This window comes from Dendrobates tinctorius, unplaced genomic scaffold, assembly GCF_039654945.1.
Source record: "Dendrobates tinctorius isolate UK_male_01 unplaced genomic scaffold, ASM3965494v1 ptg000064l, whole genome shotgun sequence".
NCBI classification, from domain to species: Eukaryota; Metazoa; Chordata; class Amphibia; order Anura; family Dendrobatidae; genus Dendrobates; species Dendrobates tinctorius.
This window is the reverse complement of record NW_027361732.1, coordinates 56,525,821-56,814,178: the sequence shown is the minus strand read 5'-3', so window position 1 is coordinate 56,814,178 and position 288,358 is coordinate 56,525,821.

The following is a 288,358-nucleotide window of genomic DNA, read 5'->3' as shown; positions in this document are numbered from 1 at the left end:
AATAATAATAATAATAATCTTTATTTATATAGCGCCAACATATTCCGCAGCGCTTTACAGTTGAACAGTTTCAAAAACAACAGTCATAAGTAATAACGTTAACAATACAATAATTAACGCGAAATAAGACGACCCTGCTCGTGGGAGCTTACAATCTACAATGAGGTGGGGGTGATGCAAAGCACAGGTTTGTATTTACAATGATGTATTTACAATGATGGTCCAGCCATCTTTAGGGGGTGGGGGATAGATGGAGATAGTGAATGGGCTACACACACACAAGCATAAAATGACTTTGATTACTGAATGTGATAGGCCGCTCTGAACAAATGCATTTTGAGCGAGCGCCTAAAACTATGCAAATTGTGGATGGTCCTAATATCTTGGGGTAGAGCATTCCAGAGGATTGGCGCAGCACGGGAGAAGTCTTGGAGTCGGGAGTGGGAGGTACGGATAAGGGCAGAGGTTAGTCGAAAGTCATTTGTAAAGCGTAGTGGTCGGTTAGGCCGATAGACAGAAATGAGGGAGGAGATGTAAGGGGGTGCCGCACTGTGGATAGCTTTGTGGGGAGAACAAGTACTTTGAATTTTATCCTGTAATGAATGGGCAGCCAGTGTAACGACTGGCGAAGAGTGGACGCGTCTGAGAAACGATTAGCCAGATGGACAACCCTGGCTGCTGCATTAAGGATGGACTGGAGAGGGGAGAGTCGAGTGAGGGGGAGGCCAATTAATAGAGCATTACAGTAGTCTAGGCGGGAGTGGATCAGGGCAACAGTGAGGGTTTTTGTTGTTTCCATGGTGAGAAAAGGGCGGATTCTAGAGATGTTCTTTAGGTGTAAGCGGCACAAGCGGGCAAGAGATTGTATATGGGAGGTGAAGGAGAGATCGAAGTCAAGCATAACGCCCAGACAGCGCGCCTACTGTCGGGGTGTTATTATGGTGCCACCCACGGAGAGGGAAATGTCAGATTTAGGGAGATTATTAGATGGCGGGAGCAGAAGAAGTTCAGTTTTGGAGAGGTTGAGTTTCAGATAGAGAGCAGACATGATGTTGGAGACTGCAGACAGACAGTCAGTGGCGTTCTGTAGTACAGCGGGGGTAAGGTCAGGGGATGATGTGTATAGTTGTGTGTCATCAGCATAAAGATGGTACTGAAAGCCAAATCTGCTGATGGTCTGTCCAATTGGGGCTGTGTAGAGAGTGGAGAAGGGGGTCAAGGACTGAGCCCTGAGGTACTCCGACAGTGAGAGGAAGAGGAGATGAAGTGGAGCCAGAGAACAGAACACTGAAGGAGCATTCAGAAAGATAGGAAGAGAACCAGGAGAGAGCAGTGTCCTTAATGCCTAGTGACTGGAGCCTAGAGAGTAGGAGAGGGTGGTCAACAGTGTCGAAAGCTGCAGAAAGTGGTCACCGTTAAGCTTTGCTGTCAGAAGGTCATTGGTCACTTTGATGAGTGCAGTTTCTGTCGAATGTAGGGGGCGGAAACCGGACTGTGAAGGGTCTAGGAGGGAGTGAGTGGAGAGGTAACGGGTAAGGCGGGAGTATATCAGGCGCTCCAAGAGTTTAGAGATGAAGGGGAGATTGGAGACTGGTCTGTAGTTGTTTGTGCAGGATGGGTCGAGAGCGGGTTTCTTTAGTAATGGAGTAACAATGGTGTGTTTGAAGGAGATGGGGAAAATGCCGGAGGAGACGGAGAGATTAAAGATTGTAGTTAGGTCAGTTGTGACGACTGGAGAGAGAGACTGGAGGAGATGTGAGGGAATGGGGTCGGTTGTGCATGTAGTCGGACGAGAAGAGGAGAGGAGCCTGGATACTTCTTCTTCTGTGATGGGATCGAATGTGGAGAGTGAGCCAGGGGAAATGCAGGGAGGGATGGGAGTCACTGAACTTGGTGATTGGATAAAACTAAAAAGGAAAGAGCGCAATAGGGTCTTATCTGGGTGGAAGATAGAACAAATTCAAATGGAATCTACTCACCTTTCCCAGAACAAATAAAAGCATGTAAATCAATGTCAGCCTGCTGCACGCCCGAGGTTCACAACCGTGACCGCCAATATAGTTCCTTTTGGATAAATATTTAGGCTTACTGTGCGCTGCTGAGATCAAGATAAAGTCACCACATGAGAATCTTTTTAACTCTTTATTCCCAACGTGTTTCAAAGTGAAAAGCCACTTCTTCTTCAGGGGATGACATATAGTGGATAGATACAGCCTTCTCTGGTTAAATACATTCATTATTTGAATTTAGGTGCCAAAAACCACATGGGATGAGAGGACAGATGTCAGAGTTCAGGGGTTAATGGAGCGTAAAAACAGTTTATAAATGTTCTTTTTATTTAACAGTAAAATTTCTTAATTTCTCTTTACAGATAATGTGTCAAAAATAAAAGAGAAAGAAAAAAGCTACATACTGAAAAAAAGGTTAATATGGGAGATGGATCGAACTCATTGAAAAAATATATATATGTCTCGTAGTCCAGAGCCTAAGCCACTCGAACAGAGCGGATTTCGTTCAAAAAAGTAAAACGGGGAAGAGTATTAAAATATGTTTAAAGATGTGATTAAAATTTCTTTTATTAAAATTGTGAACGTGTTAAAATATGTCTGAAAATTGAAAAAAAAATGTGTATAATAAAATTGCGTTGGATTGATAATTGTTTGAAAAGGATTTTTTTCTATATGTACTTAGGGATATAATTCTGATGGGGGATGTCAAAATGATTGATTAGTACATGGTTAAAGAAGCGGACCTACAAACAGGCGTCCAGACATACCCTACGGAAGCAAGTTCTCATCCAAAGGGAAAACACACCTAAAACAATAAAAAATTCTTAAAAAGAGAAAAGGAAAATATTAAAATCTAATCAATAAATTAGTGAGAGCGCTCCAATAGAAAAAAAGACAAATGCACTCCAAATGTACTCCAGGAAATTGTTAAAAGACAAAATTATTTTAAAAAAGGAAAATTAAAGTAAGACTTCTGTGATTTCGTTTAGACCATTAGGCTTCAGCGTATTTAGTCTATAAATCCAAAAAATCTCCTTACGGTTTAATTGTCCCATTCTGTCAGGGTGATCACTGGGTATGTGTTCGATAGGGCTAATTTTTAACCCATTATAGTTTTTCCCATGTTTCAGAGCAAAATGCCTGGATAAACCGTGTTGCATAAAACCTATTTTAATGTTATGTCTATGGGAATTAACCCTTCGATGTAAGGGCTGAGTTGTTCTTCCCACGAACATTAGCAAAAAACAAACTTAACTTGAGAAGACTGGAAGTCCAGGACCTGAAAAGCAGACTGAATCACCAGCACCAGGATAGGGCGACGGCTGTCTTATATCCAGCCTGATACTGCAGAGATCCAATCGTTATCTTCCTCATCAGGTGGCAGATCACTACCACTTAAACCAACCGCACTACCTCCTGTCACCACCAGAGGGAGAACGGAAGGGGAACTCTCAACTGGTGGAGCAGAAAATGAGTTCATGACACAGAGTAAAGCTAAGTGGTGTTCCCCTGTTTGTGTTTTTCCTTCGTGTGTGTTAGTACAGTGGTGGGGCCAGTGCCTGCGCCACCCAGCTCCCTAGCAAGGGATAGGTGTAGGGTGTGCTAGGGCGACAGGTATCCTGAGCAGCAGCCAGCGCGGAACCGGCATAGGGAACGTTAGGAGCGTTAGGGACACTGACTCAGGGGACTGCAGGAGGTCTCCACGTCCCCTTTCCCTATCGCAGGGCCCACCGTTGTAACGGTTTTCCCTCCCCTTTGTCTTGTTACCAGTTACCAGCCTGCGGGCCATGTCACACTGGACTGTATCACGTGCCGCGTCTTGTTCTTTACAGTTACCGGCCTGCGGGTCGCGTCACACAGGACGGGTCCATGTGACATAAGCACGGTGTTAGGCGTTGGGTTCCTGTCTCTGCACAATAGAAATCCTGAGCCTCACCTTCTGAGGTCTCCCAATCACTCCCGACCACAGAGGAGGCTGCTCAGCAAAGATGTCGATACCGGCATCTTACCCAAGCTAGTGCTGTTGGTCTGGTTGCTGCTGCCATCCCAGGGTCAGCTATAACAACCTGCACTAGCCAGCAGCGAGCAGCTCGAGGGACTAAGTCCTTCTTTCGGGCTAATGAGCATGCCCGTGGGTCGTCCTCTCATTGCTGGTCAGGGGTCACATGCTCAGGTCCTATTACTTCCTCGATTGGTACATGTGGAAAGTTCTGGAAGGACGCTGCTATAAAAAGTTTGCATGGCTGCTCGGCCATACGCTAGTATAGACTTTTCTTGCTATTTGTGTATGTGATGATGGATGCTTGAAACTGGTGATTGACTCATTTAGACTCCCTCCCTTGGTTTTGCATGAGATAGGGTTAGCAGAGTTAGAGTCAACGCCTAGTAGTGGCATTCCCTAGCGCCACAGTACACCCAGTTCTTTACACATGTTAGCACCAAAGTGTGCCATCCAGCACAAGGCACTACTGTACCACATATACTGAAAACCACAGAAAGAGGAAAAAAATCTTCCAATATTTGAGAAAAAAACAGAAACAGGCAGAGATGCTTACCTGTCTATACACCAGGCCTCAATACAACTGCACTAACAGGTTGCAGTGGATCCAAGTAAAATGGCAACTGCACAGGTGCAATAATACCTTATAAAACAGCCAGCCTTCAATCATGGATTGGCCGTGTGGCACACCAGTGCAAAAAAAAATAATCCGTATGTGGCAGTGTTCACACAGGGAATGCAAAGCTTCTGGTTCACAGCCTCTTAGTAACACCATATAGGGGGACTGCCCAGTGCTAACTTTAATGCATCCCATGTGAACAGAGGCCACAGTTTACAGAACCATTTGTGTTATGATTGAGTCACCGTAGGAGGCAAAAAACAGAAATGCTAGCTAAGTCCTGAAAACCAGAGAAGTTGGCAACTATCAGATTGCAGACCCCTGAACCTATCAACACAACTGGCAGTAGCCGTGGGGGGTTCCTACGATGACCTAGACCCCTCGATCACAGCCGGAGAGAAACATAGGCCTAAAGAAGGAAAGGGGAAATCTAACTGCCCCAGAGCAGACCCCAAAGCAATAGGCAGCCCCCCACATATAATGACGGTGAAGCAAGATGAAAACACTTACACAGACAGAAAGACAGGCTGAGCAAAGACGGGGACCAAAAACTACCTAGATAGGAACGGATAGGAAGGCTGCTGTCTGCAATCTGCCAAAACCCTATCAGAGACAAAAGCCAACAAGCTGATATAAAAAGGCCCTGAAGCAACTAAGCTTCAAAAACTAAATCAGCACTCAGGTACTTTCAGGAGACAGAGCTCAAGGAACACTGCACACTCCAGCAGGGAGTGGCAGAATCCAAAAGGCAAGAAAAACAAAAACAAATCTTAGATGCAAAAAGGCAAAACAGAAAACTTAGCTTTAGGAGAGCAGGAATCAGACTGGTGTCCAAGAGTCCACAGAGAAATCACCCGCAGGGCAGAAAGGGCGTAGGCTGCCTTAAATCCAGTCAGTGACTCCACTCAGCCAATCGTCTTCATTAGTCCCTGGTGCCTGATAATCAGGCTCACTACCTTCCTTCTCTAGAATAGGGAGTAAACCAGGCCTCAGTGATGGAGGGGAAAATGAACTCACAACACATTTGGGCCCAACTGCACTCTGAAAAAATATAAAGTGCACAAAAACATATCAATATATGTAAGGTATTGGTTGATATTCTGGCCAAAATACGTAAGTTGGCAAACCGCGTCAAGGTACAGCATATACTGCAGCATCCGTCAGAGCGGCGCCGTGCACTGATAGTGCGCTTTCCAGTCCTACGCTTATGCTGGCTAGTGGCGTTCGCCAGTGCTGCGCTGCATGCACTTTTAGCGGTTTATCTTTAGTTACATTATCCTGGCATCGCAGTTGCAGTGCCGAACGCTAGTGGGTCTAGAGGAACTCTAACCCTGTGTCCTTGGGGCAGAGTCCTGTGACCGTACACTAGCGCTCACCTTGCCGAGCTCTGTGAGCGTTAACAGGCTCTGGCGTTTATGTTCTGTGGTTCTGTGCAGTAACAGAATCCGCCTCTGTACACAGCAGGTGACACTAACCCGCCTGTGTTCAGTTATTATATTGCCATACAGTGTCCGCCATTACCGAGCAGCAGGTAACATCTCTGCACGGTGGACCCCGGGCTGCAAACGCACCCTGATACCACCTATTATTACTTGGTGCGTTCTGCTAGCCCTAACACAAGGTGCCCACACGCATAAAACATATATATATATATAAACTATATTTTTTTAGAATAAAAACAATATGATTGATTAATCAATATAAATTAATTGAAAAAAGCATATATATATATATATAGATATACGGATAATGAAAAGAGGGGACCACACAAGGATGCCTGTATATGTAGGGAATAAAATGACATAAAACAATAGAAAAGCATCACTTAATCACTTATATAAAATATAATAAATATATATCAATATAGTCTCACATACAGTTGTGGCCAAAAGTATTGACACCCCTCCAATTCTGTCAGATAATACTCAGTTTCTTCCTGAAAATGATTGCAAACACAAATTCTTTGGTATTATTATCTTCATTTAATTTGTCTTAAATGAAAAAACACAAAAAAATTGTCCTAAAGCCAAATTTGATATAATTCCACATCAAACATAAAAAAGAGGGTGGACAAAAGTATTGGCACTGTTCGAAAAATCATGTGATGCTTCTCTAATTTGTGTAATTTACAGCACCTGTAACTTACTTGTGGCACCTAACAGGTGTTGGCAATAACTAAATCACACTTGCAGCCAGCTGACATGGATTAAAGTTGACTCAACCTCTGTCCTGTGTCCTTGTGTGTACCACATTGAGCATGGAGAAAAGAAAGAAGACCAAAGAACTGTCTGAGGACTTGAGAAACCAAATTGTGAGGAAGCATGAGCAATCTCAAGGCTACAAGTCCATCTCCAAAGACCAGAATGTTCCTGTGTCTACCGTGCGCAGTGTCATCAAGAAGTTTAAAGCCCATGGCACTGTGGTTAACCTCCCTAGATGTGGACGGAAAAGAAAAATTGACAAGAGATTTCAACGCAAGATTGTGCGGATGTTGGATAAAGAACCTCGACTAACATCCAAACAAGTTCAAGCTGCCCTGCAGTCCGAGGGTACAACAGTGTCAACCCGTACTATCCGTCGGTGTCTGAATGAAAAGGGACTGTATGGTAGGAGACCCAGGGAAGACCCCACTTCTTACCCCGAGACATAAAAAAGCCAGGCTGGAGTTTGCCAAAACTTACCTGAAAAAGTCTAAAACATTTTGGAAGAATGTTCTCTGGTCAGATGAGACAAAAGAAGAGCTTTTTGGGCAAAGGCATCAACATAGAGTTTACAGGAGAAAAAAAGAGGCATTCAAAGAAAAGAACACAGTTCCTACAGTCAAACATGGCGGAGGTTCCCTGATGTTTTGGGCTTGCTTTGCTGCCTCTGGCACTGGACTGCTTGACCGTGTGCATGGCATAATGAAGTCTGAAGACTACCAACAAATTTTGCAGCATAATGTAGGGCCCAGTGTGAGAAAGCTGGGTCTCCCTCAGAGGTCATGGGTCTTCCAGCAGGACAATGACCCAAAACACACTTCAAAAAGCACTAGAAAATGGTTTGAGAGAAAGCACTGGAGACTTCTAAGGTGGCCAGCAATGAGTCTAGACCTGAATCCCATAGAACACCTGTGGAGAGATCTAAAAATGGCAGTTTTGAGAAGGCACCCTTCAAATATCAGGGACCTGGAGCAGTTTGCCAAAGAAGAATGGTCTAAAATTCCAGCAGAGTATTGTAAGAAACTCATTGATGGTTACCGGAAGCGGTTGGTCGCAGTTATTTTGGCTAAAGGTTGTGCAACCAAGTATTAGGCTGAGGGTGCCAATACTTTTGTCTGGCCCATTTTTGGAGTTTTGTGTGAAATGATCAATGTTTTGCTTTTTACTTCATTCTCTTTTGTGTTTTTTAATTTAAGACAAATTAAATGAAGATAATAATACCAAAGAATTTGTGTTTGCAATCATTTTCAGGAAGAAACTGAGTATTATCTGACAGAATTGCAGGGGTGTCAATACTTTTGGCCACAACTGTAAATACATAATACAAAGTAACACCAAGATTGGTGATCCAAAAAATTGAAAAACCACAATAGTAAAAAAGTATATAAGTAACCCAATAAAAGCTAATCAAATATAATGACACAAATGTCACTCACCACATGTGCCAAAAATTGACGCAAAAAGTAACGAAATTAAATAAAGAAAATTACTCAAAAAGGAAAAGTATTAAAAACTTATTAAAACAATTATATTAATCATGTATAAATAAAAAAACTAACACTGTAATGGAACCTAAAGTAATCAAAGGCAGAGCATTCAATATATATGCAATACACAAAGGGTTACCTCATTGGTGATATAATGGTGGTCCCCAAGGAGAGGTACGGAACACACCCCGAAGCGCGTTTCGGAAGATCCTTTGTCAACCCTCAGGCCATCGACTTGCATCGATACAGAGGTCTTTGTCCATACCAGATAACAGATTGATGTGCTGACATGGTGGATTTCCACTTTGCACATGTTTCAGTGACTGTGGCGACAGCGACGAGCCCTGACACAGTATGTCAAGTCATATAAACTAGGCCAAAGCAGTATGGATGTGGTGCATATCACGTTTACAGAGTTGGCAGAGATTGAGGACCTCTGTACACTTCTGCACAGTTTTGAAATGTCTGGTAAGATGATTGGCACTGGCGATCAGCATCATCAGCATCACTAAGTTAGTTATCTTCATGCTGGAGCAGAGTTTGAATAGCCTGAAGGAGGATATGGTGGTCCCTGAGGAAGGGGAGAAAGCAGAAGAAGATGCTGAAGGGATAACATTGTCTCAAAGTTCTAGACTGTCATCACACAGGCGGGTGCCAAGGAAGGGTGGCTTACTGCGATTGAGGGGGGCTGGTGATACCAGGAAAACTGTTAGGGAAGGTGCAAGTGGGTCGCCCTCCCAGGGCTGTGGGGTACTCGGTACCGGGCCAGTGTCAGGGGAATGTGTCACAGCAGCGGTGACCCGGTCCATGGCCCTGGGCGCCCAAGTAATGAAGAATGTATTTAATGAAATGGAATAGTTTGTGACGCCACCTGTGGTCCTCGGCAAGGGAGGTGTTAAGCCGACGCTGCATGCAGATCCGCTAGGACTGATGGTAGGGTGCAGCAAGGGTGTAAAAGCTCCCCACAGGTGAAGCTATAGTCCCAGGGCAGTGTAGATGTGGTTGGCATGGTGATGTAGCAGTGCCATAAGGATAGGAAGCAGACAAGACACAGCGGGTTGCAATTTCTGTACCTTTACTTGATAACTGCAGTCCAGGGTCCTGATTACAGATGGTAATGGAGCAGGCTAGCCTGGAAGCAACTCAGGGATTCTCTCTCAGCAGACGGGCTGTGCAGTCTCCTTCCTAGCGCTTGTTGGAATGAAGCACTCCAGTACTAAGTTACTCTGAAGTTCCTCCTGTCAGATGTTCCTAATGTGGCGCCCCTGAGGCTTCAATCACCACAGAGGTACTGCAACTTCTCCTAAGGTGAAGGGCCCCACCATCCAGGTAACGTGGGAACTCCTGACCACACTCCACACCTGCATTCCACACACAGGATAGTTCAGTGGGACCACCTAACAGCTTCAGGCTGGGGGTTAGCAGAGCACCCCTCGTGGAACCCTGCTTCGTAACACGAGATGTGCTGGAGGCGGGTGGAGTGAGATGATATAAAAGAGTGGGAAGAGTGAGAGTTAGGGGTTTTGGTTAGTTGGAGAGAGAAGAGAGAAGATGGGTGTCTGAAGGATGTGCTGCAGCAGGTCCCAGTGATCTGGGTTGCTGGCACGAGAAATACCAGAGAAAGAGACTGATAAGATTGATAACCTAACCTTCCATAAGAGAGATAGAACAGATCGGAACAAAGGAGAATAGAAGGACGATGGGAAGCTGGTTGAAGAAAGATAGAGAACCCTTCCAGTCAAGAGCGCAAAGGCCGGGGCCTGGTCCCGAGGTTGATTGGATCTTTATGTCCGGCAACAGACACCGGAGGAGTAGTGAGCCGCTAACGCCTTGCTCCCATCATAGACTTGGGACACAACAGTAACTGAATAGAGAGCCGGGACGCAGTGAGGTGTCCCCGAAGCAGGCTACAGCTGTCTGTTATACAAGTAAAGACTAGGAACACCTAGAGAGAGGCATTCCAGGGTAACTAAGTATTGGATTGCTTCGTACCTAAAGGCGCATTGGAGGAGTCATTCAGTGAAGGTACATATTGGCGGAGTGTGGAAGGAAGAATCCTATCTGGCTTGGAGGTTGGCTGGAGCCCCGACTTGGAGAACACAGTACGGAGGCAGGCGTGTGTGTGAACTGCAAACAGTAAGTAAAGCCTTGGAACCGCACACCCTGGTGTCCTCCAGTTATTCCAGCACCGCTACACCTGGGTATCAACATCTATACCATCCTGCGCCTTGCCTCATCCATTGCACCTACACTGCCCTGGGACTACAGCTCCACCTGTGGGGAGCTACACCATCTTTGCTGCACCACACCATCAGTCCCAGCGGATCTGCATGCAACGTTGGCTCAGCATCTTACTTGCCAAACACCACGGGTGGCGTCATGAACTATCCAAATAAATTATTACACCATTAACATCACCGCCATTGATATTGGGCGCCCAGGGCTACGGACCGGGTCACTGCTGCTGTGACACATTCCCACCTTGACACCGGCCCTGTCCCGAGTACCCCGCTGCCCTGGGTGTGAGAGGGTGACCCACTAACAACTCTACTCGTATGGCAGACAGCTGTAGCCTCTCTCGGGGACTCCCTTCTCTGGAGTCCTGGCTCTCTATTCCGTTGCTGTTGTACCCCGAGTCTTGGATGGGAGTAATGCATTTACAGCCAACTACTCCACTGGTGTCTGCTACAGAACCATAATTGTCCATACAACCTCGGGGACCGGGCCCCGGCCTTGCGCTGAGAACCTATAGGCAGGGTTCCTCTTCCAACCCACAACTTCTCTCTGTTCTCCTACTCCTTCATTCCGCACTGTTCTTTCTCTCTCTTATGGAAGCTTAGGTTGCAGTTCTACGTCTTTCTCCTTCTGTTCCTTTCCCGTTCCAGCAGACTCAGATCACTGAGGCAGCTGCAGCACTCCTCCGAGGACCCGTCCTCAGACTCTCCTGACTGACTGTCCTTTTCCTGCCTGACCTCCCGTCAGACTGACCTCCAGCCTCTACTCCTCAGACTGATCTGTAATTCTAAACCTTCCCAACCTTTTATATGGATCTCCACTCCACCCACCTCCCAGCACATCTCGTGTTACGAAGCAAGGACCCACGAAAGGTGCTCTGCTACTCTCTAAGCATGGAGCCGCAATGTAGTCCTGCTGAACTATCCTATGTGTGGGGTGCAGGTGTTGGAGTGTGGCAAGGAGTTCCCAACTTACCTAAGTGGTGGGGCACTACACCTTAGGAGAAGGTGCAGTACCTCTTTTGGCGACTGAGCCTCAGGGGCGCCACACAAGAGCAAAGAATCAAATTGAGGAGGAAGAGGTGATGGGTGAGCAACTGTCAGGAGATGAAAAGGATAATCATCCCCTCTCTGTTGTTCGTGGTTGGGATGGGAGACAAGCATCAGTGTTACCCAGCCACCAACACAACATGAAAAAAGGAAATCCCGGCACTCACATGTGTTGATTTAATTTGCTTTATTCCACATCCCAGCAAAACATTTTGACTCATCCAGAGCCTTTGACAATTGACAAAGGCTCTGGATGAGCTGAAACGTTTTGCTGTGATGTGGAATAAAGCAAATTAAATCAACACAGTGCTGGGACTTCCTTTTTTCTAGGATGAATCATTCCTTCCACGTTCACCACGATAACGGCTGGAGTGCCGACTATTTTTCATTATCACATACCAACACAACATGGGCTTGGACCTCATGGAAGAGCCCAAAATATAAGTGCCTTCTTGCTGCACTATCTGCTACAAAATCCCCATATATTTAAGATTCGAAATAGTGCTGACTACTTGGTTGCCACTCTGTTATATCCACGTTATAAGAAACATTTTGCCAGATGCTTCTCACAATGGAAAGGGACCCACAAATGCTGGAGTATCGAAACACGATTTTACACAACCTTAAGAGAAGCTTTCCCCAAGTCAGGAGTGACACAGTGTGCATTGCAGCTCCAGAATTCCAACCTCCAGAAAGTAAATTTATCAACACCAAAACATTAGCGGCAGCATCAGCATTAGTATAAGTGGCTGAAGCAATTTCTGTGAGTCCTACGACATATTTTTAAATCCAGCTCATCATCCAGCACAAGTCTGACAAGTGGTGAACGACTGGAGGGGATGGTACACGAGTATCTAGAACTCAATATCAATACCATCAGGGAACCCTTTCACAATTTGGTCTTCAAAAATGGTTAAGTGGCCTGATCTTGCCTCTCAAGCCTTGGAGTTTTTATCATGCCAGCAGCCAGCTTTCTCTCAGAACATTTCTTCAGCACTGCTTGTGGTGTCGTGACAGATATGCACATCTATCTGTCTCCTGAAAGTGTAGACCACCTAACTTTCATCAAGATGAACAATTCATGGATCTCCAAGGCTCTTGTGCCCCAATCGCAGTCTGTACCAACTAGGCGATGTTGTAGGTTTTAGTGTGCTGCATTGATCTTGCGAAAGTCTGTGATATGTTTAGTGTGGCTTCTGTGCCTGATGTTGCTGCTGCTGCATATGTTAACAATAGTTTGTGGAAATGTGAACAGTCCTTGCTGGGTCTCCATCTTCTGGATTGGCTGTAGTGGAAGAGATGTTGCTCAATTTTATACTATTTATACTCTGGTGAAATAGATACCACTTTGGTGCTGTAAGGCCCTAACTTTTTAAATTTGAAAACTCCTGTTTTGGTCTACATCTCCTGGGTTCCCTCTAGTGGAAGAGATGTAGCTTCTTAATATACTATTTCTACTCTGGTAAAATTGATGAAACTTTTGGTGTCTACCACTAATTTTTGGAAATGTGAACACTTCTGGTTGGGTCTCAATCTGCTGAGTTGGCTGTAGTGTAAGAGTCGTCTATACTATATTTACTTTTGTGAAATTGATGCCACTTTGGTGGTGTCAGGCCCTAACTTTTTAAAATTTGAAGACTCCTGATTGTGTCACCATCTGCTAGGTTGGCTGTAGTGGAAGAAATGTTGCTTCCCTTTATACTATTTCTACTCTGGTGAAATTGATGCCACATTGTTGGTGCCTACCACTAATTTTTGGAAATGCGAACACTCCTGGTTGGGCCTCCATCTGCTGGGTTGGCTGGAATGGAAAAGCTGTCGGTCCCTATTATACTATTTCTACTCTGATGAAATTGATGTCACTTTGTTGGTGTCTGCCATTAATTTTTGGAAATGTGTAGACTCCTGGCTGTGTCTCCTTCATGTGTGTTGCCTGTAGCAGTAGGCCTCCAAGACCGTCAAGGCTCCACTTCCTTTGAGTCAACTAACCATGTTACTATCCTTTCTTTTTACTGACAATAGTAGTCTGCAAAACTGATATTTGTGCCACCTGAGTGTGGCTGAGCATAAAAGCAGGTTGAGCTGTGGCATGTGGTATTTTGGCTTCCAGCACAGCAGGCCCATCTCATGTTAATTTGAATCTCAATTCAAAGCTGCAAATGCTGGCCAAGAACCTGATACCTCATGCACGGCTGATTGCTGCCTTGCCATTCTAAATGTTCTACCCTGGCTGAATTTATGCCACTTTCCTGGTGTCTGCCCCTAATTTGATCTGTTTTGGCAGCTTTGGGGAACAATTGAAGATGTTGTGTATGCATTTGTTTTTGCCTCCCATCGACTCCAATGGCGATTGGCTATGTTCTATGAATATTTGATGAAGAAATTGTGAAATATTGCAAAATTGGTGATCAGAATTAGAACCAAACATTGAAATATTCACTCATCTGTACCCACTTACCCTCGTGTTTCCACAACTGTCAATGCACTGTGTTATTAAATGGGTTCTTGGTTCCTATCGGGTTACCATCGATTTTTTGGTGAGTTCACTTTGACATCAAGGCTGTAGTCATGACTCAGCTGTCTGGTGACCCAGGACTCTGTCATTTACACTAGGGGAGGCCTTAGCTCACCATATTCTCCCGGATACTTCTGAAGGTGAAGATGCTAGTGCCTCCACCCTTGCCTTATCTCCTGAATCAGCCCTTCATTTGTTCTCTTCCCCCACCCAGGCAAGAGGGGCACTGTTATGCACTGCAACACATCAACCAGACAAAAAAGGCTACACAAACAAGGTATAACTGAAAATAGCAGGCACCAGGAAGTGGAGGACAGGGGAAAACTAAAGTAGGAAGAGGGAAGGGAAATATTACACTTGCAAACCATGCAACAGTCAAAGATAACTCCTCCAATCTCCTCATATAAACACCTCTCCTCCAAGCCATGCAGCAAAAGCTAGCTCTGACACGGGTTTCAATCAGGACCCAGATTAGAAAGGACAGGAGTGGCTAACCAAGCATTGCTGAGTGCTCAGACTCGCAGAACTCCCAAAATGAATGAATAACCCCTGTTCTGCCAAATAAATTAACACCATTTAAAAAGAAAGTGAAGTTCTTCTTTTCAGCTCAGGAGTAGGAACAATCAGACAGCTGTGTTTGTATAAAAGAGCTTAAATGTGGTTTGATACAGAGAACGTAAACAAATATCACATGGAGTGTTTCACATCACCTGTGATGTTTCATCAAAACCCTGAGGAAGTGTCATGAAGATTAAACAACCATAGGCCATGTGCTGTTCATTTGTATTCTCTGCTTTATCGATATGCTGCGAATAAATGAAGATTTATGGTTCTTTAATTTTTGAGTGCTTCTTTTTACATCTTCTTAGGAAATTAAGAATTTCTAAAGGTTTATTCAGATGTCTATGCAAATCGGTCCAAGATTTGACAACAATGAACAGACTGGCTGCAGCTCTCCTGACCTGAAAAGGACAGCCTCATAGAAAAACATGAAGCTGTCTTGCTGGGAAGTGGAGACCCGCAGTCAGTCTATGCAGTAGTGGTCCGATCTTGGAGTGATGTGCAGGAACATCTGAATGAGCCATAAGACTGTTCTGTTATTGCTGAGCCGCACAGAAAATACTGTAATTAGTTGATCATTTGGATTTACAGTATACTCTGGTTGCAAGATTAAGCTAGTGAATGATTAGTGATGACATATTTCACTTTTTGGATTTGTAAGGTAGCGCTCACTGAGTGCATTGGGGGACACTCTCTTAGCTGCAATATTGATGCACACAGGAACACTTTCCACTTAAACAGTTGTAAGGTAGAGCTTCTTATTCAGGTTGGGGACACTCGCATGGCTGCAGATAAATCAGGTCTGGCACAGGCTTTTCAACATAAACACAGTCCATACGGTTTATTAGGCAGTATAAGCCATAGCAGCATGAGGAAAACAAGAGTCTTTACAGCAGACAACAAGGAATCTTCACAGGGGATGGACTAATAAGAATGAAGAAAAAGAATGAACATAGTAAATTATAGGAAATCATAACAGTTCCCATATAAACAGGTGTATTTTACATTCCCTGAGCTTTATAGGTGGAGAATAAACATGAAATACGTGTAGATAATAGGGGAATGAACACATATCTCATATAAACAGGTGTATATTTTATTCCCTGAGCTTTATAGGTGGGGAAAGAACATGAAATACATGTAGATAATAGGGGAATGAACACATATCCCATATAAACAGGTGTATATTATATTCCCTGAGCTTTATAGTTGGGGAAAGAACATGAAATACATGTAGATAATAGGGGAATGAACACATATCCCATATAAACAGGTGTACATTACATTCCCTGAGACTTATAGGTGGGGAATGAACAGGGCCGGACTGGGACTAAAATTCAGCCCTGGCATTTGAAGTTACACAGGCCCACTAGTCACATGGTGACTATATAATATGTTTGTACACTTGTAGGTTACAAGAAGTGAGAGGAGATTAACACGACTATATAACATGTAGTCAGAGCTGCGCCCAGTATTTCAGCTCAGTCCTATTTATTGCTTTTAGGTACAGTACTCCTCCCAAAGCTCTGTCCCCTTTTGTACGCATGGTGACAGAATTCCTGGCAGAACTGCTATCCATTGGGCAACCAGACCCCCTGGTCATAGCTGCCCCTATCATACCTCCCAACTTTTGAGGAAGGGTAAGAGGGACAAAGACTGCGCACAGCGCGCCGCTGCTAATTTTAGGCCACGCCCGGGTCACACCCATTCCACAACTAGTCACACCCATGTCCATGCCTAATTGCACCCATTTAGCACTGCAGATCACACTGACTTGTACTGAGGGCACAGTGGCTGGCATTATGGGCACACTGACTGGCACTAAGGAAGAGAGAAAACGGAGAGAGAGAGAGAGAGAGAGAAAAAAGAAAAAAGAGAAAGAAAGAAAGAGGGGAAAGAAAGAAAAGAGAGAGACAGAGAAAGAACAGAGAGAGAAAGAAAAAGGGGAAAGAAAGAAAGAACAGAGAGAGACAGAGAAAGAATAGAGAGAGAAAGAAGTAAAGAAAGAACAGAGAGAGAGGAAAGAAAAAGAAAGAAAGAGGGGAAAGAAAGAACAGAGAGAGAGAAAGAAAATGAGGGAAAGACAGAACAGAGAATGAGAAAGAAAGAACAGAGAAAGAAAAAGAGAGAAAGAAATAAAGAAAGATTCTATAAAGATACTATAGCAGCCCGGCTCCCATTGTAGTGCCCACCTGAGCCTCCCGATGCAGTACATATCATGATCCGCTCACATGGCCGACATCCCCGATTCCAAGGCGATCCTGCTGTCTGCGCTGTCAGAGGACACGGTGATGGATCTGAAGCATTCCTGGTTCTGTTACAATCTCCTCAAGAAATTATCTCATTTCCGGTCAGCTTCAAGCACATCACTTCAGGTGGAACGTCATGTGTGTGTTTTAAAATGCTCCTCGGGGCTCCACCGTGTACTCCTGTGTCCGTGGGAAAAGCACACTTTGTATGCTTTGTACACACTTGGCTCCGCTCCGTACATCCCGTACACATATGGCTCCATGCCGCACACACACGGCTCCGCTCCGTATACCCCATACACACGCGGCTCCGCTCTGTACACCAAGTACACACACGGCTCCGCTCCGTATACCCCATACACACGCGGCTCCGCTCCGTACACCGAGTACACACGCGGCTCCGCTCCGTACACCTCGTACACACGGCTCCGCTTCGTACACCTCGTACACGCGGCTCCATTCCATACACCTCATACACACACGGCTCCTCTCCTTACACCTTGTACACACGCGGCTCTGCTCTGTACACCTCGTACACACACGGCTCCGCTCCGTACACCTTGTACACACACGGCTCCGCTCCGTACACCTCGTACACACACAGCTCCGCTCCGTACACCTCGTACACACACGGCTCCGCTCCGTACACCTCGCACACACGACTCTGCTCCGTACACCTCGTACACACACGGCTCCGCTCCGTACACCTCGTACACACATGGCTCTGCTCCGTACACCTCGTACACACGCTGCTCCGCTCCGTACACCTCGTACACATGCGGCTCCGCTCCGTACACCTCGTACACACGCGGCTCCACTCCGTACACCTCATACACACACGGCTCCGCTCAGTACACCCCATACACATACAGCTCTGCTACATCTACCCTGTAAACCCCTCCTGACCCCACACATACTTATCTCATCCAGCACCATGACAACAGCCAACAGCACCGCAGACACAAAGAGGCAAGGCTGAGCGCACAGGACCTGTGATGAGGTCACAGGAGGGGCGGAGTCAGGGGTCACAAGATCAGGGGTCTGGACAAAGGCTCCAGATCATGTAACCCCTGACTCCTCCCCTCCTGTGACCTCATCACAGGTCCTGCGAACAGAGAAGGCAAGCGACACTGTGAGTGGCTGCGGGGGGGTGTCTCATGCTACGGCGAGGATGGGGTGCGTGGTAGCTTATCTCCCTGCAGTGCGGGAGGAACTTGGAAACTATCACCGCCGTGCCGCAAAGGGCCGGCGGCAGGAGCAACAGTGGCCGCAGCAGCTGGCAAGCGGCCAGATTATCGGGCGCTGCCACCCGCGGCCCACATGACAGCGGCCCAGCGGGAAAATGCCCAGTTGGTTATATTGCCAATCCGGGCCTGGGAATGAACATGAAATACATGTAGATAATAGGAGAATGAACACAAATCCCATATAAACAGGTCTATATTATATTCCCTGTGCTTTATAGGTGGGGAATGAACATGAAATACGTGTAGATAATAGGGGAATGAACACATATCCCATATAAACAGCTGTAAATTATATTCCCTGAGCTTTATAGGTGGGGTATGAAGATGAAATACATGTAGATTGCTTGTTCATTCCCCACCTATAAAGCTCAGGGAATATAATATACAGCTCTATATATTGGATATGTGTTGATTCCCCTATTATCCACACATTTCATGTTCATTCCCCACCTATAAAGCTCAGGGAATATAATATACACCTGTTTATATGGGATGTGTTCAATCCCCTATTATCCACACATATTTCGTCTTCATTCCTCACCTATAAAGCTCATTGAATATAATATACAGCTGTTTATATTGGATATGTGTTCATTTCTCTAATATCTACATGTATTTCATCTTCATTCCTCACCTATAAAGCTCAGGCAATATAATATACAGCTGTATATATTGGATATGTGTTCATTCTCCTATTATCTATATATATTTCATGTTCATTCCCCACCTATAAAGCTCAGGGAATATAATATAGACCTGTTTATATGGGATATGTGTTCATTCCCCTATTTTCTACACGTATTTCATCTTCATTCCCCACCTGTCAAGCTCAGGGAATATAATATACAGCTGTGTGTATTGGATATGTGTTCATTCCCCTGTTATCTACACATATTTCATGTTCATTCCCCACCTACAAAGCAGAAGAAATTTTAATATACACCTGTTTACTGTATATGGGTTTTGTGTTCATTTCTCCGTTATCTACATATATTTTATGTTTATTCCCCCTTTTAAAGCTCAGGGAATATAGTATACCCCTGTTTGTATGGGATATGTGTTCATTTCTCTATTATCTACACGTATTTTGTGTTCATTCCTCACCTATAAAGCACAGGGAATATAATGTACACCTGTTTATGTGGGTTATGTGTTCATTCCTCCATTATCTACATATATTTCATGTTAATGCCCCATCTACAAAGCTCAGGGAATATAATATACTGCTGTATATATTGGATATGTGTTCATTTCTCTATTATCTACATATATTTCATGTTCAATCCCCACCTATCAAGCTTAGAATCCTACTAGCACATGGCCAGCGCACGGTCTGCGCACCCTATGCTAAAGATAGGGTGCGCAGATCGCATGCAGCCGTGTGTGATAGTAGCCAGCGATGACCAGATGGGGCGGGGCTTAGCGGAGCGGAGCACTGCATAGAACATAAGCTAGTGTGAAACTAGCCTTATCTGCTTCATATGCTAGACGTTCATTTCCTCTCCTGGGAACTGTCAGACACATGCAGTCATTATACACTGCCTTCACACGTGCACTTCAGGAAGCGTGCCGAGGCCTTCCATACGGACCAACCAGATCCAGGCATTTCCTCATGTGACCTACCCTGGCCACCTTATATAGTCCGTAGCCACGCCCACCGGATCACATGGCTATGACCTCATTACAGGTCCTACAACCATTCACACACATATACTTTACTATGGCGTTCTAGTCACACGCCCCTAGGTGGTTTTGTAGGTGATTGATCCCACCCGTCTCACCAATCACCTGAAGGCTTCTCCCTAACACATTGGAATGAAACATCAGCACATAATCAAGCCTTCATCCCAAGGCCACCCACCTTGGGATACATAACGGTCATTTAGGACCCTGCTCCTGTTACCACTGTGGTCATGGCTATCCGTCCGTCCTGGGACACCCACACAGCGCTCCCTAGCGAACACAGTGGTCACTACACCACACAGTCCATGCGGTTTATTATGCCGTCATAAACCACACCATAAGCCCTGTTACACTTCACAGGTTTACACATAGTCCATCACATTTCTTAGTACACAGCTTTAACACGCTGGCACTACACATGCTGGACCTCTTTGTCCAGTTACCATGGGCGACTGCACACCGAACAGTTCATTAATGTCCATGGAACACAACAGGCACCAACAGTCATATCCCCATCTCTGGGGTTACCTCGCAGGAACTCCTGCTCCAGATGCCGATTCTTTGGTAGTCCTCTCTCTCAGGGAAGCTGCCTAACTGGGCTCACCATCCTGGATTATGCTTTGCTCACCAGGCCACCTGACAGTCCAGATCCACAGACGGATGGTAGCTCCCCCAATGCAGTGCCGTCAATGGCTCTGCAAACACACATGGCCTGTCTATGTGCTATTCAGGACATCAGTCCCCACTTTGGAACCGTCCAGTATACAGGCCTCACCGGGTGCTATTCAGGGATCTAACCCTACTTCCAGGGTCTCCCAACACACCGGCCACCAGATCCAGGGCCTCAGCGGGTGCTATTCAGGATGTCTGTCCCCTCCTGAGACCGTGCAACACTCACGCCTCACCAGGTCCAAGGTCGCGGCATGTGCTCCAGGGATCCGATGCTTTACCCTACACTGACTCTCCAGAACATTGCACCCTGATCCACTCAGGTACACACTCTCTCCCCATGTGAACAGACCTCAGGCACATTATATGGTACACAACCACACCCACATGTGAGGTATGGATCACTTGGTCATGACCTCACTACAGGTCCTATTCCACACACATACAGGATTAACATTGGGCGTTCAGACCCATGCCCCTGGGTGGGTTTGTAGGTGACTGGTCCCACCCATCTCACCAAGTCACCTGGAAGCTTCCCTTGTACAGAGTAACAAACCCTCAGCAGTACATCTGCTGATCAATACATGTTTCAGCTTCCATCACAAGGCACCCACCCTTTTGATACATATTGGCCATTTACAATCCTGCCGTTCACCATTTCCCCATCACAATAAAGGAAATGCCTGCATGCATGTCCTGAGAAGCCCATACAGCGACCCCTAGCTGTCACAGGGGTCACTGCATCACATACCCCACCTCTGCTCAAACTTGTAGGGTTGATCACTTGTCACAAACCAGGGGGCCTCGAGACCGGGCACCCATGTCACCTTGCCCTACCAGTTGAGAGGGCCCTCTTAGTTGTCTTTGAGCATCAGCTCCCGAGACATAGTCCAACACTGTCACTGTATCCCTCTCTGAGACCAAAAGATTATCGGATTTTATCCTTTCACGTTTCAGAGTCCATCTGTTTGGCCTCCCCCGCCCCCAGCGGTCCTTATGTCAGCCTTGAGCTTTGGCTTTTAAGTCACAGTCGAACTGTGTTACCCGACCCTTGTTAGTCTCCACATTTCTGCCATACACCCCGTCACCCAACCTTTCTCTCCATGGCTGGCTCTCCCGGTTGGTATGGTCAGAAGTTCCATGTCCAGTCGAGCTAACTGCCTGGTCTTAGTCTGACCGTTTGTCGCTCCGTCCACTACCGAGTCTCCTGCCTATGCTACCAAGCCCTGAGTTAACAGAGGAGTCACCACCTCTAACCCTCTTTGCTTCAGACCGCGTACTGCCAGTTTCCAGAGAAGCCCCTCGTTTCTCCATCTCTTTGGCTGGAAGTGGTCGCCCTCTTATTTCCAACACCCGTAGCTGTACTTTAATTTGCATTTTTTCCTGGTTCAGCTGCTCTTCCTCTCGTAGGTACGTCACTCGATATTTCAGGAGCATTTGGATGTTCCTAAGGCTTTCCACAGAGCCAACAACAATGACTGGAACCATGTCATCTTCAACAGCTACTTGGATTTCACCAGCAGGTGGGATCCTCACTCTCTTCACACCGGATCTATTTACCATCTCCTGCATCACCTTTCCAAGTTTTCCAATGACTTTCCCCACCAGATTTCTGGGTACCAGAATTATGTCTTCCACAAAGCCCAGCCGACTTTGAGCTTCCCTCGCAAGCTCCAGATGTTGAGCAGCTTTCTTATTATGCAACACTAGCATCTGATTCGTGCGGAGACATTGTAGGTGCATCTCCTTCAGGACAGCCACCCTCTTCTGTGTCTTCCCTATCTGCCATTATCACCAACTAGTTAGTCTCCGAGGCCCAGTTCACACTATAGGCTTTTATTGCCTTTTTAAAGGCCACATGCGCACCCCCACTGGCACGCTTCTCACATGTCTTCGGGTACCTCCATCACGCACTTGAAGAGCGAAGCCTCACCCTTCCCTCAAGACATCTGCCACGACCGGGTGACTGTCTTGTTCAGCTCTTGGCTCACAATCTTCCTGAGATTTACACTCTTCAGGACCCTTTTCCAAGATGGGCATTGGCAGTTCTGCCTTGCTATCAGTTGGGCACAGCCGCTGTAAGTTTTTGACCACCACCTTCACCTCTTGCAGAAGACCTCTCACTGCTTCTCTGAGCACTTCCATATCTTCCCTTAGGGTCTTATTCCCACCTGGACATGTTGTCAGGTGACCTCTGAGCTCCAAGACTTCTTTCTCCAGCTCATCCACTCTGTGCTCGGCCGTTTGTCTCAGAGCCTTGACTGCCGAGAGCTCAGACTCTAGGTGGCGCAGCCGCTCCAACTGCGTGGAGTTGGCGACTTCCATACTCGCCACCTTTAAACACTCCTTCACCAGCTGTTGACAGATCTCTTCGCGCTCTCGCTCCGAGTTTCATATGTGCGCTTCTACCTGTTGAAAACTGTCAACTCGCTCTTTCCACATGCACATTTCCTTGGTCAGTTTGTCAACTTGACCCTCCAGCTGTCGGGTGATAGCGGTCAAATTGGAGAGCTTCTCCTCCTGCAGAACGTTGTCCTCTGCCCTAGTGGTGGCTAATGACAATAACATGTCAGTCACCCCGGTGCCTGTGTCACACCCCACAGTATGGTAAACGCTCATGTTGCTCTCTGTTCGGGTGTCAGCTCCACTCTTTTTAATTACCACACCACTATCAGTCACCCTGTGGTACATGTCAGGTGACATCATGTTCACAAGTTGGGCCGACGGACCCTTCTCTCTGGTCATACTTTCGGGCATGGCTGCTACCGTCATGTCACTAAGTTGGGCCCGTCCACCATTTCCTTTGGTCATGCCTAACTTAGGACTGTCAACTTTAGAGGGCGCACTTTCCACACCATTACCTCCCACACACATTATTTCTACAGACACTTTTCCTTTTGTCCACCAGTCCCACAGGGCTTCTAAGTCCCGCCCTATTACCATAGTACACCGTAAGTCCAGGACTATCATCACTTCATGGTGTGTGGAACCCTCAGTCATGTCAATGTAGATGTATGTTGTCAAAGGTTCTTTATCGTCCCCACCAAAGCCATTCACTCTCATCCCTGTCCCAGGAGACACAGAATGTCCTGGAGGGGTCCTCAGCTCAGACACCCGACTCTGCAGGTCTAACAATCCCATAACCCATTCTCCATACAGCCAGAAGGGGCTCTGTAGTGTCAGTTCACTGACCGAGCTATCCACAGTATAGCAGGGGCCTGAATAGCAGAAACTTCGCTGCTCCCAGCTACAGTCCAATGGCGCATTCGCCGCCACCTCTTTTTTTTGCCAACGCCAAAATTTGGGTTACCGCCTCCTTTTGGGATTCTACCCCCTTTTCGGCAATCATCCCAGTATGGGTTACCACTAGAGTTGAGCGAAACAGGTCGGTCAAATTCATAAGTCGCCAACTTTCGCTGAAGTCGGGTTTCATAAAACAAAACCCAACCATAGCGTGAGGTCGGCCACGAGGTCGGCGACCAGAGCGCAAAAGTCACATTTCAAATGATGCTTCCAGCGCCCTTTTTCAGCCAATGATGGAGGACGCACACTGTGGGCAACGCGATCACATGGGCATCGGTCACCACCATCTTTGAGAAGGGCATGCAAGTGATTGGCTTGCTTTGTGTGGCGTCACAGGGGCTATAAAAGGGCATGGACGCCGACCACCATCTTACTTCTGCCAATATTAGCATTAGGGAGAGGTTGCAGCTGCTGATTCTGAATAAGGGAGAGCGTTAGGCAGGGAAGAAGAACAAAAAAACTGCTTCTGCTGTTAGCGATTTCCACTGTACAACACAACAGTTTGTGTGCAGTGACAGGGGAGGCTATATTTTTTGTGCATCAGCTCAGTTACCAAACGTTCATTTTTCCACACTTTTGTGTGCAGCAGTCCTGCTTATTAGGCTGCCTGCTGCCATACTTGGACAGAGAGCATCATTGTCAGCCTCCTAAAATCACTAGGGAGCTTCCAATTCTCCCCATTACTATATATACACACCTTGTACTTTGTCATACACCAGCCAGCTTCAGCCTGTTAAATTGAGATGTAATCTATAGCGGGCCTGAGATAACAGTTCTGCCTCCTAAAATCTCTAGGGAGCTTCCAATTCTCCCCAACACTATATACACACCTTGTACTTTGTCATACACCAGCCAATTTCAGCCTGTTAAATTGAGTTGTAATCTATAGTGGGCCTGAGATAATAGTTCAGCCTCCTAAAATCTCTAGGGAGATTCAAATTCTCCACAATACTATATACACCTTGTACCTTGTTTTACAGTACCATATAGCTGGTGGTATTTTGGGTACATTTTTCCAAAATTGAGGAAGTATGGAGGAAGAGGCCATGGAAGTGGGCGTGGGTTGCCAGCTGGTACTGATGGTGGTGGTGCATCTGCTGGTAGTGGCAAAATCACAATAGCACCTAAGGCAGGAGGTGTTGAGCCTGCTGCATCATCGTCTGGCTCCACAAGGCCTCGAAGGCTCCCTTTTCTGGGAGTAGCTAAACCGCTTTTAAAGCCGGAGCTTCAAGAACAAGTTTTGGCTTACAATGCTGACTCAGCCTCCAGCTCTATCGCCTCCTCTTCTGAAGTTTTAAAAAATAAAAGCACTGAGTCATCATTGGAGGCTCATGTTCATGAACCACACCTTGTGTCCTTCACCCCAACCAAAATTGAAGGATGCGGCAGGACACACTACAGATTACTCCATGGAGCTGTTTTCACATACCATGCCTGGGTTATCAAGTCAAATCGTGAATTACCCAGGCAAAGATGAATCTGACATGGAGTGTACTGATGCACAGCCACTGATAGATGATTCTGCTGGTACATTCACTTAGAGCACTACATTGTCCTCGCAGTGTACTGAGCCAGAATCTGACCCAGATGAAACTCAGGTGCCCCTTCCCACATACTATACCACCATACACGGTGACACAGAGGAAGGTGCACATGACATTGAAGAGGAGGTGATGGATGACCCAGTTGCTGACCCAGATTGGCATCCATTGGGGGTAGAGGGAGCCGATGCCACTAGCTCAGAAGAGGAGGAGGAGCATCTGCAGCGGGCATTGACATCGCAACAGCTGTTATCTGGCAGGCCCGGAGCAGTCCAAAAATGGGTTACAAAAACCAAAAGAGTTGCAGGACAGCTTGGCCAGATGGTAAAAATAGCACAGCGTCCAAGGCCTCGAAATGTCTTCCATAGTAGGAAGAGTGCAGTGTGGCACTTTTTTGAACAAAATCCTAATGATCAGGCAAAGGTTATCTGTAAGAAGTGCGCAAAGACCTTTAGTCGAGGGAAAAATCTGAGAAATTTGAATACCAGTTGCATGCTAAGACATTTAACCACCATGCATTTGCAAGTGTGGGCGGACTACCAAAATTCATGTACCACATGTGCTACTGCTCCCAAAGAAGGTAGTCAGCAATGCTACATTGTTTCCCCCACTGTAAGTCCACCGGTTAACACACCACCAGCAGCAAATGTTGAGTTGTCGTCGCAAGGGCAAATCAGTCAGGGAATCACACTGTTATTGCAACAAAAGACTGAATCTAGGCCATCAGAAAGAACACCAACTCCATCACCATCATCAACCCTCTTTCATTCCGCCATGTCCACCGCTAGTTCCACCATATGCAGCTCTCAAGTCCAGCTCACCCTACCAGAGACTATGAGTAGGACAAGAAAGTACTCATCCTCTCATCCACGTACACTGGATTTGAATGCCCACATTGCCAAAATAATCTCGTTAGAGATGATACCCTATCTGTTGGTTGAAAGCGCAGCTTTCCGTGAACTCATGTCCTACGCAGTACCACGCTATGACCTACCCAGTCGCCACTTCTTTTCTCGCAAAGCCATCCCAGCCCTCCACCTTCATGTGAAAGGCCGCATTGTCCATGCACTCAAGCAATCAGTGAGTGGAAAGGTGCACCTCACAACTGATGCATGGTCCAGTAGGCATGGCCAGGGCCGTTACGTGTCCATCACTGCGCACTGGGTTAATGTGGTGGATGCAGGGTCCACAGGGGACAGCTGTGATGGCACAGTGCTGCCTTTCCCATGGTATAGGAAACAGTTGGCTGTAGGCGTTCGACCCTCCTCCAGAAGCGAAAGCTCGTCCACAGAGCGCAGTTGCACGAGCACTGCATCCGCAGTTGACAGTGGTGCACACGATGTGTCCCACTGTCGATCAGCTAGTGGAAAGCGTCAGCAGGCTGTGTTGCAGATGATGTGTTTGGGCGACAGGCACACGGCGGAGGTACTGGTTGACTACTTTCAGCGACAAACTGAGTCATGGCTGGGCAGTCTACATCTTGAGGCAGGCAAGGTAGTTAGTGATAAAGGCCAGAATTTTGTGGCAGCCATAGCCCTTTCAAAACTCAGACACATACTTTGCTTGGCTCACACCTTGAACCTGGTGGTGCAGTGCTTCCTCACTAATTATCCGGAGTTAACAGGCCTGCTCCATAAGGTTTGAAGACTGTGCTCGCACATCTGCCGGTCGCCGGTACACTCCAGTCGTATGCAGAAGCTGCAGCGATTGCTCCACCATCCCAAGCACCGCCTAATTATCGACGTTGCAACAAGGTAGAACTCCACCCTGCACATGGTTGAGCGGCTGTGCGAACAGAGGCAGGCCGTAATGCATTTGTGGGAGGATACAAGGGCAGGCACTTTGAGGGCAGACATGGAGTTGACAAGTGTGCAGTGGTCGAAGCTGAAAGACCTCTGTAAAGTCCTTCAATGTTTTGAAGAATGCACACGGCTGGTAAGCGCAGACGATGCCATCATAAGCATGAGCATCCCACTTATGCGTCTGCTCATGCAAACTTTGACGCACATCAAGGAGCAGGCGTCTGCAGCTGAGGATGATGAGGAAGAGGAGGAGGGAAGCCTTGATGACAGTCAGCCATTGTCTGTTCAGGGAACTGTCGTGGACGAGGTGGAGGAGGAGGATGATGATGGGGATTATTTAGGGGAGGAGGATGCTTCTCGTGGGGCAAGAGAAAATGTTGGCGTGGCAAGGTCTGGTACTGGGTTTGTGCGTGACTGGAGGGATGTTGATTTGCCAGAAAGTGCTCCTCCACCCAGCACTCGCAGTGCATCATTGACACCTGGAACATTGGCCCACATGTCAGATTATGCCTTGCAGATCCTAAAAAGGGACCCCCGCATTGCCAAAATGACGAACGATGACTACTGGTTGGCCAGCATCCTGGATCCACGCTATAAAGGCAAATTACAAAACATCATGCCACAGGAGAACCTTGACCTAATATTGGCTAACAAACAAGCAACTCTGGTAAACCGGTTGGTTGAGGCATTCCCAGCACACAGCAGTGGTGATGGTTGTCACATGAGCCGAAGAGGCCGGGGGCAACTTGGAAGAGGTGTTGGTGGTGCACACATCAGAATTGGTGTTGGAGACAGGGGTTTCATGACCATGCTGTGGACTGATTTTTCAAGTCCCGCTCACACGACTGGTAATTCTGCGTCAATTGAAAGTGACAGGAGACAGCACTTGTCAAATATGGTTACAAACTACTTTTCCTCCCATATCGATGTTCTCCCTCACAGGTCATTCCCATTTGACTATTGGGCAGCTAAACTGGACACCTGGCCTGAATTGGCACAATATGCCTTACGGGAGCTCGCTTGCCCAGCTGCAAGTGTGCTATCGGAAAGAGTCTTCAGTGCTGCTGGATCAATCCTGACAGAAAAAAGGACCTGTCTGTCGACCCAAAATGTGGATGATCTAACCTTCATTAAAATGAACCATGCATGGGTTTCCAAGGATTTTGTCACACCTTACCCTGATGACACATAAGTTGACAGAAATATGGCTTTCTTTGGTCCGCCTCTTCCTGGGACTTGACCAATTTTGCATTTAGCAGCAGGTGAATGTCCCACATCAACATATGCCATTTTGTAAGCCTCCCTAACTGGGCTGCCTCCTCCCCCCATGGCCGGGGTCACCACCTAGCGCATGCAACCGTGCGAGTGCCGTTACCCTGGACAGGTGGGCGGGCCGACTCTTGGGTGCGGGCACTGGCACAGGGTCCCTCATAGTGCAATCCAGTGTCTCTGACGGTGGGGGTGCACACCCGCCATCAGACACACTGCCGTACTATGAGGGGCTTAGTGCCAGTACCGACTCCCATGAGTGGGCCCCCCTTGCTTGGGCAGGGCCCCAGCATTTGCAATGTTTACCTCTCCCTGCTCCTCCGCTGTGTAGTCTGGGCTGAAAAAAATCCTTCACTGGGACAGCCACTACAAATTTGGTGAACTGATAGAAGATGATGGTTAAGGCGTAGCTATGCCCTGTCCCGCTGGCCGGGATCTAGCTTCAGATGATCAATGGCTTCCATTTCTTATGGACGTCGACTCACAGTGAGATGCAGTGGTGGTTTCTCATCAGCTTTCACAGTTTTCCTACCCACAGACATGTGACATTCCAGCGTACATTTTTAAATGTGCCCTCTCATGCCAATCCAAATGAATCGCCTATGGCCTGTGGCTTCTATCTTTTGCACTCCAAAGTTACGTGACAGAGCTTGATAGGCAGTGAGCACCATGTTTATATCTCTCCCTGTGATCAAAATTATATGGATATGAGTAATGGCGATGGGATCAACGGTACTGCGATACAGCAACACTTTCTTCACAAAGAGAGGTTTTCGCTGTCTCCACACACTAATTGAGGGTCTGCATCGCCTCTGAGAATTGTGACAGAAGTTTATCCCGTGAATAGGAATTCCTAGATTTCTGCAATCACTAGAATTTATGTCTGTAATTGTATGCATCTCATTTCCTATTGCGGAGAGTCTGGACTGTCTTACTGAGACAGAAATATATATGAAGATTTAAAAATACCACCAAAAGTGTATACTGGTGTACGCTTCAAATTCATTTCCTTTTTTCTACTTTTTAGATTCTTGTCTAATCCATACTGAGAACATGGAGACTTTAAATATTTAAACTATTCTATATATACCTGCTATCCAGTGATACGGTGCCCTTTCTCACCTTTGTCCAATCAAGTCTAATCCATACAGGGCCTGAGACCGTCTGAGCCTGCCTCCTGATATATAGACCTACGTTTTTAATGTGTAAACTATGCTACATATATACGTGTTACCCAGTAAAACTGTACCCTTTATCAACTTTCTAGAATCTTTTCGAATCCATACTGGGCCTGAGAACGGCTGCCAAGCTGTTAAGCAAGCTACAGCAACTGTGGTTTGGACACGTAATTTTTTGCATTTTTTCAGGAATGCCGGTTAGGCCTAATTCAGGAATTGTGGTTGACCTGCACTTACTGGGAAATCATCGTTCGCGGGGAATAATTGGAATCATAGATTCCCATCACTAACGGTGTTCTGCTGGCTATCTACACCTGTAAGCGACAAAAGCTGGTCCTTTCAGTGAAGCGCGTATGCAGCCCCGGACATGTAATGCCATGATAGACCATGATAGTGCCAGAGCCTCGCATATCCCTCTAGTAAGCTTGATGTGTACCGCAGGGCATGCCGGATTCTCGTTCGTTAATGGAATAAAGCTGACAAATTGCTAGCACAACTACAAACGGACATACCACACCACACACACAATCGACAAAGCTTTCAATATGTGCATCTTTTCTTGAGTTGGCATGGTTGTGGTTTCCCGGGTGGAGTCCAATTAAGCTGCAGGCTCCACTCCTGGTGGTGCCCTTTTGGACATTCCTTTAAGGTTCAGATTTGCAATCATACTGCCCCCAGAAAGCAAACACTTTGCCTTCATGGACACTGCTTGGAGGTTCGTGGGATTAACGCCGCCCGATCGCCAGGTGGCATAATTTATTGGTGGGAAGTCCGACGGTATATGAACGTGTTCGATTTCAGAATTTTTTTTTTGGGTTGGTATTTTACATTTTTATTCTAGCCTTTCTTGACTTCATAAGGGAATGACAAGCCTATATCTGTGTCTCCTCCACCTCTTTTCTACAGTAAATGTAGTTGCCCTTTTCCATATGTAATTTTTGTCTTCTGAGCATTTTCTCTGCTTTGGGACACCTTTTAAGGTGTTTTGTAATTGTTTTCTATGTGTTTGTATGTGTTTGTTTGCCTGCCATTGTTTTCAATGGGGTTTGACGAACATTCGACGAACTTGCCTCCTGTGTGACGAACCAAATCACTAGCGTGGTGGCTTAACACTACTCCAGATATATAGACGTACATTATTAATGTTTAAACTATCCTATATATACCTGCTATCTGATGATACTGTACACTTTGTCTACTTTTTATATTCTTGTCTAATCCATACTGAGCCTGTGAGCGTCTCTGTGTGACTGATGGAATATATATGGAGATTGACAATTATCCTTTGACTGAATAGAGCTGTACATTTCTGATACAGTGCCATATATCTGATGTTATTTTGTGCAAAATTTTGAAGTTTGGTGGAAGAGGACATGGGCGCGGGGGGGCCAGCTGGTGATGATGGTGGTGGTGCATCTGCTGGTAGTGGAAAAAGCACAATAGCAGCTAAGGCAGGAGGTGTTGAGCCTGCATCATGGTCTGGCTTGAATGCCTGGAATGATACCTTTTCTGGGAGTAGGTTAACCGCTTTTAAAGGCGGAGCATGAGGATCTGGTTTTGGCTTACATTGCCAAAACAGACTCTATCAAATATGCCCGCCTCTTCTGAAGTTTCAAAAAATGCAAGCACTGAGCGGTCAAGTGCAGGCTCCTGGTCAGGATGAACCCCTTTCCTTGTGTCCTGCTCCCCCACCCAAACTGAATGAGGCAGCAGGCCACACTTCACATTAGTCCATGTAGCTCTTTCTATCATACCATTCCTTGGTTATAAAGTCAAATCGTGAATTCCCCAGTCCAAGATGAATCTGACATGGAGTGTGGGTGGCCAGCCAGGGCAGTGGGGTTAATCGGTATCGGGCCGGTGTCTCAGAGATGTGTCATGGTGGTGGTGATCCGTTCCGTGGCCCTGGGCGTCCATGCAAAGGGGTGAATTACGTTTATAGGTGAATGATACGTGACGCCACCTGTGGTTTCTGATTAGATTGACCAGCGCTGCAGTGTCGCTTCTGTGGGACAGATGTTGTGGTGCAGCTAAGATGTAGAAGACCTGCACAGGTAGGGCCGTAGTCGCAGGGCAGATGAAAGAGTTGGGAGATGGTGTGCAGTGCAGGATGTAGCTGAGCCATGCGCCAGGCGCAGGAGAAAGATGACAGACAGTCGTGCAGTTCCTTTACCTGTACTTGGTAGGTGCTGTCAGGACCCAGAGTACAGATGGAAAATGAGTTGGTCAGCCTGGAAGCCAATTTGGATTTCTCTATCTGCAGACAGGTAGTGTGGCCTCTGTTCTAGCGCTTATCTGAGGTACTTGCAGTGCTGAGTTCAATGAAGTTCCCCCTGTTGACTCTCTTTTGGAACTTTCTCGTATGGCTGGCAGCCATAGCCTTTTCCTTCTGGCTCACACACTTCGATGCTGGGGCCTCCGAGCCTCAGTTGGGTACAGAGCATTTACAGTTGCTACTTCCTCCGGATTCTGCTGCAGGAATGTCAGTGTCCCTACAAACTCGGAGACCGGAATCCGGACCATGCGCTCCAGCTAGGAGTGAGCCTTAACTCTGCTCATCGTCCAGCTCCCCTTCTCACATCCACACACTTCCCCTTCCCTCCACAGAATGGCCTAACTTACCTCCTCCCGACCACAGAGAGCAGCTCCTCAGCAGTCATGTTCAGAGGTCTCCCTGCTGGCGTGGAGTGGGAAATGTGTTGTGTGTTGGTTTAACTGCTAGAGAGATCCTTCGTTGCTCCCAAGCATGACATCACACTCCCTAGGAGGGAGGTAATGCCACTGTGGCGACCGTACTCCTGGGGACGCCACAAGTGCACTGATGCCCAGCCACTGCGAGATGATTCTGCTGGTACATTGACCCAGACCACTACATTCCCCTCACACTTTACACAGCCAGAATCTGACCCAGAGGAAACTCAGGTTCCCCTTCCTGCATACTATACCACCTTACACGGTGACAGAGGAAGGTGCAGATGAAAGTGCAGGTTCCTTGAGCAGGTGGGGGGGCATACTCATGGGCGATGGCACTGGCACTGGGCCCCTCATAGTACGCAAAAGTGTCTCTACCGGTGGGAGGCTGTCAGACTCACCACCACACACGTCGTACAATTAGAGGGGCCCTGTGCCAGTGCCATCGCCAACGACTGGGCCCCCCCTGCTTGCTCAGGATCACAGCACTTGCAAAGTTGAAATACTTACCTCTCCCTGCTCCACCGCCATGACGTCTTCCGCGTTTCCTGACAGTGATAGTCTGATCAGAAAGCGCAATGACATCACGTCTGTACGCCCTCTGCCTAAACAGCCAAGTGCAGTGAGATGGACGATGGGGACGACGAAGAGTCCAGACTAGTCCAGGGGTTCCATAGCGAGGAGACTTATTTAATTGTTTTCAATGTTGGGACAGCAATTTTTGGGGAGCGCTATACTCTGGAGAATGATATATGGGGCCCACCATACACTGGAGCATTCCAAAGGTGAACATCAGACACTGGAGCAGCATTTACAGGGCACATTATACACTGGAGCATTAGAAATGGGGCCCATTATGTATGGAGCATTATTTGGGCCCATAAAACAGTGGAGCTTCATCCATGGGGACCAACATATACTGTAGCATTATGTGGAGCTCATCATATACTGTTTCAAACATTATATGGGACCAATGATTCTGTATGGAGAAATATGTGGGCCTCATTACTCTGTATAGCGCACTATGCGGTGGCCATAATACTGTATGGAGTAATATACTGTCCATTTTTGGAGCTATTAAAAATGGATATCAGTCATGAGATGTAAAAAGTGAAGTATTTTTCATTGTACTATACTGCTATTTCTCTGCGGTATCGGAGCATCATGAGTTGTGGTATGTGTTAAAGGGGCGCTCTTTGGCCCAGGGCACATGAAAACCTGGAGCCAGCCCTACCCCCCCACAAATTTAGCCAAATAACCCCCATTTTTCAGTGCGTAACTAGTATTATGAAGTAAATTAAGGTTGAAAAGCTTAAGTAATAAGAATTGATGTTTTTTGACATTCAAAAGGGCACTGTAGGTGTGTTTCCTGTCCTCCACTCCCTGCCGACTTTGCTTCCACATTGACTTGCATTGGGTTTCGTGTTTCAGTCGGCCTCCGACTTTTCACGATAATCGGCCGATTTCGCTCGACCCGACTTTTGCGAAAGTCTGGTTTCATGAAACCCGACTCGACCAGAAAAAAGGCAAAGTCGCTCATCTCTATCCGTGAATTTCAGGAAATTTGGCTCAAAATCCATCCTCTGATTTTATCTCTAGTTAAGAGTAATGTGCAGGATTTGATATCTTTGATTGTGTTACACAGTCAATTAATTTTTTGTTTTTATGCATAAAATCATTTAATTTTATAATTTTGTTAAGATCATTCATATCATAATTCATTGTTACTTTACTGTTTAAACAGTTCCTTGATAAGGAGGACATGTTACAGAGTAAGATGTCACCAAAAATATTTTAGCATATGCAACATTTGTTGTAACAAATATTGCAGGCACAAGTATTTTTGTGTTATTATACTAATGATTTTGGTACATTGCTAGGCAGCTTTGCTTAAACTGCTGTATTAAGCATTAGCACAGAATGTCATCGTTTTCATGTTGCAGTTCAATGCCTTCATTACAAACAACAAAACATACATATTCTAAGCTTAGAATGAATAGACTCTTTCATTTACAGTCATAACAGGTTTGTTTTTTGACTTTCTTATTTGGATTCATCATTCTGAAACCAGAAATGTTCAACTCTGCCTGCATTGTCAAGAGTGTTCCTGATGGAAGAATTATTGCTGCACTACTTTGTCCTTCCTTTCTCCCTGATACAAATCAGTAAGATACACTATGAAAGAATATTTGTATTTACTGAAAATAAAAAAAATGGAGTCTGGGTATGATTTTTGCAATGTGAAGCTGAGGGCAAATCTTTGATAGTTTATTATTGCCATCTAGTGGTTTGTCATAGTCACTTTATACACATAACAGCTCAGTTTTACATTTCATGCACTTGTATTTTACACAACAACACAAACTGATGAAAAATACTTTGTTTCACAGAATGAAAAGATATTCAGAGCTGAAATGCATTGATACATGTAATAAGATGTAAATTTTAAAATTTTGCCTGTTGAAAACTAGTTGTCACCCATCTATAGAAAGATTGTTGTTTGGTGGGAATTTGACAGAGACCAGTACCAATTGGCAGAACAAGTAATTTTTATCGCTTTTAGAAAGAAATGACAGTGCACATGCTCATCCATTGTACCATTCATTCCTGATGGGGCTGCTGAGCGCTGCATTCAGCGTTTTTACAACAGTCCAATACTGAATAAATGAAGTGGCACTTTGGTGTACGACCTGATGCACTATTTTGCACTGGGGATGGAAATTCCATAAAGGGGAATAAAAATTCTCTGATTTGCCAATAATGGCCGCTCCAAGCGGTGGAATACTCACTAATCAGTAAGATATTACCTATCATTTGCTTAGGTGATAAATTGTTTTAGCAGTTTTAATCTGATAACCACTTTAAGGGAGTTTTAAATGAGTAGGAATTAAAGATTATAGAATCTATTTGATGAAATTGAACTTGAGTCGAATGTTATGGAATTTGCAGGTCCTGGCGTGGCGACCTTGACCAATTTATGATTTGCTTTGCGTGAATTGACAAAAAAATGCCAAAAGCCTTTTTACATATTGCAGAAGATTAGATTATATTCACAGAAGACTAACATAACCTCAGACCTAACCATGCAAGATTCATCATAATGCATTGCAGCTATCACATCTCAGTTAGCAGGTACTATCATGCGTAGCTTGTTTAAAAGCTCAGGCAAGAAAGCCCTAAAATATTTAACAGATAGCCCAAAGAGTAATGTGGTATATAACTGCAGCACTGAAGAAAATGAGAGTAGCTTTATAGGATCATAGGGTGGAGAGAGTTAGAAGAGGTGCCAGCAGCTGTGCCAGACTTTGTGATTAATAAATGATGGCGCAGCTGGCATCTGTCCTGCTGCATTGAATAGAATTATATAGCTTTCTCTTCATTCTTAGAGCATTAGAAAGCAAAATCAAAGCAGCATATTAGTTTTTACTGAAAAAAACTGAAATCAAAAACAGTGTGTGCTTTATTGTCCCAAGCCACTGTGCTGAGATTTTTGGGCAATCACTTGTCACTAGAGTTGAGCGATACCAGCCGATACTTGAAAATATCGGATCGGAATGGATCGGCCGATCTTAAAAAAAAGTATCGGTATCGCCGATTCCGATACCGGGAACCAATGCAAGTCAATGGGGCCAAAATATCGGAATTAAAAAAAAACCTTTCTTTCCTTGTAGGTTAATTCTACATGAAGAAAAACAACTAAGAATAATGTAGAATGTATTGTGGGAGGTGGAGGAGACATTAAAGCCATAGAGGTTTAGCCCAATCAAATGGAATAGCAGGAATTAAACTTTTTTTTTTAAAGATGTTAGGAGTTACAAAGATATTGACTATGTTAGCCTCATTTATATTTTGCCAGACATGTATGTCTTCTTCTTCTACTTCCTTTTTTTACATTCTTCTTCTTCTTCTTCTACTTCCTTTTTTTACATTCTTCTTCTTCTTCTTCTACTTCCTTTTTTTACATTCTTCTTCTTATTCCTTTTTTTACATTCTTCTTCTTCTTCTTCTACTTCCTTTTTTTACATTCTTCTTCTTCTTCTTCTTCTTCTTCTTCTTCTTCTTCTTCTTCTTCTTCCTTTTCTTACATTCTTCATATTCTTCTTATTCAACAATTATTATTCTACATATTCAGCTTCTTCATCTTCTTCCTATTCTTCTTCATCATATTCTTGTTTGTGTCAGGCATTCCTGTAGTTGTTATCTAGAAAAGTTAGAAGTTTACACCTTCCGTTCTGCCTGTCACAAAAGATTTACAACAGGATTTGTACGCGTTCAGTTTGGCCTGCAGAAGCAGGCCTTTTCCAGGGGCACCACGAGGAGGAACGGACTCACCCCCATACACTGCTTAGTCTTCTTCTGCTTATAAATAAGATAATATCATTTGCTCAGAGTATTAGTCTTATGCTTAATGTTCTTCTGCTTTGTTTTTTTTATGCTTCTTTGTCTTCTCTCTCTTGTTGTTCTGCATCTTGGTGGTTGTCTTCCTGTTCTTTGTCCTCTTGAACCAGCTGACGGTACTGGCACCCGGAGGGGCAGCAGAAGGAACAAGAGCCAATGGCACTACCGAGGACCAGCTGACGGTGCTGGAACCCGGTTACTAAGCAGGAGGTACCTGTGCTACAAAGCACTACCAAGGACCAGCAGACGTTGCCGGAACTCGGATACCGAGATGGAGGCACCTAGGCCAAACGCTCTGACGAGAACCAGCTGACGGTGCTGGAACCCGGAGGGGTAGCATAAGCTGCAAGAGCAAATGGAAATAGCGAGGACCAGCTGACAGTGCTGGCACCCGGAGGGGCAGCAGAAGGAATAAGAGCCAATGGCACAACCGAGGACCAGCTGACGGTGCTGGAACCCGGTTACTAAGCAGGAGGTACCTGTGCTACAAAGCACTACCAAGGACCAGCAGACGTTGCCGGAACTCGGATACCGAGATGGAGGCACCTAGGCCAAAGGCTCTGACGAGAACCAGCTGACGGTGCTGGAACCCGGAGGGGTAGCATAAGCTGCAAGAGCAAATGGAAATAGCGAGGACCAGCTGACAGTGCTGGCACCCGGAGGGGCAGCAGAAGGAATAAGAGCCAATGGCACAACCGAGGACCAGCTGACGGTGCTGGAACCCGGTTACTAAGCAGGAGGTACCTGTGCTACAAAGCACTACCAAGGACCAGCAGACGTTGCTGGAACTCGGATACCGAGATGGAGGCACCTAGGCCAAAGGCTCTGATGAGAACCAGCTGACGGTGCTGGAACCCGGAGGGGTATCAGAAGTTACCCCTGAAAAGCAAAGTTGGCATGCCGCAAGCTGGCCGCAGTTACCGAATCACACAGTCCTACAGGGGGTGCTTGTCCTACTGGCACTATGGAACAAACCTTTCTTACCAGAACCCGCAGTCCACATAGGAAGCACCTAAACTGCTGGCACCCTAGCCTCGGCTAACCCAACCGCAACACGACATGGCAACTTGGGGTGGCAAACTGACATTGACACTTCCCGGAAACAGCAGGCAGGGCTGGAACCAAGCTGGGCAGGAGGGAGTACCCGTGCCAAAGTCAGTTATGAGCAGCAACTGGCGATGTTGGAGCCCAGGACAAGCACTTAGCAGGCTGAGGCCTGATGTGCTGTCAATTGGGAGGCAGCAGGACAGATTGCCATCAAAACAGCAGGGGAACAGCTGACGTTACTGAACCCCACAAACACAGGAGCTAGTGTTTTACTCTGTGAAGACGGCACTTCCGAGCAACAACTGGCTGTGTTGAAGCCCAGGGACAAGCACGGAGCAGGCTTAGGCTGCATTGAAGAAATTTTAAGATCGGTTGTAGACTACTAATTTGAACCAAGCTCCACTTAGGCCTGTGGATTCACTGATTTTCGTATTTCCCCTGTCCTCCAACCCCGCCAGTTACAGCTCCGAAGTGGCGTCTGCACAATCCACACTTGTTCCTGTGTTACAGGTGTTCAGTCCGGTCAGTTAATCCCCTGATGTGTGTCCGGCAATGTCGCCTGCTCTGTCCACATTCCGATAATGGGAATGTGGACAGAGCAGGCGACATTGCCGGACACACATCAGGGGATTAACTGATCGGACTGAACACCTGTAACACAGGAACAAGTGTGGATTGTGCAGACGCCACTTCGGAGCTGTAACTGGCAGGGTTGGAGGACAGGGGAAATACGAGAGACAGTGGAGCCACAGGCCTAATTGGAGCACGGTTAAAAATCAGTAGTGGTACGACTGTGTAGGCAGCAGGAGACTTTGCCATCCACACAGCAGGGGATCAGCTGACATTACTGAACCCCACTGAGACACGGGAGCAAGTATCTCTTTCCGTGTGGACGGCACTTCCGAACTACAACTGGCTGTGTTGAAGCCCAGGAAATAGGAGGGTGTAGGCAGAGGCCTACTGTATTTTGAATGAGTTTACAGCAGGAGAGACTGCCATCCACAAAGCAGGGGATCAGCTGACGTTACTGAACCCCACTGAGACACGGGAGCAAGTATCTCTTTCCGTGTGGACGGCACTTCCGAACTACAACTGGCTGTGTTGAAGCCCAGGAAATAGGAGGGTGTAGGCAGAGGCCTACTGTATTTTGAATGAGTTTACAGCAGGAGAGACTGCCATCCACACAGCAGGGGATCAGCTGACGTTACTGAACCCCACTGAGACACGGGAGCAAGTATCTCTTTCCGTGTGGACGGCACTTCCGAACTACAACTGGCTGTGTTGAAGCCCAGGAAATAGGAGGGTGTAGGCAGAGGCCTACTGAATTTTGAATGAGGTGACAGCAGGAGAGACTGCCATCCACACAGCAGGGGATCAGCTGACGTTACTGAACCCCACTGAGACACGGGAGCAAGTGTCTCTTTCCGTGTGGACGGCACTTCCGAACTACAACTGGCTGTGTTGAAGCCCAGGAAATAGGAGGGTGTAGGCAGAGGCCTACTGTATTTTGAATGAGTTTACAGCAGGAGAGACTGCCATCCACACAGCAGGGGATCAGCTGACGTTACTGAACCCCACTGAGACACGGGAGCAAGTATCTCTTTCCGTGTGGACGGCACTTCCGAACTACAACTGGCTGTGTTGAAGCCCAGGAAATAGGAGGGTGTAGGCAGAGGCCTACTGAATTTTGAATGAGGTGACAGCAGGAGAGACTGCCATCCACACAGCAGGGGATCAGCTGACGTTACTGAACCCCACTGAGACACGGGAGCAAGTATCTCTTTCCGTGTGGACGGCACTTCCGAACTACAACTGGCTGTGTTGAAGCCCAGGAAATAGGAGGGTGTAGGCAGAGGCCTACTGTATTTTGAATGAGTTTACAGCAGGAGAGACTGCCATCCACACAGCAGGGGATCAGCTGACGTTACTGAACCCCACTGAGACACGGGAGCAAGTGTCTCTTTCCGTGTGGACGGCACTTCCGAACTACAACTGGCTGTGTTGAAGCCCAGGAAATAGGAGGGTGTAGGCAGAGGCCTACTGTATTTTGAATGAGTTTACAGCAGGAGAGACTGCCATCCACACAGCAGGGGATCAGCTGACGTTACTGAACCCCACTGAGACACGGGAGCAAGTATCTCTTTCCGTGTGGACGGCACTTCCGAACTACAACTGGCTGTGTTGAAGCCCAGGAAATAGGAGGGTGTAGGCAGAGGCCTACTGTATTTTGAATGAGTTTACAGCAGGAGAGACTGCCATCCACACAGCAGGGGATCAGCTGACGTTACTGAACCCCACTGAGACACGGGAGCAAGTGTCTCTTTCCGTGTGGACGGCACTTCCGAACTACAACTGGCTGTGTTGAAGCCCAGGAAATAGGAGGGTGTAGGCAGAGGCCTACTGTATTTTGAATGAGTTTACAGCAGGAGAGACTGCCATCCACACAGCAGGGGATCAGCTGACGTTACTGAACCCCACTGAGACACGGGAGCAAGTATCTCTTTCCGTGTGGACGGCACTTCCGAACTACAACTGGCTGTGTTGAAGCCCAGGAAATAGGAGGGTGTAGGCAGAGGCCTACTGAATTTTGAATGAGGTGACAGCAGGAGAGACTGCCATCCACACAGCAGGGGATCAGCTGACGTTACTGAACCCCACTGAGACACGGGAGCAAGTGTCTCTTTCCGTGTGGACGGCACTTCCGAACTACAACTGGCTGTGTTGAAGCCCAGGAAATAGGAGGGTGTAGGCAGAGGCCTACTGTATTTTGAATGAGTTTACAGCAGGAGAGACTGCCATCCACACAGCAGGGGATCAGCTGACGTTACTGAACCCCACTGAGACACGGGAGCAAGTATCTCTTTCCGTGTGGACGGCACTTCCGAACTACAACTGGCTGTGTTGAAGCCCAGGAAATAGGAGGGTGTAGGCAGAGGCCTACTGAATTTTGAATGAGGTGACAGCAGGAGAGACTGCCATCCACACAGCAGGGGATCAGCTGACGTTACTGAACCCCACTGAGACACGGGAGCAAGTATCTCTTTCCGTGTGGACGGCACTTCCGAACTACAACTGGCTGTGTTGAAGCCCAGGAAATAGGAGGGTGTAGGCAGAGGCCTACTGTATTTTGAATGAGTTTACAGCAGGAGAGACTGCCATCCACACAGCAGGGGATCAGCTGACGTTACTGAACCCCACTGAGACACGGGAGCAAGTGTCTCTTTCCGTGTGGACGGCACTTCCGAACTACAACTGGCTGTGTTGAAGCCCAGGAAATAGGAGGGTGTAGGCAGAGGCCTACTGTATTTTGAATGAGTTTACAGCAGGAGAGACTGCCATCCACACAGCAGGGGATCAGCTGACGTTACTGAACCCCACTGAGACACGGGAGCAAGTATCTCTTTCCGTGTGGACGGCACTTCCGAACTACAACTGGCTGTGTTGAAGCCCAGGAAATAGGAGGGTGTAGGCAGAGGCCTACTGAATTTTGAATGAGGTGACAGCAGGAGAGACTGCCATCCACACAGCAGGGGATCAGCTGACGTTACTGAACCCCACTGAGACACGGGAGCAAGTATCTCTTTCCGTGTGGACGGCACTTCCGAACTACAACTGGCTGTGTTGAAGCCCAGGAAATAGGAGGGTGTAGGCAGAGGCCTACTGAATTTTGAATGAGGTGACAGCAGGAGAGACTGCCATCCACACAGCAGGGGATCAGCTGACGTTACTGAACCCCACTGAGACACGGGAGCAAGTATCTCTTTCCGTGTGGACGGCACTTCCGAACTACAACTGGCTGTGTTGAAGCCCAGGAAATAGGAGGGTGTAGGCAGAGGCCTACTGTATTTTGAATGAGTTTACAGCAGGAGAGACTGCCATCCACACAGCAGGGGATCAGCTGACGTTACTGAACCCCACTGAGACACGGGAGCAAGTATCTCTTTCCGTGTGGACGGCACTTCCGAACTACAACTGGCTGTGTTGAAGCCCAGGAAATAGGAGGGTGTAGGCAGAGGCCTACTGTCTTTGTAATGCGGAGACAGCAGGAGAGACTGCCATCTCCACAGCAGGGGAACAGCTGGCAGTGCTGAACCCCACTAACACTTGAACGAATGTGTTTGGCTCTGTGGAGACGACACTTCTGAACACCAACTGACGCTGTTGGAGCCCAGGATTAGGCGAGGAGCAGGCTGGGGCCTACTGGATTTTGGCAGGTGAAGGCAGCAGGAGACTTGCCATCTCCACAGCAGGGGAACAGCTGGCAGTGCTGAACCCCACTAACACTTGAACGAATGTGTTTGGCTCTGTGGAGACGACACTTCTGAACACCAACTGACGCTGTTGGAGCCCAGGATTAGGCGAGGAGCAGGCTGGGGCCTACTGGATTTTGGCAGGTGAAGGCAGCAGGAGACTTGCCATCTCCACAGCAGGGGAACAGCTGGCAGTGCTGAACCCCACTAACACTTGAACGAATGTGTTTGGCTCTGTGGAGACGACACTTCTGAACACCAACTGACGCTGTTGGAGCCCAGGATTAGGCGAGGAGCAGGCTGGGGCCTACTGGATTTTGGCAGGTGAAGGCAGCAGGAGACTTGCCATCTCCACAGCAGGGGAACAGCTGGCAGTGCTGAACCCCACTAACACTTGAACGAATGTGTTTGGCTCTGTGGAGACGACACTTCTGAACACCAACTGACGCTGTTGGAGCCCAGGATTAGGCGAGGAGCAGGCTGGGGCCTACTGGATTTTGGCAGGTGAAGGCAGCAGGAGACTTGCCATCTCCACAGCAGGGGAACAGCTGGCAGTGCTGAACCCCACTAACACTTGAACGAATGTGTTTGGTTCTGTGGAGACGACACTTCTGAACACCAACTGACGCTGTTGGAGCCCAGGATTAGGCGAGGAGCAGGCTGGGGCCTACTGGATTTTGGCAGGTGAAGGCAGCAGGAGACTTGCCATCTCCACAGCAGGGGAACAGCTGGCAGTGCTGAACCCCACTAACACTTGAACGAATGTGTTTGGCTCTGTGGAGACGACACTTCTGAACACCAACTGACGCTGTTGGAGCCCAGGATTAGGCGAGGAGCAGGCTGGGGCCTACTGGATTTGGGCAGGTGAAGGCAGCAGGAGACTTGCCATCTCCACAGCAGGGGAACAGCTGGCAGTGCTGAACCCCACTAACACTTGAACGAATGTGTTTGGCTCTGTGGAGACGACACTTCTGAACACCAACTGACGCTGTTGGTGCCCAGGATTACGCATGCCGCATGCAGAGGCCAATGGGCAGCGGTTTTTATGGAGGTTGTGGACTACTACTGATTCTAACCATGCTCCACTTAGGCCTCTGGCTCCACTGTCTCTACTATTTACCCTGGCCTCCAACCCCGCCAGCTACATCTCTGAAGTGGCGTCAGCACAATCTACACTTGTTCCTGTGTTACTGGTGCTCAGTCCCATCAGTTGATCCCCTGATGTTTGTCCGGCAAGTTCGCCAGCTCTGTCCTCATTCCCACTACTGGTTATGGGAATGTGGACAGAGCAGGAGACCTTGCCGGACACACATCAGGGGATAAACTGATGGGACTGAGCCACAGGAACACAGGAACAAGTGTAGATTGTGCTGACGCCACTTCAGAGATGTAGATGGCGGGGTTGGAGGTCAGGGGAAATAGTAGAGACAGTGGAGCCAGAGACCTAAGTTGGGCACGGTTAAAAATCAGTAGTGGTTTGAATGTTGATGGAGCTGGTGACTCTGCCGTCCACACAGCAGGGGATCAGCTGGCATTACTGAACCCCAGTAACACAGGAGCTAGTGTGTTTCTCTGTGCAGACGACACATCTGAGCGACAACTGGCTGTGTTGAAGCACAGGGATTATAGTTCAGGTGGTAGAAAAATGAACACACCAGCAGACCTGGATACAGTTGCCAACCACTAATTTAGTCTGTAAGAGGAATGGCAAAGTCTTTGGAGATCCAGGCCTTGTTCATTTTCAGAAAAGTCAGCCGGTCAACATTATCGGAAGATAGTCGCGTGCGACGGTCTGTTAGTACACCACCTGCGGCACTAAAGACACGTTCCGATAATACACTGGCAGCAGGGCAAGCCAGCACCTCCAATGCATACTGGCTAAGCTCTGGCCATGTATCCAGCTTAGAGACCCAAAACTTGAAGGGGGAAGAGCCATCTGGGAGTACAGCGACAGGGCAAGACATGTAGTCTGACACCATCTGACGGAAGCGTTGCCTCCTGCTGACTCGAGGCGTCGCTGATGGTGTAGACAATTGTGGTGGACACACAAAACTTTGCCACATTTGGGCCATAGTGGTCTTGCCTTGTGCTGCGGCACTGCCTCTGCTCCCTCTTTGTGCAGAGTTTCCTCCACTGCCTCGACGCACAGAGCTGCTTTGTAAAGCACTTGCAACAATGCTGTCGGGTGGAATGGAAAACATTATGGACTGCACCAGTGACTCTTCGTACTCCCGCATTTTACGCTCCCGGTTCAACGTTGGTATGAGCCTTTGTACGCTGTCCCGGTAGCGAGGATCTAGGAGGGTGTACACCCAATAATCAGCCGAGACGAGAATGTGGGCGATGCGGCGGTCGTTTCTCAGGCACTGCAGCATGAAATCAACCATGTGCTGCAGACTCCCAACTGCCAAAGAACCGCTGTCCCCTGTTTGAGGCGTGACCTCGACCTGCTCTGCATCACCCCACCCTCGCTGTACATACTGAGTAGAGGTTTGTGTACCTCCCTCCTCTGGAGAGATGTCTTCCTCCTCCATCGACTCCTCCTCATCCTCCTCACAAAGTGTCCCCTGCCTAGGCCTTTGTGAGGAAACACGTAGCGCAGACTGTCCAGAAGCAGATGGCATTTGGGACTCCTCATCCTCCACCTCTTCTGAAACCTCATCCCTTAGTGCTTGCAGTGTTTGTTGAAGCAGGCAGATAAGGGGGACAGTCATGCTGACTAGTGCATCATCTGCACTCGCCATCCGCGTGGATTCATCGAAGGCACGCAAAACGAGGCAGATGTCCTTCATAGAGGCCCACTCAATGGTGCTGAAGTGTGAACGGCGCACAGTGCGACTTGTTTGCGCCTGATGCAGCTGGTACTCCATGACTGCTGCCTGCTGCTCACACAACCGCTCCAACATATGTAACGTTGAATTCCACCGGGTGGGTAGGTCACATATGATGCGATGTTCTGGAAGGCCAAATCGTCGCTGCAGAGCAGCGAGGCGCGATCTTGCCGTGCTGGAACGTCGCAAGTGAGCGCACTCTATGCGGACCTTGTGCAACAGTGCATCAAGATCCGGATAGTCCCTCAGAAAGCTCTGCACGACCAAGTTAAGAACATGTGCCAGACATGGGATGTGTGTGAGGTTGCCTAGGCCAAGAGCTGCCACCAGATTTCGGCCATTGTCACACACTACCAAGCCCGGCTGGAGATTCGCTGGCCCAAACCACACATCGCTCTCCAGCTTGATAGCATTCCAGAGCTCCTGCGCTGTGTGGCTTCGATTCCCCAAAGAAATTAATTTGAGTACAGCCTGTTGACGTTTGGCCACGGCTGTGCTCATATCGGTCGTAACAGGCTCCTGCTCTGCTGTTTCTGAGGAACTTGAGTAGGAGGAGGAGTCTATGTGTACAGACTGGAGTCCTGCAATCCGTGGCGTTGGAAGAACACGTACAGCGCCACTCTCCAGATCCGTACCCGGCTCCACAACATTGACCCAGTGGGCAGTGAGGGAAAGGTATCGTCCCTGTCCATGGTTACTGGTCCACGCATCGGTGGTCAGGTGGACCTTGCTACTAACGGCGTTTAGTAGCGCATGTTTTATTTTGCCCTCAACATGTTTCTGCAGGGCAGGGACGGCTCGCCTGCTGAAATAAAAGCGGCTGGGCACGTTGTATTGGGGGACTGCCAATGCCATTAAGTCCCGGAAGGTGTCAGTGTCCACCAGCCTGAATGACAGCATTTCAACTGCCAGAAGTTTGGCAATGCCAGCATTCAGAGACTGTGCTCGGGGATGGTTTGCCGAGTAAGGGCGCCTTTTATCCCATGCCTGTGCTACCGATGGCTGTGATGGATGGGAACGTGCTGTTATGGGTGGAATCTGACAGGGTCTCCGGACAACAGTGGCAGAGGTTCTTCCTTGGCGATCCTGTGAGGAAGCCGAACCAGCAGTGTGTGAGCTGGAGGAAGAGGGCCCAACACGAACTGAAGAGGTGGTAGGTGGTGCTGTACGTTGGCCTACGTCTTGAGGGTGTCTATGCAACTCCAACTCGTGCTTGGTGCGCACATGTTTCCACATATTTGTGGTATTGAGGTTGCTGACATTTCTCCCTCTTTTGACTCTCTGATGACACAGCTTGCATTTGACAAAGCAAATGTCATCTGCAACTGTGTCAAAAAAGGACCACGCACTGCAACTCTTGTGAGCGCCCGGTTTGCCTTTGGAAGGAGGAATGCTCCTAACGGGTGCCGAAGTGGAGGGTACAGGCAACCAAGTCTTCCCCCTCCCTCTGCCTCCTGTTTTGGCCGGTAGGGGAATCTCTTCCTCCGAGCTGCTCCCACCACCTTCCTGTTGCTCACGCCATGATGGGTCAAGGACCTCATCATCTTCCCTCCCCTCTTCAAACAGCTGCTTCTCCGGGGTTGTCTCGCCAGCACCGTACGCACCAGAAAGTGGCAACTGAGTCTCGTCATCATCTGATGCGTACTGAGGTGTGCTGACCATAGGCACTGGCCCACTCGCCTCTTCAGATTCAGAGGGACAAAGAAGTTGCGCATCACTGCATACTCCCTCTTCTTCACATTCAGGAATGCTGCTTGGCTGGCCCCCTCTTTCCAAGCCAACAGATTCCGAGAACAGAAGTAGAGATTGTGATGGCTCCTGTCCATGTCTCTCTGACTGCCTGGGCACTTTGGCAGGTGGTGAAGAGACAGATGGTTGCTCTTCGGTGCTCTGACCCTGAGAGGATGCGGAAGTAATTGAAGTCGATGCGTTAGCTGCCATCCATCCGACAACGGCTTCAATTTGTTCCTCCCGCAGCAGTGGGGTACGTTGAGGTCCTACAAAGCTGCGCATAAAGGACTGTTGCCTGCTAAAACTGGGGGATGCTGATCCACTGGTGCCCGCAGCAGGCCCAGAATCCCCACGTCCTCTACCTGTAGAATCCCCACGTCCTCTCCCTGCAGAATCCCCACGTCCTCTCCCTGCTGAAACTCCACGCCCACGCCCACGCCCCCGCGCCTTACTCCCTGCCTTCTTCATCTTGCAAGACTGCTTAAGATAGGCAAAAAAGGACAAAGGGGGGCCTTAGTGTGCTTATTCCTGAACAGCTGGTTACAGGTACAAGAAACACTAATTTTATGAAGTGTGTGTGTGTGGACTAGACTTTAATAGGAGCTGATGTGGCCTACACAAGTTCAAAATGTAGTGTTTGGTGAACTTTTTATGTGGTTTCTTTGTTTGAAACAAACTCAAAGTATGAGAACAAAGAATTGAAACTGATAGTATCACCAACTTTTTGGAGCTATTACAATGCAGGCAGGTAACCTACAATGCAAAAGATGAGGCTCCAAAAAAATTGGGTAATACTAATCTGGCTGCGCCGGCAGGGCACAAGCCAGAAAAAAAGGCTCCTCTATCTACTCCTATATAGTGTTTGCAACCAACCAATGTTGATGGATACGGATGGATGCACACTAATAGGAGAAGAAAAAATGAGCTGCACTCAGAGACAAATATGTGTGAGGCAGTGACGCACGTTGAGCGTCCTACAACCAGACGTAGCTGCAGGACACTCTACTCAGCGTGAGCTGCACTCACACACAGTCAGAGACCTCTCAGACAGCCGTCAACAGTGCAGCTAAGTGGGCACTGGCACTGACAGGCTGCAGAAAGGCTCCGCTGTGTACTCCTATATAGTGTTTGCAACCACCGTAGATGGAGACGGATGGATGCACACTAATAGAAGAAAAAATGAGCTGCACTCAAATAAAAATATGTGTGAGGCAGTGACGCACGCTGAGCGTCCTACAGCCAGACGTAGCTGCAGGACACACTACTCAGCATGAGCTGCACTCACACACAGTCAGAGACCTCTCAGACAGCCGTGAACAGTGCAGCAAAGTGGACACTAGCACTGAAAGGCTGCAGAAAGGCTCCGCTGTCTACTACTAGTGTTTGCAACCAACGTATATGGATACGGATGGAAGCACACTAGATTGAAATTATTTAAAAAATGCAGCTCAAAAAATAAAAGATGTATGAGGCAGCAGTGATCACACTGGGTGGCCTACAGCCTGACGTGGCTGCAGGACCCACTCCACAGCGTGAGCTGCACTCACACAGCCCTTGCAGACAGCTGTGAAAACAGCGCTGCTAGGGAAAAGCAAGCTACAGTGGTGGTTTATGTAGCCTGGATAAAGCACAATATTGTTTTTAGAATCGCTATTTCTAACTGTCCCTCACAGTCTTCTACAGCAGCCTGTCCCTAACTGAATTCACAGCAGAGTGACCAGAAATGGCGGCTGCGGTGGCTTTTATAGTGCATCATGACATCATTTCGGCAGCCAATCACAGCCATGCCAATAGTTAACATGCCTACATGCCTAACAGGATGTGCCCACACTTCGGAGGATTCCCATTGGCTTAATCAAAGCAAGCAGGCTCATAGCATGATGGGAACTTCCTATTCCGATTCCGATCCCGGAATCCGATATGAAAAAAGTATCGGAATTAAGTATCGGAATTCCGATACCGCTGATATCGGCCGATACCCGATACTTGCGGTATCGGAATGCTCAACACTACTTGTCACTGGTTTACTGAGACAGAGAGGAAACAGAAGACTGGAGCATCGGATTTTGCCTACTCCTGCACTAATTAGAAGCACTTCACCTTCATATTAAAAGGTGTAAGTTTCTTTTAGCAGTGTAGAGGTTAATCTGATCAGTTGAGAGCTCCTGGAAGCTTTCCTGCACTGTTAGCCACTGTTAGCCACTCCCGTCTCCTATATAAACTGGGTATTGGCTTCCACTCATTGTCAGAACAAGCTTGCTGCATGGCTGGAGGGTGTTAGTGGTTATTATTGGAGAAGGCATTTGGTGGATTTATCTGTTTCTGTTTTTTGAGTGTGTGATAATTCCCCTTCTTCTACTTTGGTTTAACACCATCTTCCACTCCCCAATGCATTCCTCTGTTGTATGTGTGAGTATATTTCAAAGTTTGGTATTTTTCATTACCCATGTTCATATTACCTTGTTATTCTATTTGGTGTATGAAAGTACCCTACTACTTCCCTCTTCCTTAGGTGTGGGAAAGGTACAGAGTAATGGTGGATTCAGGAGCTAAGGCAAGATACGTGGCTCTGACGTCTTCACCATCAGAAGTAATCTGGGGAACAGGGCTAGCTAGAGTGCCCCTAGCGTTAGGGATACGGAAGGAGTCCCTGCTCCCAGGACACCCGGCAACTATGTGACCTTGATAATGATGACCAAGAGAATAACTTTTTGGGAAAAGCCTCAATTGTTTAAAAAAAAATGATAATAACACAATTTTACAGAAAGAAAGGCTTCATATTTCTATTCATATTCACATTATCACTCAATATATCTCTCAAGCAGGCTGTTTCAAAAGAACGGTTAATAAGTACTGGCCTTTACTAAAACAGGATCTGATAGTGGGCAAACTCATTCCGAACAAACCCATATTCATATTTTGTAAAGCCCAAAATTTGGGTAATATGGTGGTTCTCACAATACAAAATCAAGAAAATCGTATCATATTAATAATAATCAACCAACTATTAAGAACTTTTTGCAATGCAAATTGGAAGGTTTTTTTAGGTGTGGTCATTGTTATGGGTGTAAAAACCCTAATGGTGGTCAAAAAGTTTTCAAAGAAATGTGAGATCTGACAAATCTACTAGTTTTAGAATTAAGGGGTTTATAACCTGTCACACAAATGGAGTTATCTATACTAACATTTGCCCTTGTGACAAATTGCATGTGGGTCAAACAAAATGATGTTTATCAGTTCGGATAAGAGAACACATTTACAATATTAATCCGGGCTTTAAAGGGCAATCCGTATCTTGTCACTTTTGTTTTAAACACAACCAATCTTCAGCAAATACTGTTTTTTGGGGACTAGAACAAATCCACAGGAATTGGAGAGGGGGGTAATTATATGATGTTAATGTCTAGGAGTGAATCCAAATGGATTTTTAATCCTAATATGCTAGTACCTCTTGGGATAAATTTTGATATAAAATTATTCGTCTTTCATTTAGTATTTAGTCTATATATATTTTAAAAAAGTGATGTTTTTTATTTGTGTATATATATACATAAAAAACAAAATTCTGTTGGTAAATCAACTTATATTAATTTAATTGACATTTTTACTTTTATGTTTATATTTTTTTCCATTTTTATTTATTTTTTCATTAATTATAAATATCATATTTTAGATTTTGAATAATACAAATGTCATTAAATTTGTTTGAAAGATTTTAAACTAATTTTGCACATTTTTGTACTAATGTAAAGGATGTTTTAAAGTTTTCAAATATTCAATAAGCCGTCCATCTACTAACCAAATTAAAAATCAGGGTATAAAGCGGTAAGAAAGTAAATCTTGCAATACCCTCTGACGAAGCAGTATCTTCGTAATGCGTAAGGGAAAGTACGACCCTTCAGGACTAAGCACACAAGCAACAAGTGACGTCACACGCTGACTGCTCCTACAAGTGGCACAAACCACATGAGGTGACTTGCTGCATTGAGGTGTGCTGCAACGAACTTTGAGATTTCTTTCTACCGACTCTTGAGAGTATCTTCCCTATCACAGTGAGATTCTGGATGTAAGGTATTTACAAGGACACCTATTTGGGTTCCAAGTTCAACACTGTGTAGCTACACCTGAGACTTTAATATTAGCAATCATTAACATAAAGTCACTAACACATGATTGTTACAGTCTTTGATGAATAAATTTGATACAAGATCATAGGCAACTTTACTGTGTTGTCCTTTGGCGAAGGCAACACATAGATCAATACTGTGACTATTGAATGTTGTCTGCCAGTTGTGGTTAATAGCCTTCAAGCATTGTCCTTGGCCAAAAGCTAAAATATATTGAACATTAAATGCTTTATGGCCAACTCCAGTAACAATCGATATCTATAATAATAAATGCCCTAACCAGCTTCCGGTTGTAACAACTTCCGTCCAGTTGTAACCGGTGACGTCACCACACACACGCACATGTTAACCCTCAACACACCACACCGCCTCAACACACACTCCTCTCACCTTTCACCTCCACTCATGTCCACTCACTCTTTCACTCCACATACGTTCCTTTCTCTCACTCCGTTTCTCATACTCACACCGTCATCATCGCTGCCCCGACATCTTCCTCCGCCGCCGCGATCCAGGATCCAGACGTTCTCCAGGCCGCCGACATGTTCTTGCGGGACGCCATCTTGGATTTCGTGAAATCCTGCGATATTCAAGAAGGCGTCGCCGCAACAAAATGTCGCTGGCGTGGACGACATCGGGATCCAAAAAGATGGCGTCGGCGAAATCTCGCGAGATTACGCCAACGCCATTTTGGATCCCGATGTCGCCCATGCCAGCGACATATTGTTGCGGCGACGCCATCTTGAATATCGCGGGACTTCACGAAATCCAAGATGGCGTCCCGCAAGAACATGTCGCTGGCGTGGGCGCCATCGGGATCCAAAATGGCGTCGGCGTAATCTCGCGAGATATCGCCGACGCCATCTTTTTGGATCCCGATGTCGTCCACGCCAGCGACATGTTGTTGCGGCGATGCCTTCTTGAATATCGCGGGATTTCACGAAATCCAAGATGGCGTCCCGCAAGAACATGTCGGCGGCCTGGAGAACGTCTGGATCCTGGGGGAGGAAGATGTCGGGGCAGCGACGATGACTGTGTGAGTATGAGAAACGGAGTGAGAGAAAGGAACGTATGTGGAGTGAAAGAGTGAGTGGACATGAGTGGAGGTGAAAGGTGAGAGGAGTGTGTGTTGAGGCAGTGTGGTGTGTTGAGGGTTAACATGGCAAGAGGTGTTAACGACGTCGGCGAATCGCCATCTTGCATTCGTGAAATTGCGTCATTTACCTCACGCCGACTTGCTGTGCGGACGCTTGGCATTGCCTGTACCACCATAACTACCGCTGCCTTGGTCCTATGCCTGTTTACTGCCGGTGTCTAATTACTGGACCAATTTGCCTCTACCGCCATAACTACTGCTGCATTGCTCCTCTGCCGGTGTCTAATTACAGGGCCAATTTGCCTATACTGCCATAACTACTGCTGCCTTTGTCCTCTGCCGGTGTCTAATTACAGGGCTAATTTGCCTCTACCGCCATAACTACTGCTGCCTTGCTCCTCTGCCGGTGTCTAATTACAGGGCCAATTTGCCTCTACCGCCATAACTACTGCTGCCTTGCTCCTCTGCCGGTGTCTAATTACAGGGCCAATTTGCCTATACCGCCATAACTACTGCTGCCTTGCTCCTCTGCCGGTGTCTAATTACAGGGCTAATTTGCCTCTACCGCCATAACTACTGCTGCCTTGCTCCTCTGCCGGTGTCTAATTACAGGGCCAATTTGCCTATACCGCCATAACTACTGCTGCCTTGCTCCTCTGCCGGTGTCTAATTACAGGGCCAATTTGCCTATACCGCCATAACTACTGCTGCCTTGCTCCTCTGCCGGTGTCTAATTACAGGGCTAATTTGCCTATACTGCCATAACTACTGCTGCCTTGCTCCTCTGCCGGTGTCTAATTACAGGGCTAATTTGCCTCTACCGCCATAACTACTGCATTGCTCCTCTGCCAGTGTCTAATTACAGGGCCAATTTGCCTATACCGCCATAACTACTGCTGCCTTGCTCCTCTGCCGGTGTCTAATTACAGGGCCAATTTGCCTATACCGCCATAACTACTGCTGCCTTGCTCCTCTGCCGGTGTCTAATTACAGGGCTAATTTGCCTCTACCTCCATAACTACTGCTGCCTTGCTCCTCTGCCGGTGTCTAATTACAGGGCTAATTTGCCTCTACCGCCATAACTACTGCATTGCTCCTCTGCCAGTGTCTAATTACAGGACCAATTTGCCTCTACCGCCATAACTACTGCTGCCTTGCTCCTCTGCCGGTGTCTAATTACAGGGCTAATTTGCCTCTACCGCCATAACTACTGCTGCCTTGCTCCTCTGCCGGTGTCTAATTACAGGGCTAATTTGCCTCTACCGCCATAACTACTGCTGCCTTGCTCCTCTGCCGGTGTCTAATTACAGGGCCTATTTGCCTATACCGCCATAACTACTGCTGCCTTGCTCCTCTGCCGGTGTCTAATTACAGGGCTAATTTGCCTCTACCGCCATAACTACTGCTGCCTTGCTCCTCTGCCGGTGTCTAATTACAGGGCCAATTTGCCTCTACCACCATAACTACTGCTGCCTTGCTCCTCTGCCGGTGTCTAATTACAGGGCTAATTTGCCTCTACCGCCATAACTACTGCTGCCTTTCTCCTCTGCCGGTGTCTAATTACAGGGCTAATTTGCCTCTACCGCCATAACTACTGCATTGCTCCTCTGCCGGTGTCTAATTACAGGGCCAATTTGCCTATACCGCCATAACTACTGCTGCCTTGCTCCTCTGCCGGTGTCTAATTACAGGGCTAATTTGCCTCTACCGCCATAACTACTGCTGCCTTGCTCCTCTGCCGGTGTCTAATTACAGGGCCAATTTGCCTCTACCGCCATAACTACTGCTGCCTTGCTCCTCTGCCGGTGTCTAATTACAGGGCTAATTTGCCTCTACCGCCATAACTACTGCTGCCTTGCTCCTCTGCCGGTGTCTAATTACAGGGCCAATTTGCCTATACCGCCATAACTACTGCTGCCTTGCTCCTCTGCCGGTGTCTAATTACAGGGCTAATTTGCCTCTACCGCCATAACTACTGCTGCCTTGCTCCTCTGCCGGTGTCTAATTACAGGGCCAATTTGCCTCTACCGCCATAACTACTGCTGCCTTGCTCCTCTGCCGGTGTCTAATTACAGGATCGATTTGCCTCTACCGCCATAACTACTGCTGCATTGCTCCTCTGCCGGTGTCTAATTTACAGGGCCAATTTGCCTCTACCGCCATAACTACTGCTGCCTTGCTCCTCTGCCGGTGTCTAATTACAGGATCAATTTGCCTCTACCGCCATAACTACTGCTGCCTTGCTCCTCTGCCGGTGTCTAATTACAGGATCAATTTGCCTCTACCGCCATAACTACTGCTGCCTTGCTCCTCTGCCGGTGTCTAATTACAGGGCCAATTTGCCTCTACCGCCATAACTACTGCTGCCTTGCTCCTCTGCCGGTGTCTAATTACAGGGCTAATTTGCCTCTACCGCCATAACTACTGCTGCCTTGCTCCTCTGCCGGTGTCTAATTACAGGGCCAATTTGCCTATACCGCCATAACTACTGCTGCCTTGCTCCTCTGCCGGTGTCTAATTACAGGGCCAATTTGCCTATACCGCCATAACTACTGCTGCCTTGCTCCTCTGCCGGTGTCTAATTACAGGGCTAATTTGCCTATACTGCCATAACTACTGCTGCCTTGCTCCTCTGCCGGTGTCTAATTACAGGGCTAATTTGCCTCTACCGCCATAACTACTGCATTGCTCCTCTGCCAGTGTCTAATTACAGGGCCAATTTGCCTCTACCGCCATAACTACTGCTGCCTTGCTCCTCTGCCGGTGTCTAATTACAGGGCCAATTTGCCTATACCGCCATAACTACTGCTGCCTTGCTCCTCTGCCGGTGTCTAATTACAGGGCTAATTTGCCTCTACCGCCATAACTACTGCTGCCTTGCTCCTCTGCCGGTGTCTAATTACAGGGCCAATTTGCCTATACCGCCATAACTACTGCTGCCTTGCTCCTCTGCCGGTGTCTAATTACAGGGCCAATTTGCCTATACCGCCATAACTACTGCTGCCTTGCTCCTCTGCCGGTGTCTAATTACAGGGCTAATTTGCCTATACTGCCATAACTACTGCTGCCTTGCTCCTCTGCCGGTGTCTAATTACAGGGTTAATTTGCCTCTACCGCCATAACTACTGCATTGCTCCTCTGCCAGTGTCTAATTACAGGGCCAATTTGCCTATACCGCCATAACTACTGCTGCCTTGCTCCTCTGCCGGTGTCTAATTACAGGGCCAATTTGCCTCTACCGCCATAACTACTGCTGCCTTGCTCCTCTGCCGGTGTCTAATTACAGGGCTAATTTGCCTCTACCTCCATAACTACTGCTGCCTTGCTCCTCTGCCGGTGTCTAATTACAGGGCTAATTTGCCTCTACCGCCATAACTACTGCATTGCTCCTCTGCCAGTGTCTAATTACAGGACCAATTTGCCTCTACCGCCATAACTACTGCTGCCTTGCTCCTCTGCCGGTGTCTAATTACAGGGCTAATTTGCCTCTACCGCCATAACTACTGCTGCCTTGCTCCTCTGCCGGTGTCTAATTACAGGGCTAATTTGCCTCTACCGCCATAACTACTGCTGCCTTGCTCCTCTGCCGGTGTCTAATTACAGGGCCTATTTGCCTATACCGCCATAACTACTGCTGCCTTGCTCCTCTGCCGGTGTCTAATTACAGGGCTAATTTGCCTCTACCGCCATAACTACTGCTGCCTTGCTCCTCTGCCGGTGTCTAATTACAGGGCCAATTTGCCTCTACCACCATAACTACTGCTGCCTTGCTCCTCTGCCGGTGTCTAATTACAGGGCTAATTTGCCTCTACCGCCATAACTACTGCTGCCTTTCTCCTCTGCCGGTGTCTAATTACAGGGCTAATTTGCCTCTACCGCCATAACTACTGCATTGCTCCTCTGCCGGTGTCTAATTACAGGGCCAATTTGCCTATACCGCCATAACTACTGCTGCCTTGCTCCTCTGCCGGTGTCTAATTACAGGGCTAATTTGCCTCTACCGCCATAACTACTGCTGCCTTGCTCCTCTGCCGGTGTCTAATTACAGGGCCAATTTGCCTCTACCGCCATAACTACTGCTGCCTTGCTCCTCTGCCGGTGTCTAATTACAGGGCTAATTTGCCTCTACCGCCATAACTACTGCTGCCTTGCTCCTCTGCCGGTGTCTAATTACAGGGCCAATTTGCCTCTACCGCCATAACTACTGCTGCCTTGCTCCTCTGCCGGTGTCTAATTACAGGGCTAATTTGCCTCTACCGCCATAACTACTGCTGCCTTGCTCCTCTGCCGGTGTCTAATTACAGGGCCAATTTGCCTCTACCGCCATAACTACTGCTGCCTTGCTCCTCTGCCGGTGTCTAATTACAGGATCGATTTGCCTCTACCGCCATAACTACTGCTGCATTGCTCCTCTGCCGGTGTCTAATTTACAGGGCCAATTTGCCTCTACCGCCATAACTACTGCTGCCTTGCTCCTCTGCCGGTGTCTAATTACAGGATCAATTTGCCTCTACCGCCATAACTACTGCTGCCTTGCTCCTCTGCCGGTGTCTAATTACAGGATCAATTTGCCTCTACCGCCATAACTACTGCTGCCTTGCTCCTCTGCCGGTGTCTAATTGCAGGGCCAATTTGCCTCTACCGCCATAACTACTGCTGCCTTGCTCCTCTGCCGGTGTCTAATTACAGGGCCAATTTGCCTCTACCGCCATAACTACTGCTGCCTTGCTCCTCTGCCGATGTCTAATTACAGGATCAATTTGCCTCTACCACCATAACTACTGCTGCATTGCTCCTCTGCTGGTGTCTAATTACAGGGCCAATTTGCCAATACCGCCATAACTACTGCTGCCTTGCTCCTCTGCCGGTGTCTAATTACAGGGCCAATTTGCCTCTACCGCCATAAGTACTGCTGCCTTGCTCCTCTGACTGTTCACTGCCTGTGTCTAATTACAGGGCCAATTTGCCTCTACCGCCATAACTACTGCTGCATTGCTCCTCTGCCGGTGTCTAATTACAGGGCCAATTTGCCTCTACCGCCATAACTACTGCTGCCTTGCTCCTCTGCCGGTGTCTAATTACAGGGCTAATTTGCCTCTACCGCCATAACTACTGCTGCCTTGCTCCTCTGCTGGTGTCTAATTACAGGGCCAATTTGCCAATACCGCCATAACTACTGCTGCCTTGCTCCTCTGCCGGTGTCTAATTACAGGGCCAATTTGCCTCTACCGCCATAAGTACTGCTGCCTTGCTCCTCTGACTGTTCACTGCCTGTGTCTAATTACAGGGCCAATTTGCCTCTACCGCCATAACTACTGCTGCATTGCTCCTCTGCCGGTGTCTAATTACAGGGCCAATTTGCCTCTACCGCCATAACTACTGCTGCCTTGCTCCTCTGCCGGTGTCTAATTACAGGGCCAATTTGCCTCTACCGCCATAACTACTGCTGCCTTGCTCCTCTGCCGGTGTCTAACTACAGGGCCAATTTGCCACTACCACTTCATAACTACTGCTGGGCAATTACAGGGTCAATTAGTATCTGTTTACTCTACAATACTCCAGGACGCCTTCTTCACTGCCAGATAACTGCCAAATAGACTCCTTTACCTGTGCCAACATGAGTCATAACAAAAAGTATGCCAATGCCAGTGAAAGGAAAGCAGCTTTAGCACTATGACAAAAACAACGCCGTGCTAATGAGACTCCTGAGGAAAAACACCATCGCCTTGAGAAGATTAAGGCTTATAAACGCCGTCGCCTCACACACGAATCCCCTAACTCTAAATCCATAAGATTGGCTGAAGAAGCCTCTGCACGCCGTCACCGCCGACAACAGACGGCCTCTTCCTCATCATTATTATTAGACTCACAACAGGATGCTTCCACATCAGCATGTGGAACAATTTACTGCTACACTTCATCCCATATGCCATTCACTGACATAACTAATCAGCAATCTGTTTCTGCCCTATCAATACCACCATTCAATACCGATGCACAGTATGCCAATGCCACTGAAAGGAAAGCAGCTTTAGCACTACGACAAAAACAGCGCCGTGCTAATGAGACTCCTGAGGAAAAACAGCATCGACTTGACAAGATTAAGGCTTATAAACGCCGTCGTCTCACACACGAATCCCCTAACTCTAAATCTATTACATTGGCTGAAGAAGCCTCTACACGCCATCACCGCCAACAACAGACGGCTACTTCCTCATCATTATTAGTAGACTCACAACAGGATGCTTCCACATCAGCATGTGGAACAAGTTACTACCACACTTCATCCTATATGCCATTCACTGACATAACTAATCAGCAATCTGTTTCTGCCCTATCAATACCACCATTAGTCAATACCAACGCACAGTTTCTTCACATACAAGCTGCAGTTAGCCCGCAGAAAGTGCAACCAAGACAAATATACGTTGGTCTCAAAACTAGGCGCACCCCATCGGTTGGACATGCACTTCTACTACAACCTCACATTTTCACTAATGATGAAAATAGTATTACCGAACACAGCTGTGGTGACATGACCCATGTATGTGAGCATTGCGAAGCTTTGCATTTTGTAGCAGAGATACCTTCTGATAACAACTTTACGCTCAGCTGTCAGAAGGGTAAAGTCCATGTACCCATACTACAATATCCTGATGTCTTTACACGTTTGCTGAAAGGGCAAAGTGAATTTAGCAAAAATTTCATGGATAATATTCGAAGTATTAACAGTTCCTTTGCTTTTCCTCCATGGGTGCAAATATTTCACCACCTCCTGGATATGGCCCATACTGTTTCCGCATACATGGCCAGATCTATCATAGAACTGGAACACTACATCCCTCAGATGACCAGCAACGCGCATTTGCCCAACTTTACATTCTCGATACCACTACCGCAAACGAACAACGCTTACGATGTAAAGAAAATCAAAAATGTACAAAACGGAACTGTCATGCCAAACATCACTATGGCTATTAAACAAGAGCGTACTCAAGACCCTCGACGCTACAATAATCCCACTGTCAGTGAAGTAGCAGTCGTGTTTCAAAATGACAATGGTGAGCCACTAATGTCCACTTGCAGGATTTCAGAATACTCAAGATGGCATGGCCGCAAGAACATGTCGCCGGCGTGGACAATGTCGGGATCCAGGATGGCGCCGGCGGAAGAAGATGTCGGGGATCGTGGAGCAGCGACGATGACGGTGTGAGTATGAGAGACGGAGTGAGAGAAAGGGTCGTATGTGGAGTGAAAGAGTGAATGGACGTGAGTGGAGATGGTGAAAGGTGAGAGGAGTGTGTGTTGAGGCGGTGTGGTGTGTTGAGGAGGTGTGTGTGTATTGAGGGTTAACATGGCAAGAGGTGTGTCACTATCCTCTCGATGCGATAGCATCGGGCCTTAATCTACTATAATAAATGCGCTAAGCAGCTTCCGGGTTGTAACAACTTCCTTCCAGTTGTAACTGGTGACGTCACAGCACACCTCTTGCCATGTTAACCCTAAACACACCACTCCTCAACACACACTCCTCTCACCTTTCACTATCTCCACTAATGTCCACTCGCAGGATTTCAGAATACTCAAGATGGCATGGCCGCAAGAACATGTCGCCGGCGTGGACAATGTCGGGATCCAGGATGGCGCCGGCGGAAGAAGATGTCGGGGATCATGGAGCAGCGACGATGACAGTGTGAGTATGAGAGACGGAGTGAGAGAAAGGGTCGTATGTGGAGTGAAAGAGTGAGTGGATGTGAGTGGAGATGGTGAAAGGTGAGAGGAGTGTGTGTTGAGGAGGTGTGTGTGTATTGAGGGTTAACATGGCAAGAGGTGTGTCACTATCCTCTCGATGCGATAGCATCGGGCCTTAATCTAGTGAGTAAATAACTAACTGGGCTTGCCAACTGCGGTATTCTTTCTATCAATTAAGGCTACTGGATACGAATCTTCATGTATCACTTATGTGGGTACTATGGAATCTGATTGCATGGGATAAAATGAGTCTGAGACCAAAGCTGAGACTATTAAGTGTATTTAGCAAAACAAGAAGTAGAACCTAAACTAACAGAGACGTCCCTGCAATTGCAACGAAGTGACAGCTCAAAACAGAAATGTTTAGCAAACTTAGTAGTGGGGCGTGACCTCCAATACAAACAAGTTCAAAAGTAATATGCAAACCAGAGTGCGACCCGCACTTACAGTCATATGTAAAAGTTTGGGCACCCCTATTAATGTTAACCTTTTTTCTTTATAGCAATTTTGGTTTTTGCAACAAGTATTTCAGTTTCATATATCTAATAACTGATGGACTCAGTTATATTTCTGGATTCAAATGAGGTTTATTGTACTAACAGAAAATGTGCAATCTGCATTTAAACAAAATTTGACCGGTGCAAAAGTATGGGCACCCTTATCATTTTCTTGATTTGAACACTCCTAACTACTTTTTACTGACTTCCTGAAGCACTAAATTGGTTTTGTAACCTCATTGAGCTTTGAACTTCATAGCCAGGTGTATCAAATCATGAGAAAAGGTATTTAAAGTGGCCACTTGCAAGTAGTTCTCCTATTTGATTCTCCTATGAAGAGTGGCATCATGGGCTCCTCAAAACAACTCTCAAATGATCTGAAAACAAAGATTATTCAACATAGCTTTTCAGGGGAAGGATACAAAAAGTTGTCTCAGAGATTTAACCAGTCAGTTTCCACTGTGAGGAACATAGTATGGAAATGGAAGAACACAGGTACAGTTCTTGTTAAGCCCAGAAGTGGCAGGCCAAGAAAAATATCAGAAAGGCAGAGAAGAAGAATGGTGAGAACAGTCAAGGACAATCCACAGACCACCTCCAAAGACCTGCAGCATCATCTTGCTGCAGATGGTGTCACTGTGCATCGGTCAACAATACAGCGCATGCATAACGCCTTTTTGTATGACCAAACAACTCAATCTTTGTTTCATCAGTTCACAGGACCTTCTTCCAAAATGTAACTGGCTTGTCCAAATGTGCTTTTGCATACCTCAGGCGACTCTGTTTGTGGCGTGCTTGCAGAAACGGCTTCTTTCGCATCACTCTCCCATACAGCTTCTCCTTGTGCAAAGTGCGCTGTATTGTTGACCGATGCACAGTGACACCATCTGCAGCAAGATGATGCTGCAGGTCTTTGGAGGTGGTCTGTGGATTGTCCTTGACTGTTCTCACTATTCTTTTTCTCTGCCTTTCTGATATTTTTCTTTGCCTGCCACTTCTGGGCTTAACAAAAACTGTACCTGTGTTCTTCCATTTCCTTACTATGTTCCTCACAGTGGAAACTGACTGGTTAAATCTCTGAGACAACTTTTTGCATCCTTCCCCTGAAAAGCTATGTTGAATAATCTTTGTTTTCAGATCATTTGAGAGTTGTTTTGAGGAGCCCATGATGCCACTCTTCATAGGAGAATCAAATAGGAGAACTACTTGCAAGTGGCCACTTTAAATACCTTTTCTCATGATTTGATACACCTGGCTATGAAGTTCAAAGCTCAATGAGGTTACAAAACCAATTTAGTGCTTCAGGAAGTCAGTAAAAAGTAGTTAGGAGTGTTCAAATCAAGAAAATGATAAGGGTGCCCATACTTTTGCACCGGTCAAATTTTGTTTAAATGCAGATTGCACATTTTCTGTTAGTACAATAAACCTCATTTGAATCCAGAAATATAACTGAGTCCATCAGTTATTAGATATATGAAACTGAAATACCTGTTGCAAAAACCAAAATTGTTATAAAGAAAAAAGGTTAACATTAATAGGGGTGCCCAAACTTTTACATATGACTGTATATGTGGAAGTCCAACAGTAGTATGCAAACAAGAGTGTGACCTGCACTTGTACATGGAAATCCAGCAGTAGTGTGCAAGCAAAAGTTCGAATGGCACTTATAAGTGGAAGTCCAGAACTATGCAGATAGAGAAGATAACACCTTTTATGGAAGTCCAAAAATACATAGGTATATCAGAACAGGGAGAAGGTCCTTAAATGTACCTTTTGGGCTGAGAAGTCCAACTCAAGTCCCACAAAGCAGTCTGCAACAGAACACAGTCTCAGAAGTAAGGACTGTAGGTAACCCCAGCCAGGATCTGGAAGAAGCTCAGAAGACTGAAGGCAATTGGGAGTGGTGAGGCAGAGCACCGAGTACGAGCAGCAGCAGGAACTCCAGAGGCAAGCCAGGAGTAAGCTCAGAAGCAAACAGCAACAAAATTCTCAGGCAAGGAGGATCTCCCGACCTGGACTTAAATAGCAGGACAGACAGGAAGTTCCAGGACAGGGCAAAGTACTAGACTTCATCTTGGACAAGGGCAAAATAGGCTCCATGGAACATCCAAGATCCTTACATTACTCCCACCTCAGAACGATCCAGGACCAGGTTTTCAAGGATATTTCTGATGAAGCAAGGCAATTTTGTGAGGAAGCACAGATATTCCTCACCGGCTCCCAAGAGTTCTCCTCAGACGAATATCCCTGCCACTTAATGAGGTACTGCAGCTGATTTCTGAGGATCCTGGAGTCCAAAATTTTCTCAACAACAAATTGTTCTTGCCTGTCGACCAGCACAGTCTGAGGATGAGGCGCAATACGACTAGGAAAAGTATTCGGAGACACAGGCTTTAATAAGGAGACATGGAACACAGGATGTACTTTCATGGTCCTTGGCAACTTCAGACGGCAGGCAACGGGGCTCATGATCCCAGAGATCATTAATGGACCGATGAATTTTTGTCCTAGCTTCTGTGACAGAACATTCAATTTTAAATTCTTTGTGGATAACCACACAGTCTCCTACCTTAAACATGGGTGCAGGTCTCCGGAACCTAACAGCAGATTTCTTGTATCTCTCCTGTGCAGTAGATAGAGTTTCCTTCAAAGTTTCCAGATTTCATCTCATCACTAACCTCTCGTCTACTGCAGGCACCAGAGCATCAATCTGGGAAAAATACTAGGATGATAAAGCAGGTTGGCAAAGAATGGTGTTACCTTAGTAGATGCATTCTGTGAGTTATTGTAGGAGACCTCTGCTAGAGGAAGCACCTCCAACCAGTCATCCTGTGAGTGGCTGATATAGTACCGAAGATACTGAGTCTGCTCCGTAAGCCCATTGGTCAGAGGATGATATACTGAAGACAGACAGACATTGACACCAAGTGCAGAACAAAATACTTTCAAGAATCTGGAGGTATTCTGCACTCCCTGATCAGAGATGATCTCATCTGGAATTCCATGCAGCTGGAACACATTCTGAATTACCAGATCTACCGTCTCCTTAGCAGGGGGAAGACCAGTACAAGGAATGAAGTAGGCAGCTTTAGTAAGGCAATCTACTATGACCAGAATAGAGTTCTTTCCCCCAGAGGTGGGCAATTCCACTATAAAGTCCATAGAAATAGACCCCCAAGTGCGAACAGAAACGGGCAGAGGTTGCATCAATCCAGTAGGTGATACACGATGAGTCTAAAAACATGCACATACCTCATAAGAGAGAATATAGCTCTTAGCATCCCACAGACAGGTAGGCCACCAAAAGAAACATGTCAGAAATTCCTTTGTCTTCTTGTGCTGCCCAGTGGCCAGCCAACTTGGAGTCATGGACAAACTTGAGGACCTGCAGCCTTACGACCTCCGGAACGTAAAAACGTCGATCTCGGACCCACATATCGTTCTTGAGAACCAAGTTCATGTCATCAGTCGGGTTAGCGAAAAATGGGTCTGCATCATAGGCCTCCTTAATAGTCTTCCATAAGTCTTTATCCTGGATGACTCTGACAAAGGTGACATTTGACAAACTGGTCTTGGATGGGGTCCCAGGTACGGAATCTGTGGCATGGATTCAGGACAAAGCATCTGCTTTCCCATTATGTGAACCTGGGCGGTACAAGATGACAAAATTAAATTTGTTCAAAAACAATCTCCAATAAGCCTGACGTGGAGAAAGACATCTAGCAGATCTAAGAAATTCCAGATTACGATGATCCATGAGCACAAAAACTTGTTGTGCTACCCCCTCAGATGGGGCCTCCATTCCTTAAATGCAGCGATAATGGCTAGAAGCTCTTTATCTCCCAAATCATAATTCCTCTCCGCAGCAGAAAGTTTATGAGAGAAAAAAATCACATGGATGTAACAGACCTTTCTCTCCTGTTCTTTGTGAGAGGATGGCCCCCAGAGCACAATCAGAAGCATCCATTTCCACGATGAAAGGATGTGCTGGATTAGGATGAATCAACAGAGGCAGAAGTAAAACAGGACTTAAGACAATCAAAAGCCTCTTGAGCCTGTGTAGACCACAGGAAAGTATTTTCCTTCTTGGTTAGTTGCATAATAGGTCGAACAATCTCAGAGAAATTACGAATCAACCGTCTATAAAAATTAACGAAGCCGATAAAATGTTGTACCTCTTTGACATTCTTTCCTGCGGGCCAATCAAGAATATCCTGGATCTTACTTGCCTCCTTGTTAAGCCCCCATGGTGAGATGACATAACCCAGAAATTGAATTTCTGTGAGAAGGAGCTCACATTTCTCAGGCTTGATGTAGAGATTATTCTCTTTCAGGCTTCTTAGAACACTCTTAACATGTTCTTGATGTTCCTGCAATGAATCAGAAAATATCAAAATATTGTCCAGATAGATTACAACAAAATGATCTAGCAGATCTCTAAAAATGTAATTAGCCAAGTGTTGAAAGGTTGCTGGAGCATTGCAGAGACCGAAAGGCAACACAAGGAATGCCCATAATGACATCTAAATGCCATCTTCCATTCATACCAAGAGCGGATCCGAACTAGGTTATAAGCTCCTCGAAGATCCAACTTGGAAAAGATCTTAACGTGTCGTATTCTTTCCAGCAGTTCAGGAAATAACAGCAAAGAATAATGGTTCCGAATGGTTACCTTGTTGAGCTCCCAATAGTCAATACAGGGTCTAAGAGTTCCATCCTTCTTTTTTACGAAAAAGATGGGTGCTCCTGCCAATGACGAGGAGGGGCGAATTAAACCCTTAGCCAGATTCTCATCAATGCATTCCTTTAAGGCCTGCAGCTCCAGAGCTGCTAGTTGGGTAGACATTCTTAAATGGAATAGCTGCCCCAGAAGCAGTTCAATAGGACAATCATAGGGTCTATGAGGAGGAAGCTGATTTGCCATTTTCTTATCACAGATATCAGAAAATTCATTATAAATTGATGGTAACATAGATACCTTAGTGGTACATTCTGTATCCTGAGATCTTGCATTACTTGTTTCTGGTGTAAATCTTCTTGTAAAAGTGATCTCCTTGGTACCCCAGTTGATTGGGTTCTGTGCCTGCAGCCAGGGAATTCCTAAAATTAAAAGTAAATGTGGCAAAGAAATTAACATGAAGGAAAGCACTTTCTGATGATTGGGTTCTATGCAAATCTCCAGATGTACTGTCTCCTGTTCCATTGGACCTGAAACTAGAGGGGAACCATCCACTGTTCCATGGTTACTGGGATGACTCTGTTGCATCTGTATGCCATGTTCCATGGCAAAGGTGAGGTCCATGAAGTTACACCCGCCCCAGAATCCACCATAGCTGCACAAGAGATCCATTGTCCGGACAACAAGATCATAATGGGAAGGGAGCAATGTGCATCTCTATCCTTCTGTATATTAGGAGAGGTAGTCATTGAAAGGGAATGAAAGACAGCATTGACAGACCCAGAGACAATAGATTCAGCATTCTGATCTTCATACTCCCCCACAGAGGCTAGTACCTTGTGCGGCCACTTAGGACAGTTAATAAGGAAATGATCAGACTGACCTCAGTAAAAACACAAGCTCTCACGAAAACGATTCTCCCTGCGCTCATTACTCTCACACTGCTGCAAAGCATCCACTTGCATGTGAACTGGTTCAACTTCCCAAGGGGATTTGCCTGTAGGTTCTTTAGGAGGAAAGGGTGAGTTAGTGACCCAATTAGAGGCTGCAAATATCTCCTGTCTACGTTCTGTAATATGTATGTCAATGCACACGCAATGCTGAATAAACGCCTCTAACTCTTGAGGAGCATATGCATAGGCTAACTCGTCATTAATTACGCTAGAAACTTCCCTCTTAAAAATGGGTAACTGAGCATAACAGTCCCAAAGCATATCCACCGCCAGACGTTTAAATTCAGTAGCATATTCAACAACAGAATGCTTACCCTGACGTAATGACAACAATGCAGTTTCAGCTATAGTACGACGATTAGGATCATCAAACATCATAGACATTGCAGCTAAAGAATCATTCGAGAGTCTCGAGTCTCAATTAGCAGATTTGCCTAAGCAAGTGCTCGTGAGTTAGATAACATGATTATACATAAAACTTTTGGATCGATCTGTATGAAAGTAGGCAGCACGCGCATCAAAATGCAAAATGCATTGATTAATAAACACAGGAAGAAAAAAATAACTCCAGCGAATTCTTCCTACTTGGCAATTAAAATCCATTTTATTAGTTATTCTTTAAAAAATATTTCATTTAGGAGAAATCCTTGTTATACACAGGGGGATCAGAAAAAAAGGGCATACTGCTGCTTTATGCATGCAGACAACGCGTTTTGACCTTCTTGGGTCTTCTTTCTGCTAAATGGAATATTTTTTAAAGATGAACTAATAAAATGGATATTAATTGCCAAGTAGGAAGAATCCGCTGGAAATAGAATCATAGAATCGTAGAGTTGAAAGGGACCTCCTGGGCCATCTGGTCCAACCCCCTGCTCAAAGCAGGATTCACTAAATCATCCCAGTCAGATGTCTGTCCAGCCTCTGTTTGAAGACTTCCATTGAAGGAGAACTCACCACATCTCGTGGCAGCCTGTTCCACTCATTGATCACTCTTACTGTCAAAAAGTTTTTTTTCTAATATCTAATCTGTGTCTCCTCCCATTCAGTTTCATCCCATTGCTTCTAGTCTTTCCTTGTGCAAATGAGAATAAAGATGATCCTTCTACAACGTGACAGCCCTTGAGATATTCGTAGACAGCTATTAAGTCTCCTCTCAGTCTTCTCTTTTGCAAACTAAACATTCCCAAATCCTGCAACCTTTCCTCATAAGACAGGGTTTGCAGATCGGTCACCATTCTGGTCGCTCTTTTCTGAACTTGCTCCATTTTGTTGATGTCTTTTTTAAAATGTGGTGCCCAAAACTGGGCACAATATTCCAGATGAGGTCTGACCAAAGAGGAGTAGAGGGAAATAATGACTTCACATGATCTAGACTGTATGCTTCTGTTAATACATCCTAGAATTGCACTTGCCTTTTTTGCTGCTGCATCACACTGACTCATATTCAGTCTGTCATCTATTAGTATACCGAAGTCTTTTTCACATGTGCTGTTGCTTAGCCCTATTCCTCCCATTCTGTATCTGCTTTTTTCATTTTTATTGCCCAGATGTAGTACTTTGCATTTTTCCCTGTTAAAAACCATTCTGTTAGTTGCTGCCTACTGCTCCAGTTTATTTATATATTTTTGAATCCTCTCTCTCTTCTCTAGTATTAGCTATCCCTCCTAGCTTTGTGTCATCAGCAAATTTAATCAGTTTACCCTCAATTCCTTCATCTAAATCGTTGATAAAGATGTTGAACAATACAGGGCCCAGGACAGAGCCCTGTGGTACCCCACTTGAGGCATTCTTCCAACTGGATGTGCAGCCATTTATGACCACTCTTTGGGTCCGATCACTAAGCCAGTTATGAATCCACCTAACAGTTGCCTTGTCCATGCCATACTTAGTCATTTTTTCAATAAAGATTGTATGAGATACTTTGACAAATGCTTTGCTGAAGTCAAGATATGCTATATCTACAGCATTTCCTTGACCCACTCAATCAGTGATTCCGTCATAGAAGGAAATTAAGTTAGTCTGACATGACTTATTAGTTACAAACCCATGCTGACTCTGTTTAATCACTTCATTCTTATCCAGGTACTGACATACATGTTTAATAATTTGTTCAAAGATCTTTCCTGGTATAGAAGTCAGACTCACCAGCCTATAGTTGCCTGGGTCCACCTTCTTCCCCTTTTTGAAGATAGGAACAACATTTGCTCTTCTCCAGTCTTCTGGGACTTCTCCTGTTCTCCAAAAATTTTCAAAGATTATGGAGGGGGTTCAAAAATTTATTCTGCTATCTCCTTCAGTACTCTAGGGTGTAATTCATCTGGACCTGGAGACTTGAATTCATTTAGGTTAGCTAAGTGTTTCCTCACTATCTTTCTGTTTATAGATATCCTGGATTCTTCTATTCCCTTTATAGGACAGTGAAAAACAGTTGATGTTACATTTCCTTTCTGAGAAAAAACAGATGCAAAATAGGAATTTAAAAGTTCGGCCTTCTCAACATCCTGTCTTACCATTTCATCATTTTCATCCTGTAAAAATCCTATAGCATCTTTGACTTTTCTTTTACTTTTGACATATCCCCAAAATCCTTTATTATTGCTTTTGACATCTCTTGCAAGCCTCAATTCATTGTCAGCTTTAGCTAATCTGATTTGTGCCCTGCAGGTTCTGCAGACAGCATTATATTCTTCTTTAGATATGCCTCCCTGTTTCCATTTTATAAACATTTTTTTCTTCCTTTTTAGCATGTGCTTAAGTTCTATGTTCATCCATCCTGGTTTCCTTAAATGCTTCCTATTCTTCCCTCTTTACGGAATTGTTAACAATTGTGCTTTGATAATTTCATTTTTCAAGATTTCCCATCCTTCCTGGACATTATTGTCCTTAAGGATATCCAGCCATTGGATCCCTCCAATTCTTTCTGAATCCCTTAAAATCTGCCGTTCTGAAATCTAACCTTGACGTCTGAGTCTTCACAGGTCTTCCTCCTCTAGTTATCCAAAATTCTAAAATAGCATGGTCGCTACTCCTAGGGTCCCAGCCACTTTTACCTCCTCAACCATTTCCTCCCTGTTTATAAGGATTAGATCCAAGGTAGCAGTTCCCCTTGTTTTCTCCCCTGCCTTTTGGAAGATAAAGTTGTCAGCAAGAAAGGATAAGAATTTCCTTGACCTGTTAGTTTTGCCTGAGAGATTTCTAACAAATGTCTGGATAGTTGAAATCTCCCATGACAACTGTCATATTTTTTTGGAGAACTTGGCCATTTGATGCATAAAGAGTTCATCCATATCTTCAGCTTGCACAGGCGGCCTGTAGTAAATGTCTACAATGGTGTCCTTTCCATTGTTCTGTCCTTGTATTCTTACCCAGTTTCCACAGAACTCCCAGTCTCTGAAGCTTCAATCTCTGTGCAGATATACGCGTTTCTAACATACAATGCGACACCTCCTCCTCGTTTATCAAGTCTGTTTCTTGCAAATAAGTTGTATCCTTCTAGTCTTGTATTCCAATCATGTGTATTGTCCCACCAAGTTTCTGTGATTCCAATGACATCATATTTCTTTTCCTGTGTTAGTAGTTCCAATTCTCCTTGTTTGTTGCCCATGCTTTGTGCATTAGTATAGAAACATTTTAGTTTGCGATTGGTTTCTCTTTCTCCAATATTTTTATTAATTAGATTCTTATGTCTTTGTTCTTCCTTTCCACTTCTAATAGCAGAGTTCTCAATAGCATTTGTCAGGTGTATGGCTTTTTCTGGTCTTTTGCTTCCCTTCCCATGTTGTTCTAGTTTAAAGCTCTCCTTACAAGTGTAGCAAGGCGACTTCCAAATACATGTTTTCCAGTCTTCGTAAGGTGCACCCCATCTCTAGCAAGTAGTCCATCGTATAGGTAATTCACTCCGTGAATCCAGAAATCCAAATCGCTGCTGATGGCACCATTGATGTAGCCAGTTGTTCACCTGCAGAATCTTATTCCACCTCCTTGTTCCATGGCCATCCACTGGGAGGATGGAAGAGAAGACCACCTGCGCTCCCAGTTCTTTCACTTTCTTGCCTAAGTCTTCAAAGTCTCTGCAGATGGTTTCCAGGTTGTTTCTTGCAGTGTCATTTGTCCCCACATGTAGTAGCAGGAATGGGTAGTCATCTGTAGGTCTGAAGAATCCTGATATCCTGTCAGACACATCTTTAATTTTTGCACCTGGAAGACAGCACATTTCTCTTGAAGTTTTATCCAGTCAGCAGATAGCGGCCTTTGTTCCTCTCAACAGGGAATCCCCCAGGACCACCACTCTCCGTTTCTTCACAAAATTTTTCTTTCTCCATCCAGGAGGACTCTGAAGGCGTACAAGGTTGCTGTTTGTTTGAAAAGTCTTATCCTGATGTATTTCTTCATCGTTTTCCTGCGTGAGAGCCTGGTACTGGTTCCTGAGAAGTATGGGTGCTGACTGCCTCCTGATCCTCCTGCTTCTCTGGGTCACATGTTTCCATTCCTCTGTTTCTTCAGGCGCACTTCGAATTTCTTCTCTTTCTGTAACATGAAGAGATAATTCTGCTCTGTCTAAAAACTCTTCACCTTCCTTAATGATCTTCAACGTAGCTAACCTCTCTTTGAGATTTTGCAACTTTTCCTCCAACAGGGACACAAGCTTGCATTTGTGGCATGTGAAGTTTTGCTTTTCCACTGGTAAGTTTGTGAACATGTAGCAAGTAATGCAGCTCACCAAATGGCTCCTGACCTCTTCCATATTGAGATTTCTTAAAAACGATGAAAGATGAGCCAAAATTCGGAGACTCTTCACTTATCCCAGAAGGCACTGGGAATATGCAAATGATCTCCTCAGGATTCTTCCCCTGAGGCTATTTTTCCTGTGGCTATTGCATCATGTTTCCTGTGGCTATTGCATCATGGATGTGCCTCTCCCATTTCAACTCCGTGTGGCTTCCTGGCAGTAAGTGGATCTTCTAAAAACAACAGACTGGGTGAGATGGCTATAACTTTTATTGGTTGGATTGATTAATAAACCCACAAAATTTGTAGCGGTATCCATTATGTCTAAACAACGGCAACTTGGGAGGGTTAGCTGGCAGTAGCTGCCCATACTGTTATTTCATTACCTAAGTCCTGAAGTGCCTGCTCGAAATGGGCCTCCCATTTAGAAACCTTGATTTGTAAAACCTCCACATCTCCTTGTAAAGAGTTAGTCATGGAAAAAAAACTGATTCAACCTCCTCAGCTGTCATTATCCCAGCAGATTCCTTAATGGCCGAGTATTCTGTAACACTTATGTGGGTACTTTGGAATTTGATTCCGTGAGATAAAACGAGTCTGAGACCAAAGCTGAGACAAATAGTAAAGCAAGAAGTAAAACCTAAACTAACAGACTTTCCTGCAATTGTAACGAAGTGAAAGCTCAAAATAGAAATGTCCAGCAAACTTAGTAGCGGGGCACGGCTGCTAATACAAACAAGTCCAGCAGTAATATGCAAACCAGAGTGTGACAAGCATTTATATGTGGAAGCTCTGCAGTACTATGCAAACAAGAGTGCGACCTGACCTTGTATGTGGAAGTCCAGTAGTAGTGTGCAAGCAAGAGTGCGACCTGCACTTATACATGGAAGACCAGAACTATGCAGATAGAGAAGATGACACCTTAAATGGAAGTCCAGAAATACATAAGTGGAGCAGGACAGGGAGACGGTCCTTAAATGTTTGTTTTGGGCTGAGAAGTCCAGCTCAAGTTTCACAAAGCAGCGTGCAACAGAACAGTCTCAGAAGTCTGGACAATAGGTAACCCCAGCCAGGATCCAGAAGAAGCTCAGAAGACTGAATGCAACTGGAAATGGTGAGGCAGAGCACCAAGTACGAGCAGCAGCAGGAACTCCAGAGGCAAGCCAGGAGGAAGCTCAGAAGCAAACAGCAACAAAATAATCCATCAAGGAGGATCTCCCAACCTGGACTTAAATAGCAGGACAAACAGGAAGTTCCAGGGCAGAGCAAAGTGCCAGACTCCATCTTGGACAAGGGCAAAACAGGCTCCATGGGACATCTGCGATCCTTACACTTCATTGTATGGTGTATGTTGCTTAACTATATGTACCCATTATTTTGATTATATACTTTTTTTACTGCAACTTGCGATGCATTATTAATATTTCAATTTGTCTAGTAGGCATTTTCACAATTGATGGGGATCAGTGTGGATGGTACAGTGGGGAAAAACAGTATTTAATCAGCCACCAATTTTGCAAGTTAACCATCTTAAAAAGATGAGAGGCCTGTAATTGACATCATAGGTAGATCACAACTATGAGTCAAAATGAGGAAACAAATCCAGAAAATCACGTTGTCTGATTTGGCAAGATTTCTTTTGCAAATTATGGTGGCAAATAAGTATTTGGTCATTAACAAAAGTTCATCTAAATATTGTGTCATATATCCTTTGTTGGCAATTACAGAGGTCAAATGTTTTCTGCAAGTCTTCACAAGGTTGGCACACACTGTTGATGGTATGTTGGCCCATTCCTCCATGCAGATCTCAACTAGAGCATTGATGTATTGGGCCTGTTGCTGGGCATCATGGACTTTCAAATCCCTCCAAATGTTTTCTATGGGGTGGAGATCTAGAGACTTGCTAGGCCTCTCCAGGGCCTTCATATGCTTCTTTCAAAGCCATTCCTTCATTGCTCTGGCAGTGTGCTTGGGATTATTATCATGCTGAATGACTCATCCATGTTTCATATTCAATGCTCTTTCTGATGGAAGGAGGTTTGCACTCAAAATTTTACGATACATGGCCCCATTCATTCTTTCATGATCAGTCGTCCTGGTCCCTTTTCAGAGAAACGGCCCCAAAGCATGATGTCGAAACGCCCATGATCCACAGTAGATATGGTGTTCTTTTGATGCAACTCAGCCTTCTGTCTCCTCCAAACACGATGAGTTTTGTTTCTACAAAACAGTTCGACTTTGGGTTCATCAGACCATATGACATTCTCCCAATATTTTTCTGAATAATCCAAATGGTCTCTAGTAGACTTCAGATGGGCCCGGACATGTGCTGGCTTAAGCAAGGAGACACATTGGCACTGCAGGATCCTAGTCCCTGGCGGCATAGTGTGTTATTGATGGTGGCATTTGTTACAGTGGTCCCAGCTCTATGCAGGTCATTCACTAGGTCCCCCGTATCGTTCTGGGATTTTTGCTCACCTTTCTTGTGATCATTTTGACCCCACGGGGTGAGATCTTGCATGGAGCCCCAGATCAAAGGAGATTACTAGTGGTATTGTATGTCTTACAGTTTCTTATTGCTTCCACTGTTGATTTCATCACATCAAACTGCTTGCCTATTGCAGATTTTATCTTCGCAGCTGTGTGCAGGGCTACAATTTTTTTGTCTGGTGTTCTTTGACTGCTCTTTGGTCTTCATCATAGTGGAGTTTAGAGTGTAACTGTTTGAGGTTGTAGACAGGTATTTTTTATACTGATAGCATATTCAAACAGGTGCCATTATTACTGGTAATGAGTAGAGATGAGCGACTTTGCCTTTTTTCGGGTCGAGTCGGGTTTCATGAAATCCGACTTTCTCAAAAGTCGGGTCGAACGAAATAGGCCGATTATCGTGAAAAGTCGAAGGCCGACTGAAACACCAAACCCAATGCAAGTCAATGGGGAAGAAAAGTCGGCAGTGAGTGGAGGACAGGAAACACACCTACAGTGCCCTTTTTAATGCCAAAAACATCAATTCTTATTACTTAAGCTTGTCAACCTTAATTTACTTTATAATAGTTAGGCATTGAAAACTGGGGGTTATTTGGCTAAAGTTGTGGGGGGGTAGGGCTGGCTCCAGATTTTCGTGGGCCCAGGGCCAAAGAGTGTCAATGGGCTCCTTTAACACATGCCACAATTAATGATTCTTTGATACGGCAGAGAAATAGCGGTATAGTACAATGAAAAATACTTCACTTCTTACATCTCATGACTGATATCCATCTTAAATTCTCCAATAGCTCCAGAAACGGACAGTATATTACTCCATACAGTATTATGGCCACTGCATAGTGCGCTATACAGAGTAATGAGGCCCATATATTTCTCCATACAGAATCATTGGTCCCATATAATGTTCCATACAGTATATGATGAGCTCCACATAATGCTACAGTATATGTTGGTCCCCATGGATGAAGCTCCACTGTCTTATGGGCCCAAATAATGCTCCATATATAATGGGACCCATTTCAAATGCTCCAGTGTATAATGGGCCCTGTAAATGCTGCTCCAGTGTCTGATGTCCACCTTTGGAATGCTCCAGTGTATGGTGGGCCTCATATATTCTCCAGAGTATAGTGCTTCCCTAAAGTAACTGCCCCAACATTGAAAACAATTAAATAAGTCTCCTCGCTAGGGAATCCTTGTACTAGTCTGGATTCCTCGTCGTCCCCATCTTCCATCTCACTGCACTTGGACTGTTTAGACAGAGGGCGTACAGACGTGATGTCATCGCGCTCTCTGACCAGAATGTCACTGTCAGGAAACGCGGAAGACGTCACAGCGGTGGAGCAGGGAGAGGTAAGTATATCAACTTTGCAAGTGCTGTGATCCTGAGCAAGCAGGGGGGGCCCACTCGCTGGCAACGGCACTGGCACAGGGCCCCTCATAGTACGCTGGTGTGTCTGATGGGGGTGTGCACCCACACCGTCGGAGACAGTTGATTCTACTATGAGGGACCTTGTTCCAGTGTCGTTACCAAACAGTGTGCCCACCCACCTGTCCAGGGCAACGGCACTCACACGGGTGCGTGCACCAGGTGGTGACCCCGGCACTGTGGGGAGAGGCAGCCCAGTTAGGGAGGTGGAAAAATTGGCATATGTTGATGTTGGACATTCAGCAGCTGCAAATGGAGTAATTGGAGAAGTCCGCGGAAGAGGAGGACAAAAGCAAGTTATTTTTCTGGCAACCTACGTGTTAGCAGGGGAGGGTGGGACAAAATCCTTTGAAACCCATGCGTAGTTCATTTTAATGAAGGTTAGATCATCAACATTTTGGGTCAACAGACAGGTCCTTTTTTCTGTCAGGATTAATCCAGCAGCACTGAAGACTCTTTCAGATAACATACTAGCAGCAGGGCAAGCGAGCTCCTGTAAGGCATATTGTGCCAATTCAGGCCTTGTGTCAAGTTTACTGGCCCAATAGTCAAAGAGGAATGACCGGTGAGGGAGAACATCGATATGGGAGGAGAAGTAGTTTGTTACCATAGTTGACAACTGCTGTCTACTGTCACTTTCGATTGATGCAGTATTACCAGTCGTGTGAGCGGTACTTGAAAAATCAGTCCCCAACATGGTTATGAAACCCCTGTGTCCAACAACACTTCGGCTGTGTGCACCACAAACACCTCTTTCATGTTGCCACCTACGGCTCGTTGGAAAAACCTCACCGCCGCTGTGTGCTGGGAATGCCTCAAACAAACGGTTTACCAGAGTTGCTTGTTTGTTAGCCAATATTAGCTCTAGGTTCTCCTGTGGCATGTTTTGGAATTTGCCTTTATAGCGTGGATCCAGGATGCTGGCCAACCAGTAGCCATCATCGTTCATCATTTTGGCAATGCGGGGGTCCCTTTTTAGCATCTGCAAGGCATAATCAGACATGTGGGCCAATGTTCCAGGTGTCAATGATGCACTGCGAGTGCTGGGTGGAGGAGCACTTTCTGGCAAATCAACATCCCTCCAGTCACGCACAAACCCTGTACCTGACCTTGCCATGCCAACATTTTTTCTTGCCCCCTGAGAAGCATTTGTCTTTCAGCTTCGACCACTGCACACCATACAACTCCATGTTTGCCTGCAAACTGCCTTCCCGTGTATCCTCCCACAAATGAATTACAGCCTGCCTCTGTTCGTACAGCCTCTGAACCATGTGCAGGGTGGAGTTCCACCTTGTTGCAACGTCGATAATTAGGCGGTGCTTGGGAAAGTGGAGCAATCGCTGCAGCTTCTGCATACGACTAGAGTGTATGGGCGACCGGCGGATGTGCGAGCACAGTCTTCGCACCTTATGGAGCAGGGGTGTTAACTCCGGATAATTATTGAGGAAGCACTGCACCACCAGGTTCGAGGTGTGAGCCAGGCAAGGTATGTGTCTGAGTTATGAAAGGGCTATGGCTACCACAAAATTCTGGCCGTTATCACTAACTACTTTGCCTGCCTCAAGATGTCGACTGCCCAGCCATGACTCAGTTTGTCACTGCAAGTAGTCAGCCAGTACCTCCACTGTGTGTCTGTTGTCTCCCAAACACATCATCTTCAACACAGCCTGCTGACGCTTACCACTAGCTGTTCGATAGTGGGACACCTCGTGTGCAACACTGGCAGCTGCGGATGGAGTGCTCGTGCGACTGTGCTCTGTGGACGAGCTTTCGCTTGAGGAGGAGGAGGGTCGAACGCCTACAGCCAACTGTTTCCTATACCATGGGCTAGGCAGCACTGTCCCACCGCCGCTGTCCCCTGTGGACCCTGCATCCACCACATTAACCCAGTGCGCAGTGATGGACACGTAACTGCCCTGGCCATGCCTACTGGACCATGCATCTGTTGTGAGGTGCACCTTTCCACTCACTGATTGCATGAGTGGATAGACAATGCGGTCTTTCACATGCACGTGGAGGGCTGGGATGGCTTTTCGCAAAAAGTGGCGACTGGGTAGGTCATAGTGTGGTACTGCGTAGGCCATGAGCTCGCGGAAAGCTTTGCTTTCAACCAACCGGTAGGGCATCATCTCTAACGAGATTAGATTGGTAATATGGGCGTTCAAAGGCAGTGTACGCGGATGAGAGGATGAGTACTTTCTTGTCCTACTCAGTCTCTGGTAGGGTGAGCTGGACTTGAGAGCTGCATATGGTGGAACTAGCAGTGGACATGGCGGACTGAAAGAGGGTTGGTGATGGTGATGGTGTTGGTGGTGTTGCTGATGGCCTAGATTCAGTCTTTTGTAGCAATAACATTGTGATTCCATGACTGCTTTGCCTTTGCGACGACACCTCGACATTTGCTGCTGGTGGTGTGCTAACCGGTGGGCTTACAGTGGGGGAAGCGATGTAGCATTGCTGACTACCTTCATTCGGAGCAGGTGCACATGTGTTATGTGAGGTTTGGTAGTCCATCCACGCTTGCAAGTGCATGGTGGTTAAATGTCTTAGCATGCAACTGGTATTCAAATTTCTCAGATTTTTCCCTTGGCTAAAGGTCTTTGTGCACTTCTTACAGATTACCTTTGCATGATCATTAGGATTTTGCTCAAAAAAGTGCCACACTGCAGTCTTCCTACTATGGAAGACATTTTGAGACCTTGCATGCTGTGCTAATTTGACTGGGTCATCCATCACCTCCTCTTCAATTTCATGTGCACCTTCCTCTGTGTCACCGTGTAAGGTGGTATATTATGCAGGAAGGGGCACCTGAGTTTCATCAGGGTCTGATTCTGCCTCAGTACACTGCGGGACAATGTAGTGCTCTGAGTGAATGTACCAGCAGAAAAATCTAGCAGTGGCTGTGCATCAGTGCACTCCATGTCAGATTCATCTTGGACTGGGGAATTCATGATTTGACTTGCTAACCCGGGCATGTTATGTGAAAAGAGCTCCATGGAGTAATCGGTAGTGTGGCCTGCCACATCCTTCACTTTTGGTAGGGGTGATGGACACAAGGAAAGGTGTTGTTCCTGACCAGGAGCCTCCAATGACGACTCAGTGCTTTTATTTTTTGAAACTTCAGAAGAGGAGGCGAGAGAGCTGGAGGCTGTGTCAGCAATGTAAGCCAAAACTTGTTCCTGAAGCTCCGGCTTTAAAAGTGGTTTACCTACTCCCTGAAAAGAGAGCCGTTGAGGCCTTGTGGAGCCAGACGATGACGCAGGCTCAACACATCCTGCCTTAGGTGCTATTGTGCTTTTGCCACTACCAACAGATGCTCCACCACCATCGGGACCAGCTGGCAACCCACGCCCACTTCCACCATACTTGCTCATTTTTGTGAAAATGTACCCAAAATACCACCAGCTATATGGTACTGTAAAACAAGGTAGAAGGTGTATCTACTATTGGTGAGAGTTTGAATCTCACTATAGATTTGAGGATGCAGAACTATTGTCTCAGGCCCAGTAGAGATTACACTTCAATGTAACAGACTGAAATTGGATGGTGTATGACAAGGTGGAGGGTGTCTATAGGATTGGTGAGAATTTGGATCTCACTATAGATTTGAGGATGCTGACAATGATGCTCTCAGTCCAAGTATGGATGCAGGCAGCCTAATAAGTAGGACTGCTGCACAGTGCACACACAAAAGGGTGGAAAAATGAACCCTTGGTAAGTGTGCAGAAAAGAGGAAGAAAAGTATTTTTGCTTTTAAAAAAGCAGTTTGCACAGCAGTGTGCAAACAGATATGCAGCTATCAGGGAGCCTTATAAGGCAGCCTAATAACCAACAGAGCTGATGCACAAAAATAGAGCCTCCCCTGTCACTGCACACAAAGTGTGTTGTAAGTGGAAATCGCTAACAGCAGAAGCAGTTTTTTTGTTCTTCTTCCCTGCCTAACGCTCTCCCTTATTCAGAATCAGCAGCTGCAACCTCTCCCTAATGCTAATATTGACAGAAGTAAGATGGCGGTCGGCGTGCACGCCCTTTTATAGCCCCTGTGACGCCACACAAAGCAAGCCAATCATTTGCATGCCCTTCTCAAAGATGGTGGAGACCGATGCCTATGTCATCGCGTTGCCCACAGTGTGCGTCCTCCATCATTGGCTGAAAAAGTTCGCTGGAAGCATCTTTTGAAACGCGACTTTGGCGCTCTGGTAACCGACCTCGTGGCCGACCTCACGCTATGGTCAGGTTTCATTTCATGAAACCCGACTTCAGCGAAAGTCGTCGACTTTTGAATATTACCGACCCGTTTCGCTCAACTCTAGTAATGAGTGGAGGACATAGGAGCCTCTTAAAGAAAAAGTTACAAGTCTGTGAGAGCCAGAAATTTTGCATGTTTTTTGGGGGCCAAATACTTATTTACCACCATAATTTGAAAAATAAATCTTGCCAAATCAGACAAGGTGATTTTATGGATTTGTTTTCTCATTTTGACTCTCATAGTTGTGGTCTATCTGTGCATGTCAATTTCAGGCATCTGTCATCTTTTTAAGTGGGAGAACTTGCACAATGGTGGCTGACTAAATACTTTTTCCCCACTGTATTTCAGAGCACCAATTACAGCACATGTTCGCACTGTGAAGCGCAGATACATTTTTTACATTATAATTTCAACTTTATAAGTAATACACCACCAGAGGTGTTTTTGTCTTGTTCAGTTTCATTGTATATACAGTTGTGGCCAAAAGTATTGACACCCCTGCAATTCTGTCAGATAATACTCAGTTTCTTCCTGAAAATGATTGCAAACACAAATTCTTTGGTATTATTATCTTCATTTAATTTGTCTTAAATGAAAAAACACAAAAAGAATTGTCCTAAAGCCAAATTGGATATAATTCCACACCAAACATAAAAAAGAGGGTGGACAAAAGTATTGGCACTGTTTGAAAAATCATGTGATGCTTCTCTAATTTGTGTAATTAACAGCACCTGTAACTTACCTGTGGCACCTAACAGGTGTTGGCAATAAATAAATCACACTTGCAGCCAGTTGACATGGATTAAAGTTGACTCAACCTCTGCCCTGTGTCCTTGTGTGTACCACATTGAGCATGGAGAAAAGAAAGAAGACCAAAGAACTGTCTGAGGACTTGAGAAACCAAATTGTGAGGAAGCATGAGCAATCTCGAGGCTACAAGTCCATCTCCAAAGACCTGAATGTTCCTGTGTCTACCGTGCGCAGTGTCATCAAGAAGTTTAAAGCCCATGGCACTGTGGCTAACTTCCCTAGATGTGGACAGAAAAGAAAAATTGACAAGAGATTTCAACGCAAGATTGTGCAGATGTTGGATAAAGAACCTCGACTAACATCCAAACAAGTTCAAGCTGCCCTGCAGTCCGAGGGTACAACAGTGTCAACCCGTACTATCTGTCGGCACCTGAATGAAAAGGGACTGTATGGTAGGAGACCCAGGAAGACCCCACTTCTTACCCCGAGACATAAAAAAGCCAGGCTGGAGTTTGCCAAAACTTAACTGAAAAAGCCTAAAATGCTTTGGAAGAATGTTCTCTGGTCAGATGAGACAAAATTAGAGCTTTTTGGGCAAAGGCATCAACATAGAGTTTACAGGAGAAAAAAGAGGCATTCAAAGAAAAGAACACGGTCCCTACAGTCAAACATGGCAGAGGTTCCCTGATGTTTTGGGGTTGCTTTGCTGCCTCTGGCACTGGACTGCTTGACCGTGTGCATGGCATTATGAAGTCAGAAGACTACCAACAAATTTTGCAGCATAATGTAGGGCCCAGTGTGAGAAAGCTTGGTCTCCCTCAGAGGTCATGGGTCTTCCAGCAGGACAATGACCCAAAACACACTTCAAAAAGCACTAGAAAATGGTTTGAGAGAAAGCACTGGAGACTTCTAAGGTGGCCAGCAATGAGTCCAGACCTGAATCCCATAGAACACCTGTGGAGAGATCTAAAAATGGCAGTTTTGAGAAGGCACCCTTCAAATATCAGGGACCTGGAGCAGTTTGCCAAAGAAGAATGGTCTAAAATTCCAGCAGAGCATTGTAAGAAACTCATTGATGGTTACCGGAAGCGGTTGGTCGCAGTTATTTTGGCTAAAGGTTGTGCAACCAAGTATTAGGCTAAGGGTGCCAATACTTTTGTCTGGCCCATTTTTGGAGTTTTGTGTGAAATGATCAATGTTTTGCTTTTTGCTTCATTCTCTTTTGTGTTTTTTCATTTAAGACAAATTAAATGAAGATAATAATACCAAAGAATTTGTGTTTGCAATCATTTTCAGGAAGAAACTGAGTGTTATCTGACAGAATTGCAGGGGTGTCAATACTTTTGGCCACAACTGTATCTGTGCATATGTATCCCTGGGCTTACATGTTCTATAAGCTTAAACATCGCGGGTAACAATATCCATTTTTGTCTACTCTCAGGGAGAAGTCCAGGCTGAAAGTCATAGTAAAAAGAATGATCACCTAGAAAGAGCTGCCAAAAGTTTTAGCAGTAGAACCCACCCATGAAATGCTCATTCTAAGTTTTCTATCTCAAAATGTTTTTTTCAGCAGCCATACTTGAATATTCAGAGGACCTTATTAGATATAATTTTCTTCTACAAGGTTATTTCACATTAAGAGTGTTACAGGCAAAATGTAAGATCCTTTATTTGCAATTCACATTGAGGGAATGCTGCCAAAACAAAAGCTAAAGTTCTATTTTTGTACTGAATTAGAATTATTGCTGACTGCTTAAATGAGCAAATGTAAAGTGGAATAATTAACAACTGAACCTTTGATCTAAACCTTTTTATTCCATCCTTTATCATTTCTGGGAAAATATAAAAATAAATGAACTGGTGACTGACTATTTCCAATCAAAGGAAATGGATGAGTTCTTTTTACAGTTATAAACATATAGCAAATTGATATATAAATAGACATTAATACACATAGCAGTTTTGCTCAGCAAATTCAATTGCATTGGAAAAGAAGCTAGAAGTAAGAGTTGTTGACTAACCTATGAACATGGGTTCAATCAAATTTGATGGGGAGCTAAACTTGAGTTGCATTTTAAGAATGTATGGAATTATTTTGGAGAATTGCTTCAGAACTACTCCTAACTCCCATCTTGCAAAATATGTATTCCTGGACAGTATGTAGCCAAATTAATTACCTGGCCATAGTCTTTATAATTTAATATATCTTCTATTCTCCCAATTTACAGAAAAGGAAATGGCTGTTGGCCCTTTCCGAAATTGACCACCTTACATGAAATTTGTATCCCTGGCCTTGTGAATGAAATAGAGCTGCACAACCCACCTTGTATCAGTTTGTAAGATGATTTACCGTTTTATTACAGGAATTGTATGTATAAGTTATCTGTATGATGCAAGTACGCAGTGTTAACTTGATTTTTAATTATTTTGGAGCAACTTATAAAGAAAAATCATGGATAGCTGAAATGTATACATACACTTTGTAATAAATTAGCATTCTAAGGGATATATACCTAGAACCCATAATTCTGAAAACATACACTTCATTGGGGACTAAAAAATGATTCCTAGTATAGCCATAATAATCTACAGGTGAGAACGAATATCAGTGTATACATATATATATATACATATGTATACGTATATATACTGCTCAAAAAAATAAAGGGAACACTAGGAACTCTTACTGAGCAGACACATGGATGTTAGTTACCTTCCTATCATGTCTACCTGTTTATTCCATTGGCACAACAGCAGGAGAAATTGAAATTGAATCACAATCAGTGTTGATTTCACTGAAGTGTGACTGACTTGGAGTTACATTATGTTGTTTAATTGTGCCTTTTATTTTTTGAGCAGTATATATGTATATATATATTACATAGTCTCCTTTATTATGTATATTGCTGTCCCTTATTATACAATGACCTTTCCTGTTATGTACAGTACTGTCCCTTAAATATTGGATTATATGGATCTGTTTTTTATTACATACCGTCCTGTCTTGTTAGCTGCATAATGCAATGATGGCTGATGAAGCATGGGAAAGCTTCTTTTCTAATGGAGGAGCTGATGGACTGGTCGTCTGGTCACCAGCTACTCCATCAGCAGTCATTTTATATGTAAAAAGAGAGGGAACTATGTAATAAAAGAGGGAACTGTGAATAACAAAATTAACAAGAATACACTATGTAAGAGACAGTACTGTACATAACAGCAGAGGAAGCTACATAATAAGGGATGGCACCATATATAATTAGAGAGGATGGTAACAAGGGATGATGTTATACATATTATAAGGAAACTATGTAACTAAGTATGGTGTTACACAGAATTAGTGAGTACACTATATACTAAGGGACTGTGTTATGCATAATAAGCGATAACAATGTCTTCCTCCACCTCCCCCTGTTCCTATGTCCATTAGAAGTCCCCCTTCCTCTCATCCCAATCCCCAACAACCCTCATTGTCCTCCTCCCCTGCATCCCATTATTGTCATCTCCCCAACCCATCATTGCCTTCTTCATCACCTCCATCATTACCTTCTCTACCACCACTATCATTGCTTTCTCCCCCACCACCCCATATCATTACCCTTTCCACCACCCTCATCATTGTCTTTTCCCCCACCATTCCCATCATTTTCCCATTTCATCACCTCCATCACTTCCTCCTCCCCACCACCTCATTATTGCCCTTTCCACCACCACCATCATTGTCCTTTCTACCACCACCATCATTGCATTCTCCCCCACCACCCATCATTGTTCTTTCCACCACCTCCTAGATTGCTTTTTTCCCAACCACCCCATCAATGCCCTTTCCACCACTTCTGTCATTGCTTTCTCCCCTACAACCCCATCATTGCCCTCTACATCACCCCATCATTGCCCTTTCCACCACCTCCATCACAGCCTTCTCCTCTACCACCCCATCATTGCCTCCATCCCCACTGCTCCCATCATTGTATTTTCCATTATCACCATCTTTTCCTTCTCCCTCATCTCCATCATTGCCATTGCCCATTCCACCACCTCCATTATTTACTCCTCCCCCACCATCCACATCATTTGCCTTTCCACCTCATCCATCATTTCCTCCTCCCCCACCATTGCCCTTTCCACCATCCCCATCATTGCCCTCTTCATCACCTCATCATTGCCTTCTCCCCATCAGCCCCAGAATTGCCCTCTCCTCCCCCTACACACAGACACACACACACAGCACCATTCACCTCTCTGCACATTCCCTTTCAGCACTATGCATGCAACACACACACAACACACGTACACACATACAGAGCACCTCCCACCTCTCTGTACGCTCTGCTGCAGCATCACCATTGCCTTCCTCTCTCTGGTACAGCCGGCCACTGAATGATGACATCATCCAGCGGTGCTGTCTGTGTGAGAAGAAACGTGGGCAGGAAGCAGGACAGATTGCTGCAGCTCCACTCACCTGCTATTTACTCTTGTAGGCAGCGGAGCTGGAGAGATCACTCCCTGCCCGCCGCACATGAGGGCAGTCTGGCCAGGGCCAGATTGCCCTCATTATTAGCCACCATGCAGGGGACCCCTCCATCTCCAGGCCCCGGTGGAGCCACACAGGCTGCACATGCAGTATATCTGCCTATGGCACTGCCCCTTTTTTCACCCCATTCAAAATAAAACAATAAAAAAACATATATTTGGGCGATTCTCAATATAGCATTACCAATCTATCAAAATAAAAAAAGAATTAACCCTATCTGTAAACGGTGTAACGAGAAAAAAATTCAAAATGCTAGAATTACGTTTTTTTGGTCTCCACTACATTGCAATAAAATGCAATAACGGCCAATCAAAAGATCATATCTACACCCAAATGGTATCATTTAAAGCATCAGCTCGGCATGCAAAAAATAAGCCCTCACCCAGCCCCAAATCACAAAAATTGGAGACGCAACACGTCTCAGAAAAAAGCGCCATTTTATTTTTACCAAAGTTTGGACTTTTTCCACCATTTAAATAAAAAGAACCTTGGCATGTTTAGTGTCTATGAACTCATAATGGCCTGGAGAATCCTAATGACAGGTCAGTTTTAGCATTTAGTGAACAGGGTAAAAATAAAAAAAACCACAACCTTGGAATTGCACTTTTTTTTTGCAATTTCACCGCACTTGGAATTTTTTTTCCCGTTTTCCAGTACATGATATGTTAAAACCAATGGTGTCATTCAAAATTAAAACTTGTCCTGCAAAAATCAAGCCCTCACATGGCTTTTTTGACAGAAAAATAAAGTTATGGTTCTGGTAAGAAGGGGAGCAAAAAGCGAAAACACAAAACCGAAAATACCTCAGGTCATGAAGGGGTTAATGAAAGATCAGCAACTATAAATAAAACCTGTGGACAAGTGGAGTTGAATTGCAATCATAGACTGATTGGCATATAAAAAGGAGATTATGCAACATCTTTTCTATACCACTATGTTTATGGAATTATCAAACAATCCACTATCTGACACTCAAAAAAAGATCAGTAAGATTATTTCTAAATATAGTAATTTACGTGTAATTTACGTGTAATTGATAGTCTGATTATTTGGAAAATTCGGAATCAATTTTCCCCATCATTCATATTTTGCTTAACGTGCACAGAACGTTGGTTGACCACCCTGTGCATCCCATAGTGGGGTCCACAAATTCCGTTCTTTCGCCATTGTCCATCACTATGGAACATAACATGAAGAGAATTGTGTGAGGATGTTTGGTTGACCAATATTAGTGTGGTCAGCCTATACACTTCTATTGAACATCCGAAAGATCTAAATGTGATCAAATGGTACTCGAAAAAAATATTTTATACCCATTCAAAGTGAATTTCTACTAGAAGCTTTACAGTTGATTTTGAATAACAACTTTTTCTTATTTGAGGACACTAGTGACTTGGGTGTGCTCGAATAATATGCTCGAGTACCCGCGTCTGCATGTATCATGGCTGTTCGACAGATGCAACACATGCATGGATTACCTAACAAACCTGTTATTCACTAAAAGGTGGCGCCGCTATCGGTAAAGAATGTGGCCACCCATATGCAAATAGTTTTATGGCATACTTTGAACATCTATTTGTGTAAACTCATAAGATATTTATTCAATATACAAAAGCCTGGTTTAGATTTATTAATGATACTGTTTGTATATAGGAGAAGTATTTGAATTCTCTGTTTGAATTCTATGAATACATCAATAACATTTGAGAAGAATTAAAATTCACTATTGTTTATGATCAAAGTCAAATCAGCTTCCTGGATACTTTAGATATTAAGAATGCAGTGGGGACAATATCTACAGATCTTTATAGGAAACTCACATATAAGTATAGTATCCTTCATTTTTCTAGTGCACATTTCTATGCTAATAAAAAAGCAATTCCCAAATCCCAATTACGAAGGGTGAAAAGAATAGTTCCTTCTCTTTGTGAACTAAGACTGAATGAGATGGAGAATACATTTTTACAAAGAGTATATCTTCAACATACAATTAGGGAGGCCAGAAATACCATTTGTACAGGTTTTTCATCCAATTAATCTGAAGTAGATAATATTAAATGACACTGGAATATTCTACAACAGACTTATCTAGATATAATGACTTTTCAGAATCTTTCTTTAATATGTAGCAAATACAGTTGTGAAAAAAAGAATTTAGTCAGCCACCAATTGTGGAAGTTCTCCCACTTAAAAACATCTTAAAGAGGCCTGTAATTGACATCATGGGTAGACCACAACTGAGAGTCAAAATGAGAAAACAAATCCAGAAAATCACCTTGCTTCTTCATTGCCTTCTTGTTTTAGCTTCTTAAATGCCTTGTTCTTGTTATTTATTGCCCTTTTTACATCCTTATTTAGCCACATTGGTGTTCTCCTGTTCCTAGCCCTTTTATTTCTGTACGGTATGGCTAGCTCGCAGTGGGTGTGTAAAACTGATTTAAATATTTCCCATTTATTTTCTGTGCTCGTATTTTTGAGGACATTGTCCCAATCAATTCGGCGAAGGTCCTCTCTAAGCTGATCAAACTTTGCTTTCCTGAAATTCAGTGTTTTTGTAACCCCTTTCCAGGGCACCTTACTGAAGGACAAGTGGAATTGTATTATATTGTGGTCACTGTTCCCTAGGTGCCCATCGACTCGTACTTCTGTTATTCTATCTGGCCTGTTGCTTAAAATTAAGTCCAGAAGGGCTGTCCCTCTATTTGGGCCCTGCACAAGTTATGACAGATAATTATCCTTGGTTACTGACAGAAATTGGTTTCCTTTCTGAGATACGCAGGTTTCAGTTTCCCAGTCTATGTCGGGGTAGTTGAAGTCCCCCATAATAATCACCTCATTGTGATTTGCTGCTTTGTCTATTTGTTTCAATAATACATTTTCAGTGGTTTCTGTTATATTTGGTGGCTTATAACAAACTCCTATGAGGATTTTATTACATTTCTCTCCTTATATCTCCACCCATAGAGACTCCATCTCTTCATTTCCCTCTTGTATATCTTCTCTTAGTGTGGGCTTTAAAGTGGACTTTATATATACAGACTCCACCCCCTTTCCTTTTTTTACGATCCCTCCTAAACAAATCATATCCTTGCAAATTAGCCGCCCAGTCATAGCTGTCATCTAACCATGTCTCAGTTATTCCTACTATGTCGTATTATTCCTCATACATTACCAACTCCAGATCTTCAATACATATACTTGCTCTTGAGCAAACAGTTCCACCTCATTATTAGGAAATGGAATTTTGGCTCAAGCAGCACTCTCGTTATCAGACATCACGTGACTGCGTGTGCCACGTGACCTGGATTATCATCGCAGGTCCTGCCGGACTCACACCACGCTGATCGCGGGTGTCTACAATCTATAATGTGGCTGGTATGCTGACCGCTGTTGGACTGTGTCTACTTTGGTGAGCGATCATTTATGCTCTTTTCCCTGCTCTTACGCCATTCACGCGGGATCTATCACTATCGGAGGATTATCGGACGTTTGCCTGCACCTGGAGCCTGTTACCGCCCGGAACAGAGCTCGGTGATTTATTTGGTTTTTTATCTACTGATTGAGAGACTTCCTAAACGATTAGCAATATTATGCCGCTGGCTTCTACCGCTTAAAAGTCCGCTCACAGCGGTGAATCTACTGCTTAAAAGTCTGTTCACATTAGTGAACCACCTGGCGGTTTCCACTGCACTCCTATTCAGAGGTAATAGTCACAGTGGGGGTATGTGCAAGTAACATTTATAGCACTTTATGGTTCCCCCAGTGTGTTTGTTTCTGTTTTTATTTATGTCTGCATAGTTATATGGTAGGTGTTTTTAATTAACTATTTGAACGCAATACCGACTATGTTCTTAGTCACTTGAGCCTAACCCGGACACTTCCCTTTTTTTTTTTTTGTGTAAACCTATGTTTTGTTTAGTCTTTTTTGTAGTTTGATCCATCAATACTCAGTATCTTCTAGCATTTAATGCTTATGAGCTTATTGTCTTGATCCTACAGGTAACTACAGTTGTGGCCAAAAGTATTGACACCCCTGCAATTCTGTCAGATAATACTCAGTTTCTTCCTGAAAATGATTGCAAACACAAATTCTTTGGTATTATTTTCATTTAATTTATCTTAAATGAAAAAAACACTAAAAGAATTGTCCTAAAGCCAAATTGGATATAATTCCACACCAAACATAAAAAAGAGGGTGGACAAAAGTATTGGCACTGTTCAAAAAATCATGTGATGCTTCTCTAATTTGTGTAATTAACAGCACCTGTAACTTACCTGTGGCACCTAACAGGTGTTGGCAATAACTAAATCACACTTGCAGCCAGTTGACATGGATTAAAGTTGACCCAACCTCTGTCCCGTGTCCTTGTGTGTACCACATTGAGCATGGAGAAAAGAAAGAAGACCAAAGAACTGTCTGAGGACTTGAGAAACCAAACTGTGAGGAAGCATGAGCAATCTCAAGGCTACAAGTCCATCTCCAAAGACCTGAATGTTCCTGTGTCTACCGTGCACAGTGTCATCAAGAAGTTTAAAGCCCATGGCACTGTGGCTAACCTCCCTAGATGTGGACGGAAAAGAAAAATTGACAAGAGATTTCAACGCAAGATTGTGTGGATGTCGGATAAAGAGCCTCAACTAACATCCAAACAAGTTCAAGCTGCCCTGCAGTCCGAGGGTACAACAGTGTCAGTGTACTATCCGTCGGCGTCTGAATGAAAAGGGACTGTATGGTAGGAGACCCAGGAAGACCCCACTTCTTACCCCAAGACATAAAAAAGCCAGGCTGGAGTTTGCCAAAACTTACCTGAAAAAGCCTAAAACGTTTTGGAAACATGTTCTCTGGTCAGATGAGACAAAAGTAGAGCTTTTTGGGCAAAGGCATCAGCATGGAGTTTACAGGAGAAAAAACATTCAAAGAAAAGAACACGGTCCCTACAGTCAAACATGGCGGAGGCTCCCTGATGTTTTGGGGTTGCTTTGCTGCCTTTGGCACTGGACTGCTTGACCGTGTCCATGGCATTATGAAGTCTGAACACTACCAACAAATTTTGCAGCATAATGTAGGGCCCAGTGTGAGAAAGCAGGGTCTCCCTCAGAGGTCATGGGTCTTCCAGCAGGACAATGACCCAAAACACACTTCAAAAAATGGTTAGAAAATGATTAGAAAATGGTTTGAGAGAAAGCACTGGGGACTTCTAAGGTGGCCAGCAATGAGTCCAGACCTGAATCCCAAAGAACACCTGTGGAGAGATCTAAAAATGGCAGTTTGGAGAAGGCACCCTTCAAATATCAGGGACCTGGAGCAGTTTGCCAGAGAAGAATGGTCTAAAATTCCAGCAGAGCATTGTAAGAAACTCATTGATGGTTACCGGAAGCGGTTGGTCGCAGTTATTTTGGCAAAAGGTTGTGCAACCAAGTATTAGGCTGAGGGTGCCAATACTTTTGTCTGGCCCATTTTTGGAGTTTTGTGTGAAATGATCAATGTTTTGCTTTTTGCTTCATTCTCTTTTGTGTTTTTTTTTTCATTTAAGACAAATTAAATGAAGATAATACCAAAGAATTTGTGTTTGCAATCATTTTCAGGAAGAAACTGAGTATTATCTGACAAAATTGCAGGGGTGTCAATACTTTTGCCCACAACTGTATATATATTCTCCATTGATTTACAGCGCAAGTATCATTTTGCTTAATTTTTTATTATTAAAATACAAACTAGAGATATGTGCAATTATAATGCTTGGAGACCTGTGCAATAATTTAGTATGAATATAGGAATGAGCCTTTGAGCAGTTAAGAGATCTTTGTGAGGTATCTAGTAGTGGGCTATCTGAAAAGTGAATTTAGTTTAGGACACATTGTCTGCAATAATGACTGACAGCTGCTACAATACCAAATAAGGGCAAATCCTATAGGAGGAGAAAACATAATAACAATACTGCATTTTCCGTGGAAGTATTGTTTTGCTGGTGCCATTTGCTCGGTGTCACAGTGCAGAGGGGTCGCTCCTGCGTGAGTGCTGGTGCTGAAAGTGAACTTATCCTGTGTGACATCAATTTTCCAGCATTGAAGTAGATTGTGCAAAAACTCTGTGGCAGTCTCCGGAACCTCATTAACTACTCCAAATCGTGTGTACTAACACTGTTTCAGTGGCAAACCAGAATGCCAGATTTCGACTTAAAAATTGTTAGGCCTAATAGAGTATTGCAGCCTGGAGGGCCAAATAGCTACTTCTAATCGCTGGTGCTAAAAATTTCTTCAGTGGTAAATCAGAAAACCAAATTTCCACTTAAAAATTGTTAGGCTTAAAATAGTGGAGTAGCCACAAGGCCAAATCAGAGTAGCTACTACATATCGTTTGTGATAAAACTGTTTCAGTGGCAAATCACAGGACTAGATTTCCATGTAAAAACCATTAGGCCTACTATAGTGGTGCTGCCACAAAGCAAATTATCTTCTCCTAATAGTTTGTGTGAAGACACAGCACTGTATCTTAATTATGTAAATTATGTAAATTGTGTAGGCCCAGAATCATAAACTGTTGTCTGATTTATTGACTCTTCTTGTATATATACATCTAATATTATCTCCTACAGTTTATTTTCTGTTATCTTTGCGAAACAGTAATGCATGGCCATTGAACAATGATGTTTAACTGCTAATATGCTAATTATGCATTGTGTTAAGGGCCTGTCACACTAAGCGATATCACTAGCAATATCGCTATAACGTCAATGGTTTTTGTGACGCAGCAGCGATATTGCTAGCGATATTGCTATGTCTGATACTTACCTCCGACCGCTCCCCCGCTGGTTATCGCTGATCATGCGAGAACGTCCTGGACCATTTCTCGTCGTCAGCTTCCTGCTGGGCTTCCTGCTGTGGAGACGAGCGACGCATGGATGCGGGCAGGAGGACATCAGGATCGCCTCGTATGACAGGTAAGTAGCGACCCCCGACCCCTGCGATGTCGCTGGTGAGATCTGCCTGTGTGGCAGCTCACTAGCGACCACTTAGCGATGCACCAGTGATACTGACTGTGTCATATCACTGGTCGGGATCACTGGTGAATCGCTAAGTGTGACAGTACCTTTATGGAGCCAGTTTGTTGCAAATAGATTAAATAATCAAGTAATGCTTCTTCATCTCATCACTATTATTCCCCTTATCTGTGATGCTGGACTGAAGGACACTTTTTAGATGTGTAACATCATATTCATTTATGTAACTTTTAGTGCACTACAAATTGATTTTTTTATCATTAGCTTTCACATGCCCATGTGATTTGGTGCTTTAATTAGCTTCCAATTGGTGGATTTATATTGTTGGTTGTTTGAGCTTATCATGCAGTAATTTGGCAATTGTGTGTATAGATCTAAAAATAGGTTACATGACTCTGTATAAAGAGACTCAGACAGAGAGAGATAGCCAGAGATTCTGCCAAGACATCCATACATCCATAGGATCAGAGACAGAATAGCAGCCAATTCAATATGGCATCATCATGGAGGACACGGACCTATCATTCTACATGAAACAACCTAGGGGATTTTGGCTCCAGTTGGAAGAATGCAGATCTGCTCCATTGACCATCGCTGAACCATGGAAACATTTGGAAAAACCCAGGATTTGAACCCGCTGGTCACCTGGCTCCATGGAGATGTTCTAAGAAGCCAGGTTTTGACTCGGGTTAACTGGCCTTGTACCTGAATGGACTGTCAGCTCCCTACACTTGATGTTACCTCCTCTCTGTGAGCATGCCACAAGTGGGGTAGCAAACCCTTGGAGCTCTGAAGTAACAGCTTCCATTATCCAGGCGAGTCAACAGAAAGGTGAGACTCTGTAATGTCCACCATCTGAGGGTATTTTGCTGAGACTATTCTATGTGTTATCTGCCTGTTTTGTGGTTCAGTAAAGCATTGCCACACTGTTTTACCCTCACCCTGTATTGTCTGAGTAGCGTTATGCCTGAGTTCAAAGGAGAGCGGGCATTTGGCGGGACTATTCCTGGTCCATGCGGTTTCGGCTAGCGGACTGGGGCTACTGCTGACCCCTGTGTCTCCACAGTTTGTGCAAAAGCTATGTATAAGTGACAAATCAGAAGGCCAGATTTCCACTTAAAAATTGTTAGGTCTAATATAGTGTTGTTGCCAGGAGGCCCAATTAACTACTCCAAATTGTTTGTGCTAAAACTGTGTTTCAGTGGCAAATCAAAAGGACATATTTTAATATATAAATTTCTTGTGATAACACAGTTGTACTGAAATAATGCCACATGTTTGCAGAATATTACGTTGTGCTGGTAATATTTTGGCCTTGGCTGGAGTTCACATTTCAAAATACAAGTTCTTTGTGGCAATACTGTGATCTAGAAGTAAGGCCACACTTCTCCAGAAAAATATTTTGTGCTGGTAATATTTGAGTCCACATTGGAAAGTAAAAATTGTTAGTGCTAGTAGCATGTTTCGGAAATAAGGCCACATTCAAGTATATAAATATTTAGTGCTACTAGTTTTTCTCCATCCAGGAGTCCACATTTCTGAATCTAAATTGTTTTGACTAAGAGCGTGCAACAGAAAGCAGGCTACATCTTAGTAGAGACATCCTTTGGGATATTTGTGTGCTCTAGCCAGCAGGTCACATTTCAACATGGGGCAGGGCCTAGGACAGCACTTGGAGCAGCATTTTTAGCTTAAATATTCATCAGTAATAGGTGCATGAGTGACAGGTGTATGTCTGGTGGTCTGAGAGTCCTACCAAACTTGAACAAGACACATGAAGACCCAACTTGGAGTAAAAACATTTTTCAAAAATGAGGGTCAGACACCACTAAAGCAGCATCAATTTATTTTATTTATTTTTTTTATCATTATTTCCACAGCGCTTTACAAACATTATTAATTTCCCCAGAGGAGAAATAGTAAAATGGGGCTCTGACACCACTTCCACTATAGGCAGCGCACCAGATTGAGACCCACTTGGAGTCTCCACATTTCATAAAATTGTTTGTAACATCAGCAGCAGTAGCAACAGCAGGCACAGAAGCCACGATAAAGGTGTAACAGACTGCAATAACATGCAAAAAAGTTGCTCTCTATTATGCTAAGGCATGTCAGTTTAAAATATATGAAATATAAATAGCTATACGGCTTCTGAATTCTAGAAAAAAATGAGACACTTTGCACACAGTTTGGCCAAGTTATGTCTGCCCATCAGCCAACGTCAAGGTGGAAAAAACTGATGGGTCCTTATCCAATGGTAATACCTTTCTTAGCTGATGTCTGAATTCCTGGGTGAATGTGGACATCTCTCTAAGCAATACTTGCATTTAAGGGTAGGTAGGAACCTGCTGGAATTAAAACTTTTCTTTGCATTATTTGTGGTCTGAAAGCACTGTTTTTTTTTTAATTTTGACCATTTTTCTTTTGTCAGAAAAAAATACAAAATGTATTGCTTGGAAATTTGGAGACATGTTGTCAAAAATTTATAGACTAAAAGAACAATTTACATTTTACTCAAAAATATACCTATAAAGAGAAAAATCAGACAACAGTTGAACCAATTTTCCGTGTTATTATCCGCATATAGGATTTTATTGGTTGTTTCCATTTTTGCACTATTGCAACTTTTTTGGCACTAGAGCACTTTTTAATAGGTCCCTACTACTAGGTACCTTTTTATGACTGTTTCAAAAATAAAGGTTATATTATAATTTTTGATCCTCTGTTATATTGTCTATAATACTGGGCCATTTTCCTAGCTGAATATTATTTTACTAACTTATATAGCGACATTTTCGCCAGTGTCCCCATTGGAGCTCACAATTTCTTATCGCTATGTTTGCAATGTGGGAAAAATCCAGAGTAATTAGAGGAAAAACAGGGAGAACATACAAACTCCTTGCAGATGTTGTCCTTGGTGGGTTTTTTTTTTCCAAACAATTTTATTAACATTTTCTTTTCAAATAATTTTATTGGCTTTCAGTCATTAAACAGGGTAAGGGAAGGAAGGGAAGAAAGGGAATGGGAAGTAAAGAACCTTGTACAGGTACGGAAAAAAATTTAAACTAGAGAGCCCACTAATAGGCATTAAATAGCATATAGCAAATAACAACAAAAAAGAAAAGAAAATCGACAATCATTATTATGGGGTAACATTCTTGGAAGGAGATACGACATCACGGTACTACAACGGCCATGTTTAGGCCTCAAAATATAATACCTCTTAATAGGTGTATTTGATATGGAATTTGTTGTTCCAAGTCTTCCATTTTTTTGTATATTTGTGGATGTGATTGTTGTTAATCGCAAATCTGAGTTCTAAATCACTATGTTGGCTTATTTTATCAAGTATGTCCGAAAACTTAGGAACCTCGACTATCTTCCACCTTTGTGCTAACATGGTCTTAGTCACTAAGAGGATGTGGATGATGATATGTCTTACCGAATCATCAAATTGTTCCATGTCTAATGAAAGAAGTGCTCTTTCAGGTGTAATTGTGAAGTCCTTAGCAATGAGGTTAATGTGCTGTGTGACCTGGAACCAGAGATTTTTGATCTTTGAACAACCCCAAAATATATGGCAGAGGTTCCCTTGATGTCCACAGCCTCTCCAGCACAAGGAAGATAATTCTGTGTTAAAATGTGATAACCTTGTCGGGGTATAGTACCACCTATTTAACAGTTTGAAATAACCCTCGTGAAGACCCATTGATATGTTGGAATTGTAAGTGAATTTGATGGCATTGTTCCAATTCTCGAGACGGATATCAGCACCTAAATCGGACTCCCATCTCTTCATGTATATGTTTTTGTGGCTCGTTAGGTCCTTGACGACAGATCTATACAAATTATGCAGACTCCAGACGTTTTTATTTTTAAGGTTGCACAACAGTGAAGTTAGCATTTCATAATTTAAAGTCTTCCCTTTTATGATTTTCAAAATTCTGTCTTTCAACATGGTGTAAAAGACCAGCTCAGATGATGGTAGATTATATTTAGCCTTGATCTCACTGAATTTCAAGAACTCCACTCCACTAAAAACATCCCCCACCTTTTTGATTCCAGATTTCCCCCATACCTCCGGCATCGGGAGATCATCCATCAGTGCAAATGAAGATAGGGGTAGTTTTAAGATTTGCTCTGCTTTTTTGATATTTTTAGTCAGCTTAATGAGTTCCCTCCAGGCTGAGATTATCGACCGAAATATAGGATGCGATGAGTTTGCACTGTGCTTTTGCAGATGGAAGTAAAAGAAAAGTTTTTGCGTGGAACCTCTATCACTAGCATCTCTCTCCAAGCCATACCAAGCCGGATGTGTCATGTTTTCCATAAACCAGTGCTAGCTCTGTTTAATAAGTGAGGCCTGATAATAAGCGTATATGTTGGGCAGTCCTGCGCCCCCATGTTTTTTATTTTTATAAAGTAAGTCTGCAGATATTCTTGCTTTCTTACCTTTCCAAATAAATAGTCGGATGAGCTCTTGAATTTTATCAATGGATTGGCGTGGAAAGCTAACTGGCAAAGTCCTAAATATGTATAAAATTTTGGGAAGGATAAAGGCTTTGACTGCCAGTATCTTCCCAAAAATGGATGTCTCTAACTGAGCCAAAAAGGATAGATTGCCTGTAATAGTCTTTATAATGCTGTCTAAATTGGCCCTAACTGTGGCTTGGATTGATCCTGCTATTCTAATCCCTAGATAGACAATCTCTTTTTCCTCCAAAATGAACTGGGTTTGAGTCTTTATTTCGTTAATTTCGGATTGTTTCATGTTTAGAGTTATAAATTTGGATTTGTGTGGGTTTATCTTAAAATAGGATGCTCTAGAGAATTTTTCTAGTTCATCTGAAAAGGCTTTAATGGAATTTGCGGGATCAAGAAGTGTGAGGAAGAGATCATCTGCGAATAACCCAACTTTAAAATTTTGTGATGGCATTTCAAAGCCTTTAATATCATTGTTTAATCTAATTTTTTCGGCTAGGGGCTCTATGGCAAGCACAAATAGAAGGGGAGACAGGGGGCATCCCTGTCTTGTGCCATTAGTAATGTCGAACGAGTCAGAAAGGAAGTTGTTTGCATAGATCCTGGCACTAGGACCCGAGTATAGGGCGAAGACTGTTGATAGAAACTTCTCGTCAAAGCCAAATCTAGCGAGAGTTTTTAAATATAGCCAGTTTAGTCTATCGAACGCCTTCTCGGCGTCCAGTGCCAAAAAAGCAGTTTTGGTTCTCGAATTGTTAGCTAAATTTATCAGGTTCAACACCCTTCTAGTCCCATCTGAGGCCTGGCGGCCCTCTGTGAACCCTATTTGATCATCCACCAACAGACGTGGAAGGATGTTTTTTAGTCGGTTTGCGATGATCTTTGAATAGATTTTAATATCGCTGTTTATGAGTGAGATTGGCCAATAGTTCTGTATCCTCTCAGGGTCTCCCCCCTCCTTTGGAATCATGACAATTGTTGCCTCTAACATCTCCTTTGGGAAGGAACCCCGAGAGGATGCCAGACCAAAGACGGAAGCCAACTGTGGAGCCAGAATTTTTTAAAGGGATTTATAGTATTCCCCAGAGAAGCCATCCGGCCCTGGTGATTTTTGGGACTGCAGTTTCTTGATAACGTCAACTATTTCACTCTCTGTAAAAGGGCTATTGACATAATTCAAGTCCAGCTCATCAACTCTTGGTAAATCGATACTCTGTAGAAAAGAATCCACAAAATTCGAGTTAACCACCGGTGTTTGGGGGTCATCTTTCAGGTTATAAAGATTTTTAAAGAAATCTGGAAACGAGTTGACAATGTCCCTAGGGTGAATTTTTTGATCACCCGAGGGAGATACAATCTTAATTATCCTTTTTTTGATTCTTTCTCTTTTTAGTTTCCTCATCATAAACTTGGTAGGCTTGTTGAGAGATGTATACGATTTATACCTAGATGCTTTGATGGCTGCATCGTATTCCTGGTAGATTTCAGATCTCAGACTCTGAGTCTCAAAATCTCAGCCTGGATGGTTTGGGAAGGAACTTTCAAGTTGGTCTGTTTTTTTTCTAGATCATTAATTTGGGCCTGTAGGCTTGTAATTTGTTCCATATTTATCTTCTTATGTTTAGAGAGGATCTGCATAAGGCATCCCCTCAGGACCGCCTTATGGGCATTCCAGACCGCGAACTGATTTACTTCACCAGATACATTTTCCTTGAAGTAGAGAGAACATTTTCTATCTCTTGCTTGTACTCTGGTATATATAACAAGGCTGGGTTAAGTCTCCAGCGGAATGGCTTGTCAGAGGGAGGACCCACGAGGAACTCAGCGAGAACCGGGGTATGATCCGAGATGGTCTTTTGCATGGACCGTATATCTTTAATTTTGGTTAAAGTAAATATATTAGTAAGTAGTAGATCGATTCTAGATGCTGTCTTATGTACATCTGAAAAGTGAGAATACTCATGAGACGATGTGTTCAAGCAACGAAAAGCATCATAAAGCTCATTTTGAATTAACCAGTTTTTCAAAGCTGGAACCTTGTGGCGAACTAATGAGGACGAATCCATGCTACTATCTGGGACAATATTAAAATCGCCTTGTAAGATCAGATCACCTGTTTTGACTTTGTCTATTTTTTTGATTAGCTTGTTCAAGAAACGAATGTGTCCCTTGTTAGGTGCGTATACATTCACTTTTGTGCATGGCCTTTCATGGAGTAAGCATATGAGTATATGAAACCTGCCCAACGAGTCTGGTATCTCTTTGATGAGCTGAAAAGGAACGGTGCCACCTACCAGTGTAATGACCCCAGCCTTTTTCTTAGTGGACAGTGACTTGTACATGTGTGGAAAGTTCTTGTGCTGGAAGATCGGGTGTTGATAGGAGGCCAGCTTAACCTCCTGGAGGCATACCAATTCGGCACGGGTTCGGTTGATCTCCTTACATACCGCATACCTCTTATTCGGACTGTTGAGCCCCCTAACATTGTATGATAAGATTTTCATCGTTAGAGTGCAATATCAAAGCAGAAAAATGGAAACAAGCAAAACAGTGAAATACAGAAAAAAAAATTAGGAACTTGAGCGTTCTCCTGAAGGACTCCAAACCGGTTGGTGCCTCACCTTAGTGTGGGGGAAAAAGTGAGAAAAAATTAAGTGGCAAGTTCCCACAGTGACATCAATAAACCGTAAATACGGGTCATAAGATATTCATATTCATGAAAAGGAAATTAATAGTATACACCATGGAAATTCGAACATAAGATAAAAATCAGTCCTAATCCCTATCCCTAAATGCTGGGTCATCCATCAGAAATTTAATGAACTTCTGACCCTCGTGTGGAGTGTAGATGGGGTAGTTTTTCTCATTATAGCAGACTAATAGCTTGGTAGGGAAACCCCATCTATATGACATTCTGAGCTCTCTAAGTTTAGAGGTCCAATCTCTGAAGGACCTTCTTGCGTCCATTGTCTCTTTGGAGAAGTCTTGGAAAATCTTTAAATCTTTATATGGCTCTGGAGGTGAACCTCACGCTTTCAGAGATTTTAGAACCTTCTCCTTTGTTTCAAAAAAATGGACTCTGAGGATAGTGTCCCTAGGCTTTTCCTGTGGGACCCCTTTTGGACGTGGGAGGCGGTGTATACGATCAATATTTACTTCTAATTCTGTCAATTTTGGCGATCATTTTTTGAATAAATTTTTAGTGTAATCTGAAAGATCTGCCTGGGAGACCGACTCAGGAATACCTCGTATTTTTAAGTTATTTCTCCTGCTTCAGTCCTCCAGATCCGTTAATTTGTTTTTAAGGGAAATAACCTCAGTTTTGAGGAGAGAATTTTCCTTTGAGAGGTAGACTATGTCCTTCTCCACCTGTACCATCTTTACCTCATATTTCTCAACCTTTTGGCTAAGATTCCTGCAAGTTTCCTGTAGGGCCTTAGCCTGAGTCTCAAACCCTATTTTTAGGGCATCACTGAAGGACTGCAAGAGATCTGCCATGAATCCTTCGGTGGCTTATTTATTGGACCCCTTGTATTCCCCCAGGTTGATGGATGGAGGGGGAACCTCAAACGAAGGAAATGGACCTCCAGTGTCCCTTCTAGGCCTCTGCCTTTCAGGGCTTGTGTTTGGGGTCTAGTCAGCTGAGACACTGTCGGAGTTCTCAGAAGAAAGACTCTCGGTGTTTTCCTGATTGTCTGTGCCCTTCCTTTTGTTTGATTTGGAAGTGTCCATTTCCTCCATGAGGAGCTGATTTGGAGGAGGAGTTTTAATGTGTCCCCCCAAATTTTTCTTTTTTTGAAGTGTTTCAGGTTGCGTTTTAGGAAGTGTTTTGGTCAATGGGTTATTGATACCTGATCCCCTTTTGCAGCTTTGACAGGTGCAGGGTTATGGGATTGTTTTAAATAAGGCGTTTTGGGCTCACCTCTTTTCAATGGTGACCTAGATTTTGTGGGGCTTAACACATTAGCGATATCCTCATAGGATTTTGAATATGCCCCCAAATTGTGCCTCATCACCCAGTGTGAGCTATTATTAATTCTGCCCCTGCTTGACTGCATCTTAATTTGCCACGCAGCCATCCCTGGCCTCAGATCTATGACCCTTTTAGCTTGATCAATCAGACAAGTTAAGTAAAATGGTCTAAAAACAAGTTTCAAAAAAGGACTCAACTGAGAAACCCTCAGTAACAGCGCCAAAAGTCATACAATTCCTCAATAAAATGCAAGCAGTCCACTGTAGCTCTGATAATTGCTTGAAGAATGGATAATCCTCTATTATGGGGCACAGCACAGATGAGTATAGGGCATCGGGGCCACCAGCCAGAAACTGCGGTCGCTATAGTGTTATAAGTCTGCGCTGCTGGTAAGTGCAGAATAGTCAGTATTCCTTTATTGTGTGGGGAGAGTGAGGGCCCTCCCCGCAATTTATATCCTCCTCCTCAGTACTCGTGGGGATGACTACCTGCTGCGCCGCACCGTTCTGGGGAATAGCTGAGCCTGTAGTACCGGAGGCCACTTGCTGTGTGCTGCAGAGCCTGTGATGTCAGGTTTCTGCAATGCTGACAGGCTGGACACAGCCGGAACTACTTCCCATTGAGTTCTATTGCGGATTTCAGTTGTGCCTCATCTCAGCAGTTTTTAGTGGCTCCCCCGGTGCTAGTCGCCTCTGATCCGGTCCCTTATGAGTCTGTATAGCGCTGTTCTTGGCCGATTCTGGGGTCTGGTCCTAGAAGTCCGGTGGTATCCCTCCGCCCTTCAGCTCCTTGGCAAAGAAAGAGTCCCCGCCGGTGTCTTTGCTTTCCTCTTCAGCGTGCCACGCTAGAATATGTCAAGGGAAGCTTCACTGTCCCCACTAACCTCACCCTGATGTTACAGCAGTCAGAATTCAGCAGCACTCAGGTGCAATCAGCAGGGATGAACATGCAGGAGTCTGTATCCCTCCCCCACAGCCACACTGTTATCCTCCAGACACCACAGACAGAAAGCCATGCAGACAGCTGGATTTATGTTGTACCTTACTGGGGGGTCCAAATAAAGTCCCCAGTACCAATAATGATCCTCCAGATAAATCCTGGCTTCAGTAAAGCCTGCGCTGGCACTCCGGTGGGGAGATGTCCCTCAGCTTCTGCTGCACTGCAGCCATCCAGACTTGTAAAAGCTTATTTCTTCAGTCCTCTTTGGACCAGAGTCCTGCTTTTTGTCTCAAAATGGGCACCCAAAGTTCATAAATAAAATAGGGTCCAGCAAGGTTATTTTAGTTAACCCTATGCACGCTTATTTTGTAGCTTTAAAATGTGACTGTGGGAGCTTAGAGCTCTTGCTGCTTACATGCTGAGAGCCCAGGCCACGCCCTGTCCTTGGTGGGGTTTTAAGCCCAGCCCCACCATGGACTCTAACCTCAGGGAAGCACCCCACACGAAAGCAATTCTGCAACATGATGTCCTTATTGTAAGGATTAGAAATAGCGCTGACTTCTGCTTTGCCACTCTATTTGAGCCACAATACAAGACTAAATTTTGCCAGATGCTTTACCCCTAGAAAGGGAACCAAACATGCTGGATTATTGAAATACTATTGTAGACAATCTTAAGAGTGGTTTTCCCTAAGACAACAGTGAGGCACACAGTGTGCTTCGTAGTTATAGAATTCAATTTCCGGGAACGTTGAGTTGTCAATGCAAAAACATAATTAGCTGCAACAACAGTGTAAATGGCATAAGTAATTTCTGTGAGTCATTTCACACATTTTTTCAGACCAGCTCATGCACCAGCAGAACAGAGTACAAGCCTGACACGTTGTGAGCGACTGGAAAGGATGGTGCAGGAGTATCTGGAGCTCAATATCAATGCCATTAGGGGGAATTTGGATCATTTTGCATTTTTTCATCTTCAAAAATTTAAGTGTGGCCTGAGCTTGCCTGTCACATCTCGGAGGTTTCTCTCAGAATGTGTCTTCAAGCACTGTTGGTGGTGTCCTGACAGATAAGTGCATACAGCTGTCCCCTGTAAGTACCGACCACCAAACTTTCATCAAAATGAACAAGTCATGAATATCCAATGACTTTGCACCCCAGTTGCAGACTGGGCAGACTAGGCAATGGTGACATTTTTAGTGTCATGCAATGATCTCGCTTTATTGCAGTCTGTGACACCTTTGTTGTGGCTGCTGTGCCTGCTGTTGCTCATGCTGCTGATGTTACAAATAATTTTTGAAATGTGAAGATTCCAGGTTGGGTGTATATTTGGTGAGTTGCCTGTAGTGGTGGAAGGTGTGTCAGAGTCCCATTATACTGTTTCTACTCTGGGGAAATTGATGCCAATTTAGTGGTGTACATCTCCTACATGTTGGTTGCCTGTAGCAGTAGGACTCCCAGACCAGCAGGTCTGCTCTAACTTTCAGTCAACTACCTGTGTTGCTATCCTTACATTTTTCTAACAATAGTACTCAAGTAATCAGATCTTTGTGCCACCTGTTATTGGCTGGGATAAAAAATTCAGCTACTGCATGAGGTATCAAGACTCCCAGCAGAGGCGTAGCTAGGGTTTTGGTTCAGGGGGGGACAAAACTTCTGAGTGGGCCCCTAACCAGGTAACCTTGATTATAACTTGGTGATGCACCTTAATAGTGGAGAACGTCAGCAGATGACCGCGCTGTTACTGAAAATAATTGCTATATAAAGACCAACATTCATATTACCGGAATATGGTCAGTGGTAGATACCCGTCCTACAGAACATACTGTATAAGAGGTCACAGCACAGCTAGAGATAATGACCTACCACTGACGTTTTTTCTGAAGGAACTGTTCACTTTTCACGTCTTTTACATCTGGCCCAGATCGACATGACAACTTCTCCAGCCAGGACTCGGCTACAGAGAATACAACAAAGACATGTTTCACTTCTCACATTTTCAGCACTGTCCAAAACGGGACTATCCCCAACCTGCACAAACTCCTCATCCTGCTGATGCCCCAATGCTGATCCGCTGCTGTCGTATGTGACCCTATTAATGCACCTGCTGTGTGGCCCTGTGTGACCTCTAAATTTTAAAGCAACCCTCTAGAAAATACTAAGGCCGGTTGCAAGTGCCCTAGAAAACCGTGCCCACATTTTGTCCCCTAGAACGTAATAATGTTTTTTTTTTCTTTTTACTCTATATTGTATAATGCACTCCCCATAGGCAGACTCTATACTGTACATAATGCACTCCCCATAGGCAGACTCTATAGTATAATGAATTCCACATAGGCAGCCTCTGTAGTGTAATGCACCCCCATAGGCAGCCTCTGTAGTGTAATGCACCCCCATAGGCAGCCTCTATAATGTAATGCACCCCCATAGTCACCCTCTGTAGTATAATGCACCCCCATAGCCATCCTCTGTAGTATAATGTACCCCCATAGCCACCCTCTGTATATGCACCCCATATCCACACTCTGTAGTATATGCAACCCCATAGCCATCTTCTGTAGTATATGCACCCCCATATCCACCCTCTGTAGTATATGCAACCCCATAGCCACCCTCTGTATATGCAACCCCATAGCCGCCCTCTGTATATGCAGCCTTATAGCCACCCTCTGTATATGCACCCAAATAGCCACCCTCTGTATATGCACCCCAATAGCCACCCTCTGTATATGCACCCCCATAGCCACCCTCTGTATATGCACCCCTGTTATGAATGGGTCACCGAGGAGGAAAAAACCTAAACATGCTAAGCCCAGAAAAAACAGAGAGGTTGGTAACTATGCAGATTGCAGATCCCTGATCCTACCACAACAACTAGCAGCAGCCGTTGAGCGTGCCTACGATGAACCTAGACGCCTCGTCATGGCCGGAGGACTAAATAAGCCTAAAACAAGAAAAGGGAAAACTAACTGCCCCAGAGCATACCCGAAAGGAATAGACAGCCCCCACACATGTATTGACAGTGAAACAAGATGACAACACAAACACAGGTAGGAAAATAGGCTGAGCAAACGATGGGGCCCAAACTGACTAGATAGGATAGGAAAGGAAAGACACTGTCTGCAATCTGCCAAAAACCCTACAAAAATAATGTCCAACACTTCTGATTGCAAAATTAACCCTGAAGTCACTAGACTTCTCCCACTATATCAGCACTCTGAAATATTCTGAGACAGAGCAAAAAGAGGCCAATCTAATAAGGGACAAAACCAAATTGGCAAATACAGATAAATAAGAGTGGAAATTCAGCACAGCCCAAGTCGGGGCTGGCTGACCACACAAAAAACTGAATAGAACAACAAAATCAAATGTGAATATTAGCAGAGGAACTTGAGCTGACCAGAACAGAGCTGAGAACCAAGACCTGACAAGCAGAAGGAATCACCAGTAACTGAATAGGGCATCGGCTGTCTTAAATCCAATCTGAGACTCCTGAGATCCAATCGTCATTCTCAGGTGGCCGATCTCCACCGATCAAATCAGCCTCACTACCTCCTGTTACCACCAGAGGGAGTCTGGAAGGAGAACTCACAACTGGTGAACCAGAGAATGAACTCACAACACACCCCCATAGTCACCCTCTGTATATGCACCCCCATAGCTACCCTAAGTATATGCACCCCCATAGCTACCTTATGCATATGCACCCCCATAGCCATCCTCTGTATATGCACCCCCATAGCCATCCTCTGAATATGCACCCCAATAGCCATCCTCTGTATATGCACCCCCATAGCCATCCTCTGTATATGTACCGCCCATGGCCACCCTCTGTATATGCACCCCCATAGCCACCCTCTGTATATGCAACCCCATAGCCACCCTCTGTATATGCACCTCCATAGCCACCCTCTGTATATACATCCGCATAGCCAACCTCTGTATATGCACCCCCATAGCCACCCTCTGTATATGCACCCACATAGCCATCCTCTGTATATGCACCCCCATAGCCACCCTCTGTATATGCACCCCCATAGCCATCCTCTGTATATGCACCCCCATAGCCATCCTCTGTAGGATAATGCACCAGTCCTCCATAGACTAAATACTCACCTCTAGTGTAGAGCGATACCACCCGATACTGAAAAATATCGTATCAGAAAGGATCGGCCGATCTAAAAAAGTATCGGGTATCGCCGATTCCGATCCCGGAAGTCCCATTCAAGTCAATGGAACAGAAATATCGGAATTAAAAAACCCTTTCTTTCCCTGTCGGTTAATTCTACATGAAGAAAAACAACTAATAATAATGTAGAATGTATTGTGGGAGGTGTAGGAGACATTAAAGCCATCGAGGTTTAGCCCAAACAAATGGAATAGCGGGTTTTTTTTTTTTTTTAAAGACGTTCATAGTTACAAAGATATTGACTATGTTAAAGTCTTTAATCTTTTGTCAGATATGTATGTTTCACTACTTCCATGCTCTTCACCTTCTTTTTTACTTCTCCCACACTTTCTCCTTCATCATCTTCAGCAGCAGCAGTTTCTTCTTCTTCTTCTTCGGCTTCTTCTCCTTCTACTTCTACTACTTCTACTTATACTTATACTACTTCTACCTCTACTACTTCTACTTCTTCTACTTCTTCTACTTCTACTTCTACTACTTCTACTTCTACTACTTCTACTTCTTCTACTACTTCTACTTCTACTACTTCTACTATTTCTACTTCTACTTCTTCTACTTCTACTTCTACTACTTCTACTTCTACTTCTACTACTTCTACTGATTCTACTACTTCTTCTTCTACTTTTACTTCTTCTACTTCTACTTCTACTACTTCTACTTCTACTATTTCTACTTCTACTACTACTGCTACTTCTACTACTTCTACTACTTCTACTCCTTCTACTACTTCTACTTCTACTACTTCTACTACTTCTACTTCAACTACTTCTACTTCTACTTCAACTAATTCTACTTCTACTACTTCTAGTTCTACTTCTACTACTTCTACTTCTATTTCTACTTCTACTTCTTCTTCTTCTACTTCTACTTCTTCTACTTCTTCAACTTCTTCTACTTCTACTACTTCTTCTACTACTTCTACTACTTCTACTTCTACTACTTCTACTACTTCTACTTCTACTACTTCTACTTCTACTTCTACTTCTTGTACTTCTTCTACTTCTTCTACTTCTACTTCCACTACTTCTACTTCTACTTCTACTACTTCTACTACTTCTACTTCTACTTATTCTACTTCTACTACCTCTACTACTTCTACCACTTCTACTTCTACTTCTACTTCTTCTACTTCTTCTACTTCTACTACTTCTACGTCTACTTCTACTACTTCTACTTCCACTACTTCTACTTCTACTACTTCTACTTCTACTTCCTCTACTTCTACTTTCTCTACTTCTACTTCCACTACTTCTACTTCTACTACTTCTACTTCTACTACTTCTACTTCTACTACTTCTACTTATTCTACTTCTACTTCTACAACTTCTACTTCTACTACTTCTACTTCTACATCTACTATTTCTACTTCTACTTCAACTAATTCTACTTCTACTACTTCTAGTTCTACTTCTACTACTTCTAGTTCTACTTCTACTTCTACTTCTTATACTTATACTTCTACTTCTTCTACTTCTACTTCTACTGCTTCTACTTCTACTTCTACTTCTACTACTTCTACGTCTACTTCTTCTACTTAAACTTCTACTTAATCTACTTCTACTTCTTCTACTACTTCTACTTATACTTCTACTACTTCTACTTCTCCTACTTCTAGTTCTACTTCTACTACTTCTACTACTTCTACTGCTTCTACTTCTACTTCTACTACTTCTTCTACTTCTACTACTTCTTCTTCTACTTCTTCTACTACTTCTTCTACTTCTACTACTTCTACTTCTACTTCTTCTACTTCTACTCCTACTACTTCTACTTCTACTACTTCTTCTACTTCCACCACTCCTACTTCTATTACTTCTACTACTTCTACTTCTACTTCCACTACTTCTACTACTTTTACTTCTACTAATTCTACTTCTACTACTTCTTCTTCTACTTCTACTACTTCTACTTCTAGTTCTATTTCTACTACTTCTACTTCTACTACTTCTACTTATTCTACTTCTACTTCTACTACTTCTATTTCTACTATATCTACTTCTACTACTTCTATTTCTACTACTTCTACTACTTCTACTACTTCTACTTCTACTTCTTCTACTTCTTCTTCTACTTCTTCTACTTCTTCTACTTCAACTTCTACTTCTTCTACTTCTACTTCTACTACTTCTACTTCTTTTACTTCAACTTCTGCTACTTCTACTACTTCTACTACTCCTTCTACTTCTACTACTTCCACTATATCTACTTCTACTACTTCTACTTCTTCAACTTCTTCTACTTCTACTTCAACTACTTCTACTTCTACTACTTCTACATCTACTAGTTCTACTTCTACTACTTCTACTTCTACTTCCACTACTTCTACTTCTACTTCTACTACTTCTACTTCTACTACTTCTACTACTAGTTCTACTTCTACTACTTCTACTTCTACTACTTCTACTACTTCTACTTCTACTTATTCTACTTCTACTACTTCTACTTCTACTACTTCTAATTCTACTTCTACCACTTCTAATTCTACTTCTACTACTTCTAATTCTACTTCTACTACTTCTAATTCTACTACTTCTACTACTTCTACTTCTACTACTTCTACTTCTACTACTTCTACAACTTCTACTACTTCTACTTCTACTTCTACTTCTACTACTTCTACTTCTACTGCTTGTGATACTTCTACTTCAACTACTTCTACTTCTACTACTTCCACTTCTACTTCTGCTACTTCTACTTCTTCTACTACTTCTACTACTTCTACTAATTCTACTACTTCTACTTCTACTACTTTTTCTTCTTCTACTACTTCTACTTCTACTTCTACTACTTCTACTTCTACTTCTACTACTTCTACTACTTCTACTTCTACTACTTCTACTTATTCTACTTCTACTTCTACAACTTCTACTTCTACTACTTCTACTTCTACATCTACTATTTCTACTTCTACTTCAACTAATTCTACTTCTACTACTTCTAGTTCTACTTCTACTACTTCTACTTCTACTTCTACTTCTACTTCTTATACTTCTACTTCTACTTCTTCTACTTCTACTTCTACTGCTTCTACTTCTACTTCTACTTATTCTACTTCTACTACCTCTACTACTTCTACCACTTCTACTTCTACTTCTTCTACTTCTTCTACGTCTACTACTTCTACGTCTACTTCTACTACTTCTACTTCCACTACTTCTACTTCTACTACTTCTACTTCTACTTCCTCTACTTCTACTTTCTCTACTTCTACTTCCACTACTTCTACTTCTACTACTTCTACTTCAACTAATTCTACTTCTACTACTTCTAGTTCTACTTCTACTACTTCTACTTCTACTTCTACTTCTACTTCTTATACTTCTACTTCTACTTCTTCTACTTCTACTTCTACTGCTTCTACTTCTACTTCTACTTATTCTACTTCTACTACCTCTACTACTTCTACCACTTCTACTTCTACTTCTACTTCTTCTACTTCTTCTACTTCTACTACTTCTACGTCTACTTCTACTACTTCTACTTCCACTACTTCTACTTCTACTACTTCTACTTCTACTTCCTCTACTTCTACTTTCTCTACTTCTACTTCCACTACTTCTACTTCTACTACTTCTACTTCTACTACTTCTACTTCTACTACTTCTACTTATTCTACTTCTACTTCTACAACTTCTACTTCTACTACTTCTACTTCTACATCTACTATTTCTACTTCTACTTCAACTAATTCTACTTCTACTACTTCTAGTTCTACTTCTACTACTTCTAGTTCTACTTCTACTTCTACTTCTTATACTTATACTTCTACTTCTTCTACTTCTACTTCTACTCCTTCTACTTCTACTTCTACTACTTCTACGTCTACTTCTTCTACTTAAACTTCTACTTAATCTACTTCTACTTCTTCTACTACTTCTACTTATACTTCTACTACTTCTACTTCTCCTACTTCTAGTTCTACTTCTACTACTTCTACTACTTCTACTACTTCTACTGCTTCTACTTCTACTACTTCTTCTACTTCTACTACTTCTTCTTCTACTTCTTCTACTACTTCTTCTACTTCTACTACTTCTACTTCTACTTCTTCTACTTCTACTCCTACTACTTCTACTTCTACTCCTACTACTTCTACTTCTACTACTTCTTCTACTTCCACCACTCCTACTTCTATTACTTCTACTACTTCTACTTCTACTTCCACTACTTATACTACTTTTACTTCTACTAATTCTACTTCTACTACTTCTTCTTCTACTTCTACTACTTCTACTTCTAGTTCTATTTCTACTACTTCTACTTCTACTACTTCTACTTATTCTACTTCTACTACTTCTATTTCTACTATATCTACTTCTACTACTTCTATTTCTACAACTTCTACTACTTCTACTACTTCTACTTCTACTTCTTCTACTTCTTCTTCTACTTCTTCTACTTCTTCTACTTCAACTTCTACTTCTTCTACTTCTACTTCTACTACTTCTACTTCTTCTACTTCAACTTCTGCTACTTCTACTACTTCTACTACTCCTTCTACTTCTACTACTTCCACTATATCTACTTCTACTACTTCTACTTCTTCAACTTCTTCTACTTCTACTTCAACTACTTCTACTTCTACTACTTCTACATCTACTAGTTCTATTTCTACTACTTCTACTTCTACTTCCACTACTTCTACTTCTACTTCTACTACTTCTACTTCTACTACTTCTACTACTACTTATTCTACTTCTACTACTTCTACTTCTACTACTTCTAATTCTACTTCTACCACTTCTAATTCTACTTCTACTACTTCTAATTCTACTTCTACTTCTACTACTTCTATTTCTACTACTTCTACTACTTCTACTTCTACTACTTCTACTTCTACTACTTCTACAACTTCTACTACTTCTACTTCTACTTCTACTTCTACTACTTCTACTTCTACTGCTTGTGATACTTCTACTTCAACTACTTCTACTTCTACTACTTCCACTTCTACTTCTGCTACTTCTACTTCTTCTACTACTTCTACTACTTCTACTAATTCTACTACTTCTACTTCTACTACTTCTTCTTCTTCTACTACTTCTACTTCTACTTCTACTACTTCTACTTCTACTTCTACTACTTCTACTACTTCTACTTCTACTACTTCTACTTATTCTACTTCTACTTCTACAACTTCTACTTCTACTACTTCTACTTCTACATCTACTATTTCTACTTCTACTTCAACTAATTCTACTTCTACTACTTCTAGTTCTACTTCTACTACTTCTACTTCTACTTCTACTTCTACTTCTTCTACTTCTACTTCTACTTCTTCTACTTCTACTTCTACTGCTTCTACTTCTACTTCTACTTCTACTTCTACTACTTCTACGTCTACTTCTTCTACTTAAACTTCTACTTAATCTACTTCTACTTCTTCTACTACTTCTACTTATACTTCTACTACTTCTACTTCTCCTACTTCTAGTTCTACTTCTACTACTTCTACTACTTCTACAACTTCTACTGCTTCTACTTCTACTACTTCTTCTACTTCTACTACTTCTTCTTCTACTTCTTCTACTACTTCTTCTACTTCTACTACTTCTACTTCTTCTACTTCTACTCCTACTACTTCTACTTCTACTACTTCTTCTACTTCCACCACTCCTACTTCTATTACTTCTACTACTTCTACTTCTACTTCCACTACTTCTACTACTTTTACTTCTACTAATTCTACTTCTACTACTTCTTCTTCTACTTCTACTACTTCTACTTCTAGTTCTATTTCTACTACTTCTACTTCTACTACTTCTACTTATTCTACTTCTACTTCTACTACTTCTATTTCTACTATATCTACTTCTACTACTTCTATTTCTACTACTTCTACTACTTCTACTTCTTCTACTTCTTCTACTTCTTCTACTTCTTCTACTTCTACTTCAACTTCTACTTCTTCTACTTCTACTTCTACTACTTCTACTTCTTCTACTTCTACTTCTTCTACTTCAACTTCTGCTACTTCTACTACTTCTACTACTCCTTCTACTTCTACTACTTCCACTATGTCTACTTCTACTACTTCTACTTCTTCAACTTCTTCTACTTCAACTTCAACTACTTCTACTTCTACTACTTCTACATCTACTAGTTCTACTTCTACTACTTCTACTTCTACTTCCACTACTTCTACTTCTACTTCTACTACTTCTACTTCTACTACTTCTACTACTAGTTCTACTTCTACAACTTCTACTTCTACTACTTCTACTTCTACTTATTCTACTTCTACTACTTCTACTTTTACTACTTCTAATTCTACTTCTACCACTTCTAATTCTACTTCTACTACTTCTAATTCTACTTCTACTTCTACTTCCACTACTTCTACTTCTACTTCTACTACTTCTACTTCTACTACTTCTACTACTAGTTCTACTTCTGCTACTTCTACTTCTACTACTTCTACTACTTCTACTTCTACTTATTCTACTTCTACTACTTCTACTTTTACTACTTCTAATTCTACTTCTACCACTTCTAATTCTACTTCTACTACTTCTAATTCTACTTCTACTTCTACTACTTCTACTTCTACTACTTCTACTACTTCTACTTCTACTACTTCTACTTCTACTACTTCTACAACTTCTACTTCTTCTACTTTTACTTCTAGTTCTACTACTTCTACTTCTACTACTTTTACTTCTACTGCTTGTGATACTTCTACTTCAACTACTTCTACTTCTACTACTTACACTTCTACTTCTGCTACTTCTACTTCTTCTACTACTTCTACTACTTCTACTAATTCTACTACTTCTACTTCTACTACTTCTTCTTCTACTACTTCTACTTCTACTTCTACTACTTCTACTTCTACTTCTACTACTTCTACTACTTCTACTACTTCAACTACTTCTACTTCCACTACTTCTACTACTTCTACTTCTACTACTTCTACTTCTACTTGTAGTTCGACTACTTCTACTTCCACTACTTCTTCTACATCTACTTCTTCTTCTACTACTTCTTCTACTACTACTACTTCTACTTCTACTTCTACTACTTCTACTACTTCTACTTATTCTACTTCTACTTCTACTACTTCTATTTCTACTATATCTACTTCTACTACTTCTATTTCTACTACTTCTACTACTTCTACTTCTTCTACTTCTTCTACTTCTTCTACTTCTACTTCAATTTCTACTTCTTCTACTTCTACATCTACTACTTCTACTTCTTCTACTTCTTCTACTTCAACTTCTGCTACTTCTACTACTTCTACTACTCCTTCTACTACTTCCACTATATCTACTTCTACTACTCCTACTTCTTCAAATTCTTCTACTTCAACTTCAACTACTTCTACTACTTCTACATCTACTAGTTCTACTTCTACTACTTCTACTTCTACTTCCACTACTTCTACTTCTACTTCTACTACTTCTACTTCTACTACTTCTACTACTAGTTCTACTTCTACTACTTCTACTTCTACTACTTCTACTTCTACTTATTCTACTTCCACTTCTTCTACTTCTACTACTTCTAATTCTACTTCTACCACTTGTAATTCTACTTCTACTACTTCTAATTCTACTTCTACTTCTACTACTTCTACTTCTACTACTTCTACTACTTCTACTTCTACTACTTCTACTACTTCTACAACTTCTACTACTTCTACTTCTACTTCTAGTTCTACTACTTCTACTTCTACTACTTCTACGTCTACTTCTTCTACTTCAACTTCTACTTAATCTACTTATACTTCTACTACTTCTACTTATACTTCTAATACTTCTACTTCTCCTACTTCTAGTTCTACTTCTACTACTTCTACTACTTCTACTACTTCTTCTTCTACTTCTTCTACTACTTCTTCTACTTCTACTACTTCTACTTCTACTTCTTCTACTTCTACTTCTTCTAATTCTACTCCTACTACTTCTACTTCTTCTACTTCTACTTCTACTACTTCTTCTACTTCCACCACTCCGACTTCTACTTCTATTACTTTTACTACTTCTACTTCTACTTCCACTACTTCTACTACTTTTACTTCTACTAATTCAACTTCTACTACTTCTTCTTCTACTTCTACTACTTCTACTTCGACTACTTCTACTTATTCTACTTCTACTTCTACTACTTCTATTTCTACTATATCTACTTCTACTACTTCTTCTTCTACTTCTACTACTTCTATTTCTACTACTTCTACTTATTCTACTTCTACTTCTACTACTTCTATTTCTACTATATCTACTTCTACTACTTCTATTTCTACTACGTCTACTACTTCTACTTCTACTTCTTCTACTTCTTCTTCTACTTCTTCTACTTCTACTTCAACTTCTACTTCTTCTACTTCTACTTCTACTACTTATACTTCTTCTACTTCTACTTCTTCTACTTCTTCTACTTCAACTTCTGCTACTTCTACGACTTCTACTACTCCTTCTACTTCTACTACTTCCACTATATCTACTTCTACTACTTCTACTTCTTCAACTTCTTCTACTTCTACTTCAACTACTTCTACTTCTACTACTTCTACATCTACTAGTTCTACTTCTACTACTTCTACTTCTACTTCCACTACTTCTACTTCTACTACTTCTACTTCTACTACTTCTACTACTAGTTCTACTTCTACTACTTCTACTTCTACTACTTCTACTACTTCTACTTCTACTTATTCTACTTCTACTACTTCTACTTCTACTACTTCTAATTCTACTTCTACCACTTCTAATTCTACTTCTACTACTTCTAATTCTACTTCTACTTCTACTACTTCTACTTCTACTACTTCTACAACTTCTACTTCTACTACTTCTACTTCTACTACTTCTACAACTTCTACTACTTCTACTTCTACTTCTAGTTCTACTACTTCTACTTCTACTACTTCTACTGCTTGTGATACTTCTACTTCTACTACTCCCACTTCTACTTCTGCTACTTCTACTTCTTCTACTACTTCTACTACTTCTACTAATTCTACTACTTCTACTTCTACTACTTCTTCTTCTTCTACTACTTCTACTTCTACTACTTCTACTTCTACTTCTACTTCTACTACTTCTACTACTTCTACTTCTACTACTTCAACTACTTCTACTTCTACTACTTCAACTACTTCTACTTCTACTACTTCTACTACTTCTACTTCTACTACTTCTACTTCTTCTACTTGTAGTTCGACTACTTCTACTTCTACTTCTTCTTCTTCTACTTCTGCTACTTCTACTTCTACTTCTTCTACTTCTACTTCGACTACTTCTACTTCTACTTCTTCAACTTCTACTTCCACTACTTTTACTTCTACTTCTTCTACTTCTACTACTTCTACTTCTACTACTTCTACTTCTACTACTTCTACTTCGACTACTTCTACTTCTTCAAATTCTACTTCCACTACTTCTACTTCTACTTCTTCTACTTCTACTACTTCTACTTCTACTACTTCTACTACTTCTACTTCTACATCTACTACTACTTCTAATTCTTCTACTACTTCTACTTCTTCTACTTCTACTACTTCTACATCTACTATTTCTACTTCTACATCTACTACTTCTACTACTTCTACTACTTCTACTTCTACTTCTCCTACTTCTACTTCTACTACTACTTCTACTTCTACTACTTCTACTTCTACTACTTCTACTACTTCTACTTCTACTACTTCTACTTCTACTTCTTCTACTTGTAGTTCGACTACTTCTACTTCTACTTCATCTACTACTTCTACTTATGCTTCTTCTACTACTTCTACTTCTAATACTTCTACTTCTACTTCTACTACTTCTACTTCTACTACTTCTACTTCTACAACTTCTGCTTCTACTTCTACTTCTACTACTTCTACATTTACTATTTCTACTTCTACATCTACTATTTCTACTTCTACATCTACTACTTCTACTTCTGCTACTTCTACTTCTCCTACTTCTACTTCAACTTCTACTACTTCTACTACTTCTACATCTACTACTTCTAGTTCTACTACTTCTACTTCAACTACTTCTACTTCTACTACTTTTACTTCTACTACTTCTACTTCTACTACTTCTACTTCTTCTACTTCTACTCCTACTACTTCTACTTCTTCTACTTCTACTTCTACTACTTCTTCTACTTCCACCACTCCTACTTCTACTTCTATTACTTCTACTACTTCTACTTCTACTTCCACTACTTCTACTACTTTTACTTCTACTAATTCTACTTCTACTACTTCTACTTCTATTTCTACTTCTAGTTCTATTTCTACTACTTCTACTTCTACTACTTCTACTTATTCTACTTCTACTTCTACTATTTCTATTTCTACTATATCTACTTCTACTACTTCTATTTCTACTACTTCTACAACGTCTACTACTTCTACTTCTACTTCTTCTACTTCTTCTTCTACTTCTTCTACTTCTTCTACGTCTACTTCAACTTCTACTTCTTCTACTTCTACTTCTACTACTTCTACTTCTTCTACTTCTACTTCTTCTACTTCAACTTCTGCTACTTCTACTACTTCTACTACTCCTTCTACTTCTACTACTTCCACTATATCTACTTCTACTACTTCTACTTCTTCAACTTCTTCTACTTCTACTTCAACTACTTCTACTTCTACTACTTCTACATCTACTAGTTCTACTTCTACTACTTCTACTTCTACTTCCACTACTTCTACTTCTACTACTTCTACTACTTCTACTACTAGTTCTACTTCTTCTACTTCTACTACTTCTACTTCTACTTATTCTACTTCTACTACTTCTACTTCTACTACTTCTAATTCTACTTCTACTACTTCTAATTCTACTTCTACTACTTCTACTTCTACTACTTCTACTACTTCTACTTCTACTACTTCTACTTCTACTACTTCTACAACTTCTACTACTTCTACTTCTACTTCTAGTTCTACTACTTCTACTTCTACTACTTCTACTTCTACTGCTTGTGATACTTCTACTTCAACTACTTCTACTTCTACTACTTCCACTTCTACTTCTGCTACTTCTACTTCTTCTACTACTTCTACTACTTCTACTAATTCTACTACTTCTACTTCTACTACTTCTTCTTCTTCTACTACTTCTACTTCTACTTCTACTACTTCTACTTCTACTTCTACTACTTCTACTACTACTACTTCTACTACTTCAACTACTTCTACTTCTACTTCTTCTACTACTTCTACTTCTCCTACTTCTACTTCTTCTACTTGTAGTTCGTCTACTTCTACTTCTACTTCTTCTTCTTCTTCTTCTACTTCTGCTACTTCTACTTCTACTTCTACTTCTTCTACTTCTACTACTTCTACTTCTACAACTTCTACTACTTCTACTTCGACTTCTAATTCTTCAACTTCTATTTCCACTTCTTCTACTTCTTCTTCTATTTCTACTACTTCTAATTCTACTACTTCTACTTCTACTACTTCTACTTCTACATCTACTACTACTTCTAATTCTTCTACTACTTCTACTTCTTCTACTTCTACTACTTCTACATCTACTATTTCTACTTCTACATCTACTACTTCTACTTCTACTACTTCTACTACTTCTACTTCTTCTACTTCTACTTCTACTTCTACTACTACTTCTACTTCTACTACTTCCACTATATCTACTTCTACTACTTCTACTTCTTCAACTTCTTCTACTTCTACTTCAACTACTTCTACTTCTACTACTTCTACATCTACTAGTTCTACTTCTACTACTTCTACTTCTACTTCCACTACTTCTACTTCTACTACTTCTACTTCTTCTACTACTAGTTCTACTTCTACTACTTCTACTACTTCTACTTCTACTTATTCTACTTCTACTACTTCTACTTCTACTACTTCTAATTCTACTTCTACCACTTCTAATTCTACTTCTACTACTTCTAATTCTACTTCTACTTCTACTACTTCTTCTTCTACTACTTCTACTACTTCTACTTCTACTACTTCTACTTCTACTACTTCTACAACTTCTACTACTTCTACTTCTAGTTCTACTACTTCTAGTTCTACTACTTCTACTTCTACTGCTTGTGATACTTCTACTTCAACTATTTCTACTTCTACTACTTCCACTTCTACTTCTGCTACTTCTACTTCTTCTACTACTTCTACTACTTCTACTAATTCTACTACTTCTACTTCTACTACTTCTTCTTCTTCTACTACTTCTACTTCTACTTCTACTACTTCTACTTCTACTACTTCTACTACTACTACTTCTACTACTTCAACTACTTCTACTTCTACTACTTCTACTACTTCTACTTCTCCTACTTCTACTTCTTCTACTTGTAGTTCGACTACTTCTACTTCTACTTCTTCTTCTTCTTCTTCTACTTCTGCTACTTCTACTTCTACTTCTACTACTTCTACTTCGACTACTTCTACTTCTACTTCTTCAACTTCTACTTCCACTACTTCTACTTCTACTTCTTCTACTTCTACTACTTCTACTTCTACAACTTCTACTTCTACTACTTCTACTTCGACTACTTCTACTTCTACTTCTTCAACTTCTACTTCTTCAACTTCTACTTCCACTTCTTCTACTTCTTCTTCTTCTATTTCTACTACTTCTACTTCTACTACTTCTACTTCTACTACTTCTACTTCTACATCTACTACTACTTCTAATTCTTCTACTACTTCTACTTCTTCTACTTCTACTACTTCTACATCTACTATTTCTACTTCTACATCTACTACTTCTACTTCTACTACTTCTACTACTTCTACTTCTCCTACTTCTACTTCTACTACTACTTCTACTTCTACTTCTACTACTTCTACTACTTCTACTTCTACTACTTCTACTTCTACTCCTTCTACTACTTCTACTTCTACTACTTCTACTACTTCTACTACTTCTACTTCTACTTCTTCTACTTCTACTACTTCTACTACTTCTACTTCTACTACTTCTACTACTTCTACTTCTACTACTTCTACTTCTACTTCTTCTACTTGTAGTTCGACTACTTCTACTTCTACTTCATCTACTTCTTCTACTTATGCTTCTTCTACTTCTTCTACTTCAACTACTTCTACTTCTACTACTTCTACTTCTACTTCTACTACTTCTACTTCTACTTCTACTACTTCTACAACTTCCTCTTCTACTTCTACTCCTACTACTTCTACATTTGCTATTTCTACTTCTACATCTACTATTTCTACTTCTACATCTACTAATTCTACTTCTGCTACTTCTACTTCTCCTACTTCTACTTCAACTTCTACTACTTCTACTACTTCTACGTCTACTACTTCTAGTTGTACTACTTCTACTTCAACTACTTCTACTTCTACTACTTTTACTTCTACTACTTCTACTTCTACTACTTCTACTTCTACTTCTCCTTCTACTATTTCTTCTACTTCTACTTCTTCTACTTCTACTTCTTCTACTTCTACTACTTCTACTTCTAGTTCTACTACTTCTACTTCTACTAATTCTACGTCTACCACTTCTACTTCTACTACTTATTCTACTACTTCTACTTCTTCTACTTCTACTACTTCTACTACTTCTAGTTCTACTTCTACTACTTCTACTTCTACCACTTCTACTTCTACTACTTCTTCTACTACTTCTACTTCTTCTACTTCTTCTACTGCTACTACTTCTACATCTATTACTTCTACTACTTCTAGTTCTACTTCTACTACTTCTACTTCTACTACTTCTACTTCTTCTACTTCTACTACTTCTACTTCTTCTACTTCTACTACTTCTACTTCTACTACTTCTACTACTTCTACTTCTACTACTTCTACTTCCACTTTTGCTACTTCTACTTCTACTACTACTTCTACTACTTCTACTACTTCTCCTACTTCTACTTCTATTTCTACTACTTCTTCTTCTACTACTTCTACTACTTCTACTTTTTCAACTACTTCTAATTCTACTACTTCTACTTCTACTACTTCTACTTCTTCTACTTGTAGTTCGACTACTTCTACTTCTTCTACTTCTTCTACTTCTGCAACTTCTACTTCTACTACTTCTACTTCTACTTCTTCTACTGCTACTTCCACTACTTCTACTTCTACTTCTTCTACTTCTACTACCTCTACTTCTACTTCTACTACTTCTACTTCTACTACTTCTACTTCTACATCTACTACTACTTCTAATTCTTCTACTACTTCTACTTCTTCTACTTCTACTTCTACTACTTCTACTTCTCCTACTTCTACTTCTACTACTACTTCTACTACTTCTACTTCTTCTACTTCTACTCCTTCTACTACTTCTACTTCTACTACTTCTACTTCTACTTGTAGTTCGACTACTTCTACTTCTACTTCATCTACTTCTTCTACTTCTACTTCTTCTACTTCTACTTCTACTACTTCTACTTCTACTACTTCTACTTCAACTACTTCTACTTCTACTACTTCTACTACATCTACTTCTTCTACTTCTACTACTTCTACTTCTACTACTTTTACTTCTACATCTACTACTACTTCTAAATCTTCTACTACTTCCTCTTCTACTTCTACTTCTACTACTTCTACATTTACTATTTCTACTTCTACATCTACTATTTCTACTTCTACATCTACTACTTCTACAACTTCTACTTCTCCTACTTATACTTCAACTTCTACTACTTCTACGACTTCTACGTCTACTACTTCAACTTCTACTACTTCTACTTCATCTACTTCTACTTCTTCTACTACTTCTACTTCTACTTCTTCTACTTCTACTACTTCTACTTCTACTACTTCTACTTCTACTTATTCTACTTCTCCTTCAACTACTTCTACTACTTCTAGTTCTACTTCTACTACTTCTAGTTCTACTTCTACTACTTCTACTACTTCTTCTACTTCTACTACTTCTACTTCTTATACTTCTACTCCTTCTACTTCTAGTTCTACCACTTCTACTTCTACTACTTCTTCTACTACTTCTACTTCTTCTACTTATACTTCTTCTGCTTCTACTGCTTCTACTTCTACTAATTCTATTACTTCTAGTTCTATTTCTACTACTTCTACTTCTACCACTTCTACTTCTACTACTTCTTCTACTACTTCTACTTCTACTTCTTCTACTTCTACTACTTCTACATCTACTACTTCTACTACTTCTAGTTCTACTTCTACTACTTCTAGTTCTACTACTTCTACTTCTTCTACTTCTACTACTCCTACTTCTACTTCTACTACTTCTACTTCTTCTACTTCTGCTACTTCTACTTCTACATCTACTACTACTTCTAATTCTTCTACTACTTCTACTTCTACTTCTACTACTTCTACATCTACTATTTCTACTTCTACATCTACTACTTCTACTTCTACTACTTCTACTACTTCTACTTCTCCTACTTCTACTACTACTTCTACTCCTTCTACTACTTCTACTTCTACTACTTCTTCTTCTACTGCTTGTGATACTTCTACTTCTACTACTTCTACTTCTAATTCTGCTACTTCTACTTCTTCTACTACTTCTACTAATTCTACTACTTCTACTTCTACTACTTCTTCTTCTTCTACTACTTCTACTTCTACTTCTACTTCTACTACTTCTACTACTTCTACTTCTACTACTTCTTCTTCTTCTTCTACTACTTCTACTTCTACTTCTACTTCTACTACTTCTACTACTTCTACTTCTACTACTTCAACTACTTCTACTTCTACTACTTCTACTACTTCTACTTCTACTACTTCTACTTCTTCTACTTGTAGTTCGACTACTTCTACTTCTACTTCTTCTTCTTCTACTTCTGCTACTTCTACTTCTACTACTTCTACTTCGACTACTTCTACTTCTACTTCTTCAACTTCTACTTCCACTACTTCTACTTCTACTTCTTCTACTTCTACTACTTCTTCTTCTACTACTTCTACTTCTACTACTTCTACTTCTACATCTACTACTACTTCTACTACTACATCTACTTCTACTACTTCTACTTCTACTACTTCTACTACTTCTACTTCTACTACTTCTACTTCTACTCCTTCTACTACTTCTACTTCTACTCCTTCTACTAATTCTACTTCTACTCCTTCTACTAATTCTTCTTCTACTACTTCTACTACTTCTACTTCTACTACTTCTACTTCTACTTCATCTACTTCTTCTACTTATACTTCTTCTACTTCTTCTACTTCTACTACTTCAAATTCTACTACTTATACTTCTACTTCTACTACTTCCACTTCAACTTCTTCTACTTCTACAACTTCCTCTTCTACTTCTACTTCTACTACTTCTACATTTACTATTTCTACTTCTACATCTACTATTTCTACTTCTACATCTACTACTTCTACTACTTCTACTTCTCCTACTTCTACTTCAACTTCTACTACTTCTACTACTTCTACGTCTACTACTTCTAGTTCTACTACTTCTACTTCAACTACTTCTACTTCTACTACTTTTACTTCTACTACTTCTACTTCTACTACTTCTACTTCTCCTTCTACTACTTCTACTATTTCTTCTACTTCTACTTCTTCTACTTCTACTTCTTCTACTTCTACTACTTCTACTTCTAGTTCTACTACTTCTACTTCTACTACTTCTACTTCTACCACTTCTACTACTTCTTCTACTACTTCTACTTCTTTTACTTCTACTACTTCTACTACTTCTATTACTTCTAGTTCTACTTCTACTACTTCTGCTTCTACCACTTCTACTTCTACTACTTCTTCTACTACTTCTACTTCTTCTACTTCTACTTCTTCTACTGCTAATACTTCTACATCTACTACTTCTAGTTCTACTTCTACTACTTCTACTTCTTCTACTTCTACTACTTCTACTACTTCTACTTCTACTTCTGCTACTTCTACTTCTACTACTACTTCTACTACTTCTACTACTTCTCCTACTTCTACTTCTATTTCTACTACTTCTTCTTCTACTACTTCTACTTCTACTTCTACTACTACTTCTACTACTTCTACTACTTCTACTTCTTCAACTACTTCTAATTCTACTACTTCTACTTCTACTACTTCTACTACTTCTACTTCTTCTACTTGTAGTTCGACTACTTCTACTTCTACTTCTTCTACTTCTTCTACTTCTTCCACTGCTACTTCCACTACTTCTACTTCTACTTATTCTACTTCTACTACCTCTACTTCTACTTCTACTACTTCTACTTCTACTACTTCTACTTCTACATCTACTACTACTTCTAATTCTTCTACTACTTCTACTTCTTCAACTTCTACTTCTACTACTTCTACTTCTCCTACTTCTACTTCTACTACTACTTCTACTTCTACTACTTCTACTTCTTCTACTTCTACTCCTTCTACTACTTCTACTTCTACTAATTCTACTTCTACTTGTAGTTCGACTACTTCTACTTCTACTTTATCTACTTCTTCTACTTCTACTTCTTCTACTTCTACTACTTCTACTTCTACTACTTCTACTTCAACTACTTCTACTTCTACTCCTTCTACTACTTCTACTTCTACTACTTTTACTTCTACATCTACTACTACTTCTACATCTTCTACTACTTCCTCTTCTACTTCTACTTCAACTACTTCTACATTTACTATTTCTACTTCTACATCTACTATTTCTACTTCTACATCTACTACTTCTACAACTTCTACTTCTCCAACTTCTACTTCAACTTCTACTACTTCTACGACTTCTACGTCTACTACTTCAACTTCTACTACTTCTACTTCATCTACTTCTACTTCTTCTACTTCTTCTACTTCTACTTCTTCTACTTCTACTACTTCTACTTCTACTACTTCTACTTCTACTTATTCTACTTCTCCTTCAACTACTTCTACTACTTCTAGTTCTACTTCTACTACTTCTAGTTCTACTTCTACTACTTCTGCTACTTCTTCTACTTCTACTACTTCTACTTCTACTTCTTCTACTTCTACTCCTTCTACTTCTAGTTCTACCACTTCTACTTCTACTACTTCTTCTACTACTTCTACTTCTTCTTCTTATACTTCTACTGCTTCTACTGCTTCTACTTCTACTAATTCTATTACTTCTAGTTCTATTTCTACTACTTCTACTTCTACCACTTCTACTTCTACTACTTCTTCTACTACTTCTACTTCTACTTCTTCTACTTCTACTACTTCTACATCTACTACTTCTACTACTTCTAGTTCTACTTCTACTACTTCTAGTTCTACTACTTCTACTTCTTCTACTTCTACTACTCCTACTTCTACTTCTACTACATCTACTTCTTCTACTTCTACTTCTACTTCTACTACTACTTCTACTTCTACTACTTCCACTATATCTACTTCTACTACTTCTACTTCTTCAACTTCTTGTACTTCTACTTCAACTACTACTACTTCTACTACTTCTACATCTACTAGTTCTACTTCTTCTACTTCTACTTCCACTACTTCTACTTCTACTACTTCTACTTCTTCTACTACTAGTTCTACTTCTACTACTTCTACTACTTCTACTTCTACTTATTCTACTTCTACTACTTCTACTTCTACTACTTCTAATTCTACTTCTACCACTTCTAATTATACTTCTACTACTTCTAATTCTACTTCTACTTCTACTACTTCTTCTTCTACTACTTCTACTACTTCTACTTCTACTACTTCTACTTCTACTACTTCTACAACTTCTACTACTTCTACTTCTAGTTCTACTACTTCTACTTCTACTACTTCTACTTCTACTGCTTGTGATACTTCTACTTCAACTACTTCTACTTCTACTACTTCCACTTCTACTTCTGCTACTTCTACTTCTTCTACTACTTCTACTACTTCTACTAATTCTACTACTTCTACTTCTACTACTTCTTCTTCTTCTACTACTTCTACTTCTACTTCTACTACTTCTACTTCTACTACTTCTACTACTACTACTTCTACTACTTCAACTACTTCTACTTCTACTACTTCTACTACTTCTACTTCTCCTACTTCTACTTCTTCTACTTGTAGTTCGACTACTTCTACTTCTACTTCTTCTTCTTCTTCTTCTACTTCTGCTACTTCTACTTCTACTTCTACTACTTCTACTTCGACTACTTCTACTTCTACTTCTTCAACTTCTACTTCCACTACTTCTACTTCTACTTCTTCTACTTCTACTACTTCTACTTCTACAACTTCTACTTCTACTACTTCTACTTCGACTACTTCTACTTCTACTTCTTCAACTTCTACTTCTTCAACTTCTACTTCCACTTCTTCTACTTCTTCTATTTCTACTACTTCTACTTCTACTACTTCTACTTCTACTACTTCTACTTCTACATCTACTACTACTTCTAATTCTTCTACTACTTCTACTTCTTCTACTTCTACTACTTCTACATCTACTATTTCTACTTCTACATCTACTACTTCTACTTCTACTACTTCTACTACTTCTACTTCTCCTACTTCTACTTCTACTACTACTTCTACTTCTACTTCTACTACTTCTACTACTTCTACTTCTACTACTTCTACTTCTACTCCTTCTACTACTTCTACTTCTACTACTTCTACTACTTCTACTACTTCTACTTCTACTTCTTCTACTTCTACTACTTCTACTACTTCTACTTCTACTACTTCTACTACTTCTACTTCTACTACTTCTACTTCTTCTACTTGTAGTTCGACTACTTCTACTTCTACTTCATCTACTTCTTCTACTTATGCTTCTTCTACTTCTTCTACTTCAACTACTTCTACTTCTACTACTTCTACTTCTACTTCTACTACTTCTACTTCTACTTCTACTACTTCTACAACTTCCTCTTCTACTTCTACTCCTACTACTTCTACATTTGCTATTTCTACTTCTACATCTACTATTTCTACTTCTACATCTACTAATTCTACTTCTGCTACTTCTACTTCTCCTACTTCTACTTCAACTTCTACTACTTCTACTACTTCTACGTCTACTACTTCTAGTTGTACTACTTCTACTTCAACTACTTCTACTTCTACTACTTTTACTTCTACTACTTCTACTTCTACTACTTCTACTTCTACTTCTCCTTCTACTATTTCTTCTACTTCTACTTCTACTTCTACTTCTTCTACTTCTACTACTTCTACTTCTAGTTCTACTACTTCTACTTCTACTAATTCTACTTCTACCACTTCTACTTCTACTACTTATTCTACTACTTCTACTTCTTCTACTTCTACTACTTCTACTACTTCTAGTTCTACTTCTACTACTTCTACTTCTACCACTTCTACTTCTACTACTTCTTCTACTACTTCTACTTCTTCTACTTCTTCTACTGCTACTACTTCTACATCTATTACTTCTACTACTTCTAGTTCTACTTCTACTACTTCTACTTCTACTACTTCTACTTCTTCTACTTCTACTACTTCTACTTCTTCTACTTCTACTACTTCTACTTCTACTACTTCTACTACTTCTACTTCTACTACTTCTACTTCCACTTTTGCTACTTCTACTTCTACTACTACTTCTACTACTTCTACTACTTCTCCTACTTCTACTTCTATTTCTACTACTTCTTCTTCTACTACTTCTACTACTTCTACTTTTTCAACTACTTCTAATTCTACTACTTCTACTTCTACTACTTCTACTTCTTCTACTTGTAGTTCGACTACTTCTACTTCTTCTACTTCTTCTACTTCTGCAACTTCTACTTCTACTACTTCTACTTCTACTTCTTCTACTGCTACTTCCACTACTTCTACTTCTACTTCTTCTACTTCTACTACCTCTACTTCTACTTCTACTACTTCTACTTCTACTACTTCTACTTCTACATCTACTACTACTTCTAATTCTTCTACTACTTCTACTTCTTCTACTTCTACTTCTACTACTTCTACTTCTCCTACTTCTACTTCTACTACTACTTCTACTACTTCTACTTCTTCTACTTCTACTCCTTCTACTACTTCTACTTCTACTACTTCTACTTCTACTTGTAGTTCGACTACTTCTACTTCTACTTCATCTACTTCTTCTACTTCTACTTCTTCTACTTCTACTTCTACTACTTCTACTTCTACTACTTCTACTTCAACTACTTCTACTTCTACTACTTCTACTACATCTACTTCTTCTACTTCTACTACTTCTACTTCTACTACTTTTACTTCTACATCTACTACTACTTCTAAATCTTCTACTACTTCCTCTTCTACTTCTACTTCTACTACTTCTACATTTACTATTTCTACTTCTACATCTACTATTTCTACTTCTACATCTACTACTTCTACAACTTCTACTTCTCCTACTTATACTTCAACTTCTACTACTTCTACGACTTCTACGTCTACTACTTCAACTTCTACTACTTCTACTTCATCTACTTCTACTTCTTCTACTACTTCTACTTCTACTTCTTCTACTTCTACTACTTCTACTTCTACTACTTCTACTTCTACTTATTCTACTTCTCCTTCAACTACTTCTACTACTTCTAGTTCTACTTCTACTACTTCTAGTTCTACTTCTACTACTTCTACTACTTCTTCTACTTCTACTACTTCTACTTCTTATACTTCTACTCCTTCTACTTCTAGTTCTACCACTTCTACTTCTACTACTTCTTCTACTACTTCTACTTCTTCTACTTATACTTCTTCTGCTTCTACTGCTTCTACTTCTACTAATTCTATTACTTCTAGTTCTATTTCTACTACTTCTACTTCTACCACTTCTACTTCTACTACTTCTTCTACTACTTCTACTTCTACTTCTTCTACTTCTACTACTTCTACATCTACTACTTCTACTACTTCTAGTTCTACTTCTACTACTTCTAGTTCTACTACTTCTACTTCTTCTACTTCTACTACTCCTACTTCTACTTCTACTACTTCTACTTCTTCTACTTCTGCTACTTCTACTTCTACATCTACTACTACTTCTAATTCTTCTACTACTTCTACTTCTACTTCTACTACTTCTACATCTACTATTTCTACTTCTACATCTACTACTTCTACTTCTACTACTTCTACTACTTCTACTTCTCCTACTTCTACTACTACTTCTACTCCTTCTACTACTTCTACTTCTACTACTTCTTCTTCTACTGCTTGTGATACTTCTACTTCTACTACTTCTACTTCTAATTCTGCTACTTCTACTTCTTCTACTACTTCTACTAATTCTACTACTTCTACTTCTACTACTTTTTCTTCTTCTACTACTTCTACTTCTACTTCTACTTCTACTACTTCTACTACTTCTACTTCTACTACTTCTTCTTCTTCTTCTACTACTTCTACTTCTACTTCTACTTCTACTACTTCTACTACTTCTACTTCTACTACTTCAACTACTTCTACTTCTACTACTTCTACTACTTCTACTTCTACTACTTCTACTTCTTCTACTTGTAGTTCGACTACTTCTACTTCTACTTCTTCTTCTTCTACTTCTGCTACTTCTACTTCTACTTCTACTACTTCTACTTCGACTACTTCTACTTCTACTTCTTCAACTTCTACTTCCACTACTTCTACTTCTACTTCTTCTACTTCTACTACTTCTTCTTCTACTACTTCTACTTCTACTACTTCTACTTCTACATCTACTACTACTTCTACTACTACATCTACTTCTACTACTTCTACTTCTACTACTTCTACTACTTCTACTTCTACTACTTCTACTTCTACTCCTTCTACTACTTCTACTTCTACTCCTTCTACTAATTCTACTTCTACTCCTTCTACTAATTCTACTTCTACTACTTCTACTACTTCTACTTCTACTACTTCTACTTCTACTTCATCTACTTCTTCTACTTATACTTCTTCTACTTCTTCTACTTCTACTACTTCTACTTCTACTACTTATACTTCTACTTCTACTACTTCCACTTCAACTTCTTCTACTTATACAACTTCCTCTTCTACTTCTACTTCTACTACTTCTACATTTACTATTTCTACTTCTACATCTACTATTTCTACTTCTACATCTACTACTTCTACTACTTCTACTTCTCCTACTTCTACTTCAACTTCTACTACTTCTACTACTTCTACGTCTACTACTTCTAGTTCTACTACTTCTACTTCAACTACTTCTACTTCTACTACTTTTACTTCTACTACTTCTACTTCTACTACTTCTACTTCTCCTTCTACTACTTCTACTATTTCTTCTACTTCTACTTTTTCTACTTCTACTTCTTCTACTTCTACTACTTCTACTTCTAGTTCTACTACTTCTACTTCTACTACTTCTACTTCTACCACTTCTACTACTTCTTCTACTACTTCTACTTCTTTTACTTCTACTACTTCTACTACTTCTATTACTTCTAGTTCTACTTCTACTACTTCTGCTTCTACCACTTCTACTTCTACTACTTCTTCTACTACTTCTACTTCTTCTACTTCTACTTCTTCTACTGCTAATACTTCTACATCTACTACTTCTAGTTCTACTTCTACTACTTCTACTTCTTCTACTTCTACTACTTCTACTTCTACTTCTGCTACTTCTACTTCTACTACTACTTCTACTACTTCTACTACTTCTCCTACTTCTACTTCTATTTCTACTACTTCTTCTTCTACTACTTCTACTTCTACTTCTACTACTACTTCTACTACTTCTACTACTTCTACTTCTTCAACTACTTCTAATTCTACTACTTCTACTTCTACTACTTCTACTACTTCTACTTCTTCTACTTGTAGTTCGACTACTTCTACTTCTACTTCTTCTACTTCTTCTACTTCTTCCACTGCTACTTCCACTACTTCTACTTCTACTTATTCTACTTCTACTACCTCTACTTCTACTTCTACTACTTCTACTTCTACTACTTCTACTTCTACATCTACTACTACTTCTAATTCTTCTACTACTTCTACTTCTTCAACTTCTACTTCTACTACTTCTACTTCTCCTACTTCTACTTCTACTACTACTTCTACTTCTACTACTTCTACTTCTTCTACTTCTACTCCTTCTACTACTTCTACTTCTACTAATTCTACTTCTACTTGTAGTTCGACTACTTCTACTTCTACTTTATCTACTTCTTCTACTTCTACTTCTTCTACTTCTACTACTTCTACTTCTACTACTTCTACTTCAACTACTTCTACTTCTACTCCTTCTACTACTTCTACTTCTACTACTTTTACTTCTACATCTACTACTACTTCTACATCTTCTACTACTTCCTCTTCTACTTCTACTTCAACTACTTCTACATTTACTATTTCTACTTCTACATCTACTATTTCTACTTCTACATCTACTACTTCTACAACTTCTACTTCTCCAACTTCTACTTCAACTTCTACTACTTCTACGACTTCTACGTCTACTACTTCAACTTCTACTACTTCTACTTCATCTACTTCTACTTCTTCTACTTCTTCTACTTCTACTTCTTCTACTTCTACTACTTCTACTTCTACTACTTCTACTTCTACTTATTCTACTTCTCCTTCAACTACTTCTACTACTTCTAGTTCTACTTCTACTACTTCTAGTTCTACTTCTACTACTTCTGCTACTTCTTCTACTTCTACTACTTCTACTTCTACTTCTTCTACTTCTACTCCTTCTACTTCTAGTTCTACCACTTCTACTTCTACTACTTCTTCTACTACTTCTACTTCTTCTTCTTATACTTCTACTGCTTCTACTGCTTCTACTTCTACTAATTCTATTACTTCTAGTTCTATTTCTACTACTTCTACTTCTACCACTTCTACTTCTACTACTTCTTCTACTACTTCTACTTCTACTTCTTCTACTTCTACTACTTCTACATCTACTACTTCTACTACTTCTAGTTCTACTTCTACTACTTCTAGTTCTACTACTTCTACTTCTTCTACTTCTACTACTCCTACTTCTACTTCTACTACTTCTACTTCTTCTACTTCTGCTACTTCTACTTCTACATCTACTACTACTTCTAATTCTTCTACTACTTCTACTTCTACTTCTACTACTTCTACATCTACTATTTCAACATCTACATCTACTACTTCTACTTCTACTACTTCTACTACTTCTACTTCTCCTACTTCTACTACTACTTCTACTCCTTCTACTACTTCTACTTCTACTACTTCTACTTCTACTGCTTGTGATACTTCTACTTCTACTACTTCTACTTCTACTTCTGCTACTTCTACTTCTACTACTTCTACTAATTCTACTACTTCTACTTCTACTACTTCTTCTTCTTCTACTACTTCTACTTCTACTTCTACTTCTACTTCTATTACTTCTACTACTTCTACTTCTACTACTTCAACTACTTCTACTACTTCTACTACTTCTACTTCTACTACTTCTACTTCTTCTACTTGTAGTTCGACTACTTCTACTTCTTCTTCTACTTCTGCTACTTCTACTTCTACTTCTACTACTTCTACTTCTACTTCTACTACTTCTACTTCGACTACTTCTACTTCTACTTCTTCAACTTCTACTTCCACTACTTCTACTTCTACTTCTTCTACTTCTACTACTTCTTCTTCTACTACTTCTACTTCTAATTCTACATCTACTACTACTTCTACTACTACTTCTACTTCTTCTACTTCTACTACTTCTACTACTTCTACTTCTACTACTTCTACTACTTCTACTTCTACTACTTCTACTTCTACATCTACTACTACTTCTACAACTACTTCTACTTCTACTACTTCTACTTCTACTACTTCTACTACTTCTACTTCTACTACTTCTACTTCTACTCCTTTTACTACTTCTACTTCTGCTACTTCTACTACTTCTCCTTCTACTACTTCTACTACTTCTACTTCTACTACTTCTACTTCTACTTCATCTACTTCTTCTACTTATACTTCTTCTACTTCTTCTACTTCTACTACTTCTACTTCTACTGCTTATACTTCTACTTCTACTACTTCCACTTCATCTTCTTCTACTTCTACAACTTCCTCTTCTACTTCTACTTCTACTACTTCTACATTTACTATTTCTACTTCTACATCTACTATTTCTACTTCTACATCTACTACTTCTACTACTTCTACTTCTCCTACTTCTACTTCAACTTCTACTACTTCTACGTCTACTACTTCTAGTTCTTCTACTTCTACTTCGACTACTTCTACTTCTTCAACTTCTACTTCCACTACTTTTACTTCTACTTCTTCTACTTCTACTACTTCTACTTCTACTACTTCTACTTCTACTACTTCTACTTCGACTACTTCTACTTCTTCAAATTCTACTTCCACTACTTCTACTTCTACTTCTTCTACTTCTACTACTTCTACTTCTACTACTTCTACTACTTCTACTTCTACATCTACTACTACTTCTAATTCTTCTACTACTTCTACTTCTTCTACTTCTACTACTTCTACATCTACTATTTCTACTTCTACATCTACTACTTCTACTACTTCTACTACTTCTACTTCTACTTCTACTACTTCTACTTCTTCTACTTCTACTGCTTCTACTTCTACTACTTCTACTACTTCTACTTCTACTACTTCTACTTCTTCTTCTTCTACTTGTAGTTCGACTACTTCTACTTCTACTTCATCTACTACTTCTACTTATGCTTCTTCTACTACTTCTACTTCTACTACTTCTACTTCTACTTCTACTACTTCTACTTCTACTACTTCTACTTCTACAACTTCTGCTTCTACTTCTACTTCTACTACTTCTACATTTACTATTTCTACTTCTACATATACTATTTCTACTTCTACATCTACTACTTCTGCTACTTCTACTTCTCCTACTTCTACTTCAACTTCTACTACTTCTACTACTTCTACATCTACTACTTCTAGTTCTACTACTTCTACTTCAATTACTTCTACTTCTACTACTTTTACTTCTACTACTTCTACTTCTACTACTTCTACTTCTTCTACTTCTACTCCTACTACTTCTACTTCTTCTTCTTCTACTTCTACTACTTCTTCTACTTCCACCACTCCTACTTCTACTTCTATTACTTCTACTACTTCTACTTCTACTTCCACTACTTCTACTACTTTTACTTCTACTAATTCTACTTCTACTACTTCTTCTTCTACTTCTACTACTTCTACTTCTAGTTCAATTTCTACTACTTCTACTTCTTCTACTTCTACTTATTCTACTTCTACTTCTACTATTTCTATTTCTACTATATCTACTTCTACTACTTCTATTTCTACTACTTCTACTACGTCTACTACTTCTACTTCTACTTCTTCTACTTCTTCTTCTACTTCTTCTACTTCTTCTACTTCTACTTCAACTTCTACTTCTTCTACTTCTACTTCTACTATTTCTAATTCTTCTACTTCTACTTCTTCTACTTCAACTTCTGCTACTTCTACTACTTCTACTACTCTTTCTACTTCTACTACTTCTACTATATCTACTTCTACTACTTCTACTTCTTCAACTTCTTGTACTTCTACTTCAACTACTACTACTTCTACTACTTCTACATCTACTAGTTCTACTTCTACTACTTCTACTTCTACTTCCACTACTTCTACTTCTACTACTTCTACTTCTACTACTTCTACTACTAGTTCTACTTCTACTACTTCTACTACTTCTACTTCTACTTATTCTACTTCTACTACTTCTACTTCTACTACTTCTAATTCTACTTCTACCACTTCTAATTCTACTTCTACTACTTCTAATTCTACTTCTACTACTTCTACTTCTACTACTTCTACTTCTACTACTTCTACTTCTACTACTTCTACAACTTCTACTACTTCTACTTCTACTTCTAGTTCTACTACTTCTACTTCTACTACTTCTACTTCTACTGCTTGTGATACTTTTACTTCAACTACTTCTACTTCTACTACTTCCACTTCTACTTCTGCTACTTCTACTTCTTCTACTACTTCTACTACTTCTACTAATTCTACTACTTCTACTTCTACTACTTCTTCTTCTTCTACTGCTTCTACTTCTACTTCTACTACTTCTACTTCTACTTCTACTACTTCTACTACTACTACTACTTCTACTACTTCAACTACTTCTACTTCTACTTCTTCTACTACTTCTACTTCTCCTACTTCTACTTCTTCTACTGGTAGTTCGACTACTTCTACTTCTTCTTCTTCTTCTTCTACTTCTGCTACTTCTACTTCTACTTCTACTACTTCTACTTCGACTACTTCTACTTCTACTTCTTCAACTTCTACTTCCACTACTTCTACTTCTACTTCTTCTACTTCTACTACTTCTACTTCTACAACTTCTACTTCTACTACTTCTACTTCGACTACTTCTACTTCTACTTCTTCAACTTCTACTTCCACTTCTTCTACTTCTTCTTCTTCTATTTCTACTACTTCTACTTCTACTACTTCTACTTCTACTACTTCTACTTCTATATCTACTAGTACTTCTAATTCTTCTACTACTTCTACTTTTTCTACTTCTACTACTTCTACATCTACTATTTCTCCTTCTACATCTACTACTTCTACTTCTACTACTTCTACTACTTCTACTTCTCCTACTTCTACTTCTACTACTACTTCTACTTCTACTACTTCTACTTCTACTACTTCTACTACTTCTACTTCTACTACTTCCACTATATCTACTTCTACTACTTCTACTTCTTCAACTTCTTGTACTTCTACTTCAACTACTACTACTTCTACTACTTCTACATCTACTAGTTCTACTTCTACTACTTCTACTTCTACTTCCACTACTTCTACTTCTACTACTTCTACTTCTACTACTTCTACTACTAGTTCTACTTCTACTACTTCTACTACTTGTACTTCTACTTATTCTACTTCTACTACTTCTACTTCTACTACTTCTAATTCTACTTCTACCACTTCTAATTCTACTTCTACTACTTCTAATTCTACTTCTACTTCTACTACTTCTACTTCTACTACTTCTACTACTTCTACTTCTACTACTTCTACAACTTCTACTACTTCTACTTCTAGTTCTACTACTTCTACTTCTACTACTTCTACTTCTACTGCTTGTGATACTTCTACTTCAACTACTTCTACTTCTACTACTTCCACTTCTACTTCTGCTACTTCTACTTCTTCAACTACTTCTACTACTTCTACTAATTCTACTACTTCTACTTCTACTACTTCTTCTTCTTCTACTACTTCTACTTCTACTACTTCTACTACTACTATTTCTACTACTTCAACTACTTCTACTTCTACTACTTCTACTACTTCTACTTCTCCTACTTCTACTTCTTCTACTTGTAGTTCGACTACTTCTACTTCTACTTCTTCTTCTTCTTCTTCTACTTCTGCTACTTCTACTTCTACTTCTACTACTTCTACTTCGACTACTTCTACTTCTACTTCTTCAACTTCTACTTCCACTACTTCTACTTCTACGTCTTCTACTTCTACTACTTCTACTTCTACAACTTCTACTTCTACTACTTCTACTTCGACTACTTCTACTTCTACTTCTTCAACTTCTACTTCTTCAACTTCTACTTCCACTTCTTCTACTTCTTCTTCTTCTATTTCTACTACTTCTACTTCTACTACTTCTACTTCTACTACTTCTACTTCTACATCTACTACTACTTCTAATTCTTCTACTACTTCTACTTCTTCTACTTCTACTACTTCTACATCTACTATTTCTACTTCTACATCTACTACTTCTACTTCTACTACTTCTACTACTTCTACTTCTCCTACTTCTACTTCTACTACTACTTCTTCTACTACTACTTCTACTTCTACTACTTCTACTACTTCTACTTCTACTACTTCTACTCCTTCTACTACTTCTACTTCTACTACTTCTACTACTTCTACTACTTCTACTTCTACTATTTCTACTTCTACTACTTCTACTACTTCTACTTCTACTACTTCTACTACTTCTACTTCTACTACTTCTACTTCTACTTCTTCTACTTGTAGTTCGACTACTTCTACTTCTACTTCATCTACTTCTTCTACTTATGCTTCTTCTACTTCTTCTACTTCAACTACTTCTACTTCTACTACTTCTACTTCTACTTCTACTACTTCTACTTCTACTACTTCTACAACTTCCTCTTCTACTTCTACTTCTACTACTTCTACATTTACTATTTCTACTTCTACATCTACTATTTCTACTTCTACATCTACTAATTCTACTTCTGCTACTTCTACTTCTCCTACTTCTACTTCAACTTCTACTACTTCTACTACTTCTACGTCTACTACTTCTAGTTGTACTACTTCTACTTCAACTACTTCTACTTCTACTACTTTTACTTCTACTACTTCTACTTCTACTACTTCTACTTCTACTTCTCCTTCTACTACTTCTACTATTTCTTCTACTTCTACTTCTTTTACTTCTTCTACTTCTACTACTTCTACTTCTAGTTCTACTACTTCTACTTCTACTAATTCTACTTCTACAACTTCTACTTCTACTACTTATTCTACTACTTCTACTTCTTCTACTTCTACTACTTCTACTACTTCTATTACTTCTAGTTCTACTTCTACTACTTCTACCACTTCTACTTCTACTACTTCTTCTTCTACTTCTACTTCTTCTACTTCTTCTACTGCTACTACTTCTACATCTACTACTTCTACTTCTAGTTCTACTTCTACTACTTCTACTTCTACTACTTCTACTTCTTCTACTTCTACTACTTCTACTTCTTCTACTTCTACTACTTCTACTTCTACTACTTCTACTACTTCTACTTCTACTACTTCTACTTCTACTTCTGCTACTCCTACTTCTACTACTACTTCTACTACTTCTCCTACTTCTACTTCTATTTCTACTACTTCTTCTTATACTACTTCTACTTCTACTTCTACTTCTAATACTACTTCTACTACTTCTACTACTTCTACTTCTTCAACTACTTTTAATTCTACTACTTCTACTTCTACTACTTCTACTACTTCTACTTCTTCTACTTGTAGTTCGACTACTTCTACTTCTACTTCTTCTACTTCTTCTACTTCTGCAACTTCTACTTCTACTACTTCTACTTCTTCTACTGCTACTTCCACTACTTCTACTTCTCCTTCTACTTCTTCTACTTCTACTACCTCTACTTCTACTTCTACTACTTCTACTTCTACTACTTCTACTTCTACATCTACTACTACTTCTAATTCTTCTACTACTTCTACTTCTTCTACATCTACTTCTACTACTTCTACTTCTCCTACTTCTACTTCTACTACTACTTCTACTTCTACTACTTCTACTTCTTCTACTTCTACTCCTTCTACTACTTCTACTTCTACTACTTCTACTTCTACTTGTAGTTCGACTTCTTCTACTTCTACTTCATCTACTTCTTCTACTTCTACTTCTTCTACTTCTACTACTTCTACTTCTACTACTTCTACTTCAACTACTTCTACTTCTACTACTTCTACTACATCTACTTCTACTTCTACTACTTCTACTTCTACTACTTTTACTTCTACATCTGCTACTACTTCTAAATCTTCTACTACTTCCTCTTCTACTTCTACTTCTACTACTTCTACATTTACTATTTCTACTTCTACATCTACTATTTCTACTTCTACATCTACTACTTCTACAACTTCTACTTCTCCTACTTCTACTTCAACTTCTACTACTTCTACGACTTCTACGTCTACTACTTCAACTTCTACTACTTCTACTTCATCTACTTCTACTTCTTCTACTACTTCTACTTCTACTTCTTCTGCTTCTACTACTTCTACTTCTACTACTTCTACTTATTCTACTTCTCCTTCAACTACTTCTACTACTTCTAGTTCTACTTCTACTACTTCTAGTTCTACTTCTACTACTTCTACTACTTCTTCTACTTCTACTACTTCTACTTCTACTTCTTCTACTTCTACTCCTTCTACTTCTAGTTCTACCACTTCTACTTCTACTACTTCTTCTACTACTTCTACTTCTTCTACTTATACTTCTTTTGCTTCTACTGCTTCTACTTCTACTAATTCTATTACTTCTAGTTCTATTTCTACTACTTCTACTTCTACCACTTCTACTTCTACTACTTCTTCTACTACTTCTACTTCTACTTCTTCTACTTCTACTACTTCTACATCTACTACTTCTACTACTTCTAGTTCTACTTCTACTACTTCTAGTTCAACTACTTCTACTTCTTCTACTTCTACTACTCCTACTTCTACTTCTACTACTTCTACTTCTACTTCTGCTACTTCTACTTCTACATCTACTACTACTTCTAATTCTTCTACTACTTCTACTTCTACTTCTACTACTTCTACATCTACTATTTCTACTTCTACATCTACTACTTCTACTTCTACTACTTCTACTACTTCTACTTCTCCTACTACTTCTACTCCTTCTACTACTTCTACTACTTCTACTTCTACTGCTTGTGATACTTCTACTTCTACTACTTCTACTTCTACTTCTGCTACTTCTACTTCTTCTACTACTTCTACTAATTCTACTACTTCTACTTCTACTACTTCTTCTTCTTCTACTACTTCTACTTCTACTTCTACTACTTCTACTACTTCTACTTCTACTACTTCTACTACTTCTACTTCTACTACTTCTACTTCTTCTACTTGTAGTTCGACTACTTCTACTTCTTCTTCTTCTACTTCTGCTACTTCTACTTCTACTTCTACTTCGACTACTTCTACTTCTACTTCTTCAACTTCTACTTCCACTACTTCTACTTCTACTTCTTATACTTCTACTACTTCTTCTTCTACTACTTCTACTTCTACTACTTCTACTTCTACATCTACTACTACTTCTACTACTACTTCTACTTCTACTACTTCTACTTCTACTACTTCTACTACTTCTACTTCTACTACTTCTACTTCTACTCCTTTTACTACTTCTACTTCTACTACTTCTACTACTTCTACTTCTACTTCTACTACTTCTACTTCTACTACTTCTACTACTTCTACTTCTACTACTTCTACTACTTCTACTTCTACTTCATCTACTTCTTCTACTTATACTTCTTCTACTTCTTCTACTTCTACTACTTCTACTTCTACTACTTATACTTCTACTTCTACTACTTCCACTTCAACTTCTTCTACTTCAACAACTTCCTCTTCTACTTCTACTTCTACTACTTCTACATTTACTATTTCTACTTCTACATCTACTATTTCTACTTCTACATCTACTACTTCTACTTCTACTACTTCTCCTACTTCTACTTCAACTTCTACTACTTCTACTACTTCTACGTCTACTACTTCTAGTTCTACTACTTCTACTTCAACTACTTCTACTTCTACTACTTTTACTTCTACTACTTCTACTTCTACTACTTCTACTTCTCCTTCTACTATTTCTTCTACTTCTACTTCTTCTACTTCTACTTCTTCTTCTTCTACTACTTCTACTTCTAGTTCTACCACTTCTACTTCTACTACTTCTTCTACTACTTCTACTTCTTCTACTTATACTTCTTCTGCTTCTACTACTTCTACTTCTACTAATTCTATTACTTCTAGTTCTATTTCTACTACTTCTACTTCTACCACTTCTACTTCTACTACTTCTTCTACTACTTCTACTTCTACTACTTCTACTTCTACTACTTCTACATCTACTACTTCTACTACTTCTAGTTCTACTTCTACTACTTCTACTTCTACTACTTCTACTTCTTCTACTTCTACTACTCCTACTTCTACTTCTACTACTTCTACTTCTTCTACTTCTGCTACTTCTACTTCTACATCTACTACTACTTCTAATTCTTCTACTACTTCTACTTCTACTTCTAATACTTCTACATCTACTATTTCTACTTCTACATCTACTACTTCTACTTCTACTACTTCTACTTCTCCTACTTCTACTACTACTTCTACTCCTTCTACTACTTCTACTTCTACTTCTTCTACTTCTACTGCTTGTGATACTTCTACTTCTACTACTTCTACTTCTACTTCTGCTACTTCTACTTCTTCTACTACTTCTACTAATTCTACTACTTCTACTTCTACTACTTCTTCTTCTACTACTTCTACTTCTACTTCTACTACTTCTACTACTTCTACTTCTACTACTTCAACTACTTCTACTTCTACTACTTCTACTACTTCTACTTCTACTACTTCTACTTCTTCTACTTGTAGTTCGACTACTTCTACTTCTACTTCTTCTTCTTCTACTTCTGCTACTTCTACTTCTACTTCTACTACTTCTACTTCGACTACTTCTACTTCTACTTCTTCAACTTCTACTTCCACTACTTCTACTTCTACTTCTTCTACTTCTACTACTTCTTCTTCTACTACTTCTACTTCTACTACTTCTACTTCTACATCTACTACTACTTCTACTACTACATCTACTTCTACTACTTCTACTTCTACTACTTCTACTACTTCTACTTCTACTACTTCTACTTCTACTCCTTCTACTACTTCTACTTCTACTACTTCTACTACTTCTACTTTTACTACTTCTACTTCTACTACTTCTACTACTTCTACTTCTACTACTTCTACTTCTACTTCATCTACTTCTTCTACTTATACTTCTTCTACTTCTTCTACTTCTACTACTTCTACTTCTACTACTTATACTTCTACTTCTACTACTTCCACTTCAACTTCTTCTACTTCTACAACTTCCTCTTCTACTTCTACTTCTACTACTTCTACATTTACTATTTCTACTTCTACATCTACTATTTCTACTTCTACATCTACTTCTACTACTTCTACTTCTCCTACTTCTACTTCAACTTCTACTACTTCTACTACTTCTACGTCTACTACTTCTAGTTCTACTACTTCTACTTCAACTACTTCTACTTCTACTACTTTTACTTCTACTACTTCTACTACTTCTACTTCTCCTTCTACTACTTCTACTATTTCTTCTACTTCTACTTCTTCTACTTCTACTTCTTCTACTTCTACTACTTCTACTTCTAGTTCTACTACTTCTACTTCTACTACTTCTACTTCTACCACTTCTACTTCTTCTTCTACTACTTCTACTTCTTTTACTTCTACTACTTCTACTACTTCTATTACTTCTAGTTCTACTTCTACTACTTCTACTTCTACCACTTCTACTTCTACTACTTCTTCTACTACTTCTACTTCTTCTACTTCTACTTCTTCTACTGCTAATACTTCTACATCTACTACTTCTACTACTTCTAGTTCTACTTCTACTACTTCTACTACTTCTACTTCTTCTACTTCTACTACTTCTACTACTTCTACTTTTACTTCTGCTACTTCTACTTCTACTACTACTTCTACCACTTCTACTACTTCTCCTACTTCTACTTCTATTTCTACTACTTCTTCTTCTACTACTTCTACTTCTACTTCTACTTCTACTACTACTTCTACTACTTCTACTACTTCTACTACTTCTACTTCTTCAACTACTTCTAATTCTACTACTTCTACTTCTACTACTTTTACTTCTACTACTTCTACTACTTCTACTTCTTCTACTTGTAGTTCGACTACTTCTACTTCTACTTCTTCTACTTCTTCTACTTCTGCAACTTCTACTTCTACTACTTCTACTTCTACTTCTTCTACTGCTACTTCCACTACTTCTACTTCTACTTCTACTTCTTCTACTTCTACTACCTCTACTTCTACTTCTACTACTTCTACTTCTACTACTTCTACTTCTACATCTACTACTACTTCTAATTCTTCTACTACTTCTACTTCTTCTACTTCTACTTCTACTACTTCTACTTCTCCTACTTCTACTTCTACTACTACTTCTACTACTTCTACTTCTTCTACTTCTACTCCTTCTACTACTTCTACTTCTACTACTTCTACTTCTGCTTGTAGTTCGACTACTTCTACTTCTACTTCATCTACTTCTTCTACTTCTACTTCTTCTACTTCTACTTCTACTTCTACTACTTCTACTTCTACTACTTCTACTTCAACTACTTCTACTTCTACTCCTTCTACTACTTCTACTTCTACTACTTTTACTTCTACATCTACTACTACTTCTAAATCTTCTACTACTTCCTCTTCTACTTCTACTTCTACTACTTCTACATTTACTATTTCTACTTCTACATCTACTATTTCTACTTCTACATCTACTACTTCTACAACTTCTACTTCTCCTACTTCTACTTCAACTTCTACTACTTCTACGACTTCTACGTCTCCTACTTCAACTTCTACTACTTCTACTTCATCTACTTCTACTTCTTCTACTTCTACTACTTCTACTTCTTCTACTTCTACTACTTCTACTTCTACTATTTCTACTTCTACTTATTCTACTTCTCCTTCAACTACTTCTACTACTTCTAGTTCTACTTCTACTACTTCTAGTTCTACTTCTACTACTTCTACTACTTCTTCTACTTCTACTACTTCTACTTCTTCTACTTCTACTCCTTCTACTTCTAGTTCTACCACTTCTACTTCTACTACTTCTTCTACTACTTCTACTTCTTCTACTTACACTTCTTCTGCTTCTACTGCTTCTACTTCTACTAATTCTATTACTTCTAGTTCTATTTCTACTACTTCTACTTCTACCACTTCTACTTCTACTACTTCTTCTACTACTTCTACTTCTACTTCTTCTACTTCTACTACTTCTACATCTACTACTTCTACTACTTCTAGTTCTACTTCTACTACTTCTAGTTCTACTACTTCTACATCTTCTACTTCTACTACTCCTACTTCTACTTCTACTACTTCTACTTCTTCTACATCTGCTACTTCTACTTCTACATCTACTACTACTTCTAATTCTTCTACTACTTCTACTTCTACTTCTACTACTTCTACATCTACTATTTCTACTTCTACATCTACTACTTCTACTTCTACTACTTCTACTACTTCTACTTCTCCTACTTCTACTACTACTTCTACTCCTTCTACTACTTCTACTTCTACTACTTCTACTTCTACTGCTTGTGATACTTCTACTTCTACTACTTCTACTTCTACTTCTGCTACTTCTACTTCTTCTACTACTTCTACTTCTACTACTTCTACTTCTGCTTGTAGTTCGACTACTTCTACTTCTACTACTACTTCTACTTCTACTACTTCTACTTCTTCTACTTCTACTCCTTCTACTACTTCTACTTCTACTACTTCTACTTCTGCTTGTAGTTCGACTACTTCTACTTCTACTTCATCTACTTCTTCTACTTCTACTTCTTCTACTTCTACTTCTACTACTTCTACTTCTACTACTTCTACTTCAACTACTTCTACTTCTACTCCTTCTACTACTTCTACTTCTACTACTTTTACTTCTACATCTACTACTACTTCTAAATCTTCTACTACTTCCTCTTCTACTTCTACTTCTACTACTTCTACATTTACTATTTCTACTTCTACATCTACTATTTCTACTTCTACATCTACTACTTCTACAACTTCTACTTCTCCTACTTCTACTTCAACTTCTACTACTTCTACCACTTCTACGTCTACTACTTCAACTTCTACTACTTCTACTTCATCTACTTCTACTTCTTCTACTACTTCTACTTCTACTTCTACTACTTCTACTTCTACTACTTATACTTCTACTTATTCTACTTCTCCTTCAACTACTTCTACTACTTCTAGTTCTACTTCTACTACTTCTAGTTCTACTTCTACTACTTCTACTACTTCTTCTACTTCTACTACTTCTACTTCTACTTCTTCTACTTCTACTCCTTCTACTTCTAGTTCTACCACTTCTACTTCTACTACTTCTTCTACTACTTCTACTTCTTCTACTTATACTTCTTCTGCTTCTACTGCTTCTACTTCTACTAATTCTATTACTTCTAGTTCTATTTCTACTACTTCTACTTCTACCACTTCTACTTCTACTACTTCTTCTACTACTTCTACTTCTACTTCTTCTACTTCTACTACTTCTACATCTACTACTTCTACTACTTCTAGTTCTACTTCTACTACTTCTACTTCTACTACTTCTACTTCTACATCTACTACTACTTCTAATTCTTCTACTACTTCTACTTCTTCTACTTCTACTTCTACTACTTCTACTTCTCCTACTTCTACTTCTACTACTACTTCTACTTCTACTACTTCTACTTCTTCTACTTCTACTCCTTCTACTACTTCTACTTCTACTACTTCTACTTCTGCTTGTAGTTCGACTACTTCTACTTCTACTTCATCTACTTCTTCTACTTCTACTTCTTCTACTTCTACTTCTACTACTTCTACTTCTACTACTTCTACTTCAACTACTTCTACTTCTACTCCTTCTACTACTTCTACTTCTACTACTTTTACTTCTACATCTACTACTACTTCTAAATCTTCTACTACTCTTCTACTTCTACTTCTACTACTTCTACATTTACTATTTCTACTTCTACATCTACTATTTCTACTTCTACATCTACTACTTCTACAACTTCTACTTCTCCTACTTCTACTTCAACTTCTACTACTTCTACGACTTCTACGTCTACTACTTCAACTTCTACTACTTCTACTTCATCTACTTCTACTTCTTCTACTACTTCTACTTCTACTTCTTCTACTTCTACTACTTCTACTTCTACTACTTCTACTTCTACTTATTCTACTTCTCCTTCAACTACTTCTACTACTTCTAGTTCTACTTCTACTACTTCTAGTTCTACTTCTACTACTTCTACTACTTCTACTTCTACTTCTTCTACTTCTACTCCTTCTACTTCTAGTTCTACCACTTCTACTTCTACTACTTCTTCTACTACTTCTACTTCTTCTACTTATACTTCTTCTGCTTCTACTGCTTCTACTTCTACTAATTCTATTACTTCTAGTTCTATTTCTACTACTTCTACTTCTACCACTTCTACTTCTACTACTTCTTCTACTACTTCTACTTCTACTTCTTCTACTTCTACTACTTCTACATCTACTATTTCTACTACTTCTAGTTCTACTTCTACTACTTCTAGTTCTACTACTTCTACTTCTTCTACTTCTACTACTCCTACTTCTACTTCTACTACTTCTACTTCTTCTACATCTGCTACTTCTACTTCTACATCTACTACTACTTCTAATTCTTCTACTACTTCTACTTCTACTTCTACTACTTCTACATCTACTATTTCTACTTCTACATCTACTACTTCTACTTCTACTACTTCTACTACTTCTACTTCTCCTACTTCTACTACTACTTCTACTCCTTCAACTACTTCTACTTCTACTACTTCTACTTCTACTGCTTGTGATACTTCTACTTCTACTACTTCTACTTCTACTTCTGCTACTTCTACTTCTTCTACTACTTCTACTAATTCTACTACTTCTACTTCTACTACTTCTTCTTCTTCTTCTACTACTTCTACTTCTGCTTCTACTTCTACTACTTCTACTACTTCTACTTCTCCTACTTCTACTACTACTTCTACTCCTTCTACTACTTCTACTTCTACTACTTCTACTTCTACTGCTTGTGATACTTCTACTTCTACTACTTCTACTTCTGCTACTTCTACTTCTTCTACTACTTCTACTAATTCTACTACTTCTACTTCTACTACTTCTTCTTCTTCTACTACTTCTACTTCTACTATTTCTACTTCTACATCTACTATTTCTACTTCTACATCTACTTCTACTACTTCTACTTCTCCTACTTCCACTTCAACTTCTACTACTTCTACTACTTCTACGTCTACTACTTCTAGTTCTACTACTTCTACTTCAACTACTTCTACTTCTACTACTTTTACTTCTACTACTTCTACTACTTCTACTTCTCCTTCTACTACTTCTACTATTTCTTCTACTTCTACTTCTTCTACTTCTACTTCTTCTACTTCTACTACTTCTACTTCTAGTTCTACTACTTCTACTTCTACTACTTCTACTTCTACCACTTCTACTTCTTCTTCTACTACTTCTACTTCTTTTACTTCTACTACTTCTACTACTTCTATTACTTCTAGTTCTACTTCTACTACTTCTACTTCTACCACTTCTACTTCTACTACTTCTTCTACTACTTCTACTTCTTCTACTTCTACTTATTCTACTGCTAATACTTCTACATCTACTACTTCTACTACTTATAGTTCTACTTCTACTACTTCTACTACTTCTACTTCTTCTACTTCTACTACTTCTACTACTTCTACTTTTACTTCTGCTACTTCTACTTCTACTACTACTTCTACTACTTCTACTACTTCTCCTACTTCTACTTCTATTTCTACTACTTCTTCTTCTACTACTTCTACTTCTACTTCTACTTCTACTACTACTTCTACTACTTCTACTACTTCTACTTCTTCAACTACTTCTAATTCTACTACTTCTACTTCTACTACTTTTACTTCTACTACTTCTACTACTTCTACTTCTTCTACTTGTAGTTCGACTACTTCTACTTCTACTTCTTCTACTTCTTCTACTTCTGCAACTTCTACTTCTACTACTTCTACTTCTACTTCTTCTACTGCTACTTCCACTACTTCTACTTCTACTTCTACTTCTTCTACTTCTACTACCTCTACTTCTACTTCTACTACTTCTACTTCTACTACTTCTACTTCTACATCTACTACTACTTCTAATTCTTCTACTACTTCTACTTCTTCTACTTCTACTTCTACTACTACTACTTCTACTACTTCTACTTCTTCTACTACTTCTACTACTTCTACTTCTTCTACTTCTACTCCTTCTACTACTTCTACTTCTACTACTTCTACTTCTGCTTGTAGTTCGACTACTTCTACTTCTACTTCATCTACTTCTTCTACTTCTACTTCTTCTACTTCTACTTCTACTACTTCTACTTCTACTACTTCTACTTCAACTACTTCTACTTCTACTCCTTCTACTACTTCTACTTCTACTACTTTTACTTCTACATCTACTACTACTTCTAAATCTTCTACTACTTCCTCTTCTACTTCTACTTCTACTACTTCTACATTTACTATTTCTACTTCTACATCTACTATTTCTACTTCTACATCTACTACTTCTACAACTTCTACTTCTCCTACTTCTACTTCAACTTCTACTACTTCTACGACTTCTACGTCTCCTACTTCAACTTCTACTACTTCTACTTCATCTACTTCTACTTCTTCTACTTCTACTACTTCTACTTCTTCTACTTCTACTACTTCTACTATTTCTACTTCTACTTATTCTACTTCTCCTTCAACTACTTCTACTACTTCTAGTTCTACTTCTACTACTTCTAGTTCTACTTCTACTACTTCTACTACTTCTTCTACTTCTACTACTTCTACTTCTACTTCTTCTACTTCTACTCCTTCTACTTCTAGTTCTACCACTTCTACTTCTACTACTTCTTCTACTACTTCTACTTCTTCTACTTATACTTCTTCTGCTTCTACTGCTTCTACTTCTACTAATTCTATTACTTCTAGTTCTATTTCTACTACTTCTACTTCTACCACTTCTACTTCTACTACTTCTTCTACTACTTCTACTTCTACTTCTTCTACTTCTACTACTTCTACATCTACTACTTCTACTACTTCTAGTTCTACTTCTACTACTTCTAGTTCTACTACTTCTACTTCTTCTACTTCTACTACTCCTACTTCTACTTCTACTACTTCTACTTCTTCTACATCTGCTACTTCTACTTCTACATCTACTACTACTTCTAATTCTTCTACTACTTCTACTTCTACTTCTACTACTTCTACATATACTATTTCTACTTCTACATCTACTACTTCTACTTCTACTACTTCTACTACTTCTACTTCTCCTACTTCTACTACTACTTCTACTCCTTCTACTACTTCTACTACTTCTACTTCTACTGCTTGTGATACTTCTACTTCTACTACTTCTACTTCTACTTCTGCTACTTCTACTTCTTCTACTACTTCTACTTCTACTACTTCTACTTCTGCTTGTAGTTCGACTACTTCTACTTCTACTACTACTTCTACTTCTACTACTTCTACTTCTTCTACTTCTACTCCTTCTACTACTTCTACTTCTACTACTTCTACTTCTGCTTGTAGTTCGACTACTTCTACTTCTACTTCATCTACTTCTTCTACTTCTACTTCTTCTACTTCTACTTCTACTACTTCTACTTCTACTACTTCTACTTCAACTACTTCTACTTCTACTCCTTCTACTACTTCTACTTCTACTACTTTTACTTCTACATCTACTACTACTTCTAAATCTTCTACTACTTCCTCTTCTACTTCTACTTCTACTACTTCTACATTTACTATTTCTACTTCTACATCTACTATTTCTACTTCTACATCAACTACTTCTACAACTTCTACTTCTCCTACTTCTACTTCAACTTCTACTACTTCTACCACTTCTACGTCTACTACTTCAACTTCTACTACTTCTACTTCATCTACTTCTACTTCTTCTACTACTTCTACTTCTACTTCTTCTACTTCTACTACTTCTACTTCTACTACTTCTACTTCTACTTATTCTACTTCTCCTTCAACTACTTCTACTACTTCTAGTTCTACTTCTACTACTTCTAGTTCTACTTCTACTACTTCTACTACTTCTTCTACTTCTACTACTTCTACTTCTACTTCTTCTACTTCTACTCCTTCTACTTCTAGTTCTACCAATTCTACTTCTACTACTTCTTCTACTACTTCTACTTCTACTTCTTCTACTTCGACTACTTCTACATCTACTACTTCTACTACTTCTAGTTCTACTTCTACTACTTCTAGTTCTACTACTTCTACTTCTTCTACTTCTACTACTCCTACTTCTACTTCTACTACTTCTACTTCTTCTACATCTGCTACTTCTACTTCTACATCTACTACTACTTCTAATTCTTCTACTACTTCTACTTCTACTTCTACTACTTCTACATCTACTATTTCTACTTCTACATCTACTAATTCTACTTCTACTACTTCTACTACTTCTACTTCTCCTACTTCTACTACTACTTCTACTCCTTCTACTACTTCTACTTCTACTACTTCTACTTCTACTGCTTGTGATACTTCTACTTCTACTACTTCTACTTCTACTTCTGCTACTTCTACTTCTTCTACTACTTCTACTAATTCTACTACTTCTACTTCTACTACTTCTTCTTCTTCTTCTACTACTTCTACTTCTACTTCTACTTCTACTACTTCTACTACTTCTACTTCTCCTACTTCTACTACTACTTCTACTCCTTCTACTACTTCTACTTCTACTACTTCTACTTCTACTGCTTGTGATACTTCTACTTCTACTACTTCTACTTCTGCTACTTCTACTTCTTCTACTACTTCTACTAATTCTACTACTTCTACTTCTACTACTTCTTCTTCTTCTACTACTTCTACTTCTACTTCTACTTCTTCTACTTCTACTACTTCTACTTCTACTACTTCAACTACTTCTACTTCTACTACTTCTACTACTTCTACTTCTACTACTTCTACTTCTTCTACTTGTAGTTCGACTACTTCTACTTCTACTTCTTCTTCTACTTCTGCTACTTCTACTTCTACTTCTACTACTTCTACTTCGACTACTTCTACTTCTACTTCTTCAACTTCTACTTCCACTTCTTCTACTTCTACTTCTTCTACTTCTACTACTTCTTCTTCTACTACTTCTACTTCTACTACTTCTACTTCTACATCTACTACTACTTCTACTACTACATCTACTTCTACTACTTCTACTTCTACTACTTCTACTACTTCTACTTCTACTACTTCTACTTCTACTCCTTCTACTACTTCTACTTCTACTACTTCTACTTCTACTACTTCTACTTCTTCTACTTCTACTACTTCTACTTCTACTACTTCTACTTCTACTTCATCTACTTCTTCTACTTATACTTCTTCTACTTCTTCTACTTCTACTACTTCTACTTCTACTACTTATACTTCTACTTCTACTACTTCCACTTCAACTTCTTCTACTTCTACAACTTCCTCTTCTTCTTCTACTTCTACTACTTCTACATTTACTATTTCTACTTCTACATCTACTATTTCTACTTCTACATCTACTACTTCTACTACTTCTACTTTTCCTACTTCTACTTCAACTTCTACTACTTCTACTACTTCTACGTCTACTACTTCTAGTTCTACTACTTCTACTTCAACTACTTCTACTTCTACTACTTTTACTTCTACTACTTCTACTTCTACTACTTCTACTTCTCCTTCTACTACTTCTACTATTTCTTCTACTTCTACTTCTTCTACTTCTACTTCTTCTACTTCTACTACTTCTACTTCTAGTTCTACTACTTCTACTTCTACTACTTCTACTTCTACCACTTCTACTTCTACTACTTCTTCTACTACTTCTACTTCTTTTACTTCTACTACTTCTACTACTTCTATTACTTCTAGTTCTACTTCTACTACTTCTACTTCTACCACTTCTACTTCTACTACTTCTTCTACTACTTCTACTTCTTCTACTTCTACTTCTTCTACTGCTAATACTTCTACATCTACTACTTCTACTACTTCTAGTTCTACTTCTACTACTTCTACTTCTTCTACTTCTACTACTTCTACTACTTCTACTTCTGCTACTTCTACTTCTACTACTACTTCTACTACTTCTACTACTTCTCCTACTTCTACTTCTATTTCTACTACTTCTTCTTCTACTACTTCTACTTCTACTTCTACTACAACTTCTACTACTTCTACTACTTCTACTTCTTCAACTACTTCTAATTCTACTACTTCTACTTCTACTACTTCTACTACTTCTACTTCTTCTACTTGTAGTTCGACTACTTCTACTTCTACTTCTTCTACTTCTTCTACTTCTGCAACTTCTACTTCTACTACTTCTACTTCTACTTCTTCTACTGCTACTTCCACTACTTCTACTTCTACTTCTACTTCTTCTACTTCTACTACCTCTACTTCTACTTCTACTACTTCTACTTCTACTATTTCTACTTCTACATCTACTACTACTTCTAATTCTTCTACTACTTCTACTTCTTCTACTTCTACTTCTACTACTTCTACTTCTCCTACTTCTACTTCTACTACTACTTCTACTTCTACTACTTCTACTTCTTCTACTTCTACTCCTTCTACTACTTCTACTTCTACTACTTCTACTTCTACTTGTAGTTCGACTACTTCTACTTCTACTTCATCTACTTCTTCTACTTCTACTTCTACTACTTCTACTTATACTACTTCTACTTCAACTACTTCTACTTCTACTCCTTCTACTACTTCTACTTCTACTACTTTTACTTCTACATCTACTACTACTTCTAAATCTTCTACTACTTCCTCTTCTACTTCTACTTCTACTACTTCTACATTTACTATTTCTACTTCTACATCTACTATTTCTACTTCTACATCTACTACTTCTACAACTTCTACTTCTCCTACTTCTACTTCAACTTCTACTACTTCTACGACTTCTACGTCTACTACTTCAACTTCTACTACTTCTACTTCATCTACTTCTACTTCTTCTACTACTTCTACTTCTACTTCTTCTACTTCTACTACTTCTACTTCTACTACTTCTACTTCTACTTATTCTACTTCTCCTTCAACTACTTCTACTACTTCTAGTTCTACTTCTACTACTTCTAGTTCTACTTCTACTACTTCTACTACTTCTTCTACTTCTACTACTTCTACTTCTACTTCTTCTACTTCTACTCCTTCTACTTCGAGTTCTACCACTTCTACTTATACTACTTCTTCTACTACTTCTACTTCTTCTACTTATACTTCTTCTGCTTCTACTGCTTCTACTTCTACTAATTCTATTACTTCTAGTTCTATTTCTACTACTTCTACTTCTACCACTTCTACTTCTACTACTTCTTCTACTACTTCTACTTCTTCTACTTCTACATCTACTACTTCTACTACTTCTAGTTCTACTTCTACTACTTCTAGTTCTACTACTTCTACTTCTTCTACTTCTACTACTCCTACTTCTACTTCTACTACTTCTACTTCTTCTACTTCTGCTACTTCTACTTCTACATCTACTACTACTTCTAATTCTTCTACTACTTCTACTTCTACTTCTACTACTTCTACATCTACTATTTCTACTTCTACATCTACTACTTCTACTTCTACTACTTCTACTACTTCTACTTCTCCTACTTCTACTACTACTTCTACTCCTTCTACTACTTCTACTACTTCTACTTCTACTTCTACTGCTTGTTATACTTCTACTTCTACTACTTCTACTTCTACTTCTGCTACTTCTACTTCTTCTACTACTTCTACTAATTCTACTACTTCTACTTCTACTGCTTCTTCTTCTTCTACTACTTCTACTTCTACTTCTACTTCTACTACTTCTACTACTTCTACTTCTACTAATTCAACTACTTCTACTTCTACTACTTCTACTACTTCTACTTCTACTACTTCTACTTCTTCTACTTGTAGTTCGACTACTTCTACTTCTTCTTCTTCTACTTCTGCTACTTCTACTTCTACTTCCACTACTTCTACTTCGACTACTTCTACTTCTACTTCTTCAACTTCTACTTCCACTACTTCTACTTCTACTTCTTCTACTTCTACTACTTCTTCTTCTACTACTTCTACTTCTACTACTTCTACTTCTACATCTACTACTACTTCTACTACTACTTCTACTTCTACTACTTCTACTTCTACTACTTCTACTACTTCTACTTCTAGTACTTCTACTTCTACTCCTTTTACTACTTCTACTTCTACTACTTCTACTACTTCTACTTCTACTTCTACTTCTACTACTTCTACTTCTACTACTTCTACTACTTCTACTTCTACTACTTCTACTACTTCTACTTCTACTTCATCTACTTCTTCTACTTATACTTCTTCTACTTCTACTACTTCTACTACTTATACTTCTACTTCTACTACTTCCACTTCAACTTCTTCTACTTCTACAACTTCCTCTTCTACTTCTACTTCTACTACTTCTACATTTACTATTTCTACTTCTACATCTACTATTTCTACTTCTACATCTACTACTTCTACTTCTACTACTTCTCCTACTTCTACTTCAACTTCTACTACTTCTACTACTTCTACGTCTACTACTTCTAGTTCTACTACTTCTACTTCAACTACTTCTACTTCTACTACTTTTACTTCTACTACTTCTACTTCTACTACTTCTACTTCTCCTTCTACTATTTCTTCCAATTCTACTTCTTCTACTTCTACTTCTTCTTCTTCTACTACTTCTACTTCTAGTTCTACCACTTCTACTTCTACTACTTCTTCTACTACTTCTACTTCTTCTACTTATACTTCTTCTGCTTCTACTACTTCTACTTCTACTAATTCTATTACTTCTAGTTCTATTTCTACTACTTCTACTTCTACCACTTCTACTTCTACTACTTCTTCTACTACTTCTACTTCTACTTCTTCTACTTCTACTACTTCTACATCTACTACTTCTACTACTTCTAGTTCTACTTCTACTACTTCTACTTCTACTACTTCTACTTCTTCTACTTCTACTACTCCTACTTCTACTTCTACTACTTCTACTTCTTCTACTTCTGCTACTTCTACTTCTACATCTACTACTACTTCTAATTCTTCTACTACTTCTACTTCTACTTCTAATACTTCTACATCTACTATTTCTACTTCTACATCTACTACTTCTACTTCTACTACTTCTACTACTTCTACTTCTCCTACTTCTACTACTACTTCTACTCCTTCTACTACTTCTACTTCTACTACTTCTACTTCTACTGCTTGTGATACTTCTACTTCTATTACTTCTACTTCTACTTCTGCTACTTCTACTTCTTCTACTACTTCTACTAATTCTACTACTTCTACTTCTACTACTTCTTCTTCTTCTGCTACTTCTACTTCTACTTCTACTACTTCTACTACTTCTACTTCTACTACTTCAACTACTTCTACTTCTACTACTTCTACTACTTCTACTTCTACTACTTCTACTTTTTCTACTTGTAGTTCGACTACTTCTACTTCTTCTTCTGCTACTTCTACTTCTACTTCTACTACTTCTACTTCGACTACTTCTACTTCTACTTCTTCAACTTCTACTTCCACTACTTCTACTTCTACTTCTTCTACTTCTACTACTTCTTCTTCTACTACTTCTACTTCTACTACTTCTACTTCTACATCTACTACTACTTCTACTACTACATCTACTTCTACTACTTCTACTTCTACTACTTCTACTACTTCTACTTCTACTACTTCTACTTCTACTCCTTCTACTACTTCTACTTCTACTACTTCTACTACTTCTACTTCTACTTCTACTACTTCTACTTCTACTACTTCTACTACTTCTACTTCTACTACTTCTACTTCTACTTCATCTACTTCTTCTACTTATACTTCTTCTACTTCTTCTACTTCTACTACTTCTACTTCTACTACTTATACTTCTACTTCTACTACTTCCACTTCAACTTCTTCTACTTCTACAACTTCCTCTTCTAATTCTACTTCTACTACTTCTACATTTACTATTTCTACTTCTACATCTACTATTTCTACTTCTACATCTACTTCTACTACTTCTACTTCTCCTACTTCTACTTCAACTTCTACTACTTCTACTACTTCTACGTCTACTACTTCTAGTTCTACTACTTCTACTTCAACTACTTCTACTTCTACTACTTTTACTTCTACTACTTCTACTACTTCTACTTCTCCTTCTACTACTTCTACTATTTCTTCTACTTCTACTTCTTCTACTTCTACTTCTTCTACTTTTACTATTCTACTTCTAGTTTTACTACTTCTACTTCTACTACTTCTACTTCTACCACTTCTACTTCTTCTTCTACTACTTCTACTTCTTTTACTTATACTACTTCTACTACTTCTATTACTTCTAGTTCTACTTCTACTACTTCTACATCTACCACTTCTACTTCTACTACTTCTTCTACTACTTCTACTTCTTCTACTTCTACTTCTTCTACTGCTAATACTTCTACATCTACTACTTCTACTACTTCTAGTTCTACTTCTACTACTTCTACTACTTCTACTTCTTCTACTTCTACTACTTCTACTACTTCTACTTTTACTTCTGCTACTTCTACTTCTACTACTACTTCTACTACTTCTACTACTTCTCCTACTTCTACTTCTATTTCTACTACTTCTTCTTCTACTACTTCTACTTCTACTTCTACTTCTACTACTACTTCTACTACTTCTACTACTTCTACTACTTCTACTTCTTCAACTACTTCTAATTCTACTACTTCTACTTCTACTAATTTTACTTCTACTACTTCTACTACTTCTACTTCTTCTACTTGTAGTTCGACTACTTCTACTTCTACTTCTTCTACTTCTTCTACTTCTGCAACTTCTACTTCTACTACTTCTACTTCTACTTCTTCTACTGCTACTTCCACTACTTCTACTTCTACTTCTACTTCTTCTACTTCTACTACCTCTACTTCTACTTCTACTACTTCTACTTCTACTACTTCTACATCTACTACTACTTCTAATTCTTCTACTACTTCTACTTCTTCTACTTCTACTTCTACTACTTCTACTTCTCCTACTTCTACTTCTACTACTACTTCTACTTCTACTACTTCTACTTCTTCTACTTCTACTCCTTCTACTACTTCTACTTCTACTACTTCTACTTCTGCTTGTAGTTCGACTACTTCTACTTCTACTTCATCTACTTCTTCTACTTCTACTTCTTCTACTTCTACTTCTACTACTTCTACTTCTACTACTTCTACTTCAACTACTTCTACTTCTACTCCTTCTACTACTTCTACTTCTACTACTTTTACTTCTACATCTACTACTACTTCTAAATCTTCTACTACTTCCTCTTCTACTTCTACTTCTACTACTTCTACATTTACTATTTCTACTTCTACATCTACTATTTCTACTTCTACATCTACTACTTCTACAACTTCTACTTCTCCTACTTCTACTTCAACTTCTACTACTTCTACGACTTCTACGTCTCCTACTTCAACTTCTACTACTTCTACTTCATCTACTTCTACTTCTTCTACTTCTACTACTTCTACTTCTTCTACTTCTACTATTTCTACTTCTACTTATTCTACTTCTCCTTCAACTACTTCTACTACTTCTAGTTCTACTTCTACTACTTCTAGATCTACTTCTACTACTTCTACTACTTCTTCTACTTCTACTACTTCTACTTCTACTACTTCTACTACTTCTACTTCTACTTCATCTACTTCTTCTACTTATACTTCTTCTACTTCTACTACTTCTACTACTTATACTTCTACTTCTACTACTTCCACTTCAACTTCTTCTACTTCTACAACTTCCTCTTCTACTTCTACTTCTACTACTTCTACATTTACTATTTCTACTTCTACATCTACTATTTCTACTTCTACATCTACTACTTCTACTTCTACTACTTCTCCTACTTCTACTTCAACTTCTACTACTTCTACTACTTCTACGTCTACTACTTCTAGTTCTACTACTTCTACTTCAACTACTTCTACTTCTACTACTTTTACTTCTACTACTTCTACTTCTACTACTTCTACTTCTCCTTCTACTATTTCTTCCAATTCTACTTCTTCTACTTCTACTTCTTCTTCTTCTACTACTTCTACTTCTAGTTCTACCACTTCTACTTCTACTACTTCTTCTACTACTTCTACTTCTTCTACTTATACTTCTTCTGCTTCTACTACTTCTACTTCTACTAATTCTATTACTTCTAGTTCTATTTCTACTACTTCTACTTCTACCACTTCTACTTCTACTACTTCTACTACTACTTCTACTTCTACTTCTTCTACTTCTACTACTTCTACATCTACTACTTCTACTACTTCTAGTTCTACTTCTACTACTTCTACTTCTACTACTTCTACTTCTTCTACTTCTACTACTCCTACTTCTACTTCTACTACTTCTACTTCTTCTACTTCTGCTACTTCTACTTCTACATCTACTACTACTTCTAATTCTTCTACTACTTCTACTTCTACTTCTAATACTTCTACATCTACTATTTCTACTTCTACATCTACTACTTCTACTTCTACTACTTCTACTTCTCCTACTTCTACTACTACTTCTACTCCTTCTACTACTTCTACTTCTACTACTTCTACTTCTACTGCTTGTGATACTTCTACTTCTATTACTTCTACTTCTACTTCTGCTACTTCTACTTCTTCTACTACTTCTACTAATTCTACTACTTCTACTTCTACTACTTCTTCTTCTTCTGCTACTTCTACTTCTACTTCTACTACTTCTACTACTTCTACTTCTACTACTTCAACTACTTCTACTTCTACTACTTCTACTACTTCTACTTCTACTACTTCTACTTTTTCTACTTGTAGTTCGACTACTTCTACTTCTTCTTCTGCTACTTCTACTTCTACTTCTACTACTTCTACTTCGACTACTTCTACTTCTACTTCTTCAACTTCTACTTCCACTACTTCTACTTCTACTTCTTCTACTTCTACTACTTCTTCTTCTACTACTTCTACTTCTACTACTTCTACTTCTACATCTACTACTACTTCTACTACTACATCTACTTCTACTACTTCTACTTCTACTACTTCTACTACTTCTACTTCTACTACTTCTACTTCTACTCCTTCTACTACTTCTACTTCTACTACTTCTACTACTTCTACTTCTACTTCTACTACTTCTACTTCTACTACTTCTACTACTTCTACTTCTACTACTTCTACTTCTACTTCATCTACTTCTTCTACTTATACTTCTTCTACTTCTTCTACTTCTACTACTTCTACTTCTACTACTTATACTTCTACTTCTACTACTTCCACTTCAACTTCTTCTACTTCTACAACTTCCTCTTCTAATTCTACTTCTACTACTTCTACATTTACTATTTCTACTTCTACATCTACTATTTCTACTTCTACATCTACTTCTACTACTTCTACTTCTCCTACTTCTACTTCAACTTCTACTACTTCTACTACTTCTACGTCTACTACTTCTAGTTCTACTACTTCTACTTCAACTACTTCTACTTCTACTACTTTTACTTCTACTACTTCTACTACTTCTACTTCTCCTTCTACTACTTCTACTATTTCTTCTACTTCTACTTCTTCTACTTCTACTTCTTCTACTTTTACTATTCTACTTCTAGTTCTACTACTTCTACTTCTACTACTTCTACTTCTACCACTTCTACTTCTTCTTCTACTACTTCTACTTCTTTTACTTATACTACTTCTACTACTTCTATTACTTCTAGTTCTACTTCTACTACTTCTACATCTACCACTTCTACTTCTACTACTTCTTCTACTACTTCTACTTCTTCTACTTCTACTTCTTCTACTGCTAATACTTCTACATCTACTACTTCTACTACTTCTAGTTCTACTTCTACTACTTCTACTACTTCTACTTCTTCTACTTCTACTACTTCTACTACTTCTACTTTTACTTCTGCTACTTCTACTTCTACTACTACTTCTACTACTTCTACTACTTCTCCTACTTCTACTTCTATTTCTACTACTTCTTCTTCTACTACTTCTACTTCTACTTCTACTTCTACTACTACTTCTACTACTTCTACTACTTCTACTACTTCTACTTCTTCAACTACTTCTAATTCTACTACTTCTACTTCTACTAATTTTACTTCTACTACTTCTACTACTTCTACTTCTTCTACTTGTAGTTCGACTACTTCTACTTCTACTTCTTCTACTTCTTCTACTTCTGCAACTTCTACTTCTACTACTTCTACTTCTACTTCTTCTACTGCTACTTCCACTACTTCTACTTCTACTTCTACTTCTTCTACTTCTACTACCTCTACTTCTACTTCTACTACTTCTACTTCTACTACTTCTACATCTACTACTACTTCTAATTCTTCTACTACTTCTACTTCTTCTACTTCTACTTCTACTACTTCTACTTCTCCTACTTCTACTTCTACTACTACTTCTACTTCTACTACTTCTACTTCTTCTACTTCTACTCCTTCTACTACTTCTACTTCTACTACTTCTACTTCTGCTTGTAGTTCGACTACTTCTACTTCTACTTCATCTACTTCTTCTACTTCTACTTCTTCTACTTCTACTTCTACTACTTCTACTTCTACTACTTCTACTTCAACTACTTCTACTTCTACTCCTTCTACTACTTCTACTTCTACTACTTTTACTTCTACATCTACTACTACTTCTAAATCTTCTACTACTTCCTCTTCTACTTCTACTTCTACTACTTCTACATTTACTATTTCTACTTCTACATCTACTATTTCTACTTCTACATCTACTACTTCTACAACTTCTACTTCTCCTACTTCTACTTCAACTTCTACTACTTCTACGACTTCTACGTCTCCTACTTCAACTTCTACTACTTCTACTTCATCTACTTCTACTTCTTCTACTTCTACTACTTCTACTTCTTCTACTTCTACTATTTCTACTTCTACTTATTCTACTTCTCCTTCAACTACTTCTACTACTTCTAGTTCTACTTCTACTACTTCTAGATCTACTTCTACTACTTCTACTACTTCTTCTACTTCTACTACTTCTACTTCTACTTCTTCTACTTCTACTCCTTCTACTTCTAGTTCTACCACTTCTACTTCTACTACTTCTTCTACTACTTCTACTTCTTCTACTTATACTTCTTCTGCTTCTACTGCTTCTACTTCTACTAATTCTATTACTTCTAGTTCTATTTCTACTACTTCTACTTCTACCACTTCTACTTCTACTACTTCTTCTACTACTTCTACTTCTACTTCTTCTACTTCTACTACTTCTACATCTACTACTTCTACTACTTCTAGTTCTACTTCTACTACTTCTAGTTCTACTACTTCTACTTCTTCTACTTCTACTACTCCTACTTCTACTTCTACTACTTCTACTTCTTCTACATCTGCTACTTCTACTTCTACATCTACTACTACTTCTAATTCTTCTACTACTTCTACTTCTACTACTTCTACATCTACTATTTCTACTTCTACATCTACTACTTCTACTTCTACTACTTCTACTACTTCTACTTCTCCTACTTCTACTACTACTTCTACTCCTTCTACTACTTCTACTTCTACTACTTCTACTTCTACTGCTTGTGATACTTCTACTTCTACTACTTCTACTTCTACTTCTGCTACTTCTACTTCTTCTACTACTTCTACTTCTACTACTTCTACTTCTGCTTGTAGTTCGACTACTTCTACTTCTACTACTACTTCTACTTCTACTACTTCTACTTCTTCTACTTCTACTCCTTCTACTACTTCTACTTCTACTACTTCTACTTCTGCTTGTAGTTCGACTACTTCTACTTCTACTTCATCTACTTCTTCTACTTCTACTTCTTCTACTTCTACTTCTACTACTTCTACTTCTACTACTTCTACTTCAACTACTTCTACTTCTACTCCTTCTACTACTTCTACTTCTACTACTTTTACTTCTACATCTACTACTACTTCTAAATCTTCTACTACTTCCTCTTCTACTTCTACTTCTACTACTTCTACTACTTCTACTTCTAGTACTTCTACTTCTACTCCTTTTACTACTTCTACTTCTACTACTTCTACTACTTCTACTTCTACTTCTACTTCTACTACTTCTACTTCTACTATTTCTACTACTTCTACTTCTACTACTTCTACTACGTCTACTTCTACTTCATCTACTTCTTCTACTTCTACTTCATCTACTTCTTCTACTTCTACTACTTCTACTTCTACTACTTATACTTCTACTTCTACTACTTCCACTTCAACTTCTTCTACTTCTACAACTTCCTCTTCTACTTCTACTTCTACTACTTCTACATTTACTATTTCTACTTCTACATCTACTATTTCTACTTCTACATCTACTACTTCTACTTCTACTACTTCTCCTACTTCTACTTCAACTTCTACTACTTCTACTACTTCTACGTCTACTACTTCTAGTTCTACTACTTCTACTTCAACTACTTCTACTTCTACTACTTTTACTTCTACTACTTCTACTTCTACTACTTCTACTTCTCCTTCTACTATTTCTTCTACTTCTACTTCTTCTACTTCTACTTCTTCTTCTTCTACTACTTCTACTTCTAGTTCTACCACTTCTACTTCTACTACTTCTTCTACTACTTCTACTTCTTCTACTTATACTTCTTCTGCTTCTACTACTTCTACTTCTACTAATTCTATTACTTCTAGTTCTATTTCTACTACTTCTACTTCTACCACTTCTACTTCTACTACTTCTTCTACTACTTCTACTTCTACTTCTTCTACTTCTACTACTTCTACATCTACTACTTCTACTACTTCTAGTTCTACTTCTATTACATCTACTTCTACTACTTCTACTTCTTCTACTTCTACTACTCCTACTTCTACTTCTAATACTTCTACTTCTTCTACTTCTGCTACTTCTACTTCTACATCTACTACTACTTCTAATTCTTCTACTACTTCTACTTCTACTTCTAATACTTCTACATCTACTATTTCTACTTCTACATCTACTACTTCTACTTCTACTACTTCTACTACTTCTACTTCTCCTACTTCTACTACTACTTCTACTCCTTCTACTACTTCTACTTCTACTACTTCTACTTCTACTGCTTGTGATACTTCTACTTCTACTACTTCTACTTCTACTTCTGCTACTTCTACTTCTTCTACTACTTCTACTAATTCTACTACTTCTACTTCTACTACTTCTTCTTCTTCTACTACTTCTACTTCTACTTCTACTTCTACTACTTCTACTACTTCTACTTCTACTACTTCAACTACTTCTACTTCTACTACTTCTACTACTTCTACTTCTACTACTTCTACTTCTTCTACTTGTAGTTCGACTACTTCTACTTCTACTTCTTCTTCTTCTACTTCTGCTACTTCTACTTCTACTTCTACTACTTCTACTTCGACTACTTCTACTTCTACTTCTTCAACTTCTACTTCCACTACTTCTACTTCTACTTCTTCTACTTCTACTACTTCTTCTACTACTTCTACTTCTACTACTTCTACTTCTACATCTACTACTACTTCTACTACTACATCTACTTCTACTACTTCTACTTCTACTACTTCTACTACTTCTACTTCTACTACTTCTACTTCTACTCCTTCTACTACTTCTACTTCTACTACTTCTACTACTTCAACTTCTACTTCTACTACTTCTACTTCTACTACTTCTACTACTTCTACTTCTACTACTTCTACTTCTACTTCATCTACTTCTTCTACTTATACTTCTTCTACTTCTTCTACTTCTACTACTTCTACTTCTACTACTTATACTTCTACTTCTACTACTTCCACTTCAACTTCTTCTACTTCTACAACTTCCTCTTCTACTTCTACTTCTACTACTTCTACATTTACTATTTCTACTTCTACATCTACTATTTCTACTTCTACATCTACTACTTCTACTACTTCTACTTCTCCTACTTCTACTTCAACTTCTACTACTTCTACTACTTCTACGTCTACTACTTCTAGTTCTTCTACTTCTACTTCAACTACTTCTACTTCTACTACTTCTACTTCTACTACTTCTACAACTTCTACTTCTACTACTTCTACTTCTTCTACTTGTAGTTCGACTACTTCTACTTCTACTTCTACTTCTTCTACTTATATCTCTTCTACTTCTACTTCTACTACTTCTACTTCTACTACTTCAACTTCTACATCTACTACTACTTTTAATTCTTCTACTACTTCTACTTCTACTACTTCAACTTCTACATCTACTACTACTTTTAATTCTTCTACTACTTCTTCTTCTACTTCTACTTCTACTACTTCTACATTTATTATTTCTACTTCTACATCTACCATTTCTACTTCTACATCTACTACTTCTACTTCTACTTCTACTACTTCTACATCTACTATTACTACTTCTACATCTACTACTTCTACTACTTCTACTACTTCTACTTCTACTACTTCTACTACTTCTACTACTTCTACTTCTACTTCTACTACTTCTACTACTTCTACTTCTACTACTTCTACTACTTCTACTTCTACTACTTCTACTACTTCTACTACTTCTACTTCTAGTACTTCTACTACTTCTACTTCTACTACTTCTACTACTTCTACTTCTACTACTTCTACTTGTAGTTCGACTACTTCTACTTCTACTTCTTCTTCTTCTTCTACTTCTGCTACTTCTACTTCTACTTCAACTTCTACTACTTCTACTTCTACATCTACTACTACTTCTAATTTTTCTACTACTTCTACTTCTACTTCTACTACTTCTACATCTACTATTTCTACTTCTACATCTACTACTTCTACTTCTACTACTTCTACTACTTCTACTTCTACTACGTCTACTTCTACTTCTTCATCTACTACTACTTCTAGTTCTTCTACTACTTCTACTTCTTCTACTTCTACTTCTACTACTTCTACATCTACTATTTCTACTTCTACATCTACTACTTCTACTTCTACTACTTCTACTACTTCTGCTTCTACAACTTCTACTTCTACTACTTCTACTACTTCTACTTCTACTACTTCTACTTCTTCTACTTGTAGTTCGACTACTTCTACTTCTACTTCTTCTACTTCTTCTACTTATATCTCTTCTACTTCTACTTCTACTACTTCTACTTCTACTACTTCTACATCTACTATTTCTACTTCTACATCTACTACTTCTACTTCTACTACTTCTACTACTTCTACTTCTACTACTACTTCTACTTCTACTATTTCTACTTCTACTACTTCTACTACTTCTACTTCTACTACTTCTACTCCTTCTACTACTTCTACTTCTACTACTTCTACTACTTCTACTTCTGCTTCTACTACTTCTACTTCTACTACTTCTACTACTTCTACTTCTACTACTTCTACTACTTCTACTTCTGCTACTTCTACTTCTTCTACTACTTCTACTAATTCTACTACTTCTACTTCTACTACTTCTTCTTCTTCTTCTACTACTTCTACTTCTACTTCTACTTCTACTACTTCTACTACTTCTACTTCTCCTACTTCTACTACTACTTCTACTCCTTCTACTACTTCTACTTCTACTACTTCTACTTCTACTGCTTGTGATACTTCTACTTCTACTACTTCTACTTCTGCTACTTCTACTTCTTCTACTACTTCTACTAATTCTACTACTTCTACTTCTACTACTTCTTCTTCTTCTACTACTTCTACTTCTACTTCTACTTCTTCTACTTCTACTACTTCTACTTCTACTACTTCAACTACTTCTACTTCTACTACTTCTACTACTTCTACTTCTACTACTTCTACTTCTTCTACTTGTAGTTCGACTACTTCTACTTCTACTTCTTCTTCTTCTACTTCTGCTACTTCTACTTCTACTTCTACTACTTCTTCTTCGACTACTTCTACTTCTACTTCTTCAACTTCTACTTCCACTTCTTCTACTTCTACTTCTTCTACTTCTACTACTTCTTCTTCTACTACTTCTACTTCTACTACTTCTACTTCTACATCTACTACTACTTCTACTACTACATCTACTTCTACTACTTCTACTTCTACTACTTCTACTACTTCTACTTCTACTACTTCTACTTCTACTCCTTCTACTACTTCTACTTCTACTACTTCTACTACTTCTACTTCTACTTCTACTACTTCTACTTCTACTATTTCTACTACTTCTACTTCTACTACTTCTACTTCTACTTCATCTACTTCTTCTACTTATACTTCTTCTACTTCTTCTACTTCTACTACTTCTACTTTAACTACTTCTACTTCTACTTCTACTACTTCCACTTCAACTTCTTCTACTTCTACAACTTCCTCTTCTTCTTCTACTTCTACTACTTCTACATTTACTATTTCTACTTCTACATCTACTATTTCTACTTCTACATCTACTACTTCTACTACTTCTACTTTTCCTACTTCTACTTCAACTTCTACTACTTCTACTACTTCTACGTCTACTACTTCTAGTTCTACTACTTCTACTTCAACTACTTCTACTTCTACTACTTTTACTTCTACTACTTCTACTTCTACTACTTCTACTTCTCCTTCTGCTACTTCTACTATTTCTTCTACTTCTACTTCTTCTACTTCTACTTCTTCTACTTCTACTACTTCTACTTCTAGTTCTACTACTTCTACTTCTACTACTTCTACTTCTACCATTTCTACTTCTACTACTTCTTCTACTACTTCTACTTCTTTTACTTCTACTACTTCTACTACTTCTATTACTTCTAGTTCTACTTCTACTACTTCTACTTCTACCACTTCTACTTCTACTACTTCTTCTACTACTTCTACTTCTTCTACTTCTACTTCTTCTACTGCTAATACTTCTACATCTACTACTTCTACTACTTCTAGTTCTACTTCTACTACTTCTACTACTTCTACTTCTTCTACTTCTACTACTTCTACTACTTCTACTTCTGCTACTTCTACTTCTACTACTACTTCTACTACTTCTACTACTTCTCCTACTTCTACTTCTATTTCTACTACTTCTTCTTCTACTACTTCTACTTCTACTTCTACTACTACTTCTACTACTTCTACTTCTTCAACTACTTCTAATTCTACTACTTCTACTTCTACTACTTCTACTACTTCTACTTCTTCTACTTGTAGTTCGACTACTTCTACTTCTACTTCTACTTCTTCTACTTCTGCAACTTCTACTTCTACTACTTCTACTTCTACTTCTTCTACTGCTACTTCCACTACTTCTACTTCTACTTCTACTTCTTCTACTTCTACTACCTCTACTTCTACTTCTACTACTTCTACTTCTACTACTTCTACTTCTACATCTACTACTACTTCTAATTCTTCTACTACTTCTACTTCTTCTACTTCTACTTCTACTACTTCTACTTCTCCTACTTCTACTTCTACTACTACTTCTACTTCTACTACTTCTACTTCTTCTACTTCTACTCCTTCTACTACTTCTACTTCTACTACTTCTACTTCTACTTGTAGTTCGACTACTTCTACTTCTACTTCATCTACTTCTTCTACTTCTACTTCTTCTACTTCTACTTCTACTACTTCTACTTATACTACTTCTACTTCAACTACTTCTACTTCTACTCCTTCTACTACTTCTACTTCTACTACTTTTACTTCTACATCTACTACTACTTCTAAATCTTCTACTACTTCCTCTTCTACTTCTACTTCTACTACTTCTACATTTACTATTTCTACTTCTACATCTACTATTTCTACTTCTACATGTACTACTTCTACAACTTCTACTTCTCCTACTTCTAGTTCAACTTCTACTACTTCAACGACTTCTACGTCTACTACTTCAACTTCTACTACTTCTACTTCATCTACTTCTACTTCTTCTACTACTTCTACTTCTACTTCTTCTACTTCTACTACTTCTACTTCTACTACTTCTACTTCTACTTATTCTACTTCTCCTTCAACTACTTCTACTACTTCTAGTTCTACTTCTACTACTTCTAGTTCTACTTCTACTACTTCTACTACTTCTTCTACTTCTACGACTTCTACTTCTACTTCTTCTACTTCTACTCCTTCTACTTCGAGTTCTACCACTTCTACTTATACTACTTCTTCTACTACTTCTACTTCTTCTACTTATACTTCTTCTGCTTCTACTGCTTCTACTTCTACTAATTCTATTACTTCTAGTTCTATTTCTACTACTTCTACTTCTACCACTTCTACTTCTACTACTTCTTCTACTACTTCTACTTCTTCTACTTCTACTACTTCTACATCTACTACTTCTACTACTTCTAGTTCTACTTCTACTACTTCTAGTTCTACTACTTCTACTTCTTCTACTTCTACTACTCCTACTTCTACTTCTACTACTTCTACTTCTTCTACTTCTGCTACTTCTACTTCTACATCTACTACTACTTCTAATTCTTCTACTACTTCTACTTCTACTTCTACTACTTCTACATCTACTATTTCTACTTCTACATCTACTACTTCTACTTCTACTACTTCTACTACTTCTACTTCTCCTACTTCTACTACTACTTCTACTCCTTCTACTACTTCTACTTCTACTACTTCTACTTCTACTGCTTGTGATACTTCTACTTCTACTACTTCTACTTCTACTTCTGCTACTTCTACTTCTTCTACTACTTCTGTTAATTCTACTACTTCTACTTCTACTACTTCTTCTTCTTCTACTACTTCTACTTCTACTTCTACTACTTCTACTACTTCTACTTCTACTAATTCAACTACTTCTACTTCTACTACTTCTACTACTTCTACTTCTACTACTTCTACTTCTTCTACTTGTAGTTCGACTACTTCTACTTCTTCTTCTTCTACTTCTGCTACTTCTACTTCTACTTCCACTACTTCTACTTCGACTACTTCTACTTCTACTTCTTCAACTTCTACTTCCACTACTTCTACTTCTACTTCTTCTACTTCTACTACTTCTTCTTCTACTACTTCTACTTCTACTACTTCTACTTCTACATCTACTACTACTTCTACTACTACTTCTACTTCTACTACTTCTACTTCTACTACTTCTACTACTTCTACTTCTAGTACTTCTACTTCTACTCCTTTTACTACTTCTACTTCTACTACTTCTACTACTTCTACTTCTACTTCTACTTCTACTTCTACTACTTCTACTTCTACTACTTCTACTACTTCCACTTCTACTACTTCTACTACTTCTACTTCTACTTCATCTACTTCTTCTACTTATACTTCTTCTACTTCTTCTACTTCTACTACTTCTACTTCTACTACTTATACTTCTACTTCTACTACTTCCACTTCAACTTCTTCTACTTCTACAACTTCCTCTTCTACTTCTACTTCTACTACTTCTACATTTACTATTTCTACTTCTACATCTACTATTTCTACTTCTACATCTACTACTTCTACTTCTACTACTTCTCCTACTTCTACTTCAACTTCTACTACTTCTACTACTTCTACGTCTACTACTTCTAGTTCTACTACTTCTACTTCAACTACTTCTACTTCTACTACTTTTACTTCTACTACTTCTACTTCTACTACTTCTACTTCTCCTTCTACTATTTCTTCTACTTCTACTTCTTCTACTTCTACTTCTTCTTCTTCTACTACTTCTACTTCTAGTTCTACCACTTCTACTTCTACTACTTCTTCTACTACTTCTACTTCTTCTACTTATACTTCTTCTGCTTCTACTACTTCTACTTCTACTAATTCTATTACTTCTAGTTCTATTTCTACTACTTCTACTTCTACCACTTCTACTTCTACTACTTCTTCTACTACTTCTACTTCTACTTCTTCTACTTCTACTACTTCTACATCTACTACTTCTACTACTTCTAGTTCTACTTCTACTACTTCTACTTCTACTACTTCTACTTCTTCTACTTCTACTACTCCTACTTCTACTTCTACTACTTCTACTTCTTCTACTTCTGCTACTTCTACTTCTACATCTACTACTACTTCTAATTCTTCTACTACTTCTACTTCTACTTCTAAAACTTCTACATCTACTATTTCTACTTCTACATCTACTAATTCTACTTCTACTACTTCTACTACTTCTACTTCTCCTACTTCTACTACTACTTCTACTCCTTCTACTACTTCTACTTCTACTACTTCTACTTCTACTGCTTGTGATACTTCTACTTCTACTACTTCTACTTCTACTTCTGCTACTTCTACTTCTTCTACTACTTCTACTAATTCTACTACTTCTACTTCTACTACTTCTTCTTCTTCTACTACTTCTACTTCTACTTCTACTACTTCTACTACTTCTACTTCTACTACTTCAACTACTTCTACTTCTACTACTTCTACTACTTCTACTTCTACTACTTCTACTTCTTCTACTTGTAGTTCGACTACTTCTACTTCTACTTCTTCTTCTTCTACTTCTGCTACTTCTACTTCTACTTCTACTACTTCTACTTCGACTACTTCTACTTCTACTTCTTCAACTTCTACTTCCACTACTTCTACTTCTACTTCTTCTACTTCTACTACTTCTTCTACTACTTCTACTTCTACTACTTCTACTTCTACATCTACTACTACTTCTACTACTACATCTACTTCTACTACTTCTACTTCTACTACTTCTACTACTTCTACTTCTACTACTTCTACTTCTACTCCTTCTACTACTTCTACTTCTACTACTTCAACTTCTACTTCTACTACTTCTACTTCTACTACTTCTACTACTTCTACTTCTACTACTTCTACTTCTACTCCTTCTACTACTTCTACTTCTACTACTTTTACTTCTACATCTACTACTACTTCTAAATCTTCTACTACTTCCTCTTCTACTTCTACTTCTACTACTTCTACATTTACTATTTCTACTTCTACATCTACTATTTCTACTTCTACATCTACTACTTCTACAACTTCTACTTCTCCTACTTCTAGTTCAACTTCTACTACTTCAACGACTTCTACGTCTACTACTTCAACTTCTACTACTTCTACTTTATCTACTTCTACTTCTTCTACTACTTCTACTTCTACTTCTTCTACTTCTACTACTTCTACTTCTACTACTTCTACTTCTACTTATTCTACTTCTCCTTCAACTACTTCTACTACCTCTAGTTCTACTTCTACTACTTCTAGTTCTACTTCTACTACTTCTACTACTTCTTCTACTTCTACGACTTCTACTTCTACTTCTTCTACTTCTACTCCTTCTACTTCGAGTTCTACCACTTCTACTTATACTACTTCTTCTACTACTTCTACTTCTTCTACTTATACTTCTTCTGCTTCTACTGCTTCTACTTCTACTAATTCTATTACTTCTAGTTCTATTTCTACTACTTCTACTTCTACCACTTCTACTTCTACTACTTCTTCTACTACTTCTACTTCTTCTACTTCTACTACTTCTACATCTACTACTTCTACTACTTCTAGTTCTACTTCTACTACTTCTAGTTCTACTACTTCTACTTCTTCTACTTCTACTACTCCTACTTCTACTTCTACTACTTCTACTTCTTCTACTTCTGCTACTTCTACTTCTACATCTACTACTACTTCTAATTCTTCTACTACTTCTACTTCTACTTCTACTACTTCTACATCTACTATTTCTACTTCTACATCTACTACTTCTACTTCTACTACTTCTACTACTTCTACTTCTCCTACTTCTACTACTACTTCTACTCCTTCTACTACTTCTACTTCTACTACTTCTACTTCTACTGCTTGTGATACTTCTACTTCTACTACTTCTACTTCTGCTACTTCTACTTCTTCTACTACTTCTACTAATTCTAGTACTTCTACTTCTACTACTTCTTCTTCTACTACTTCTACTTCTACTTCTACTACTTCTACTACTTCTACTTCTACTAATTCAACTACTTCTACTTCTACTACTTCTACTACTTCTACTTCTACTACTTCTACTTCTTCTACTTGTAGTTCGACTACTTCTACTTCTTCTTCTTCTACTTCTGCTACTTCTACTTCTACTTCCACTACTTCTACTTCGACTACTTCTACTTCTACTTCTTCAACTTCTACTTCCACTACTTCTACTTCTACTTCTTCTACTTCTACTACTTCTTCTTCTACTACTTCTACTTCTACTACTTCTACTTCTACATCTACTACTACTTCTACTACTACTTCTACTTCTACTACTTCTACTTCTACTACTTCTACTACTTCTACTTCTAGTACTTCTACTTCTACTCCTTTTACTACTTCTACTTCTACTACTTCTACTACTTCTACTTCTACTTCTACTTCTACTACTTCTACTTCTACTACTTCTACTACTTCTACTTCTACTACTTCTACTACTTCTACTTCTACTTCATCTACTTCTTCTACTTATACTTCTTCTACTTCTTCTACTTCTACTACTTCTACTTCTACTACTTCCACTTCAACTTCTTCTACTTCTACAACTTCCTCTTCTACTTCTACTTCTACTACTTCTACATTTACTATTTCTACTTCTACATCTACTATTTCTACTTCTACATCTACTACTTCTACTTCTACTACTTCTCCTACTTCTACTTCAACTTCTACTACTTCTACTACTTCTACGTCTACTACTTCTAGTTCTACTACTTCTACTTCAACTACTTCTACTTCTACTACTTTTACTTCTTCTACTTCTACTTCTACTACTTCTACTTCTCCTTCTACTATTTCTTCTACTTCTACTTCTTCTACTTCTACTTCTTCTTCTTCTACTACTTCTACTTCTAGTTCTACCACTTCTACTTCTACTACTTCTTCTACTACTTCTACTTCTTCTACTTATACTTCTTCTGCTTCTACTACTTCTACTTCTACTAATTCTATTACTTCTAGTTCTATTTCTACTACTTCTACTTCTACCACTTCTACTTCTACTACTTCTTCTACTACTTCTACTTCTACTTCTTCTACTTCTACTACTTCTACATCTACTACTTCTACTACTTCTAGTTCTACTTCTACTACTTCTACTTCTACTTCTTCTACTTCTACTACTCCTACTTCTACTTCTACTACTTCTACTTCTTCTACTTCTGCTACTTCTACTTCTACATCTACTACTACTTCTAATTCTTCTACTACTTCTACTTCTACTTCTAATACTTCTACATCTACTATTTCTACTTCTACATCTACTAATTCTACTTCTACTACTTCTACTACTTCTACTTCTCCTACTTCTACTACTACTTCTACTCCTTCTACTACTTCTACTTCTACTACTTCTACTTCTACTGCTTGTGATACTTCTACTTCTACTACTTCTACTTCTACTTCTGCTACTTCTACTTCTTCTACTACTTCTACTAATTCTACTACTTCTACTTCTACTACTTCTTCTTCTTCTACTACTTCTACTTCTACTTCTACTTCTACTACTTCTACTACTTCTACTTCTACTACTTCAACTACTTCTACTTCTACTACTTCTACTACTTCTACTTCTACTACTTCTACTTCTTCTACTTGTAGTTCGACTACTTCTACTTCTACTTCTTCTTCTTCTACTTCTGCTACTTCTACTTCTACTTCTACTACTTCTACTTCGACTACTTCTACTTCTACTTCTTCAACTTCTACTTCCACTACTTCTACTTCTACTTCTTCTACTTCTACTACTTCTTCTACTACTTCTACTTCTACTACTTCTACTTCTACATCTACTACTACTTCTACTACTACATCTACTTCTACTACTTCTACTTCTACTACTTCTACTACTTCTACTTCTACTACTTCTACTTCTACTCCTTCTACTACTTCTACTTCTACTACTTCAACTTCTACTTCTACTACTTCTACTTCTACTACTTCTACTACTTCTACTTCTATTACTTCTACTTCTACTTCATCTACTTCTTCTACTTATACTTCTTCTACTTCTTCTACTTCTACTACTTCTACTTCTACTACTTATACTTCTACTTCTACTACTTCCACTTCAACTTCTTCTACTTCTACAACTTCCTCTTCTACTTCTACTTCTACTACTTCTACATTTACTATTTCTACTTCTACATCTACTATTTCTACTTCTACATCTACTACTTCTACTACTTCTACTTCTCCTACTTATACTTCAACTTCTACTACTTCTACGACTTCTACGTCTACTACTTCAACTTCTACTACTTCTACTACTTCTACGTCTACTACTTCTAGTTCTTCTACTTCTACTTCAACTACTTCTACTTCTACTACTTCTACTTCTACTACTTCTACAACTTCTACTTCTACTACTTCTACTTCTTCTACTTGTAGTTCGACTACTTCTACTTCTACTTCTACTTCTTCTACTTATATCTCTTCTACTTCTACTTCTACTACTTCTACTTCTACTACTTCAACTTCTACATCTACTACTACTTTTAATTCTTCTACTACTTCTACTTCTACTACTTCAACTTCTACATCTACTACTACTTTTAATTCTTCTACTACTTCTTCTTCTACTTCTACTTCTACTACTTCTACATTTATTATTTCTACTTCTACATCTACCATTTCTACTTCTACATCTACTACTTCTACTTCTACTTCTACTACTTCTACATCTACTATTACTACTTCTACATCTACTACTTCTACTACTTCTACTACTTCTACTTCTACTACTTCTACTACTTCTACTACTTCTACTTCTACTTCTACTACTTCTACTACTTCTACTTCTACTACTTCTACTACTTCTACTTCTACTACTTCTACTACTTCTACTACTTCTACTTCTAGTACTTCTACTACTTCTACTTCTACTACTTCTACTACTTCTACTTCTACTACTTCTACTTGTAGTTCGACTACTTCTACTTCTACTTCTTCTACTTCTTCTACTTCTGCTACTTCTACTTCTACTTCAACTTCTACTACTTCTACTTCTACATCTACTACTACTTCTAATTTTTCTACTACTTCTACTTCTACTTCTACTACTTCTACATCTACTATTTCTACTTCTACATCTACTACTTCTAATTCTACTACTTCTACTACTTCTACTTCTACTACGTCTACTTCTACTTCTTCATCTACTACTACTTCTAGTTCTTCTACTACTTCTACTTCTTCTACTTCTACTTCTACTACTTCTACATCTACTATTTCTACTTCTACATCTACTACTTCTACTTCTACTACTTCTACTACTTCTGCTTCTACAACTTCTACTTCTACTACTTCTACTTCTACTACTTCTACTTCTTCTACTTGTAGTTCGACTACTTCTACTTCTACTTCTTCTACTTCTTCTACTTATATCTCTTCTACTTCTACTTCTACTACTTCTACTTCTACTACTTCTACATCTACTATTTCTACTTCTACATCTACTACTTCTACTTCTACTACTTCTACTACTTCTACTTCTACTACTACTTCTACTTCTACTATTTCTACTTCTACTACTTCTACTACTTCTACTTCTACTACTTCTACTTCTACTCCTTCTACTACTTCTACTTCTACTACTTCTACTACTTCTACTTCTGCTTCTACTACTTCTACTTCTACTACTTCTACTACTTCTACTTCTACTACTTCTACTACTTCTACTTCTACTACTTCTACTACTTCTACTACTTCTACTTGTAGTTCGACTACTTCTTCTTCTACTTCATCTACTTCTTCTACTTATACTTCTTCTACTTCTTCTACTTCTACTACTTCTACTACTTCTACTTCTACTTCTACTACTTCCACTTCTACTTCTTCTACTTCTACAACTTCCTCTTCTACTTCAACTTCTACTACTTCTACATTTACTATTTCTACTTCTACATCTACTATTTCTACTTCTACATCTACTACTTCTACTTCTACTACTTCTACTTCTCCTACTTCTACTTCAACTTCTACTACTTCTACTACTTCTACGTCTACTACTTCTAGTTCTACTACTTCTACTTCAACTACTTCTACTTCTAATACTTTTACTTCTACTACTTCTACTTCTACTACTTCTACTTCTCCTTCTACTACTTCTACTATTTCTTCTACTTCTACTTCTTCTACTTCTACTTCTTCTACTTCTACTACTTCTACTTCTAGTTCTACTACTTCTACTTCTACTACTTCTACTTCTACCACTTCTACTTCTACTACTTCTTCTACAACTTCTACTTCTTCTACTTCTACTACTTCTACTACTTCTATTGCTTCTAGTTCTACTTCTACTACTTCTACTTCTACCACTTCTACTTCTACTACTTCTTCTACTACTTCTACTTCTTCTACTTCTACTTCTTCTACTGCTACTACTTCTACATCTACTACTTCTACTACTTCTAGTTCTACTTCTACTACTTCTACTTCTACTACTTCTACTTCTTCTACTTCTACTACTTCTACTTCTTCTACTTCTACTACTTCTACTTCTACTACTTCTACTACTTCTACTTCTACTACTTCTACTTCTACTTCTGCTACTTCTACTACTACTTCTACTACTTCTACTACTTCTCCTACTTCTACTTCTACTTCTACTACTTCTTCTTCTACTACTTCTACTTATACTACTTCTACTTCTACTACTTCTACTACTTCTACTACTTCTACTTCTACTACTTCAACTACTTCTACTTCTACTACTTCTACTTCTTCTACTTTTTCTACTTCTAGTTCGACTACTTCTACTTCTTCTACTTCTTCTACATCTACTTCTACTACTTCTACTTCTACTACTTCTACTTCTACTTCTTCTACTTCTATTTCCACTACTTCTACTTCTACTTCTTCTACTTCTACTACCTCTACTTCTACTTCTACTACTTCTACTTCTACTACTTCTACTTCTACATCTACTACTACTTCTAATTCTTCTACTACTTCTACTTCTTCTACTTCTACTTCTACTACTTCTACATCTACTATTTCTACTTCTACATCTACTTCTTCTACTTCTACTACTTCTACTTCTCCTACTTCTACTACTACTTCTACTTCTACTACTTCAACTTCTACTTCTACTACTTCTACTTCTACTCCTTCTACTACTTCTACTTCTACTACTTCTACTTTTACTTCTACTTATAGTTCGACTACTTCTACTTCTTCTTCATCTACTTCTTCTACTTCTACGTCTTCTACTTCTACTTCTACTACTTCTACTTCTACTCCTTCTACTACTTCTACTTCTACTACTTCTACTACTTCTACTTCTACTACTTCTACTTCTACTTCTACTACTTCTACTTCTACTACTTCTTCTACTTCTACTTCTACTTCTACTACTTCTTCTACTTCTACTACTTCTACTTCTACTACTTCTACTACTTCTAATTCTACTACTTCTATTACTTCTACTTCTACTACTTCTGCTTCTACTTCTACTACTTCTACTTCTACATCTACTACTACTTCTAATTCTTCTACTACTTCTACTTCTTCTACTTCTACTTCTTCTACTTCTACATCTACTATTTCTACTTCTACATCTACTACTACTTCTACTTCTACTACTTCTATGTCTACTACTTCTAGTTCTACTACTTTTACTTCTTCTACTTCTACTTCTACTACTTCTACTTCTCCTTCTACTACTTCTACTATTTCTTCTACTTCTACTTCTTCTACTTCTACTTCTTCTACTTCTACTACTTCTACTTCTAGTTCTACTACTTCTACTTCTACCACTTCTACTTCTTCTACTTCTTCTACGACTTCTACTTCTTCTACTTCTACTACTTCTATTACTTCTAGTTCTACTTCTACTACTTCTACTTCTACCACTTCTACTTCTACTACTTCTACTACTTCTACTTCTTCTACTTCTACTTCTTCTACTGCTACTACTTCTACATCTACTACTTCTACTACTTCTAGTTCTACTTCTACTACTTCTACTTCTACTACTTCTACTTCTTCTACTTCTACTACTTCTACTTCTTCTACTTCTGCTACTTCTACTTCTACTACTTCTACTACTTCTACTTCTACTACTTCTACTTCTACTTCTGCTACTTCTACTACTACTTCTACTACTTCTACTACTTCTCCTACTTCTACTTCTACTTCTACTACTTCTTCTTCTACTACTTCTACTTATACTACTTCTACTTATACTACTTCTACTTCTACTACTTCTACTACGTCTACTACTTCTCCTTCTACTACTTCAACTAATTCTACTTCTACTACTTCTACTTCTACTACTTCTACTTTTTCTACTTGTAGTTCGACTACTTCTACTTCTTCTACTTCTGCTACTTCTACTTCTACTTCTACTACTTATACTTCTACTACTTCTACTTCTACTTCTTCTACTTCTATTTCCACTACTTCTGCTTCTACTTCTACTTCTACTACCACTACTTCTACTTCTACTACTTCTACTTCTACTACTTCTACTTCTACATCTACTACTACTTCTAATTCTTCTACTTCTTTTACTTCTACTTCTACTACTTCTACATCTACTATTTCTACTTCTACATCTACTTCTTCTACTTCTACTACTTCTACTTCTCCTACTTCTACTACTACTTCTACTTCTACTACTTCTACTTCTACTACTTCTACTTTACTCCTTCTACTACTTCTACTTCTACTACTTCTACTTTTACTTCTACTTGTAGTTCGACTACTTCTACTTCTACTTCATCTACTTCTTCTACTTCTACGTCTTCTACTTCTACTTCTACTACTTCTACTTCTACTCCTTCTACTACTTCTACTTCTTCTACTTCTACTACTTCTACTTCTACTACTTCTACTTCTACTTCTACTACTTCTACTTCTACTACTTCTTCTACTTCTACTTCTACTTCTACTACTTCTTCTACTTCTACTACTTCTACTTCTACTACTTCTTCTACTTCTACTACTTCTTCTACTTCTACTACTTCTACTTCTACTACTTCTACTACTTCTACTTCTACTACTTCTATTACTTCTACTTCTACTACTTCTGCTTCTACTTCTACTACTTCTACTTCTACATCTACTACTACTTCTAATTCTTCTACTACTTCTACTTCTTCTACTTCTACTTCTTCTACTTCTACATCTACTATTTCTACTTCTACATCTACTTCTTCTACTTCTACTACTTCTACTTCTCCTACTTCTACTTCTACTACTACTTCTACTTCTACTACTTCTACTTCTACTACTTCTACTTCTACTCCTTCTACTACTTCTACTTCTACTACTTCTACTTTTACTTCTACTTGTAGTTCGACTACTTCTACTTCTACTTCATCTACTTTTCTACTTCTACTTCTTCTACTTCTACTACTTCTACTTCTACTACTTCTACTTCTTCTCCTTCTACTACTTCTACTTCTGCTACTTCTATTACTTCTACTTCTACTACTTCTGCTTCTACTTCTACTACTTCTACTTCTACTTCTACTACTTCTACTTCTACTTCTACTACTTCTTCTACTTCTACTACTTCTACTTCTATTACTTCTACTACTTCTACTACTTCTACTTCTACTACTTCTACTGCTTCTAATTCTACTTCTACTTCTACTTCTTCTACTTGTAGTTTGACTCCTTCTATTCTACTTCTTCTACTTCTACTTCTTCTACTTCTACTACTTCTACTTCTGCTACTTCTACTTCTACTTCAACTTCTACTACTTCTACTTCTACATCTACTACTACTTCTAATTTTTCTACTACTTCTACTTCTACTTCTACTACTTCTACATCTACTATTTCTACTTCTACATCTACTACTTCTACTTCTACTACTTCTACTTCTACTACTTCTACTTCTACTACGTCTACTTCTACTTCTTCATCTACTACTACTTCTAGTTCTTCTACTACTTCTACTTCTTCTACTTCTACTTCTACTACTTCTACATCTACTATTTCTACTTCTACATCTACTACTTCTACTTCTACTACTTCTACTTCTACAACTTCTACTTCTACTACTTCTACTACTTCTACTTCTACTACTTCTACTTCTTCTACTTGTAGTTCGACTACTTCTACTTCTACTTCTTCTACCTCTTCTACTTATATCTCTTCTACTTCTACTACTTCTACTTCTACTACTTCTACATCTACTATTTCTACTTCTACATCTACTACTTCTACTTCTACTACTTCTACTACTTCTACTTCTACTACTACTTCTACTTCTACTACTTCTACTTCTACTACTTCTACTACTTCTACTTCTACTACTTCTACTTCTACTACTTCTACTACTTCTACTTCTACTACTTCTACTACTTCTACTTCTGCTTCTACTACTTCTACTTCTACTACTTCTACTACTTCTACTTCTACTACTTCTACTACTTCTACTTCTACTACTTCTACTACTTCTACTACTTCTACTTGTAGTTCGACTACTTCTACTTCTACTTCATCTACTTCTTCTACTTATACTTCTTCTACTTCTTCTACTTCTACTACTTCTACTTCTACTACTTCTACTTCTACTTCTACTACTTCCACTTCTACTTCTTCTACTTCTACAACTTCCTCTTCTACTTCAACTTCTACTACTTCTACATTTACTATTTCTACTTCTACATCTACTATTTCTACTTCTACATCTACTACTTCTACTTCTACTACTTCTACTTCTCCTACTTCTACTTCAACTTCTACTACTTCTACTACTTCTACGTCTACTACTTCTAGTTCTACTACTTCTACTTCAACTACTTCTACTTCTACTACTTTTACTTCTACTACTTCTACTTCTACTACTTCTACTTCTCCTTCTACTACTTCTACTATTTCTTCTACTTCTACTTCTTCTACTTCTACTTCTTCTACTTCTACTACTTCTTCTTCTAGTTCTACTACTTCTACTTCTACTACTTCTACTTCTACCACTTCTACTTCTACTACTTCTTCTACAACTTCTACTTCTTCTACTTCTACTACTTCTACTACTTCTATTGCTTCTAGTTCTACTTCTACTACTTCTACTTCTACCACTTCTACTTCTACTACTTCTTCTACTACTTCTACTTCTTCTACTTCTACTTCTTCTACTGCTACTACTTCTACATCTACTACTTCTACTACTTCTAGTTCTACTTCTACTACTTCTACTTCTACTACTTCTACTTCTTCTACTTCTACTACTTCTACTTCTTCTACTTCTACTACTTCTACTTCTACTACTTCTACTACTTCTACTTCTACTACTTCTACTTCTACTTCTGCTACTTCTACTACTACTTCTACTACTTCTACTACTTCTCCTACTTCTACTTCTACTTCTACTACTTCTTCTTCTACTACTTCTACTTATACTACTTCTACTTCTACTACTTCTACTACTTCTACTACTTCTACTTCTACTACTTCAACTACTTCTACTTCTACTACTTCTACTTCTTCTACTTTTTCTACTTCTAGTTCGACTACTTCTACTTCTACTTCTTCTACTTCTGCTACTTCTACTTCTACTTCTACTACTTCTACTTCTACTACTTCTACTTCTACTTCTTCTACTTCTATTTCCACTACTTCTACTTCTACTTCTACTTCTTCTACTTCTACTACCTCTACTTCTACTTCTACTACTTCTACTTCTACTACTTCTACTTCTACATCTACTACTACTTCTAATTCTTCTACTACTTCTACTTCTTCTACTTCTACTTCTACTACTTCTACATCTACTATTTCTACTTCTACATCTACTTCTTCTACTTCTACTGCTTCTACTTCTCCTACTTCTACTACTACTTCTACTTCTACTACTTCTACTTCTACTACTTCTACTTCTACTCCTTCTACTACTTCTACTTCTACTACTTCTACTTTTACTTCTTCTTATAGTTCGACTACTTCTACTTCTACTTCATCTACTTCTTCTACTTCTACGTCTTCTACTTCTACTTCTACTACTTCTACTTCTACTACTTCTACTTCTACTCCTTCTACTACTTCTACTTCTACTACTTCTACTACTTCTACTTCTACTACTTCTACTTCTACTTCTACTACTTCTACTTCTACTACTTCTTCTACTTCTACTTCTACTTCTACTACTTCTTCTACTTCTACTACTTCTACTTCTACTACTTCTACTACTTCTACTTCTACTACTTCTATTACTTCTACTTCTACTACTTCTGCTTCTACTTCTACTACTTCTACTTCTACATCTACTACTACTTCTAATTCTTCTACTACTTCTACTTCTTCTACTTCTACTTCTTCTACTTCTACATCTACTATTTCTACTTCTACATCTACTACTACTTCTACTTCTACTACTTCTACGTCTACTACTTCTAGTTCTACTACTTCTACTTCAACTACTTCTATTTCTACTACTTTTACTTCTTCTACTTCTACTTCTACTACTTCTACTTCTCCTTCTACTACTTCTACTATTTCTTCTACTTCTACTTCTTCTACTTCTACTTCTTCTACTTCTACTACTTCTACTTCTACCACTTCTACTTCTTCTACTTCTTCTACGACTTCTACTTCTTCTACTTCTACTACTTCTATTACTTCTAGTTCTACTTCTACTACTTCTACTTCTACCACTTCTACTTCTACTACTTCTTCTACTACTTCTACTTCTTCTACTTCTACTTCTTCTACTGCTACTACTTCTACATCTACTACTTCTACTACTTCTAGTTCTACTTCTACTACTTCTACTTCTACTACTTCTACTTCTTCTACTTCTACTACTTCTACTTCTACTACTTCTACTACTTCTACTTCTACTACTTCTACTTCTACTTCTGCTACTTCTACTACTACTTCTACTACTTCTACTACTTCTCCTACTTCTACTACTTCTTCATCTACTACTTCTACTTCTACTACTTCTACTTATACTACTTCTACTTCTACTACTTCTACTACTTCTACTACTTCTACTTCTACTACTTCAACTACTTCTACATCTACTACTTCTACTTCTACTACTTCTACTTTTTCTACTTGTAGTTCGACTACTTCTACTTCTTCTACTTCTGCTACTTCTACTTCTACTTCTACTACTTCTACTTCTACTACTTCTACTTCTACTTCTTCTACTTCTATTTCCACTACTTCTGCTTCTACTTCTACTTCTTCTACTTCTACTACCTCTACTTCTACTTCTACTACTTCTACTTCTACTACTTCTACTTCTACATCTACTACTACTTCTAATTCTTCTACTTCTTCTACTTCTACTTCTACTACTTCTACATCTACTATTTCTACTTCTACATCTACTTCTTCTACTTCTACTACTTCTACTTCTCCTACTTCTACTACTACTTCTACTTCTACTACTTCTACTTCTACTACTTCTACTTTACTCCTTCTACTACTTCTACTTCTACTACTTCTACTTTTACTTCTACTTGTAGTTCGACTACTTCTACTTCTACTTCATCTACTTCTTCTACTTCTACGTCTTCTACTTCTACTTCTACTACTTCTACTTCTACTACTTCTACTTCTACTCCTTCTACTACTTCTACTTCTACTACTTCTACTACTTCTACTTCTACTACTTCTACTACTTCTACTTCTACTACTTCTACTTCTACTTCTACTACTTCTTCTACTTCTACTTCTACTTCTACTACTTCTTCTACTTCTACTACTTCTACTTCTACTACTTCTACTACTTCTACTTCTACTACTTCTATTACTTGTTCTTCTACTACTTCTGCTTCTACTTCTACTACTTCTACTTCTACATCTACTACTACTTCTAATTCTTCTACTACTTCTACTTCTTCTACTTCTACTTCTTCTACTTCTACATCTACTATTTCTACTTCTACATCTACTTCTTCTACTTCTACTACTTCTACTACTCCTACTTCTACTTCTACTACTACTTCTACTTCTACTACTTCTACTTCTACTACTTCTACTACTTCTACTTCTACTACTTCTACTTTTACTTCTACTTGTAGTTCGACTACTTCTACTTCATCTACTTCTTCTACTTCTACTTCTTCTACTTCTACTTCTACTACTTCTACTTCTACTACTTCTACTTCTACTCCTTCTACTACTTCTACTTCTACTACTTCTATTACTTCTACTTCTACTACTTCTGCTTCTACTTCTACTTCTACTTCTACTTCTACTACTTCTTCTACTTCTACTACTTCTACTTCTATTACTTCTACTACTTCTACTACTTCTACTTCTACTACTTCTACTGCTTCTAATTCTACTTCTACTTCTACTTCTTCTACTTGTAGTTCGACTCCTTCTATTCTACTTCTTCTACTTCTACTTCTTCTACTTCTACTACTTCTACTTCTACTACTTCTACTTCTTCTACTTCTACATCTACATCTACTTCTAATTCTTCTACTACTTCTACTTCTTCTACTTCTACTTCTACTACTTCTACATCTACTATTTCAACTTCTACATCTACTACTTCTACTTCTACTACTTCTACTTCTACTTCTACTACTTCTACTACTTCTACTTCTACTTCTACTACTTCTACTTCTACTACTACTTCTACTTCTACTACTTCTACAACTTCTACTTCTACTACTTCTACTTGTAGTTCGACTACTTCTACTTCTACTTCTACTTCTTCTACTTATATCTCTTCTACTTCTACTTCTACTACTTCTACTTCTACTACTTCAACTTCTACATCTACTACTACTTTTAATTCTTCTACTACTTCTACTTCTACTACTTCAACTTCTACATCTACTACTACTTTTAATTCTTCTACTACTTCTTCTACTTCTACTACTTCTACATTTATTATTTCTACTTCTACATCTACCATTTCTACTTCTACATCTACTACTTCTACTTCTACTACTTCTACATCTACTATTACTACTTCTACATCTACTACTTCTACTACTTCTACTACTTCTACTTCTACTACTTCTACTACTTCTACTACTTCTACTTCTACTACTTCTACTACTTCTACTTCTACTACTTCTACTACTTCTACTTCTACTACTTCTACTACTTCTACTACTTCTACTTCTAGTACTTCTACTACTTCTACTTCTACTACTTCTACTACTTCTACTTCTACTACTTCTACTTGTAGTTCGACTACTTCTACTTCTTCTACTTCTGCTACTTCTGCTACTTCTACTTCTACTTCAACTTCTACTACTTCTACTTCTACATCTACTACTACTTCTAATTTTTCTACTACTTCTACTTCTACTACTTCTACATCTACTATTTCTACTTCTACATCTACTACTTCTACTTCTACTACTTCTACTTCTACTACTTCTACTTCTACTACGTCTACTTCTACTTCTTCATCTACTACTACTTCTAGTTCTTCTACTACTTCTACTTCTTCTACTTCTACTTCTACTACTTCTACATCTACTATTTCTACATCTACATCTACTACTTCTACTTCTACTACTTCTACTACTTCTACTTCTACAACTTCTACTTCTACTACTTCTACTACTTCTACTTCTACTACTTCTACTTCTTCTACTTGTAGTTCGACTACTTCTACTTCTACTTCTTCTACTTCTTCTACTTATATCTCTTCTACTTCTACTTCTACTACTTCTACTTCTACTACTTCTACATCTACTATTTCTACTTCTACATCTACTACTTCTACTTCTACTACTTCTACTACTTCTACTTCTACTACTACTTCTACTTCTACTACTTCTACTTCTACTACTTCTACTTCTACTCCTTCTACTACTTCTACTTCTACTACTTCTACTACTTCTACTTCTGCTTCTACTACTTCTACTTCTACTACTTCTACTACTTCTACTTCTACTACTTCTACTACTACTACTTCTACTACTTCTACTACTTCTACTTCTTCTACTTGTAGTTCGACTACTTCTACTTCTACTTCATCTACTTCTTCTACTTATACTTCTTCTACTTCTTCTACTTCTACTACTTCTACTTCTACTACTTCTACTTCTACTTCTACTACTTCTACTTCTACTTCTTCTACTTCTACAACTTCCTCTTCTACTTCAACTTCTACTACTTCTACATTTACTATTTCTACTTCTACATCTACTATTTCTACTTCTACATCTACTACTTCTACTTCTACTACTTCTACTTCTCCTACTTCTACTTCAACTTCTACTACTTCTACTTCAACTTCTACGTCTACTACTTCTAGTTCTACTACTTCTACTTCAACTACTTCTACTTCTAATACTTTTACTTCTACTACTTCTACTTCTACTACTTCTACTTCTCCTTCTACTACTTCTACTATTTCTTCTACTTCTACTTCTTCTACTTCTACTTCTTCTACTTCTACTACTTCTACTTCTAGTTCTACTACTTCTACTTCTACTACTTCTACTTCTACCACTTCTACTTCTACTACTTCTTCTACAACTTCTACTTCTTCTACTTCTACTACTTCTACTACTTCTATTGCTTCTAGTTCTACTTCTACTACTTCTACTTCTACCACTTCTACTTCTACTACTTCTTCTACTACTTCTACTTCTTCTACTTCTACTTCTTCTACTGCTACTACTTCTACATCTACTACTTCTACTACTTCTAGTTCTACTTCTACTACTTCTACTTCTACTACTTCTACTTCTTCTACTTCTACTACTTCTACTTCTTCTTCTTCTACTACTTCTACTTCTACTACTTCTACTACTTCTACTTCTACTACTTCTACTTCTACTTCTGCTACTTCTACTACTACTTCTACTACTTCTACTACTTCTCCTACTTCTACTTCTACTTCTACTTCTTCTTCTACTACTTCTACTTATACTACTTCTACTTCTACTACCTCTACTACTTCTACTACTTCTACTTCTACTACTTCAACTACTTCTACTTCTACTACTTCTACTTCTTCTACTTTTTCTTCTTCTAGTTCGACTACTTCTACTTCTACTTCTTCTACTTCTGCTACTTCTACTTCTACTTCTACTACTTCTACTTCTACTACTTCTACTTCTACTTCTTCTACTTCTATTTCCACTACTTCTACTTCTACTTCTACTTCTTCTACTTCTACTACCTCAACTTCTACTTCTACTACTTCTACTTCGACTACTTCTACTTCTACATCTACTACTACTTCTAATTCTTCTACTACTTCTACTTCTTCTACTTCTACTTCTACTACTTCTACATCTACTATTTCTACTTCTACATCTACTTCTTCTACTTCTACTACTTCTACTTCTCCTACTTCTACTACTACTTCTACTTCTACTACTTCTACTTCTACTACTTCTACTTCTACTTCTACTCCTTCTACAACTTCTACTTCTACTACTTCTACTTTTACTTCTACTTATAGTTCGACTACTTCTACTTCTACTTCATCTACTTCTTCTACTTCTACGTCTTCTACTTCTACTTCTACTACTTCTACTTCTACTACTTCTACTTCTACTCCTTCTACTACTTCTACTTCTACTACTTCTACTACTTCTACTTCTACTACTTCTACTTCTACTTCTACTACTTCTACTTCTACTACTTCTTCTACTTCTACTTCTACTACTTCTTCTACTTCTACTACTTCTACTTCTACTACTTCTACTACTTCTACTTCTACTACTTCTATTACTTCTACTTCTACTACTTCTGCTTCTACTTCTACTACTTCTACTTCTACATCTACTACTACTTCTAATTCTTCTACTACTTCTACTTCTTCTACTTCTACTTCTTCTACTTCTACATCTACTATTTCTACTTCTACATCTACTTCTTCTACTTCTACTACTTTTACTTCTACTACTTCTACTTCTCCTTCTACTACTTCTACTTCTGCTACTTCTTCTACTTCTACTTCTACTTCTACTACTTCTTCTAGTTCTACTACTTCTACTTCTACTACTTCTTCTACTTCTACTTCTACTTCTACTACTTCTTCTACTTCTACTACTTCTACTTCTACTACTTCTACTACTTCTACTTCTACTACTTCTATTACTTCTACTTCTACTACTTCTGCTTCTACTTCTACTACTTCTACTTCTACATCTACTACTACTTCTAATTCTTCTACTACTTCTACTTCTCCTACTTCTACTTCTACTTCTACTACTACTTCTACTTCTACTACTTCTACTTCTACTACTTCTACTTCTACTCCTTCTACTACTTCTACTTCTACTACTTCTACTTCTACTACTTCTACTTTTACTTCTACTTGTAGTTTGACTACTTCTACTTCTACTTCATCTACTTCTTCTACTTCTACTTCTTCTACTTCTACTTCTACTACTTCTACTTCTACTACTTCTACTTCTACTCCTTCTACTACTTCTACTACTGTCATGTCGGACGCTGTTCACACCACAGCCTCTGGCAGGCAGCGGTAGTTCCATCTCCGTCCACTATAGCCTCAGTGGTGCCGGCTTGATTTTACTCAGGTTATCTGGGGTTAATCTAGCTGGAAATCAGGTGGGATGTTTGGTCACGCCCACGGTCTTTAAATAGTCGTGCTGGCCTGTGGGCATCGCCGATTGTAGCTTGTGTTTTGTGCCAAGTGGTTCCGGTCTGGAGTGGAGGTGTTGGAGAGAGAAATTCATAGCTGGTGTCGTATGATCCGTTGTTACCTTTTCGTCTTCCTATATTTGTGCTTTGTTTTGCCCTGTTCACATTATAGTATTGTCCTGTGTGGTTGCGGCGCGGTGTGGTTTGAGTTCTCCCTGTCTGTCATTACTGTGTGGGTTTTGGTGGTTTGACAACTCACTGGGTGGAGGGTTCAGCTTAGGGCTGAGCAGTAGATAAGGAGAGGCTGGAGGCTCAGGCATTTGCACCTTTAGCAAAAACCCTGGGTTGAGGGTCAGACAGGGTTTTCCCTAGTTTGAGGGACTCCGCAGGGGCCCGGGTTTTGTCAGCCTCCTTCGACCTAAGCCTCGAATAACATTATAATCGGCCCAACATTTTTCCATGGATTCCATGACTTCCATAAACCGCCAGTTGGCGGCGCTGTCCTTACAGGTCACTGAGTTGAAGGGGCAGTTCAGCAGCAGGGCCTGGTTGTAGCTAATGTACAAGCGGCTTCTGCAGGTGCAGGTGCAGAGCCTAAGATTCCGCTGCCTGAGCGATTTTCTGGGGAACGCAGCAAATTTGTCATCTTTCGGGATGCCTGCAAGTTATACTTTCGCATGCGCCCGGTCTCCTCAGGTAATGAGGCTCAGCGGGTGGGTCTGGTGTTATCATTACTGAGTGGGGACCCCCAAGCATGGGCGTTTTCCTTACCAGCCGACTCTGCTACATTTCATTCGGTTGAGAATGTTTTTTCAGCACTCGGGCTCATTTATGATGACCCCGACAGATTGGCTTTAGCAGAATCTAAGATCCGCGCCCTCCGTCAGGGGGAACGTATGGCGGAAGACTATTGTTCAGAATTTCGCCGTTGGGCAGTAGACACACAGTGGAACGACCCAGCACTGCGGAGTCAGTTTATTCATGGGGTCTCAGAAAGAGTTAAACAGGCCCTCCTGATGTATGAGACTCCTGCATCGTTAGAATCTGCCATGAGTTTGGTTATCCGTATTGATCACCGTTTGCGTCAAGGGGCGCAGGAGACGCTGCCTCTGGGGGAAAGCAGGGGTGCCAGTGTGGTTGCTGCAGATGAGCCCACGGAACCTATGCAAATCGCTGGGGTATCACATGTGCAGCGTCGCGTTCCTGGTTTCAGGAAGCATGGAGCATGTTTTTACTGTGGTAAAAGAGATCATTATGTAAATGCTTGTCCTGTGCTACCAAAGAAAGTCGCACCGGCGGAAAACTGGTAAGCTCAGAGGGTATGGAGGAGGCCCAACTGAGCGTATGCATATCCTCCATGATGGTATCTCAATGTATGCTCCCTGCCAGGGTTATTATTGCGGGCAGAGAGCTACCAATATCAGTGTTTGTGGATAGCGGTTCAGCCACCAATCTCATGGATGAGGAGTTTGCACGCATGGCAGGTTTCAAGATCGAAAAACTCCCTCATCCTATTCGCGTGGTTACCATTAATGCCGCTCCCCTCCCACAGGGGGAGATTACTGAGTTTGTAGCTGAGGTTAAACTCCACATTGGGGTCCTACATTCTGAGTGGGTTACATGTAAGGTACTCAATAATCTCCCAGCACAAATAGTCCTGGGTTTCCCATGGTTGTCTAAGCACAACCCGGTGATTGACTGGAGAACCCAGGACATAGTCCAGTGGAGCAGTTTCTGCCAGGAAAATTGCTTGGCCACATGTGTGTCCGCCGTGAAGTCTAGCCTTTCGGAGGCATTGCTGGATTTTGCGGACGTATTCTCTGAGAGGGGTTGCTCAGAACTACCACCACATCGAGCCTATGACTGTCAAATTAGGTTAAAACCCGGGGCTAAATTGCCAAAGGCGAGGATGTTTAGTATTTCTGGTCCGGAGAGACAAGCTCTTAAGGACTACATTGCGGAGAGTTTAAGTAAAGGGCACATCCGGCCTTCATCCTCACCTGTAGCAGCGGGGTTTTTCTTTATTAAGAAGAAAGATGGGGGGTTACGCCCGTGTCTGGATTTCCGGGAGTTAAACCAGATTACGGTCCGTGATCCCTACCCGATGCCTCTGATCCCTGATTTGTTCAACCAGGTGGCTGGTGCGAAGTGGTTTTCCAAACTTGACCTCAGGGGGGCATATAACCTCATAAGGGTCCGTCAGGGGGATGAGTGGAAGACGGCATTCAATACCCCTGAGGGTCATTTTGAAAGCCTAGTTATGCCTTTTGGGTTGACAACCGCGCCTGCTGTGTTCCAACATTTCATAAATGATGTATTTGCTTATGTGCTGGGGAAATTTGTGATTGTGTACCTGGATGATATCCTTATTTATTCGAGCGACCAGGACACTCATTTAGAGCATGTCAGGCAGGTGTTACAGCTGCTCCGTGAGAATAAGCTCTATGCTAAGCTTGAAAAATGCGTGTTTTTTGTTCAAGAGTTGCCTTTTTTGGGATATATTGTGTCCGCCGCAGGGTTTAAAATGGATGCCGCGAAGGTGCAAGCGGTGCTGCGATGGGAACGGCCTGGTAATCTAAAGGTGCTCCAGCGGTTCCTTGGGTTTGCCAACTATTATAGGAAGTTTATTAAGAATTTCTCTACTATAGCCAAACCGCTCACGGACATGACGAAAAAAGGTACCAATCTCGCTATCTGGTCTGAGGATGCGGTGCGTGCATTTGAGCTTCTGAAGAACCGTTTTGCTTCAGCCCCCATTCTGGTGCAACCGGACGTATCTAAACCTTTTACGGTGGAGGTCGATGCGTCTGAGGTGGGAGTGGGGGCAGTACTGTCACAGGGCTCGTCCTTGAGCAATTTGCGTCCATGCGCCTACTTCTCCAAGAAGCTGTCGCCGGCCGAACGGAATTACGACATCGGCAACAGGGAGTTGTTGGCCATCAAATTGGCTTTTGAGGAATGGCGACACTTCTTGGAGGGGGCGGCCCACCAGGTCACAGTCATCACTGACCATAAAAACCTGCTCTATCTGGAGTCGGCCAAGCGTCTGTCTCCCAGGCAGGCTCGCTGGGCATTGTTTTTTACACGTTTTAACTTTCTGGTGACTTACCGTCCTGGGGCGAAAAACACCAAGGCGGATGCCTTGTCCAGGTGTTTTCCGGGGGGAGAACCTTGGGAAGAGCCGGTACCCATCCTCCAGGAAGGTGTAGTGGTTTAGGCTCTCACGACTGAGGTAGAGGCGGAGATTGCCGAGGCCCAGGAGGAGGTACCACCAGGACTTCCCGCTAATAAGTCGTTCGTACCCCTTCATCTTCTTCTTAAAGTGTTGGGGGAACACCACGACTCGGTCCTGGCCGATCATCCAGGGGTTAGGGGCACCTTGGAACTGGTATCGCGCCGCTTCTGGTGGCCAAAAATCCGGCAGGATGTGGTTTCCTACGTGACAGCTTGCATCACGTGCGCCAGGGCCAAGTCGCCCAGAACCCGTCCTCCTGGCACTCTACAGCCTCTGGGGATACCTAGTAGGCCATGGACAGAAATCTCCATGGACTTTATCACAGACTTGCCTGCCTCGGCGGGGAACACGGTCATCCTGGTGGTGGTTGATCGATTTTCGAAGATGGCGCATTTTGTGTCGTTGCCTTCCTTACCCAACGCGAAGACGTTGGCTCAGGTCTTTGTGCAGGAGGTGGTCAGACTGCACGGAGTTCCGTCGGACATAGTGTCTGATAGGGGTACCCAGTTTGTGGCGAAGTTTTGGAAAGCTTTTTGCTCACGATTGGGGATCAAGTTGTCTCATTCGTCGGCGTTTCATCCGCAGTCAAATGGTCAAACTGAGCGCATGAACCAAAATCTGGAGCAGTATTTGCGATGTTTTGTGTCTGACAACCAAGAGGAGTGGTCGACGTTCCTTCCCTTGGCCGAGTTCGCATTAAATAATCACCGCCAAGAATCATCGGGAGAGTCTCCATTCTTTTGTGTTTATGGGCACCATCCTCAATTTTGTACCTTGCACCAGGGGGGCTCTGGGGGCGTCCCAGAGGAGGACCGGTTAGGAGTTCAACTATCATCGGTCTGGAGGAGTGTGAAACAGCGATTGCTGAGCATGAGTGCAAGATACAAACGTGTGGCTGACTCTAGACGCGTGCCAGGTCCGGACCTGTGTGTGGGTGATTGGGTGTGGTTAGCTACTAAAAACATAAAACTCAAAATTCCATCATTGAAATTGGGTCCAAGGTTTATTGGCCCTTTTAAGATTGCTGCCATCATAAACCCGGTTGCTTTTCGGTTGGGAGCTTCCTGCGGTATACAAGATACACAACGTGTTTCACAGGTCTTTATTGAAAAAGGTGGTAGGCTCTGTGGACACGACGCCGATGCCACCTCCGTCATGGTGGATGGCGATTTAGAGTTTGAAGTCTCCAAAGTGGTGGACTCTCGAGTACTGCGCCGTACTCTTCAGTATTTGGTGCACTGGCGGGGATATGGTCCGGAGGAGAGGTCTTGGGTTCCAGCCTCAGACATACATGCGGATCGGCTGGTCAGTTCCTTTCACCGCCGTCATCCGGACAAGCCGGGTCCTAGGAGTCTTGAGGGCCCTGGGGTCCCTCGTAGAAGACGGGGTACTGTCATGTCAGACGCTGTTCACACCACAGCGTCCGGCAGGCAGCGGTAGTTCCATCTCCGTCCACTATAGCCTCAGTGGTGCTGGCTTGATTTTACTCAGGTTATCTGGGGTTAATCTAGCTGGAAATCAGGTGGGATGTTTGGTCACGCCCACTGTCTTTAAATAGTCGTGCTGGCCTGTGGGCGTCGCCGATTATAGCTTGTGTTTTGTGCCAAGTGGTTCCGGTCTGGAGTGGAGGTGTTGGAGAGAGAAATTCATAGCTGGTGTCGTATGATCCGTTGTTACCTTTTCGTCTTCCTATATTTGTGCTTTGTTTTGCCCTGTTCACATTATAGTATTGTCCTGTGTGGTTGTGGCGCGGTGTGGTTTGAGTTCTCCCTGTCTGTCATTACTGTGTGGGTTTTGGTGGTTTGACAACTCACTGGGTGGAGGGTGGAGGGTTCAGCTTAGGGCTGAGCAGGAGATAAGGAGAGGCTGGAGGCTCAGGCATTTGCACCTTTAGCAAAAACCCTGGGTTGAGGGTCAGACAGGGTTTTCCCTAGTTTGAGGGACTCCGCAGGGGCCCGGGTTTTGTCAGCCTCCTTCGACCTAAGCCTCGCATAACAACTACTTCTATTACTTCTACTTCTACTACTTCTGCTTCTACTTCTACTACTTCTACTTCTACTTCTACTACTTCTACTTCTACTTCTACTTCTACTACTTCTTCTACTTCTACTACTTCTACTTCTACTACTTCTACTACTTCTTCTACTTCTACTACTTCTACTACTTCTACTTCTACTTCTTCTACTTCTTCTACTTCTACTTCTTCTACTTCTACTTGTAGTTCGACGCCTTCTATTCTACTTCTTCTACTTCTTCTACTTCTACTTCTTCTACTTCTACTACTTCTACTACTTCTACTTCTACTACTTCTACATCTACATCTACTTCTAATTCTTCTACTACTTCTACTTCTTCTACTTCTTCTACTTCTTCTACTTCTACTTCTACTACTTCTACATCTACTATTTCTACTTCTACATCTACTACTTCTACTTCTACTACTTCTACTTCTACTACTTCTACTACTTCTTCTACTTCTACTACTTCTACTTCTACTACTTCTACTACTTCTACTTCTACTACTTCTACAACTTCTACTTCTACTACTTCTACTTCTTCTACTTGTAGTTCGACTACTTCTACTTCTACTTCTACTTCTTCTACTTATATCTCTTCTACTTCTACTTCTACTACTTCTACTTCTACTACTTCTACTTCTACTACTTCAACTTCTACATCTACTACTACTTTTAATTCTTCTACTACTTCTACTTCTACTACTTCAACTTCTACATCTACTACTACTTTTAATTCTTCTACTACTTCTTCTTCTACTTCTACTTCTACTACTTCTACATTTATTATTTCTACTTCTACATCTACCATTTCTACTTCTACATCTACTACTTCTACTTCTACTACTTCTACATCTACTATTATTACTTCTACATCTACTACTTCTACTACTTCTACTACTTCTACTTATACTACTTCTACTACTTCTACTACTTCTACTTCTACTACTTCTACTACTTCTACTTCTACTACTTCTACTTCTACTACTTCTACTACTTCTACTTCTACTACTTCTACTACTTCTACTTCTAGTACTTCTACTACTTCTACTTCTACTACTTCTACTACTTCTACTTCTTCTACTTGTAGTTCGACTACTTCTACTTCTACTTCTTCTACTTCTTCTACTTCTGCTACTTCTACTTCTACTTCAACTTCTACTACTTCTACTTCTACTACTTCTACTTCTACTACTTCTACTTCTACTTCTTCATCTACTACTACTTCTAGTTCTTCTACTACTTCTACTTCTTCTACTTCTACTTCTACTACTTCTACAACTACTATTTCTACTTCTACATCTACTACTTCTACTTCTACTACTTGTACTACTTCTACTTCTCCTACTTCTACTTCTACTACTAATTCTACTTCTACTACTTCTACTTCTTCTACTACTTCTACTTTTACTTCTACTACTTCTACTACTTCTACTTCTACTTCTACTTCTACTACAGCTCCTTCTACTACTTCTACTTCTACTTCTACTACTTCTACATCTACTATTACTACTTCTACATCTACTACTTCTACTACTTCTACTACTTCTACTTCTACTACTTCTACTACTTCTACTACTTCTACTTCTACTACTTCTACTACTTCTACTTCTACTACTTCTACTTCTACTACTTCTACTACTTCTACTTCTACTACTTCTACTACTTCTACTTCTAGTACTTCTACTACTTCTACTTCTACTACTTCTACTACTTCTACTTCTACTTCTTCTACTTGTAGTTCGACTACTTCTACTTCTACTTCTTCTACTTCTGCTACTTCTACTTCTACTTCAACTTCTACTACTTCTACTTCTACTACTTCTACTTCTACTTCTTCATCTACTACTACTTCTAGTTCTTCTACTACTTCTACTTCTTCTACTTCTACTTCTACTACTTCTACAACTACTATTTCTACTTCTACATCTACTACTTCTACTTCTACTACTTGTACTACTTCTACTTCTCCTACTTCTACTTCTACTACTAATTCTACTTCTACTACTTCTACTTCTTCTACTACTTCTACTTTTACTTCTACTACTTCTACTTCTACTTCTACTACTTCTACTTCTACTTCTACTTCTACTACAGCTCCTTCTACTTCTTCTACTTCTACTTCTACTATTTCTTCTACTTCTACTACTTCTACTTTTACTTCTACCACTTCTACTACTTCTATTTCTACTACTTCTACTTCTACTACTTCTACTGCTTCTACTACTTCTACTTCTACTACTTCTACCACTTCTAATTCTACTTCTACTTCTACTTCTTCTACTTGTAGTTCAACTCCTTCTACTTCTACTTCTTCTACTTCTTCTTCTACTTCTACTACTTCTACTTCTACTACTTCTACTTCTTCTACTTCTACATCTACTAGTACTTCTAATTCTTCTACTACTTCTACTTCTTCTACTTCTACTTCTACTACTTCTACATCTACTATTTCTACTTCTACATCTACTACTTCTACTTCTACTACTTCTACTTCTACTACTTCTACTTCTACTACTTCCACTACTTCTATTTCTACTACTTCTACTTCTACTTCTTCTACATGTAGTTCGACTACTTCTACTTCTACTTCTTCTACTTCTTCTACTTCTACTTCTTCTACTTCTACTTGTAGTTCGACTCCTTCTATTCTACTTCTTCTACTTCTTCTACTTCTACTTCTTCTACTTCTACTACTTCTACTTCTACTACTTCTACTTCTACTACTTCTACATCTACATCTACTTCTAATTCTTCTACTACTTCTACTTCTTCTACTTCTTCTACTTCTTCTACTTCTACTTCTACTACTTCTACATCTACTATTTCTACTTCTACATCTACTACTTCTACTTCTACTACTTCTACTTCTACTACTTCTACTACTTCTTCTACTTCTACTACTTCTACTTCTACTACTTCTACTACTTCTACTTCTACTACTTCTACAACTTCTACTTCTACTACTTCTACTTCTTCTACTTGTAGTTCGACTACTTCTACTTCTACTTCTACTTCTTCTACTTATATCTCTTCTACTTCTACTTCTACTACTTCTACTTCTACTACTTCAACTTCTACATCTACTACTACTTTTAATTCTTCTACTACTTCTACTTCTACTACTTCAACTTCTACATCTACTACTACTTTTAATTCTTCTACTACTTCTTCTTCTACTTCTACTTCTACTACTTCTACATTTATTATTTCTACTTCTACATCTACCATTTCTACTTCTACATCTACTACTTCTACTTCTACTACTTCTACATCTACTATTACTACTTCTACATCTACTACTTCTACTACTTCTACTACTTCTACTTATACTACTTCTACTACTTCTACTACTTCTACTTCTACTACTTCTACTACTTCTACTTCTACTACTTCTACTTCTTCTACTACTTCTACTTTTACTTCTACTACTTCTACTTCTACTTCTACTACTTCTACTTCTACTTCTACTACAGCTCCTTCTACTTCTTCTACTTCTACTTCTACTATTTCTTCTACTTCTACTACTTCTACTTTTACTTCTACCACTTCTACTACTTCTATTTCTACTACTTCTACTTCTACTACTTCTACTGCTTCTACTACTTCTACTTCTACTACTTCTACCACTTCTAATTCTACTTCTACTTCTACTTCTTCTACTTGTAGTTCAACTCCTTCTACTTCTACTTCTTCTACTTCTTCTTCTACTTCTACTACTTCTACTTCTACTACTTCTACTTCTTCTACTTCTACATCTACTACTACTTCTAATTCTTCTACTACTTCTACTTCTTCTACTTCTACTTCTACTACTTCTACATCTACTATTTCTACTTCTACATCTACTACTTCTACTTCTACTACTTCTACTTCTACTACTTCTACTTCTACTACTTCCACTACTTCTATTTCTACTACTTCTACTTCTACTTCTTCTACATGTAGTTCGACTACTTCTACTTCTACTTCTTCTACTTCTTCTACTTCTACTTCTTCTACTTCTTCTACTTCTACTACTTCTTCTTCTACTACTTCTACTTCTACTTCTACTACTTCTACTACTTCTACTACTTCTACTTCTACTTCTACTTCTACTACTTCTACTTCTACTACTTCTACTTCTACTTCTACTACTTCTAGTACTTCTACTACTTCTACTTCTACTACTTCTACTACTTCTACTTCTACTTCTTCTACTTCTACTACTTCTAGTTCTACTACTTCTAGTTCTACTTCTACTACTTCTAGTTCTACTTCTACTACTTCTACTTCTACTTCTACTTCTACTACTTCTACTTCTTCTACTACTTCTACTACTTCTACTTCAACTACTTCTACTTCTACTACTTCTACTTCTACTACTTCTACTTCTACTTCTACAACTTCTACTTCTTCTACTTCTACTGCTTCTACTTCTACTTTTACTACTTCTTCTACTACTTCTACTTCTACTTCTACTTCTTCTACTTCTACTTTGACTACTTCTACATCTACTATTTCTACTTCTACTGCTTCTACTACTGAAGAGCTGAAGAGATGGTAGGTGGTGCTGTACGTTGGCCTAAGTCTTCAGTGTGTCTGTGTAACTCCACCTCGTGCTTGGTCCGCACATTTTTCCACATATTTGTATTGAGGTTGCTGACATTTTTCCCTCTTTTGACTTTCTGATGACACAGCTTGCATTTGACAAAGCAAATGTCATCTGCAACTGTGTCAAAAAAGGACCACACACTGCAAGTCTTGGCAGCACCCGTTTTAGCTTTTGGAAGAGGAATGCTCCTAACGGGTGCCGAAGTGGAGGCTACAGGCAACCAAGTCTGCCCCCTCCCTCTCCCTCCTGTTTTGGCCGTTCGGGGAATCTCTTCCTCAGAGCTGCTCCCACCACCTTCCTGTTCCTCACGCCATGATGGGTCAAGGACCTCATCATCTACACTCCCCTCTTCAAACACCTGCTTCTTCTGGGTTGTCACGCCAGCACCGTACGCACCAGAAAGTGGCACCTGAGTCTCGTCATCATCTGATGCGTACTGAGGTGTGCTGACCATAGGCACTGGCCCACTCGCCTCTTCAGATTCAGAGGGACAAAGAAGTTGCGCATCACTGCATACACCCTCTTCTTCACATTCTTGAATGCTGCTTGGCTGGCCCCCTCTTTCCAAGCCAACAGATTAAGAGAACAGAAGTAGAGACTGTGATGGCTCCTGTCCAGGGCTCTCTGACTGCCTGGGCACTTTGGCAGGTGGTGAAGAGACAGATGGTTGCTCTTCAGTGCTCTGGCCCAGAGAGGACATGGAAGTCATTGAAGTTGATGCGTTAGCTGCCATGCATCCGACAACGGCTTCAATTTGTTCCTCCCGCAGCAGTGGGGTACGGTGAGGTCCTACAAAGCTGCGCATAAAGGACTGTTGCCTGCTAAAACTGGGGGATGCTGACTCACTGGTGCCAACAGCAGGCACAGAATCCCCACTTCCTCTCCCTGCAGAATCCCCACGTCCTCTCCCTGCAGAATTCCCACGTCCTCTCCCTGCTGAAACTCCATGCCCACGGACACGTGCCTTACTCCCTGCCTTCTTCATCTTGCTAGACTGAGAAAGATAGGCAGAAAAGTACAAAGGGGGGACTTAGTGTGCTTATTCCTGAACAGCTGGTTACAGGTATAAGAAACACTAATTTTATGAAGTGTGTGTCGACTACACTTTAATGGGAGCTAATGTGGCCTACACAACTTTCAAATGTAGTGTTTGGTGAACTTTTAGTTTTTTTCCCCCCAAAAAAAAAACAAAGGATGTGACCAAAGATTTGAAAGTCAGAGTATCACCAACTTTCTGTAGCTATTACAATGCAGGTAGGTAACCTACAATGCAAAAGATGAGGCTCCAAAAAAATTGGGTAATACTAATCTGGCTGCAGCTGAAGGGCACAAGCCAGAAAAAAGGCTCCTCTATCTACTCCTATATAGTGTTTGCAACCAACCAAAGTAGATGGATAGGGATGGATGCACACTAATAGGAGAAGAAAAATGAGCTGCAGTTAAAGAAAAATGTGTGAGGCAGTGACGCACGCTGAGCGGCCTACAACCAGACGTAGCTGCAGGACACACTACTCAGCGTGAGCTGCACTCACACACAGTCAGAGACCTCTCAGACAGCCGTGAACAGTGCAGCTAAGTGGGCACTAGCACTGAAAGGCTGCAGAAAGGCTCCGCTGTCTACTACTAGTGTATGCAAACACCGTATATGGATACAGATGGATGCACACTAATAGGAGAAAAAATGAGCTGCAATAAAAGAAAAATGTGTGAGGCAGTGACACGCTGAGCGGCCTACAACCAAACGTAGCTGCAGGACACACTACTCAGCGTGAGCTGCACTCACACACAGTCAGAGACCTCTCAGACAGCCATGAACAGTGCAGCTAAGTGGGCACTAGCACTGAAAGGCTGCAGAAAGGCTCCGCTGTCTACTACTAGTGTTTGTAACCAAGGTACAGTGGGGCAAAAAAGTATTTAGTCAGTCAGCAATAGTGCAAGTTCCACCACTTAAAAAGATGAGAGGCGTCTGTAATTTACATCATTGGTAGACCTCAACTATGGGAGAGAAACTGAGAAAAAAAAATCCAGAAAATCACATTGTCTGTTTTTTTTTCATTTTATTTGCATATTATGGTGGAAAATAAGTATTTGGTCAGAAACAAGCAATCAAGATTTCTGGCTCTCACAGACCTGTAACTTCTTCTTTAAGAGTCTACTCTTTCCTCCACTCATTACCTGTAGTAATGGCACCTGTTTAAACTTGTTATCAGTATAAAAAGACACCTGTGCACTCCCTCAAACAGTCTGACTCCAAACTGTCATGTCGGACACTGTTCACACCAGGGTGTCCGGCAGACAGCGGTAATACCCTGTTGGGTATTCTGTTCCAGTCGGGATAGGGTTAACCAGGTTGTCATGCTGGCTGAGGGCTGGGCCACGCCCTTGGTCTTTAAATAGTTCGTCCTGACTATGGGCGTCGCCGACTATAGCTTTAGCCTAGTGCTAGCAATACCGGTCAGCAGTGGTGGTGTTGGAGCGTCTGATATCTGGTGCAGTATATCCCTCAGTGGTTCTTTCTCCAATCTGTTATATATATATTTGGTTGCCCTTGCACATTATTGTATTCCCTTGTGTATTAACTGTGTGGTGTTTCTTTTACCCCTGTCCATACGTATTTGTGGGGTCTGGTGTCTGGTCCCCTCACTGGGTGGAGGGTGGTGGGTTCAGCTTAGGGCTGGACAGGAGACAGGGACAGGGTGGAGGCTCAGGCAGGCACACCTTCAGTGTAAACCTTGGGGAGAGGGACAGACAGGGTTCCCCTAGTCTGAGGGACATCGCAGGGGTCCTGGGGTTTTTGCCTAAAGTAACCTAGGCATACCATGACATTATAGTCGGCCCAAATAATAAAGTGAGAGAAAAAAAAAAAAAGGTATAGATAGGGAATATTGGGGTTACTTACTATGGATCCTATACTTTCCCTAACCAAGCAGCTGGAGGCTCTATCCATACAGGTCACTGAACTCAGGGGGGCGGTCCAGCAACAAGGCCTGTCAGCTCCTGCAGTACCTGCTGAGGCTGCAGCCAGGGCAGCTGAGCCCAAGTTTCCCCTTCCTGAACGATTTGCTGGTGATCGTGGTAAGTTCATGGTGTTTCGTGAATCATGCAAATTGTATTTCCGTATGCGTCCACATTCCTCAGGTAATGAGGCTCAACGCGTGGGCTTGGTGATTTCTTTGCTGAGTGGTGATCCACAGGCTTGGGCCTTTTCACTCCCTTCAGACTCACAGGCATTTGAATCTGTAGATTTTTTTTTCTCTGCTCTGGGTTTGATCTATGACGATCCGGATAGATTAAACTTAACAGAGTCTAAGATACGCTCACTGCTACAGGGTGATCGACCAGCTGAGGATTACTGCACGGAATTCCGGCGCTGGGCGGTGGACACGCAGTGGAATGACCCTGCGCTTAGAAGTCAATTTTTGCATGGGGTTTCTGGAAGGGTTAAACAGACTCTCCTAATGTACGAGACTCCCGCCTCTCTGGAGGCTGCGATGGCACTTGTAGTACGCATAGACCGACGTCTCCGTCAGGGGGCGCTGGTTTCGTTGCCTCCGGGAGGTGGGGGAGTGGTCGGTGAGGTTGCCGCAGGTGAATCCGTGGAACCCATGCAGATCGCTGGTATAGCACAGTCACCGAGTAACAAGCCTAAACGTCCTTGGCACAGAAGGCAGGGGCTCTGTTTTTTTTGTGGCAAAGGAGGACATTTTATTAACGCTTGCCCCCTGGTACCTAAGAAGGGCGCGCCGGCGGAAAACTGATAGGCTCAGAGGGTTTGGAGGAGTCTAATCTGAGCCTTTGTGTATCCTCCGTCATGGTTTCCCAGTGTATGCTCCCTGCTAGGGTGGTACTTGGGGGGCAAATGCTCTCTATTACAGTATTTATTGATAGTGGCTCAGCTGCCAATCTCATTGATGAGAGGTTCGCGCATACAGCGGGATTTCCGGTGGAGAAATTGCCGAACCCCATCCGGGTGGTTACCATCAATGCTTCCCCGTTGTCTCAAGGGGAGATCACAGAGTGTGTGTTGGATATACAACTCCACATCGGAGTATTACACTCAGAGCGGGTAACTTGTAAGGTGCTTAGTAACTTACCGGCTCAGATGGTTCTGGGCTTTCCATGGTTGTCAATGCATAATCCTGTTATTGATTGGAAGACCCAGGACATAATTCAGTGGAGCAGGGAGTGTCAGGAGAGGTGCCTGGCTACATGTATTTCCGCTTTGACCCCCAGTATCCCGGAGCCGTTGCTGGATTATGCGGATGTATTTTCTGAGAAGGGTTGTTCGGAACTACCACCGCATCGCCCCTATGACTGTGCTATTAGGTTGAAACCAGGGGCCAAGTTACCTAAAGCTAGAATGTTTAATATCTCAGGTCCCGAGAGGCTAGCTCTCAAGGAATACATTGCGGATAGCCTGAGCAAGGGTCATATTAGACCTTCCTCTTCTCCTCTGGCTGCTGGCTTCTTCTTTGTTAAAAAGAAGGATGGCGGTTTACGCCCGTGTCTGGATTTCAGAGAACTCAACCAGATTACGGTCCGTGATCCTTACCCTATGCCACTTATACCCGATTTATTCAACCAAGTGGTTGGTGCCAGGTGGTTCTCCAAACTGGACCTCAGGGGGGCGTACAACCTTATAAGAGTCCGTCAGGGGGATGAGTGGAAGACAGCGTTCAATACCCCTGAGGGTCACTTTGAGAGTTTGGTAATGCCGTTTGGGTTGACTATGGCACCGGCGGTCTTTCAACACTTCATTAATGATGTCTTCTCTCAGTTGTTGGGAAAGTTTGTTATAATTTATCTTGACGACATCCTCATTTTCTCTCGCGACCATGATACACATATAGAGCATGTTAGACAGGTTCTGCAGTTGCTCAGAGAGAACAGGCTCTATGTCAAGCTTGAAAAATGTGTGTTTTTTGTACAGGAGCTACCGTTCTTGGGTTATATAATCTCCGCCTCAGGTTTTAAGATGGACACCGCAAAGGTGCAGGCGGTACTACATTGGGATCGGCCTGATAATCTTAAGGCGCTTCAGCGATTTCTTGGCTTCTCCAATTACTATAGGAAAGTTATTAAGAACTTCTCTATGATTGCCAAACCACTGACTGACATGACTAAGAAGGGTACTGACTTTTCTGACTGGTCTGAGCCTGCGGTACAGGCGTTTCAATTCCTCAAGAATAGTTTTGCCTCAGCGCCCATTCTGGGGCAGCCCGATGTCTCCTTGCCGTTTGTCGTGGAGGTGGATGCGTCGGAGGTTGGAGTGGGGGCTGTACTGTCTCAGGGCCCTTCTTGGGCCAAGTTGCATCCGTGTGCCTTCTTCTCCAAGAAGCTGTCGCCTGCGGAGCGTAATTATGATATTGGCAACAGGGAACTATTGGCCATCAAATTGGCATTTGAGGAGTGGCGACACTTCTTGGAGGGGGCTGTTCATCAGATTACTGTGATAACCGACCATAAGAATTTGCTTTATTTAGAATCTGCTAAGCGCCTGTCCTCCAGACAGGCTCGCTGGGCATTATTCTTCACCCGGTTCAACTTCATTGTTACCTATCGACCTGGGTCGAAGAATGTTAAGGCAGACGCTTTATCCAGGTGTTTTCCTGGTGGAGAGTTATGTGAAGAGCCGGTGCCTATTCTCCAAAAGGGTGTGGTGGTATCTGCCATCACGACAGAGATTGAGGCAGAGATTGCCGAGGCTCAGGAGGTGGTACCGCCGGGGTTACCTGCTAATAAATCTTTTGTGCCGCTACATCTACGCTCTAGAGTGTTGGGCGAACATCACGACACGGTACTGGCAGGTCATCCAGGGGTTAAGAGCACTCTGGAATTGGTATCGCGTCGTTTTTGGTGGCCTAAAATCCGGCAGGATGTGGCCTCATATGTGGCTGCCTGTACCACGTGCGCACGGGCCAAGACTCCTCGTTCCCGTCCCGCTGGTAGCTTGCAGCCTCTCGGGGTGCCCAGTAAGCCATGGACTGAGATTTCCATGGATTTTATTACTGACTTGCCCGCCTCGGCAGGGAACTCGGTCATTTTGGTAATTGTTGATAGGTTCTCCAAAATGTCACATTTCGTTGCTTTACCGTCTTTGCCCAATGCTAAGACTCTTGCTCAGATATTTATTCGCGAGGTGGTCAGACTTCATGGTGTCCCGTCTGACATTGTGTCTGATCGAGGTACGCAGTTTGTGGCAAAGTTTTGGAGAGCTTTTTGTTCTCGCCTTGGAATCAAATTATCTCATTCATCGGCTTTCCACCCTCAGTCGAATGGACAGACTGAGCGGATGAACCAAAACCTGGAGCAATACTTGCGCTGCTTTATTTCCGGCAATCAGGAAGAGTGGTCAGCGTTTCTTCCTCTGGCAGAATTCGCAATAAACAACCATTGCCAGGAATCGTCTGGGGAATCTCCTTTTTTTTGTGTGTATGGTCAACATCCTCAATTTTGCACCTTGCGTCAGGGGTGCTCAGTTGGCGTCCCTGAAGAGGACCAGTTGGGAGCTCAATTGTCGTCTGTTTGGAGGAGAGTCAAGCAGCGCTTGTTGAAGGTGGGTTCCAGGTACAAACGGGTGGCTGACTGCAGACGTGTGCCAGGTCCGGACCTGTGTGTGGGTGATTGGGTATGGTTGTCTACTAGGAACATTAAGCTCAAGATACCGTCACTTAAGTTGGGTCCCAGGTTCATTGGCCCATTTAGAATCTCCGCAGTGATCAACCCAGTGGCATTTCGTTTGGAGTTGCCGGCTGTGTATAAGATTCATAATGTATTTCACAAAGCATTGCTAAAGAAGGTCATGGGTTTAGTGGATGGTTCCCCCGGGCCACCACCTCCCGTCTTGGTGGATGGCGCGTTGGAATTTGAGGTGTCCAAAGTGGTGGACTCTAGGGTTGTGCGTCGCACTCTACAGTACCTGGTCCACTGGCGTGGCTATGGTCCTGAGGAGAGGACATGGGTGCCGGCCTCTGACATTCATGCTGATCGACTGGTTACTATGTTCCATCGTCGCCATCCGGACAAGCCAGGTCCTCGACATGGTGAGGTTCCGGAGGTCCCTCGTAGAAGGCGGGGTACTGTCATGTCGGACACTGTTCACACCAGGGTGTCCGGCAGACAGCGGTAATACCCTGTTGGGTATTCTGTTCCAGTCGGGATAGGGTTAACCAGGTTGTCATGCTGGCTGAGGGCTGGGCCACGCCCTTGGTCTTTAAATAGTTCGTCCTGACTATGGGCGTCGCCGACTATAGCTTTAGCCTAGTGCTAGCAATACCGGTCAGCAGTGGTGGTGTTGGAGCGTCTGATATCTGGTGCAGTATATCCCTCAGTGGTTCTTTCTCCAATCTGTTATATATATATTTGGTTGCCCTTGCACATTATTGTATTCCCTTGTGTATTAACTGTGTGGTGTTTCTTTTACCCCTGTCCATACGTATTTGTGGGGTCTGGTGTCTGGTCCCCTCACTGGGTGGAGGGTGGTGGGTTCAGCTTAGGGCTGGACAGGAGACAGGGACAGGGTGGAGGCTCGGGCAGGCACACCTTCAGTGTAAACCCTGGGGAGAGGGACAGACAGGGTTCCCCTTGTCTGAGGGACATCGCAGGGGTCCCGGGGTTTTTGCCTAAAGTAACCTAGGCATACCATGACACAAACTCCACTATGGTGAAGACCAAAGAGCTGTCAAAGGACACCAGAAACAAAATTGTAGCCCTGCACCAGGCTGGGAAGACTGAATCTGCAATAGCCAACCAGCTTGGAGTGAAGAAATCAACTGTGGGAGCAATAATTAGAAAATGGAAGACATACAAGACCACTGATAATCTCCCTCGATCTGGTGCTCCACGCAAAATCCCACCCCGTGGGGTCAGAATGATCACAAGAACGGTGAGCAAAAATCACAGAACCACGCGGGGGGACCTAGTGAATGAACTGCAGAGAGCTGGGACCAATGTAACAAGGCCTACCATAAGTAACACGCTACGCCACCATGGACTCAGATCCTGCAGTGCCAGACGTGTCCCACTGCTTAAGCCTGTACATGTCCGGGCCCGTCTGAAGTTTGCTAGAGAGCATTTGGATGATCCAGAGGAGTTTTGGGAGAATGTCCTATGGTCTGATGAAACCAAACTGGAACTGTTTGGTAGAAACACAACTTGTCGTGTTTGGAGGAAAAAGAATACTGAGTTGCATCCATCAAACACCATACCTACTGTAAAGCATGGTGGTGGAAACATCATGCTTTGGGGCTGTTTCTCTGCAAAGGGGCCAGGACGACTGATCCGGGTACATGAAAGAATGAATGGGGCCATGTATCGTGAGATTTTGAGTGCAAACCTCCTTCCATCAGCAAGGGCATTGAAGATGAAACGTGGCTGGGTCTTTCAACATGACAATAATCCAAAGCACACCGCCAGGGCAACGAAGGAGTGGCTTCGAAAGAAGCATTTCAAGGTCCTGGAGTGGCCTAGCCAGTCTCCAGATCTCAACCCTATAGAAAACCTTTGGAGAGAGTTGAAAGTCCGTGTTGCCAAGCGAAAAGCCAAAAACATCACTGCTCTAGAGGAGATCTGCATGGAGGAATGGGCCAACATACCAACAACAGTGTGTGGCAACCTTGTGAAGACTTACAGAAAATGTTTGACCTCTGTCATTGCCAACAAAGGATATATCACAAAGTATTGAGATGAAATTTTGTTTCTGACCAAATACTTATTTTCCACCATAATATGCAAATAAAATGAAAAAAAAACAGACAATGTGATTTTCTGGATTTTTTTTTCTCAGTTTGTCTCCCATAGTTGAGGTCTACCTATGATGTAAATTACAGACGCCTCTCATCTTTTTAAGTGGTGGAACTTGCACTATTGCTGACTGACTAAATACTTTTTTGCCCCACTGTATATGGATACGGATGGAAGCACACTAGATAGAATTTTTTAAAAATAAGCAGCTCAAAAAGAAAAATATGTATGAGGCAGCAGTGAGGCACGCTGGGCGGCCTACAACCAGATGTGGCTGCAGGACCCACTTCACAGCTTGAGCTGCACTTACACAGCCCTTGCAGACAGCTGTAAACACTGCTGCTAGGCAAAAGAAAGCTACAGGGGTGGTTTATGTAGCCTGGGTAAAGCACAATATTGTTTTTAGAATCGCTATTTCTAACTGTCCCTCACAGTCTTCAACAGCAGCCAGCAGCCTGTCCCTAACTGAATTTTTGTGGTTTCATGGTTGAGGAATGCGCGGATCCGGGAAATATTTGAGTTTGAGGTGGCAGTAGGAGGCAAGGGCTTGGATATTTGGTTTGAAAGAGAGGGCAGAGTCGAGGATCATCTGAAGGCACCGAGCATGTGGGACTGGGGAAAGAGAGCAGCCATTGACATTGATGGATAGGTCTGATGGAGGGGTAGAGTGAGATGGGGGAAAGATGATGAATTCTGTTTTGTCCATGTTCAGTTTGAGAAAGCGAGCAGAAAAGATGGCTGAAATAGCAGACAGACATTGTGGGATTTTGGTCAGTAAGGAGGTGAGGTCAGGTCCAGATAGGTAGATCTGCATGTCATGGGTGTAGAGGTGGTACTGCAAGCCGTGGGATTTTATGAGCTGTCCCAGGCTGAAGGTGTAGATGGAGAAGAGTAGGGGTCCGAGGACTGAGCCTTGAGGAACACCGACAGACAGGGGGCGAGGTGAGGAGGTGGTGTGTGAGAGGGAGACACTAAATGTTCGGTCTGTTAGGTATGATGAGATCCAGGATAGGGCCAAGTCTGTGATGCCAAGAGATGAGAGAATCTGCAGAAGGAGGGAATGGTCCACGGTGTCAAAGGCAGAAGACAGGTCCAGGAGAAAGAGGACAGAATAGTGTCACTTGCTCTTGGCAGTTAGTAGGTCGTTAGTGACTTTAGTTAGGGCAGTTTCAGTTGAGTGATGCAGTCGGAAGCCAGATTGTAACCGGTCAAAGAGGGAACAGAAGGAGAGGTGGGAGGACAGTTCAAGATTTACATGCTGTTCCAGTAGTTTTGAAGCGTAAGGGAGAAGAGATATCGAGCGATAGTTAGACACAGAGGGTGGGTCGAGGGAGGGCTTTTTGAGGATGGGTGTGATTGAGGCATGTTTGAAGGATAAGGGAAAGACACCATCTGTAAGTGAAAGGTTGAAGAGGTGTGTTAGAGTTGGAATGAAGACTGTGGCAAAGTTAGGGAAGAGGTGGGACGGGAGCAGGTCAAGCACACAGGTGGTGAGGTGTGATCTTCTGTCATGGTGGAGAAGCTGGTTTTGGAAGAACAGGGCTGAGCAGCTAAGAGGGGCAATGGGGGCTGCGGGCCAAAGCTTTCTCTGATCGTATCGATCTTCTGCTTAAAGAAGGAAGCAAAGTCTTCAGTAGAAATGAGAGGAGACGGAGGAGGTGCTGTGGGACAGAGTAGAGAATTGAAATTGTTGAAAAGCTGTTTAGGGTTGTGAGACAGTGAGGCTATGAGGGATGCAAAGTAAGTTTGTTTTGCAGCAGAGAGCGTGTACTTGAAGCTGGCAAGGGACTGCTTGTATGCGTTGAAGTGCTCGGTAGAACAGATTCTCTTCCATCTCCGCTCAGCAGCCCTGGAAACCTGTCTCAGTTCTTTGGTCAGGCTGTCAGCCAGGGCTGCCTGTTGATTGTACGAGTTTTGCTCTGCATGAGGGGGCGGCCGAGTCAAGTGTTGCTGTTATTGTGGTGTTCTAAAAGGTGGCAGCAGCATCTGTGTCATGAAGGGAAGCTATGTCTGTGAGAGGGAGAAGGGACTCATAGAGTGATTGCAAATTGAGGTGTTTGAGATTTCTGCGAGGGTGAGCAAGTTTGTGGAGTGGGTGTTGCGCAGTCGGAGAGGAGAGGGAAGAGAATGTCAGTAAGTTGTGGTCGGACAGGGGGAAGGGAAAGTTAGTGAGATTAGTGAGGGAACAGAGACGGGTGAAGATAAGGTCCAGCATGTGACCATCTTTGTGAGTGGCCACAGAAGGCCATTGAGTGAGGCCAAAGGAGGCAGTCAGTGATAAAAGTTTAGAGGCAGCTGAGGAGGAAGTCTCAATGGGGATGTTGAAGTCGACCATGATGATGGTGGGGATGTCAGCAGAAAGGAAATGGAGTAGCCAGGTGGTGAAGTGGTTGAGAAAGGAAGAGATGGCTAGTTCTGGGGGGGTGGTAGATGACAGCCAGTTGGAGGTTGAAGGGGGAATAGGTGCGGAGGGTGGAAGTTGAATTGGGGTAAAGGAGCAGGTATCAGACAGGAGCAAGCCAACTCCTCCACCACGTTTGTTGCTGGGGCGAGGGGTGTGAGAGAGATGGAATCCGCCATAGGAAAGTGCAGCTGGAGAAGCTGTGTCAGAAGGAGTGAGCCAGGTTTCAGTGATGGCAAGGAAGGAGAGTTAGTTGGTGATAAAGAGGTCATGGATATATATGTATACATTGTAATTAGATCACCCCTAAGCCTTCGTTTTTTCAAACGGAATAACCCCAAGTGTAATAATCTGTCTTGGTATTGCAGACCCCCCCAGTTCCCTAATAACCTTGGTCGCTCTTCCTTGCACCTGCTCCAGTTCAGGTATGTCTTTCTTATATACCAGAGACCAGAACTGTACACAGTATTTTAAGTGTGGTCGCACTAGTGACTTATAGGGGGGACTTTTCAAGGTGTGTGGTGACTTATTTACAAGTTTATGACCGCTTATAAAATATGTTCAAAGTGCTGCCCATTGTGTTGGATTGTCAATTCAACCCTCTTCTCCCACCCTTGACACACTCAATAACTCCTGAAAGAATAAAGTTATGTTAGAACCAAGTTCACCATTGTTTTTCTTGGGAATTTCTCAATAAGTTTGATAAGTCACATGACCCTCTTCCTATTGGAAAAAATAAAGTTGGATCCAAAATGGCTGACTTCAAAATGGCTACCATGGTTACCACCCTTCTTGAAAAGTTTTCAGTTTTCCCCCTCCCATATACTAATGTGCCACAAGCATGAAGCTGATATCACCAACCATTCACATTTTATTTAGGTGTATCCATATACATGGCCACCCTGTATTTGAAAGATAAGGTGTAACAAAGGAAGAGGTTTGGAAGATGTAAGCATGTTCATAAGTATACAGTAAAATTTAAAGAAGCATACACTTTCTTGGTATGTTTTATCATTTATTATTATTTTCTAACATTTAACTTAAGTATAGATAAAAAGGTCTTAGTTTACGTTTTTAAAAGTTGTTGTCCACTAGAGGGGTCTCTTTAACTTTTCATATAATGAACCTCATTATAAAATTAAAAATGTAAGTTTTCTAAATTGTTTACAAAATTGCAAGGAACAAAAACTGAAAATGTATTTCAGACACTATATATATATATATATATATATATATATATATATATATATATATATACAGTGCAAAAAACATCATCTCAAAAACTTCTATATTATAAACCAGAACGAATTTGGCAGCAGTTTGTCTGTTCTTAAAAAAATAAGTTGAAGTATATTCACATGTGGAACACTTGTGTGGAATTTGTTTTACTGCTTATGTTACATACACTTAAAAGAAGTTTTTTTAAAATGTATATGTATGTTACAGAAACTACCCAATCATGTGAATAGATAAGATTTTTTTTGTTGTAAACATTTCAGCACCAAGTCTGTCATCTGAAAACATACTCTTAAAATTATGTTTTTATTTAGAAAACTCCAAAATCAAATGTATAGTCATACAGCAGAAAAATAATTGACTCCATTATTTTTCAAAAACAAATTGCTACAAGGACAACTGAATTCAGCTTCAGTTATATCATAATTAAGATTGGTTAAATCTAAGTATTAAACACCATTTGGTTTTGAACAAATAAATTGATGGTATACTACTGCAAACTTCTTTATAATATCGGAAAAAAATAATTGCTGGTTGTACCACTGCTGTATGCAGATATTATTCTAGCATGTGGTGTAGTTTGTTCTTAAAAGAAGTGAACATAACTTCTAATTGGATCTAAAAACTACAGTAAATATCCCAACTTCCACCTTATTTTGCTGTGAAGTCTTCAGGAATACTGGAGAATTGGTTCAATGGTTCATTTTTATTTCACAAATGTATTCTTATAATTCATTCTAGCCACTTTCAAAGTGTAATATTTATTTTTAGCAAATATGTTGCTCTTTTGTTGGTGAAAATTTGCTACAAAATTATGGCAAAAAAGTATATCCCTTCTTTGTAACATGTCGTTCACTTCCTGCTGTCAAGACTGATACTTCTAAAGTTACAGGAAGTGTTGATATGTTGAGATTGCATAAATATAATTTTACAAAAGCCTTGCTATAGAAAACCTCTTTATAAAACACAGTAATGAGTTGTTGGATTATTATAAAGTCAGCATCTGACTTAATCTGCAAATTTCACCTAAAAATGACAATGAGGTTCATTCGCTGTCTGGGATCCACCGTGCAGAGGTGTAGAACTGCTGCTTGGTAATGGCAGAGGTTATACGGCAGACAATAAATGAACACACGCGGGTTAGCGCCACCCGATGTGTGCAGACACGAGCTCTGTTACTTCAGAGAACCGTGGTGCCGCACAAAGTAAATGCCGAAGCCTGTTAAGCTCACAGGACTCAGCCAGATGAGCGCTAGAATACGGACACAGGACTCTGTCCCAAGCACATGGGATTAGAGTCCTTCTAGTCCACGGTGCCAGCACGGGATAATAATCCCAGATAACCATGCAGGTGTGCACAGAGCCGCTCAAGCAAATGCCTCTAATCGCCCAGGGTTGGGCCAGATAAGCGCACAGGTTGCGCAAGGCGCTGCACAAGCGGTTGCTGCCACTTGCTGCGGTACAATAGTGCCCTGCAGTGGGTGACACTATCAGACGCTAGTGTGCGTAGAGTACTAGGAGCACAGTGGCTTGAGCATAGCCACCCATTGGCGCTGACTCTCACTCTGAATCCCTATCCAACATGCGTATCAAAGGGAGGGGAGTCTTAATGAGTCAGTCACCAGATACATGCATCCATCATCATACACACAAATAAGCATAAGAGCCTATACTAGCGCATGGCCGAGCAGCCATGTGGCTCTTTTATAGTCGCGTCCTTCCGGGACCTTCCCAGTAGAGGACCAATCAGAGCAGGAATGGGACCTGCGCATGTGACTTCCGACCTCCAATGAGAGGTTGTCCCATGAGCATGCTCAGTAGGCAGAATACAGGACTTAGTCCCTGGAGTGTCTGCTTGCTGCTGACTCAAACATGGTGTTACAGCAGAGCCTGAAAGAGCAATAAGACACCTAGCATTAGCCTGGGCAAGACGCCTGGACCGACATCTCTGCTAAGCAAGAATCTCTGCAGCCAAAGAGGAATGGGAAACCGCAGAGAACATGGCTTGAGATTCCCCCTGTACAGTGGGGGAAACTCGACGCCTAACACTGTTTGTTTATAAAAATCAGTAAGAATGGCTGGATCCATGGATGTTCTGGTCTGTCGAGTTTGGACAAACTTAATAATATAGTACAGTTCAAATACCAGAATGGTATCCGAACTTGATCACGAACTCAAACCTCATTCAAGTGAATAGGGGCACGAACATCCGTTGGTTCCCATGCTGTCCTCTGCACAACAGCGTGGGAAACATCTGCTCTGACTGACTGGCGGTAGCTTTACTGAAGTCTCGCCAGTCAGCCCCTGAGTATCGCCGACCACTACAGGTTCCCAAGATGTCAAACAGGGGACAGCTTGTGAGCCAGCGGCGTTGAAAAGCTTACTACCAGTCAGGCATCGGCTGATGACTAATACTCTTATCATCGTGCACCTGGTCTTGCTGTTAGCAGTGAGAGGTGAGGCTGATGACAGTATTCACCAACCGGCACCTCTTAACCCCTTTCCTACATTGGACGTACTATTCCATCCATGTGACCTGGGACCTAAGTCCCAAGGACTGAATAGTACGTCCAATGCGATCAGCGGCGTTCACGGGGGGAGCGCCAATGATCGCGGATGGGTGTCAGCTGATTCTCACAGCTGACACCTGGCACTGTGTCAGGGGCAGTCACGGACCGCCCCCGGCACATTAACCCCTAGCACGCTGTGATCAAAGATGATCCCCGAGACCCCCGGAGCGACGCAGCACAAGGTCCTCCTCCCTGCAGGCCCTCGTTTCCATTATGGCTGCGGGGGCCTTCGGGGTCCTGCAGGGAGGCGGCTTCCTCAGTGCCTGCTGAGAGCAGACACAAGGAAGCCTGCAGCAGCGCCTGTCAGATCGCTGATCTGACACAGTGCTGTTCTAAGTATTAGATCACTGATCTGACACAAGACAGTGATGTTCCCCGCTGGGACAATATAACAAAGTAAAAAAAAACTTGTAAAAATAATTTTAAAAAAATCCCAAAATAAATTTAAAAAAAAATATTCCCTAATTCTTTTTTTTCTAAATAAAAGAAATAATAATAAAAGTACATATATTTAGTATCACCCCATCCGTAACAACCCACCCTATAAAACTGTCCCACAAGTTAACCCCTTTAGTAAACCCCTTAAAAAGAAAAGCAGAAAACAATGCTTTATCATAATACGGCCAAACAAAAAGTGCAATAACGCGCGATCAAAAAGATGCATATAAATAAACATGGTACCACTGAAAATGTCATCTTGTCCCGCAAAAAACAAGCCACTATACAGCATCATCAGTGAAAAAATAAAAGTTATAACTCGCAGAATAAAGCGATGCAAAAATTATTTTTTATATAAAATTGGTTTTATTGTATAAAAGCACCAAAACATAAAAAAATATATAAATGAGGTACCGCTGTAATCGTACTGACCCGAAAAATAAAACCCCTTTATCAATTTTACCACACGCAGAACTGTGTAAACGCACCACCCAAAAGAAATTCATGAATTACTGTTATTTGTTCATTATGCATCCCAAAAATCTGAATAAAAAGCGATCATAAAAGTCACGTGCCCGAAAATAGGACCAATAAAAACTACAACTCGTCCCGCAAAAAATAGGACCTAACATAACTCTGTGGGTCAAAATACGGAAAAATTATAGCTCTCATGTGGTGATGCAAAAACTATTTTTACAATAAATGGCATCTTTTAGCGTATGACAGCTGCCAAACATAAAAACCCACCATAAATAGTAAATCAACCCCCCCCTTTATCACCCCCTTAGTTAGGGAAAAATAATAAAATAAAAAAAAGTGTTTATTTCCATTTTCCCATTAGGGTTAGGGCTAAGTATGAGGTTAGGGGTGTGTTGGGGTTAGGGTTGGAGTTAGAATTGGGGGGTTTCCACTGTTTGGGCACATCAGGGGCTCTCCAAATGCAACATGGTGTCTGATCTCAATTCCAGCCAATTCTGCGTTGAAAAAGTCAAACGGTGCTCCTTCCCTTTCAAGCTCTACCATGCACCCAAACAGTGGTTTACCCCTACATATGGGGTACCAGTGTACTCAGGACAAATTGGACAACAACTTTTGGGGTCCAATTTTTCCTGATACCCCTGGGAAAATAAAAAAATTCGGGACTAAAAGGTCATGTTTGTGGAAAGAATATGATTTTTTTTTTATTTTTACGCCTGGGCGTTATAAACTTCTGTGAAGCACTTGGGGGTTGAAAGTGCTCACAATTAGTGTTGAGCGATACCATCCGATATCGTGAAATATCGGATCAGATTGGATCGGACTGATACCCAAAAAGTATCGGATATCGCCGATTCCGATACCGGAAACCAATGCAAGTCAATGGGACAGAAATATCAGAATTAAAATAAACCCTTTCTTTCCTTGTAGGTTAATTCTACATGAAGAAAAGAAAAAAAGCTAATAATAATGTAGAATGTATTGGGGAGGTGGAGGAGACATTAAAGGCATAGAGGTTTAGCCCAATCAAATGGAATAGCAGGAATTAATTTTTTTTTTTAAAGACGTTCGGAGTTACAAAGATATTGACTATGTTAACCTTTTTTTATATTTTGTCAGATATGTATGTTTCACTACTTCCATGCTCTTCACCTTCTTTTTTACTTCTCCCACACTTTCTCCTTCATGATCCTCAGCAGCAGCAGCATCTTTTTCATCAACTTCTTCTTCACCTTATTCATCTTCTTCACCTTCTTCCTATTATTCTCTTTTTTTTTTTACATTCTTCATATTCTTCTTATTCAACTATAATTCTTCAAATTCTACTTCTTCATCTTCTTCCTATTCTTCTTCTTCATCATATTCTTATTTGTGACAGGCATTCCTGTAGTTGTTATCCATAAAAGTTTGAAGATTACACCAGCAGTTTTGCCTGTCACAAAAGATTTACAACAGAATTTGTCCGCATTCAGTTTGGCCTGCAGCAGCAGGCATTTTCCAGGGGCACCACGAGGAGGAACGGACTCACCCCCATACACTGCTTAGTCGTCTTCTGCTTATAATTTAGATAATATCTTTTGCTCTGATTTTTAGTCTTCTGCCTTTTGTTCTTCTGCTTTTTGTTCATCTGCTTCTTGTTCATCTGCTTCTTGTTCTTCTGCTTCTTGTTCTTCTGCTTTTTGTTCTTCTGCTTTATGGTCTTCTGCTTTTTGGTCTTCTGCTTTTTGGTCTTCTGCTTTTTGGTCTTCTGCTTCTTGGTCTTCTGCTTCTTGGTCTTCTGCTTCTTGGTCTTCTGCTTCTTGGTCTTCTGTCTCTTGTTGTTCTGTATCTTGGTGGTTGTCTTCATGTTCTTTGTCCTCTTGGTCATCTTCTTCAGGGTCATCTTTTTGGTCTTCTTCGGTGTGGTCTTCAGGGTCGTCGTCAGGGAGATCCAGAGTGATTACCAAAAGCCATTTCAAAAAGTTTGAACTTGGAAATGTAGCAGAAGGTACAAGAAGGCTGAGGAACTGCCGAGATCCAGCTGACGGTACTGGAACACGGATGGGTAGCAGAAGGAACAAGAGCCAATGGCACTACCGAGGACCAGCTGAGGGTACTGGAGCCCAGTTACTAAGCAAGAGGTACCCGTGCTAGAAAGCACTACCAAGGACCAGCAGACATTGGTGGAACTCGGATACCGAGAAGGAGGCACATAAGCCAAAGGCACTGCCGAGAAACATCTGACGGTGCTGGAACTCGGATGGGTAGCAGAAGGTACCCATGAAAAACAAAGTTGCAAGGCCACGAGCCGGCCGCCGTTACCGAAACCCACAGTCCTACAGGAGCTGCTTGTCCTATTGGCACTACGGAATCAGCCTTTATGGCCAGAACCCGCAGCCCACATAGGAAGTACCTAAACTTCAGGCACCATAGAGTCGGCTAACCCGACCGCAACACGAAAGGACAATTGTTATGATTGAGTAACCGTAGGAAGCAAAAATAGAAATGCTAGCTAAGTCCAGAAAACCAGAGAAGTTGGCAGCTATCGGATTGCAGACCCCTGAACCTATCAACACAACTAGCAGTAGCCGTGGGGGGCTCCTACGATGCCCTAGGCCCCTCGATCACAGCCGGAGGACTACCTAGCCTAAAGACAGAAAGGGAAATCTAAACTGCCCCAGAGCAGACCCCAAAGCAAAAGGCAGCCCCCAACATATAATCACGGTGAAGCAAGAAGAAAGAACAAAACACAGAAAGATAGACTGAGCTAAGATGGGGCCCACGCTAGCTTAGATAGGAAAGGACAGGAAGGCTGCTTTCTGCAATCCGTGAAAAACCCTATGAAAATAAGAGCCAACAAACTGACAGTAAAAAAGGCCCTGAAGACGCTAGGCTTCAAAAAGCTATGTCAGTACTCAGGAATATTCTGAAGACAGAGCAACAGGCAAAAGGAGATTCAGCTCACCCCAGCAGGGAATGGCAGAATCCAGAAAAGCAAGGAAAACAAAACACTAATGCAAAAAGGCAAAGCAGAAATCTTAGCTTTAGATGAGCAGGAATAAGACTGGTTTCCTAGAAGTCCACAGAGAAATCACCGGCAGGCCAGAAGGGCGTCGGCAGCCTTATATCCAGTCATGATGATGACTGGCTGAGTGGAGTTCATCAGCCCCAGGTGTTTGACAATCAGGCTCACTACCTTTCTTCACCAGAAGAGGGAGTTCCTCGGGCCTCAGTAGTGAAGGGGAAAATGAACTCACAACAGTACCTCCCCCTTGAGGAGGGGTCACCGAACCCTCAACCACGCCACCAGGGCGATCAGGGTGAGCCCGATGAAAGGCAGGCACCAATCTTTTGGCATGAATATCAGAGGCAGAGACCCAGGAATTATCCTCCTGACCATAACCCTTCCACTTAACCAAATACTGGAGTCTCCGTCTAGCCAGACGGGAATCCAGTACTTTCTCTACCTCATATTCCATGTTACCTTCAACCAATACAGGGTCTGGAGGTGCAACCCCCGGAACAACAGGTTCAACAAACCTCTTCAACAAAGATTTATGGAACACATTATGGATTTTAAATGTGACAGGAAGAGCCAAATGAAAAGAGACCGGATTAATAATCTCCAAAATCTTGTAAGGTCCAATAAATCTAGGCTTAAACTTAGGAGAAGCCACCTTCATAGCAATATTTTTTGATGATAACCACTAGAGTTGAGCGACTTTTGGTTTTTTAGGGTCGCGTTTCGTTTCGTGAAACCCGACTTTTCCAAAAGTCGGGTCGAGCAAGATCGTCCGATTATAGGGAAAAGTCGGGGTCGTCCCGAAACACGAAACCCAATGTAAGTCAATGGGGAATAAAAGTCGGCAGTGAGAGGAGGACAGGAAACATACCTACAGTGCCCATTTGAATGCCAAAAGCATCAATTCTTCTTACTTAAGCTTGTCAACCTTAATTAACTTCATAATACAAGTTACGCACTGAAAAATGGGGGTTATTTGGCTAAATTTGTGGGGGGGAGGGCTGGCTGCAGGTTTTCATGTGCCCTGGGCGAAAGAGCGCCCCTTTAACACATACCACAACTCATCATGCTCCGATACGGCAGAGAAATAGCGGTATAGTACAATGAAAAATACCTCACTTTTTACATCTCATGACGAGGCCCATCTATTTCTCCATACAAAATCATTGGTCCCATATAATGTTTGAAACAGTATATGATGAGCTCCACATAATGCTACAGTATATGTTGGTCCCCATGGATGAAGCTCCACTGTCTTATGGGCCCAAATAATGCTCCAAACATAATGGGCCCCATTTCTAATGCTCTAGTGTATAATGGGCCCTGTAAATGCTGCTCCAGTGTCTGATGTCCACCTTTGGAATGTTCCAGTGTATGGTGGGCCCCATCTATCATTCTCCAGAGTATAGTGCTCCCCAAAAATTGCTGTCCCAACATTGAAAACAATCAAATAAGTCTCCTCGCTAGGGAATCCCTGTACTTGTCTGGACAGGTGCTGTAGCTTGCTTAACAGCTCGCCAGCCGTTCTCACGCCCAGTATGGATTGCACGTGATTGCACAAAGGTTAGAAAGGGTACCGTATCCCTGGATAACATGTATGGATAGCGTACACATTCAAAATATATGTCTATACAGCATGAGGCAGGCTCAGACGGTGTTAGGCCCAGTATGGATTGCACGTCATTGCACAAAGGTTAGAAAGGGTACCGTATCCCCGGATAACATGTATGGATAGCGTACACATTCAAAATATATGTCTATACAGCATGAGGCAGGCTCAGACGGTGTTAGGCCCAGTATGGATTGCACGTCATTGCACAAAGGTTAGAAAGGGTACCGTATCCCCGGATAACATGTATGGATAGCGTACACATTCAAAATATATGTCTATACAGCATGAGGCAGGCTCAGACGGTGTTAGGCCCAGTATGGATTGCACGTCATTGCACAAAGGTTAGAAGGGGTACCGTATCCCCGGATAACATGTATGGATAGCGTACACATTCAAAATATATGTCTATACAGCATGAGGCAGGCTCAGACGGTGTTAGGCCCAGTATGGATTGCACGTCATTGCACAAAGGTTAGAAAGGGTACCGTATCCCCGGATAACATGTATGGATAGCGTACACATTCAAAATATATGTCTATACAGCATGAGGCAGGCTCAGACGGTGTTAGGCCCAGTATGGATTGCACGTCATTGCACAAAGGTTAGAAGGGGTACCGTATCCCCGGATAACATGTATGGATAGCGTACACATTCAAAATATATGTCTATACAGCATGAGGCAGGCTCAGACGGTGTTAGGCCCAGTATGGATTGCACGTCATTGCACAAAGGTTAGAAAGGGTACCGTATCCCCGGATAACATGTATGGATAGCGTACACATTCAAAATATATGTCTATACAGCATGAGGCAGGCTCAGACGGTGTTAGGCCCAGTATGGATTGCACGTCATTGCACAAAGGTTAGAAGGGGTACCGTATCCCCGGATAACATGTATGGATAGCGTACACATTCAAAATATATGTCTATACAGCATGAGGCAGGCTCAGACGGTGTTAGGCCCAGTATGGATTGCACGTCATTGCACAAAGGTTAGAAGGGGTACCGTATCCCCGGATAACATGTATGGATAGCGTACACATTCAAAATATATGTCTATACAGCATGAGGCAGGCTCAGACGGTGTTAGGCCCAGTATGGATTGCACGTCATTGCACAAAGGTTAGAAAGGGTACCGTATCCCCGGATAACATGTATGGATAGCGTACACATTCAAAATATATGTCTATACAGCATGAGGCAGGCTCAGACGGTGTTAGGCCCAGTATGGATTGCACGTCATTGCACAAAGGTTAGAAGGGGTACCGTATCCCCGGATAACATGTATGGATAGCGTACACATTCAAAATATATGTCTATACAGCATGAGGCAGGCTCAGACGGTGTTAGGCCCAGTATGGATTGCACGTCATTGCACAAAGGTTAGAAAGGGTACCGTATCCCCGGATAACATGTATGGATAGCGTACACATTCAAAATATATGTCTATACAGCATGAGGCAGGCTCAGACGGTGTTAGGCCCAGTATGGATTGCACGTCATTGCACAAAGGTTAGAAAGGGTACCGTATCCCTGGATAACATGTATGGATAGCGTACACATTCAAAATATATATCTCAGGAGGCAGGCTCAGACGGTGTCAGGCACAGTATGGATTTGACGGCCCAGATTACACAGCGGAGGAGCAGGGAGAGGTAAAGATTGCAAATGCTGGGGCCCTGCCCAAGCAAGGGGGGGCCACTCGTGGGCGTCGGTACTGGCACTGGGCCCCTCATAGTACAGCGGTGTCTGATGGCGGGTGTGCACCACCACCGTCAGAGACACTTGATTGCACTATGAGGGACCCTGTGCCAGTGCCCGCGCCCAAGAGTCGGCCTACCCACCTGTCCAGGGCAACGGCACTCGCACGGTGTCTTGCGGTAGGTGGTGACACCGGCCATGGGGGGGGAGGCAGCACAGTAATGGAGTTTTAGAAAGTGGCATATGTTGATGTTGGACATTCAGCTGATGCAAAAGGCGAAATAGGTGAAGTACCAGGAAGAGGTGGACCAAAGCAAGCCATTTTTCTGTCACCCTATGTGTCATCAGGGGAAGGTGGGACAAAATCCTTGGAAACCCATGCGTGGTTCATTTTAATGAAGGTTAGATCATCCACATTTTGGGTTGACAGACGGGTCCTTTTTTTCTGTCAGGATTGATCCAGCTGCACTGAAGACTCTTTCCGATAGCACACTTGCAGCTGGGCAAGCGAGCTCCTGTAAGGCATATTGGGCCAATTCAGGCCAGGTGTCCAGTTTAGCGGCCCAATAGTCAAAGGGGAATGACCTGTGTGGGAGAACATCGATATGGGAGGAAAAGTAGTTTGTAACCATAGTTGACAACTGCTGTCTCCTGTCACTTTCCATCGATGCAGTATTACCAGTTGTGTGAGCGGTATTTGAAAAATCAGTCCACAACATTGTCATGAAACCCCTGTCTCCAACGCCACTTCTGCTGTGTGCACAACGAACACCTCTGCCAAGCTGCCCCCAGCCCGTACGGCTCTTGTGAGAACCATCACCGCTGCTGTGTGCTGGGAATGCCTCAAGCAACCGATTTACCAGAGTTGCTTGTTTATTAGCCAATATTAGGTCAAGGTTCTCCTGTGGCATGATGTTTTGTAATTTGCCTTTATAGCGTGGATCCAGGATGCTGGCCAACCAGTAATCGTCATCGTTCATCATTTTGGCAATGCGGGGGTCCCTTTTTAGGATCTGCAAGGCATAATCTGACATGTGGGCCAATGTTCCCGGTGTCAATGATGCACTGCGAGTGCTGGGTGGAGGAGCACTTTCTGGCAAATCCACATCCCTCCAGTCACGCACAAACCCTGTACCAGACCTTGCCACGCCAACATTTTCACTTGCCCCACGAGATGCATCCTCCTCCCCTAAGTAATCATCCCCATCATCCTCCTCCTCCTCCTCCTCTTCTTCCTCCACCTCGTCCAGGAGAGGTCCCTGAGCAGACAATGGTTGAATGTCATCAAGGATTCCCTCCTCCTCTTCCTCCTCATCAACATTGGCTGCAGACGCCTGCTCCTTAAGGTGCGTCAAAGTTTGCATGAGCAGACGCATAAGTGGGATGCTCATGCTTAGGATGGCGTCGTCTGCGCTTACCAGCCGTGTGCATTCCTCAAAACACTGAAGGACTTTACAAAGGTCTTTCAGCTTCGACCACTGCACGCCTGTCAACTCCATGTCTGCTCTCAAAGTGCCTGGCCGTGTATCCTCCCACAAATGCATTATGGCCTGCCTCTGCTCGCACAGCCGCTCCACCATGTGCAGGGTGGAGTTCCACCTTGTTGCAATGTCGATAATGAGGCGGTGGTTGGGAAGGTGGAGCAATCGCTGCAGCTTCTGCATACGAACGGAGTGTACAGGCGACCGGCGGATGTGCGCGCACAGTCTTCGCACCTTCTGGAGCAGGGCTGTTAACTCCGGATAATTTTTGAGGAAGCACTGCACCACCAGGTTCAAGGTGTGAGCCAAGCAAGGTATGTGGCTGAGTTTTGAAAGGGCTATGGCTGCCACAAAATTACGGCCGTTATCACTAACTACCTTGCCTGCCTCAAGATGTACACTGCCCAGCCATGACTCAGTTTGTCGCTTCAAGTACTCGGCCAGCACCTCGGCAGTGTGTCTGTCGCCCAAACACATCATCTGCAACACAGCCTGCTGACGCTTTCCACTAGCTGCTCGATAGGGGGACACATCGTGTGCAACAGTGGCAGCTGCAGATGGAGTGCTCGTACGACTGCGCTCTGTGGACGAGCTTTCGCTTCTGGAGGAGGAGGAGGAGGAGGAGGGTCGAACGCCTACAGCCAACTGTTTCCTATACCGTGGGCTAGGCAGCACTGTCCCACCACCGATGTCCCCTGTGGACCCTGCATCCACCACATTAACCCAGTGCGCAGTGATGGACACGTAACGGCCCTGGCCATGCCGACTGGACCATGCATCAGTTGTGAGGTGCACATTTCCGCTCACTGACTGCTTGAGTGCATGGACAATGCGGTCTTTCACATGATGGTGGAGGGCTGGGATGGCATTGCGAGAGAAGAAGTGGCGACTGGGTAGGTCATAGCGTGGTACTGCATAGGCCATGAGTTCGCGGAAAGCTGTGCTTTCCACCAACCGAAAGGGCATCATCTCAAACGAGATTAGTTTGGCAATGTGGACGTTCAAACCCAGTGTACGCGGATGAGAGACTGAGTACTTTCTTGACCTACTCATAGTGTCTGGGAGGGTGAGCTGGACTTGAGAGCTGCATATGGTGGAAGTAGCGGTGGACAGGGCGGACTGAGAGAGGGTTGATGATGGTGATGGAGTTGGTGTTCTTTCTGATGGCCTAGAATCAGTATTTCGTTGATATAACAGTGGGATTCCCTGACTGCTGTGGCCTTGCAACGACACCTCAACATTTGCTGCTGTGCTAACCGGTGGGCTTACAGTGGGGGAAACAATGTAGCGTTGCTGACTACCTTCGTTGTGATCAGTTGCACATGTGGCACTTGAGGTTTGGTGTTGTGTCCACGCTTGCAAGTGCATGCTGGTTAAATGTCTAAGCATGCAACTGGTATTCAAATTTTTCAGATTTTTCCCTCGGCTAAAGGTCTTTGCGCACTTCTTACAGATAACCTTGGCCTGATCATGAGGATTTTGTTCAAAAAAGTGCCACACTGCACTCTTCCTACTTTGGCAGACATTTTGCGGCCTAGCACGCTGTGATCTTTTGACCCTCTGGACAAGCTGTCCAGCAACTCTTTTGATGTTTGGAACCTGTCTTTGGAGTGCTCCGGGCCTGCCAGATAACAGCTGTTGAGATGTCGATGTCTGCTGTGGATGCTCCTCATCTGAGCTATTGGAAGCAGCACCCTCTTCCCCCAATGGATGCCAATCTGGGTCAACAACTGGGTCATCCATCACCTCCTCTTCTATGTCATGTGCACCTTCCTCTGTGTCACCGTGTATGGTGGTATAGTGTGCGGGAAGGGGCACCTGAGTCTCATCAGGGTCAGAATCTGGCTCTGTACACTGCGAGGACAATGTAGTGCTCTGAGTGAATGTACCAGCAGAATCATCCATCAGCGGCTGTGCATCAGTGCACTCCATGTCAGATTCATCTTGGCCTGGGTAATTCACCATTTGACTTGATAATCCAGGCATGGTATGTGAAAACAGCTCCATGGAGTAATCAGTAGTATGGCCTTCGTCATCCTTCAATCTTGGTTGGGGTGAAGGACACAAGGAAAGGTGTGGTTCATGAACATGAGCCTCCAATGACGACTCAGTGCTTTTACTTTTTACAACTGAAGAAGAGGAGGCGATAGAGCTGGAGGCTGAGTCAGCAATGTAAGACAAAACTTTTTCCTGATGCTCTGCCTTTAAAAGCGGTTTGCCAACTCCTAGAAAACTAAGCGTTCGAGGCCTTATGTAGCCAGACGATGACGCAGGGTCAGCACCTCCTGCATTCGGTCCTATTTTGCTCTTGCCACTACCATCAGATCCACCACCAACACCATCATTACCAGCTGCCAACCCCCGCCCAATTCCACGGCCTCTTCCACCAGCCTTCCTCATTTTTGGTAGAAATGTAGACAAAATCCAACAAACTATATAGTAATGTAAAACAAGGTACAAGGTGTCTATAGGACAGGGGAGTTTTAGAATTTCTGCACACACTTGTGGACAGTGGACACTTGTGGATTGTGTGAGGCCCACTGATATCTGAGCGCTATGTGACACGCTCGATGGCACAGCTGCCTGTGACCAAAGTGACGAGAGGATAATGGAGATTTTGAATCTCTGCGTATACTTTTGGACACTGGACACTTGTGGATTGTGTGAGGCCCACTGATATCTGAGCGTTATGTGACACGCTCGATGGCACAGCTGCCTGTGACCAAAGTGACGAGAGGATTATGGAGATTTTGAATCTCTGCGTACACTTTTGGACACTGGACACTTGTGGATTGTGTGAGGCCCACTGATATCTGAGCGCTATGTGACACGCTCGATGGCACAGCTGCCTGTGACCAAAGTGACGAGAGGATAATGGAGATTTTGAATCTCTGCGTACACTTTTGGACACTGGACACTTGTGGATGGTGTGAGGCCCACTGATATCTGAGCGCTATGTGACACGCTCGATGGCACAGCTGCCTGTGACCAAAGTGACGAGAGGATAATGGAGATTTTGAATCTCTGCGTACACTTTTGGACACTGGACACTTGTGGATGGTGTGAGGCCCACTGATATCTGAGCACTATGTGACACGCTCGATGGCACAGCTGCCTGTGACCAAAGTGACGAGAGGATAATGGAGATTTTGAATCTCTGCGTACACTTTTGGACACTGGACACTTGTGGATGGTGTGAGGCCCACTGATATCTGAGCGCTATGTGACACGCTCGATGGCACAGCTGCCTGTGACCAAAGTGACGAGAGGATAATGGAGATTTTGAATCTCTGCGTACACTTTTGAACACTGGACACTTGTGGATGGTGTGAGGCCCACTGATATCTGAGCGCTATGTGACACGCTCGATGGCACAGCTGCCTGTGACCAAAGTGACGAGAGGATAATGGAGATTTTGAATCTCTGCGTACACTTTTGGACACTGGACACTTGTGGATGGTGTGAGGCCCACTGATATCTGAGCGCTATGTGACACGCTCGATGGCACAGCTGCCTGTGACCAAAGTGACGAGAAGATAATGGAGATTTTGGATCTCTGCGTACACTTTTGGACACTGGACACTTGTGGATTGTGTGAGGCCCACTGATATCTGAGCGCTATGTGACACGCTCGATGGCACAGCTGCCTGTGACCAAAGTGACGAGAGGATAATGGAGATTTTGAATCTCTGCGTACACTTTTGGACACTGGACACTTGTGGATTGTGTGAGGCCCACTGATATCTGAGCACTATGTGACACGCTCGATGGCACAGCTGCCTGTGACCAAAGTGACGAGAGGATAATGGAGATTTTGAATCTCTGCATACACTTTTGGACACTGGACAGTTGTGGATGGTGTGAGGCCCACTGATATCTGAGCGCTATGTGACACGCTCGATGGCACAGCTGCCTGTGACCAAAGTGACGAGAGGATAATGGAGATTTTGAATCTCTGCGTACACTTTTGGACACTGGACACTTGTGGATGGTGTGAGGCCCACTGATATCTGAGCGCTATGTGACACGCTCGATGGCACAGCTGCCTGTGACCAAAGTGACGAGAGGATAATGGAGATTTTGAATCTCTGCGTACACTTTTGGACACTGGACACTTGTGGATGGTGTGAGGCCCACTGATATCTGAGCGCTATGTGACACGCTCGATGGCACAGTTGCCTGTGACCAAAGTGACGAGAGGATAAGGGAGATTGGATTGCTTTTAAAAAAGCAGTTTGCGGAGCAGTGGGTAAACAACAATGCCAGCGTGTCAGGAAGCCTTAAAAGGCAGCCCAACAACCAACACCACTGATACACCACAATATAGCCTCCCCTTGCACTGCACACACAGTGACTTGTGTGTTGTGCAGGCCAAATCGCTAGCAGCAGAAGCAGTTTTTTTGTCTTCTTCCCTGCCTAACGCTCTCCCTACAGAATCAGCAGCAACCTCTCCCTATACTAAGATCGGCAGAAGTAAGATGGCGGTCGGCGTGCACGCCCTTTTATACCCCCTGTGACGCCCACCAAAGCAAGCCAATCACTTGCATGCCCTTCTGAAAGATGGTGGTGACCGGTGCCTATGTCAACACGTTGCCCACAGTGTCCGTGGATCCTGATTGGCTGAAAAAGAGCGCAAAACAGACTTTTGAAACGCGACTTTGGCGCCTAAGTCGCCGACCTCGTGGCCGACCTCATCCTAGGGTCGGGTTTCGTTTCATGAAACCCGACTTTGCCAAAAGTCGGCGACTTTTGAATTTTTTCGACCCGTTTCGCTCAACTCTAATAACCACACCATATCACCAACCTTAAATTGGGGACCAATGGTCCTATGTCGGTTGGAAAACCGCTGGGCCTTTTCCTGGGAGAGAGACAACTTATTCACCACTTGGTCCCAGATCTGGTGCATTCTCTCCACCACAGTGTCAACCCCTGGGCAGGCAGAGGGCTCCACCTGCCCTGAAGAAAATCGAGGATGAAACCCAAAGTTACAAAAAAAAGGAGACATCAAAGTGGCAGAACTAGCTCTATTATTTAAAGCAAATTCGGCCAAGGGCAAAAATGAAACCCAATCATCCTGATCAGCAGAAATAAAACATCTCAAATATGACTCCAAGGTCTGGTTTGTTCTCTCTGTCTGCCCATTGGTCTGAGGGTGAAAAGCAGAGGAGAAGGACAACTGAATTCCCAGCTTGGAACAGAAAGTTCTCCAAAATCTAGACACAAACTGGACTCCTCTGTCAGATACAATGTTCTCAGGAATCCCGTGCAAGCGAACCACCTGTTGTAAAAACAGGGGCACCAATTCAGAGGAAGATGGCAACTTAGGGAATGGTACAAGATGAACCATCTTAGAGAACCTATCACAAATCACCCAAATAACAGTCATCCTTTGAGAGACAGGCATATCAGAGATGAAATCCATTGAAATATGGGTCCATGGCCTCTTGGGGACAGGCAAAGGCATCAACAACCCACTAGAGCGAGAACAAGATTTAGACCGGGAGCACGTCCCACAGGACTGCACAAAATTCCTGACATCAAGAGACAAGGAGGGCCACCAAAAAGACTGACCCACCAGATCTCTAGTGCCAAAAATACCTGGATGACCAGCCAAAGCAGAGCAATGAACTTCAGACATCACTCTCTTCTTCCACTGGTCAGGAACATACAACTTTCCACTGGGACAACGCTCAGGTTTGTCCTCTTGGAACTCTTCCAGAACACGTCTCAAATCGGGCGAGATGGCAGAAAGAACTACCCCTTCGCCTAAGATGGTAGCAGGCTTGGTCACCACAGGAGAATCAGCAAAGAAGCTCCTAGAGAGGGTGTCAGCCTTGACATTCTTAGTTCCAGGAAGAAAAGAAACCACAAAATCAAAACGTGTAAAAAACAAGGCCCACCTAGCCTGTCTAGGGTTCAAGCGCTTAGCCGACTCCAGGTAAATCAAATTCTTGTGGTCAGTGAGGACCACGACTTGATGCTTAGCTCCCTCCAACCAATGTCTCCACTCCTCAAATGCCCATTTCATGGCTAACAGTTCCCGATTCCCCACATCATAGTTACGTTCAGATGGAGAGAACTTTCGGGAAAAGAAAGCACAGGGATTCATTTTAGATGTTACAGGATCCTTTTGGGACAAAACAGCTCCTGCACCAATCTCAGAAGCATCCACCTCTACCTGGAACGGAAGTGAGACATCAGGTTGCCGCAAAACCGGGGAGGAGGTGAATCTTCGCTTCAGCTCCTGAAAGGAAGAAACATCCTCCGGAGACTAATTTAACACATCAGCACCCTTCTTAGTCAAATCAGTCAATGGCTTGGTAATACTAGAAAATTTTGCTATAAATTTCCGATAAAAATTAGCAAAACCCAAAAACTTCTGGAGGGCCTTCAAAGAAGTGGGCTGAACCCAATCATAAATGCCCTGTACCTTGGCCGGGTCCATTTCAATAGTTGACGGGAACAAAATAAATCCCAAAAAAGAAATCCTCTGTACTCCAAAAAGGCATTTCGATCCTTTGACATACAGGGAATTCTCCCTCAAGATCCGGAACACAGTCCGAATATGTTCCACATGAGAATCCCAATCCTTGGAGAAAATCAAAATATCATCCAGATAGATAATCAAAAATTTATCGACAAAATCTCGGAAAATATCGTTCATGAAGCACTGGAAGACAGAAGGGACATTAGTGAGCCCAAAAGGCATCACCAGGTACTCAAAATGTCCCTCCGGAGTATTAAACGCCATCTTCCATTCATCCCCATGCTTAATGCGAATAAGATTATACGCCCCCCTGAGGTCAAGCTTGGTAAACCAGCAAGCACCTTTAACTCTGGAGAATAGATCAGAAATCAGGGGTAACGGATACTGATATTTAATAGTAATTTTGTTGAGAGTACGATAATCAATACAAGGTCTTAATGATCCATCCTTTTTGGCTACAAAAAAAAAAATGGCACCTAAGGGTGACGAGGATGGTCTAAAATGACCCTTCTCCAACGCCTCCTTAATATAGGATCGCATAGCCTCGTGCTCGGGTACAGATAAATTGAAGAGCCGACCCTTGGGAAATTTACACCCCGGGCTCAGATCAATTGCACAGTCATAACTCCTATGAGGAGGCAGAGACGCAGACTCATTCTCACTAAATACATCATAAAAGTCCGCCAAATAATCAGGAACATCATGCGACTGAGGAGAGGTGGAAAACACTGGAGCCTCACTAAGGGCACACCGACAACCCCAACTCACCACAGACACAGATTTCCAATCCAAAACTGGATTATGAATTTGTAACCAGGTAAACCCCAGAACAATAGTATCATGCAGATTATGTAACACCAAAAACCTGCAATTTTCTTGATGGTCTGGGGCGACCCGCATTACCACCTGGGTCCAAAACTGAGGTTTATTTTTAGCCAAAGGAGTAGCATCAATCCCCCTCAAAGGGATAGGCATCTGCAGAGGTGTCATCGGAAATCCACAACGTTTAGCAAAATCCAAGTCCATTAGGTTTAGAGCTGCTCCCGAATCCACAAAAGCCTTGGCGGAAAATGTGGACAGGGAGCAGATCAGAGTAATAGCCAGAAGAAACTTAGGTTGAACACCACCAACAGAAAACGTGTGTGCAAAGCGTTTCTCGCGTTTAGGACAGACAGAAATAATATGCGAAGCATCTCCACAGAAAAAACACAACTTATTACGCCTTCTGAACTCCTGACGCTGCTCTCTGGAAAAAACTCTATCACATTGCATAGGTTCAGACATCTGTTCAACAGGTGGCAACACCTCTCGTGCAGCTCTGCGTTCGCGTAAACGCCGATCAACCTGAATGGCTAAAGACATGGAATCGTCAAGACCAGAGGGAACAGGAAATCCCACCATAGTATCTTTTATGGCTTCTGACAACCCCTTCCGAAAGAGAGCAGCCAAGGCATTATCATTCCAGGTAGTAAGTACTGCCCACTTTCGGATTTTTTGACAGTACAATTCTGCAGAATCACGACCCTGGTTCAATGCCAGCAGGGTCTTTTCAGCCTGATCAATGGCATTAGGTTCGTCATACAACAACCCCAAGGCCTGAAAAAATGTGTTCACATTAGTCAGAATAGGATCATCTGGTTTCAAAGAAAACGCCCAATCCTGGGGATCGCCACGCAGCAAAGAGATGACAATTTTAACCTGCTACGCGGAGCTCCCTGACGAGTTAGGCTTCAAGGCAAAAAATAATTGTAAATTATTTTTGAAATTCAAAAATTTAGACCGATCCCCAAAAAATACATCAGGTGTAGGAATCTTTGGTTCAGCAGCATGTGAATGAGCAAGGTAGGCGGAAATTCCCCGCACTTCCGCAGTGAGCTGCTCCACACGATCAGACAATTGCTTTATCTCCATTGAGAGAAAAAAAAATTCCCCCTACGGCCTCAGAGATATAGAGGAAAAAATATACACACTTTTTTTTTTTTTTTTAATACAATTCTTTCCTGCTATTGAGTACCCTAGAATCTGCGGTATGGCGGGTGATTCTGTTATGATTTAGTAACCGTAGGAAGCAAAAATAGAAATGCTAGCTAAGTCCAGAAAACCAGAGAAGTTTGCAGCTATCGGATTGCAGACCCCTGAACCTATCAACACAACTAGCAGTAGCCGTGGGGGGCTCCTACGATGCCCTAGGCCCCTCGATCACAGCCGGAGGACTACCTAGCCTAAAGACAGAAAGGGAAATCTAAACTGCCCCAGAGCAGACCCCAAAGCAAAAGGCAGCCCCCAACATATAATGACGGTGAAGCAAGAAGAAAGAACAAAACACAGAGAGAAAGATAGACTGAGCTAAGATGGGGCCCACGCTAGCTTAGATAGGAAAGGACAGGAAGGCTGCTTTCTGCAATCCGTGAAAAACCCTATGAAAATAAGAGCCAACAAACTGACAGTAAAAAAGGCCCTGAAGACGCTAGGCTTCAAAAAGCTATGTCAGTACTCAGGAATATTCTGAAGACAGAGCAACAGGCAAAAGGAGATTCAGCTCACCCCAGCAGGGAATGGCAGAATCCAGAAAAGCAAGGAAAACAAAACACTAATGCAAAAAGGCAAAGCAGAAATCTTAGCTTTAGATGAGCAGGAATAAGACTGGTTTCCTAGAAGTCCACAGAGAAATCACCGGCAGGCCAGAAGGGCGTCGGCAGCCTTATATCCAGTCATGAACTCCACTCAGCCAGTCATCATCATCAGCCCCAGGTGTTTGACAATCAGGCTCACTACCTTTCTTCACCAGAAGAGGGAGTTCCTCGGGCCTCAGTAGTGAAGGGGTGTCATGTCGGACACTGTTCACACCAGGGTGTCCGGCAGACAGCGGTAATACCCTGTTGGGTATTCTGTTCCAGTCGGGATAGGGTTAACCAGGTTGTCATGCTGGCTGAGGGCTGGGCCACGCCCTAGGTCTTTAAATAGTTCGTCCTGACTATGGGCGTCGCCGACTATAGCTTTAGCCTAGTGCTAGCAATACCGGTCAGCAGTGGTGGTGTTGGAGCGTCTGATATCTGGTGCAGTATATCCCTCAGTGGTTCTTTCTCCAATCTGTTATATATATATTTGGTTGCCCTTGCACATTATTGTATTCCCTTGTGTATTTACTGTGTGGTGTTTTCTTTTACCCCTGTCCATACGTATTTGTGGGGTCTGGTGTCTGGTCCCCTCACTGGGTGGAGGGAGGTGGGTTCAGCTTAGGGCTGGACAGGAGACAGGGACAGGGTGGAGGCTCAGGCAGGCACACCTTCAGTGTAAACCCTGGGTAGAGGGACAGACAGGGCTCCCCTAGTCTGAGGGACATCACAGGGGTCCTGGGGTTTTTGCCTAAAGTAACCTAGGCATTCCATGACATTATAGTCGGCCCAAATAATAAAGTGAAAAAAAAAAAAAAAAAAAAAGGGAATATAGGGGTTACTTACTATGGATCCTATACTTTCCCTAACCAAGCAGCTGGAGGCTTTATCCATACAGGTCACTGAACTCAGGGGGGCGGTCCAGCAACAAGGCCTGTCAGCTCCTGCAGTACCTACTGAGGCTGCAGCCTGGGCAGCTGAGCCCAAGTTTCCCCTTCCTGAACGATTTGCTGGTGATCGTGGTAAGTTCACGGTGTTTCGTGAATCATGCAAATTGTATTTCCGTATGCGTCCACATTCCTCAGGTAATGAGGCTCAACGCGTGGGCTTGGTGATTTCTTTGCTGAGTGGTGACCCACAGGCTTGGGCCTTTTTACTCCCTTCAGACTCACCGGCATTTGAATCTGTAGATTTTTTTTTCTCTGCTCTGGGTTTGATCTATGACGATCCAGATAGATTAAACTTAGCAGAGTCTAAGATACGCTCACTGCTACAGGGTGATCGACCAGCTGAGGATTACTGCACGGAATTCCGGCGCTGGGCGGTGGACACGCAGTGGAATGACCCTGCGCTTAGAAGTCAATTTTTGCATGGGGTTTCTGGAAGGGTTAAACAGACTCTCCTAATGTACGAGACTCCCGCCTCTCTGGAGGCTGCGATGGCACTTGTAGTACGCATAGACCGACGTCTCCGTCAGGGGGCGCTGGTTTTGTTGCCTCCGAGAGGTGGGGGAGTGGTCGGTGAGGTTGCCGCAGGTGAATCCGTGGAACCCATGCAGATCGCTGGTATAGCACAGTCACCGAGTAACAAGCCTAAACGTCCTTGGCACAGAAGGCAGGGGCTCTGTTTTTTTTGTGGCAAAGGAGGACATTTTATTAACGCTTGCCCCCTGGTACCTAAGAAGGGCGCGCCGGCGGAAAACTGATAGGCTCAGAGGGTTTGGAGGAGTCTAGTCTGAGCCTTTGTGTATCCTCCGTCATGGTTTCCCAGTGTATGCTCCCTGCTAGGGTGGTACTTGGGGGGCAAATGCTCTCTATTACAGTATTTATTGATAGTGGCTCAGCTGCCAATCTCATTGATGAGAGGTTCGCGCATACAGCGGGATTTCCGGTGGAGAAATTGCCGAACCCCATCCGGGTGGTTGCCATCAATGCTTCCCCGTTGTCTCAAGGGGAGATCACAGAGTGTGTGTTGGATATACAACTCCACATCGGAGTATTACACTCAGAGCGGGTAACTTGTAAGGTGCTTAGTAACTTACCGGCTCAGATGGTTCTGGGCTTTCCATGGTTGTCAATGCATAATCCTGTTATTGATTGGAAGACCCAGGACATAATTCAGTGGAGCAGGGAGTGTCAGGAGAGGTGCCTGGCTACATGTATTTCCGCTTTGACCCCCAGTATCCCGGAGCCGTTGCTGGATTATGCGGATGTATTTTCTGAGAAGGGTTGTTCGGAACTACCACCGCATCGCCCCTATGACTGTGCTATTAGGTTGAAACCAGGGGCCAAGTTACCTAAAGCTAGAATGTTTAATATCTCAGGTCCCGAGAGGCTAGCTCTCAAGGAATACATTGCGGATAGCCTGAGCAAGGGTCATATTAGACCTTCCTCTTCTCCTCTGGCTGCTGGCTTCTTCTTTGTTAAAAAGAAGGATGGCGGTTTACGCCCGTGTCTGGATTTCAGAGAACTCAACCAGATTACGGTCCGTGATCCTTACCCTATGCCACTTATACCCGATTTATTCAACCAAGTGGTTGGTGCCAGGTGGTTCTCCAAACTGGACCTCAGGGGGGCGTACAATCTTATAAGAGTCCGTCAGGGGGATGAGTGGAAGACAGCGTTCAATACCCCTGAGGGTCACTTTGAGAGTTTGGTAATGCCGTTTGGGTTGACTATGGCACCGGCGGTCTTTCAACACTTCATTAATGATGTCTTCTCTCAGTTGTTGGGGAGGTTCGTTATAATTTATCTTGACGACATCCTCATTTTCTCTCGCGACCATGATACACATATAGAGCATGTTAGACAGGTTCTGCAGTTGCTCAGAGAGAACAGGCTCTATGTCAAGCTTGAAAAATGTGTGTTTTTCGTACAGGAGCTACCGTTCTTGGGTTATATAATCTCCGCCTCAGGTTTTAAGATGGACACCGCAAAGGTGCAGGCGGTACTACATTGGGATCGGCCTGATAATCTTAAGGCGCTTCAGCGATTTCTTGGCTTCTCCAATTACTATAGGAAATTTATTAAGAACTTCTCTATGATTGCCAAACCACTGACTGACATGACTAAGAAGGGTACCGACTTTTCTGACTGGTCTGAGCCTGCGGTACAGGCGTTTGAATTCCTCAAGAATAGTTTTGCCTCAGCGCCCATTCTGGTGCAGCCCGATGTCTCCTTACCGTTTGTCGTGGAGGTGGATGCGTCGGAGGTTGGAGTGGGGGCTGTACTGTCTCAGGGCCCTTCTTGGGCCAAGTTGCATCCGTGTGCCTTCTTCTCCAAGAAGCTGTCGCCTGCGGAGCGTAATTATGATATTGGCAACAGGGAACTATTGGCCATCAAATTGGCATTTGAGGAGTGGCGACACTTCTTGGAGGGGGCTGTTCATCAGATTACTGTGATAACCGACCATAAGAATTTGCTTTATTTAGAATCTGCTAAGCGCCTGTCCTCCAGACAGGCTCGCTGGGCATTATTCTTCACCCGGTTCAACTTCATTGTTACCTATCGACCTGGGTCGAAGAATGTTAAGGCAGACGCTTTATCCAGGTGTTTTCCTGGTGGAGAGTTATGTGAAGAGCCGGTGCCTATTCTCCAAAAGGGTGTGGTGGTATCTGCCATCACGACAGAGATTGAGGCAGAGATTGCGGAGGCTCAGGAGGTGGTACCGCCGGGGTTGCCTGCTAATAAATCTTTTGTGCCGCTACATCTACGCTCTAGAGTGTTGGGTGAACATCACGACACGGTACTGGCAGGTCATCCAGGGGTTAAGAGCACTCTGGAACTGGTATCGCGTTGTTTTTGGTGGCCTAAAATCCGGCAGGATGTGGCCTCATATGTGGCTGCCTGTAACACGTGCGCACGGGCCAAGACTCCTCGTTCCCGTCCCGCTGGTAGCTTGCAGCCTCTCGGGGTGCCCAGTAAGCCATGGACTGAGATTTCCATGGATTTTATTACTGACTTGCCCGCCTCGGCAGGGAACTCGGTCATTTTGGTAATTGTTGATAGGTTCTCCAAAATGTCACATTTCGTTGCTTTACCGTCTTTGCCCAATGCTAAGACTCTTGCTCAGATATTTATTCGCGAGGTGGTCAGACTTCATGGTGTCCCGTCTGACATTGTGTCTGATCGAGGTACGCAGTTTGTGGCAAAGTTTTGGAGAGCTTTTTGTTCTCGCCTTGGAATCAAATTATCTCATTCATCGGCTTTCCACCCTCAGTCGAATGGACAGACTGAGCGGATGAACCAAAACCTGGAGCAATACTTGCGCTGCTTTATTTCCGACAATCAGGAAGAGTGGTCAGCGTTTCTTCCTCTGGCAGAATTCGCAATAAACAACCATTGCCAGGAATCATCTGGGGAATCTCCTTTTTTTTGTGTGTATGGTCAACATCCTCAATTTTGCACCTTGCGTCAGGGGTGCTCAGTTGGCGTCCCTGAGGAGGACCAGTTGGGAGCTCAATTGTCGTCTGTTTGGAGGAGAGTCAAGCAGCGCTTGTTGAAGGTGGGTTCCAGGTACAAACGGGTGGCTGACTGCAGACGTGTGCCAGGTCCGGACCTGTGTGTGGGTGATTGGGTGTGGTTATCTACTAGGAACATTAAGCTCAAGATACCGTCACTTAAGTTGGGTCCCAGGTTCATTGGCCCATTTAGAATCTCCGCAGTGATCAACCCCGCGGCATTTCGTTTGGAGTTGCCGGCTGTGTATAAGATTCATAATGTATTTCACAAAGCATTGCTAAAGAAGGTCGTGGGTTTGGTGGATGGTTCCCCCGGGCCACCACCTCCCGTCTTGGTGGATGGCGCGTTGGAATTTGAGGTGTCCAAAGTGGTGGACTCTAGGGTTGTGCGTCGCACTCTACAGTACCTGGTCCACTGGCGTGGCTATGGTCCTGAGGAGAGGACATGGGTGCCGGCCTCTGACATTCATGCTGATCGACTGGTTACTATGTTCCATCGTCGCCATCCGGACAAGCCAGGTCCTCGACATGGTGAGGTTCCGGAGGTCCCTCGTAGAAGGCAGGGTACTGTCATGTCGGACACTGTTCACACCAGGGTGTCCGGCAGACAGTGGTAATACCCTGTTGGGTATTCTGTTCCAGTCGGGATAGGGTTAACCAGGTTGTCATGCTGGCTGAGGGCTGGGCCACGCCCTAGGTCTTTAAATAGTTCGTCGTGACTATGGGCGTCGCCGACTATAGCTTTAGCCTAGTGCTAGCAATACCGGTCAGCAGTGGTGGTGTTGGAGCGTCTGATATCTGGTGCAGTATATCCCTCAGTGGTTCTTTCTCCAATCTGTTATATATATATTTGGTTGCCCTTGCACATTATTGTATTCCCTTGTGTATTTACTGTGTGGTGTTTTCTTTTACCCCTGTCCATACGTATTTGTGGGGTCTGGTGTCTGGTCCCCTCACTGGGTGGAGGGAGGTGGGTTCAGCTTAGGGCTGGACAGGAGACAGGGACAGGGTGGAGGCTCAGGCAGGCACACCTTCAGTGTAAACCCTGGGTAGAGGGACAGACAGGGTTCCCCTAGTCTGAGGGACATCACAGGGGTCCTGGGGTTTTTGCCTAAAGTAACCTAGGCATTCCATGACAAGGGGAAAATGAACTCACAACAGACAACCTATTGGTGCCAAAGTGACGTTGACACTTCCCTGAAACAGCTGACGGTGCTGGAAACCGGAGGGGCAGTAGAAGGAACAAGAGCCGATGGTACTGGAACCCGGTGACTAAGCAGGAGGTACCTGTGCTAGAAAGCACTACCAAGGACCAGCAGACTTTGCTGAAACTCGGATACCGAGATGGAGGCACCTAAGCCAAAGGCACTGCCGAGAACCAGCTGATGGTGCTGGAACCCGGAGGGCCAGCAGAAGGAACAAGAGACAATGGAACTACCGAGGACCAGCTGACGTTACTGAAACCCGGTGACTAAGCAGGAGGTACCTGTGCTAGAAAGCACTACTAAGGACCAGCAGACGTTGCTGGAACTCGGATACCGAGATGGAGGCACCTAAGCCAAAGGCACTGCCGAGAACCAGCTGAGGGTACTGGAACCCGGATGGGTAGCAGAAGGTACCCAGGAAAAAAGCAAAGTTGCAAGGCCGTGAGCCGGCCGCAGTTACCGAAACCCACAGTCCTACAGGGGGTGCTTGTCGTATTGGCACTACGGAACCAGCCTTTATTGCCAGATCCCACAGCCCACATAGGAAGCACCTGAACTGCAGGCACCATAGAGTCAGCTAACCCGACCGCAACACGACAGGACAACGTATTGGTGGCAAAGTGACATTGGCACTACCCGGAAACAGCTGGCGTGCTGGAACCAGGCTAGGCAGGAGGGAGTACCCATGCCAAAGACACTTCTGAGCAGCAACTGGCAGTGTTGGAGCCCAGGGATTACAGTAGAAACAGAGTGTATCCAGAGGCCTAATTGGAGCAAGGTTAAAATCTGGAGTAGTGTGAATGTGGACAGAGCAGGCGAAATTGCCGGACACACAGCAGGGGATCAGCTGACATTACTGAACTCCACTATCACTGGAGCATGTGTTTTTCTCTGTGCAGACGGCACTTCCGAGCAACAACTGGCAGTGTTGGAGCCCAGGATCAATCATGGAGTAGGCTGAGGCCTACTTGGAGCAAGTTTTAAATCTGATGTAGCCGGGGTAGCATCGCTAACAGGATTGCTGCAGTTCTTAAGCAAGAAGCATTTAATCAGCAACCCACCGGAGGAGTGTTATTATTTACAGAAGGACTTTTGGGATCTCCAAGCACAGAATCAGCATTCACTTGTGAGACTGAGCCCATCCTCCCCTTCTGTGGCTGTTAACCCCTACTGCTTTACAAGGTAATCTTGGTTTCTTGCACTACAATTGGCATTAAGCATCCAAAGGGATATATGACTTTTTTTAGTGTTACTTATTGTTGTTTTCTGTCCAAACCTTGTACTTTTATTGTGCTCTGGACTTTGATTTTTTTTTTTCTCTTCAAATCCATTTGAGTAAGACAATAGATATCAGTGACTCTAAGCGCAGTAGTAATTCATTTATCTATACAGACTTTCCCTTTGACATCTATGGTGACTGGTGTCTTTCTACTTTTGCTGCTGGAGTCCCTATATATACTTGAGCGCCACTGAGGTTTTTATATTATAAAATCTGATGTAGTTTGAATGTGGAGGGAGCAGGAGATATTGCCAGACACACAGCAGGAGAGCAGCTGACATTTCTGAACCCCACTAACACAGGAGCTAGCGTTTTTCTCTGTGCAGATGGCACTTCTGAGCAGCAACTGGTGGTGTTGGAGCCCAGGATCAATCACAGAGTAGGCTGAGGTCTACTTGAAGCAAGTTTAAAATCTGATGTAGTTTGAATGTGGAGGGAGCAGGAGATAATGCCGGACACACAGCAGGGCATCAGCTGACATTACTGAACCCCACTAACACAGGGGCTAGTGTTTTTCTCTGTGCAGATGGCACTTCTGAGCAACAACTGGCGGTGTTGGAGCCCATGGATTACAGTTCAGGTGGTAGAAACATGAACACAACAGGAGACCTGGATACTGTTGCCAACCAATTATTTATTCTGGAAGAGGACTGGCAAATTCCAGCAAGATCCAGGTCTTGTACATTTTCTGAAAAGTAAGCCTGTCAATGTTATCGGAGGATAGTCGCGTGCGACGGTCTGTTACTACACCACCTGTGGCACTAAAGACGTGTTCCAATAATACACTAGCAGCAGGGCAAGCCAGCACCTCCAATGCATAGTGGCTAAGCTCTGGCCATGTATACAGCTTAGAGACCCAGAATTTGAAGGGGGAAGAGCCGCCTGGGAGTACACTGACAGGGCAAGACATGTAGTCTGCCACTATCTGATGGAAACGTTGCCTCCTGCTGACTGGAGCCGTCTGTGATGGTGTAGACATTTGTGGCGGGCACACAAAACTTTGCCACATTTGGGCCATAGTGGTCTTGCCTTGTGCTGATGTGCTGCCTCTGCTCCCTCTTTGTGCAGAGCTTCCTCCACTGCCTCGACGCACAGCGCTGCTTTGTAAAACACTAGCAGCACTGCTCTCGGGTGGAATGGAGAATATGATGGAATGCACCAGTGTGTCTTGGTACTCCCGCATTTTACGCTCCCGGTTCAACAATGTTATGAGGCTTTGTAAGTTGTCCAGGTAGCGAGGATCTAGGAGGGTGTACACCCAATAATCAGCCATGTTGAGAATGTGGGCGATGCGGCGGTCGTTTCTCAGGCACTGCAGCTTGAAATCAACCATGTGCTGCAGACTCCCAACTGGCCAAGAAAAGCTGTCCCCTGCTTGAAGCGTCATCTCTGCCTGCTCTGCATTACCCCACCCTCGCTCTACATACTGACTACTACAGCATTGTGTACCTCCCTCCTCTGGAGAGATGTCTTCCTCCTCCATTGACTCCTCCTCATCCTCCTCACAGTGTCCCCTGCCTAGGCCTTTGTGAGGAACCACGTTGCGCAGACTCTCCAGAAGCAGATGGCATTTGGGACTCCTCATCCTCTACCTCTTCCAAAACCTGCTCCCTTAGTGCTTGCAGTGTTTTTTGAAGCAGGCAGATAAGGGGGACAGTCATGCTGACTAGTGCATCATCTGCACTCGCCATCCGAGTGGAATCATTGAAGCCACGCAAAACATGGCAGATGTCCTTCATTGAGGCCCACTCAGGGGTGGTGAAGTGTGACCAGCGTGCAGTGCGACTTGTTTGCGCCTGATGCAGCTGGTACTCCATTACTGCTGCCTGCTGCTCACACAACCGCTCCAACATATGTAACGTTGAATTCCACCTGGTGGGTAGGTCACATATGATGCGATGTTCCGGAAGGCGGAATCGGCACTGCAGAGCTGAAATGCGCGATCTTGCCATGCTGGAACGCTGCAAGTGAGTGCACTCTATGCGGACCTTGTGCAGCAGTGCATCAAGATCCGGATAGTCCCTCAGAAAGCTCTGCATGACCAAGTTGAGCACATGTGCCATTCATGGGATGTGAGTGAGGTTGCCTAGGCCCAGAGCTGCCACCAGATTTCGGCCATTGTCACACACTACCAAGCCTGGCTGGAGATTCGCTGGCACAAACCACATGTCGCTCTCCTGCTTGATGACATTCCAGAGCTCTTGCGCTGTGTGGCTTTGATTCCCCAAAGAAATTTAATTTCAGTACGGCCTGTTGACGTTTGGCCACGGCTGTGCTCATATCGGTTGTAACAGTTAAGCGTTCACGGGTCCATGTGAAGGTAGACCGTGACGGCTCCTGTAGAGCTGATTCTGAGGAACTGGATTATGAGGAGGAGTAAATGTGTGCAGACTGGATTCCTGCAATCCTTGGAGTTGGCAGAACACGTACAGCACCACTCTCAAGATCTGTACCCGGTTCCACAACATTTACCCAATGGTCAGTGAGTGAAAGGTATCGTCCCTGTCCATGGTTACTGGTCCAAGCATCGGTGGTCAGGTGGACCTTGCTACTGACGGCGTTTAGTAACGCATGTTTAATTTTCCCCTCCACATGCTTTTGCAGGGCAGGGACGGCTTGCCTGCTGAAATAAAAGCGGCTGGGCACGGTGTATTGTGGGACTGCCAATGCGATGAAGTTACGGAAGGTGTCAGTCTCCACCAGCCTGAATGAAAGCATGTCAAGGGCCTGTAGTTTTGCAATGCCAGCATTCAGAGCCTGTGCTCGGGGATGGTTTGCCGAGTGTGGCCGCCTTTTCTCCCATGCCTGTGCTACCAATGGCTGTAGAGTGGCCTGGGAGTGTGAGGATGACAGGGAACGTGGTGCTGTGGGTGGAATGTCACTGGGTCTCTGTACAACAGTGCCAGAGGTTCTTCCTTGGCGATCCTGTGAGGAAGTCGAACCAGCTGTGTGTGAGCTGGAGGAAGAGGCTACAACACGGGCTGAAGAGGTGGTAGGTGGTGCTGTATGTTGGCCTACATCTTCAGTGTGTCTTTGTAACTCCACCACGTGCTTTGGCTGCACATGTTTCCACATATTTGTGGTATTGAGGTTGCTGACACTTTTCCCTCTTTTGACTTTCTGATTACACAGCTTGCATTTGACAAAGCAAATGTCATCTGCAACTGTGTCAAAAAAGGACCACGCACTGCAAGTCCTGGCAGCGCCCGTTTTGGGTTTTGGAAGAGGAATGCTCCTAACGGGTGCCGAAGTGGAGGCTACAGGCAACCAAGTCTGCCCCTTCCTCTCCTTCCTGTTTTGGCCGTTCAGGAAATCTCTTCCTCAAAGCTGCTCCCACCACCTTCCTGTTCCTCATGCCATGATGGGTCAAGGACCTCATCTACACTCCCCTCTTCAAACACCTGCTTCTCCTGGGTAGTCTCACCAGCACAGTACGCACCAGAAAGTGGCACCTGAGTCTCATCATCTGATGCGTACTGAGGTGTGCTGACCATAGGCACTGGCCCACCCGCCTCTTCAGATTCAGAGGGACAAAGCAGTTGCGCATCACTGCATACTCCCTCTTCTTCACATTCTAGACTGCTGCTTGGCTGTCCCCCTGTTTCCAAGCCAAGAGATTCAGAGAACAGAAGTAGAGAAGATATCTCCTGTCCAGGGCTCTCTGACTGCCTGGGCACTTTGGCAGGTGGTGAAGAGACAGATGGTTGCTCTTCAGTGCTCAGTCCCTGAGAGGATGTGGAAGTAATTGAAGTCGATGCGTTAGCTGCCATCCATCCGACAATGACTTCAATTTGTTCATCCCGAAGCAGTGGGGTATGGCGAGGTCCTACAAAGCTGCGCATAAAGGACTGTTCTCTGGTAAAACTGGGGGATGCTGAGTCACTGGTGTCCGCAGCAGGCACAGAATCCCCACATCCTCTCCCTGCTGAAACTCCACACCCACGACCACGTGCCTTACTCCCTGCCTTCTTCATCTTGGTAGACTGATAAAGATAGGCAGAAAAGTACTAAGGGGGGCTTAGTGTGCTTATTCCTGGACAGCTGCTAACAGGTATAAGAAACACTAATTTTATAAAGTGTGTGGACTACACTTTAATATGAGCTAATGTGGCCTACACAACTGTCAAGTGGAGTGTTTGGTGAACTTTATTTACGTGGTTTTTTTTTTCAAAAAAACAATAAGGATGTGACCAAAGATGTGAAAGCGATAGTATCACAAACTTTTTGGAGCTATTACAATGCAGGAAAGTAACCTGCAATGCAATAGATGAGGCTCCAAAAAATAGGCTAATACTAATCTGGCTGGGGCTGCAGGGCACAATCCAGAAAAAAAGGCTCCTCTATCTACTCCTATATAGTGTTTGCAACCAATGTAGCTGGATACAGATGGAAGCACACTAATAGGAGAAATTCTGGAAAATTAAGCAGCACTACAGCAAAAAAGAACAATGTATGAGGCAGTGACGCACGCTGAGCGGACTACAACCAGAGGTGGCTGCAGAACACACTGCAGCGTGAGCTGCACTCACACACAGAGACCTCACAGACAGCCATGAACAGTGCAGAGAACTGTGCACTAGCACTGAAAGGCTGCAGAAAAGCTCCACTGTCTACTCCTATATAGTGTTTGCAACCAATGTAGATGGATACAGATGGATGCACACTAATAGGAGAATTAATGAAAAATGAGCAGCAATAAAACAAAAATAAATATGTATGAGGCAGTGACGCACGCTGAGCGGCCTACAACCAGAGGTGGCTGCAGGACACACTACACAGGGTGAGCTGCACTCACACAGACCTTGCAGACAGCTGTGAACAGCGCTGCAAGGCAAAAGAAAGCAACAGTGGTTGATAATGTAGCCTGGGTAAAGCACAATATCATATAGCAAATTGCTATCTCTAACTGTCCCTCAGAGTCTTGAACAGCAGCCTGTCCCTAACTGAATTCATAGCAGAATGAACCTAAAATGGCGGCGGTGGCTTTTATAGTGCATCATGACATCATTTCAGTAGCCAATCACAGCCATGCCATTAGTTAACATGCCTACATGCCTAACAGGATGTGCCCACACTTCTGAGGATTCCTCATTGGCTGAATCAAATCAAACTGGCTCATAGCATTATGGGAACTTCTGATTCCAGTATTCGATATGCAAAAAGTATCGGAACTCGTTATCAGAATTCCGATACCGCGAATATCAGCCGATACCCGATATTTGCGGTATCGGAATGCTCAACACAACTCACAACACATCTAGATAAATTCCTTGGGGGATCTATTTTCCAAAGTGGGTTCACTTGTGGGGGGTTTCCACAGTTTAGGCACATCAGGGACTCTCCAAATGCGACATGACACCCGCAGACCATTCGATCAAAGTCTGCATTCCAAAACATCACTACTTCCCTTCCGAGCCCCGACGTGTGAACAAACAGTGGTTTACCCCCACATATGGGGTATCAGCGTACTCAGGACAAATTGGACAACAACTTTTGTGGTCCAATTTCTCCTGATACCCTTGGGAAAATAAAAAATTGGGGACTAAAAGGTCATCTTTGTGGAAAAAATATGATTTTTTTTTATTTTCACGCCTGGGCATTATAAACTTCTGTGAAGCACTTGGGGGTTCAAAGTGCTCACCACACATCTAGATAAGTTCCTTGGGGGGTCTAGTTTCCAAAACGCTGTCACTTGTGGAGGGTTTCCACAGTTTAGGCACATCAGAGACTCTCCAAATGCAACATGTCGCCCGATCTCAATTCCAGCCAAAAAAGTGAAATGGCGCTGCTTCCCTTCCGAACTCTGCCATGCGCCCAAATAGTGGTTTACCCCCACATATGGGGTATCAGCATACTCAGGAAAATAAATCCTATTTGCATAGGTAGAAAAATATTGTGCAGAGAGTGGGCCAAGTAGATATTGCACCGAGTAAGGTTATACAGAGATATACTACCATATGGTAAAGTACAAAATGAACCATTGCCTACAATTAGGCTCCATGGAGGACATTGCTCAGATGTCTAATACTAATCTCAACCTAGCTAATTGCCAGTAATAGCCCCTAGTCCAGTGCCGTATGTCCCTTGAAGTTAGCCAAAAATTTGTCTATATCATATGGAAACACCATATGTCAGAATTACTTCAAAGCCAAGTGTCACTTTTTGGGGGTCCCGGGTCAGCGCGTCTACCCCGTCAGGCACAATATTTTTCTACCTATGCAAATAGGATTTATTTTTTACCTCATGTAAATTTGATAATTATATTGTATAACAATTAGTATACCTAACAATAACTGTAGTTGGGTCCTTGTCTAAACGTCTTTTTGCACTCTTGTACTTTTTTGCCCGGTTTGCACATGATCCCCATGAACCCCATTTCTGTACCTATTATCTTAATAAAGAATTTCTTATCATTGGATCTTTGGTCGTAATTTGTGGTTTGTCCACACCCCCATTACATTTATCCATGAATGACTGATTCGTATAAATGTCCACAATGGGCAGCTTACACGTTTTAGATAGGAATTCCTACTGATTATTGATTCACATAATGCTGCTACATACCATCCTTTTTGTTTTATATTTAAAAACAAAGGTATGGTTGCCCCTTTTTTTTTTTTTTGATAACCAGCTGATGTAAAGCAGACAGCTGAGAGCTGCAGCCCCCCAGCTGTCTGGTTTACCTTGGCTTCTTTTCAAAAATGGGGGGACCTCACACTGTTTTTAGATATTTCTTTTTATAACAAATTGGTAAAGAAGGAAGTGCGAAGAAGTCTGTGAATAGGGAAATAATTTAAAATAACATAGACTAAAAAAAATAAACAAAAGTGGAGGAGAAGGTGAAGGTGGATGAGGTGGAGGAGGAAGTAGCCAAAGCTGTTTTGTTTTTTTTGGCTTTGTTTAAATTTGAGGATGCACCAAAATGAAATGAATGCCAAATAGAGTGCAACCATGGCTGGGTGCGGCTGGTGTAGTTGTCTAGTTAGCCAAAGGTACGGACACTTCTTGTGTGTGCTCCATGCCTGATTAATTTTAATGAATATTTTCTTTCCTGTGAAAAGGTGGATGTGTCTGTCTGTGATCACATCACCTGCAGTGCTAAAGACACGCTCTGACAGTACACTTGCCGAAAGGCAAGACATCACCTCCAAGACACACAGGGTAAGCTCTGGCCATGTGTCTCAAAATGTAAATGGGGAAGACCCATCAGTTAGTATGTGGATATGTACTCTTCCACTATGTTGTGGAAATGCTGTCTCTTTCTTTTACGGGCACTATCACATGGTAATGCCAGATGTTGTGGTGTGCTCATGACGTTTTTCCAAATTGCAACCATGCTAACACTGCCTTTCGAGGTGGTGTCGGTGCCCCAGCTGTGATGGTGACTTCCTCCTCCACCTATGCCTTTTTATTCCACTGAGCACCCACTGTCAGGTGGGAAAGCCATCTGTAGTTTCTCTAGCAGCATGTCTTTGTATTCACACACTTTCCAATTCTACTCCAGTGACGGAAGTAATAGTGCATTGTCCTTGCAGCAGGGAATCCAGCAATGTGACCACCCAGTAATCTGCACTGGTAACAATACGGGCAACTCGGCTGTAATTGCACACACACTGCATCATGTATTGCCTCAAATGTGCCAGACTGCCCAGAGGCAATGACAAGTAGTCCTCAGTAAAAGATGTATCATTTGGGTAATCTGTATTACCCCAGCCATAGTCCAGTGATTTCCGTGAGCTGCTCCAAGTGTCACCCTGCTGTGAAGACGATTCCTCCTCAGCCTCGAACTGACCCCTGGCTGAACACTTATGTACCTGTCCACTGTTGGTACAAGAACCCACCCTCTGAGCCATGTGTGGATGACAGGCCTGACAATGGTCAAAATGGTCTCTGTTCATCCTGCTCATCTTAATTCTGTGACACTACCTCATCCATCATTGCCTGAAGTGCTGTTTCAAGGCGGCATAAAAATGGTATAGTAACATTGATGACTGCATCATCAGTGCTGGCCATGTTGCTGGAATATTCAAAGCAGCGCAGCACTGTACACACGATCCACATGGAGACCCACTCATTGGTGGTGAAGTGAGGTCATTCTGATCACTCGTGCATGCTACATACTCGTGCGTGCTACAGGTGAAACTCAAATATTGCTTACTGTTGCTAACACAGGCTCTCCTTGTTGATACATTGCATATGAGATGGTGAGCAAGAAGACAGAAATTACACTGCAGCACGCACAAGAGAGCAGCAACAGCTTGAGAATGCTGAAAAAGAGCACACACTGCAAGCATTTCACCAGAAGATCGAACATATCTGAGTAATTTTTAATGACGCTCTGCACCATCAAATGCAGCTTATGCACCAAGCAAGGAATGTGTGTCAAACTGACAAGGCCCAAAGCTGCTACGAGATTTCACCCAATATCACTCTCCACTAGGCCAGTCTTGAGGTTCAGAGGCAAAATCAAGTCATCTGTCTGCTGTTTTATTCACATCCACAACCTCTGTGTGGTGTTAGATCTGTCTCCCAAACAGATCAATTTCACTATTGTTTCCACCTTGCTGTGCCAGAGCTAGTGGTGCAAGTCTTATTGTCACAAGATGAGGAGCCAGTGTAGGAAGAGGAGTAGGATGAAGAGGCAACCTGGACAGAGAAACATCCAGCAATCCTCAGTGGTGGTAAGACATAAGCTAGAATGTGTCTGTCCCAGTTGCCACTTTCTTTACTCATTGGGTATTTAGGAAGATGCAACGTGTCTACCTGTGCTTACCGGTCAACATATCTGTGGTTTTGTGGACCTTGCCACTGATGGCGCTGCACAGTGTATACCTGAATTGGACTGCTTGGAAGAGTAGTAGTGGCCAGTAACATACTGTGGGACAGCCACTGCCATTAGTTTTTTAAACTGTCCATCTCCACCAGCCAGAATGGCAGCATTTTGAAGGCCAATAATTTGGAAATGCTGTAATTCAGGACCAAGGCTCATGTGTGGCTAGGGGGTATTTCCTATTTCTCTCTAGGGTTTGGGGGATGGAAAGCACATCTTCTTTTGCAGGGAGGCAGGTAACCCTGTTGATCGTGAGCTGGAGAAAGAGGCCGAGAACCCAGGAGAAGAGGGACTAAGAGGAGGTTCACAGCAGTCATGTTTTTTAAGATGTGTCCTCCACTGCACCTCGTTCTTAGATTTCAGATGCCTCATCATGCATGGGGTCCTCAGTTTAGAAGATTTATGCCTCGCTTCAGACTCTGATGGCAAAGTACGCAAACCAGTCTTCTCTTGTCATCAAGACATTACCTGAAGAAATTCCACATCAGGGAGCTCCTTTTAGGACATCTTTAGTGCTCATATCCTTGATATGATGGGCAGTAGCAGCTGATGTACTGGCTAGGGGCCAGTACATGTGCTCTTACATTCTACTCCGTCTTTTGCTGTGCTACTGGGGCAGCATGACCACCTTCTCTTTCTCCAAACTGAGCATGTCATTATGATGGCCTTCGCTCTATGTGTGAATGAGGACCTCATCATCCCCCCATAATCTTCCACCCACTCTGCATACCCCCCATCTTGCTGGTCTGCACACTTCAGAAACATGCAGAAGTTGGCACCTGTGTTTTCTCATTCTTATTGATGTAATATGGTGGTCCGCTGAATGTGGACACTGGCCCTATCACGTACTTATCCCCCTATATAACAAGTGGTTGGGCATCAGTGCACTCAGTCTCTTTCACTTCTGGGTCAGGACCAGGTGAATGGGCCACAAAAAGACAAGCCAGAGGATAGACCCAAAAAGCAGAAGAGACTGTTGCATGACTTGGGGCTCAGGTAGCTTGGCTGCTTTGCAACGTGGTCAGGTAGAAGAATGATGACCAAGGTCCTTAGGTGCCAAATCTGCGCTTTCTGCAAGAGATCGGGTGCATTTTTCCTGTGGTACTCAGGCACTGAATATGCTGTCACCAGCGTGCACTGGAGGAAGGTGTTTCACTTGGGCAAGTAACAGAAACAGAACCTAAAGTCTTGTCCTTGCAGAAGCTATACACTAGACACTATAAAACAGTCAGTTAGTGCACTGTGCACCAGGCTGTACGGGCTCTCTGGAGAATACTGGAATTCCACTGTGTACTAGACTGTATGGACACTAATCATCAGACTGTAAGGAACAGAATATAGGGGCTGCATGTACTAGGCTGTACGGAACTCTTTTCTATTGTCTGACAACACTGATAATGGTGGCGCAACCCGTAATTTGGACTTTATTCAGGCCAGGTCACGTGCTGCACCGCCCAATTACAGCCATGTCAATACTTCACATGGCTGTGATGTTTCAGGAAGTTCGCACAGCCTTAAAGCTTGGTGATTGGCTGTGCTGCAACCTTTCACCAAGTTTTATTAGGTGAAACTCATACTGAAGGCTAAAACAGACTTCCGATTTGAAGGTCGTGTTCTGGGCTTGGTAACGGATCCCAAACTTTTTCGTTGGAGCTATTTGAACAAGCTTGGACCAATGGGAGGTGAATCAAAGAGCTCTGATTTATGGCTCTCTGATCCACCTCTATATTTCCAAACTTATTCAAATTGTTATGGGATTGTATAAGATTAGAAAAACATGGCTACTTCCTTCCAAAAACAGTGCCACTCTTGTCCATGAGTTTTATCAGACATTATAGTTCTGCTTCAATGATGTGAAAAGGGCTGAACTGCTGTAACACTCAGAACAGGTGGGGCATGTTCCTGGGGAAAAAACGCTTTGCTCTTCTAATCAAGAATAGTGGTGAGCAAACCCATGGATGTTTGGGTCTGTCATTTTCTGCCAAAGTTTATAAAAAAAAGTTTGGCTCCAGTACCAGAATCGTACCCAAACTTGATCATGAACCTGAACCCCATTCAAGTGAATGGCAGCCTCGAACATCCAGCAGTTCCTGCGCTGTCCTCTCTGTTACAATGTGGGAAACATCGGCTCTGATTGGCAATATCCTTACTGAAGTCATCGCCGGTCACAGTCGCTGAAGATTGTGGTTTCCATGCTATCACACATAGTACAGAGTGTGATTGATGGTGAAAAGGTTAGCGCTGTCCTAAAGGGTTCCCAGCCAATGTCTATTACTATTTAAGGCACCTCCACCTGATGGTAGTTGCCTGGTTAATGTATTCCCTGTGCTAGTTGCATGCCTGCTATTTCTCAGGTCCCCTAGTCTACAGGGTGGGTCATTTATATGGATACACCTAAATAAAATGGGAATGGTTGGTAACCCAGATTGGCAAGTTGAATTTACAGAATGGGTAAAACAAAAATTGGAACAGTACCCTTTACATAGAACATTATGTTCCGTGATGAGGCAAACTTTTTGGTTAGCCATTTATATGGATACACCTAAATAAAATGGGAATGGTGACAGTTTTCTTGCATATGGTGTCTTGCATTGAAATCTGCTGCAATGACCCAGGTGCTTCATTCATCAGACATCAACACAATTTCTATCTGCTCCTCACGTGTTAACCTCTGTGACATGTCAATGGCTGTAAGCAAAGAGAAACTTGTAAGTATATCGACCGATATTCGCTGTATCGGAATTCCGATACCGAGTACCGATATTTTTTCAAAATCGGAATCGGAAGTTCCCATAATGCAATGAGCCACTGTTGTGGCTCTGATTGGCTGCCGAAATGACGTCATCATGATGCGCCGTCAGTTCGGGCCTTCCGGGGGGGTCTGTACCGGCCTGCCCGGGGGTCTGTACCGGCCTGCCCGGGGGTCTGTGCCGGCCTGCCCGGGGGTCTGTGCCGGCCTGCTGGGGGTCTGTACCGACTGCCGGGGAGTCTGTACCGGCCTGCCAGGGGGCTGTGCTGGCCTGCCGGTGGTCTGTGCCGACTGTCCGGGGGTCTGTGCAGGCATCGTCCGATGGGAGTACAAGTCCCATCGGGCGATGCCTGCTACCATGACGGTGATTGACACATTAGCCAATGATGGGACAGTAGTAGTCCCATCATCCGGCTAATGTGTTGAATGTAAAAAAAAATACATGCTACATACAGTACATACTGCATACATGCTTCATACATGCAACATGCATACTACATACATACTACATATAAACTACATATATACTACATGCATGCAACATACATACTACATATATACCACATGCATGCAATATGCATACTACATATATACCACATATATACTACATACATGCAACATACATACATACAACATATATAATACAAGCATACTACATATATACCACATATATACTACATGCATGCAACATACATATATATTACATATATACTACATGCAACATTCATGGTACATATATACTACATGCATGCAACATACATACATACTACATATATACCACATGCATGCAACATGCATACTACATATATACCACATATATACTACATGCATACTACATATATACCACATGCATGCAACATGCATGCTACATATATACCACATATATACTACATGCATGCAACATACATATATACAACATGCATACTACATATACTACATGCATGCAACATACATACATACTACATACACTCACTGGCCACTTTATTAGGTACACCATGCTAGTAAGGGGTTGGACCCCCTTTTGCCTTCAGAACTGCCTCAATTCTTCGTGGCAGAGATTCAACAAGGTGCTGGAAGCATTCCTCAGAGATTTTGGACCATATTGACATGATGGCATCACACAGTTGGCGCAGATTTGTCGGCTGCACATCCCTGATGCGAATCTCCCGTTCCACCACATCCCAAAGATGCTCTATTGGATTGAGATCTGGTGACTGAGGAGGCCATTTGAGTACAGTAAACTCATTGTCATGTTCAAGAAACCAATCTGAGATGATTCGAGCTTTATGACATGGCGCATTATCCTGCTGAAAGTAGCCATCAGATGTTGGGTACATTGTGGTCATAAAGGGATGGACATGGTCAGCAACAATACTCAGGTAGGCTGTGGCATTGCAACGATGCTCAATTGGTACCAAGGGGCCCAAAGAGTGCCCAGAAAAAATTCCCCACACCATGACACCACCACCACCAGCCTGAACCGTTGATACAAGGCAGGATGGATCCATGCTTTCATGTTGTTTACGCCAAATTCTGACCCTACCATCCGAATGTCGCAGCAGAAATCGAGACTCATCAGACCAGGCAACGTTTTTCCAATCTTCTACTGTCCAATTTCGATGAGCTTGTGCAAATTGTAGCCTCAGTTTCCTGTTCTTAGCTGAGAGGAGTGGTACCCAGTGTGGTCTTCTGCTGCTGTAGCCCATCTGCCTCAAAGTTCGACGCACTGTGCGTTCAGAGATGCTCTTCTGCCTACCTTGGTTGTAACGGGTGGCAATTTGAGTCACTGTTGCCTTTCTATCAGCTCGAACCAGTCTGCCCATTCTCCTCTGACCTCTGGCATCAACATGGCATTTCCGGCCACAGAACTGCCGCTCACTGGATTTTTTTTCTTTTTCGGACCATTCTCTGTAAACCCTAGAGATGGTTGTGCGTGAAAATCCCAGTAGATCAGCAGTTTCTGAAATTCTCAGACCAGCCCTTCTGGCACCAACAATCATGCCACGTTCAAAGGCACTCAAATCACCTTTCTTCCCCATACTGATGCTCGTTTTGAACTGCAGGAGATTGTCTTGACCATGTCTACATGCCTAAATGCACTGAGTTGCCGCCATGTGATTGGCTGATTAGAAATTAAGTCTTAACACACAGTTGGACAGGTGTACCTAATAAAGTGGCCAGTGAGTGTATATACTACATGCATGCAACATACATACAGTATATACTACATGCAACATGCATACTACATATATGCTACATGCATGCAACATACATACTACATATATACCACACGCATGCAACATGCATACTACATATATACCACATACATACTACATGCATACTACATATATACCACATGCATACAACATATATACTACATGCATGCAACATGCATACTACATATATACTACATGCATGCAACATACATATATACTACATATATACTACATGCAACATGCATACTACATATAATACATGCATGCAACATACATACATACTACATATATACTACATACATGCAACATGCATACTTGCATACATGCAGGGGTGGCATTTATGCACATGTAATCGATGTACATATATCAAAGTACTACTGGCAGTTATAACATGGATGAATGTGACACTCATCTCTATTCTCTTCATACAGGTAACCAGCTTTTCCAATCTCTGCTCTGAATCCACTCCTGTGTCTCCATTCAATGTCAGCAAGCAGTTAATCGAAGTACATGTATCAAAGTACTACTGGCAGTTATAACATGGATGAATGTGACACGCATCTCTATTCTCTTCATACAGGTAACCAGCTTTTCCAATCTCTGCTCTGAATCCACTCCTGTGTCTCCATTCAATGTCAGCAAGCAGTTAATCCTGAATGCTATCTATGTGTTTTCAACTATGCAAGCTTATATCTGGCATATAGTTTTTTTTCAACTTACTCTGCTTGTCCCCTTATGTTGTGAGGTCAAGAAACTTTTCAAAGTGCTTTATGATCCATGTAGTGCTGGACATGTGTTTATTTGACCACAACACTTTATTGGGTCCTGGTGTCTCAATTTAGTGTGATTGATTAACGAGAAGAGAGAGAGCAAAAAAAAAAAATCTTAGCCTTAACCTCCTATATATTCAGACCTAGCTAGGAGGAGCATTTATGCAGGGGTGGCATTTATGCACATGTAATCGAAGTACATGTATCAAAGTACTACTGGCAGTTATAACATGGATGAATGTGACACGCATCTCTATTCTCTTGATACAGGTAACCAGCTTTTCCAATCTCTGCTCTGAATCCACTCCTGTGTCTCCATTCAATGTCAGCAAGCAGTTAATCGAAGTACATGTATCAAAGTACCACTGGCAGTTATAACATGGCAGTTAGACAGGGCAGGAGACAGGTAAGACATTTATATAGATCTACTCCCTGTACATTTGGAGTACAGCAAACATATACCATATGCATTTGTGTAATTTTTATTCTGGCCGCTGCATTAACTCTCTACACTCCATCCATATCGGCCCCTCGCTCCTTTCCTCTCCTATGTATAGCACTCACGCTCTTTTCACATTGTTAAATTGCACAGATCCAGTCAGTCCCACCATTCAACATCAGAGACGCTCTCACAAATCACTTAACCATCTGCTCACTCTTTCTATCCTCCTTCTCCTAGTCGCAGGAGACATTGCTCCCAACCCTGGTCCCCCATGTTATAGAAAGTCAAACCCCCGACTGCTACACTTAGAAACCCCTCTAATCTTATTAATATTCCCTGCATGCCATCTGTCTCTCTTAATTGTGCACTTTGGAATTCTCGCTCAGTGTGTAACAAACTCTCCTTCATCCATGACTTCTTCCTTTCTAATTCTCTTAACCTCCTGGCTCTTACTGAAACCTGGATCCAGCAGTCAGACAATACCGCTGCTGCTGCTCTTTCATACGGGGGGCTACACTTCTCTCATACCCCAAGATCAGACAATAGAGCAGGTGGAGGCGTTGGTCTGCTCCTATCACCAAAATGTACCTTTCAGGTTATCCCTCAACTACCCTCACTTGTCTTCCCTTCTTTTGAGGTCCATGCCGTCAGACTCTACACCCCCTTCTCCATGCGAGTGGTGGTGGTGTATCGTCCTCCCGGCCTCTCCCATCAGTTCCTGGATCATTTTGCCACTTGGCTTCCACATTTTCTCTCCTGTGACATCTCTACCCTCATCATGGGAGATTTCAACATCCCCATTGCTCTTCCCCTCTCATCTGCTAATCACCTTTTATCTCTAACCTCCTTATTTGGCCTTTCGCAGCTTACTAATTCTCCAACGCATGAAGATGGTAACTCCCTCGACTTGGTCTTCTCTCGGCTTTGTGCAGTGGATGATTTTGCAAACTCTCCTCTCCCGCTCTCTGACCACAATCTTGTTTCATTCTCTATCAAGAACTGCCAGGCTGCTCAGGTCACCCCCACTGTCCACACTTATAGAAACATACAGGCCATTAACACCCAGAAACTTATGAAGAACTTACAGTCTTCATTGGCACCTATCTCCTCCCTCTCATGTCCTGATTCTGCATTGAAGCATTACAATGAAACACTTCAAAGTGCCTTGGATGAATTTGCACCCCCTATAAATAGAACACCACAATGCAGACGTTAACAACCCTGGCACATGGTGCAAACACGTTTCCTGCAGCGGTGTTCCAGGTGCGCCGAACGTCTGTGGAGAAAATCCAATCTACACGAAGATTTCATCCATTTTAAGTTTATGCTTAGAACATACAACACTGCCCTTCACCTCTCCAAACAAACCTATTTCAACACCCTCATCACCTCACTGTCCAATAACCCGAAACGTCTCTTTGACACTTTTCATTCTCTACTCAATCCAAGAGTACAGGCCCCAACTACAGAGCTCCGAGCTGACGATCTGGCCAATTACTTCAAAGAAAAAATTGACCAGATTCGACAGGAAATTATCTCCCAATCACCTCATACCATGCACTGTCCTCCCTCCCCCACTGCATCTAGCTCACTCTCTGATTTTGAACCAGTCACAGAAGAAGAAGTAAGCAGGCTCCTTGCATCTTCTCGCCCAACCACTTGCACCAGTGACCCATTTCCGTCACATCTCCTACAGTCCCTTTCCCCTGCTGTCACCCCTCGCCTAACTAAAATATTTAACCTCTCTCTCTTCTGGTATTTTTCCCTCCTCATTTAAGCATGCCATCATACATCCACTACTTAAAAAACCATCCCTCGACCAAAACTGTGCCGCTAACTATAGACCTGTCTCTAATCTTCCCTTCATCTCTAAACTCCTGGAACGCCTGGTCCACTACCGTCTTATCCGCTATCTCTCAGAAAACTCTGTTCTCGACCCTCTCCAATCCGGTTTCCGCTCTTTACACTCCACTGAAACTGCCCTCACTAAAGTCTCTAATGATCTGCTAACAGCTAAATCAAATGGTCATTACTCCATGCTAATTCTCTTGGATCTCTCTGCAGCATTCGACACTGTGGATGATCAGCTCCTCCTCACTATGCTCCGTTCCATTGGCCTCAAGAACACCGTTCTCTCCTGGTTCTCCTCCTATCTCTCCGACCGCTCCTGTACTGTATCTTTTGCCGGTTCCTCCTCCTCTCACCTTCCCCTTACTGTTGGGGTCCCCCAAGGATCGGTTCTAGGCCCCCTCCTCTTCTCCTTGTACACTGCCTCTATTGGTCAAACAATCAGTAGATTTGGTTTCCAGTACCATCTCTATGCTGATGACACCAAATTATACGCTTCTTCTCCTGACATCACGCCAGCCTTTCTAGAAAACACCGGCGATTGTCTAAACGCTGTGTCTAATATCATGTCCTCACTATATGAAACTGAACCTGTCAAAGACTGAACTCCTGGTGTTTCCTCCCTCTACTAATGTACCTATACCCGACATTGCTATTTCTGTGGGTGGTTCCACTATTACTCCCCAGCAACATGCCCGCTGTCTTGGGGTCATACTTGATTCTGAGCTTTCCTTTGCCCCCCACATTCGATCACTGGCTTGTTCTTGTCATCTGCACCTCAAAAACATTTCTAGAATTCGACCTTTTCTTACTTTTGAGTCTGCAAAAACTCTTACTGTTTCTCTTATTCATTCTCGTCTCGACTATTGTAACTCTCTTCTAATCGGTCTCCCTCTTACCAAACCCTCCCCTCTCCAATCTGTCTTGAATGCTGCAGCCAGGATCATATTCCTCACCAATCGTTACACCGATACCTCTACCTTGCGCCAGTCATTACACTGGCTACCCCGTTACTCCTCCCTTGTTTCAGTATACCACCCTACCCGCGCCCTCCGTTCTGCTGATGATCTGAGGTTAGCATCCTCAATAGTCAGAACCTCCCACTCCCGTCTCCAAGACTTTACATGTGCCGCGCCAATTCTTTGGAATGCACTTCCCAGGTCAATACGATTAGTCCCCAATCCCCACAATTTTAAGCGTGCCCTGAAAACTCATTGATTCAGACTGGCCTATCGCCTCAACACATTAACCTAATCTATCCCTGTGTGGCACAGCCAAAAGTTTTACCATAACCAGATTTCCCGCATCATGTTCCCACATGTTTTATGCATCCATTAGCCCTCTGTGTCTGTACTGTTACACACTTAACATTATGGCTGGTCCATACAATCAGGGCAACTGTTACCACCCACCTTTCGTGTCTACCTCTTTCCTCATAGACTGTAAGCTTGCGAGCAGGGCCCTCATTCCTCTTGGTATCTGTTATAATCTATGTGATTACTGTTATGCTGTAATGTCTATTGTCTGTACAAATCCCCTCTGAAATGTAAAGTGCTGCGGAATATGTCGGCGCTATAAAAATAACATTTATTATTATTTATTATTATTACTACATATATACCACATATATACTACATGCATGCAACATACATATATACTACATGCATGCAACATGCATACTACATATATACCACATATATACTACATGCATGCAACATACATATATACTACATATATACTACATGCAACATGCATACTACATATATACTACATGCATGCAAAATACATACTACATATATACCACATGCATACTACATATATACCACATATATACTACATGCATACTACATATATACCACATGCATGCAACATACATATATACAACATATATACTACATGCAACATACATACTACATATATACACCATGTATACTACATGCATGGAACATACATATATACTACATACATACTACATATATACTACATGCATACTACATATATACCACATGCATGCAACATACATATATACAACATATATACTACATGCATTCAACATACATACTACATATATACTACATGCATGCAACATGCATACATACATACATACAACATATATACTACATGCATGCAACATGCCTACTACATATATACCACATATATACTACATGCATGCAACATACATATATACTACAGGCAACATGCATACTACATATATACTACATGCATGCAACATACATACTACATATATACCACATGCATGCAACATGCATACTACATATATACCACATATATACTACATGCATGCAACATACATATATACTACATATATACTACATGCAACATGCATACTACATATACAGTCATGGCCAAAAGTATTGACACCCCTGCAATTTTGTCAGATAATACTCAGTTTCTTCCTGAAAATGATTGCAAACACAAATTCTTTGGTATTATTATCTTCATTTAATTTGTCTTAAATGAAAAAACACAAAAAGAATTGTCCTAAAGCCAAATTGGATATAATTCCACACCAAACATAACAAAGATAGTGGACAAAAGTATTGGCACTGTTCGAAAAATCATGTGATGCTTCTCTAATTTGTGTAATTAACAGCACCTATAACTTACCTGTGGCACCTAACAGGTGTTGGCAATAACTAAATCACACTTGCAGCCAGTTGACAAGGATTAAAGTTGACTCAACCTCTGTCCTGTGTCCTTGTGTGTACCACATTGAGCATGGAGAAAAGAAAGAAGACCAAAGAACTGTCTGAGGACTGGAGAAACCAAATTGTGAGGAAGCATGAGCAATCTCAAGGTTACAAGTCCATCTCCAAAGACCTGAATGTTCCTGTGTCTACCGTGTGCAATGTCATCAAGAAGTTTAAAGCCCATGGCACTGTTGCTAACCTCCCTAGATGTGGCCGGAAAAGAAAAATTGACAAGAGATTTCAACGCAAGATTGTGCGGATGTTGGATAAAGAACCTCCACTAACATCCAAACAAGTTCAAGCTGCCCTGCAGTCCGAGGGTACAACGGTGTCAACCCGTACTATCCGTCGGCATCTGAATGAAAAGGGACTGTATGGTAGGAGACCCAGGAAGACTCCACTTCTTACCCCAAGACATAAAAAAAGCCAGGCTGGAGCTTGCCAAAACTTACCTGAAAAAGCCTAAAACATTTTGGAAGAATGTTCTCTGGTCAGATGAGACAAAAGTAGAGCTTTTAGGGCAAAAGCATCAACATAGAGTTTACAGGAGAAAAAAGAGGCATTCAAAGAAAAGTACACGGTCCCTACAGTCAAACATGGCGGAGGTTCCCTGATGTTTTGGGGTTGCTTTGCTGCCTCTGGCACTGGACTGCTTGACCGTGTGCATGGCATTATGAAGTCAGAAGACTACCAACAAATTTTGCAGCATAATTTAGGGCCCAGTGTGAGAAAGCTGGGTCTCCCTCAGAGGTCATGGGTCTTCCAGCAGGACAATAACCCAAAACACACTTCAAAAAGCACTAGAAAATGGTTTGAGAGAAAGCACTGGAGACTTCTAAGGTGGCCAGCAATGAGTCCAGACCTGAATCCCATAGAAAACCTGTGGAGAAATCTAAAAATGGCAGTTTGGAGAAGGCACCCTTCAAATATCAGGGACCTGGAGTAGTTTGCCAAAGAAGAATGGTCTAAAATTCCAGCAGAGCATTGTAAGAAACTCATTGATGGTTACCGGAAGCGGTTGGTCGCAGTTATTTTGGCTAAAGGTTGTGCAACCAAGTATTAGGCTGAGGGTGCCAATACTTTTGTCCGGCCCATTTTTGGAGTTTTGTGTAAAATGATCAATGTTTTGCTTTTTGCTTCATTCTCTTTTGTGTTTTTTCATTTAAGACAAATTAAATGAAGATAATAATACCAAAGAATTTGTGTTTGCAATCATTTTCAGGAAGAAACTGAATATTATCTGACAGAATTGCAGGGGTGTCAATACTTTTGGCCATGACTGTATACTACATGCATGCAACATACATACAGCATATATACTACATGCATGCAACATGCATACTTCATATATATCACATATATACTACATGCATGCAACATATATACTACATAATACTACATGCAACATGCATACTACATATATACTACATGCATGCAACATACATACTACATATACAGTACAGACCAAAAGTTTGGACACACCTTCTCATTCAAAGAGTTTTCTTTATTTTCATGACTATGAAAATTGTAGATTCACTCTGAAGGCATCAAGACTATGAATTAACACATGTGGAATTATATAATTAACAAAAAAGTGTGAAACAGCTGAAAATATGTCTTATATTCTAGGTTCTTCAAAGTAGCCACCTTTTGCTTTGATTACTGCTTTGCACACTCTTGGCATTCTCTTGATGAGCTTCAAGAGGTAGTCACCGGAAATGGTTTTCACTTACAGGTGTGCCCTGTCAGGTTTAATAAGTGGGATTTATTGCCTTATAAATGGGGTTGGGACCATCAGTTGTGCTGTGCAGAAGTCTGGTGGATACACAGTTGATAGTCCTACTGAATAGATTGTTAGAATTTGAATTATGGTAAGAAAAAAGCAGCTAAGTAAAGAAAAATGAGTGGCCATCATTACTTTAAGAAATGAAGGTCAGTCAGTCCAAAAAATTGGGAAAACTTTGAAAGTGTCCCCAAGTGCAGTGGCAAAAACCATCAAGCGCTACAAAAAAACTGGCTCACATGAGGACCGCCCCAGGAAAGGTAGACCAAGAGTCACCTCTGCTGCGGAGGATAAGTTCATCTGAATCACCAGTCTCAGAAATTGCAGGTTAACAGCAGCTCAGATTACAGACCAGGTCAATGCCACACAGAGTTCTAGACGCAGACACATCTCTACGACAACTGTTAAGAGGAGACTTTGTGCAGCAGGCCCTCATGGTAAAATAGCTGCTTGTAAACCACTGCTAAGGACAGGCAACAAGCAGAAGAGACTTGTTTGGGCTAAAGAACAAAAGGAATGGACATTAGACCAGTGGAAATCTGTGCTTTGGTCTGATGAGAAAAAAATGTGAGCTCTTTGGATTCAACCACAGTGTCTTTGTGCGATGCAGAAAAGGTGAACAGATGGACTCCATATGCCTGGTTCCCACCGTGAAGCATGGAGGAGGAGGTGTGATGGTGTGGAGTTGCTTTGCTGGTGACACTGTTGGGGATTTATTCAAAATTGAAGGCATACTGAACCAGCATAGCTACCACAGCATCTTGCAGTGACATGCTATTCCATCCGGTTTGCGTTTAGTTGGACCATCATTTATTTTTTTTCAACAGGACAGTGACCCCAAACACACCTCCAGGCTGTGTAAGGGCTATTTAACCAAGAAGGAGAGTGGTGGGGTGCTATACCAGATGACCTGGCCTCCACAGTCACCAGACCTGAACCCAATCGAGATGGTTTGGGGTGAGCTGGACCGCAGAGTGAAGGCAAAAGGGCCAACAAGTGCTAAGCATCTCTGGGAACTCCTTCAAGACTGTTTGAAGATAATTTCTGGTGACTACCTCTTGAAGCTCATCAAGAGAATGCCAAGAGTGTGCAAAGCAGTAATCAAAGCAAAAGGTGGCTACTTTTAAGAACCTAGAATATAAGACATATTTTCAGTTGTTTCACAATTTTTTGTTAATTATATAATCCCACATGTGTTAATTCATAGTTTTGATGCCTTCAGAGTGAATCTACAATATTCATAGTCATGAAAATAAAGAAAACTCTTTGAATGAGAAGGTGTGTCCAAACTTTTGGTCTGCACTGTATACCACATGCATGCAACATGCATACTACATATATACCACATTTATACTACATGCCTACTACATATATACCACATGCATGAAACATACATACAGTCATGGCCAAAAGTATTGACACCCCTGCAATTCTGTCAGATAATACTCAGTTTCTTCCTGAAAATGATTGCAAACACAAATTCTTTGGTATTATTATCTTCATTTAATTTGTCTTAAATGAAAAAACACAAAAAGAATTGTCCTAAAGCCAAATTGGATATAATTCCACACCAAACATAACAAAGAGGGTGGACAAAAGTATTGGCACTGTTCGAAAAATCATGTGATGCTTCTCTAATTTGTGTAATTAACAGCTCCTGTAACTTACCTGTGGCACCTAACAGGTGTTGGCAATAACTAAATCACACTTGCAGCCAGTTAACATGGATTAAAGTTGACTCAACCTCTGTCCTGTGTCCTTGTGTGTACGACATTGAGCATGGAGAAAAGAAAGGAGACCAAAGAACTGTCTGAGGACTTGAGAAACCAAATTGTGAGGAAGCATGAGCAATTTCAAGGCTACAAGTCCATCTCCAAAGACATGAATGTTCCTGTGTCTACCGTGCACAGTGTCATCAAGAAGTTTAAAGCCCATGGCACTGTGGCTAACCTCCCTAGATGTGGCCGGAAAAGAAAAACTGACAAGAGATTTCAACGCAAGATTGTGCGGATGTTGGATAAAGAACCTCCACTAACATCCAAACAAGTTCAAGCTGCCCTGCAGTCCAAGGGTACAACGGTGTCAACCCGTACAATCCGTCGGCGTCTGAATGAAAAGGGACTGTATGGTAGGAGACTCAGGAAGACTCCACTTCTTACCCCGAGACATAAAAAAGCCAGGCTGGAGTTTGCCAAAACTTACCTGAAAAAGCCTAAAACATTTTGGAAAAATGTTCTCTGGTCAGATGAGACAAAAGTAGAGCTTTTTGGGCAAAGGCATCAACATAGAGTTTACAGGAGAAAAAAAGAGGCATTCAAAGAAAAGAACACGGTCCCTACAGTCAAACATGGCGGAGGTTCCCTGATGTTTTGGGGTTGCTTTGCTGCCTCTGGCACTGGACTGCTTGACCATGTGCATGGCATTATGAAGTCTGAAGACTACCAACAAATTTTGCAGCATAATGTAGGGCCCAGTGTGAGAAAGCTGGGTCTCCCTCAGAGGTCATGGGTCTTCCAGCAGGACAATGACCCAAAACACACTTCAAAAAGCACTAGAAAATGGTTTGAGACAAAGCACTGGAGACTTCTAAGGTGGCCAGCAATGAGTCCAGACCTGAATCCCATAGAACACCTGTGGAGAGATCTAAAAATGGCAGTTTGGAGAAGGCACCCTTCAAATATCAGGGACCTGGAGTAGTTTGCCAAAGAAGAATGGTCTAAAATTCCAGCAGAGCATTGTAAGAAACTCATTGATGGTTACTGGAAGCGGTTGGTCGCAGTTATTTTGGCTAAAGGTTGTGCAACCAAGTATTAGGCTGAGGGTGCCAATACTTTTGTCCGGCCCATTTTTGGAGTTTTGTGTGAAATGATCAATGTTTTGCTTTTTGCTTCATTCTCTTTTGTGTTTTTTCATTTAAGACAAATTAAATGAAGATAATAATACCAAAGAATTTGTGACTGCAATCATTTTCAGGAAGAAAGTGAGTATTATCTGACAGAATTGCAGGGGTGTCAATACTTTTGGCCATGACTGTATATACTACATATATACTACATACAACATACATACTACATACATACTACATGCATACTACTTATATACCACATGCATGCAACATACATATATACAACATATATACTACATGCATGCAACATGCATACTACATATATGTCACATATATACTACATGCATGCAACATACATATATACTACATATATACTACATGCTACATACATACTACACACATACTACATATATACCACATGCATGCAACATGCATATATACAACATATATACTACATGCATGCAACATGCATAGTACACATATACCACATATATACTACATGCATGCAACATACATATATACTACATATATACTACATGCAACATACATACTACATATATACTACATGCATACTACATATATACCACTTGCATGCAACATACATATATACAACATATATACTACATGCATGCAACATGCATATTACATATATACTACATGCATGCAACATACATATATACTACATATATTCTACATGAAACATACATACTACATATATACTACATGCATGCAACATACATACTGCATATATACCACATATATACTACATGCATACTAGATATATACCACATGCATGCAACATACATATATACTACATGCATGCAACATACATATATACTACATGCATGCAACATGCATACTACATATATACTACATGCATGCAACATACATACATACTACATATATACCACATGCATGCAACATGCATACTACATATATACTACATATATAATACATGCATGCAACATACATATATACTACATACAATACATTCATACAATACATACATATAGACATACAGTACATATAAAATATAGTACATACTCACCATGGTATATATGTAGTATGCATGTAGTATATATGTGGTATATGTAGTATGTATTTTGCATGCATGTAGTATATATGTAGTATGTATGTTGCATGCATGTAGTATATATGTAGTATGTATGTTGCATGCATGTAGTATATATGTAGTATGTATGTTGCATGCATGTAGTATATATGTAGTATGCATGTTGCATGCATGTGGTATATATGATGTATATATGTATGTTGCATGCATGTGGTATATATGTAGTATGCATGTAGTATATATGTAGTATGCATGTTGCATGTAGTATATATGTATGTTGCATGCATGTAGTATATATGTGTTATATATGTAGTAGGCATGTTGCATGCATGTAGTATATATGTTGTATATATGTATGTTGCAAGCATGTGGTATATATGTATGTTGCATGCATGTGGTATATATGTAGTATGCATGTAGTATGTATGTTGCATGTAGTATACAGTGGGGAAAAAAAGTATTTAGTCAGTCAGCAATAGTGCAAGTTCCACCACTTAAAAAGATGAGAGGCGTCTGTAATTTACATCATAGGTAGACCTCAACTATGGGAGACAAACTGAGAAAAAAAAATCCAGAAAATCACATTGTCTGTTTTTTTTTTCATTTTATTTGCATATTATGGTGGAAAATAAGTATTTGGTCAGAAACAAAATTTCATCTCAATACTTTGTGATATATCCTTTGTTGGCAATGACAGAGGTCAAACGTTTTCTGTAAGTCTTCACAAGGTTGCCACACACTGTTGTTGGTATGTTGGCCCATTCCTCCATGCAGATCTCCTCTAGAGCAGTGATGTTTTTGGCTTTTCGCTTGGCAACACGGACTTTCAACTCCCTCCAAAGGTTTTCTATAGGGTTGAGATCTGGAGACTGGCTAGGCCACTCCAGGACCTTGAAATGCTTCTTACGAAGCCACTCCTTCGTTGCCCTGGCGGTGTGCTTTGGATCATTGTCATGTTGAAAGACCCAGCCACGTTTCATCTTCAATGCCCTTGCTGATGGAAGGAGGTTTGCACTCAAAATCTCACGATACATGGCCCCATTCATTCTTTCATGTACCCAGATCAGTCGTCCTGGCCCCTTTGCAGAGAAACAGCCCCAAAGCATGATGTTTCCACCACCATGCTTTACAGTAGGTATGGTGTTTGATGGATGCAACTCAGTATTCTTTTTCCTCCAAACACGACAAGTTGTGTTTCTACCAAACAGTTCCAGTTTGGTTTCATCAGACCATAGGACATTCTCCCAAAACTCCTCTGGATCATCCAAATGCTCTCTAGCAAACTTCAGACAGGCCCGGACATGTACAGGCTTAAGCAGTGGGACACGTCTGGCACTGCAGGATCTGAGTCCATGGTGGCGTAGTGTGTTACTTATGGTAGGCCTTGTTACATTGGTCCCAGCTCTCTGCAGTTCATTCACTAGGTCCCCCCGCGTGGTTCTGGGATTTTTGCTCACCGTTCTTGTGATCATTCTGACCCCACGGGGTGGGATTTTGCGTGGAGCACCAGATCGAGGGAGATTATCAGTGGTCTTGTATGTCTTCCATTTTCTAATTATTGCTCCCACAGTTGATTTCTTCACTCCAAGCTGGTTGGCTATTGCAGATTCAGTCTTCCCAGCCTGGTGCAGGGCTACAATTTTGTTTCTGGTGTCCTTTGACAGCTCTTTGGTCTTCACCATAGTGGAGTTTGGAGTCAGACTGTTTGAGGGTGTGCACAGGTGTCTTTTTATACTGATAACAAGTTTAAACAGGTGCCATTACTACAGGTAATGAGTGGAGAAAAGAGGAGACTCTTAAAGAAGAAGTTACAGGTCTGTGAGAGCCAGAAATCTTGATTGCTTGTTTCTGACCAAATACTTATTTTCCACCATAATATGCAGATAAAATGAAAAAAAACCAGACAATGTGATTTTCTGGATTTTTTTTCTCAGTTTGTCTCCCATAGTTGAGGTCTACCTATGATGTAAATTACAGACGCCTCTCATCTTTTTAAGTGGTGGAACTTGCACTATTGCTGACTGACTAAATACTTTTTTTCCCCACTGTATATGTAGTAAATATGTATGTTGCATGCATGTAGCATATATGTATTATGTATGTTGCATGTAGTATATATGTTGTATATTTGTATGTTGCATGCATGTAGTATATATGTTGTATATATGTATGTTGCATGCATGTGGTATATATGTAGTATGCATGCAGTATATATGTGGTATATATGTAGTATGCATGTTGCATGCATGTGGTATATATGTAGTAAGCATGTTGCATGTACTATATATGTAGTATATATGTATGTTGCATGCATGTAGTATGCATGTTGCATGCATGTGGTATATATGTAGTATCTATGTGGTATGTTGCATGCATGTAGTATATATGTAGTATGCATGTTGCATGCATGTAGTATATATGTAGTATGTATGTATCATGTATGTAGTATGCATGTTGCATGCATGTAGTATATATGTAGTATGCATGTTGAATGTAGTATATATGTATGTTGCATGCATGTAGTATATATGTGGTATATATGTAGTATGCATGTTGCATGCATGTGGTATAAATGTAGTATGTATGTATGTTGCATGCATGTGGTATAAATGTAGTATGTGTGTATGTTGCATGCATGTAGTATATATGTAGTATGCATGTTGCATGCATGTAGTATATATGTTGTATGTATGTTGCATGCATGTAATATATATGTAGTATGTATGTTGAATGTATGTAGTATGTATGTAGCATGTAGTATGTATTATTTTTTTTTTACATTCAACACATTAGCTGGATGATGGGACTACTACTGTCCCATTGGCTAATGTGTCAATCACTGTCATGGTTGCAGGCATCGCCCGATGGGACTTGTAGTCCCATCAGACGATGCCTGCACAGACCCCCGGCAGCCGGCACAGACCCCCGGCAGGCCGGCACATACCCCCGTAAGGCCGGTACAGACCCTCGGCAGGCCGGCACAGACCCCCGGAAGGCCCGTACACACCCCCGAGAGGCTGTACAAGGACAGAAAAGGGTTTTTCTTATTCCGATACCGGAAGTCCCATAGACTTGAATGGGACTTCCGGTATTGGAATCAGCGATACCCGATACTTTTTTCGTATCAGGCCGATACCATCCGATCCGATATTTTAGGGTATCGGATGGTATCGCTCAACACTACTTATAACTTGATGTTAAATTCATCCATTGGTTGTATAAATTATTCTTTTGAAAGCTGAAACCCCCCGAAATGTGCTTTAAGTTAAGAAAATAAATTGCCATCAAGAAATATTGATCATTTAATGGACACAGAATGGTCAAATTTTGGCAAAACAAAAGTTTTGTCGCCTGGTCATAGAATGCACCCAATCCTAGTTTAGATCCTCACCTGTGCTCAGTAAATGATTGATTGAGCCATGCCACACCCATTAATTAACCAATCTCCTGTGGGAGAGAGAGGATCCTCTGGTCTCCAATCTCCAGACTTTCTTAGAAGCCTTCCATCTGGTCTTATTTCCTCTGCGGCATCCTCACTCCTCAGATTGCACCAGGGAAATGTCACAGTGGGGCACTACGCCATCCAATTCAGTACCCTGTCCTCCTAACTTACCAGTAGCAAAGAGTCGCTGGTGGCTGCCTTCTGGGAGAATGAAGGGTGAGCTAGCTGGTCATGATATTTGCAGATCTTAGCTTCAACACCCTCCTACGAGCCTATCCAAGTTGACCAAGTGAAATTTGCAAAGCATCGTCAGGAGGTCCAGCATTCCAAGGGTAAGGTGCTTGTACTGTGGTAGTCCAGAACATCTGATTCATTCCTGTCCAAAGAAGTTGGGAAACTCCAGAATATGGGTCAGTAAGAGAGACTACGATGGGTGAGAATTACTCCTCTCCTCCACTGACATTATCAGTCTGTTTCCTGTGGCAAAAATATTCAGAATTCAGAGTCCTCAGTGGTTGATACCTTTTAATGGCTAACTGAAAAGATGGTAACACATTGCAAGCTTTCGAGACTACTCAGGTCTCTTCTTCAGGCTAGACTAATACAAAATCTGAAGAGTCCTAAGTAGTCTCGAAAGCTTGCAATGTGTTACCATCTTTTCAGTTAGCCATTAAAAGGTATCAACCACTGAGGACTCTCAATTCTGAATATTTTTCTATCTACTGGCTAACACGGTACAAAGATATACATCTTTCCTGTATGTTTCCTGTGGCAACACCTGTTTAATTGATTTGGCCTAACTAGACACTGGTTCTACAGGAAATTTCATTCAAAAGGCCATGGTGGGTCAGTATCAGATCCCCATTCAATGCCTCCAGAGTCCATTGGTGATATCATCCATGGATGGGAGAACTCTATACGAAGCAGTTCTCCATCTCCGAGCCTGTGGATCATCTAGTAAGAAAGTTGCACTCAGAGAATAGCTCCTTTTTTGTGCTGTCAACCTTGTCCCAACCCCTATTACTGGGACTGCCTTGGCTATGTGCACACGAGCCTGTCCAGCTCCCCATTGAGAATGCTTGACCTCCAACTACTCCACCAAATTTACCTGGCTTGCCTCAGACTCATTGGGCTTTTTGCGGACATCTTCGATAAGGAGGCAAAGATGCCACCACCACACAGGCCATATGACTTCCCTGTAGATCTTCTTCCTGGTTCTCCTCCTCCTTGAGGTCTTATTTATACCCTGTCTCAGGCAGAGACTTGAACCATGTCCGATTATATCATGGAGAACATTGGCAGGGGATTATCCGGAGGGCATCTTTCTCAGCTGGAACAGGATAATTCTTTGCTAAAAAGGATGGCTCACTACCTCCCTGTATTGATGATAGGGATCTAACTAGATAATGATTAAGAATGTGTCCTCTGCCCCTCATTTCAGAGTTGCTTGATCATCTCAGTGGGTCCAGAGTATTTTCTAATCTGTAGTCAGACTATAAACTCATCTGACTAAGCTAGGGGAATGAATGGAAGACTTCCTTCAACACTTGGGATGGCAATTATGGGTATCACATAATGCCGTTTGAGCTCTGCAGTGCACCAGCAGTCTTCCAAGAACTGATAAACAATATCTTATGGGATCTTCCCTACTCTTGTGTGATGGTTTACCTGGATGACATACTAGTGTTCACCCCCGTGCTGCCCATACACAAGAAAAGTCCACCAGGTCTTGATGAGATGGAGGAAGAACTGATTGTACGCCAAGTTTAAGAAGTGCATCTTTGAGCAAACTTATCTTTTCTTCTTAGAAAGCATAATCTCTGAGTCCAAACTGAGGCTGAATCTCGAGAAAAGTGTCTGCCGTGGTGAATTCACATCTCTCTGATAGCTATCCAGCGGTTTCTGCGATTTGCAAATTACAATTGCCAGTTACTTCCACATTTCTTCTTTCGGTCTGCACAATAAGGGTGCTAACTAGTGATGAGTGAATACATTTGACACTAATTGTTACTCGCACGAATAGTATGCTATTGGGGTTATTCATTCCTTGGCAAGTAATTTGGTATTCGCCTCGGTATATTTGAGTGACCCGTCCCGCATGTTTGGTGCTTTATTTGCAGCCAATGAACCTACTGGGATGGCTTGCCAATCACAGTAATGCCAGCCCCATCTTTGGCTTGGAATTTCTGTGATTGCCTGGCCTTACAGCGATATAGGGGATATTTAATGGCTGCCGGCACCATTTTGCGCACATTGTAGCAGGATACAGCATAGGGAGAGCGTAGTGTGAGCTTAGGGAGAGTGATAGGAGCTTATAGGGGGAGTTATTCATTCAAAAATGCTCTTTTAAGAGGTGAAGATTAGTTCTTTGTTAGGTGGAGATAGCGTAGGGAGAGATTTAATAGGAGGGAGAAAGGCCCTTTTACACTTGCACCAGCGATATGACCCGGTCAGGATCGCTGGTGCATCGCTAAATGATCGCTAGTGAGCTTCCACACAGAAAGAGCTCACAGCGATGCAGCAGCGACGCAGCGCACAATACTTACCTTTCACACACAGCGATCCTGACGTCCTCCCGTCCGCCTCCACGCGTCACTCGTCGTCACAGCAGGAAGCCCAGCAGGAAGCGCCCGACGAGAAATGGAGCCGAACATTCTCGCGCGATCAGCGATGGACAGCGGGGGAGCCGGTCGGAGGTAAGTATCACACATAGCGATATCGCTATAACGTCACAAAATCGGTGACGTTATAGCGATATCGCTATGTGTAAAATCCCCTTAAAGCCCCCATCTCGCATAGCGAGATCGCTAACGAAATTGCTGTTGCGTCACCAATTTTTGTAACGCAACAACGATCTCGTCTGCGATCTCGCTACATGTGACTCATAGCAGCGATCGGGCCCCTGCTGCAATGTCACTGATCATGCTCGAATGTCCTAGGCCATTTTTTGATTGCTGGTGTCCCGCTGGCCAGCATGCACCACTGTGTTTGACAGGGACAAAGACGAACGACCTCAATACTACAGGTCTGTGAGACAGAGTCCTAACGACGGTGGTATCGTTCTGTATCATTGCTGCGTCGCTGTTGAGATCTGACTGTTTGACATCTCACCAGCGACTTCATAGCGATGCACCTGCGATCCCTACTAGGTCGCATCGTTGTCAGGACGGCTGGTGCGTCGCCAAGTGTGACGTTACCAGCATATACAAAGCCATTTTTTATCTACATAATATTCATGTGTAGCAGCCTATAAAAAAATATTTTTTACAGCTAAATAAAAATCCTCAGTGCCAGCATATAGTAACATCCATTTTAAAAGCTAATTGCTAAATAATATTCCTTGTCTATTGCTTAAATAGCTAATATTTATCTAGCAGTTGTGCCATTGGCCCAAAACCTGTTGAGCTATGGAAATGTCACTTTTTGCCAGTTATTTTTCCTGAGTCTGCTGTTCGTGTACCTCATAAAGGCGAACTAAAAAATCCAAAGAAAATTCTATTGGTAAAATAAATAGCGTATTTATATCCATCAGTTGTGCGACTGATGCAATCCGTCATCAATTTACCAGTGGCAATAATTTTCATTATTCCCTGTTGGAGTGTGTCAGCAAGGCAATATAAAAAAATAACAATTTTCTAATGGTTTGATAATTAGGGCATCTTTATCTAGCAGTTATGCGACTGGCGCAATCCGTGCAGAGTAAAGTATTTATCACAGTTTAGCAGTGACAATAATTTTCATTATTTCGATGTTGCAGTGTGTCAGCAAGGCGATATAAAAAATATATTAATTTTCTATTGGTTTAATAAATAGCATATCTTTATCTAGCAGTTGGGCAACTGGTGCAATCTGGGCAGCGATAAGCAAAAGTCTAATTTTAGCAGTGGCAATAATTTTCATTAGTCCACTGTTGCAGTGTGTCAGCCAGACAATAAACAGTGGGGGAAAAAGTATTTGGTCAGCCACCAATTGTGCAAGTTCTCCCACTTAAAAAGATGAGAGGACTGTAATTGACATCATAGTTAAACCACAACTATGAGAGTCAAAATGAGAAAACAAATCAAGAAAACAACTTGTTTGATTTAGCAAGATTTACATTGCAAATTATGGTGGAAAATACGTATTTGGTCACCTAACAACATGCAAGTGCAAGATTTCTGTCTCTCACAGACATGTAACTTCTTCTTTAGGAGGCTCCTCTGTCCTCCACTCATTACCAGTAGTAAAGGCACCTGTTTGAATATGCTATCAGTATAAAAGACACCTGTCTACAACCTCAAACAGTCACACTCTAAACTCCACTACGATGAAGGTCAAAGAACGCCAGACACAAAATTGTAGCCCTGCACCAGGCTGGGAAGAATAAATCTGCAACAGGCAAGGAGCTTGGTGTGATGAAATCAACAGTGTGAGCAATAATAAGAAAATGGAAGTCATACAATATCACTCATAATCTCCCTCAATCTGGGGCTCCATTCACAATCTCACCCCGTGGGGTCAAAATGATGAGGAAAAATCCCAGAACCACACGGTGAGACCTAGTGAATGACCTGTATAGAGCTGGGACCACCTTAACAAAGGCTACCATCAGTAAAACACTATCCTGCCAGGGACTCAGATCCTGCAGTACCAGATGTGTCCCTCTGGTTAAGCCAGTACATGTCCAGGCCCATCTTAAGTTTGCTAGAGTGCATTTGGATTATCCAGAAGAGTATTGGGAGAATGTCATATGCTCTGATGAAACGAAAGTAAACTGTTTGATAGAAACAAAACTCGTCGTGTTTGAAGGAGACAGAATGCTGAGTTGCATCCAAAAAGCACCATACCTACTGTGAAGCATGGGGGTGGCAACATCATGCTTTGGGGCTGTTTCTCTGCCAATGGACCAGGACGACTGATCAGTGTAAATGAAAGAATGAATGGGTCCATGTACCATGAGATTTTGAGTGCAAACCTCCTTCCATCAGCAAGGGCATTGAAGATGAAACGTGGATGAGTCTTTCAGCATGATAATGATCCCTAGCACGCTGCCGGGCAACAAAGGCGTGGCTTCGTAAGAAGGTTATGAAGGTGCTGGAGTGGCCTAGCCAGTATCCAGATCTCAACCCCATAGAAAACCTTTGGAGGGATTTGAAAGTCCATGTTGAAGAGCAACAGGCCCAAGACATCACTGATCTAGAGGAAATATGCATGGAGAAATGGACCAATGTACCACCAACAGTGTGTGCCAACCTTGTGAAGACTTTCAGAAAACGTTTGACCTCAGCCATTGCCAACAAATGATATATAACAAAATATTGAGATGAACTTTTTTAATGACCAAATACTTATTTTCCACCATAATTTGCAAAATAAATCTTGCCAAATCAGACAAGGTCATTTTCTGGATTTGTTTTCTCATTTTGACTCTCATAATTGTGGCCTACCTATGATTAGAGTTGAGCGACTTTTGGTTTTTTAGGGTCGCGTTTCGTTTCGTGAAACCCGACTTTTCCAAAAGTCGGGTCGAGCAAGATCGTCCGATTATAGGGAAAAGTCGGGGTCGTCCCGAAACACGAAACCCAATGTAAGTCAATGGGGAATAAAAGTCGGCAGTGAGAGGAGGACAGGAAACACACCTACAGTGCCCATTTGAATGCCAAAAGCATCAATTCTTCTTACTTAAGCTTGTCAACCTTAATTAACTTCATAATACAAGTTACGCACTGAAAAATGGGGGTTATTTGGCTAAAGTTGTGGGGGGGAGGGCTGGCTGCAGGTTTTCATGTGCCCTGGGCGAAAGAGCGCCCCTTTAACACATACCACAACTCATCATGCTCCGATACGGCAGAGAAATAGCGGTATAGTACAATGAAAAATACCTCACTTTTTACATCTCATGAAGAGGCCCATCTATTTCTCCATACAGAATCATTGGTCCCATATAATGTTTGAAACAGTATATGATGAGCTCCACATAATGCTACAGTATATGTTGGTCCCCATGGATGAAGCTCCACTGTCTTATGGGCCCAAATAATGCTCCAAACATAATGGGCCCCATTTCTAATGCTCTAGTGTATAATGGGCCCTGTAAATGCTGCTCCAGTGTCTGATGTCCACCTTTGGAATGTTCCAGTGTATGGTGGGCCCCATCTATCATTCTCCAGAGTATAGTGCTCCCCAAAAATTGCTGTCCCAACATTGAAAACAATCAAATAAGTCTCCTTGCTAGGGAATCCCTGTACTTGTCTGGACTCCTTGTCGTCCCCATCTTCCATCTCACTGCACAGTATTTCAACTTTGCAAGTGCTGTGATCCTGAGCAAGCAGGGGGGGCCCACTCGTTGGCGATGGCACTGGCACAGGGCCCCTGAGAGTACGGTGGTGTGTCTGATGGCGGGTGGGCCGAACCTGCACTTTCATCTGCAGCTTCCTCTTTGTCACCGTGTAAGATGGAACTGTATATGGGAAGGGTAACCTGAGTTTCATCAGGGTCAGATTCAGGTCGTGTAGCGTGCGAGGGGGGAATGTAGTGGTCTGGGTCAATGTACCAGCAGATTCATAGAGCAGTGGCTGGGCATCAGTGCACTTGTGTCGCCCCCAGGAGTACGGTCGCCACAGTGGCATTACCTTCTTCCTAGGGAGTGTGATGTCATGCTTGGGAGCAACGAAGGATCTCTCTAGCAGGTTTGGGCGGCGTTATTCCCACGAGTCATGACCCTCCAAACAGCGTTCATGAAGGCAAAGTGTTTGTTTTACGTGGGCAGTATGGTTGCAAAGCTGAACCTTAAAGGAATGTCCAGAAGGGCACCACCAGGAGTGGAGCCTACGGTTAAATTCGACTCCACCTGGGAAACCTCAACCATGCCAGCTACAGAACAGATGCACACATTGCAAGCTTAATTCCGTTAACGAACGAGACTCCGTCATGCCCCGCGGTCCGAGTCCGCTTACTAGAGGGACACGTGAGGCTCTGGCACATGAGATTGGCCAATAAATGGTGTGTCATGCCCTTACATGTCCGTGGCTGCATGTGCGCTACACTGAAAAGGCCAGCGTTTGTCGCTTACAGGTGCAGATAACCCGCTGAACAACGTTAGTGATGGGGATCACTGATTACAATTATTACCCGTGAACAATGATTTCCCAGTAAGTGCAGGTCAACCGCAGTTCCGGAATTAGGCCTAACCGTCATTCATGAAAAAATGAAAACTTACGTGTGCAAACCACAGGTGCTGTAGCTTGCTTAACAGCTCGCCAGCCGTTCTCACGCCCAGTATGGATTACACGTGATTGCACAAAGGTGAGAAAGGGTACCGTATCCCCAGATAACATGTATGGATAGCGTACACATTCAAAATATATGTCTCAGGAGGCAGGCTCAGACGGTGTTAGGCCCAGTATGGATTGCACGTGATTGCACAAAGGTTAGAAAGGGTACCGTATCCCCAGATAACATGTATGGATAGCGTACACATTCAAAATATATGTCTCAGGAGGCAGGCTCAGACGGTGTCAGGCCCAGTATGGATTGCACGTGATTGCACAAAGGTTAGAAAGGGTACCGTTTCCCCAGATAACATGTATGGATAGCGTACACATTCAAAATATATGTCTCAGGAGGCAGGCTCAGACGGTGTTAGGCCCAGTATGGATTGCAGGTGATTGCACAAAGGTTAGAAAGGGTACCGTATCCCCAGATAACATGTATGGATAGCGTACACATTCAAAATATATGTCTCAGGAGGCAGGCTCAGACGGTGTCAGGCCCAGTATGGATTGCACGTGATTGCACAAAGGTTAGAAAGGGTACCGTTTCCCCAGATAACATGTATGGATAGCGTACACATTCAAAATATATGTCTCAGGAGGCAGGCTCAGACGGTGTCAGGCACAGTATGGATTTGACGGCCCAGATTACACAGCGGAGGAGCAGGGAGAGGTAAAGATTGCAAATGCTGGGGCCCTGCCCAAGCAAGGGGGGCCCACTCGTGGGCGTCGGTACTGGCACTGGGCCCCTCATAGTACAGCGGTGTGTCTGACGGCGGGTGTGCACCACCACCGTCAGAGACACTTGATTGCACTATGAGGGACCCTGTGCCAGTGCCCGCGCCCAAGAGTCGGCCTACCCACCTGTCCAGGGCAACGGCACTCGCACGGTGTCGTGCGCTAGGTGGTGACCCCGGCCATGGGGGGGAGGCAGCAGAGTTAGGGAGTTTTAGAAAGTGGCATATGTTGATGTTGGACATTCAGCTGATGCAAAAGGCGAAATAGTTGAAGTCCCAGGAAGAGGTGGACCAAAGCAAGCCATTTTTCTGTCACCCTATGTGTCATCAGGGGAAGGTGGGACAAAATCCTTGGAAACCCATGCGTGGTTCATTTTAATGAAGGTTTGATCATCCACATTTTGGGTTGACAGACGGGTCCTTTTTTCTGTCAGGATTGATCAAGCTGCACTGAAGACTCTTTCCGATAGCACACTTGCAGCTGGGCAAGCGAGCTCCTGTAAGGCATATTGGGCCAATTCAGGCCAGGTGTCCAGTTTAGCGGCCCAATAGTCAAAGGGGAATGACCTGTGTGGGAGAACATCGATATGGGAGGAAAAGTAGTTTGTAACCATAGTTGACAACTGCTGTCTCCTGTCACTTTCCATCGATGCAGTATTACCAGTTGTGTGAGCGGTATTTGAAAAATCAGTCCACAACATTGTCATGAAACCCCTGTCTCCAACGCCACTTCTGCTGTGTGCACCACGAACACCTCTGCCAAGCTGCCCCCGGCCCGTACGGCTCGTGTGAGAACCATCACCCCTGCTGTGTGATGGGAATGCCTCAAGCAACCGATTTACCAGAGTTGCTTGTTTATTAGCCAATATTAGGTCAAGGTTCTCCTGTGGCATGATGTTTTGTAATTTGCCTTTATAGCGTGGATCCAGGATGCTGGCCAACCAGTAGTCGTCATCGTTCATCATTTTGGCAATGCGGGGGTCCCTTTTTACGATCCGCAAGGCATAATCTGACATGTGGGCCAATGTTCCCGGTGTCAATGATGCACTGCGAGTGCTGGGTGGAGGAGCACTTTCTGGCAAATCCACATCCCTCCAGTCACGCACAAACCCTGTACCAGACCTTGCCACGCCAACATTTTCACTTGCCCCACAAGATGCATCCTCCTCCCCTAAGTAATCATCCCCATCATCATCCTCCTCCTCCTCTTCTTCCTCCACCTCGTCCAGGAGAGGTCCCTGAGCAGACAATGGCTGAATGTCATCAAGTATTCCCTCCTCCTCTTCCTCCTCATCAACATTGGCTGCAGACGCCTGCTCCTTAAGGTGCTTCAAAGTTTGCATGAGCAGATGCATAAGTGGGATGCTCATGCTTAGGATGGCGTCGTCTGCGCTTACCAGCCATGTGCATTCCTCAAAACACTGAAGGACTTTACAGAGGTCTTTCAGCTTCGACCACTGCACACCTGTCAACTTCATGTCTGCTCTCAAAGTGCCTGGCCGTGTATCCTCCCACAAATGCATTATGGCCTGCCTCTGCTCGCACAGCCGATCCACCATGTGCAGGGTGGAGTTCCACCTTGTTGCAATGTCGATAATGAGGCGGTGGTTGGGAAGGTGGAGCAATCGCTGCAGCTTCTGCATACGAACGGAGTGTACAGGCGACCGGCGGATGTGCGCGCACAGTCTTCGCACCTTCTGGAGCAGGGCTGTTAACTCCAGATAATTTTTGAGGAAGCACTGCACCACCAGGTTCAAGTTGTGAGCCAAGCAAGGTATGTGGCTGAGTTTTGAAAGGGCTATGGCTGCCACAAAATTACGGCCGTTATCACTAACTACCTTGCCTGCCTCAAGATGTACACTGCCCAGCCATGACTCAGTTTGTCGCTTCAAGTACTCGGCCAGCACCTCGGCGATGTGTCTGTCGCCCAAACACATCATCTGCAACACAGCCTGCTGACGCTTTCCAATAGCTGCTCGATAGGGGGACACATCGTGTGCAACAGTGGCAGCTGCAGATGGAGTGCTCGTACGACTGCGCTCTGTGGACGAGCTTTCGCTTCTGGAGGAGGAGGAGGAAGAGGAGGGTCGAACGCCTACAGCCAACTGTTTCCTATACCGTGGGCTAGGCAGCACTGTCCCACCACCGCTGTCCCCTGTGGACCCTGCATCCACCACATTAACCCAGTGCGCAGTGATGGACACGTAACGGCCCTGGCCATGCCGACTGGACCATGCATCAGTTGTGAGGTGCACCTTTCCGCCCACTGACTGCTTGAGTGCATGGACAATGCGGTCTTTCACATGATGGTGGAGGGCTGGGATGGCTTTGCGAGAGAAGAAGTGGCAACTGGGTAGGTCATAGCGTGGTACTGCATAGGCCATGCTTTCCACCAACCGAAAGGGCATCATCTCAAACGAGATTAGTTTGGCAATGTGGGCGTTCAAACCCAGTGTACGCGGATGAGAGACTGAGTACTTTCTTGACCTACTCATAGTGTCTGGGAGGGTGAGCTGGACTTGAGATCTGCATATGGTGGAAGTAGCGGTGGACAGGGCGGACTGAGAGAGGCTTGATGATGGTGATGGAGTTGGTGTTCTTTCTGATGGCCTAGAATCAGTCTTTCGTTGATATAACAGTGGGATTCCCTGACTGCTGTGGCCTTGCAACGACACCTCAACATTTGCTGCTGTGCTAACCGGTGAGCTTACAGTGGGGGAAGCAATGTAGCGTTGCTGACTACCTTCGTTGTGATCAGTTGCACATGTGGCACTTGAGGTTTGGTGTTGTGTCCACGCTTGCAAGTGCATGCTGGTTAAATGTCTAAGCATGCAACTGGTATTCAAATTTTTCAGATTTTTCCCTCGGCTAAAGGTCTTTGCGCACTTCTTACAGATAACCTTGGCCTGATCATGAGGATTTTGGTCAAAAAAGTGCCACACTGCACTCTTCCTACTTTGGCAGACATTTTGCGGCCTAGCACGCTGTGATCTTTTGACCCTCTGGACAAGCTGTCCAGCAACTCTTTTGATGTTTGGAACCTGTCTTTGGAGTGCTCCGGGCCTGCCAGATAACAGCTGTTGCGATGTCGATGTCTGCTGTGGATGCTCCTCATCTGAGCTATTGGAAGCAGCACCCTCTTCCCCCAATGGATGCCAATCTGGGTCAACAACTGGGTCATCCATCACCTCCTCTTCTATGTCATGTGCACCTTCCTCTGTGTCACCGTGTATGGTGGTATAGTGTGCGGGAAGGGGCACCTGAGTCTCATCAGGGTCAGAATCTGGCTCTGTACACTGCGAGGACAATGTAGTGCTCTGAGTGAATGTACCAGCAGAATCATCCATCAGCGGCTGTGCATCAGTGCACTCCATGTCAGATTCATCTTGGCCTGGGTAATTCACCATTTCACTTGATAATCCAGGCATGGTATGTGAACATGAGCCTCCAATGACGACTCAGTGCTTTTACTTTTTACAACTGAAGAAGAGGAGGCGATAGAGCTGGAGGCTGAGTCAGCAATGTAAGACAAAACTTTTTCCTGATGCTCTGGCTTTAAAAGCGGTTTGCCAACTCCTAGAAAACTAAGCGTTCGAGGCCTTATGTAGCCAGACGATGACGCAGGGTCAGCACCTCCTGCATTCGGTCCTATTTTGCTCTTGCCACTACCATCAGATCCACCACCAACACCATCATTACCAGCTGCCAACCCCCGCCCAATTCCACGGCCTCTTCCACCAGCCTTCCTCATTTTTGGTAGAAATGTAGACAAAATCCAACAAACTATATAGTAATGTAAAACAAGGTACAAGGTGTCTATAGGACAGGGGAGATTTTGAATTTCTGCAGACACTTGTGGACACTGGACACTTTTGAATTGTGTGAGGCCCACTGATATCTGAGCGCTATGTGACAGGCTCGATGGCACAGCTGTGACCAAAGTGACTAGAGGATAAGGGAGATTTTGAATCTCTGCACACACTTTTGGACACTGGACACTTTTGGATTGTGTGAGGCCCACTGATATCTGAGCGCTATGTGACAGGCTCGATGGCACAGCTGTGACCAAAGTGACTAGAGGATAAGGGAGATTTTGAATCTCTGCACACACTTTTGGACACTGGACACTTTTGGATTGTGTGAGGCCCAATGAATATCTGAGCGCTATGTGACAGGCTCGATGGCACAGCTGTGACCAAAGTGACTAGAGGATAAGGGAGATTTTGAATCTCTGCACACACTTTTGGACACTGGACACTTTTGGATTGTGTGAGGCCCACTGATATCTGAGCGCTATGTGACAGGCTCGATGGCACAGCTGTGACCAAAGTGACTAGAGGATAAGGGAGATTTTGAATCTCTGCACACACTTTTGGACACTGGACACTTTTGGATTGTGTGAGGCCCACTGATATCTGAGCGCTATGTGACAGGCTCGATGGCACAGCTGTGACCAAAGTGACTAGAGGATAAGGGAGATTTTGAATCTCTGCACACACTTTTGGACACTGGACACTTTTGGATTGTGTGAGGCCCAATGAATATCTGAGCGCTATGTGACAGGCTCGATGGCACAGCTGTGACCAAAGTGACTAGAGGATAAGGGAGATTTTGAATCTCTGCACACACTTTTGGACACTGGACACTTTTGAATTGTGTGAGGCCCAATGAATATCTGAGCGCTATGTGACAGGCTCGATGGCACAGCTGTGACCAAAGTGACTAGAGGATAAGGGAGATTTTGAATCTCTGCACACACTTTTGGACACTGGACACTTTTGGATTGTGTGAGGCCCAATGAATATCTGAGCGCTGTGTGACAGGCTTGATGGCACAGCTGTGACCAAAGTGACTAGAGGATAAGGGAGATTTTGAATCTCTGCACACACTTTTGGACACTGGACACTTTTGGATTGTGTGAGGCCCAATGAATATCTGAGCGCTATGTGACAGGCTCGATGGCACAGCTGTGACCAAAGTGACTAGAGGATAAGGGAGATTTTGAATCTCTGCACACACTTTTGGACACTGGACACTTTTGGATTGTGTGAGGCCCACTGATATCTGAGCGCTATCTCACAGGCTCGATGGCACAGCTGTGACAAAAGGGACTAGAGGATAAGGGAGATTGGATTGCTTTTAAAAAAGCAGATTGCAGAGCAGTGGGTAAACAGCAATGCCAGCCTGTCAGGTAGCCTTAAAAGGCAGCCCAACAACCAACACCACTGATACACCACAATATAGCCTCCCCTTGCACTGCACACACAGTGACTGGTGTGTTGTGCAGGCCAAATTGCTAGCAGCAGAAGCAGTTTTTTTTTCTTCTCAGGACAAAAAAAAAAAAATTGGGATTGCTTTTAAAAAAGCAGTTTGCGGAGCAGTGGGTAAACAGCAATGCAGGAATGTCAGGAAGCCTTAGAAGGCAGCCCAACAACCAACACCACTGATACACCACTATATAGCCTCCCCTTGCACTGCACACACAGTGACTGGTGTGTTGTGCAGGCCAAATCGCTAGCAGCAGAAGCAGTTTTTTTGTCTTCTTCCCTGCCTAACGCTCTCCCTACAGAATCAGCAGCAACCTCTCCCTATACTGAGATCGGCAGAAGTAAGATGGCGGTCGGCGTGCATGCCCTTTTATACCCCCTGTGACGCCTACCAAAGCAAGCCAATCACTTGCATGCCCTTCTGAAAGATGGTGGTGACCCCTGCCTATGTCATCACGTTGCCCACAGTGTCTGTGGATCCTGATTGGCTGAAAAAGAGCGCAAAACATACTTTTGAAACGCGACTTTGGCGCGTAAGTCGCCGACCTCGTGGCCGACCTCATCCTAGGGTCGGGTTTCATTTCATGAAACCCGACTTTGCCAAAAGTCGGCGACTTTTGAAATTTTTCGACCCGTTTCGCTCAACTCTTACAGTGATCAAAATAAAATAATAAGTAAATAAACCCCCCGTTTATCACCCCCATAGGTAGGCACAACTAATAAAATAAAGAAAATATTTTTATTTTTCAATTAGGGTTAGGGTTGGAATTAGGGTTAGGGTTGGAATTAGGGTCAGGGTGGAATTAAGGTTAGGGTGGAATTAGGATTAGGGTTGGAATTACGGTTAGGGTTAGAGTGGAATTAGGGTTAGGGTTGGAATTAGGATTAGGGTTGGAATTAGGGTTAAGATTAGGGTTAGGGATGTGTTGGGGTTAGGTTTGGCATTAGGGTTATGCTTGTGGTTAGGATTATGGTTAGGGGTGGGATTAGGGTTAGGGATGTATTGGGGTTAGGGTTGTGGTTAGGGGTGTGTTGGGGTTAGGGTTGGAGTTAGAATTGAGGGTTTCCACTTTTTACGCACATCAGGAGGTATCCAAACGTGACATGGTGCCAGACAATTTTGCATTCAAAAAGTCAAACGGCGCTCCCTCCCTTCCAAGCCCCGACGTGTGCCCAAACAGTGGTCTACCCCAACATATGGGGTATCAGCGTACTCAGGAATAATTGGACTGCAACTTGCGGTGTCCAATTTCTCCTGTTACCCTTGGGAAAATAAAAAAATTGGGGCTAAAAAATTATTTTTGTGGAAAATAAATGATTTTTTTATTTTCACATCTCTGCATTATTAACTTCTGTGAAGCACTTGGGGGTTCAAAGTGCTCAGCACACATCTAGATAAGTTCCTTGCAAGGTCTAGTTTCCAATATGGTGTCACTTGTGGGGGGTTTCTACTGTTTAGGCACATCAGGGGCTCTGCAAACGTAACGACGACCGCAGACCATTCCATCAAAGCCTGCATTTCAAAACGTCACTACTTCCCTTCCGAGCCCCGATGTGTGCCCAAGCAGTGGGCCCCCCACATATGGGGTACCAGCATACTCAGGACAAACTGGACAACAACTTTTGGGGTCCAATTTATCCTGTTACCCTTGTGAAAAAAAATTGCGGGCTAAAAATCATTTTTTTGAGGAAAAAAATGATTTTTTATTTTCATGGCTTTGCGTTATAAACTTCTGTCAAGCACTTGGGGGTTCAAGGTGCTCACCACACATCTAGATAAGTTCCTTGGGGGGTCTAGTTTCCAAAATGGTGTCACTTGTGGGGGGTTTCCACAGTTTAGGTACATCAGGGGCTCTGCAAATGTAACATGACGCCTGCAGACCATTCCATCAAAGTCAGCATTTCATAATGTCACTACTTCAAATCCGAGCCCCGATGTGTGCCCAAACAGTGATCCCCCACATGTGGGGTACCAGCTTACTCAGGACAAACTGGACAACAACTTTGGGGGTCCAATTTCTCCTGTTACCCTTGTGAATATAAAAAATTGCGCACTAAAAAATATTTTTTTGAAGAAAAAAATTTTTCTTTATTTTCACGGCTCTGCATTATAAACTTCTGTGAAGCACCTGGGGGTTCAAAGTGCTCACTATGCATCTAGATAAGTTCCTTAGGGAGGTCTAGTTTCCAAAATGGGGTCATTTGTAGGGGAGCTCCAAAGTTTAGGCACACAGGGGCTCTACAAACACGACATGGTGTCCGCTAACGATTAGAGCTAATTTTCATTTCAAAAAGTCAAATGGCGCTCCTATCCTTCTGAGCCCTGCCGTGCGCCCAAACAGTGGTTCCCCCAAATATGGGGCACCAGCGCACTCAGAACAAACTGGACAACAACTTTTGTGGACCAGTTTCTCCTGTTAGCCATGTGAAAATAAAAAATAGCATGCTAAAAAATCATTTTTGAGTAAAAAAAATGATTTTTTTATTTTCACTGCTCTGCATTATATACTTTTGTGAAGCACTTGGGGGTTCAAAGTGCTCACTACACATCTAGATAAGTTCCATAAGGGGTCTAGTTTCCAAAATGGTGTCACTTGTGGGGGGTTTTCACTGTTTAGGCACACAGGGGCTCTCCAAACGTGACATGGTGTCCGATAACGATTGGAGCTAATTTTCCATTCAAAAAGTCAAATAGCGCTCCTTCCCTTCCAGACCCTGCCGTGCCCCCAAACAGTGGTTTATGACCACATATGAGGTATCGGTGTACTCAGGAGAAATCGCCCAACACATTTTAGGATCTCCTCTTATCCTGTTGCCCATGTGAAAATGAAAAAATTGATGCTAAAAGAAAATTTTTGTTGGAAAAATTAAAATGTCCATTTTTTCTTTCCACGTTGCTTTAGTTACTGTGAAGCACCTGAAGGGTTAATCTTCTTGAATGTAGTTTTGAGTAGCTTGAGGGGTGCAGTTTTTAGAATAGTGTCACTTTTGGGTATTTTCTGCCATATAGACTCTTCAAAGTGGCTTCAAATGTGAGGTGGTCCCTAAAAAAAAAATGGTTTTGTAAATTTTGTTGTAAAAATGAGAAATCACTGGTCAACTTTTAACCCTTATAACTTCCTAACAAAAGAAAAATTCTTCCCAAAATTGTGCTGATGCAAAGTAGACATGTGGGAAATGTTATTTAGTAACTATTTTGTGTCATATAACTCTCTGGTTTAACAGAATAAAAATTCAAAATTTGAAAATTGCGATATTTTCAAAATTTTCGCCAAATTTCTAATTTTTTCAAAAATAAACGCAAAAATTATCGACCTAAATTTACTACTAACTTGAAGCCCAATATGTCACGAAAAAAAATCTCAGAATCGCTAGGATCCATTGAAGCATTCCAGAGTTATTACCTCATAAAGGGACACTGGTCAGAATTGCAAAAAATGGCCAGGTCATTAAGGTCAAAATTGTCAGAAACACTGTACTGAACTTGCTGACTGAGCCAGTGTGCATGTCCTGAGTAAAAAAAACTGTGCTCAGAGATACCTGTGGAGCGAGCAGCAGCAGAGAAGGTGCGTACTTCAGACCAGCAGGACCAGAAGCACGTGACTGCTGGGGGCGTGACCTAAACCTCAGAGTGCTAGGAGCTGCAGGAAAACTCCTAGCAGGGTAACTACGGGACAAAGTTACCAAGGGGCATAGAGAGGGACGAAAACAGATCAGGCCAGGGTCAAAGCATGAGATAGCACGACAAAACCAGAGTATTAGACAGGAAGGACGGTCAGGACATAGCCAATGAGTCATACACGGAGATAGCTGCAAAGTATAAGAGGGGCGAGCAGAGAATAGTCAGGTCACAGGCAATGAGTCATGCACAGAGAGGGTAGTGCAGTACAGAATCAACAGGCAAACTCACAACGGGGAACAGAACCGGTCAGAACCATATAAGCAAGCTATAAGACAACACACAGGGGTCAACACACTCAGCCAAAGGCAAAAGTATAAAAGAGAGGCCACAATAATTAACCCCAGGCATGGAGGTCAAAGCCTGCACTGGGCTCCAGACATTAACCCCTGACGTGCAGGTCAAAACCTGCACTGGGATCATGACAAAAATAGGCTTGGTTATGAAGGGGTTAAACAATGTTATTTGGTTGGGAAGGTCTTTTTATAAATATGTAAAACTGGCGCAATAGTCTGACAACGTTATTCCCAGATACCATAAGTGGGTTAGAAAGGCATGCTGGCATCTTCTACATGATGTTCCCATTTAGTTTTAACTCTTTCCCATCAATTTCAGCTTTTTCTTATGCCCCCAGACCTGTTTGATGGGTCAAGTAGAAAAATATTCCACTTTCCCATTGACTTGCATTGGATTCATTATTTGGCAAGAATACACGGATATTAAAAATTATTTATGACGATTTTCCAGAATCCAAATATTTCACTATTCGCTCATCACTAGTGTGAACCCTAAAGGAGTCTACTCCAGAGGCTAAACGTGCCATTTCTTCATTAAAACAAGTCTTCTCTTCAACTCCAGTGCTGCATCGACATAACAGTAGTAAATATTTTTTTTTGGAGGTGGTTGCTTCCACCTCTGGGGCCGGTGACTTTCTTACTCAAGGTGGGGCATATGGTGACCTGCGGTTTCGTCTTCAAAACCTTCTCACTCCAGAACGCAACTACTCTATAGGCGATGGAGAAATGTTGATGACTAAATTGGCTTTGGAGGAGAGGTGTTTTCCACTTGTTCTTCGCTCACTTTGATTTTTTTCTTCTTTTCTGGACAGCACACAAGATGATTAAGAGGTGGTGGTACTGCAGCACCAGTGTCCCTACATGCTTCCCTCCTCCACTGGCAGGGATACCGACTCACTAATCACTGCCATCCCCATCAAGCATTTCCTCCTTCCCCTGCTGCTGCCTCCTAGGGTCTGCACAAGACTGACATATACCTGGGTAAGGGGATTAGGGAGCACACTCCACACTCCTTTCTTAAAAGGGACTGCGCTGTCCTAAAGTGTCCCATCCAATGGCTAGGAGACACTTAATATTTAAAGCACCTCCATATGATGGGAGGTGCCGGAGAAAGGTTTTCACTTTGTTAGTTGTATGCTTGCTAGTTGTCAGGTCCCCTGTTCTAGTTTATCTAACCCCACCATCAGGAGCTCTAGGGAAGAGTCAGGTATTCACTTGGTTACACCCCTCTAGGCTCTCCTCAGTCCACAGCATATTGGTTCCATCACTGCTCTTGTTACAAATACATGTTGACTTTTGTGCTAGATACCAATGAAGAGGTCTTTGTGTTGATGTGTTAAGCACAAGGGGAACCTACACAATATTAGTCATTTGGACTCATAGTCATAACTGATGCTTGTTTGAAAGAACAAATACTTATAAGGGAGTCAGTTTGGGACTTGAATAACAAAAGATAGTAAATGCTCAATTTATATACTTAAAACAAAATTATGGTGTTTTAAAGTTAGTTGCCTGGTAAATAATATTTTAGGGAAGCTTTCTTTTAGACAATAACTTAAATGAAAAGACCAACATAACAAATCACAAATTGAAACTCGATCTCTTTCTTGAAGAAGAATCCAAGTTCACACACATGCAAGTTCTATCTAAAAGTTCCCTCTTTTAACCTGCACCTGAATTAGCCCTCTCAGTCTAGCTGCTGTCATGGTTGCTAATGCTACAGCTACTCTGATGTTGGATTCCTACTGCTAAGAGCTGCTGATGTCAACTGTAATCAATGTCTCTTGTAAAGAAAAATTGACTTTAGAAAATATAGGTTTACTAATACAAAACTTGTATGAAATGCATTCTCAGAAATGTATGTACAATAAAGACATGCCTTTGCATTTAGATTATGGCATTTATTAGGATGGTAATATGGTCTATTCGGCTGCAAAGTCATTTGACTAATCAAGCAAGTCTAAATTACATAAATACTTACAGAGATTTCTAGGTTAAACAACCTAGAGATTCCAGCAAATACTGACTCTAATGATTATGCTATTACTGAATGCAAGATACTTGACATATTCGGTGTAATATACATGACATCTGCCAGTTTGATCATAGTTATACTCTTATTATGAAATGGACGAACTAATGTAAGTCAAATAAATGATATTCAACAAGCAATTAAATGCCTACTCGTTAAACTTTGACTCTACACATGCAAGACGTTTTAATTAGTCACAAATAGAATACTTTTTGTGGAAATAATGTGACCTGACAGTACAAGATTTATTCAGCTTTTCACAGAGATCACCAACAATTTTGAATTGAATAGACTAAGTCCATGAGAGTCATTTCAGTTTTGAAATACATTAAAAAGCCAGTGTGTACAAGTTACACAGTCTCATTGTTTCTCCTAATGCGTTCATTTCAGTAGCGGCCAGTGAGGGATGCTTTCAACTTCCGAGAAACCATACAATATCATGCTGTCCCAGTCATTGCTGAAGCAACAGAGATTACAGGACATCAAACTACAAGCTTGTTGTGTATAAAACAAAAAGTCAGCTATCCTTTGATGTACTAATTGACTGTCATTGCTTAATCCTGTTCTCCAAATAACTGAGCTTGGCTTTAGCAGTGGGTACACTTTGTAGACTGCATGGGTAACTATCTGACGAATCCTACATTTATCACACAATCGTTTTACACAAAACAGTTTTATAAAATATTTGAAGTATGAGTGTACCATTGGGCAAGACACAATTATCCAAGTCCTCACTGGTTTAAATGTAGAATGTTGCTATTTACATAAAGATAATACTCTTGTTATCCAAATATACAGCAGTAAGGAAATTACAAACATGTGCATCTTACATTCATATAAGAGAAAGCATTAAGCAACACATTAATTCTTGTTAGCTAGATTTTCATAGTCTTAGCGTGGAAAAAAGACAAAAGTCCTTTGAGTTCAGCCCAAAATGTAACACCTTGATTTAGAGGAAGGAAAAAACCCCATTGGGTAGATATTAATTGTACACTATTAGGGGGAAAACTTCTTTGCTGGCTACAGAGTAAGCCCGTGTGCTCACGTTGCGTTTTTTAAGCGCTTCCGCAGCGCTTTTAGACAAGCGTTTCTGTTGCGGAAACGCTTAAGAAAAGCATCTAATGTAATAGAATGGAAAACGCACATGTTGTGCTAATGGTGCGTTTTTTCCGCTGCGGAAACGCTTAGCGGAAAAAAAACGCAGCATGTTCATTAATTGTGCGGAATCGCATGCGATTCCGCATACATACACTGTGATTGCAAAAACGCATAGGAAAACGCATGTCAAAGCGCTTGACAATCGCATCAAAAACGCATGTCAAAAAGCGCATGCGTTTTCCCTGGCAATGGCATGCGTTTCTGCTCAGGAAAAAAACGCTTGAAAAACGCTACGTGGGCACATAGCCTTAAATTACTTTTCACATTATTTTACTAATTAAAACCAGATAATGGTAAATATTATTTCTATCATTTTTTACTTAATTTGCTGCGCATAATTATGAATAGAGGACCTACTGCCTGAGCAATTAGGAATATGATTTATAGCAGTTATGTAAATGGACCAAGGCAAATTATAGACCTAGACATGTTCATTGCCTTCTATGAGATTTATATGTTCTGTGACATGTGCAGAGATGGGGAGGAGATGAGTGATGACATATTGTGAATGTTAACCCCTTTCCTACAATGGACGTAATATTCCGTCCATGTGACCTGGGACCTAAGTCCCATGGACGGAATATTACGTCATAGCGATCAGCGGCGCCCACGTGGTGAGCGCTGCTGATCTCAGCCAGGTGCCAGCTGATTGTGCTGTGTGTCAGCTGTGATAATGTGTCAGGGGTGGTCATGGACCGCCCCCGACGCGTTAACCCCTGGCACACTGCGATCAATCTCTATCGCGGTGTACCGTGGGTTAAAGGGAAGCATCGGCAGGGAGGGGCTCCCTCCTTGCTTCCCTGAGCCCCCCACAGCAGCGTAATGTGCAGCGCTGCTGTGGGGGGGCTCCATCCCTGCAGGTCCCCGAATCCAAGATGGCGACGGGGACCTTCGGGGGCCTGCAGTGAGCTGGCTTCCTCATGCCTACAATGCGCTGATCTGTCACAGGACGGTGATGTCCCACCTGGGACAATGTAATAAAGTTAAAAAAAAAAAGTGTAAAAATAATTTTTAAAAAGTCGCTAAATAAATTAAAAAAAAATTATTCCATAATAAATTCATTTTTTGGAAATAAAAATAACAATAAAAGTACACATATTTGGTATCGCCGCGTCCATAGCAACCTCCCCTATAAAACTATCCCATTAGTTAACCCCTTTAGCGAACCCCTTAAAGAATAAAAATAAAAAACGAAGCAAAAAATAATGATTTATTATCATACCGCCGAACAAAAAGTGCAATAACGCACGATCAAAAAGACGCATATAAATATCCATGGTACCACTGAAAACGTCATCTTGTCCCGCAAAAAATGAGCCACCACACAGCATCATCAGCAAAAAAATAAAAAGTTATAGCTTGCAGAATAAAGCAATGCAAAAATAATTATTTTTATATAAAATTGTTTTCATTGCATAAAAGTGCCAAACATAAAAAAGACAAATGAGGAATCACTGTAACCGTACTGACCCGAAGAATAAAACCACATTATCAATTTTACTGCAAGCGGAACAGTGTAAACGCACCCCCCAAAAGAAATTCATGAATCGCTGTTTTTTGATCAATCTGCATCCCAAAAATCGGAATAAAAAGCGATCAAAAGATGTCACGTGCCCGAAGATGATACCAATAAAAACGTCAACTCGTCTCACAAAAAATTAGACCTCACATGACTCAGTGGCTCAAAATATGGAAAAATTATAGCTCTCAATATGTGGTGATGCAAAAACTATTTTTACAATAAAAAGCGTCTTTTAGCGTGTGACAGCTGCCAAAAATAAAAACCCGCTATAAATAGTAAATCAAACCCCCCTTTATCTCCCCCTTAGTTAGGGAAAAATAATAAAATTAAAAAAATGTATTTATTTTCCATTTTCCCATTAGGGTTAGGGCTGGGGTTAGGGCTGAGATTAGGGTTAGGGTTGGAGTTAGAATTGGGGGGTTTCCACTGTTTGGGCACATCAGGTGCTCTCCAAACGCAACATGGCATCTGATCTCAATTCCAGCCACTTCTGATGTGAGTTCATTTTCCCCTTCGTCACTGGGGTCTGGTGAACTCCCTATTCTGGTGAAGGAAGGTAGTGAGCCTGATTATCAGGCACCTGAGTCTAATGAGGATGACTGGCTGAGTGGAGTCAGAGACTGAATATAAGGCTGCTGACGCCCTTCTGCCTTGCGGGTGATTTCTCTGTGGACTTCTAGGACACAAGTCTGATTCCTGCTCCTTAAAGCTAAGTTTTCTGTTTTGGCTGTTAGCCTTTTTGTTTTGTTTTTTGTTTTCCTTGCTTTTCAGTATTCTGCCATCCCCTGCTGGGGTGAGCTGAATCTCCTTTTGCCTGTAGCTCTGTCTTCAGTATATTCCTGAGTGCTGACATAGCTTTTTGAAGCCTAGCGTCTTCAGGGCCTTTTTCACTGTCAGTTTGTTGGCTCTTATTTTCATAGGGTTTTTCACGGATTGCAGACAGCAGCCTTCCTGTCCTTTTCTATCAAGTTAGCTTGGGCCCCTCTTTGCTCAGTCTATCTTTCTGTCTGTGTTAGTATTTTCATCTTGCTTCACCGTCATTATATGTTGGGAGCTGCCTATTGCTTTGGGGTCTGCTCTGGGGCAGTTTAGATTTCCCCTTTCTTTCTTTAGGCCTATTTAATTCTCCGGCTGTGATCGAGGGGTCTAGGGCATCGTAGGAACTCCCCGCGGCTACTGCTAGTTGTGTTGATAGGTTCAGGGGTCTGCAATCCGATAGCTGCCAACTTCTCTGGTTTTCTGGACTTAGCTAGCATTTCTGTTTTTGCCTCCTACGGTGACTCAATCATAACAGAATCACCCGCCATACTGCAGATCCTAGGGTACTCAATAGCAGGAAAGAATTGTGTTTAAAAAAAAAAAAAAAAGTGTGTGTATATTCTTTCCTCTATATCTCTGAGGCCGTAGGGGGAATTTTTTTTTCTCTCAATGGAGATAAAGCAATTGTCTGATCATGTGGAGCAGCTCGCTGCGGAAGTGCGGGGAATTTCCGCCTACCTTGCTCGTTCGCATGCTGTTGAACCAAAGATCCCTACACCTGATGTATTTTTTGGGGATCGATCTAAATTTTTGAGTTTCAAAAATAATTGTAAATTATTTTTTGTCTTGAAGCCTAACTCGTTAGGGAGCTCCGCGCAGCAGGTTAAAATTGTCATCTCTTTGCTGCGTGGCGATCCCCAGGATTGGGCGTTTTCTTTGAAACCAGATAATCCTATTCTGACTAATGTGAACGCATTCTTTCAAGCTTTGGGGTTGTTGTATGACGAACCTAATGCTATTGATCAGGCTGAAAAGACCCTGTTGGCATTGAACCAGGGTCGAGATTCTGCAGAGTTGTACTGTCAAAAGTTCCGAAAGTGGGCGGTCCTTACTACCTGGAATGATAATGCCTTGGCTGCTCTCTTTCGGAAGGGTTTGTCAGAAGCCGTAAAAGATACTATGGTGGGATTTCCTGTTCCCTCTGGTCTGGACGATTCTATGTCATTAGCCATTCAGGTTGATCGGCGTTTACGTGAAGGCAGGATTGCACAAGAGGTGTTGCCACCGGTTGAACAGATATCTGAACCTATGCAATGTGATAGAGTTTTGTCTAAGGCGCAATGTCAGGAGTTCAGAAGGCGTAATAAGCTGTGTTTTTTCTGTGGAGATGCCTCGCATATTATTTCTGTTTGTCCTAAACGAGAGAAACGCTTTGCACAAACGTTTTCTGTTGGTGGTGTTCAACCTAAGTTTCTTCTGGCAATTACTCTGATCTGCTCCCTGTCCACATTTTCCGCCAAGGCTTTTGTGGATTTGGGAGCAGCGCTAAACCTAATGGACTTGGATTTTGCTAAACGTTGTGGATTTCCGATGACACCTCTGCAGACGCCTATCCCTTTGAGGGGGATTGATGCTACTCCTTTGGCTAAAAATAAACCTCAGTTTTGGACCCAGGTGGTCATGCGGGTCGCCCCAGACCATCAAGAAAATTGCAGATTTTTGGTATTGCATGGTCTGCATGATGCCGTTGTTCTGGGGTTTCCCCGGTTGCAAATTCATAATCCAGTTTTGGATTGGAAATCTTTGTCTGTGGTGAGTTGGGGTTGTCGGTGTGCCTTTAGTGAGGCTCCGGTTTTTTCCACCTCTCCTCAGTCGCATGATGTTCCTGACTATTTAGCGGACTTTTATGATGTATTTAGTGAGAATGAGTCTGCGTCCTTGCCTCCTCATAGGAGTTATGACTGTGCAATTCAACTAAGCCCGGGGTGTAAATATCCCAAGGGTCGGCTCTTCAATTTATCTGTACCCGAGCACGAGGCTATGCGGT